The 280,827-nt window shown below is 45.6% G+C and overlaps 2 protein-coding genes across 2 annotated transcripts; both read right to left on the reverse strand.

The window, feature by feature from the left end:
• Positions 1–17,276: 17,276 nt before the first annotated feature.
• slc16a10 (solute carrier family 16 member 10) lies at positions 17,277–150,876 on the reverse strand. Its single transcript, XM_041187137.1, has 6 exons — positions 150,175–150,876; positions 71,489–71,633; positions 62,686–63,112; positions 41,707–41,847; positions 39,650–39,878; positions 17,277–25,122 (listed from the first exon to the last, which is right to left on the reverse strand). The coding sequence occupies exons 1-6, from the start codon at positions 150,611–150,613 to the stop codon at positions 24,881–24,883; spliced, it is 1,623 nt and encodes a 540-aa protein (XP_041043071.1). The 5' UTR covers positions 150,614–150,876; the 3' UTR covers positions 17,277–24,880.
• An 85,873-nt stretch (positions 150,877–236,749) lies between these two features.
• rpf2 (ribosome production factor 2 homolog) lies at positions 236,750–265,117 on the reverse strand. The gene is made up of 10 exons (XM_041188522.1): positions 265,005–265,117; positions 252,025–252,157; positions 250,580–250,617; positions 249,114–249,153; positions 247,933–248,014; positions 246,179–246,255; positions 245,965–246,064; positions 245,138–245,240; positions 240,699–240,843; positions 236,750–238,566 (listed from the first exon to the last, which is right to left on the reverse strand). Exons 1-10 carry the CDS (start codon positions 265,031–265,033, stop codon positions 238,381–238,383), a joined length of 933 nt encoding a protein of 310 aa, XP_041044456.1. The 5' UTR covers positions 265,034–265,117; the 3' UTR covers positions 236,750–238,380.
• Positions 265,118–280,827: the final 15,710 nt, after the last annotated feature.

Genomic DNA, 280,827 nt, shown 5'->3' on the forward strand with positions numbered 1-280,827 from the left:
GCTGTACAGCCCTTTGGGGTGCCTTGAGATCATGAAAGGTACTATATAAATGCAAGTCTTTCTTTGTTTTTTCAATCAATAGGTTGAAAGGCTTGCTCCTCTGTTGCAATGACCAATGACCCTAATCCTCTTCAACAAAAACAAAAATAAATAAAAATACCTGGAAAGACTCAGCAGGTCTGACAGCATCTGCGGAGAGGAACACAGTTAACATTTTGAGTCCGTATGACTCTTTGAGTTCTGTTGAAGAGTCACATGGACTCGAAACGTTAACTGTGTTCCTCTCCGCAGATGCTGTCAGATCTGCTGAGTTTTTCCAGGTATTTTTATTTTTGTTTTTGTTTTGGATTTCCAGCATCTGCAGTTTTTTGCTTTTCCTCTAATCCTCTTGTTGGCCAGATTAATCAGTACAACAGCACACATTGTTTCTCCACAATTGCATTGCTAATTTATCACAGTTACACCAACACTGCAAATTATTTGAATAGATTTTCGTTTTATCGTGAGATAACTTAGTTTAAACAGCAGGCACTTCACTCTGCTATTTACTGAGTAATCAAATACTGACCCAGATTCAATGAAAGTGCAATGGACACCTTTCAGCCGGGATAACATAGTTTAGAGGCAAAGGCTGTGAAATGTATGCTCTGTGTACTGTACTCAGTTCCTTAGGAGTACGGAACAGAGCGCTAACAAACACGGAGGTGCCATTCTTTCCAGCGTTTGTTCTAAAGCTTTGAGGTTACATGCTGTATTATATCTGTTTACTGTCCTTGTTTAGATAACTGTACTTGGAGTACAATCAACAGTGTACATTTCATGGCCTTTGAAAAAGAACTGAGCCTCCAAGTCATGGTATTTTGGTTTGCTGTTAGAACGCAGCTGCTGTTCCACTCCTGAACCTGTGTCAGTAACTGTCTGGGAGTCTGTGCGATGAATTGTTCAGTGTTTACAAACAACTTGCCCATCTTCTGTGACAGTTCCTGAGGTGCAGTCAGGTGTGAACCTGCGCCCAAATGAGAAAGCCACTATGTGAGCTCAGCTCCTTTAAAGGTTTAGGTCATGCCCTGAGCAGTTAGCGGGTGGTACATTGAGAACACTGAGACAGGGAACTCTCAAACACCGGCAGCCATGGAAGCTGGATGTCTTTACACTGCTGCCAGGCAAACGATCCTGGGCACCATACCCCCATTCGTTAGCTGGCCAGTGTAGGCTAAAGTGACACTGTAGAAGGAAGAGTGGACCTATGGGAAAGACAGGCATCAAGGATGAAGAAAAGATTTTTCTGTTGCAGACCTCCAATGAAGCATTTGTCTGTGGGTCATTGCACTCCTGTAGCACGGCCGAGACACTTCGGGTGCATTCTAGAGGGACCTTTAATTTGCATTAAGGTTCCGACTACAACAATCTTAACATTTCCGAGATTCATTGTCTTCAAGCATCGTGGCACTTTGAGTACCTTATAATGTCAAGGCAAGCTAGGGTCTTAAGCAGCATTGTATAATGTCTGTACTTTCTGCTCATCGGCACTGGGGACCAAGTTTCACATTAAAAGGGGCCTAAGGCCCAAAGGTCCACTGGGTCCTTTACCAAGTGCTACAATTGTATAGGGCTTTGGTGGGACCACACCTGGAATATTGTGTGCAATTTGGTCTTCCATATTTAAGGAAGGATTTACTTGCACTGGAGGTGGCCACCATTCACTGGGATGGTCCCTGGAATGAGAGAGTTGTCCTAACACCAGGGTCTGGCTTCGGTACCGCACCCAGCTCATTAAGGACTCATGTGCGGCCCCTGATCTTGATCTATTGAACCCAATTTGATGGTCATTAAATGGCTACCAGTCTGAGCTCCACTGGAATCTGAAAATATACAGTCAAATTCTCTCTTTCTTTTAGTCCTGTACAATAAAAGGGGAAGGAGGCCCAACACTTTCTTGCCCGTAATTTACCTACGCTCAGACAAAGGATTCTTCTATCATGTTACCCAATGTACGAGACTCTGGTATTTTCCATCGGGCACTTTTCTACATTCAGGGAGACAACAGGAATAAATTCAGGTTGCGGCAAATTTGTGTCTTTCTTTTATTAATTTACCTGCTCAATTTTCTCATTTCCTGATGGGGCCAACTTATTCTGAGTGCCTCAGGTACTTTGTTCATGCTCCGTGTGAGCATAGGCCAATGAGTATCAGCAAGCTATTTGTCTATGGGGGCATCACAGCTGAGCCCAAGTTGTCCCTGACTAATGTACACACCTGGACTCAGCTGGGCAGCCATTAGTAACAGGATCACTGTTGAATGTTCCCTCTCTTAAGCCTATTGGCACTGAAAACAACTAGAATAACCTCTGTCTGAGAGGTGCTAATGCAGCAATGAGCCTGGGTCTTACTGGTCTATGGGGCTCAGTTCCACAGCTCATGGTGATGGTGTAGTGGTATTGACACTGGACTAGTAATCCAGAGACCCAGCGTAATGTTCTGGGGACCTGGGTTTGAATCCTGCCACGGCAGATGGTGGAATTTGAATCCAATGGAAATCTGGAATTAAAAGTCAAATGATGACCATGAAACCATTGTTGTAAAAACCCATCTGGTTCACTAATGTCCTTTAGGGAGGGAAATCTGCTTGTCTGGCCCTACATGCAACTCCAGACCCACAGCAATATGGTTGACTCTTAAATGCCCTCTGAACAAGGGCAATTAGGGATGGGCAATAAGTGATGCCTGCATCCCATGAATAAATTGAAAAAAAACATATTCAGCTCTTTGAGCCTGGTCTGCCAGCCAATGAGATCATGGTTGATGTTTCTGTAGGCATCTATCGATCTCAGTCTTGAATATGATATAAATCGCATGATTAAAGATCTGTTCCATTGGCACAGGACAGAATACCGAAAAGAAACTTCCTCACGGGAAGAGAATTCAAGGCCATCCTTGTGGACGTCTCGGTAGTCAGGTAATGGAGCTTCCTTAGTAGGAACCTAAGAAATGATGTATGACATGGAGACACAAGGAGAAGGAGGGGAAGAATTAACAGCCATGCCAAGAGAAATGTTATATGTCATAATCTACAAACATGTCTTTCACAGCTCTCCTCTCATCTGACGTAACCTTTTGGTGTCCATGTTCCACAATCCAAACAGGGGTCTTTAGTTCCCATATCCAAATGGCCTTTATCTCTGTTATGACTGGAGAAAGATTTTGCAGGCTCTGCAGACTGCACTAACTTTGTTGTAGTTTTTGAAGCAGAAGCGCTTCACCCCAGTCAATAGGCAACCAATTAGCCCACAGAGTCACAGGTTATGGATAAAGGTATTTTTCTGTTTCCTAATAATATCCTGTTGTGAGGCTGCTTATTAACGTCTGTATTTCTCCCACAAACCTTGCCAAGTGCTTTGTAAGACCCATTAATTGCCTCGCCCAACACCACTGAACCTTATCAAGAACCACAGTGAACCGCTAATCACGGCTGCATTTATTCAGCGTTTTTAATCCGGTGAACTAGTCCAAGGTGCTGCACAAAATGTACAGATAAAATTTGACACCAAACCACAGGAGGAGACATTAGGACTGGTGATGAAACGTTCGCTGGAAGAGTTAAGTTTTGAGGAGTCTCTTAAAGGAGGGAGAGGAGACAGAAAGTGATGTTTAAGGGAGGCAAAGTAAAGAATTGCGGACTTTACAAACCCATTGATGCAATAAAATGCCCCTGGATGTCCTAGAACCACCATTACTTTAAGACAACAGCAAAAAGAAAGGCCCTATTTAAGATCCTCCTAAATCTTCACTTTGCCTACATACTTTGCATACATCTTATACTTATACAGTACCTTTAACATCATAAACCTTCCCAAAGTGCTTCACAGGAGCATTATAAAATGAAGCATGAAAAAATGGATGATAATTTGAAACTCAAGATGTTGGTTGATCGAATCCCTCCAAGGCCTTGTCTCTCCCTATCCCTGTAATCTCCTCCAGCCCCGCCTCCCTCTGAGATATCTGCACTCTCTAACTCTGGCCCCTTGTGCACTGCTGATTTATAATCGCTCCACCATTGGCCGTGCCTTCAGCTGTCTAGGCCCTAAGCTGTGGGATACTCCCCCTACATCTCTCTACCTCTCGACCTCACTTCCCTCCTTTAAGACACTCCTTAAAACCTATCTCTTTAACCAAGCTGTTGGCCATCGGTTCTCATATTTCCTTATGTGGCTCAGTATCACACTTTGTTTTTAAAAACTCCTGTGAAGGGCCTTCCTTAAAGGTGCTAGAGCAATATAAGTTGTTGTTGTTCTTGCTGTGTCCTGCAGGAATCTGTGTATTCACCATATTTATTAATTACTTGGCTAATGGGTTACAAAGCCTCATATCCAAATTTGCTGGTGAAGCAAGGATTGTAAGTCGTGTAGATGGAAGCATAATTGCAAAGTGATTGAGGCATTGATAGATTAAGTGAATGGACAAAGCGGTGGCAAATGGATTTCAACGCAGGCAAATGTGAGGTCACCACTTTGGACCTAAAAGGGATAAAATAGGATACCTCCTAAATAATGAAAGGCGAGGAACAGTGGTAATTCAAAGAGACTTGGGGTCCAAGTACATAGATCATGAAAATGCCATGAATAGGTGAAGAAAAATAATCAAAAAGGATAATAGAATACTGGCATGTCCATCTAGAGAACTAGGATACAAAGGGGTTAGAAGTCATGCATCAGCTATACAAAGCCCTGGTTAGACTCTCTTCTGAAAATGACAATTGATGCTAGATCAATTGTTGTAAAGTTATAGAAGGCACAGAGGGAGTCCACTTGACCCATCAACTCAACACTAGTTTTCTGGAGCAATCCAGTCAGTCCCACTCTATTCCCTGCAACTTAATTTCCCTCAAGCGCCCATCCAATTCCTTTTTGAAATCATTTGTGTCCTCTGTCTCATAGGCAGTGAGCCACAGGACATTACTATTCGCTGTGTAAAAACATTGTTCCTCACATCCCCCCTGAATCTCCTGCCCAAAACCTTAAATCTGTCTCTCCAATGCTTGCGCCATCAGCTAATTAGCAAACAGGAACAGTTTTTCTATGTCTACCCTATCCGAGCCTGTCATAATCTTGTACGCTTCTGTCAGATCTCACCTCACCTCCCTTGCTCCAAGGCAAACAACTGCAACTTCTCCAACCTAGCCTTGTAGCTAAAATTCCTCATCCCTGGAACCCTTCTGATAAATCTCCTCCACACCTTCTCAAGGACCCTCACATCCTTCCTAATGTGTGGTGACCAGAACTGGATAAAATACTCTAGCTGTGGGCCTAACTAGAGTTTTATAAAGGTTCAGCATAACCTCCCTGCTTTTGTACTCAACACCTCTATTTATGAAGCCCTAGATCCCAGATTTTTTTACTCTCTCAATCCCGAATCCCACTACAGCAGATGGTGAAATTTGAATCCAATAAAAATCTGAAATTAAAAATCTGACAATGACCATGAAACCATTGCTGATTGTCGTAAAAACCCATCTGGTTCACTAATGTCCTCGTTCTCCATGTGGGAAGCCGGGGGCATTTCCAGTGTCCGGGACCAGCATGCGTGCAGGAAGTGTGCCCAGCTGCAGCTCCTGGAAGCTCGGGTTACAGAGCTGGAACAGCGGCTCGGTACATTGCAGAACATCCGTGAGTCTGAGAGCATTGTGGATAGCACGTTTAGAGAGATGGTCACACCACAGATGAAGGGACTTGAGGAAGGAAGGGAATGGGTGACCACCAGGCAGTCCAAGAGAAACAGGCAGGTAGTTCAGGAGTCCCCTGGGGTCCCACTCGCAAATTGGTATTCCATTTTGGAGGCTGATGAGGGTGCTGGTTCCTCCAGGGAGTGCAGACAGAGCCAAGCTTCTGGCACCACAAGCAGCCTGTCTGTACAGGAGGGGAGGAAGAGAGGAAGAGCAACAGTAATATGGGAATCCATAGTCAGGAGAACAGATAGGCGCTACTCTGGCCGTCAACGTGACTCCAGGATGGTATGTTGCCTCCCTGATGCCAGAGTCTGGGATGTCACTGAACGGCTGCAGGGCATCCTGAAGTGAGAGGGTGATAAGGCAGAGGTCATGGTACATGTTGGTACCAATGACATTGGTAGAAAGAGGGATGAGGTCTTGTATCAAGAATTCAGGGAGTTAGGCAGTAGACTGAAAAGCAAGACCTCTTGGGTTGTAATCTCTGGATTACTCCCAGTGCCAAGTGCTAGCAAGCTCAGAAATAGGAGAATAGCGCAGATGAATATGTGGCTTAAGAGTTGGGGCAGGAGGGAGTGTTTTAGATTCCTGGATAACTGGGACTGTTTCTGGGGAAGGTGGGACCTCTACAAGCGGGACGGTCTACATCTGAACCAGAGCGGGACTAACATCCTTGTGGGCAGGTTTGCTAGTGCTGTTCAGAGGAGTTTAAACTAATTCAGCAGGGGGAGGGGACACAGAATGTTAGCAGAATAGGGATACATCATAACACAGTAAAACAATCAAGTCAGAGGGAGTACAGCTGCATTAAGCTTCAAGGGAGTAAGGTAAGGCTGGATGGCCTCTACTCTAATGCCAGGAGTATTACAGGTAAAACGGATGAGTTAAGGGTGAGGATTGACAGGTGGAATTGTGATATAGTGGCCACCACTGAGATGTGGTTGAGGGAGGGGCAGGATTGGCAGCTCAACATTCCGGGATATAGAATCTTCAGGCAAGACAGGGGAGGGGGGTAAAAGAGGAGGAGGCGTTGCATTATTAGTTAAGGAGTCAGTTACTGCAACAAGGAGAGATGATATCTTTGTAGGTAGAGCTTAGGAATAAAGAAGGGGCAACCACATTATTAGGTGTTTATTATAGACCCCCAGATAGTCAGCGGGAAATTGAGGAGCAAATATTTGCATAATTTGTGGAGGTGTGTAAAAACAATAACAATAAGGTAATTATATTAGGTGATTTCAACATTCCCAACATTAATTGGGATTGACATAGGTTAAGGGCTTGGATGGAGTGGATTTCTTGAAATGTGTACAGGAGAACTTTTTAGGTCAATATGGAGAGGGTCCAACAAGGAATCGCACAGTGCTGGACCTAATTCTGGGGAATGAAGCCAGACAGGTGGCTGAGGTGGTGGTGGGGGGAGCATTTTAATGATAGCGCCCACAAAAAGGTACAGTTTAAGTTTGTTATGGACAAAGAAATTGACAAGTTGCAAAAAATGTTTTGGATTGGGGGAGAGTGGATTTTAGTAAAATAAGGCAGGATCTGGCCAAGGTAGACTGGGAAGAGCAGTAGGGGGGGGGTGGTGTTCAAAAAGGAAATGGGGAGGATACAGGCTCAACATGTTCCCTCTAGGGTGATAGGAAGGAGTAACAAACCCAGAGAACCATGGATGACGAGAGATATTCAGGATATGATGAGAAGGAAAAGAGAGGCTTTTAGCAGGTACAAGGGAAGCAAATCAGCAGAGGCATTAGTGGAGTACAGAAAGTGCAGGGTGGAGATTAAGAAAGCAATTAGGAGAGCAAAGAGGGGATATAAGAAAGCTCTGGCTGGTAAAAGTAGGGAAAATCCCAAGATATTATATAAGTGTATCAATGGGAAGAGGATAGCCAGGGAAAGAGTAGGGCCCATAAGGGACCAAGGGGATAATCTATGGGTGGAGCCAGAGGACATCGCTAGAGTGTTGAATGAATACTTCACGTCTGTCTTCACCCAAGAGAATGAGGATGAAGGTATGGAACTCGGGGAGAGAGACTGCCATGTTCTTGAGCAAATTGATATAGGGAGTGACAAGGTATTGGAGGTGTTGACAGGCTTAAAAGTGGACAAATCTCCAGATCCAGATGATTTGTGTCCCAGACTACTGAGGGAGGCAAGGGAGGAGATCACAGGGGCTCTGACCCAAATTTTTAATTCCTCTCTGGCCACGGGGGGAGGTGCCAGAGGACTGGAGAACAGCTAATGTGGTTTCACCATTTAAGAAGGGTTGTAGAGATAAGCCAGGGAACTACAGGCCAGTGAATCTCACATCAGTGGTAGGGAAACTATTGGAGAAACTTCTGAAGGAGAGAAGCTATCTCCTTGTTCTCTGCCTGATGGCAGGTCTAACCCACCACACCACAACTCCCATCACGGATAGGCCAGTCGACCCATTAGGCCCCATGCTGTTGGCACCAATCTGACCCACAGTGACTGTCCGGCCAACTGGCAAACCACACCTCCCCCCCCACCCCCGCCCCCAACCCCCCGCCCTCAAGGGGACCATGTTGCTGTGGCTGTATGTACATTTACATGCATGGTGCAGCCTGGGGCTATGGATAGCGATAGTAGAAGCTCCAATTTCTTTCCATCACACGGCTGACCAGGAATCTCTCCCGCTCTTACCACCTGCCTTGTACTGGAAGGATTTACAAGTTCACTTCCAAAAGGCATTTGATACAGTGCCAGACGAGAGACTTGTGAGAATCGTTATAGCTCGTGGGAAAAAAGGGACAACAGCCACATGGATGCAGAACTGGCCGAGTGACAGGAAACAGAGAGTAGTGGTAAACAGGTGTTTCTCAGGCTGCAGGAAGGTTTGTAGTAGAGTTCCCCAGAAGTCAGTATTGGGACCCTTGCTTTTCCTGATAAATATTCCAATATCTAGATCTTGATGTGTAGGGCACAATTTCAACATTTATGGGTGATACAAAACTAGAAAGCATTGCAACCTGAGAGGAGGACAGTGTAGAACTTCAAAAGGACATAGACAAAGTTGGTGGAACAGGCAGGTGACAGATGAAATTCAATGCAGAGAAATGTGAGGTGATTCATTTATGGCAGGAAGAACATGGACAGACAGTATAAAATTAAGGGTACAACTCTAAAGGGGGTGTAGGAGCAGAGGGATCTAGGTATATATGTGCATAAGTCATTGAAGGTGGCAGGACAGGTTGAGAGCATGGTTAATAAAGCGTATAGAATCCTAGGCTTTTTTAACAGGGGCATAGAGTACAAGAGCAAGGAAGTTCTGTTGAACTTGTATAAGACACTAGTTAGACCTCAGCTGGAGTATTGCATCCAGTTTTGGATACCATGTTTTAGGAAGGATATGAAGACGTTGGAGGAAGTGCAGAAAAAATTCACAAGAATGGTTCCAGGGATGAGGAACTTCAGTTATGAAGATAGATTAGTGAAGTTGGGACTGTTTCCCTTGGGGAACAAAAGGCTGAGAGGAGATTTGATAGAGGTATTCAAAATCATGAGGGCTCTGGACAGAGTAGAGAGGGAGAAACTGTGCCCGCTGGTAAAAGGGTCAAGAACGAGAGGGCGCAGATTTAAAGTGAGTTGCAAAAGAAGCAATTGTGAGGTAAGAAAATAACTTGTTGACACAACGGGCGGCTGAGGTCTGGAAGGCCCCGGCTGCCTGCCTGCAAGTGTGGCGGAGGCAGATTCAATCGAGGCATTCGATGATCATTGGGATAGAAATGATGTGCAGGATTATAGGGAGAAGGCAGGAGAACAGGACTAGGTGAATGCTCCTTTGAAGAGTCAATGTAGGCACAATGGAGCTGAATGGCCTTCACCTGAACTTTAATAACTCAATCTGTTTGTCTGTATTAGGAATGAGCCTTGCTTGGCTAACTAGCCCTGAAGTGAGATTTGAACCCAGAGCTTCTGGGTTAAAGGCATGGACACTACCCACTGATCTCTTTCGCAGTACATGCTATATAAATTGTCGAAAAGAGACTGCTCAGGCCATTCCCATCAATTACATCAACCCACGCTCCTCTGTTCAATGATTTGATGCTACAAAGTGTGCATACATTGCACGAGAGCAGGCTTGTCCAGTGTGTGGCCTATGGGCTGGATGCAGCCTGTGAAACCCCACTATGTGGCCTCCAGGGCCAGGTTTCAAAATGCCGATCAAACAGGTATATTGGAATAGAAGCTTCTGCAAGGGGCTGCTGCTCCACTAGTGAACCTTTTAGCAGCAAACGTGGGAGAGAAACAATTTGTAATTGGAGGAGCAGCGAACACCAGTGGCAGCGAGTTCGAGGCACTGGGAGCGGGGTCCAGAGAGCGGAGATGCTGGGGAGCGGAGGTGCCAAGGTAGGCGGAAGTGTCAGGGCTCCAGGGAGGAGAGGCTGTGGTGCAACCCTGGTCATGGGCTGGGGTGAGAGGCTGACTGCCCTGTGTGGGAGTGAGAGTGAATGTGTGTATGTGAAACAGAGTGAGCATGAGAGGATGTGTGTGGTGTGTGAGTGCACATGTGGGAGTGAGAAAGTGAGAGTGTAAGTCTGTGTGTGCTTAGGAGTGAGAGCGTTCATGAGAGTGAGAGAGTGTGTGTGTGTGTGCGTGTGAGAGAGTGAAAGCGCGTGTGTGTGTGTGTGTTTGTGTGTAGGAGTGAGAGCGCATGTGTGTGTGTGGGGGGGTGGTGGGTGAGGAGTGAGTGCATGTGCGTGGGAATGAGAGTGTGTGGGATTGAGAGTAAATGAGAATGTGGGTGTGGGAGTGAAAGCAAAAGATTGTGAGAAAGAGAGAGTGAACAAGAGCGAGAGAGTGACAGTGTGTGGAGGGAGTGAGCTAGTGTTTATGGGACTGAGAGAGTGTGTGGGAGTGAGTGTGAATGAGAGTGAGCAAGTGAGTGAGTTTGAGTAAGCATCACCAAGCGAGCATGTAGCGAGCAAGCGGGAGTGAGAGTGTGTGTGGGACTGTGTGTGAGTGAGAGCGAGTGAGCGAGTGAGAGTGAACGCGAGTAAGTATGTAGGAGCAAGAGTGAGCAGGAGTGAGAGTTAGTGAGTGTGTGTGTGGGAGTGAGTTTGAGCGTGAGTGAAAGAGAACGAGCAAGTATGTGTGTGGGAGTGTGTGTGTGTGTGTGTGTGTGTGTGTTGGGGGAGTGGGGAGGGGATGGGGGGTGGGGTGGGGGGGGCGCTGTTGGTGAGTGAGAGTGAGAGAGATTGTGATTGTGTGTCGGCCTTACTCCCAGTTTAGGGTTTCTCACTTACTCTCACCACCACACAACAACACATACACACCTTTTTTTGCAAAAGTATACTTTATTTATAAAATACCTGAAAGAACATTACAAACATTTCAAAACGGCCATCACAAAAAGCGCAATCATATTCAAGTTTTCCACAGATTATGTTCCACCCTGAGGTGCTTCAATACAATCAATAAACATTACAGACACTTCAACCTGGTAATTACAGACAGTCAGAGCGCAATGGTATTTCAGTTACCTACATAGATCATGAGGTGCTTCAATACAATTGTGATACATTAAATGTATGCAGTGAATATTAATGTGAGTCATACAGCCCGTGGGGTCTATACAATTCCCAGCCCCTCGGTGCACTATGGCTGAAAGGTCTTAGACAGCGACATTTCCCCATTGGGCCTTTGCAGCGGCTGCCCCAAGCTTTAGTGTGTCCCTCAGCACGTAGCCCTCGACTTTGGAATGTGCCAGTCTGTAACACTCGGTCATGGACAACTCTTTGATTTGTCCAAAACCTGTTGGTCTTCCTGCGCAAAGAGCGTCTTTCACCGAGTTGATGATCCTCCAGTTGCAGTTGATGTTTGTCTTGGTGTGTGTCCCTGGGAACAGCCTGTAGAGCACAGAGTCCTGTGTCGTGGAATTGCTCGGGATGAACCTGGACAAAAACCACTGCATCTCTCTCCAGACCTTCTTTGCAAAGGCACATTCCACAAAGAGGTGAACAACGGTCTCGTCCCCACCACAGCCACCTCGAGGGCAGCGTGCAGGGGGCGTGAGACTCCTGGCATGTTGGAAGGATTTGCCGGGGAGGGCCTTTATCACCACCAGCCAAGCTACATTTTGGTGCTTGTTGGAAAGTTCTGGCGATGAGGCATTCTGCCAAATGACTTTGACAGTCTGCTCGGGGAACCAGCTGACAGGATCCACCCTCTCCTTTTCCCGCAGGGCCTCTAAGACGTTATGTGCCGACCACTGCCTGATGGACTTGTGGTCAAAGGTGTTTCTCTGCATAAATTTTCCCACGAGGGACAGGTGGTACGGCACGGTCCAACTACTTGGAGCGTTCCGCGGCAGCGTGGCCAGACCCATCCTTCGCAACCCTGGGGACAGGTAGAACCTCAGCATGTAGTGACACTTAGTGTTTGCGTACTGAGGGTCTATGCACAGCTTGATGCAGCTGCACACAAAGGTGGCCATCAGTATGAGGGCGATGTTGGGCACGTTTTTTCCCCCTTTATCTAGAGGCTTGTACATTGTGTCCCTGCAGACACGATCCATTTTCGACCTCCAGATAAAGCGAAAGATGGCTCGGGTGATCGCCACCACACAGGAGTGTGGAATGGGCCAGACCTGCGCCACGTACAGCAACAGCGAGAGTGCCTCACACCTGATGACCAGGTTCTTACCCGCAATGGAGAGGGAGCGTCGGTCCCACATGCCCAGTTTTCTTTGCACCATAGACACTCGCTCCTTCCAGTTTCTAACATATACCTCGGTCCCTCCGAACCATATCCCCAGCACCTTCAGGCCATCAGCCCTGATGGTGAAGGGGACAAAGGATCGGTCAGCCCAGTTCCCAAAGAACATGGCCTCGCTCTTCCCACGATTTACCTTGGCTCCCGAGGCCAGTTCGAACTGGTCGCAGATGTGGATCAGTCTGCGCACCGACAGCGGATCCGAGCAGAAGACGGCGACATCATCCACGTACAGGAAGACTTTGACCTGAGTGCCTCCACTGCCTGGGATCGTCACTCCTCTTATGCCCGGATCCTTCCTGATGGACTCAGCAAAGGGTTTTATGCAACACACAAACGGGACAGGGGAGAGAGGGCAGCCCTGCCTGACTCCAGATTTAATAGGAAAGCTTTCTGATTCACTCCCATTGATTGAAACTGTGCTACAGATGTTAGTATGGAGCAGTTGGATCCAGTTGCAGATTCCGACCCCAAACCCCATTTTGGGGAGTACATCCACCATGTAGATGTGCGCTACTCTGTCAAAGGCCTTCTCCTGATTCAGGCTGATGAGGCAGGTATCCACACCCCTGTCCTGTACATAGGCAATCGTATCCCTGACCAGCACGAGGCTGTCAGAGATCTTCCTGCCCGGCACAGTGCAGGTCTGGTCAGGGTGGATCACCAATTCCAGAGTGGACTTGACCCGATTGGCGATGACCTTGGACAGAATCTTATAGTCCACATTCAAAAGTGAAATGGGTCACCAATTTCTAATTTCCTCCCTTTCCCCCTTGTGCTTGTAGATGAGGGTGATAATGCCTTTCCTCGTGGATTCTGACATACTGCTGGCCAGGAGCATACTCTCGTACACTTCTAGCAGGTCCGGGCTGATCCAGTCCCACTGAGCCGAATACAACTCTGCCGGCAAGCCGTCACTTCCGGGAGTTTTACTCTTCTCGAAGGACTCAAGGGCCTCAGTCAGTTCGTCAGGAGTTAGCGCTTTGTCCAGGCTCTCCCAGATACTGTCGTCTAAGACCTCCGTGATAGAGGACAGGAGGGACTGGGAGGCCGTGCTGTCTGTGGGCTTAACGTCATACAATCCGGCATAAAAGGGATTTGCTGATTCTCAAAATGTCGGACTGCAATGACTTTACTGAGCCATCTTCTTCCTGTTGATCACAGAGCTCTCTCTGTGTACCTTTTGGAAAAAGAAATATGAACGCATCTCATCCTGATTCACGGAGCGGACTCTGGAACGGAAGATGATCTTGGAGGCCTCTGAGGCAAAGAGTGAGGCTTGCTGGCTCTTCACCTCTTGGAGTTCCTCCTTGACATCGACCCCATCAACTGCAGCCGGAGCAGGTTCTGCATGTTTTTCTGGAGTCGGGACATTTCCCTCTGTTCCTTTCTAGCTTTCTGAACGCCTTTGAGGATGAAGAATCTCTTGAAGTTCCCCTTGATCGCTTCCCACCAGTGTGTCAGGGACTCAAATTGGGGTTTCACAGTTCTCCAACCTTTGTAATCCCTCTTGAGTTCCTCAATGTTCTCTGGGGTCAGCAGTTTCACGTTCAGCTTCCATGTGCCCCTGCCCACCCTCTGGACTTCTTGTAAGTGACAGTCGGCCAGTAGGAGGCAGTGGTCAGAGAAGAACACCGGCTTGACGTCGGTGGATCTGACTGCGAATGCACGGGACACAAACAGGAAATCTATCCTGGAACAGTCGGACCCGTCAGGTGTATCTACGCTGCGCTCCGTCTGCAGGGTTGCTGAAGACGTCGTGCAGCTTGACATCCTTAACTGTTTCCATCAGGGATCTGGACGTAGCATCCAATCTGCTGTCGGCCCTGCCGGATCGTCCAGACGCATCGATGATGCAGTTGAAGTCACCGCCCAGAATGACCGGCCTGGAAGTCGCCAGCAGCAGTGGGAGCTGCTGGAAAACCTCCAGCTACTCACTGTTTTGAGGCGGGGCGTACACGGGCCGTTAATTAACCGGAGTGGAGCATTCTTGTACATCACATCTGCTACAAGGAGGCGCCCACCCACCACCTCCTTAACCTCAGAGATGGTGAATTTGCCTCCCTGCAGCAGAATACCCAGGCCGGAGGAACATGAATCGTTCCCTCCCGACCAGGTCGATGGCCCATGGGACCACCATCGTGACTGAGGTGCTGAGGCACGGTATTGCACAAGCTGCAGAAACAGGTCAGCTTTTATCTTGGCAAGGCAATCCAAGGTTGCAACACACCATGTAGTAGATTTAACACTACGCACGTTAATGGACACAATCTTTATCCCCATTTTCAAAGCATTTTGTCACTTACCAGACCTGTTGTCTTTGACAGTTCCAGTCCTTTGGTCAGCTCCTGCGTACCCATATGTTCACAAATTGTCTCACTTTGGATGGGCTGAGGAAACTTTCCTGAACCCGCCCCACTGGACACGTACACACATCCACTCACAGTGGGCGAGGGTGAGTGATGGAGCACTCTCAGATTGGGAGTGAGCCTGGTACATACACACTGACCTCTGGTCTCACACTCTGGTCATTTTTATTAATTACTCTACTTTTAACTTAACAAGTTATTGCTATGACATTTGCTTTATTTTTGCTTAGTACTTGCTTCTTTTCTTAATACCTCAAACTTTGTTTGTGAAATTCACGTTTAAAGTTGTGCCGAACCTTATCTTTCCCAAATTTGCTCATCAGCCCCTTGAGGGATGTCCCCACCCCAGGCCCCAGCCACCTCCAAGCAAAAAGGTTGGTCAAGCCTGCACTAGATGGTGGTCTAGTCCTCACATTAACTGGCGTGTGAAGGAGTTGCCCCTTACATTTCTACAGAGCTCTGGTTACGATGCTGCATTCGGTTTGACAGGAGTATACAAAACCATGAGGGGTCTGGACTGTCTGTTCCCACTGGTGAAAGGGTCAAGAACAAAAGGGCACAAAAGAAGCAATGGCAGTACGAAGAAAAACTTTTTCACGCAGCGAGCGGTTAGGATCTGGAATGCATCGAGAGTGGTGGAGGCAGATTCAATCAAGGCATTTAACAGGGAATTGGATTATTGTCTGAAAAAGAACATTGTGCAGGGCTACAGAGAGGAGGCTAGGGAGTGGCATTATGTAAATTGCTCTTTCAGAGAGCCAGTACAGGCAAGAAGAGTCAAATGGCCTACTCCTGTGCTGAAACCATTCTAAGTTGGCATAAAGTGTAGTACTGACGATTAGAATCTGTGGTAAATTAATGAGCATGCAATGAGGCACAATGTCAAAGCCATAATACAAAAATATACCCTCACTGTTGTCAAGTAGAATTGTAAGTTCAAGTTAGCATCGTCAGCACAGAATTGACATTTTTTTTTAGTTATTTATTGCCCATCCCTAATTGCCCTTGAGAAGGTGGTGATGAGCTGCCTTCTTGAACCGCTGCAGTCCATGTGGTGTAGGTACACCCACAGTGCTGCTAAGGAGGGAGTTCCAGGATTTTGACCCAGCGACAGTGAAGGAACAGCGATATATTTCCAAGTCAGGATGGTGTGTGGTTTGGAGGGGGACTTGCAGGTGGTGGTGTTCCTATGTGTCTGCTGCCCTTGGCCTGAGCTTTCATGATGGCGACGGCTCAGTAGAACACATCCCCGCCGACTCCAGCAGGCCCGAGGCCATCCCTCACTCTAACGAGCATTGATTGGCAGAAGGCGGGACTTCTGCCTGGCACTGGGAGGAAGTCCCACCTTGGAGAGCTGCTGGCCAATCAGATTGGCTGACAGTTCTCCAGTCCCTCCAGGAACAGTGCTGAAATGGCCAGAGGAGTATTGCGGGGTGCGGCCAGGATCTAAGAGCCAGGAATCGGAGGTGTGGTTAGCGGCTGGGATTCCAGGACTGGGAGGGTATTGCAAAGAGGGTGATTGGGGTCTTGGGGAGAGGCTGGGGGACAGGGTGGGGGAAGGGGAGGTCACCGGGCCTTAAGGGCAGGGGACCCCCAGTCAGAAGGGGGCTTCTAATGGAGGCGCCCACCCTCTCCCCTCCCCCCACCACTTTCCCACCCAAGATCGCTCTGCGTTTTTGGGTTTGGCCCCCACCCAACCCCCGATCTGTCTACTGCCCGTCAGCCTAAACATGGAGGCTAGGAAGGAAAGGCCACTTAAGGGCCTTTATTGAGGAAAGGCCATCTGAGGCCCTGCCTGTCCCAGCATAAATTTGTGACTAGGTGGGGATGGGCGGGATCCAGGAGGGAATCCCTGTCCATCCAATTTTACACTTCCTGCTGATCCCAGCCTCAGAACCTACTGGGGGGGGAAAAGAGAGAAAGGGGATAGGGGTGCTGGGGAGCATAAAATTTTGGCCCTTGTTCTTCTAGATGGTAACGGTTGCAGGTTTGGAAGGTGCTTTCGAAGGAGCCTTGGTGATTTCCTGCTGCGCAACTTGTGGATGGTACACACTGCTCCAAATATGTGTCGGTGTTGGAGGGATTGAATGTTTATTTATGGTGGGCGAGATGCCAATCAAATAGCTGCTTTGTCCTGAATATAGAAACAGCGGTAGAGAAACAAAAAAAGACATTGCTAGTGTTTTTGAATGATGGAGTGAAGCAAGTATAAATATCTAAATGGGGAAAACAGATATCCAGTGCCTGTTCAGACTTCCAGAGAACTTGGATAGGGATGGCTGTGAAAGTATTGATGCACCAGTCTTACTCGGGGACCTCTCCACTCTGCACACCAACAGCCATCAGGATACAGGATCTTCCACAAATGTCAATGTGACCCAAATATTTCCCCACACACTCATACAGACAGACAGAGACACACGCATACACAGGCAGACACACAGATGAACTTGGAATAATGTCTTTATTGCATATTCTTAAATACAGATGAGCATCCATCTTTTTAAAAACTGGAAAAATTTCTTGAAAAATTCCTTGAAATCCATTTGCTCCTAAATAGATTGTTTGTCACAAATTTGGATTGTTGAAGAGTCAAAAAATTCACAGATGCAAAGATGTAAACAATGTATGAGACAAGCTGCAGTACAATTATCTGCAAATTCCAATACATGCTGGAACACTGATTAGGAACATGATTATGTCAGTACATAGAAAGTCTAATCAATCAGTAACCTGCTACTCATTTTATTAAAGTCAATGTAATCATACACTGGTGTTGTAGATTTATTCCTAAAACTTGCATAATGTAGCAATAATTAGCACGCATACATGATTGAGTGATGCACTTCAGTCATTGGTTTTTTGCAGACGTTTCCCTGCAAATTGAACCCAAAACTGATTCCTGTGTACTGGATTCACCAAACTAACTCAAGTCTAAATGAATTCTTTGCTGGTAGTTTTGGGGCATATTAAAAATTGACCGTCTTCATCATCAATGAGAGGAGGTCAGTAAGTTTGGAAAACAAAGGCAGAGGTGTTTTAACAGCAGGTACAACAAATGAGTCACCTTCTTCATGCAAAAGAGTGCATTGCATTTCTTAACATGTCAACTAAAACAAAGAAGAAATTACAGCCAGAATGTGCTTGTCCTAAGTTTTGAACTAATCAATTATCTTGCACCTATTTTTGACTGAAAACAGATTTATAGCTTTTAAGAATCAATTAACAAAATACTCTTTGTCTATGAACAGCACATCATTCATCAATGGAGCATTTTGAAGAGACATTCTAGAGAAGCAGCCAACCAAGGTAATTAGTGTCAATCTACCATGATAGCTAAATAGAAAGTCGACACACTATCCAAGCAAAGGTCCCAAACAGCTTCACGGCTAAAGCATGAATCTTGAATGGACAGATAGTAAAAGATATGGACAACTGGGAGGAAAAAAAACAATCCTGCTGCAAATGGCATGACAGAGCATTTCAAAAATCAAAATTTTACAGTGCAGAACACATTTAATAATAACACTTCAAAAGAAATTAACTGTGTTTCAAGAATAAGTAATTGCACATTTAGCAACTAGCTCTCCTCAGAAAGTGGGGAGAAAAACATCCAAGTTACTACAACATACAATTGCTGCTCCTTGTCATAGTAGTCTTGCACTTAAAAGCGTGTGAGTGGTTGATGATATTACAATGGAGACCCTGAATTGTCAGACCTGAATTTATTTTGCTGTAAATGAGGAGTGTTCTCCATTTTCTGGAGATAATCCCTTGCATTAGTCAGTTTTATTTGGTGCATAGAATCCTGCATTCATTCTGGTGACAGCTGGTCCCAAAATAAAATCATCTGGCAGATACTCTTTGGCAGAATAATTGATATTCTACAATAACAGTCAAACAAGGTGCAATCGTCCCACTGCAAACATTGGTTTAAACATCACTTCCAGTCTAGTGCAATCACACTGCTTCTACTGATGTATGGACATATGAAGAACACAAGGATAGTCAAGGACAGGAAAATTTAGCCCACTGAGGTTTGACCCTCCAGTATCTGACCTCTGCCGGTTAATCAGCCAGGGAACGACATTGAAAATGATGATTCTACCGTTCTCATGGAATCATAGAAAGTTTACGGCACAGAAAGAGGCCACTAGGCCCACTGTGTTTGTGCCATTATTCTCAGAGCTGGCAAGTCTCCCTCAGCTAAATCTATTTCATTATTGTAAACTTGTGTCACACTTTTCTGTCCATTTATACACTACATTTTCCACTGAAATTTAATTTACCATTTGTCTGCTGGAATGGTATTACAGATTTAAATCCTTCCATCGATTAAGATTTAAACCATTAATTTAAACCCTCTCTCTTTACTGTTCATTATTTTGTCTAATGGACTAACAGTATAATTTGTTTCAGCATTTTCCAAACTTTGGAAAATAAAGTGAATGGTCCACGCAGTTATAGCTCAGTGTATTTTCTGAACATCCAAATAGACGATACCATGGAGGACTCCATTCTAAATGCATATAAATAAAACTTCAGGCTCACACTTTGGTATAGATGTAAAACAGTCAAGGATATCATCTGCTGCTGCTGCCAGTCTACAAAGAAATTACCTACTAACTGACCAGAATGTGGCAATTTGTAGCCAATTCACCTTGTGACCTTAAGGGAATCACAACATTGTCTTTGCTGCAGAAGTATTCATGTTAATGCATCATGAATTATGTTCCCGTTGTTGTAAAACGGAGCTGCCCTCGGACTCACTGTGAGCAATGTCACAGAAGATCTGCTGTTCTATTTCTATCAACCTCAGGAGTGGAAGAAATATATTTGACAGGATTCTCCCATTCTGAAATTCATGCTTGCTGCTTCTGATTGACATTATGATCCTTCAGTGATTGCCATTTCCACCAGTTACTAATATTAAGCTAATGGACCTGCAATTGCAGGTTCCGACTTGCTCACCTTTTCAAATACATGCTCCAGGTTTCCTTGGCCACCAATCTTATGGAGCCATACCGATTAACAATAATTCTTTCATAACTATAACTAGTGCCCAACATTTATTTCCCTTGCCCTCTCCAGCCATATTGAATATAAGCCACGGAGCCCAAGGAACCCTGTCAGTCAGTCATCTGTTCCTTCAACCCTTTGGGTAGTTCCGTCACACTGAGTTTGAAATAAGCTAGGATATTTGGTGTACTATAAAAATTGGAAACCAATTTGTTTCTTCATTGAATGCTTCCAAACATAAAATGTTTTCCTCCCCAATAAAAATTTAAGGTAATTATTGAAATAAAATTCACATCAGGGAAAGAATCCAAGGCAGGTCATGGCCATGCTTTTTACAGTCGAACAGAAAGGACAGTAACGACTCTGCAGGATATATGACCTCATGCAGCCATTTGGGCCAAGGTTGTAGACTGCAGTTGTACTGTATGTTGGTGCTGGTGTCAAGCTGGTGTTTTTGGAGCTGTACATTCGTGGTAAAATCATTGGTATAAAATCATGAGGTTGGTGTGAGCAAGAATATTGCCGATAAGTGGTCTGTGTTGCTCCACACCACTTGTGTGCTTTAATGTATTTTGACAACTTAACAGTTAAATTTCTTCATCACCAGCAGGTCAACAAAATACAATCTATGCTTTCACCACAAAGATAGTGGGCGTTTCAACAGCATGTAAAACAAACCTTAAGGTTTAACTAAAATGATCTTTAAGGTTTCGGGCTATCTTGGAATGAAGTAGAGGTGAAGGTGGATAACATGGAAGAGGTGAAAGGTCCAAGTCACAAATAGGATACAGGTGAGAAAATGGCAGTTTAAAAATAAGGGATCTCCCATTTCAGACAGAGACAAGGAGGGATTTCTTCTCTCAGATGGTCATTATTCCTTGGAATTCTCTTCCCCAGAGAGCAATGGAGGCTGGCTCATTTAACACATTCAAGGCTGAGTTTTTGATCTACAAGGGATTCAAGGGACATGGGAGGAGGGTTGGTAGGAATTAAGGCTACAATCAGATCAGCCAAACTTTTATTGGCTGGCGGAGCAGGCTTGAAGGGCCAAATGGCCTACTCCTGCACCTATTTCTTATGATCTTATAAAGTGTTTTGAATATTTCTTTAATACACTTCCCTTAAGTTAGGCCCCCCACAGCAGCCAAGCAGTGGAGGGAGGGGAACTCTGCACAGAGTTGGGTGGCCAAGACAGACAGTTTAGTTGCCCATCTTTAGAGTTTTAAAAATTGGTATAGCATTCAGGGTTTAAGTCTGCAAGTATTTGGACGTTGAGCTGCTTTTCAGACTAATTGGAACGCAGGTCACATCAGCTAAGCACAGGTTATTTAGCATTGCAAAGAGTAAAAGAAATGAGAGGAATTAGCATATGCATTGAGCATCCTTTTGCAATTATAAGCAAGGTTTTACCATTGTCCAAAACAAGAGCTGCAGAAATGAAAAAAAGAACAGGAATAAACTACAGTGACTTGTGAGCAATTATATGGAGCTCTGGAGAAGAGTCATACGGATTGGAAATGTTAACTGTGTTTCTCTCTCCACAGATGCTGTCGGACCTGCTGAGCCTTTCCAGCATTGTCTGTTAACAAGATACAAAGTTAACTTACAAATGACAAAGGTTCTGTGATGGGACCCGCTGGCTTAACTTGACTGAAACATCCAGATAAATAGCTCTGTGAGCTCATGATTCCACAACGCCTTAACATTTAAGATCAGGCCAGCTAAAACATTATGGACTAAGTTTGTTGAAAATGTATGCTATGGACAAAATGCCCATACTTTGCCATATACCTTGGAGAGAACGATATTGAAACTCCTATTCTCTAATCACAGATGCAATATGTTAGATACAAATTTAGGTTGCAGGGTTTCATTGATATACAACTTAAATTTAAGACCTGTATAAAATCAAAGAGATATTGGAGAACGAATGCTTCTTACTGAAGCAAAGCTTCAGTGTATTGAAGAAAGCTGTGAGATCCGTTCCAACCTTTCACATATTATTACAGAGAACATCTTACATTGATGTAGAGAGATTTCCTATGGGGCACGTTTGGAGAAAAACATGAATTCTGATTCTGACTTTCCCTTAGTAGTATGTGATCCAAATCGGGCAATCTCATGTGTTTCAGTCACAGAACATGCTCAGAGGAAACACTGTTTTATCATTAGTGCCTTAGCAGCAGGGAGTGCTGTTTAAAAGTCAGCATGCCTCCCTTGTTACAATACTATGGATGTAATTGCAAGACTGGATCAATCCCAGTTTTGCTAAATACGTCGTGTATATGCTGAGCAGTAATTCAGTTGGGCAAACAGACATGTGTCCCACCCCAATCCAACTTTTTGTGCTTTCAATATAATTATTCGTTGCTTGACCTTTTTTCCCCCCTAAATGTGTAAAATTCTATGGTTAACATGTTTTTCACTTACTGGCTTTCTACACAAGGTCAGTTCCAATTATCACCATTTTTTTTTTAATCTTTGTATCCTTTCCCTGCTCAAATGTTCTTTGTACAGTTATGGGTCACAGAATAACTGTTGGTTATTTTTAATATTCCAGATTAGAGAACTGTCAGCACATTTTATGCTCTATTCACAGGCAAAAATATTGGACAGGTCTCTCACCTAACTTAAAATTCTAAAATAAACCTCAAAAGTTTTCTATAAAACTGATTTTTGAAATGTATAGCAAATTCCTTTCGGCTCTGGGAGCTTAATCTTCACTTCACAGAAACAGCATTGCAAAATTAAATGAGGTAGTCCATAAACTGAGTATTCTGTAAGGAGTATTCTACAATGGAGTGAGCCATTGGAAGCGTTAGATCGATAAATTCACGACAAGGTAAGACCTGTAAGACCAAAATATATCATCCACTCACTAAAAAGCAGCGAAAGGGGTGGGGCAGGGAGAGGAGTGAAGAGAGATGCAGTGCTTTCCCTCAACCATAGCAATCCTGACCTAACTTGCTGTAAAGAGCAATTGTTCATTCTGTGCTTATTCTGAACAAGTAAATGACTCAAGAAAGTTACACGATATAGTGAACTAAAATACAGAGCAAGTCGATCAAACCCAACTTCACTGTACACAGCTCTCAGCACTCCCAGCAGTGGCTTATGACCTGCACATTCCACTCCATAAGGTACTCCACAATGCCCCAGTCAGAATTGCTATACTGCATGGAATGATGTGGGCTGCCAGGTATAGCAGCCATCATCACATAAACTTGTGTCCTCGAATAGGCCTCCTCCCTCAGTGCCCATGATACAGAGGCTTATTTCATAATACTAATACGTGGACTTTTAAAAGCTGTACATAAACCAAAAACAAATACTGTCAAATCAAGATGAATGGCAGTAAACTGTGTACACTACAAGAGAATTTTAACTATGTAAAATACCATGATACAGCACAGGCATGGCCTGTGGTATCTGCTGGGGTAAGCTGCCCTGTGCAGCTTGGTGATTTCCATTCCACAACACCCATAGGATATTCCATAAAATATCTGCACTCCTCCAGTTCTAGTCTCGAGCATAACCAATTTTAATTGTTCCACGATTTGCGACCATACCTTCAGCTCTCTGCCTCTCTAATCTCGCTTTCCCCCTTTATGAGGCTCTTTCAAAGCTGCCTCTTTGATCAAGCTTCTGATCAGCTGCTGTAACAACTCTTTTTGTGGCTTGCTGCCAACACTCCTGTACAGCACCTTGGGATGTTTTATCATGTTAAAAGCACTTTTAACAACAACTACAATGACTTTTATTTATATAGTCCATTATCTATTACCTATATTAGATGCAATGACCATCGGTGCTGTGACAGGGTGGGTTCTGAAGATTATGGCCTGAATTTTTCGGATGATGGAGTCCCCCTTCCCACCATCCGAAGAGTCGGCGGGGAACACAGTGCCAATTAGCTGCAAGTGGGACTTCTGCCACCCACCCACCCCCTAAACTCAGGAGGAAGTCCCGCCTTAGAGAGTTATTGGCCAATCTGAGGGAGGTACATTGCCCAGGGGACCTTAAAACAGCAGGAGGGGTGAAGCGTGGGTGGGGGGGGGTGGTTGTCTGCAGTCAGAAGGGAACTTCTGATGGAGGCACAACCACCCCCGCCACCCCCTTCTCGCCCGAGATCTACAGATCTGGGCCCATTATTTTTTGGGTTTCCCTCATGCCAGGTCAATCCTCCCACCAGCCTAAAAATTGAGGCTGGGTGGGAAACAGTCCTTGGCCACTTAAGGGCCTCAACTGGGGCAAGGGTGGGCTTCCTGTCCAAGGCATTGCGCATTCCAGCATAAAATCACGCCGTGGTCTGGGCGGGCGGGAATCCCACCCCTTCAATTTCACTCTCCGTCACCGCCTTAAAGCCCAGTGGCGGGCGAGCTTGGCATTGTGGCCGATGGATTTATATTGGGCAATAGAGCTAAATCAAGAATTTTCGCTAATCCCAAGGATACTGGGAATAAAGAAATGCTTCTGAGGTTCTGTATATTTCAATTGGCTTTCCTGTGTAATATTTAGCATTCTAAATACGTGGAACTTAACCTTCAGAGGTATTACACATGACAGCAATGTTTTATTTTGATAACTTTAAGAAACTGTTTCCAAATAAAATTAGCTCCTCGAGTGCAGAGAGGATAGATTGAAATATCCTTTCGGTCAGTGGAAATTGTGGTTGCTGCAACTACTTTTGGTATTTCTGAAGGAAGCTACATGCTTTACTGGATCAGATGTGCTATTATTACAACTCAAGCTTGGGTTATAGAGTTACATCTAATTTCAGAGAGATAAACTAAAATTAATTAGTATAATAAATGGCTTCACGTACAAGAAATGCAGCATGATATAAAGACCTTCTCTGGGTTGACTCCCAATTTGTTTCTCGTTTGATTTTTTTCTTCATTTTTCCCCTCGGGAATTCTTAGCTGCTGAGTTTCATGGCGACAGAGAAAAAAAAAACACACACAATCACTTATAAAATAGATTCATTTGTAAGATCTGAACTGTCATCAAGTCTGTGCCGTGGAATTTGATATTAAATACTGGATGCATATTCTTTCTGTGGCTCCCCACTGCCGGGCATGAGGGTGTTCTTGGAATCGTGATCCAGTATCTTGGTTGCCGTTTCTCCTTCTGACGCTTTCAGCTTTTTCTGTCGCTTGAGTTTCCTGTACTGGATCCAAGGGATCGTGCAGAGGACTGCTCCTCCTATCATGGGTGGCACACCTGCAAGGTAGAAGGCGAGATTGTACGTCCCCAGAGAGTCACGCAGTAAACCTGGGAAAGGAAAAGAGCGGTGTGAGTCACCATGTTTACAAGAACCACCAGGATTATTACGCATGAGGGAAGCCATTCAGCCCATCTAGATTCATTCGTCCATCCAGTGAGATCCTGAAGACTATACACTAAAACCTCCAACTGCTTCTTTAATGATTCCAGGGATTTCTCCTAGGCCACTTTTCCTAGAAGTCTATCAGCTCCAGCACACTCCAACACCGCCCCCACCCCACTCCCGCCACTCCCCTTAAAACTTAGGGCACCACAAAACGAATTTGCCATCAGGGCATCAGAACAAAGGTCAAGTCAGCTGAGAAACAGTCTCAATTTTCATGTGCTCCAAGTTCGAAGATTTTACTCAGTACAGATTGTTAAATTAAATTAAATTAAAAGCTCTCATATTCTGGTAACTAATCAATACTGTAACTATAGCTTCCCCAGTTTGGCAGCCAAAAGACAAATATTTGAAAAAAATAAAAACTTTGACATGGGGAAGGGAGAAGAGGGATGGGGGCTGGGCAGTGAAACAAAATGGACTGCACTTTCAGAAAGGCAGCACAGGCGCCCTCAGCTAAATGATCTCCTTTGGCTGTAACTTTTATGATCCCTGTGAAGGAAAGATCCCGTGTCATTGCTTCAGGATATTTTAGCAGGAAAAATAATTAAGCTTCTGAATTTAAAGTGACTTGTTCAATTCATAGCTGTAAGCGTACTTAACGGCCCAGATCTTCCAGTCAGTGGCAGAGAACAGGAGAGCACATCGCTTACTCGGTTCAAAACTATCCACTTACCTTCTGATACTGGAGCCTCTGGACCTTCTGATGGGCATTGACAAAACACAACTGAAGCAAAGTCACAGCCCCCTTTATCGTCATGAACTGAAGACACGTCCCTTGAGGTGTTTTTAGTTCATTGACTTGCAGTATTTTTAAATGTTCATCAACCTCCGACAGCTGACCACAAGCCCCCGCCCCCTCCCCACCACTCCCACCCCCACCGCCCCCCACCGCACCCAATACAATGAGTTGGCTCACTACCCTGAGAATGTTCACCCTCCCTCACATAAATGACGACTAACATCTCAGGAATAGGAAATACAAACAGAAAAGGCTGGAAAAACTCGGCAGGTCGGGGAACGTCGATGGGGAGAGAAACAGAGTTAGTATTTAGTCATTTGCTAGCACACCACTTGAGTATTGCTGAAACAAGAGACACGTCGAAGGTTGCAAAGCGTCCTGAAGAGTGCAGGATGAAAAGCTTCGACAGGTCCCTTTTTTCAGCAATACTAGAGTTAACATTCCAAGACAAAGAAGACTCTTATGAAGAGGGCTCTTCATATCCATCAGTGGAACAGCCACTGGGCTTCACATTACCAGCCCTAATTTGTCTGCCTAATGCTTGTATTTCGCAGCAATTCACTGCACTCAAGGGCCTGAATTTTTCAGGCAGTGGGCGGGCTCGGCGGGAGCTGTCATAGAGCCGATCGCCGCCCACAATCGGCTCTGCGCCGCCATTTTACACGGGCAGGCCAATTAAGGCCTGTGCAGTGTAACACGCGAGCGCTACCTGTGTGGGCAGGGGGAGGGGGGGTTGGTGGGAGAGTCGGGGCCAGTGTGAAAGAGCACTTCAACCTCCCCAAGGCACAGAGCTGCCGCAGGGGGATTGAATCAATGTTCAAGAAATTAAATGAAAGGTTTAAAAATGTATTTAAACATGTCACCTCATGTAACTGTGTCACATGAGATGGGACGTGTTTTCATATTTATGAAAATTTTTTCATTTATTTAATAGAAGGTTTAGGAAACCTCATCCCGCTCGTGGGTGAGGTATCCTTAAAAAAAAATCGTGACGGCCGCTTGGGGTTTTCACCTGCCCGCCAACCTCAAGGCTGTTCGGGCAGCATTAACGATCACAATAGTTACTTTGTTAATGGCCTTAATAGGGTGTTTACATTTCAGCGGGCGGCAGCCAACTCCAGCACATGCCTGCCGAACAAAATATCGCAATGGCGATGGCGTCGGGACACACGCCTGATGTCATCGCGTGTCCTTTTACGCGTTGACGTGTCGGGCCCGCCCGGGCAAAAATCTTGCCCGAAGTGTTTGGCGATATTACAGACAAATATTTACCTGATGAAAGACTTTCAGTTTAACTGAAAATCGAGCAAACTGATAGTAAAATATGACAAAGGAAACCATAAAACCGTGAGAAAAGACCTGCAGTTAAGAAAACATATCAGGCTGAATTTTATGGGGGAGCATATTGCTCGCACCACACCACCACCCCTCCCCCACCTCATTAAAAAAGTCGGTTGCAAACTGACCGGCTTTAAGGGCCACCCTACAGCAATGATACGCTGCAAGTGGACTTAACGAGCAGAGAGAGTGGGACTTCCGTTCTCCAGTCTGGTTGGCCAGCAGCTCTTGCAGGCCCAGCAGCATTGGAAGCCAGCCGGGCGCTGCTGGGACTGAAAGGAGGTCCACATAGATTGAAGGTGGACACCGGACCCAGACTTTTTAGGCAGGATTGGGCCAAATAGAGAGGGTGGCGAGGATTTGGGCTTTGGAGGCCAGGCAGGGAGGTTCGGGGTGGGGGTAGGACAAATGAGGCTTGGGTTGATATATGGAGTACAGAAGTGGTTGAACCATCTTGAACCATTGGGGCAATTATTCCTCATCACCGCACACAGATCCCACAAGTTCTGATTTTATTCTCTATGAGCACCCACCAGAAACTAGCAGGATCCTTCTTTACACATGCTGTCGTCATCAGGGCCTGAGTTTCCCCAGCAGGGAAACCATTGTAGCTTTGCCTCCAGGCCAATCTAACAGGAAGACAAACATAGGCCAAAACTGGACAGTCCTTGTGGAGCTTTCAGCTGCATTAGGGTAATTCAGGGCTCCCTTGCTCTGGGCTTCTCCCCTGTTGTCTCGCTGAACATGAGGCCTTAGCGTCTTCCCCAACCCCCTCCAATGACAACACAATGCTGGGGACCATTTCTTCAGAGGCTGCTGCCCAACAGCGTGCTCCTGCCCACTGACCAGCTAACTCCTCGCCACTGGCTTTGGACAGGAGGCTGACGGAAGGAACACTGAAATCCCTGGGCCTCGTGCAGAGATCACGGTGGTTTGCCTACCGTTTTGGCCACTGGCCTGACTGACCTCTGCCCCAAGTTAAGAAAAATGGGGCTACGTTGTTGACTGGTCTGGCATGGCAATGTTTCAAACATGTGGAAGATGGAGGATATGAAAAGGAAAGCAAATTCACAGTAAGGCAAATTGGAGTTAGTGTAGATTTAATGTAACATTTGCCTCCAAAAATATTCGGTGTAATTTATTCCTTTAAACCTTTCCATTTGACGATATTTACCTCAGGATTATTGACGGCATTCCTAACCCCACACACAACAAACCACTGCAGTGCTTCAGTGACATTGTTCTTCACTACAGGAGAAAATCAATGGTATCAGGTTTGCTCGCAATCTCCTTTACTTAACTGATATTAGTCCCCTTACACTTGTCTTTTTGTTGATAAGAGTTATTGACTCCAGACTCTATTTCCTTCTGATTATGTGCTGCTGGCTGTGATTTATAGTCCCACCTCAGATAACCTGCTTCCTCTTTCCACTCCCAGGGCTGTGCTATCATTTTGCCCGGCAGTGCTATCTCTGAAGCTGGGCTTACACTAAAGCAACAACACAATCTGCAGATTCAATTAAGCCGCCCAACAGCACAAACAGCATGCCAGGCACCAGAGTAGCAACAAATGTTGATCTGACTGGAACAGGGATATCTCCCAACCTGGTGCTGGCGGTTAGTTTGGTAAACGTTATGTAATCAATTCTTCTGTGGTGAGAAAGGGAACGATGGGGCAACTGAAAGCTCCCAAAGGTAACAAAGCAAGTGAACAAGGGGTAGCAAATGTAAATTGAACAAATTATTTTTTTCTGCGTTCGCGGAGGGTACAATGAATTTCCAGAGTAGACGAGGTATTAAAACAAAATAAAAATTGCCAATAAAATGGACACCTGAGCCTTAAATTAAAGCTAGAGGCCAGAGAAAGAGCGTGATGGGCAGGCCTGCTGTTTGTCCCCATTGGTGGCATAAGGCCCAGGGCATTTTAAACCCTGCCCGCCCTCAACCCGAGCCTCATGACAAAATCCTTGGGATGACCGCCGCCCAAACCCAGCTGGGAAGATGGAGGGCACCCCAGGAGATGGCTCACCCCACCCAGTCAGGCAAGTACACCACAAAGGAAGCCAAACGGTCCAACAGGGATCACAACTGGGGGAAGGTCGTGAACTCTGGGCCATCAGATCCAGACCCTTGAACATTCGAGGCTCTTGCCTGCCTGCTTCCTGAAACCCGGGAGTTAAGATTTCGGTGGCAAGAGTGCCCAAGAGGCCGGAGGGGAGGGAGACAGGATTTTAAATTTCCCACACATCTCGTTCTCATCGGGCTCGAGGTAGGATTACAATCCATTCTCAGTGTCATTTTCGGTCTCGACTGCCCCAAGTTGGGGTCGGTAACAATGTTTCAGCAGTTTCCAGGTACAGGCAGCATACAGGGCGGAATCCTCCCAGGTTTGCACTAAGTGCGGTAGCGGGCGGGTAAAACATCATGCCATATCGCCACAAATCCGCCGAATTAATTGTGCATTCCCGGGATACACGCCGCTTCCACGGCGGGCAGGCTCTGATTCGTCTGCTACACTGTCACCTCCCCGCTTCATCACGCCAGGCACCATATTTAAAGTACAGCTGCACTCAGTGCTTCCAGCCCAGGACTACAGCAAAGAAAACATGGCCCTGAAAGGCAAGAAGGCTGCAATCCTCGAGCACCTACTGGACGCAGCGGAGGCCTGTTGTGATGTCCTCTACCCAGCTCTGGCCACAGGAGGAGCAGTTACATTACCACTCCGGCTTGGGAGGCGGTGGTGGTGGTGGTCATTGCCAATGCTGCATAGAAGGGGTTGGCCATCCAATGCAGATAGAGGATGAATGATCTCATCCGTGCAGCCAGGGTTTGGCAACCATCTCATCAGTCTAACCTCACACACTCAAGCTCATCACACATTCACTGGCATCTCACTCATTGCCAGCTCAAGGCACGTCACCACTCATTCTCATACACACCCTCACGTGTTTATCTGGCCTCATCTCCTCTGGAGACTGCCTCCTCAGCCCTCATTATCTTGAGGCCACTTGCACAGATCAACATGTGTCCCCACACACACCCTGGGATACCCTGCCCCACAGTGCAGCCCTTGTCCTGCAGCCTTCTCCCTTGCCTGAGGCCAGATCCCTTCTCCCCTTTCCCCAAGCAAGCCCTAGCCCTGCAGCCACTGAAAAGCCACATACATAGGCTGATCTGATAGGTAAAGACCTACCCGTAAGCCCCCTAAAAGTGATGTGGTGCTGCTGTAAAGCCTGGCGCTGATGGCTGCGAGTGCTGACTGAAGCAGGGTAAGCAAACAAAATTTGAAGTCCTGGGCGAAGTGCAGCCTGCCAAGCTTTATGGATGCTGTTGTGATACGGACATGGGCGAACGATCCAACAGGGTGGGGGTGGCAGTTGTGGTGTGTCTGGCCTTATAACAATATTACAATAAGGTTCCCGCAGTCCAGCGCCAGGGAGCGTGGCCCACCATGGGTAGGTGGAGTGGACGATTGCCATATTGTCCACACACGCCACTGAACACGCCCGACACCAGCGGGCACAGAAAATCCTGACCAAAGTTTTCCCTCATGTCATCTCTGGTCCTTTTGCTCAGCACTTTAAACCTACACCCTCTGGTTGTTCACCCTTCAGCCATCAGAAAGTTTCTCTTGATTTACTCTATCAAAATCTCTTCATGATTTTAAATACCTCTAAGCGCCCTCCTCTTAGTCTTTGCTGCTCTAAGGAGAGCAACTCGAGCTTCTCCAATTTAGCCAATAATCTGTAGTGTCTTAAACATAAACAGAGGCTAGGAAGGGTTCAAGGGTATGAAGACAGAATTGGCCAAAGTGGAACGGAAAAATAGGTTAAAAGCCGAGATGGTAAGAGAAGCAGCTGCAGACATTTAAGGAGATATTTCAAAACTCACAAAGATATATTCCATTGAGAAAGAAAGGTGCTACATGAAGGATGCACTATCCGTGGCTAAATTATGAAGTTAAGGGTGCCATCAATTGGAAAAAGATGCACAATGCTGCACAGAAGACTGGGAAAATTTCAGAAACCAGCAAAAGATGATAAACAGGGAGAAATTGGAGTGCAAGGGAAAACTAGCAAGAGGTATAAAAACTGACAGTTAAAACTTCTAGGAGTGTTTTAAAAGGAAAGAAGAGTAGCTAAAGTAAGTGTTGGTCATTTAGAGGGTGAGACTGGGAATTAATAATGGAAAATAAGGAAATGGCAGAGACTTTGAACAAGTATTTTGTTTCTGTCTTCACAGTAAAAGACGCAGAAACCATTCCAAGAATAGTAGAAAATTAAGAAGCAAAAGGGAGGGAGGAATTTAACACACTCGCGATCACTAGAGGATAAAGTACTAGGGAAACTAATGGGATGAAAGCTGAGAAGTCCCCTGGACTTGATGGGCTGCATCCTAGGGTCTTAAAGGAAATAGCTACAGTGATAGTGGATGCATTGGTTCCAAACTTCCCTAGATTCTGAAAAGGTCCTAGCAGACCGAAAAGCCACAAATGTAACATTACTATTCAAGAAAGGAGGAAGACAGCAAGCAGGAAACAATAGGCCAGGTAGGTTAACAAATCTGTCATTGGGAAAATACTAGAATCCATTATTATGGGGATAATAGTAGGACACTTAGAAAATCCATCAGAGTCATCATGGTTTTGTGAAAGTGTCTGAAAAATTTATTAGAGTTCTCTGAGGATGTAGTAAGCAGGATGGATAAAGAAGGACCAGTAGATGTAGGGTATTTGGATTTCCAAAAGATATTCATTAAGGTGCTACATAAAAGATTACTGCACACAAGCTAATGATGTTGGGGATGGTACATCAGCATGGATGTTCAAATCAGCCACTGAGTTCAAGTCAGATTTCAAACAGGCAATCGATAGGAACCAATATTATTAAAGTTGTTTCTAGATCAGAACTGTAAGGATTCAGTTGTGTTGAAATTCCTAGGAGAAGCTTATGGAAAGATTGAGTAACTAACAAGAAATAAGAGTTGGGATAAATGGGTCCTTTTGAGGCTGGCGAATTGTAACAGGAGGAATGCTGCTGGGATCAATGCTGGAGTCTCAGCTATTTACAATCTTTATTAATGACTTGGATGAAGGGGCAGACTGTATTGTAGCCAAATTTGGTGATACAAAGAGAGAGGTAGGAAAGCAAATTGTGAGGAGGGTACAAAGAGTTTGCAAAGGGATATTGATATATTAAGTAAGTGGGGGAAAATTGGCAGATGGAGAATAAATGTGGGAAAATGGAAGGCTGTCCACTTTGGCAGGAAGAATAGAAAAGCAGAATATTATTTAAATTGAGAGAGATTGTAGAATGTTACAGTTCAGATGGATCTAGTGTCTTTATACATGAAATCACAAAAAGTTAGCATGCAGGTACAGCAAGTCATTAGGAAGGCAAATGGAATACTGGCTTTTACTGTAAGGGGGATAGAGGAGTATCAAAGTAAGGAAGTCTTGCTACAGCTGTAAAGGGCATTGGTGAGACCACACCTGGAGTACTGTTTGGTCTCCTTATGTAAGGAGGGATATATTTGCATTGGAAACAGTTCAGAGAAGCTTCATTAGGCTGATTCCTGAGCTGAAGGAGCTGCCTTATGAGTTAAGCTTGAGTAGGTTGGGCCTATATTCATTGGAGTTTAGACGAATGAGAGGTGATCTTATTGAAACATAAGATTCTGAGGGGACTTTATAGGCGCTGAGAGGAGAGGGCAAAATTTAAAAATATGGGGTCTCCCATTTAAGATGGAGATGAGGAGGAATTTTTTCTCAAAGGGTCGTTAGCTTTTGGAATTCTCTTCCCCAGCAGGCAGTGGAGGTTGGGTCATTGAATATATTCAAGGCTGAGTTAGACACATTTTTGATTGACAAGGAAGTTAAGGATTATGGGGAACAGCAGAAATGAAGAGTTAAGGCCACAATCAGATTAGCCATGATCTTACTGAATGATGGAGCAGGCTCAGTGGGCCAAATGGCCTACTCCTGCTCTTATTTCTTATGGCCTTATGATACTCATCCCTGGAACCATAGTAAATCTCATGCGCTTTTTTCAAAGCTTTCAGGTCCTTCTTAAAGTGTGGTGCTTAGTTTGGTCTGCATTTGAGAGCTAGTAAGAGAGTGAGTTTTAAGAGTTAATTGTCATTAAAAACCCATCTGGTTCACTAATGTCCTTTAGGGAAGGAAATCTGCTGTCCTTACCTGGTCTGGCCTATATGTGACTCCAGAACCACAGCAATGTGGTTGACTCTTAAAATGCCCTCTGAAATGGCCTAGCAAGCCACTCAATTCTCAGGAGCAATTACAGATGGGCAATAAATGCTGGTCTAGCCGACGACACCCATATCCCATGAACGAGTAAAAAGAAAATTTCTATCTAAAAATCTACTTTTTTCTTTAATTTAGCAATTAATTAAAAATTACTGCTTAAGTTAAGAGAAGTTAAATTTTATTCTAGCCTTGAAACAGAGGAATACAGAGGAATATCAGAGCAGCTGCAGCTAGTTAATAGGTAGCTAGCTTAAACTGGTTTTCAGAAGCTTGAATCAGTTTTTCAAGAGCATAAAAAGAGGCCTTCCTCAGTCCTGCAGAATAATGTCAAAAAGACAAATTTAAAGGCAGACTACTCGAACATATGCAGCTTTTGCAACAAGGTAGATGATTTAAAGGCACAAATAGAGATAAATGGGTATGATCTAATTGCCATTACAGAAATATGGCTGCAGGGAGACCAAGACTGGGAACTGAATATTCAAGGATATTCAACATTTAGGAAGGACAAGCAAAAAAATGACAAAGGAGGTGGAGTTGCGCTGATAATAAGGGATAGGATCAGTACATTAGTAAGGACGGATCTCAGATCAGAGGAACAAAATGTGGAATCTGTCTGGGTGGAGCTAAGAAGCTGCAAGGTGCAGCAAGAGTTGTTTATAGGCCACCAAACAGTAGTGGTAATGTGGGGTTATTAATCAGGAGATGAGAGATGCATGTAGCATGAGCAATACAGTAATGATGGGTGACTTCAGCCTGCATATAGACTGAGTAAACCTAATGAGCACTAATGCTGTGGAGGGCGAGTTTCTGGAGTGTGTTAGGGATGGTTTTCTAAAGCAGTATGTTGAGGAACCAATTAGAGAACAGGCTATTTTAGATCTAGTGTTACGTAACAAAAAAGGGCTAGTTAATATCTCGTTGTAGAAGAACCTTTGGGGATGAGTGATGATAATCTGATAGAATTTTACTTTACGTTTGAAAGTGAGGTAGTTCAATTTGAAGCCAGGGTCTTAAATTTGAACAAAGGAAATTATGAGGTACGAGGGGCAAATTGGCTGAGGTGGATTGGGAAATTACATTAACAGCTATCCATTGCCTATGTACCTTTTAAAGAATTATCACAGTTTACAGCAACTGTACATTCCTTCAAGGCACAAAACCCCCCAAAACAGTCTGTCAGTCGTGACCAAAGGAAGTTAAGGATTGTATAAGATTAAAAGAAAAGGCCTATAAAGTTGCCAGCGGTAGTAGTAAACCTGAGGATTGGAGGTTTTTAAGAATACATCAAAGGAGGGTCAAGAAACTGAAAAAGAAAAGGAGAATAGAATATGAATACAATCTAGCAAAAAACATAAAAACCGACTGTAAAAGCTTCTGTAGGTATGTAAAAAAGAAACATTTGGCTAAGACAAATGTGGGTCCATTACAGGCAGAGTCAGGAGAATTTATAATGGGGAACAGAGAAATGGCAGAGAAGCTAAAGATTACTTTGTATCTTTCTCAGTGAAGACAGGGACAAGAAATCTTTCAGAATTAGAGATCCAAGGGACTACAGAGAACAATGAATTGAAGGAAATCAGTATAAGTAAGAAGGTTGTATTGGAGAAATTAATGGGGCTGAAGGCTGATAAGTCCCCAGGACCTGATATCCTGCATCCCAGAGTGTTGAAAGAGGTAGCTATATAGATAGTGGATGCATTGGTGATCATCTTCATTAATTCCATAGATCCTGGAATGGTTCCCAAAGATTGGGAAGGTAGCAAATGTTGCCCCACTATTTAAGGGAGGGAGGGAGAGAGAAAACAGGGAACTACAGACTACATCAGTAGCAGGGAAAATGCTAGAATCTATTAGAAAGGATGTGATAAATGGACACTAGGATAATCATGATCAGACTGGGCTTAGTCAGCACGGATTTATGAATAGAAATCATGTTTGACAAACCATTCAGTTTTTTTTGAAGATGTTACTAACAGAATTGATAAAGGGGAGTTGGTGCATGTAGTGTACTTTGATTTTCAGAAGGCTTTTGATAAAATCCCCAGGAGGCTGATTAGCAAAATAAAAACACATGGGATAGGAGGTAATATACTGGCATGGATTAAGGATTGGCCAACAGGCAGAAAACAGAGTGGAAATAAACGGGTCATTCTCGCGTTGGCAGGCTGTGACTAGTGGGGTACCGCAAAGATCAGTACTTGGGCCCCAGCTGTTCACAATATATAATATATAATGATTTGGATGTGGGGACCAAATGTAATATTTCCAAGTTCGCGGATGATACAAAGTTAGGCGGGAATGTCTGTTGTGAGGAAGATGTAAAGCGGCTACAGGAGGATTTGGACAGACTTAGTGAGTGGGCAAAAACATGGCAGATGGAATATAATGTGGAAAAATGTGAGGTCATCCACTTTGGTAGAAGGAACAGATGTGCAGAGTATTTCTTAAATGGTAAGAGATCAGAAAGTGTAGATGTACAAAGGGACCTGGGTGTCCTTGTCCATAAGTCACTGAAAGCTAACATGCAGGTGCAGCAGGCAATTCGGAAGGAATGTTAGCCTTTATCGCAAGAGGGTTTGAGTACAGGAGTAGCAAAGTCTAGAATTATATAGAAGCTCGAATAGACCGCACCTGGAGTACCGTGTGCAGTTTTGGTGCCCTTACTTTAGGGAGGATATTATTGTTATGGATGGAGTGCAAGGAAGGTTCATCAGGCTTCTTCCCAGGAGGGCAAGACTGTCCTATAAAGAGAGACAGGGGAAGCTGGGGCTGTATTTTCCAGAGTTTCAAAGAATGAGAGATAATCTCATTGAAACCTACTAAAAGGGATAGACAGGGTAGATGTAAACGTCGTTTCCCCTGGTTGGAGAGTCTAGAACCAGGGGACACAATTCAAAATAAGGGGGAAGCCACTTAAGAGTGAGATGAGGAAAATTTTTTTTTTACTCAGAGGGTCGTGAATCTTTGGAATTTTCTACCCCAGAGGATTGTGGGAGCTCAGTCACTCAGTATGTTTAAAAGGAGAGATTGACAGCTTTCTAAATTCCCATGCGTAAAGGGATATGGAGACAGTGTGGGAAAAAGGCATTGAAGTGAATGGTTAGCCATGATTGTATTGAATGACAAGAGTAGGCTTGACAGGCTGAATGGCTGACTCCCATTCCTATGTTCCTAATTGGGCACGATACTCTAAATAGGGCTGACCTAGTGCAAGACTCACACCGGTTCCCTTGCTGTTTGTGGTAAATGTCTATTATTTAGATTTGAATATAGGGGGGTATGATTAACTTTCCGGTTGATACAAAAAAAACTGTCCACGTGAGGAAGAAATCTGTTGAATGTAGGAAGGGATGGTGGGCAGATAAGGGTCAAATGGAATTTAATCCAGCAAAGTATGGACTAATGCATTTGGGGAGGACAAACAAGGCAAGGAAACACAAAATACAATAGTAGGATTCTGAAAGGTATAGGAGCAGTAGGACATTAGAATGTATCTCTACAGAGGTAGCAGGACAGGTAGGTAAGATGATCAAGAAGGCATAGTGAATACTTTCCTTTATTGGCTGAAGCCTAGAATATAAGAACAGGGAGGTTATGCTATAACTGTATAAATCAGTAATTAGGCTGCATTTAGTATACTGTACATAGTTCTGGTCACCGCATTACAAAATGGATGTGATTACACTAGAGAGAGGGTACAGAAGAGATTCACAAAGACGTGGCCAGGAATGGAGAATTTTGGTTATGAGGAAGGATTGGATAGGCCAGGGTTGTTTTCTTTGGAATGGACCTCAGGATCCATATGCCTCATTTAGAATCACAGGATTGTGACAGTGTAGAAGGAGGCCATTCATCCCATTGTGCCTGCACTGGCTCTCTGAGCATTTTAACTTAGTGCCAATCTCCTGCCTTTTCCTCATAACCCTGCACATTGTTTCTATTTAAATAATCATCTAATGCCCTCCTGAATGCCTCAACTGAACCTGCCTCCACTGCCTTCCAGGCAATGCATTCCAAACCCTAACCACTCATTGTGTGAAAAAGTTTTTTCTCACCTCGCATTTGCCTCTTTTGCAAAACACTTTAAAGCTGTGCCCTCTGGTTCTCGATCAGTTTATGAGCAGGAACAGTTTCTCCCTCTCTACTCTGTCCAGACCCCTCATGATTTTGAAAATTTTATTAGCTGCTTTACTAACCTGTCTTTTCACCTTTAAACATTTGAGAACACACAGCCCTAGGCTTCTGTTTTCTTGAGCCTCCTTTAAAATTATACAAATTCCCTTGTAACCTTCATCAACAAGAGTCCCTCGGGCTGAAGACAACATTAGTATCGCACAGGAGGTTGGAGGACACCGGACATATTTTCTGCATCTCACACTTTGGCAACGAGAATTGGACAACTCAGTGTTGTTCCACCAGCTTTTTGCAACATGGCTCACTCACACTTGCTGGAAGCTTAAAGTTGCCAACAGTGATCAAATGCAATCCTGGAGTTGACATACCCTCACATTCATTACACGTTACATCAGACGACATACCCCGCCCCGTCCCAGCCATTAGTTGGCCAACACATCCATCCTTGTGAAGCACTGCCTTCCAACATCAATTGGAAAGCAAAAAGACTCAATTGGATGATGCTTGACTGTCAGCCAAACAGGCTTTTTTTGGGCCCATTTTTCAATATTTTTATATCTGACAAAGAGAAATGATCGAAGAGAATTTTAAAAAAATCTTTTTCCAAAATAAATCTCTTTTTTTTTGCTGGCCGGCATTTATTGCCCATCCCCAATTGCCCTTGTTCAGGGGGCATTCTGGAGTCACATGTAGGCCAGAGCAGGCAAGGATGGTGGAAATGGCAATGGTTTCGTGGTCATCATCAGACTTTTAACTCAAATTTCACCACCTGCTGTGGTGGGATTTGAAACCAGGTCCCCAGAGCATTACCCTGGGTCTTTGGAATACTCATCCAGTGATAATACCACTGTGCCACCACCTCCCCTGTGCGGTAGCCTAAATGCAGTCCAATTACTGTTTTATACAGTTCTAGCACACAGCAGTGTCCTAGAGATTGATCTTCAATTCTTGGAGACTCCATACCAATCCTGGAGTGTTGGCAACCCTATCGAAGCTCCATGTATTCATATGCAGGGACCTGTCCTCTGCAGGAAAAAGGAACATGTCCGGACTTTTTTTGATCAAACAAAAGGCTGGGGGACAACTGTTTGCTGGTGCATTCGCCATGGCAGTACCTCGCCCAGAGTTGACTTGCCAATCAATCAGCACCCATTTCTCACGCAACATAATTGCTGCTCCTTTGAAGTTTGGCATTCTTGTACCTGTCCTGATGAGTGCAAGATGAAAAGCTTCCACTGCAGGTCTTTTTTTTCCCAGCAATAGACTCTACACTGCAAAACTGATTTAGCACCATAAAGACAAAACGAGACCTGTGAATCATGTATTTTACAACTCTCATTTTTGTCTGCAAATCCCTCCATGGCCTCCCTTTCTCTGTAATCTCAAGCATTACAACCCTGAGATATCCGCACTCCTCTAATTCTAGCTTCTTGAGCATCCCTGATTTTCATAACTCCGCCACTGAAGGCTCTGCCCTGAACTCCAAAATTTCCTCCCTAAATGTATCTGCCTCTCTACCTCAATTTCCTCCTTTCTGAAGCTCCTTTAAACCTACCTTGGTGACCAAGTTTTTGTGTTACCTGTCCTAGTATCCCCTTATGTGGCTTGGTGTCAAATTTCATTTGATAAACAAAAGCAGCTTGAGAAGTTTTGCTAGGTTAAAGGTGCAATATAAATACATGTTGTTGTTACTTGCACAAACCAAAGTGGTAGCTTCCAATTTATTCTTCACCATTTGAATGGTCAACAGCACTGGCCTAGGTCTCTTATACATGGCATGATGCCTCTCCCATTATTATTGATTATTTGACTTTAACCATCAGAATTTTAACATTTTAAAGTTATTTAAGTAGTCAAAGATTTCATTATTCGAAGGACAGTTTCAGTCTTGAGCCATCCAGATATGCAATTGTATAACAACACCCCTTACCTGCAATTGGGGGACCGGCTGTCATTGGAATGGACATCAATCCAAGGAGGAATCCTATAGCCTGGGATACATTCTCTGAGCCCACAAGCTCAAAAGCAACGGGGGCCATGATTGAGATGAAGCATCCGTCAAATAAACCCATGAAAAGGCAGACTGCAATGAGACTGCCAAAGTTTTGGCATAGTGGAATCATCATGGACATTAGGCCAATAACAAAGAACGATGCCACCTAAAATGACAAAAAAAACCACTCAATCCTCTTCATCTGCTCCTATTTATGTGAAGTCTGAATGTTTAGTAATTTTATTTGAGTAGTTCTCAGAATATAGGCCAATGCTACCTCCACTATACTAAGTAATAAGATAAGTCAATTATATCATATTTGGGGTATCAACACAGCATGGTTTCATGCACTGCACTGCACCAATGCGCAGTATTAATATTCCACTACTAGCTGGTGCAGAGCTGGCTCTTTAAGATGTAGGGAAGTACTCAAGTGGTCTAATGTGCCACCCTTGGAGTGGCTACCCCCAAGTTCAAACAATTGGAGATCAGTGAGTGGAGCTGTGAACAAGTAAATATGCAAGTTGGAAATTCTGCTTTGCTCATTCTCTCGACATCTGTAAGTAATGGAAACCTTAGTCAAGAGTGTAGGGAAATGTGGAGCCTCTGGTGATATGGCTACCTCTCCAACTTCTGTTCCTAATCCACAAGGGAATCAAGGGATATGGGGACAGGGCAGGAAAGAGGAGTCAAAGATCAGCAATAATTTTACTGAATGGCACAATAGGCTCAAGAGCCATATCGCTTACTCCTGCTCAAATTTCTTATGTTCTTATTGCTGTCTCCTGACATCGCTCTCAGTAATCATATTGATTAAATGTAACTGGTACACCAGATATCTTTGTTCTTGCCACTGAAAGAAAAATCAAAATAAAATCTCTACTTGAAGATCTGGGTATGATGTAGTGGGTTAATCTCACTCACCTTTCATTTCTATACCTGAATCAAACTCCCTTCCAGATGTATGCTATGAGAAAATAGCTTGAGCAATCTAAAAAGGACTCCTCCACACAAACTGTTCGTATTTTAACACAAATTGGAGCCCTCAGAGCACAAAGCTACCTGGACCCAAGTGGGAAGATTCCTAGCTCTGGTCAGCCACAAACAGTACCCTGGAGTACGGTGGACCTGCCTAGTTCAAGTATCAGATTACTGAATCTGCCTAAGAGGGTGGACTTGGTTCCAAGATACCTGTCATCAAACACACAAAGCAATAACCTCTTACCACTCACCCAGGGAAGAGAGCCACGAGTTGTCCACCGAATAAACGACAATAGGTACCAAAAGCACCTCACAAACAGCACGAGATCACCACAATATATGCGAGTTCACTACCATCATCCTCTTGACCACATCATCCTAACAACCACTGAGTGGACACATACCATATCCCAGTGATTTATGTAACTATGTTGCATCAGTTGGAGGTGCCAAACTTCAGGCAGGAGCTAGTTACTTCAAGCATGGCAAGCACCAAATCCTGTATAGATGAGCATAAGTTCTAATGCCCAGCCTCCAGTTAACACTTTCCAGCAGTTGCTATCCCGAGACTCAGTGCTTCCTCACTGCCTGCAAGATGATGCGGACAAGAACCAGCCTTTCAAGTGGAGATTTTATTTTGATTTCTCTTTCAGTGGCACAAAGTAAGATATGTTAGCGTACCAGTTGCATTTAATCAAAAACTTGTGCCACCAATATGATTACTGAGAGTGGTGTCAGGAGACAGCAATGAGAGCTGTTTTGCACAACTTGCATCCTCACGATGTGCTGGATGTTCCAGTCCATCATCGTACAATTCACATGCCAATCAGCAGCAGCCTACTTCAAATGCACGCGCAGTTTTGGCAAAGAGGATTGCTCACGATGAAGCTGACTCCTCACTGCCATTACCACCATCCTCCCAGCCCACCAGGTCACTCAGTGACAGACCACTACAGACCTGATCCCTCCCTCCCAGCAGCCACCTACCGCTTGTGACACTAATCCTGCCTTACCTGAAGGAAAACCTTATATGAACCAGGTAAGTAGTCAGCAACCCTGCCAAAAATCAATCGCCCAACCCCTGATGAGATCCCAATGCACATCAGAAGAACCTCTTCATTTGCCGATTGAAGAGTTTCTTCCACATACTTCATCTGTTAAGAAAGAAACAAACAAAATTAGAATATGCTACTTAGGACATAGCGGTTACTCTCAGTATAAGTGAATAAATTAATTCTCTGTTGCTTTTTTTTTTAAATGCTGCCTGCTTTTTAAAAAAATGCTGAAGCTAACCTGTTTATTTTATTTTTAATCTGTTCATACTTCTGTTTAAACAGCAGAGGCATTTGATGCAAACACATTAAGTGTGCACAAAGCCATACAGTTGTAACATTAAAGAACAATTGGAGAACTAATAAGAAAGCAGCAGCATTTTTATAGCACTTTTCATGACCAGTTAGCCAATGAATTACTTTTTAAATGCATTCCCTGGGTTGTAGGTGAATGTGACAACTAATTTGCCCGCAGCGAGGTCTCACAAGAAACAATCAGGCAAGTGGCCAGTTAATTTGTTCTTAATGATGTTGTTTGAGTGATGAACATTAGCCTGGACCGTCAGGACCTTTCACATCAACCTCAACTCACCTTAATATCTTATCTGAAAAATGGAACCTCAATACTGTACTGAAGCAGCAGATGAGAACGTACGGATGATTTTGAATCCCAGCAGAAGTCGTGTGGGCAGGGGCTGAGGAGGACAGAAAATAGTCCAGGCCTCCTTCAATCCCAGGTCAAACTCTGTGGCAGACAGCAGCTCATCAGTAGACAGGAACAAAATCATGGGTGGCAGGTTTCTTCTAGCAGGAACCTTTCCTGTCACTCACATAGGTGGCTGGGGTGAGGTGGGGGCCCTTGTGGTTGGGGAAGCAAATGCCCAGAATGTTTCCTTGTGGGGCCTGGCAGAGCACTTCTCCCCCTCCTGGCCCCACAAGAAAAGTGAAAGGAAATAAATCCACTTAATTTTCTGAGCTTTTCCTGGCCCCGGTTCCTCTTACCACCAGGTTGGCAATTGCAGGTGCAGGGCTGGTGCTTAAAATAGCTCTGGGTCTCAATGACATCATCAAAGTTCAGCTCACAGGTTAAAAGAACAACCTTGTGCCTTCCGGCAGGTGCAACTCTCGCTCAGTCAGAGGAGGTTAGGAATGCAATTCATGGAAAGGCAGTGTGATCAGTGCAGGTTAAGAATGCCACTGGATATTTTATTTTAAAGTAAGAGAAGCAAAGAGGGAATATGAAAGGAGACCGGCAGCCAACATAAAAGGGAATCCCAAAGTCTTCCATTGGCACATAAATAGTAAAACGGTGGTAAAAGGAAGAGTAGGGATGATGAGGGACCAAAAAGGGGATTTACACATGGAGGCAGAGGGAATAGCTGAGGTATAAAATAAATACTTTGCACCTGCCTTTACCAAGGAAGATGATGCTACCCAAGCCATGATGAAAGAGGGGGTAATTGAGACACCAGAAGGGTTTAAAATTAATAAGGAGGAAGTATTTGTTGGTTCTCTGCACTTAAAGTTGGTGAGGTACCAAGGCTGGATGATGCACCCAAAGATATTAAGGGAAATGAGTGTGAAAATTGTGGAGGCACTGGCCATAATTTATCAGTCTTCCTTAGACTTGGGGTGGTGCCAGAGGACTAGAAAATTGCAAACGTTATACTCTTGTTCAAAAAGGATGCAAAGAGAAGCCCAGCAACTACAGGCCGGTCAGTTTAACTTCGGTGGTGGGGAAACTTCTGAAAGCAATAATTCAGAACAAAGTTAATAGTCACATGGACAAATGTGGGTTAATTAAGGAAAGCCAGCATGGATTTCTTCAGGGAGAATAGTGTTTACTTACTGGAGTCTATTGATGAGATTACAGAGAGGGTTGATGAGGGCAATGCTTTTGATGTGGTATACATACATGATGTGTTATAGCTCATGGAATTTTTTTTTATTCATTCACGGGATGTGGGCTTTGCTGGCTGGGACAGCATTTATTGCCCATTCCTAGTTGTCCTTGAGAAGGTGATGGTGATCTGCCTTCTTGAACTGCTGCAGTCCGTGTGGTGTAAGAACATCCACAGTGCTGTTAGGAAGGGAGTTCCAGGATTATCACCCAGCGACAGTGAAGGAACAGCAATATATTTCCAAGTCAGGATGGTGAGCGAGTTGGAGTGGAACTTCCAGGTGGTGGTGTTCCCATCTATTTGCTACCCATGGCCTACTAGATGGTAGTGGTCGTGGGTTTGGAAGGTGCTATCAAAGGAGCCTTGGTGAATTTCTGCAGTGCACCTTGTAGATGGTACACACTGCTGCTAGTGTGCATCAGTGGTGGAGGGAGTGAGTGTTTGTGGATGTGGTGCCAATCAAGAGAGCTGCTTTGTCCTGGATGGTGTCATGCTTCTTCAGTGTCGTAGGAGCTGCACTCATCCAGGCAAGTGGAGAGTATTCCATCACACTCTTGACTTTTGTCTTGTAGATGGTGGACAGGCTTTGGAGAGTCAGGAGGCGAGTTACTCATCGCAGGATTCCTAGCCTCTAACCTGCTCTTGTAGCCACAGTATTTATATGGCTAGTCCAGTTCAGTTTCTGGTCAATGGTAACCCCCCAAGATGTTGATAGTGGGGAATTCAGCTATGGTAATGCAATCGAACATCAAGGGGTGATGGTTAGATTCTCTCTTGTTGGAGATGATCATTGCCTGACACTTATGTGGCATGAACATTACTTACCACTTGTCAGCCCAAGTCAGGATATTGTCCAGGTCTTGCTGCATTTGGACATAAACTGCTTCAGTATCTGAGGAGTCACGAATGGCAAACATTGTGCAATCATCAGCGAACATCCCCACTTCTGACCTTATGATGGAAGGAAGGTCATTGATGAAGCAGCTGAACATGGTTGGGCCTAGGACACTACCCTGAGGAACTCCTGCAGTGATGTCCTGGAGCTGAGATGACTGACCTCCAACAACCACAACCATCTTCCTTTGTGCTAGGTATGACTCCAAAGAGCAGAGAGTTTTCCCCGATTCCCATTGACTCCAGTTTTGCTAGGGCTCCTTGATGCCACACTCAGTCAAATGCTGCCTTGATGTCAAGGGCAGTCATTCTCACTTCACCTTTGGAGTTCAGCTCTTTTGTCCATGTTTGAACCAAGGCTGTAATGAGGTCAGGGGCTGAGGAACCCAAACTGGGCATTAGTGAACAGGTTATTGCTAAGCAAGTGCCGCTTGATAGCATTGTTGATGATCCCTTTCATTACTTCACTTGTGATGGACAGTAGACTAAAGGGGTGGTAATTGGCCGGGTTGGTTTTGTCCTGCTAAAAGGAACAGTAGCAACATGTATACGGAATTGACTGCGTGACAGGAGAGTCGTGATTAATGGATGCTTTTCGGGCTGAAGGAATGTTTGTCATGTAGTTCCCCAAGGGATCAGTGTTGGCACCGTAGCTTTTCCTGACCGTGGCATACAGAGAACAATTTCAATATTTGTGGATGGTATGAAACTTAGAAGCTTTGTGAACTGTGAGCAGGATAGTTCAGAACTTCAAAAGGACATAGCCAGGTTGGTGGAATGGGCCGACAGGCGGCAGATGATGTTCAATCTAGGAAAATGTGAAGTGATTCATTTTGGTAAGAAGAACATGTAGAGACAATATTAAGGGTACAACTCTAAAGGGGGTGCAGGAGCAGAGGGACCGGGTGTATATGTGCATAAGTCATTGAAGGTTGCAGGACAGGTTGAGGGCGCAGTTAATAAAGCTTACAGAATCCTGCGATTTATTAATAGGGACATAGAGTACAAGAGAAAGGAGGTTCTGTTGAACTTGTGTAAAGGCACTCGTTCAGCCACAGCTGGAACATTGCGCCCAGTTCTGGATGTTGCAATTTAGGAAGGATGTGAAGGCATTGGACAGAATGTGGAAAAGATTCACAAGAATGGTTGCAGTGGTGAGGAACTTCAGTTATGAGGATAGATTGGAGAAGTTGTGACTGTTTCCATTAGAGAACAGGCGGCTGAGAGGAGATTTGATAGAGGTATTCAAAATGACGAGGGGCAAAGAATGGATGGGGTAGATGGGGACAAACTGTTGCCACTATGAAAAGATTGAGAATGAGAGGACACAGATTAAAAATAATTGGCAAAAGAAGCAAAAGCAATATGAGAAAAAAAACTTTTTCATGCAGCGAGTGGAATGCATTGCCTGAGAGCGTGGTGGAGACAAGTTCAATCGAAGAATTCAAAAGGGAATTAGATTGTCATCTGAAAAGGAAGAATGTGCCAGGTTATAGGGAGAAAGTTGGTCAAAGGCATGAAGGGAATTGCTCATTCGGAGATCTGGTGCACAGCCCAGAAAGCAAGGCTAAAATTGGTCCTTAAGTGTTCACATCTTGGAGTGGTGCTTGAACCATACTTTGTTTCAATGAGAACTCTGGATTGAGGTAGCATTAATGAGGTGTATTTATTGTCCCTCCCTAATTGAAGATACTGGTGACGGTGAGCCCACAAATGATACCTGGTAGGAAATTTCAAGATATTTGAGCAATGATGAATGAATGGCAATACATGAAGTCAGGATAGCCTGCAGTTTGGAGGTGGATTTGAGATGGTATTCCCATGATGCTGCTGCTCATTCTCTTCCTAGGGGTAGAGGTCAGAGGAGAGTGAAGAGCCATTAAGCTTGGGTGTGCTGCTGCACTGCATCCTGTAGACTGCTCTGCCCTAGATGATGATCCAGGTGACTGGTATTTCTATACTTCTGACTTGAGTCAGATAGATGTTGGAAAGGCTTTAAGCAGGCAGGAGGTGAGCCACTTGTTAAAGAGTACCCAGCCCCACTAGCTCCCTTCTGCCAATTCTATGTTTCAGGTGCCACGGCAGAAACAGACGTGGAATTGGGAGGTAACATGTTCAAGGGCATTAAGAATTTGCAAGGATGGAGGGGTCAGGGGCTATTGTTTTTTTGAAGTTGAAGGGGGTGATGACAGTAGATTGGAAGCGGGGGGCGTGGGGGGGGGGGGGGGGGGGGGGGGGTGGGGTGGGGTGGGGTGGGGGGGGGGGGTGTGGAACATGATCAGGCACATGCCTTTAACATCCCATGGCGGCTCACACATTTAAATATATAGGAGAGCTGAGACTAAAACTAAAACTAAGGAGGGATAAAAATCGAGATGGTTGCTCATCTGATAAGCGAACATTAAAAGAACCATAAATGCTTTGCACAAATTCTGACACCCTATTGCCAAGGGGTGGCTGCTGTTGGCACTTTTGAACTTGAAACCTTCCTTCCCAACTTTAATTTATGCTCTAAGCTATAAGTAAAGGTATTTTCCAAAGTATTGTTGGACTAGATGGCATTATCAACTACAGGCTACTGTAGGGTTGCCAACTCTGGTTACATGTATTTCCTCACATTACCTCCTGCTCCCAACCGGCCCACGTTCTGCTATTGGCTGTTTGAGAAATTCATCCTGCCACACTGTCTTCCTACACCAATTAGCAAATTGACTTATTATCTGGCTGGTTTCTTGACTATCAGTTAAAAAGCTGTTTGACTCACTTCCAATATTTTCATAATAAGAGTGTACATAATTTAAAAAAAAAAAAAATTTTCATTTCTAAGTGGCCCTATGAATTTTCTACCGAATTGCTCACAGCAGAGTCCTGGAGATTTCAAGAAATCCAGGGCAATCCTGGAGGGTTGGCAACCCATGAGGCAATTTGCTTGGCTCTGGCACAAGTTGTCAGTTTCATTGGTTTTATTTAGTGGGACAATAGGAATTTGAGTTGCCTACTCAGATGTTACTTGACCTTACATAAATGTACTTATGCAGATGCCCTGACTATTAATTTATGACTATTAAAAGTGGAAAACATTGGACAAAAAGTACAGAAGAGACAGACGCTAATGTATTTATCATCTAAGTACAGCAGATGTAATCATTTCCAGGCAGCCGACAACTTATCAACATCACATGAGCACATTAAGGCTGAGCCAAACTTGAGCAAGAGTGAAATGTCACACTAACATAGATATAGACACGATGACTCAGCTGGTTAAGGCAGTTGGTACGGTGAGACAAGGTCTGTTTCAATGCTCAGTCCTGTGCTAAGTGGGCAGATTTAAGGAAGGGTCGTAATTAGAAATGCTGATAATGTATTTCAACGCCCCTTAGGTTAAAGACACAAAGTTCTTGAACATTATCTTGCAGTTTCTCTTGGAAGTGTGTGTGGTCAGTGACATCTGTAGAAGTGGATAGGCCTAGAATGGATAATCAGCTGTGCTCAAGGAGCCTGAATTATTTTCTGTAGCAAAACACATACTACCAAACCAGCACCCACATTAACTTCCCTGTATCCAGGGTCTAGCTTTTAAAATTCACTTCAGAATCTAGTCTACTTTATTGCCTGCTTATGCATGCTCGTCCTTCGTTCTATTTCACAATTAGATTGGAAGGTTGAAGCAGGCACTTCTGATCCCTTCAGCTACTCAAGTCACAAAACCAAGACTTCTGGAAATATTCTGTCACATGTTGCACCATTTTATCCTGTCAAACCTCCTTCATAAAAAGGATTCAGGCAGACAGTAGGTTAGATTTTGTTACATTGACATGTTGCAACTTTTTTGCAACAATATTGCAATGTCAAACTATCGCACAGTATTCATTGAGAAACTTACAGGAATGTAACAAATTTGACAGAAAGACTGCAATAACTTTCTGGTACTGTTACTAGGGTTATGCTTCTCCCAATTGAAAACTGAAGAGTGCCCAACTTTTGTAGTTAATGATGCATTAATTCCAAGCTCAGAAATCACATATTTCAGAGCTACATGTCCCTGCCATTTTAAGAGTGGGTTATTAATCACTAGGTAAAATTAGATTCTTACCAATTTCTGAAGTTTAAATCCGATACAAAAGAAATCATCTAGCCTCATCTATGCTTTAAAAAATTGGAGTAAAAATGACCTTCATTAGGGCTCAAGTCTGCAACCTCTACCGGTTAGAGGAACAAAGGCAGCAAGTGCATGGGAACAACTTCAACTCAAAGCTCCCCTCCAAGTCACACACCATCTGACTTGGAAATGTGTCACGGTTGCTGGGTCAAAATCCTGAAACTCCCTCCCTAACAGCATTGTGGGAATATCTAAACCACAAGAACTGCAGCGATTCAAGAAGACAGCTCCCCACCACCATCTCCTAAAGGGCAATTAGGCATGGGCATTAAATTAAAATGCTGGCCTTGCCAATGATGCTCGCATCCCATGAGCAAATAAAAAAAAATTGTCAAATAGAGCTTGGCATCGAATACCACCCTAGAGAATATTAGCCCCAAATCCGCTATTTTACAACTGACACCTGCAAAAATGACACCATCCGGATGAATATAGACTTATTGTTGTTCTGTTTCTTAATTTAACTGGATTTGATTCTAAGGTCCCCAGCTAGGAGGCTGACAAACAATATTTCAAGCAAATCAATAGGTTCTAAACAAGAAAATAAAGAAGAACCTATAGTCCTTTAAGACACTCAATCAATCTAATACTGCTTCCACACAACTGCTCATGCAAAGTGATGCTTTCAGTCCTCAAAGGATTTGCCTTTTATGCTGGAGGGGCCAGCTGTATGTTCCCACTTTGTAATGCCCAGCACCAGACCAGAAAATGATTTGAAGGATAGTTGTTTTGGTGAAACACAATACATGGGCTGACTTAAAGCAGCAGTTGCTTATGATCAATTAACATTCTTTGGTAATAATCTGCTGGCTCAAGCTCACAGTCTGTGAAGCCTTCGCAATGGAATGACTCAGCAGCCAAAGCAAAAGCAGAAAAGCAAATAAAATGCTATATTTGAAGTAATTTAACATCAAATGACCAAAGAGGCATTTGTAATAATACGCTAATTCCCAGTGAAGGAATTTTAAAAATTAATTTATGAGATGTGGGCATCACTAGCTAGGCCAGCATTTTTGTTGCCAATCCCCCCTGAGGTGGTGGTGGTGAGCTGCCTTCTTGACCTGCCTCAGTCCCTGAGGTACACCCACAGCGCTGTTAGGAAGGGAGTTCCAGGATTTTGACCAGGCGACAGTGAAGGAACAGCGATATATTTCCAAGTCAGGATGGTGAGTGACTTGGAGGGGAACTTCCAGGTGGTGGTATTACTATCTATCTGCTGCCCTTGGCCTTCTAGACGGTAGTGGTCGTGGGTTTGGAAGGTGTTGTCTAATGAGCCTTGGTGAATTCCTGCAGTGCATCTTGTAGATGGTACACACCGCTGCTACTGTGAGTTGGTGTGGAGGGAGTGAATGTTTGTGGATGGGGTGCCAATCAAGTGGGCTGCTTTGTCCTGGATGGTGTTGAGCTTCTCCAGTGTTGTAGGAGCTGCACTCATCCAGGTAAGTGGGGAGTATTCCATCACATTCCTGACTTGTGCCTTGTAGATGGTGGACAGGCTTTGGGAAGGCAGGTGGTGAATTACTTGCCACAGGGTTCCTAGTCTCTGACCTGTTCTTGTGGCCACAGTACATATATGGCTAGTCCAGTTAAATTTCTGGTCAATGGTAACCCCCAGGATGTTGATAGTGAGGGATGCAGTGATGGTAATGCCATTAAATGTCAAAGAGCAATGGTTAGATTCTCTCTTGTTGGAGATGGTCATTGCCTGGCACTTGTGTGGCATGAACGCTCCTTGCCACTTGTCAGCCCAAGCCTGGATATTGTCCAGGTCTTGCTGCATTTGGAGATGAACTGCTTCAGTATCTGAGGAGTCGTGAATGGTGCTGAACATTGTGCAATCATCAGCGAACATCCTCACTTCTGACCTTATGATGGAAGGAAGGTCATTGATGAAGCAGCTGAAGATGGTTGGGCCTAGGACACTAACCTGAGGAACTCCTGCAGTGATGTCCTAGAGCCGAGATGATTGACCTCCAAAAATCACAACCATTTTCCTTTGTGCTAGTTATGAGTCCAACTAGCAAAGTGATTCCCATTGACTCCAGATTTGTTAGGGCTCCTTGATGCTACATTCAGTCAAATGCTGCCTTGATGTCAAGGGTGATCATTCTCACTTCACCTCTGGAGTTCAGCTCTTTTGTCCATGTTTGAACCAAGGCTGTAATGAGGTCAGAAGTTGAGTGACCCTGGCGGAACCCAAACTGGGCATCAGTGAGCAGGTTATTGCTTAAGCAAGTGCCGCTTGATAGCACTGTTGATGACCCCTTCCATTACTTTACTGATGATGGAGATTAGACTGATGGGACAATAATTGGCCAGGTTGGATTTGTCCTGCTTTTTGTGTACAGGACATACCTGGGCAATTTTCCACATAGCCAGGTAGATGCTAGTGTTGTAGCTGTACTGGAACAGCTTTGTTAGGGGCGCGGCAAGTTCTGGAGCACAAGTCTTCAGTACTATTGCCGGTATATTGTCAGGGCCCATAGGCTTTCCAGCATCCAGTGCCTTCAGCCGTTTCTTGATATCAAACTGAGTGAATAGAATTGGCAGATGACTGGCATGTGTGATGCTGGGGACCTCCGGAGGAAGGTTTACTGAAGCAAAATCATTTGTCGTGACCTAGTGGCACACAGATGATAATCCTCAAGCTCAGGCTCCTTGCAGTAAACGGAGCACTATATGGAGGCTGAAGCTAAAAATGATGGATTGTACAGGGGGACGAAAATGATATGCTTAGCTGGAGTTCACCTTCCATCAGTTGGTCAGAAACCTTAACCAAGCAGCACCACAGCCATCTGTGGAGTGGCGGCAAAAGGGCTAGAAGCAAGATCCCATCAAACAATCCACATCATTGTTCAGTGGTTATTCAAACTAACAGTTCAAGTTGAGATGCTCAAATTAAGGAATCAAGTTTCAACAGGAAGTGTTTTCTTTCCCTGAAATTTCAATTCAAATGAACAGACCCTTCAAATTAATGGACTTAGACTGTATGAGCACTGTTGGATATGGGATCAAACAGCTACGAACGATTGCCACTGGGAAACAAAAAAAAAAACCATCTGCACAATTGCGAGAGAGCAGAATGCATGAATGGTAATTGGCCAACCACACTTGGGGCGGAATTGTCCATGCCCGCTGGCATCGGGTGTGCTCGGCGGTGTGAGAGGACAATAAAGTGAGAATGCCAAAAATCGGTTTCACGACATCGTGAAACCAGTTTGTGATCATCCACTCAGCTTGTTGATGACATGCCGCATTTCCCACCATTGGATATTGGGAGCCTCATTGTAATACATCTGTGTATCATTATAAGGCTAGCCCGACGGACTCATCCGCCCACGCTGGATCGTCCACTCAACACATCGACCTGCGTCCCAACTGTTCATAGGTGATGTGCGCCTGTTGAACTGCATTTCGCTCGGGACTTCAAGGTTTGTTTGCCCACCTTGCTTCAGTCAGCACTCACAGTCATCAGCGCCAGGCTTTGCAGGCAGTGCCACATCACTTTTAGGGGGGGGCTCATTGGCAGGTCCCTACCTACCAGACCAACCATAATGCAGGGGTGACTTTGTGCAGCTGCAGGGCTAAGGCTGGTTAGGGGAAGGGGGGGAAGTGGCCTCAGGCAAGCAGAGAGGCTGCAAGGCGAGGACTGTACTGGGGAAGGAGGGTATTCCAGTGTATGGGGGCACATGTTGATCTGTGCAAGTGGCCTCAAGGTAGTGAGGGCTGAGGAGGTAGTCCCAAGAGCAAAGGAGGCCAGATGGAGATGTGAAAGTGTGTGTGAAAGCGTGAGTGATGTCCCTTGAGCTGGAAGTGAGTGAGATGCTAGTGAATGTGTGATGGGCGGCAAGGATGAGATCATTCATCCTCTATGTGCATTGGATGGCCAACGTCTTCTGTGCAACACTGGCACTGATCACCACTGCCACTGCCCACCAAGCCAGAGTGGTATTGTTGCTGCCCTTCCTGTAGCCAGAGCAGGGGTAGAGGACATCACAGTGAGCCTCCACCCCGTCCAAAAGGCGCTCGAGGGATGTGTCAGTAAACCTGAGTCTGCAGTCTGCCTTTCGGGGCCATGTCTTACTTGCAGCAGCCCTGGGCTGGAAGCACTGAGAGGTGTGCGGTCGGCTGTACTTTAAGTGTGGCGCCCGGCGTGATGAAGCAGCGAGGTGACAGCGGGGCGGGTGAATGAGAGCCCGCCCAACGAGGAAGCAGCACGTTTCCCAGGAATGCATAACTAATGCGGTGGGTTTGGGAGGATACGGCGTGAGAAGCTGCGGGGTATGACATCGTTCTACCTGCCTGTTGGTAACTGCACTTAGTGCAAACCTGGGGTGATTCCGCCCTTGGATACTTTAAAGTTCGGATGCTATTTAGTACAAGCGCCGAAGCAGGTTTCATTATTCATAAGCCAAACCAAAATGCAGAGCTTTCAGAATTTCCCAAAATGTATTTCTTTGTTGCAACAGCAACCACTGTGCTGATTCAGCAGCAGCAGCACCGGAGAGAACAATAGGCATCAGCAAATTAGCAGGAAGGGCTGGAGAAGAAACAGCACCCCAAAGGAAGTTTAGACTAATGTGAAACTCGCGTGTTCAAAGTGGTTTAACTTAATTGGGGAAGCACTGAGACAGATAAAGCAAATGTTAGCTACAGATATGGAGTGCGCCTCGGTGACTCTAACTGCTCTGTCTGAGATTTTAAAGAGTAACGGGGGGATGTTTGGTTTTGGGTCTAGTGTTCTTCCATGCAGTTGGAGGGGCGCTGCTGGGTTGCATTTTACATGCCCGCTGGGCGTGTTTTCAGCAGGGGGGGGGGGGTGCTATATAAAATAGGGGGCTGTGCACCCACCACCTTCCCACTCACTCCCATGATACGTGGGGTGGGGGGCAGGTTCCACCCCGCCTCCCTGTATTGTTTAGATCTCCAATTCGTGTGGATGGTGCGTTCATTTAGCAACATTATCCAACACTTCTGCAGTGCGCCTCACAGACAGAGAAGCGCCTTGGGCACTTTTCAGGTGCCAGACAACAACTGGACAATAGGGCAGGATGAAAAGGAAGGAAGTGTTTGTGGGTAGGTAAAAGCATGAATGGAGGGGAGAGGCTTTCAAAGGCAAGGCAAGGGTGACAAGGTGGAGGGAAGGTATTCCAAAAGTCAAAGGCACAGTGGCTGTAGAAGTAGCGGCCTGATGGTTCAATGACTGCCCCTGATGTGGAGGGAACAGTAGGCCCACGCCAAGTACTGTATGTTCCTTTAGGCATTCATTGAGTACAAGTGATAGGTTGTACCCACAGGGAACTATGGACGAGGACTACCATTCTGATGCTTGTGCCGAACAAAAAAAGTGTACTTTTTTTAAAAAAAATTCATTCATGGGATGCTGGTGTCGTTGGCTAGGCCAGCATTAACCTTGAGAAAGTGGTGGTGAGCTGCCTTCTTGAACCGCTGCAGTCCATGTGGTGTCAGTACACCCACAGTGCTGTTAGGGAGGGAGTTCCAGGATTTTGACCCAGCGACAGTGAAAAGAACCTCTCAAAGCACCTGAATTAGCCAGGGTGTGATCCTCCTCGTCACTACGATAAGGAACGGGGAGGAAGGGAGAAAATTGATCAGAAATTTCTTTTTTTCTAAAACGCTGTTGAATTTTCATGTTTCCACATACAGTTTTATGTTGGCTTCTACATTTAAGGATCAATTTAACCCATGTAAAAGAAAAAATAGATTCCTGCGTTGTTTATATCCCTCTTACATTCTATCGATAAAGGATGCACAAGTTCCTCAATTTCCAACCTGCCAAGAACTTGATATATCACCAACATATCAAGGATGACAAATGCAAGCCCAAAAACAGCTCTTATTCACACTTTATTGCCAAAGGCAGCATTTTAAAAACTTTAGTCTTGGCAACACATACAAGTATTACTTCTGTCATAAGGTCATTAACTGGAAACATTAACATAGTTTCTCTCTCCACAGATGCTATCTGACCTGCTGAGCATTTTCAGATTTCATTTCCCATCCTCTGAGAATCAACCACAGTGTGGAGTCGGATCTTTTTCCGATCTCTATCAAATTCAGTTTCAAAGCTGAAGTGCAGAGCCCCCCAAACATGCCCTTTCAAAATGCATATACAGAAGTAATCATCTTTAAATAGCACGCAATCAGACCACCCTGTACCCTGCGGAAAAAAGGACTCGTAGGAAACATTTCATGTGAAAATGCATACGACAGCAGCAACCTTAACGGCCAAGGCAATGCCAAAACCTACCATTAACACACAATAACAGCCGTCCAACAAGGAAATGGAGGGGGGAAGCAACTGCTGAAACAGATGTACACCTGCAAAAGCTGAAACTGAGACATTGCAAATGCATGAGGAAACTTAGTCACGTGCAATACCAGGTGGACTTTGCTGGGCAGTGCAATTTATTCTATGTGTAGGTCAGATAAAAATTCTAAAATAGGATTAAAATTTCAAAGAAACACTGCTTTGCACAGGTGAGGAGAACAGAGAGGGGGATAAGAAAAAAATGGGGGGGGGGTTATATTGCTTAAGGAAACAATTACATTCGTGAGGAAGGATGATATGCTTGGGAGAGCATCGAATTAGCCATGTGGGTTGAACTGAGGAACAAGAAAAAGGGGAAATCATAGTGCTGGGAGTGTAGCATAGACTCCCGATCAGGCAGAATGAGAAAGAGGAGCAAGTATGTATTGCTTGTAAGTGCAAAAACCCGAAAGGGGATTTCAACTTCTGTAAGGTTAACTGGGAAATATTCAGTGTAACAGGTACAGAGGGGCACAATTTGAAAAACATGTTCAGAGAAATTTTTTTTTTAAGCTGATACTTGCTAAGGCCAATAAGACAAGGGGCAGTTTTGGACTTAGTTTTAGGAAATGAATCTGGGCAGGTGGAAGGGGTCTCAATGGGAGAGCATTTTAGTGGTAGTGATCATAATTCAGTTAGATCTAGAGTAATTATGGAAAAGGATAATGATGGACCAAGAATAAAAGTTTTAAATAAGGGAAGGGCCAGTTTTACTAGGCTGAGATGAGATTTGGCAATTGGACCAGAAACGACTGCTTGTTTGCAGTGGGAGGCGTTTAAAGAGAAGTGAAAGAGGATTCAGAACAAATATTCTCTCATAAAGAAACGGGATGGGACTCAAATCTAGACCCTCACTCCTTCCTCTGGGTGTCAAAGACCAAACAAGGTAGAAAAAGGATAAAATAGCTTATGGCAGATGCCAAGAGTTCAATATTGCAAAAACCTAGAGGCGTATAAAGTATTGGAAAGTAAATCAAGGAAAACCCAAAGATGTTTTGTAACTGCATAAAGAGCAAGAGGACAACCAAGGGAAATGTTGGTCTACTTAGAGACCCAAAAGTTAAAGTTGTGTATGGAGGCGGAAGATATCTGCATAGTTTTTAGTGCATCTGTTTTCAAATAAGGCAGGGTGACGAAGTAGACATCATAGATAGGGAGGAGGAACATGAAATAATGGATGGGATAAACATAGTGAGAGAGGAAATGTCAAGGGATTCAGCACCCTTGAAAGTGAATAAATCAACAGACCCAGATGAAATGTATCCCAGGCAGCTAAGGAAAGCAAGGGATGAAATAACTGAGGCTCTGACCTCCATTTTCCAATCCTCTCACCGGTGTGGTGCTGGAGGACTGCTGATGCTTTATTTACCATTGTTTAAAAAGGAAGGGATAACTAGAGTAATTTAAGGCCAGTCAGCCTAACTTCGGTCCTGGGAAAATTACTGGGAAAAAAATTCGGAGATGCATTATAAATTCCCATTTAGAGATGTATAGATTAGTTAAGGACAGTCAGCATGGATTTGTTAAGGGAAGGTTGATTAAAGTTGAGGAAATAACAAGGCGTGTCAATGAGGGTAACGTGCTTGCTGTAGTCTACATGGATTTTAGCAAGGGTTTGGCAAGGTCCCACATGACAGATTTGTCAGCAAATTAAAAGTTCAGAGCATCCAAGTGAAAATGGCAAGTTGGATCCAAAATTGGCTCAGTGGCAGAAGCAAAGGGTTTGCTGACAATACAAAGCTAGGCAAGAATACAAGCTGTGAGGAGGACAATAAGAGACTGCAAAGAGATATAGACAGGTTAATTGAGTGGGCAAGAAGGTGACGGATAGAGTATAATGTGGGGAAGTGCGAGGTTATGCACTTTAGCTGTAAGAATAGGAAAGCAGAATTATTTTTAAAAGGCATGAAACTTGTAAATGTTGATGTTCAGGGAGACTTGGGTATACTGGTACGAGGAACACAAAAAGTAAGCATGCCGGTACAGCAAGCAATTAGGAAAGTAAATGGCGTGCTGGCCTTCACTGCACGGGGATTGGAGTACATGAATAAATAAATCTTGCTACAGTTGTGTGGGGCTTTGGTAAGTCCACACCTGGAATACGGTGTCCAATTTTGGTCTCAATATTTAGGAAGGATATGCTTCAGTAGATTGATCCTTGGGATGAGAGGGTTGTCCCAAAATGAGAGGCTGGGTAAATTGGGTCTATATTCTATGGAGTTTAGAAGAATGAGAGGCAGTCTCACTGAAACATTCAAGATTCTGAAGGGGCTTGACAGGGCGGGCACTGAGACATCGTTTCTCCTGGCTGGGGAATCTAAAACATTAGGGCACAATTCCAGGATAAAGGTTGATCAGTTAGGACTGAGATGAGGAGAAACATCTTCATTCAAAGCATTGTGAACCTTGGGATCCTCTACCCCACAGAGTTCTGAATACACCATCATTGAATACATTGAAGGCTGAGATTTCTGGTCTCTCGAGGAATCAAGGGAGTGTCTGGGAAAGTGGAGTTGATGCCCAAGATCAGCCATGATCATAAAAGCTATATGGTCTACTCTTGCTCTTATTTCTTAGGTCCCTATGTTATGATTGATGGGTGTTCTTGCATTTGGGAGACTGTTTCCAATGATGTTCCGCAGGGTTGAGTAATGGGTCTTTTGCTGTCCAAGATATACACAAACTATAGGCTGCAGGAAGATATCAATGGACTGGTCAGGTCAGCACAGAAGTGGCAAATGGAATTCAAACTAGGAAAAAGTGTGAGGTAATGCATTTGGGGAGGGCAAACAAGGCAAAGAAATACTCAATGAATAGTAGCATTCTAAAGAGTGTAGAGGAACAAAGGAATTTTGGAGTGTCATTGAAGGCAGCAAGACAGGTAGATTAGCTGATTAAGAAGGTGTGCAGGATGCTTCCTTTGATTGGTCTGAGGAACAGAGTATAAGAAACGGGAGGTTTCATCTGTCCACAGCAGCTACAGTATTGTGTACAGTTCTAGTCACCGCATGACAGGAAGGGAGTGATCATTCTAGAGAGGGTACAGATGAGATTGACAAGGATATTGTAAGGAGTAGAGAATTTCAGCTACAAGGAAAGATTGGATAGACTGGGGCTGTTTACTTCGGAACAGAGAGGGCTGAGGAAGCAAATTGGTATAAGTAAGAAGGTTGTATTGGAGAAGTTAATGGGACTGAAAGTTGGTGGGTCCCCAGGACCTGATATTCTGCATCCGAGTGTTGAAAGCAGTTGCTATAGGAGATAGTGGATGCACTGGTGATCATTTTCCAAAATTCTAAAAATTCTGGAATGGTTCCTGAAGATTGGAAGGTAACAAATGTCACCCCATTATCTAAGAAGGGAGCGAGAGAGAGAACAGGGAACTAAACGCCTTTTAGCCTTACATCAGTAGTATGGAAAATGCTAGAATCTATTAGAAAGGATGTGATAAATGGGTACTTGGATAATCATGATCTGATTGGGTATAGTCAGCATGGATTTGTGAATGGGAAATCATGTTTGACGAACTTGGAGTTTGTTGAGGATTGATAAAGGAGAGTCGATGGACGTAGTATACTTGGATTTTCAGAAGACTTTTGATAAAGTCCCCTACAGGAGGTTGATTAGCGAAATAAAAGCACATGGGATAGGAGGCAGTATACTGGCATGGATTAAGGATTGGTTAACAGGCAGAAAACAAAGAGTAGGAATAAATGGGTCATTCTCATCTTGGCAGGCTGTGACTAGTGGGGTACCACAAGGATCAGTACTTGGGCCCAGCTGTTCACAATATATATCAATGATTTGGATATAATATTTCCAAGTTCGCGGATGATACAAAGTTAGGTGGGAATGTGTGTTGTGAGGAAGATGTAAAGCGGCTACAAGAGGATTTGGACAGACTTAGTGAGTGGGCAAGAACATGGCAGATGGAATATAATGAGGAAAAATGTGAGCTTATCCACTTTGGTAAAATAAACAGATGTGCAGAGTATTTTCTAAATGGTAAGAAATTAGAAAGTATAGATGTACAAAGGGACCTGGGTGTCCTTGTCCATAAGTTACTGAAAGCTAACATGCAGGTGCAGCAGGCAATTCGGAAGGCTAATGGAATGTTAGTCTTTATCAAAAGAGGGTTTGAGTACAGGAGTAGTGAAGTCTTGCTTCAAGTGTATAGAAGTTTGCTCAGACCGCACCTGGAGTACTGTGTGCAGTTTTGGTCCCCTTACCTCAGAAAGGATATTATTACCATAGAGGAAGTGCAATGAAGGTTCACCAGACTTATTCCGGGGATGGAGGGACTGTCTTATGAAGAGAGATTGAGGAAACTGGGCCTGTGTTCTACAGAGTTTCGAAGAATGAGAGATGATCTTACTGAAACCTACAAAATACTTAAAGGAATAGACAGGGTAGATGCAGGTAAGATGTTCCCCCTGGCTGGGGAGTCTAGGACCAGGGGACACAATTTCAAAATGAGAAGGAAGCCACCTAGGACCGAGATGTGGAGAAATTTCTTTTACTCAGAGCGTTGTGAATCTTTGGAATTCGCTACCTCAGAGGGCCGTGGAAGCTCAGTTATTGAGTATGTTCAAGGTAGAGGTCAATAGATTTCTGATACAATAACGTAAAATGTTATGGGATAGTGTGGGTAAAAGGCATTGACGTATTTGATCAGCCATGATCGTATTGAATGGCAGAGCTGGCTTGATGGGCTGAATGGTCTTCTCATTTTCCTATATTCCTGAGGGAGATTTAATGGAGGTGCATATAATGATGAGGAGTCTAAACACAGTGGAGAGAAGGAACCTATTTCCATGAACATTGTGCCAATAACCAGGCACATGGTTTTAATGTAATTTGTGGAAGGATTAGAAGAAAGCTGAGGAGTAATTTTTGCACCCAGTGTGTGGTGGGGATCTGGAACTCTGTTTGAAAGGCAGAAGCCCTCAAAGATAAAAAAAAAACTTTGACATACACTTGAAATGCTGTAACTACAGGGCTACTGACCAAGAGTTGGAAGCTGGGATTCAACCGGATTACTCCTTTTCAGTTGGCACAGACATGATGGGCTGAATGGCCTCCTGTTGTCCTGTAAGATAGGTTAACCTTTGTTGGTGCCTCATTCTGTTCAGATGCTGACAGATCTGCTGTGGCTTCCAGTAGTTTGTTTTTATTTAAAATTTCCAACATTTACCCCTTCAGGTCCTGGTCTTAATCTGGCATTAGTCACCATGCTGCCCAAGCGCTCATCAACAGAACTATTCAGCAAGCACCGATCTTTTCACTGTTCCATTAGCTCAAGTTCCTATTTGCACCAGTAACACCATTAACAACACAACTGACGCCACATGACAAGCCAATATGCCATGAATGCAGTTTATGGGCATCACTGGAAGTATTAGGGCTTGAAATATCATTCTGGTACCAGTTACAGCTGAACGGGTTTGACCAACCCATTTCAGTCTGCCCCTAGCCCTGGGAATCCACCACCCCCCAGTCTCTTACAACCTCAATTTTAAACCCCCAACTGCTTTGCCTGTGGTCTTCTGATGGTCACGATACTTCTTCAGCTGTTCATTTGCTCAACTTTCATCTCTCCCTTAGATGCCCTTGTCCCCAACAATATTGTTAACATCTCCAATTATTGCCTCTGTCCACTAGATAATATGCAAAGGAACCAGGTGCTAGCATTTGCAACACTTTTCTGTGATATAATTCAGCAAAATACCCAAACGGTCGGGTGCAGATGTTGTTGGAAAAAAGATAAATTTTTCTTGACCACGTTATTAAAGCGGGCCTTCTTTTGTTCTACTTAAATATCTTAACTAAACTCAGGCCCCTCTAATCAAAATATCTTGTTTGGACACAGAAGAGTTCCTGCCTTTTGGAATCTCGACAGGCGGCATGAAGACTGCAACCTGGAGGGATTCCTTCCCAGCCTGCTCCCACCTTAGATTGGATAGCCATATGCACTCTGGTCTTTCATCTTTTCAAAATAAACATTCTGCTTTTCTATTCTTTCTACTGGTCAGGTGAGGAACCCACCAAGCAATGTGTTTCTTTTCTGTTTGCTATCTATGCAAGCATTTTTTTTTAATTCATTCAAGGGATGTGGGGTTCGCTGGCTGGGCCAGCATTTATTGCCCATCCCTAGCTGCCCTTGAGAAGGTGGTGGTGAGCTGTCTTCTTGTACCACTGCAGTCCATGTGGTGTAGGTACATCCACAGGGCTGTTATGGAGGGAGTTCCAGGATTTTCACCCAGCGACAGTGAAGGAGTGGCAATATATTTCCAAGGCAGGATGGTGAGTGATTTGGAGAGGAATTTCCAGGTGGTGGCGTTCCCATCTATCTACTGCACTCGTCCTTCCAGATGGTAGTGGTCGTGGGTTTGGAAGGTGCTGTCTAAGGGGGCTTGGTGAATTCCTGCAGTGCATCTTGTAGATGGTACACACTGCTGCTACTGTGCGTCGGTGGAGGAGGGAGTGAATGTTTATGGATGTGGTGCCAGTCAAGCAGGCTGCTTTGTCCTGGATGGTGTCAAGCTTCTTGAGTGCTGTGGGAGCTGAACTCATCCGGGCAAGTAGGAAATATTCCATCACACTTCTGACTTGTGCCTTGTAGATGGTGGGCAGGCTTTGGGGAGTCAGAAGGTGAGTTACTTGTCACACGATTCCTAGCCTTTGACATGCTCATGTAGCCACAGTATTTATATGGCTAGTCCAGTTCAGTTTCTGGTCAATGGTAACCCCCAGGATTTTGATAGTGGGGGAATTCAGTATGCCATTGAACATCAAGGGGCGATATTAGATTGTCTCTTGTTGGAGCTGGTCATTGCCTGACACTTGTGTGGCGTAAAAGTTACTTGCCACTTGTCAGCCCAAGCCTGGATATTGTCCAGGTCTTGTTGTATTTGAACATGGACTGCTACAGTATCTGAGGAGTCACGAATGGTGCTGAACATTGTGCAATCATCAGTGAACAGCTCCACTTCTGACCTTATGATGGGAGGAAGATCATTGATGAAGCAGCTGAAGACGGCTGGGCTGAGGACACTACCCTGAGGAACTCCTGCAGTGATGTCCTGGAGCTGAGATGACTGATCTCCAATAACCATAACCATCTTCCTTTGTGCTAGGTATGGCTCCGACCAGCGGAGAGTTTTCCCCCGATTCCCTTTGACTCCAGTTTTGCTAGGGCTCCTTGATACCACACTCTGTCAAATGAGGCCATGATGTTAAGGGCAGTCACTCTCACCTCACCTCAGGAGTCCAGCTCTTTCATCGATGTTTGAACCTAGGCTGTAATGAGGTCAAGAGCTGAGTGGCCCTGGTGGAACCCAAACCCGGCCCCGCAGTACTTCAAATTTAAATTTTCATCCCTGCATTCAAATCCCTCCATAACCTTTTGATTTTCTTCACACTACAATTGGCAGCCACGCCTTTAGCTACCTCAGTCCCATGGTGTGGGACCTTTTCACCCCTCCTCTCCTTTAGGATGCATCTTGGAACATGCATCTTCGAACAAGCTTTTGTCCTAACATCTTCTTGCGGGTCAAATTTTGATTGAATTTGTTTGTGAACACTCCTGTGAAACGTTAAAGGTGACACATAAATGCAAGTTGATTTTTTGTTGTAAGGAAATAGGAAATACTTACAAGATGCACATAAGGCACAAAGTATCCAAAGAGTGCAGCTGGGATTCCAAAAGCCCAGATGCGATATCCTAGGAATTTCCATATCTTCACATTGAAAATTTTTTTTACATTGAGTTTTTGTCTTGAAGAGTTACTGTGGCTGCCCTCTGGGATGAGGGGTTTATAAGTAAATCCAACCAGAAATAGCACAAACATGAAGGCACTGAGGATACGCAACGTATGGCTGAGTCCAATCTTTGGCAGCAACTGTTTCAAGAGCAAGGGTAAGACAATGGTGAAGACACTGCTGCCAGCTGTGACGATCCCGTTCACCAGGCCCAAGCGCTGTTTGAAGTAATGTCCGAGAATCACTAGAGATGGTTGATAGGCAAATGAAGAACCACAGCCAAATACGATTCCATATGTGAAATACATGGGCTCGAGAGACCTGCATTTGACACAAAGTGGAGTGGTGGGCAGTTGTTGGGGGTGTGAGGGGTCGGGGGTGGGGGGGAAAAGAGTGGAAAAAATGTAAGTTGTAAGTGAGCTTTGAAGTTTCAAGCAAAACTACACAAACATACAATGCACTGTATTCTGTGGCTTATACCATGGCATTCATACAACTTTAAAAAATCAGAGACAATACATCAGGGATGTACATTAGCTGCTGATAACTTAGCAGCTGAATAAAAGGTTAAGCTTTTGCTTAAGAAAAATACTCCAATACCATGTGATCAGCTGGGTATGAAAGCATTGTTAAAGATCACACATTTCAAAACAAATCTCAAGCACTTTTGAGAGTTCCTGCACTCTGATTCCAACCCGAGCTCCGTGGCTCTCCTCTCATTTTGGTCTAAGTACTAAGCTTCCCACAGCTGAGAGGCAGGTGCCTGGTGCAGCAGCGTTAATATAGGCCTAGGAGAAGCTCAACCAATCATTCAGTTCTATGGGAACAGCCTAAGGAGGGGGCTTCTTCTTGCTTCTTTTCTTCATGGGGATGGATGCAACTCAACACCACTATGAATTCAAAGCAGCTAATGATTCACAACGTCTACACTTTGCAACTGATATCAATACTTGGGTTGGGTCATGAAGGGTGGACCACTGAGCTGGACAATGGAGGGGGGAGGTATTAAAGAAGGATGTTGTGGTTAACTCTTTTAAAGACTCTAAAGAAGATGAGGAGCAATAATGCGCCATCATGGTTACTGTCAAACGATGCTGTCTAGGATTTTGGTTAGGACTGTTTTAAGGTTGTGAGGAGGGAGCAGCTGGAGTGGATGTTCCCAAAGACCCTCACAAGAGCTCCTGCATCAATCTTTTTTCTTTTTATCTCTCAATAACGAGAAATAATGTTTCCATAGCCTCAGAAAGACAGAAAAAAGATAGTGGCACAGAAGCAAAATACCATAGATTATGGAAACCGGAAATAAAAACAGAAAATGCTGGAAAAACTCTGCAGGTCTGGCAGCATCTGTGGAGAGAGAAACAGAGTTAACATTTCAGCTGCTCATCAGAACTCCATCGACCAAAGACATTAACTCTGGGCAGAATCGTCCCAGATTTGCACTAAGTGTGGTAGTGGGTGGGAAAAAGGATGTTTTATCCGCCAGCTGCAATGACATCTTTTCATGCCATATCGTCCCAATCCCGGTGGTGGTCTCCGATTTGCCCAACACATCGTCACCTCGCCACTTCCTCATGCTGAGCTCCATATTTAAACTGCAGCCGTGTACACGCCTCCGTTTCCAGCCCAGGGCTACTGCATAGAAGATGTGGCCCCGAAAGGCAAGATGACTGCAGCACCACTTCCCCCACCCCGGTTTCTTGACGTGTCCCTCAAGCACCTTCCAGATGCCATGGAGGCTCGCTGTGATGTCATCTAAACCCACTCTGGGCGAAGACCAGCAAGCGAGCTGCATGGGAGGCGGTGGCATCGGTGGTCAGCGCCAACACCCTGCAAAAGAGTTCAGCCACCCAGTGCAGGAAGAGGATGAACGGTCTCATCCATTCCGCCAGGGTAACTCACTCTTCTCATCACTCTCAACTCTCACACTCACAAACCCATCACACATCCACAGGGATCTCACACCTCAAGGGACAACACCATTAACTCTCACACCCACCCTCACATCACCATCAGGCTCATATCCTCTGGAGCTCACGTCCTCATCCTGCCCAGGGCTATGCTCACCACACAAACATTTCACAGGGTGCCATGTGTCCCGCTCACACTCTCCACCTGTTTTCATGTCGGAGAGGGCGGCTCACATCAGCAGGGAGAGGTCCCAGACCGGGGGTGGAGTGGCCCACATTAGGCTCCTCACTCACTTTGAGGAGCGTGCCATCACACTGACTGGTGAGGATGTGGACCATGTGCCTACAGCAACTGAGGTCGGCAGCAAACTCCCACAAGGATCCTGCACATCATCCTTTTATCAACACAATTGTGAGTGAGCGCTTTCCCCTGTTTTTGACTCTACTGCCATGCATTAATTCTCTACTTTGGTTCACTGGGAGCTCTGCCAAGCAACCAACACCCTCAGCCAGCCAGTCCCTCAGCTCCATCCATGTCCTCACCTCCAGCCAAGAGGACACCCCCTCCATTGAAGAGCTGGAAATAAGCAGCCTGGAAGACCTGTCACAGTGCTTACCCACACCCTCCACCAGCGCCGAGACACACACCTCTAGAGCAGGCTCAGGTTTACAATCTGGTGATCACCGCACGGACATATGTCTGCAGCAGGAGGAGGCAGATTCAGCCGAGCTCCCCAGCACTGGGAGGACAGTTGGGGAAGAGGCATCTGTGAGGTCCGAGTCAGATGATGAGCCTCTGGATTCGGCCTTCCAACTCATCCCGGAGAATCAGCAGAAGATGGGGGAATATCACACAGTGCTGTTGGGAAACCCTCAGAGTGGCAAGCAAGTCAGAGGAGTGCATCCACCTGCTCTCTGATGAAGTGGTGCCCGCATATAGAGGTCTCCATTGGAAGGATGATGGACGCCATGGAGACCCTGGTGGAGCAGAATATGGAGATGTTCACAGACCTGCACTCCATCGCAGTAGCCATGGGTGAGTTCCACCAGTGGCAATGTGAAGAGAGAACGGGGCACCTCGGCATCCCTCCAGGTGCTCTTTCTCCTCAAGGAGTCAGGCCAGGCCCTTGGGCACCAGAAGGAAGGAGGAGCAGCTGCTGGACACCCCCGGGTCATCCACTCAGGAACCTCAGAGTCTGTGCGATCCCTCAGAGACCCTTTGCCTGTGACCCGCTCAACCTCGTCCTCTGTCACCGCAGAGGGAGCAGCTGGTCCACAGGAGGACAGCTGAAGCAAGCCAGGGCCCTCAAAGCCTCAGCTTTCCAGAGGACCCACGCCGAAGTCATCGGAGATAACAGAGCCAACCCATTGCACAGGCTGTCTCCATCCCTGCTGATGGCAGGGCAACACCTAGAAGAAGTGGTAGACCGAGAAAAGTTAAGAAATTCTGATCACTTGTGGTTGCATGGACGAACATATTTTAAGACCATAAGATGTAGGAGCAGAAGTAGGCCATTGGGCCAATCGAGTCTGCTCCATCATTCAGTGAGATTGTGGCTGATCTGATAATCCTCAACTCACAATCCCCATAACCCTTAATTCCCTTACTGATTAAAAATCTGTCTATCACTGCCTTGAATATACTTAATGACCCAGCCTCTACAGCCCTCTGTGGTAATGAATTAACTACCCTCAGAGGAGAAATCCCTCCTCATCTCTGTTTTAAATGGGCGCCCCCTTACTCTGAGATTATGCCCTCTGGTCCAAGACTCTTCCACAAAGGGAAACAACCTCTCAGCATCTACCCTGTCAAGCCCCCTAAGAATCTTACATGTTTCAATAAGGTCGCCTCTCATTCTTCTAAACTCCAATGAGTACAGGCCCAACTTACTCAACCTCTCCCCATAAGAAAATCCCTCTACACCCGGGATCAATCTAGTGAACCTTCTCTGGACTGCCTCTAATGCTAGTATATCTTGTCACTTGTCAGTATATTTTGTCACTTTATAATCTGAAAATATATTGACTTTCACTGAATAATCTGTAATGGTGTCTTTCAGCTTCATTTACAGGCTTTGCGAGTCCTCCCTCTGCATCCCCACGACCCCAGTTCAGCTGCAAGCAGCTGGCCCACAAGTGATTCTGGAGGGAGAAGTGTATGTGCAGGGCCTTTCGGAGCCTCGTGCAAGCACTCCCCCACACACACGGACCCTCCCCATATCACACTCATCTCAATGTCCTGAGCATTTTCAATGCTGCCTGCTGGGGTTCTCTTTGCCATCTGACCTGAGCTGCATCTCCGCCCACCCACTGATCACACTCCCATGCAGTACCTGTGTCCGCCCAACACAAGGCTCAGCTCACTTTCGATTTTAGAAGCTTGGTTCTTGTAAAGTATGTCTTTAACTCCCCATCCTTTTCCCTCCCCAGTCACATGTTCATTCCCCCCCATCACTGTTGACCCCCCCGGCATCATTTTCCATCTCCCCACCGTCAACTGCCAGCTAGCACCCTTTTCTTTCCGGGATGTCCAGGTGAACTTGCATGTTCCTTACCTTCCTGAGAATCCACTCCCATCCACATTGACCACACCGACCTTCTTCTTGCCAACTCCAGGGTCCGCGTCTGCCTCAGAGTCCCCACTAACCACCCTCACCATCCCTACTACCGCTACTGTCGCACCCTCTCCCTCCCACCCTACTGGCTCACTCTGCCCCCTCTCATTCTCACCATACCCTACTACCAACACCCACACGCATTTCGCTCCCAGGAGGCAGTCATCGACTCCACAGAACTCTCCCTTGCTCATTCACTTGGACTTCCACCCCCCACCTCTGCCGGATTCATTCCCCCCAGCCCCCCTCTGCTGGACTCCTTCCCCCACCCAAAGTCCTTCTCTTACATCTTCCTCCCCTGTTGCCACATTCTCCCCCGTTACACCCTCTTCACCCCCAGACTCACTGCCTTCCCACCCAACCTCACCCCCTCCTAAAGCATAAATCACCCCTCCCAACCTCACCACACACCCCACCCCCCCCATTCAGTACAACTTCCTCTCCCAGTCAAATGTAGACCTTCCTCTCCCACTCTCAGCCCCTCGACAATCATCTGTAGCAGACCATTGCCAAGACACTGGTGTCCCGAAGCAGACTCTCAACAGTGACCTTCCACTTTCCGCAAACCGCTTCACGGCACAGCTATGTCCACATACATCCTCCCAAAATGCAATGCACATGTTCCTCCAAGGTCCAGTTGATGTAGGGCTCCAGCATCTTTTGCTCCTCGGATGTCTGCAATGTGAGCAAGGCCCTGACAGTAAGTCACGACTTCTCCAGAGGTCCCCAGTATCACAGATGCCAGTGTTCAGCCAGTTCGGTTCAATCCACATGATAGAGAAGCTGCTGAAGGCACTGGATACTGGAAAGGCTATGGGCCCTGACAATATTCCGGCAATAGTACTGAAGACTTGTGCTCAAGAACTTGCTGTGCCCCTAGCCAAGTTGTTCCAGTACAGCCATAACACTGAAATCTAACTGGTTATGTGGAAAATTGCCCAGTTATGTCCTGTACACTAAAAGCAGGACAAATCCAACCCGGGCAAGTACCGATCCATCAGTCTACTCTTGATCATCAGTAAAGCGATTGAAGGGGTCATCAGCAGCGCTATCAAGCAACAATTGCTTAGCAATAACCTGCTCACTGATGCCCAGTTTGGATTCTGCCAGGGTTACTCAGCTTTTGACCTCATTACAGGCTTCGTTCAAACATGAACAAAAGAGCTGAAGTCCAGAGATGAGGCGAGAGTGACTGCCCTTGACATCAAGGCAGCATTTGAACGAGTGTGGCATCAAGGAGCCCTAGCAAAACTGGAGTCAATGGAAATCAGGGGGAAAACTCCCACTGGTTGGAGTCATACCTAGCACAAAGGAAGATGGTTGTGGTTGTTGGAGGTCAGTCATCTCAGCTCTAGGACATCACTGCAGGAGTTCCTCAGGGTAGAGTCCTAGGCCCAACCATCTTCAGCTGCTTCATCAGTAACCTTCCTCCCATCATAAGGTCAGAAGTGGGGATGTTCACTGATGATTGCATAATATTCAGCACCACTCGTGTCTCCTCAGATACTGAAGCAGTCCATGTCCAAATGCAGCAAGATCTGGACAATATCCAGGCTTGAGCTGGCAAGTACCACCACCTTCTCAAGGGCAATTAGGGATGGGCAATAAATGCTGCTCTCGCCAGCGATGCTCACACCCCATAAAGGAATAATTTTTAAAAAATGTTCTGCACCGGCATGTTCTTCTGTCCCGACGTGGGCGGTATATTTGACATGGGAGGCGATTCCAATCTGCAGGGCTTATAAATCTGCAGGGCATATAGATTGATTAAAATGAAGTTCCAACATCTGGTGGTGGGACAGCAGCCCACCACTGACGGGTGGAATGGACGATTGCAAACAGGTTTCACCACAGCATGTAACCAATTGTTGGTCTTCCCGCCACATTGTCCGCTCACACCTGTCACCAACAGGCATGGAAAATTCCGGCTCTGTTTCTCTCTCCTCAGATACTACATGACCTGCTAACTATTTCTAGCATAAAAGCAAAATACTGTGGATGCTGGAAATCTGAAACAAAACAGAAAGTGTTGGAAAGTCTCAGCAGGTCTGACAGCATCTGTGGCGAGATCTGAAGAGTCATACAGACTCGAAATGTTAACTGTTTTTCTCTCCACAGATGCTAGTTTTTCCAGCATTTTCTGTTTTTGTTTGTGATTATTTCTAGCATTTTGTTTTTAATATTATGATCTCCCTAGAGACCAGTATATTTTTTATTAAAGTAGACAAAATTCAAAATCCCAGTTATTTACCAAAAGAATAACGCTCCAAGTTTCCATGGTTTAAAACAGGAATTTTTTTTACTATACAACTGTCAAAGTAAACACTAAATATTATATTTTTATACTCTAACTCATGTTAATTCTGGATGTTAAACTTGAATTAAGAGGCAAACTGTCAAATATAAACTATAAATTGCAGATACAGCGGAGATGGATCTTACGAATTGGCTCAGCAGTCCTCTCGGACCTCGGTGATCACACACAAATCACAAAGTCCCTCAAACTGTCTTTCTCATGAAGAATCTCAGCTGTTCTTCTTCCAGGATTTAGCCTGATCCCCAGCCGACAACAGTGCACCACCAACTTGAGTTCCACGGGAACTGTCTTTACCACGAGTGGCAGGCACGTCTGCAGAACCTGCTCCACTTGGTCTGGATGGGGTCGACCCACCAATGTTAACTTCCAGTAACTGAAACAGCTGCAGCAACTTATTCTCGGCTCCTGGATCCGGATAATGCCTTCTTCAGTCTTCGTCAGCTTGTCTATACCGTCCCAGTGGACTAGCCAACTGCTACAGTCTAGCTTGGACTGATCTGTGTCCTTTTATATCTTTTAAACAGGTTCAGTTTGTCAGGCGTTTTGGTTTCCAAACCACAGTTTGTTTTTGTTTCCTTAAAATCTGGGAGTTCCTTTCCATGTTTGCCTGTCCCATTTCCATTCCCTTTTCAGTTCATTTTCTGTTTTATTAGGGTCAGCCTTGAAAGCTACAAATTAAATTTAAAAACACAGATGATTCCTGTACAATGTAAAAGAGCCAATGTCTTGGATTTGTGGGGGAGAATGCTTCAAGGTATCCTTCCATGGGACATTATTACAACCCCATTCTAACCCAAACCTAAGACAGTGAAATCACGTGGGGTGTGTGTGTGTGTCTGTGTGTGCGTCTGTGTGTGTGCGTGTGTGTGCGTGTGTGTGTGCGTGTGTGCGTGTGCGTCTGTGTGTGTGTGTGCGTCTGTGTGTATGTGTGTGTGTGTGTGTGTGCGTGTGCGTCTGTGTGTATGTGTGTGTATGTGTGTGTCTGTGTGTGTCTGTGTGTGTCTGTGTGTGTCTGTGTGTGTGTGTGTGCATGTGTGCGTCTGTGTGTGTGTGTGTGTGTATATGTGTGTGTGTGTGCGCACGTGTTTGTGCGTCTGTGAGTATGTTTGTGTCTGTATCTGTGTGGGTGTGTGTGTCTGTATCTGTGTGTGTGTGTGTGTGTGTGTGTGTGTGTGTCTGTGTGCGTCTGTCTGTGTGCGTCTGTCTGTGTGCGTCTGTCTGTGTGCGTCTGTTTGTGTGTGTGTGTGTGTGTGTGTGTGTGTGTGTGTGTGTGTGTGTGTGTGCGTGCGTGTGTGGTGGGGCCCCCACTCCCTACCCCACAAACTAAACCCCACCACCGCCCTGACATTCCTTACCTGTGACCTGGGTCACTCCACAATCCTGGGACTCCAATAGCTGTTTTTCCTGCAGCAGCCACCACCTCCCCTGCAGCGCTGCTGAGTGTAAGACCTGTCAGCCTCTGATTGGCTGGCAGCTCGCGGCAGGTGAGACTTTCGTCCGCGGGGGTCTTGATTCCAGGGGAAGGCCTGCTGCTGGCCTCACCACTGCCTGATCGGCTTGTGGTTTGGCGGGCCTTCCCGAAAAGAGGCAGCGTGCATCTCTCGCCAGCTCTCCAGCCGGCAGGCGAGACCACCCTCCCCCCACCCACCACCCCGCCAAAGCCTTAACAAGATTCTGCCCAATGTTTCCCAAAAGATTTTTACTTCAACTTGTAATACACAGGCGAGCAGCCAATTTTAAAAATGCTCCTAAAAGCATTTGTTTAATTAAAGTAACTGTAGGAGCACTGCAGGGAACAAAAAGTTACCATAAATCAAAGCTACAAAACATTTGAAACATGCAGTTCAAAACTCACTTGACAAATGAACTTGCAATGAGCCCGATGAAGGCCACAGCAGCCCCAAATGTTGCAGTTTTCCTGCATCCATATAAGTCTGTGAAAACACTCACGATGGGAGAGCAGAAGAAAATCATTCCCATGGACAGCGAACCTACCCATGCTGCAAAGAGAGAGGGAACACACATTAATAACATTCTAGGCATTAAGCAACGTTTTTCTATCTGTGGCTTCTATTGTTTCCATCTCCGAGCACCCAATATCTGGTATCAGCAAAGGGATACCCAACATGTTCTAGGCTATTCAATTCTCCCAAATTTTGGTAAGACATTTATGATTACAGCAGTACCCCAAAAATGAAGATAAGCTCAATGCGATCGCCACCATTAACCTAAAACTTACGTCTTGCCTTTACGACCATAAACATTATCAAGCAGCTTCATGCGGAAGAGTGCGGGCACCAATTGTTAAAAATATTAAGAGAAATTAGCAGATGCACCATTGAGAAGTGAAGAGGTTTACTGAAGGAGTTCCAGAGAACAAGTCCCAACTTGAACAAGACTCAACCACTGAAGGATTAAGGAATGATGCCGAGTTAAAGGAAAAGGGGTACGAGCAGTTTTGCAAGACAGGAGAAAGTTACAGAGATAGGTTGAGGTGAGGCAATGGTGATATTTGTGGACAAAGATGAGGATTTTGAATTTATGCTGTGGAAGACAGGGGTAGGGGGACTGGCAGGGGTGGGAGGGGTCACCCAATTCACCGAGAGTGGGAACTTACGGGATCAAGTGGAATACCAGTTTTACACCTGTCCAATTTTACTCTCCACGGAATTCCTCTGGACCAATCAAGGGAAACTTGGGTCTTTTCTATCCAGGGCTTCTCACATCATCACAACTGCCCCCAGCAACACAAAGAATTCCCAATCCCAACCTCCCTCCCCTACACCAGTTACACCAATTGACTAAAATTCCCTCTGGTCCCTAGCAGCTGACTCCTGCCTCCCAAAATCCCACCGTCACCCACCACCCTAACCACCAACCTCCTTGGCTTTTGGCAGGAGCCACGGTTAGCAAATTTAAACCAGACCCAGAAGTTAAGATAGGCCAGGCCTCACACTGACACTGTTACAGTCCTAGCCTCTCCCACTGATCCCCAAACTCCCAGCCCAGATGAGTACTGGGGCTACAACATGAGGCATGTAATAGGTAGGGCACATTTCAGCATGGTGTGCCGACTAAATGAGAGTCACAGCCTTCTGCTTTGCAGCAAGATTTCACTGGCCTCTGGCAATAGCTTCTTCTGAACAGAATGTGTGTGGCTGCCCCATGTGAGAAACAGTTCAAGGCACCTCCTAGCCCCCTAGAAAATGTGCAAACAGAATGTACAAGCAAAGAATACATGCAATTATGTGAACACAGTATGTACAACACAAATATGGGACTTCCAAAACAAAATGTACCCTCATTCCGTTGGCAAAATCCAAATTATAGGTTGTGCTAAGATTGTCACTAATCTTTGACCTTATTGGCCGTGCATAAATGACAACTTTCTAGATTTTCATAAGTTACTTCGGAAAGACTTTCAACTAAACCAATTCAAAAGTTTGTGGCAGGTTTTCATCATATTGACATATAGGGAGATTATTCAAGTCCAGGTAAGTTTATGATTTATGACAAAGATGATTTGAAGTCATATAGCACCGTCTCAGCGCCGTTCAGGCAATGATCATTAATGAAGTGTAGTAACGGTTACATCCCAAACAAGTCGGCCATTCTGTGCCAGCGCGCTTCACAGAAACAGTAATTAGAGAATTTGTTTTGGCTGGTGCTTCATTGAGAGGGGGCTTGGCTAGGACGCTTTGGCATTATTTTTAAAATTAGGAACAGTCAGATGATAGCGTTAACATGTCGGGGGTGGGTGGGTGGTGGCAGCCGCTTAGTTTGAGCCGTTTTCTGATGTATTCCCTCCCTCACCATCTTAACTTGTCTGATGGCAAGGCTGTCCACCCCAAAGTACAGTGGCTGTAATCTCCATGTCCAAATTGAGATGGCTTGCATAGCCAGGAGGAGCAGAGAGTCAGTGTCAGCATATTGCAAACAAGTTAAGATCTTTTGGGCCTCTTTCTCCAGGAGTTCACAGATCACTCAGGCTTCTGTGCACACCCTGCTTCAAAGATCAGGGCTGATTTACTTTTACTAAGTAAAACCAGGCTATATGATTTTGGCAAGCTGAGGGTGTGGGGGTGAAAGACGGGAAACAAGCAAGTGGCCCTGGGTTGTTTTCATATCAATCGTTCCTACGCCTCTTGGCGTTATCCCAGAAATGTTGGCAATTTAAGGAAGCCCAACTTTCAAAAGCAAACCCAAAAACAGACGGAGGATTATTCAACCCGAGGCAAAGTGAAGACAGGAGAGTGAAGAAAACAAAACATGTCCATCAACTGGAGACACTTGCAAGAAGTCATTGGGAAAAGTCTACTGCACTTGATCTGCTCTTTGCAATACCATTAGAATGCAGGAGAACAACAAATATTAGTTATCTATGAAAGGCCAATTCCATGCGTAAATAGTACTAAATGTTTGCTTTTCCATCTCGATTGGGACATCAGATTAATAATTTATAAAACACTATTTGTAGAATTTTCTGGTAATCAACTGCAAATATTTTCACAGTGCAAATAAGAACACCCACTTCTGTTTTCCATTGCCATCCTGACAGGCTAAGCAACTTATGCTTCCAATTGATTAATGGGCAAAAGATGACACTCCGGTGTAGTGCTGAGGGAGTGCTGTGCTATCAGAGGTGCCATCTCTCAGATGAGGGGTCAAACGGAGGTCCCCATCCACCCTTTCAAGAGAGCATAAAAGGTCCCATGGTACTATTTCAAAGAAGAGCAAGTGATCCAGTGTCCTGGCAAATATTACTACCCTAAGCAACATCATTAAAACACACATCATCTAGTCATTATCGCAAATGTTCATGGCATCTTGCAGAGAGCAAATTGACCACCACAAATTTTACATTATGACAGTGACTATATTTCAGAAGTATTTAATTGGCTGCAAAGTGCATTGGGTCATCATGTGGTTATGAAAGGTACTATATAAATGCAAGTTCTTTCCTTTTTTACTGAATTACCAGAATGCTCGTGTGAAGAATCTTCTCCCATCCTGCAGGTCCTACCCTCCCTTTTACCTCCTGCTGACCAGGCAAAGGGAGGGAGGCAGAGGCAAATCGTCAATTTGGGGATCATGCCAAGAACAGAGCCTAATTCCCATTGAAATAACCTGGAGTCGCTTGCTTGTTACTCATCTATTCTCACACTCCCTTGCCTCAACATCATTGTGCAGAAAAGCATTGGGCCTGAGTTTTTATCTATTAAACACAGTCCTATCCAACCATACGCCCTCATATCAACATCTCACACAAATTATCCAATCACTTTATCTCACTAAGTAAAATGCTGCAGCCACTGGCATTCTGAGTTGAAAACAGAAAAATACTGAAAAAGCACTCAGCCAAGTTAGCCAGCGTTTCAGGTGAATGGCTGGTAGGGTTATTATTTCAGGTTGAGGACCTTTCTGGATGACTTTACAGGTGGCCAATTTTTTAGGAGGAGCAGAACTGTGGGAAAGGGGTGGGGGGAGGTGGGAAAGTGGGGGGAAAATTGAGCCTGTGTCACAGGAACATCATTTGTCAACTTTTAAAATATTTAAATTTGTGGGATGTGAGCCCAGTTGACAAGATCGATATTTATTGCCCATTCCTAGTGGTTTGATACAACCGAATGGCTTCCTAGGCCACCTCATAGGGCAGTTAGGAATCAGGTGCATTGGCGCGGAACTGGAGTCACATACAGATAAAGGACAGCAGGTTTTCTCCTCTAAAAGAAAAGTAGTTGAGCTTTCACAACAATCGACAACTTTGTCATCACTTTTGCTGATAATTCCAGTTTTGTTTCCCGATTTCCATCAGCACCTTCCATCTACATTGGATGATGGACTTGCAGCATCTGTTGGGGATGGGGTGGCTTCATGTGGTAAACTTTTGCTGATGGCTGAAGAGACTAATCTGTGAGAAGCAGGTTCTGCCCAAAATGCTGCATATGAAATGAAGTGGTAATCGGGTGTCGTTGAGAGTTGTTGCTTTCGGTGTTGGCACCTGCTGCCAAACCGCTATAGCCACTGATCATCATAGCGGCACCCAGCTAATGTCACCATTTTCCTCTGTTGTGATTTATTTATCTTTTAAAAACAGAGTTCAAAGTGTCAATCTGCCATAGTGGGTTTTGAACTTATTCCCATGATTATTAGTTCTGAAGCATAACCAATACACAGTAATCATCTTTAATCCTCTCTTGTTCCCCACCTAAACAAAGACCATTCTCATCTGCCATATGCAGTGCCATAGCGCCAAGGGCCTGATCATTCTAAACTGAATTCAATCTAACCTTACGTTTTTCAGTGAAAGTCAAGTTCCAGTGCTCATCAATTTTCACTAGCTACAGTTCCAATAAAACCCTCATTCATGGTTTTAGAATTTAAAACATTGGAGGCACTAATGTTGAGTAGCACTGCCCTGTAATAAACTTGCCGAAAGCGTATATAATTGTCCAATGAATTTCACCATGGAAGGTGCTGACGGAAATCTGAAAGCAAAACTGGAATTATCAGCAAAAGTGATGACAAAGTTGTCGATTGTTGTGAAAGCTCAACTACTTTTCTTTTAGAGGAGGGAACCTGCTGTCCTTTATCTGTATGTGACTCCAGTCCCGCGCCAATGCACCTGATTCCTAACTGCCCTATGAGGTGGCCTAGGAAGCCATTCGGTTGTACCAAGCCACTAGGAATGGGCAATAAATACCGGTCTTGTCAACTGGGCTCACATCCCACAAATTTAGTTTTAAAAGTTGACAAATGATGTTCATGTGACACAGGCCCAATTTTCCCCCCACTTTCCCACCTCCCCCCCACCCCTTTCCCACAGTTCTGCTCCACCTCTGTAATACCATCCAGAAAGGTCCTCAACCTGAAATAATAACCCTACCAACCATTCACCTGAAACGCTGGCTAACTTGGCTGAGTGCTTTTTCAGTATTTTTCTGTTTTCAACTTGGAATGCCAGTGGCTGCAGCATTTTACTTAATGAGATAAAGTGATTGGATAATTTGTTTGAGATGTTGATATGAGGGCGCATTGTTGGATAGGACTGTGTTTAATAGATAAAAACTCAGGCCCAATGCTTTTCTGCACAATGGTGTTGAGGCAAGGGAGTGTGAGAATAGATGAGTAACAAGCAAGCGACTCCAGGTTATTTCAATGGGAATTGGGCCCTGGGCAGAATTTTCCGGTGGGCGTGCAGGGGCGGGTCCTCCATGTAAAATGATGCGCGATGACATCGGGTGTGCGTCCCAACATCATCGCGCGCCACTACAATATTTCGTTGGACGGGCGCGCACCAGTCGGCTGTGCATCCACCAAAATATCAATGGCCTATTAAGGCCATTAAGGAATTAATTAAAGTACTTAAGAGCGCCGTCCGTCCAAACTTAAGGTTGGCAGGCAGATGAAAAGCCTAAGCGGGCTTCGCTTTTTTCAGGAGACCTCATCCACGGGCGGGAAAGGTTTCCTGAACCTTTTATTAGATTAATTATTTAAAAGTATAAAAACGTGTCCCCACTCATGTGACACTGTCACATGAGAGGACATGTTTGAATAAATGTTTTAAAAATCGATGCTTTAATTATTTTCATATCCATTCAATCTCCAAGACAGCTCCATGCCTCAAGATGATTGCATGCGCAAAAGAGCACTGGCCCCAACTCTCCCTCCTCCTCCTTCCCCCCACCCCACCAGCCTGCACTGGTAGCGCTGCTACCAGCCACATATCATGCTGGGTAGGCCTTAATTGGCCCACCCATGTAACATGGCGGCACGGAGCCAATCGGCTGCTCGCCTGCCCCTGCCTGTTCCCGCCCTGCCTGCCCCGTCATAGGAAAAATCCTGGCCCCTATTCTTGGCATGATTGTTGAAAGGACAAAGTGCTCCAGGTGGCCTAGTCATCGTCAGACTTTTAAATCCGGATTTTTATTGAATTCAAATTTATGCATCTGCTGTGGTGGGATTAGAATGTGATCCCCCAGAACGTCATCTTGGGTCTCTGGAATACTCATCCAGTGACAATACCACTATGCTGCCAGCTCCACACAAAATCCTTAAAGTCCTTCCTTTAACTTTGCCACACACGCACACAAAGAAATGGAATTAGGCAAAAGCCATAAATTAAAAGGGCAGCAAGGAAACTCAAGAAAAAATCTCTTTAAATAGCAAAGCTGGCTGGATCAAAACCATTAGCCTTCAGTCAGGAGAGACTGTTGAAAGCAGCCAAGAGAAGGATTACTTTTATTCCTCACAATGGGAGAACTGGAAAACAGTTCAGTAGAGAACAGAAAATGGTAATGCTGGCCCCACAGCAGATCAAGTTTTCCCAAAGTTTAACTGATATGACCCTCACAATACCCACTCATCAGGTTTGATGAATTGAATCAAATTCTATTTAATAATCTTGAGTATATCTGGCTAAAATAAACAAACGCTTCATTTTTATCATTTGAATAAGACATAACAAGTAAAAAGGGTGAAATGTAAAAGGTTTATTTGGTGATGCGAAGAGCGTGGAACATTTCTGCATTTGTCAAGATTTAATACACAGAAAAATTGCAAATGTTACAAGAGAGTTTTTGTATTCCCTTTCATAACTTAACATCCTTCCAAACCCACGACCACTACCGTCTAGAAGGACAAGGGCAGCAGTTCGATGGGAACTCCACCACCTGGAAGTTCCCCTCCAAGCCACTCACCATCCTGACTTGGAAATATATCACCATTCCTTCACTGTTGCTGGGTTAAAATCCTGGAACTCCCTCCCTAACAGCATTTTCAGTGTGCCTACACCACAAGGACTGCAGTGTTTCAAGAAGGCAGCTCACCACTACCTTCTCAAGGACAATTAGGGATGGGCAATAAATGCTGGCCCACCCAGCAATGCCCACATCCCATGAATGAATAAAAAGATTCTATGAAGTACTTTTGAAGTCTAATTACTAGTATAATGTAAGAATCACAAATCAATTTGTACAGAGCATGGTCCCAAAAACAGCAATGATGTAAATGACAAGGTCATCTGTTTTGGGCATTGATTGTGAAAGAAGCATTGGCCTGATCATCAGGAGAATCCCTCTTTTTCAAGTAGTTCAATGGGAACTTTTACACCCACCAAGAGGGTAGATGGGGTCTCAATCAAAATCACAAAACTGTAATGACACAGAAGGAGGCCATTCGGCCCATCATGTCTGCACCGGCTCTCCAAATAAGCATTATGACCTAGTGGCATTGCCCTGCCTTTTCCCCCCGTAGCCCTGCACATTGTTTCTATTCAAATAATCATCGGACCCCCTCTTGAATGCCTCGATTGAACCTGCCACACTTGCAGGCAGTCAAGGCATTCCAGACCTCAACCGCCCGTTGTGTCAACAAGTTTTTTTCTCAAGTTTAGCATCTCCTCCCAAAGTCGACATTTCTGATGGTGCCTCAGTACTGCAGTGAAGAACATGCTTAGATTATGTGCTCATGTCACCAGATGAGGAAATGAACCCATCAGAGGCAAATGCTGCCACTGAACCACAGCTGACATTCATTTTCAATCTAAGTGGACGATATACAAAGAATAGGTACTTGAACATTTGCTTATCGGTTTTTAAAATTGTGAACAGAAATTAAAATCGGGTCTTTTGCAGACTTTATACATAGTTTAATATGGCCACACAGCTTCCACCTTAATTTCAGTTACTCTGAAACACTTATATTTACTCCCACTCAGGATACGATATAGAGATCTTTGAAATCATTGCACTTCATGTAGTTCTGATGAAGAGTCATTGGGACTCGAAACGTTAACTCTGTCTTCCTCTCCACAGATGCTGTCAGAACTGCTGAGTTTTTCCAGCTATTTCTGTTTTGTTTCAGATTTTCAGCATCCGTAGTATTTTACTTTTATCTTAAGGATAACAGTAATTTCTACTACAGTATCCAAAAATAAGTACAAATTTAGGATTATGGTCTTAAAATGACACTGTTGGATACCTAGTCCAAAATCTCTCTATTACTTTATTGAAGACAATAGGCTAGAAGTGCCAAAATATATGTCGGCTGTACACACATGTTGACACAGGCACAAAACGTTCTAGCTATGCTGCATGCTCATTATGAGTCAGCAATACACCAGACACTATACACTGGCTAAATGATTGTTTGAGAGTGGGGTGCAGGAGGGTTAGAAATCAGACCTCTCAGATGCCACTAGAAAAAGGTAAGCAGCACCTATTAAAAGGGAGACAGGCTTCAAGGAAGGAAGGAGAGAAATGGCTGCCAGGCCTGCAGATGCTGCTTTGGAGGTCCTAGTCCAGGTAGTGGACAGAAAAGGGAGACCTTGTTCTCCACTCCCTCTCAGTCACCAAAAGCCCTCCAGCATGCCAGTGACAAGATATTGCAGAGGAAGTCAATGCCTGGAGGGTGGTTCCCAGGACATGATTGCAGCGCTGAAAGAAATTCAACGACCTCACCAGTGTTGTCAAGGTAACAATACCTCCAGCTCCACTGACCTCTACTCCTCCTTCACTCTCTTTCAAGTTAGTGCAGCATACTTCACACCACCTTTTCCTCATGCAATCTACAACTCACATCCGAGACTCTGCATGAACTATTCCACTGTGTGTGTTCTCTATGACTCACAGGACTGTCACTAGCACATTCCCCTCATTCTTGCAGAAGTTGCACATAAGTTCAACCAACAGATCGCAAGTGGTGGAGGCCAAACCCATCCAAAGAAAAACATTAACATGTCCCCCTCATGTGATAATGTCACACAAGATGGGACATGTTAATAAATATGAGTGAAACGTTAATAAGCTTTTAAAAAACTGAGATGAAACCTCATCCCACCAGTGGGTGAGGTTTTATCATTTTTCAGAAGCCCGCTGGGGCTCCTGGTCTGTCCATCAGCCTTAAGGTTGGATGGGCAGGTCTTTCAATGAGCTTAATGATCCTGTCAATAGCCTCAATTGGCCATTGACAGGTCGGTGGGCGCACAGCTGATTTCGCTGTCTGCCCACCTTCCTAAAGATTTAAATGGACCGGGATGACGCCGGGGGTTCCTCCTGACATTATCCTGCGTCATTTTCCCATCGGTGAGTGGGCCCCGCCCCCAAATCGCCAACGGGAAAATTCTGGCCTAGGTCCTTTGACATTATTTATTATTACATTGTTATTACTACATTAAGTACAAGAGTGAAGAAATCATGTTGAACTTGCATTAGACACTAGATAGGCCTTCATCTAGAGTACTGCATCCAGTTCTGGGAATCATATTTGAGGAAGGGTGTGAAGACATTAGGAGTACAGAGGAGATTCACAAGAATGATTCCAGGGATAAAGAACTGTAGCTATGAATAGATTGGAGAGGTTGGGACACTTTTCCTTGGAGAAAAGAAGGCTGAGAGGAGACTTGATAGAGATATTCAAAATCCTGAGGGGTATGGACAGGGTAAATAGTGAGAAACTGTTCCCACTCAAGAGAGCATTAAGAACTAGAGGGCACAGTTTCAAAATAATTGACAAAAGGAGTAAATGTGATTTAAAAAAATCTCATCCAGAGGGTGGTTGGGGTCTGGAATGAACTTCATGAGGGTGGTGGAGGCAGGTTTGATCAAGGTCAAAAGCGAATTGGATTGCTATCTGAAAAGAAAGAATTCAGGATAAAACAGGTGAGTGGGATTAGGTAGAATGCTCTTTCAGAGAGCCACTGCAGACTCAATGGGCCGAGTGGCCTCTTTCTGCACCGTACAGGTTCTGTGATTCTAGCCCCTTCTTTCCCTTAATACTTCTGTGGCACTGTGCATGCTGCATGATAAAGTGCAGCTGCTTTCACCAGCTTTTGCTCTCCGCTTTCACTTCACACTGAAAGATGATGTTTGTCCCTCCCAATACTGTAAGGGGCTGAAGATCTGGCAATACCTCAGGCACTTCAAGAGAAGACAGCCAGTATTCCTGAATGTGCATTACATAATCTCACCCTCAAGCACCAACTCAAATACCACCCACCGTGCGTGCTTTGGGGGCTAGGCTAAGAGAAGGCATTTTGCACGTGGTGAATCACTGCCCACAAATTTGCAGAAGTTAGTGCAGGAGGGTGGGGGGTGCGGCGGGGTTAGGATAAGCCAGGTGTCTGCTCACTGGAGGGCTATAGAAGATCCAGGTATTAATAGAGCACTCAGGCTACCAATGGTGAACAACCTGTGTCAGGGATTCACACACCATTTTGTCTAACATGGACTAAGTGGTCAGCTCCATCAAAAGGACAGTGGCACCTCTTCTGACAACTCTGAAGCTCAGATGACAGCCACTCCATTTGGCCGCTCTGGTCTGGCACAGAGTGACAGGACCTGCAGATGCAACGCCCCTGGAGAGCATTCTCGGATCGATGCCTGCTGTTTCACCACCCACTCTGCCAGTGTCATCAATAGTGCCACACCAGGCCAGATTGACCCAGACTACTCAAGAGATCCTACAGGCGACAGTCGGGCCCTCAAGACCCAGCACAAGGTCGACCAACACGGTGATCTGAAGTATCCTTGGTGGAAGCTGGGCAGCCTTCCACCTCCCAAACTGAAAACACTGGGGACTCGTTTCAGAGGAACACAAAGGGCAGAACCCACCAGACTATCAGGGCAACTCAGGAAAATCAATAATTGGCAACTTTGGCAACCACCCACATCCCAAGAACAAAATTAAAAAGGAGAATGTTGCTTAATGCATGAGCAGATTGCAGGTTCTCACTTCGGATTATTTATGACTTCAGTCTCCAAGGCTAATAAAGGCATTAGTCATAAAATCTACCTTTGAGCCTGTTAAGGAATTATCATCAAATATACAGTCTGTGACAGATAAGCCAACTTGGCCCGCGGTCTCTGCCTCAAGGTCAATGCCTTGTTGACAATAGTTTAAGCTGACCTCCCAACAGTGAAAGTAACCTGCCAGTGACATTCAACACCACAATTATTACAGGTAGGAGGAGGGTTTAATTTAAACTGTCTCCTCTCACTCCCTGTCCATATAACAGAGAGGTGTTTTCACTTGCTTCCTCCTTTACAGGCAGTGGTGTATTTCCCAACCCCTCAGCTTTGATGTGATTCAATTCCTATTGATAACCCCACAGCAAGTTCAAGATAGGATGAACTCAAAGGGTTAGTTTATTTGCACACTCGAAAGGAGGGTCACAACATCACCCCCTCGCATTCATATAGTAAAAGGGTAGAGAGAAGGTGGTTTTACAGTACAGAGGCCACAGAGTAAATAAATATTGTTTCTTATCACTTCCAGGAGTCCAGAATAAAAGCCTAATGAGGTATTCCTTCATGGAGTTCAGTTGGCTGAAAACCAATGCTGTATAATTCATTTTTCCAGTGGTGCCGATTTCACAAGAAGAAATTGATTGATCTCTGTCTGTCTTGTAGGCAATGGTACAGGATTTCCAGCAGAAGCAGTGTAAATGGGGCCAGGTGTTCCAACTGGGCAGAGCTCCTTGTCTGTGAGGCTACTAATCAGACGATAAAGAGCAGACTGAGCTATTCTGTGCAGCAAGGCAATATTAACTTGTCCAACAAGCCAAAGGTCTATGTCACATGGCCCCCCACCTCTCCAACCGGTCTCCAACAAAGGATGCGTATCCATTGTTTGGAATGTGGCTGGTTTTTGAAGATTGTTAAATGTCTCAGCCATTATGAATTGAAAGAAAGTTTGTGGGGCCTTTTGTCTTAGCAGACCATCAGTCACCTTCTGGCCAGTCTGGGTCATTAAATGTAGCTGGCCTTTGTATAGCTCTCTTTGAAGTTGGGCTGTGCAGTTCACAGGTGGTCATTGGTGGCTCCTCAGAGGTAAAGAGGTGCAAGTTTTCCTGAAACTTTTGTTTAGGGGTCACAGACCGACACAGGTTCAGCCATTTTAGGGATCTTTGTTCGGTTTTCAAAATTTTAGAACTAGCAATGAGGATAATTTATAAAAAAAAGTGAGGTCTTAGTCCCTCACGCAATTGAAAAACAAAGACCATGCCAAATTATGAATAATGGCATGATCAATAGCTGTGGGGCTCTGCACCCCATGGTAATGTTACAGAATTGGTGACCCTTACTTGCTGTAAATCCACCCCATCAGCAGTCACACGGACTCAGCTTCTATGACAGAGATGGGAGGGGGAGCACTGCTGACAGGATAATCTTATCAAAAAAATTCCTTGCACCTTTGCTGGTCTTGTTCAACATTCCATCCCACCTATTCAGGTGTTCACTGAATTCACTCAGTGTATTTCCACATTGTTGGAGTTACTGCGCAATGAATTAGTCAGTCAATCTTTAGTCATGAATTTCTATTTGCTTTGGAGAGTTACATTTCTACAAAAAAAGAAGCCTTCTAATTTTAAAGTACATCAGTTCATTCTCATCCAACTTTATCCATTTCTCTTCTACTGCTTCCTCCTGGTTTCTCATTTTATGGATGCTGTGAAACAAGCTCAAAATCCCATTGACCCTCATGGACTCTTCCAATTCAGATCTCTCTTTTTTTATAAAAAAGCAGCAACTTGTAGTTTCAAGGCAGTTGGTCCACACGCTTGCAGCAAATACTTGCAAAATTCACTCTCCGGATATTGTTCACAGTGCTAAAGCAAAGCTCTTCTTTTCTTCCAAATTGTTGGGCTATTTTGTTGGAAGGACTGGGCTCAAAAACCAAATGATAGCCTTAGATTAAATCAGATGCTGCACAGAATTGCAACTTTAAAAAGAAAGTGTAGAAAATGCCTTCTTTCTTTTTCCTCATGCCCACAATGACTACACTTCAAAAAACAATTCACTGGCAGTAAAAGCATTTTGCTGGTTGTCCAAAAATTGTGAAAGGTGCTATGTAAATGCAAAACTCAGGTAATTTTAACCCCCAGAAACAGTTGGATTTGGGTTGGTAGGACATTCAAATTTTTTTTTAAAAATCTCAAAATGGTACCCAACCCGCCTTGAACCACCCACTTCTGGTTTTAACTGATGCAAGCAGCCAACCTGCTCTCAAGAGAGGGGTTGCTCATGTAAATGGAGGCTGTGCGCCTCAAATTTTATATACGCTTCAGGTTTAACGTTAGCTGGCCAGGTTTCCTGGGCCTCAGAAAAGCTAGCAGCTAAAGGGAGGCGAGGACAGCTGTGTGGAAGAGGTACGTGCTTTTTCAGCGCCGCTTGTGGGCCACGAGTACTGCCCCCACTCCCTGCTGCCACCCACAAACTTGCTCACCAAGAAAAAGGCTTCTTACTCCATGCGATTGGACCACCCACGCCAATCCCCATTTCTGCCACAATCTGACTCCCTGACCACTCCAAACCATGCTGTACTTATTGCCAGGTGGCTCTGCCCTGAGAAGCAAAAAACTAATGTGTTTTTTTAAAAAAATTCATTCACGGGATGTGGGCTTCGCTGGCTGGGCCAGCATTTATTGCCCATCCCTAGCTGCTCTTAAGATGGTGGTGGTGAGCTGCCTTCTTGAACTGCTGCAGTCTATGTGGTGTAGGCACACCCACGGTGCTAAGGTCTCTTCTAGAGTGGACCTCACCTTTGCAGGCTGGCTTCCAAGATAGCGAATCAGTTAAAAAAAAATAAACAAACATTCATATTGTGGAGTGAAAACTCCACAGCATTCTGCTGACCTGAACTCCTCCCCATGGCTTGGAGATCCTGTCCCAGTAAAAGCCTTTGTTGCGTTCAAAAGATCATTGGAACAGTGACTTATTGCTTCAAACCGTCACTGAATAGGGAGCACAAATTGTACGGCAACCCTCCTCACTCATCCAAATAAATTGTATCAAATGGAAACACTATCAAGGTGAAGAGTGAACAAGACGGTGATAGACCATCTTTCACCAAAGGCAAATGTGATCAAAAATTACCTCCAATTACGTACTGCTAAGTCTAAAATCTCCCTCTTCAGTTCCCACCAAAAATTCAGTTCCCCAGCCACTGACTTCATCCACCTCCCTGAGCGTTTTCTGACGGTGAAGCAGACTGCTCACAAACTTGGCCTGCTACGTGGCTGAGCTGAGCTTCTGAATTCCAATCCGAGTCATCAACAAGACTGCCTACTTCCAACTCCATAACATCGCCCAGGTCTGATCCTGCATCAGCTCATCCGCTGCTGAAACCCTCATCCGTTTCATTACCTCTAGACTAGATTATTTTAATGTTCTCCTGGCCAGCCTCACGACTTACACATTCTGTAAACCCAAACATATTCAAAACACTCACTCATCCTTTTTATAACTTCCTTCTGCCCTATAGTGCTCCTTGAACTCTGACCTGTTGCGCGTCCCCAGACTTTCACTGTTCCATCATCGATGGCTCTTGAATTCCTTCCCTTAAAAATAATGCACAATGCATTTAAATCAATGATTAAAATTTACACCACTTAACATTCATGTTCAAAGTGAAATAAAAACAACAAAGAAAATGTAATCTATTGAATTTTGTGGCAGTAAAGAGATGGGATAAAATATTTTGCTCAGGAAGTTATTTTTGCAAATCTACATAGGCACCCATAATCAAACACACACATACACCCCAACACACACACACACACACACACACACACACACAAAGGCCTCACTGTTCCTTCTGTCGGTGGGCCATGGTGCAGCGAGAAGTTGAAGATCACACCACAGCCAATGAACCAGGTAAGTTGCATTTATCAACGTGATCAGCAGCAAATGCAGCCACCGACTGAAAAATCTGGGCCAATATTGTGTGCCGTTGACATACTTCCATCTACGAGATGATGGATGTGCAGCAAATCCATTGTCGAGGGGATAGTTTCACATGATGCATTTATGCTTGCCTGAACAGACCAATCCAAAAAAGGAGCCAGGTTCTGCCACAAGTGCCCCATATGAGGTGGTTATTAGGTGTCACTGGGATTGCTATTTTCAGCATTGGTGCCAGTTGTCAACCTGCTGTAGCCACTCTGGTGCATGCCAGCCCACAAGTAATGTCACCATTTCCCTCTGTTGCTGACTAGCATCTCCCATGTGTAAGAATCAATGTTTAGGGCCTCATGTCACACTTGAAAGCATCTAACTGATCTCGTTCCAGCTACCTTCCCACAAAGAATAATCTTGGGAATGCACCTGCCTTCCATCCTGTGATGCTGAGAACGTACTGCAGGCATCAAAGACGCCCAAAAACATGTCACTTGGTGCACCACGTTATTATGGAGAATAAATTATATGCTGTTCTTTTCACACCTCAGGTGAAATTCACTGAACAATTCTTTACATACAGAAATAGTGGAGTGGGAGGGGGAGGGGGAGGGGGATCGATCATTAACTATGGTTGGACTTCCAGCGGGCAGCAGACTTCCCATTTCAAGAGCCCTGCTGAGCTAACCGAGTTGCATTTTTTAATCCCAAAATGTGAGCGCTCTTTGGGTGTTCACAGGCAGCTCACCTGTTGAGGTGGAGATGGAAATTCCAGAGGAATCGCCGCACAGACAATATGATGTTTCTCCTTGGGGTGGCGGGTGGTGTTGCTGTGGCAGAGTGGGGAAGATGATGTGACCGAAAGTTTCTGTGGAGTCTAGGCCCACAAAAATTTCTATACAATTCAAAAAAGACTATCTTTTCTGGAGTGACCTGCTGCAGTCCCTATCACTCAACTCCTAACACTAATCTAGTGCACACCGCCCATCTAACACCTCAACATTCAGGGTCCCACAAATCAATGTAGAACCTCAATTTGCATACGATAACTGGGAACCCACCCGAAACAGGGTGGGTGTCTGGACCTCCTTGCTGTATGGGCCCTGAAGAAATTGGCAGCAGTTGTAGAGCAAGAGTAGAAGTGGTAAGTGACGCACTGCCACTTCCAGCTTGTTCTTGCCCAGTAACACCAGGCAGAAGTTGGCTTATCAAAACTCAAAGAAGCTCGCATTCCCACCGCTATTTGATGTAATTCCTTGGTGTCCCAACATTCCCCAAAACTAAGATCAGAGGCTCCATTCACACACCATTCAATCCTACTGTTAAGCCAGCCACCCCGAGGTACAACAAATGCATTCATTCTTAAATTCCTCCCACCCACCATGCATTTGAATTTGCAAATATGGGTTACAGATGTGGGCGGTGGGAAAAGGGGAAGGAGGAGTGAAGCAATGACATTAGAACACATTGCTTCGTTGTGGAGCTAGTACTAAGAATGAAGGATAAAAGCACCTGCATCTCTATAGCTCCTTGCGTGACCTCAGAATATCCCAAACTACATTACAGCCATTGAACAAAAAGTGTAGTCACTGTTGTAATGTAGGGTAACATAGGCATAGGGGACATAACATGCCCTCAGTGCAGAAATTTCAATGGTTTGTACACAAGGTTGATCAAGATTACCAAGTTGACACAATTAATTATATATCACCAACCGAGACAATATATTCTAAAAGCTCAAAGTAAAAATCAAAATTTTACATTGAAATGTTAGTTCACTGGCCTGACTGCAGCACAATCACTGCCAGAACTATTAATATACACGGAACACACAACTAAATAAAAATCTCTCTCATTACAAGAATCATTGTAATGAGATTTGTGCTCAGGAATGACTTTTAAAACTGCAGCACAAGCCACACAGCAGCAGCACGGAGTGCCTCACAGAGACCTTGTGTTACTAGGGTAACTCGTAACAAGCTAAGAGCAGCATAAGAACACTGCTTCACTGCAGTGAGGGAGCGTGCGTGAAGATCTAGATATATTTTCCCATGCAGATATACGTTGTATTACAGCATTCACGCTAACCATCACGGTGAAGTAAGTCCGATTTTGATCTGTTATTTCTCTGGTACCTCATCCTCCTTTAAGCATCTCACGCTCTACCATTCCTATTTTTCCTTCAAATTCCTTCTTGCCTACTGCTCTCCCAAGTCTTTTCGCAACTTCCTAGTTAAAACGTCCTCCCTCCTCTCTACAACTCCTATCCGCAGTCACTTTCCGTCACCCTCTCTGTTCTACTTCCTCTGAACTCCTGACCTCATCCACAGCTACCCACACTCACCACCACTGACATCTCTTAGACAAAGCTATCTGAGCTCTTCTTTATTTCTCTCAACAACCACCATCTTAACTGCTTCAAACATTGACTCTCTATCTCTGGAGAAAGAGCTAGCCCCTGATTTTGCTTCAAACACCCACCTAATCTCCAAACTTATGCAGAGCGTCATTAGGACATGGAGATGTAGGCATACAATGGCAATGTTCCCGTGTCTCCATTGCAATATGGGTATCTATGCAGCATTTAAGATGAAAATAAGTACAAAAGGAGGAGTAGGCCATTTGGCCCATCAAGTATGCTCCACCATTCAATTAGATCATGGTTGATCAATTACCCTAACCCTATCCCCACATCCCTTGATGTCACTTAGTATCCATAAATCTATCGATTTCTGCCTTGAAAATGCTCGGTGATTGGGCCTCCACAGCCATCTGGGGTAAAGAATCTGAAAGATTCATCATCCTCAAGAAATTCCTGCTCATCTGAGTCTTAAATGTCCTGCCCCTTATTCTGAGACTGTGTCCCCTGGTCCTAGATTCACCAGCCAGGGGGAAATATCCTATCCACATCTACCCTGTCACGCCTTGTAGGAATTTTTAAGTTTCGATTACTTTACCCCTCATTCTTTGAAACTCTAGAGAATACTGATCCAGTTTCCTCAATCTATCATTGGAGATTGTGAGGACCTCCTGAGCTGAAGTGCTGTTTAAACTTCCAATGGAAGGCAGGGAAAGCACTCATTACATGCCAGAAAAGCACCATCCGCAATACTGATGAAGAAAGAGAAAATATAAAACCACGTATTAGGCCTTTTTTACATATATGGTAGGGACCTAATATCCATTTGAGGCCTCCTATGCAAAATTAGGCTTCCTGGAGCACAGCCAATGCTGAGCCACCCATGTTCAGGAAAACGTGGGATAAATGTGCCTTTAAAGGCTTGCTGCCAACACCTAAACTTGAGCAGAGTCTCAACCAGCCGAATTCAGTTCCCTCCTCCAACCCCTGGCCAACACTGGCATTCTGCCTTTGGGGCTTCAATTGGCAACGGCAGCGCTACACAAATTAAACCAGCAGGTGACTGGCCTCATTCAGTGAGTGTAATGTGTTGTGCCCAGATTGAGCCACTATCCAATTTCCAAGCCAATGAGACAGACATTGTGTTCCTGGAGTGACTGGGAACATGAGAGCATTGAGCTCTGTGTAAATAACCTGATCCTGGGAATTCAGATAGGCACTGGTCAGCACTATTCCATCACAGTCCCGGTATTATTGCAGTGGACTGGAACTGTCAGTGTTCGTGGCCAAGATTTATACAAGAAAAGAAATATCCATATGTTAGTCTGTTCATCTGGGGATTCAACTGTAGCATTATAATAGATATTGCAGTTAGTCAGTAAGAAGAGGCACTTGCATTTATACAGTGCCTTTCTCAGGATACCCTGAAGTACTTGACAGCCAACGAAGTACTTTTGAAGGATAATCATTTTTGTAACCTAGAAAACACGGCAGCCAATTTTCACACAGAAGGTGCTTACAAAAGCAAATCTGTTCCTGTAATATTAATTCAGCGACACATATTGACCAGGACACAAGGAAAACCTCTTCCGCTCTTTTTCAAAAATAGTATCTTTAGATCTGTTGATGGCCAGCTGAGGGGGCATCAGTTTACTGTCACATCAGCAACTCTGATAGTGCAGCACTCCTTCAGTACTGCACTGGAGTGCCTCAGAGCTCAGAGTTCTGCTCAAGCCTCTAGACTGGGGCTTGAACCTACACCTTCCAACGTGGCCGAGAGTGCTACCAACTGAGCCACAGAAGGGATGATGTAAATAGCCTCAGTGGATTGTGTTGACAGGGTGGCTTAAATGGGCTCTCTTTATTCCAATTTTATGGAAGATAAGCTATTCTTTGAGATGCTGTACACTGGGGGTGGGGGCTGGTGAGAAACACATGGTGGCTTACAATTATGTTACTGCTGCCTTGGTTTTTGAGCTGTGATTAAAATAGGTGCAATCTAAATGCAAATCTTCCTCGTTCTTTTTAGATCGATCACAGTCCTTTCACCCATTTTACTGCTCCACAACTCAACTATCAACCAACACGAAAGCAAATATATTAAACTGTAATTTAAACAGCTTTGGTAAAAGCATTTAGGATTTAATTTCAAAGAAATAAATCTAGTGTAATCTTAGAGTATCTGCACCTTTAATTTCATACAGAGCTTCTAGTTCAAGATTACCTTTATCATCATACACGCACTTTGGGTTACAAAGTACATAACAGAAATAACTGCCATCAAAAATAAACTGCTAAAGGGGCAATTAGTAAAACTGACCTGATAAGATGCCGCTGTTTTTATTGGTGTGTCAACGGAACTTACTTCAGATCCCTTTATCAGCTAAATAAATCCGTATCTGAACTTGTCTGCATTTCCTTAGGAAACGCAGCCCATTCATGTCAACAAAAGGTTGTGTGGCAATGGATTTACTTTTTTTTAAATTTGCCTAAAAAGGCAAATAAACACAATTCTTTGGGTTACAAAACGAGTCACTCACAAACATGCCAAGGTTTTTCCAGTTACTATCCTTCCTTGCTTGCACACAGAGCACTAGGGTGATAAATTTGCAGCTGGTTCACCTAATACCTAGTAAAGTAGTAAAATAATGATGACTTGGCAAGATGATCAAAAGATTTGACACAATGGTGTATGACTGTTATCTGAACCCCCTTTGCTAAGCACAGCAAAATGCTTACAGTCCAGCCAGGTGATTACTCAGCAAGAAAAGGCAATTTACACGCTTCTGCGTGTTCCCAACAAAGCCTCTTGATGTGTTCAGTGCCTTCCCGCGTAAACCTTCCTCACTTGAGTCGATCACAAGCGAGGAACTCCCATGAGTTGGGCAGGGGTGGGGTGCAGTGGGTGAATGTTTCACCTCTTCAGGGATGCTCCGAGGACATCCTTAAAGTATTTCTTATTGTCCCCCTGCGAGTCTCCTGCCCAAACAAACCGAGTTCCAAGTGCAACAATTGCTTCAGGTGTCTGGTGTACATGCGACACATCCTGGCCAGCCAAGCTGACTTTTTTTTGAGTGAGGAGAAGTGCCTGGATGATGATGGGCATGTTGACTTGGGAGAGGACATTGTTGTTGGACTGTCTTTCTTGCAGCTGGATTTTCCCCAGGTTTTCTCTCTGTCAAGCTGCCTGGTAAATGTCTCTAGGTGTTGGATGATGAACCTCAAAACATATTAGTGTGCTGCAGGTCCATTCCAGCAGCAACAGAAATGGTTCCCTGCACCCCCTGCAAGCCCATTTGTTGGCACATTCAAATTTCTAGGCGTAAAAGCAGAGGTTAAGACTCACTCTGATCATCACCATCGCCTGCCCCTCAACTAGAGGGTGATACCTACTTACCGTCATGAGCTTCTGCCGTGGGTTGTCATGTGACTGATCAAGCCGATTTTCGACCTGCAGATTTATGAGCATATGTCCCATGAGGTAGTGGGTTCCAGCATGCAGGATTGATTACCTTTTCTTTCCTTCTCTGTCGCCACTTTGCCTCATCGTCAAAATGTTGTGGCTCAAAGCGTGAAGCAGCTTGATGGACAAGTTGATGGATCCCTACATGGATCGCCACCTTGACGTGGTGTGGAGGCTTTCATGCTCAGTCGATCCCTTGAGCGTTGCTTTCAGAAGCTCTTTCCTCCTGGCGGGGCCGCACACAGTGGCAAGGTCTCCCATAAAGTCATACAACACGTAACCCAGGCTAACACTCCAGTGCAGCACTGAGGGAATTTGCAGAGGTGCTACCTTTCCGTTGAAACCCCATCTGCTTGTTCAGTAGGATGCAGCAACACCCCATGGCAGCACTCAAAGGAAAAGCAAAAAGTCTCCAACACAATTCAATACAGAACAATTGGTTGTTAGTCCTCCATCCCCACCCACTTTCCGATCCCCCCCTTTTCCCCAATAATTTATATAGATTTTTCTTTCCCAACCTATTTCCATTATTTTTAAATGTATTTCCATCATTGTTTTATTTCTGCCTTTTAGTCTATCTCGATCCCTTCCCCCCACCCCAACCCCACTAGGGCTATTTGTACCTTTTTATTATCACGTTCCTTAGATAATATCACCAGCTTCAACACCTCTTTGTCCTTTTGTTTGTGACAGCTTTTGGTTCTCTCCACCTATCACTGGCCCTCTATCCAGCTCTACCTGTCCCACCCCCCACCTTAAACCAGCTTATATTTCACCTCTTTTCTATTTTTCTGTAGTTCTGTTGAAGAGTCATACAGACTCGAAACGTTAACTGTGCTCCGCTCCCGCAGATGCTGTCAGACCTGCTGAATTTTTCCAGATATTTTTGTTTTGTTTTGGATTTCCAGCATCCGCAGTTTTTTGCTTTTATCTGGTTGTTAGTCTTACTTGCTGTTTTGGAGCCCTGCAATGTGCAAACTGCTATCTGCAAATATTTGCTTATGTAACAATGACAACAACAATTTGTAATTAGTTAGCAACCTTTACTAAAGCAGTAAACTGTCCAAAGCAATATCAAACAAAATTTGACACCGAATCACACGAGGACTGGTGTGCCCAAAGACTTATTCAAAGAGATAAGTTTTAAGGAGCATTTTAAAAGGAAAAGAAAGAGGCAGAAAGGTTTAGGGAGGGAAATCAAAAGCTTAAGGCCCAGGTAGCTGATGCAACAATTACATGCGGTTTGATCTGTAGCAGGTTAGATTGAGGTCTCGATGATCACTGCGCACACAACGTTAAAATTAGGCTCACAAGGACAAAATAGCAGTCAGGTGCTATCTCTGTAGCATATTTACATCAGACAGCATACGTAAATTGCAACAGATGCCTGGTTTGTTTTGTTGAAATGTTCCCATTAAAATTCAAGTAGGTTGCTGCTGATGTAAGTTGGCAGGACAAAGTGTTGTGTTTCCTAGATAAGGAATAAAACCAAGATCAGGGGCTTGAGCTTGCGTAGGCAAACACTGTTTTGAAATCACCTTTGTCCTGGCAATCAATGGATTTGCCTCATCATTTCTGTGCTAGAGAACAGGGAACTACAGTTCTTTGTAGTCCATCTGACAGACAATTCTGTAGCCAGATGTGCATTTACAGTTGGCAGCCTTTGCCCATTCTTAAGCCATCAAAGTGAATGGAGGGACAGAATAGAGCCATCAAAGACGGTTGGTCAACAGCAAACTACTGCATAAGGGGCTGCATTCCAAAATTGTTTTCTATTCAGTGTTGCTGTAGGAACAATAACTCTGCGATTTTAAATCCCATAGAGCCACAAATTAAGACAAACAGATTTGCCTTTCATAACCTCAGGAGTTGCCGAAGGGTGTTCACAACCAATGAAATACTTTTGCAGTGTGGTCACTGCTGGAAACACAGCAGCTAATTTACAGACAGGATGAACCCACAAACAACAAGGTGATAATGACCAGGTTTAGTGATGTTAGCTGAGGGATAAGCAAGTATATAATTATAGTAAATATATTGTTTATTCACCATGCCATTTATTTATCCTTTTACTGTTCAATAAATCTGTCTAGTGGTTTCTGACTAAAGAAAAAAAGAAACATGTGCCAGCATTCTATATATAACATTGACAGAATCTTTGTCCTACTATTAGAATTGATTCATTTGCCATAGAGCAAGTAAAAAAAGTGCACTGCCAGCAAAAAGTTCTCTCTGGTAGATGTGAAAAATCCCAAGACACTATCTATTTAGAAGAGTAGGGGGACTTCTCCCCAGTATCTTGATCAATATGTAGGCCACAACCAACAACTAAAAACAGGTCATTATTTCATTGCTGTTCATGGGAACGTGCTGTGTGTAAATTGGCTGCTGTTCTTCCTACATACACTTCAAAGTACCTCATTGGCTGTAAGGCACTTTGGGATGTTCTGAGATTGTAAAAGATGCTTTTCTGTAGAACCTTCCTGAAAGTAAAGGAAGGAAGATTTGCCTTCATAGTGTGAGAAAAAGTAACATTTGCACTTCAAACGTTCTGGTTTTAACATGCTTTGAATGGTCATGAGGATGTAATAAGGTGTTATACAAATTAAGTATTTTGTATTTTAAAAATTATGCGCAACAGCTATGGGAGTGGTCCTGATGTGCTGGATTTTTCCCTTTGGAGTGATCTGGTACTTCCCAGGCCTAAACATATTTCAAAGTAGCACAACAGCTGAGTCTCTAAAATACTGTTCTTTCTGCAGTTGAATTACCCAGCACACACACTCCTTCAAAGAACAGAGGAAAATTTTAGTGGAACAGCAGCTAAATATATGAGAGCGAGCGAGCAATATTAAATATTTCCACAGATTTTTCATACCACCTCAATTAACTTTCCACATTGCCACCTCAGGCTACACAAAGAACAATGTTTCAGTTGTTACAGTAACACTTTCAACAGCCAACCGGAGATACTATTCAAGAAGGTACAACAGTTATGTATAGTCATATTCTCTGCCAATGAATGGAACACCTTGTCATCTAGAACAACTTGACAGAACTCAACCAAAACGGATATTTCCATTGAAAACTAGCCCTGGTACTCAAAGCCAAATTGCGTTTAGTTGGAAGGAAGCAGCATGTTTGCACTGTACATCTCTTCTTCCAATAACTCTTAAAAGTAACACATCGTGTTTGCACAGTACTGGGCAGGGTCCCATATGCACACAGAACACATTGGTACACAGAGTGCAAGATGGACTGGTACTTATTTGCAGGGCTCTGGGGTCTAAATGACACTAGGCTAGTCAATTGGTTCCGCTCTTCTCCCAGTCAGAGTCTAACATACCCAGAATGAGAATCATGCTGCAGGTTGTTACAGTATTTTTTTGATAAATTAGGATAGTTACTGCATCTAAAAATAACATATTTATAAAGCTTCTTAACGCAATAAAACATGCCAACATTATAAAACAAAGTACGGCACTGAACCACAAAAGAACATATTAGGTCAGATGGCCAAAAGCTTGGTCAAAGAGGTAGGCTTTAAGGAGTGGCCTTAAAAAGGTGGAAAACAAGGTGGAGATGTGCAGGGGGCAGAATTCCATGGCTTGGGGCCTAGGCACAGCCACAGATGGTGGAGCAATTATAATTGGGAATGTATAAGAGGCCAGAATTAGTGGAGGGTTGTGGGGTTGAAATAAAATGTATTTTACATAACAAGTTGGAACTAAACATGTACTGCACACTGCTGTTTTTTTTTTAAATATACTTTATTCATAAAATACCTGGAAAAACATTCTAAACCATTTCAAAATCACCATCACATAAGTACAATCAGATTCAACTCTTACATATGGATCACAAGGTGCATCAATACAATCAATGAATATTACAATCATTTCAATATGGTCAATGCAGACAATCAGACAATGGTATTGGAGTTATCAACATACATCATGTTGCACTCTGAGGTGCTTCAATACATTTATAATACACTTAGTATTCACTGCAGACATTCATTTGGAGCTGTACAGTCCGAGGGGCTCTCAACAGTTCTTAGCCCCTCTATGCACTGTGGCTGAAAGGTCTTAGACAGCAACCTTTCCCCATTGTGCCTTTGCGGCGGCTGCCCCAAGCTTTAGTGCGTCCCTCAGCACGTAGTCCTGGACCTTGGAATGTGCCAGTCTGCAACACTCGGTCGGGGACAACTCTTCCCGTTGGAAGACCATCAAGTTTCGGGCAGACCAAAGAGCGTCTTTCACTGAGTTGATGATCCTCCAGCTGCAGTTGATGTTTGTCTCGGTGTGTGTCCCTGGGAACAGCCCGTAGAGCACAGAGTCCTGTGTCACAGAACTGCTCAGCGTGAACCTCGACAGAAACTACTGCATCTCTCTCCAGACCTTCTTTGCAAAGGCACATTCCACAAGGAGATGAACAACAGTCTCGTCCCCGCCACAGCCACCTTGAGGGCAACGTGCAGAGTGGGTGAGACTCCTGGCGTGTTGGAAGGATCTGACGGGGAGGGCCTTTCTCACCACCAGCTACATCTTGGTGCTTGTTGGGATGAGTCATTCTGCCAAATGACTTTGACAGTCTGCTCGGGGAACCATCCCACAGGATCCACCCTTTCCTTTTCCCGCAGGGCCTCTAAGATGTTACGTGCCGACCACTGCCTGATGGACTTGTGGTCAAAGGTGTTTCTCTGCATAAATTTTTCCACGAGGGACAGGTGGTACGGCACGGAACAACTACTTGGAGCGTTCCGCGGCATCGTGGCCAGACCCATCCTTTGTAACACTGGGGACAAGTAGAACCTCAGCACGTAGTGACACTTGGTGTTTGCGTACTGAGGGTCTACGCACAGCTTGATGCAGCCGCACACAAAGGTGGGTGTATGAGGGTGATGTTGGGCACGTTTTTTCCCCCTTTATCTAGAGGCTTGTACATCGCGTCCCTGCGGACACGATCCATTTTCAACCTCCAGATAAAGCGGAAGATGGCTCGGGTGATCGCCATCACGCAGGAGTCTGGAATGGGCCAGACCTGTGCCACGTACAGCAACAGCGAGAGTGCCTCACACCTGATGACCAGGTTCTTACCTGCAATAGAGAGGGAGCGTCGCTCCCACATGCCCAGTTTTCTTTCCACCATAGATACTCGCTCCTTCCAGTTTCTAACGCGTGCCCTGGTCCCTCCGAACCATTTCCCCAGCACCTTCAGGCCCTCAGCCCTGACGGTGAAGGGGATAAAGGATCAGTCAGCCCAGTTCCCAAAGAACATGGCCTTGCTCTTGCCACGATTTACCTTGGCTCCCAAGGCCAGTTCAAACTGGTCGCAGATGTGGATCAGTCTGTGCACCGACAGCGGATCCAAGCAGAGCACGGCGACATCGTCCATGTACAGGGAGGCTTTGACCTGAGTGCCTCCACTGCCTGGGATCGTCACTCCTCTTATGCCCGGATCCTTCCTGATGAACTCAGCAAAGAGTTCTATGCAACACACGAAAAAGGACAGGGGAGAGAGGACAGCCCTGCCTGACTCCAGATTTAATAGGAAAGTTATCTGATTCCCACCCATTGATTGAGACTGCGCTACTGGTGTTAGTGTCGTTGGATCTAATTGCAAATTCCCTCCCCAAACCCCATTTTGGAGAGCACATCCACCATGCACACTGCTATTAGTCCTGACCTCTCTACTCCTTCAATTCTAGCCTCTTGCACATTCCTGATTTCAGTATCCTCCTCCTACCCCCCACCCTCACCTCTCGCCAATGTTGACAGCTATGCTTTCATCTGCCTAGGCCCCTATTCCAACCCACTGGGGTTTCCGCACCATACCCTTGGCCCTCAACACTGGAGTGTGATGTTTTCTTGTGCCACACAATGCACAAGTGATATGCACTTGTGCTGTTATTTCCATAATGCAGGGTACCTTATGAAAGCTGTAAAATGCATCATCCTGGCACTGCTTGGCTCCCTTCTATGGCATGGTAACTGCAAAAGTTCCACCCTAAATCCAGCCCTCTGTGTTTGGCTAGTAATGCAGAATAAGGAGTTTGTAACCTGGGAAGGATGCAGAAAGGTCACAGCTTGCTCTGAAGCCAAGCTTGCATTACTTTTAACTAGAAATCAATTAGACTTCCTATTCCAGCATTTATACAAGACTTATCACCTGCTGGTTTTACGAAAGGCATCTAAAATTAGATTACAAGGGCAGAGATACAGGTGAGATTTACAGAGATGAAAGGTGGAGTCCTGGGTGATGGGTAGCTGTACAAACATTTCAGCTTCATAAAGGTTAAATGCTTCTACAAGGAGAGGCAACCCAGCTGCACCTGTTCCAGCCTAGGCATCCACAAACAACAATTAATGCTAAGAACCTATTGTGATACCATGCTCTTTAAAACAGATGCTGGAAAAGAGAAGGTGGTCAACCACAGAGAAAAAAAAAAATCAAGACTTAGCTTTGAATAGGTGTCAATCTTAATGTTAGTCAAGTATACAGGGTGGGAGAAAGGAGCACTCACACTGGGGAGTCAAATTTAAAAAAGAGACCCATCGGCTTCAATTGCATTTTTGATCTCACTGCTTTAGAAACAGCATGCCTACTCCTCCCAGGTTTGGTTTTTGCAACTTACAATATTTTCAACTCAAATGGGTGATGTGCCCTATTAAAAAAAATGTTGAGATTAAAAAGTTCTGATTAATTTAATTGTGGTTAAGTTATTATTCTGGTCATACAAAAATCCAGCTTCAGTAGGTAACAATATTACAGCAGTGGGGGTGGGGTAAACTGCAGACAATATTTTGGAAAAAGAATCATTGTGGGCACCCTTTACACATGCCTCCTTGCTCCAAGAACAGGGGGGAGATCACATCTGAGCACAAGTCAGCACCTTCAGAGAAATGGAAAGAAACCCTAATTACAGGGCAAGGGAATAAGAGATCAAATATCAGTCGTCTCACAGTAGCCACCATCCAGATAATTTCCATCCTCAATAACAACAGATTAAGTTATTGTCAAAACAAAATTACTTGTACATTTATACAATTATCCATCATCAAGGATCAAGGATGGTGTTGCATTGCTTGAAATACCGTCTCACCACCACTTTTCTTGATTCCTCCACTCTTGCTAAGTTATCAGACTGCTTACTTCACATCCAATACCGGATGAGCAGAGGTTTCTTCCAATTAATGGGAAGGCTGAAGCCATTGTTTTCAGTCCTTGCTCCAATATTTTGGTTGCCTAGCCACTGACTCCATCCCTCTCCCTGGCAACAATCTCTAAATAAACCAATCTGCTCCCAACCTTGGTGTCACAATTGATCCAGAGGTGAGCTTCTGAACTCACACCTATGCCATCACTAAAGACCACCTATCTCCACCTCCATTAACGTCAGCCGATATCACCTATCTCAGCTCATCTGCAGCTGAAATGCTCAATCATGCTTTCATTACCTCTAGATTCTACTATTCCAATGCATTTTGTTTTACAATGCACCTGTGAAGAATCTTAGGACGTTTCATTGTATTTATTTCATACATTTAACACAAGTTGCCGTTGTCACTGCAGACTGCAAGATCACAGAATATATGCAGATGAGGAAAAACATTCAGCCTAACTCAGCTAAACCATCTAGAGAAATATGTAGATCTACCACCACACCATCCTCTTAAACAATTCCAAGATATTTCTGCCATAGGTCTACACAGAAACCTATCCTATTAATTATTAACTATTCCATGAACCTATTAATCTTTCTTCACATGAAAACTTCCCGGCAAATCTTGAACTAGACTTTCATAGTTTTAACCCTTTCTGACTTGTCCTACTTCCAGTGAATTTCTTGTAGCTGTATCATTGAAATCATACTTCTATAAGGTCCCCTTTGAGTTCCTCAGGGTATTGCCCTCGGCCCAACCATCTTCAGCTGCTTCATCAATGACCTTCCTTCCATCATAAGATCAGATGTGGGAATGTTCGCTGATGATTGCACAATGTTCAGCACCATTCGCAACTCCTCAGCTACTGAAACAGTCCATGTTCAACTGCAGCAAGACCTGGACCTTGGGCTGACAGGGGCAAGTAACATTTGCGCCACACAGGTGTCAGGCAATAACCATCTCCAACAATAGAGAATTGAACCATCGCCCCTTGACATTCAATGGCATTACCATCACGGAATCCCCCACTATCAACTTCCTGGGGGCTACCATTGGCCAGAAACTGAACTGGACTAGCCATATAAATACTGTGGCTACAAGAGCAGGTCAGAGACGAGGAATCATGTGGCAAGTAACTCACCTCCTGACTCCCCAAAACCTGTTCACTATCTACAAGGCACAAGTCAGGAGTGTGATGGAACACTCTCCACTTGCCTGACTTTTGCTTTATTCTTTCATGGCTTGAGAGTGCACTCACCAGTTTCAGCTAGTTAATTAAAGCAGCAGCTGAAACTGGTTCCTGTGTGACTGGGTCAGCTAACCTTTGTCTTAGGAACATATAAAGCCAGCCAACTGGAACAGAGTGCTGGGAGTTGGGTGATTAATGGAGTCAGGGCAAGAAGGGAAAGAGGTGCTCCTTTGCTTTTGTCATTTGATAATGTGGGAGGTGTGGCGGCCTTAAAGAGCAAGGGGAACCAAGCCCGAGACCAGACCAGACCAGGACCAGAGCCAACACGATAGGAGTGGCAGCTTTGGTAAGTTGGACCTGGTGAGAATTTTTACTGTCTAGTCTTTAAAGTAAAAATTGGTCTTAGTTTAGATTAAGTAGCATTTAAAGTATAAGTAAAGTCCCTAGTATATATTTAATATTCCTTCAAAATAGAGGAAGTAAAAGTAAAGGAAGTAATTTAAGAGTAAGTCATGGCAGGGCAGCTCGGCCACGTGGAATGCTCCTCCTGACCTGGGAAACCGGGGGCACTTCCAGTAAGTGTCCCCAGTTGCAGCTTCTCAAGATCCACGTTTTGGAGATGGAGCTGCAGCTGGAGTCACTGTGGAGCATCCACAAGGCTGAGACCTTCATGAATAGCATGCACAGTGAGGTGGTCACACCATAGGTAAAGAGTGTACAAGCAGAAAGGGAGTGGGTGACTGCCAGACAGAGTAAAAGCACTAGGCCGGTAGAGCAATAGTGATAGGGGATTATAATCATAAGGGGAACAGATAGATGTTTCTGTGGCCACAGGCAGGATAGTATGTTGCCTCCCTGGTGCCAGGGTGAAGGATGTCACTGAGCAGGACGTTCTGAAGGGGAAGGGTGAACAGCCAGAGGTCATGGTTTATATCAGAATCAATAACATTGGTGAAAAGAGGGATGAGGTCCTGAAAGCAGAATATAGGGAACTAGGAAATAAATTAAAAAGCAGGACCTCAAAAGGTAGTAATCTCAGGATTGCTCCCAGTGCCACGTGCTAGTGAGATCAGGAATAGACCAGATGAATGCTTGGCTGGAGAGGTAGTTTAGGAAGGAGGGATTTTAGATTCCTGCGGCATTGGAACCGATTCTGAGAAAGACGGGACCTGTACAAACTGGACGGAACCAATATCCTCGCAGAGGTATTCGTTAGTATTGTGGAGGAGGGCTTAAACTAGAATGGCAGGAAACCTGAACAGGTAACACAAGAGAGGGAAACAAAGATAGGAATGAAAAGACAGAAAAGTAGGAAGCAAAAGTGGAAGGCAAAGGAAACAAGGGCTAGCAGCAAATAGAGCCACAGTACAAAAAAAATGTTAAAAAGGCAAGTCTAAATGCACTGTATCTGAAATGCATGGAGCATTCGCAATAAGGTAGATGAATTAACAGCTCAAATGGATGTAAATGGTAACGATGTGATTGCGATTACGGAAACATGGCTGCAGGGTGACCAAGGCTTGGAACTGAATAGCCAAGGGTATTCAATATTTGGGGAGGACAGGCAAAAAAAGATGGGGTGGTGTTGTTAGTGAAGGATGAAATCAATGCCATATTGAGAGGGGATATTGGCTCAGAAAATTTAGATGTAGAATCAATCTGGGTGGGGCTAAGATGCAACAAGGGGTGGAAGTATTAGTGGGAGTTGCCTCCAAACAGTAGTGGTAAGGTAGAGGATGGTATTAAACAGGAAATTAGTAACCTTGTTACATGCATCTCTAAGTAATCATGGGTGACTTTAATCTACATATAAACTGGGCAAACCAAATTAGCAATAATATAATGATGGATGAATTCCTGGCCTGCGTACGAGATGGTTTCTTCGGACCAGTTTGTTGAAAAACCAACTAGGGAACAGGCCATCCTAGATTAGGTATTGTGCAATGAGAAAAGGGGTTAATTAATAATCTTGTTGTGCAGGGTCCTTTAGGGAACAGTGACCATAACATGCTGGAATTCTCCATTAGGATGGGAAGTGAAGTAGTCCAATCCAAAACTAGGGTCCTAAATCTAAACAAAGGAAACTGCGAAGGTATGAGGGTGAATTGGCGAAGATAGATTGGGGAACTTCATTAAAAGGCATGATGGTGGGTAAATAAAGGCTAATATTTAAGGAATGAATGCAGGCATTGCAACAGTTATACATTCCTTTCTGGCGCAAAAACACAACAGGAAAAGCAGCCCAACCATAGCTAACAAAAGAAATTAAGGATAGAATTGGATCCAAAGAGAAGTCATACAAAATTGCTAGAAAAAGTAGCAAGCCTGAGGATTGGGAGCAGTTTAGAATTCAGCAAAGGAGATTGATTAAGGAGAGGAAAGACAGCGCGTGGGAGCAAACTTGCAAGGAACATGAAAGTGGACTGTAAAAGCTTCTATATGTAGGTAAAAAGAAAAAAGATTAGTGAAGACAAATGTAGGTCCCTTACAGTCTGAAACAGGGGGATTTATAATAAGAGAACAAGGAAATGGCAGAGCAATTAAACAACTACTTTAGTTCTGTCTTCACAGAGGAAGACACAAATGACTTCACAGAAATGCTAGGGAACCAAGGGTCTAGTGAGAAGGAGGAATTGAAGGAAATTAGTATTATTTAAAAAAAAAGTGCTGGAGAAAATAATGGGGCTGAAAGCTGGTAAATCCCCAGGGCCCGATAATCTACATCCCAGGGTACAAATCCCCAGGGCCCGATAATCTACATCCCAGGGTACAAATCCCCAGGGCCCGATAATCTACATCCCAGGGTACAAATCCCCAGGGCCCGATAATCTACATCCCAGGGTACAAATCCCCAGGGCCCGATAATCTACATCCCAGGGTACAAATCCCCAGGGCCCGATAATCTACATCCCAGGGTACAAATCCCCAGGGCCCGATAATCTACATCCCAGGGTACAAATCCCCAGGGCCCGATAATCTACATCCCAGGGTACAAATCCCCAGGGCCCGATAATCTACATCCCAGGACACAAATCCCCAGGGCCCGATAATCTACATCCCAGGACACAAATCCCCAGGGCCCGATAATCTACATCCCAGGACACAAATCCCCAGGGCCCGATAATCTACATCCCAGGACACAAATCCCCAGGGCCCGATAATCTACATCCCAGGACACAAATCCCCAGGGCCCGATAATCTACATCCCAGGATACAAATCCCCAGGGCCCGATAATCTACATCCCAGGATACAAATCCCCAGGGCCCGATAATCTACATCCCAGGATACAAATCCCCAGGGCCCGATAATCTACATCCCAGGATACAAATCCCCAGGGCCCGATAATCTACATCCCAGGATACAAATCCCCAGGGCCCGATAATCTACATCCCAGGATACAAATCCCCAGGGCCCGATAATCTACATCCCAGGATACAAATCCCCAGGGCCCGATAATCTACATCCCAGGATACAAATCCCCAGGGCCCGATAATCTACATCCCAGGATACAAATCCCCAGGGCCCGATAATCTACATCCCAGGATACAAATCCCCAGGGCCCGATAATCTACATCCCAGGATACAAATCCCCAGGGCCCGATAATCTACATCCCAGGATACAAATCCCCAGGGCCCGATAATCTACATCCCAGGATACAAATCCCCAGGGCCTGATAATCTACATCCCAGGATACAAAAGGAGGCGGCCATGCAAACAGTGGGTGTGTTGGTTGTCATCTTCCAAAAGTCTATAGATTCTGGAACAGTCCCAGGAGATTGGAAGGTGGCAAATGTAATCCCACTATTTTAAAAAAGGGGAGGGAGAAAACAGGGAATTACAGACCAGTTAGCCTAACATCAGTAGCAAGGAAAATGCTAGAGTCTCTTATAAAGGATGTGATAACAGGACACTTAAAGATATCAACGGATTAGACAAATTCAACATGGATTTTTGGAAGGGAGTTTTTTGGAGATGTAACTAGCACAATAGATGGAGAAACAGTAGATATTGTGTATTTGGATTTTCAGAAAGCTTTTGATCAAGTCCCACATAAGAGGTTAGAGTGCAAAATTAAAGCACATGGGATGGGTGTTAATATATTGGCATCAATTGAGAATTGGTTAACAAACAGGAAATAGAGTAGGGATAAATGTGTCATTTTCAGAGTGGCAGGCGGTGATTAGTGGGGAACTGCAAGGATCAGTGCTTGGGCCCCAGCCATTCACAATATATAAGCAAAGTGTGGAGTTATCCACTTTGGTAGGTAAAACAGAATGGCAGAGTATTATTTAAATGGTGATAGATTGGGAAATGTTGATGTACAAAGGGACCTTGGTGTCCATGTACACTGGTCACTGAAAGCAAGCATGCAGGCGCAGCAAGCAGTTAAGGCAGCAAATGGTAAGTTGGTCTTCACTGCAAGATGATTTGAGTACAGGAGCAAGGATGTCTAACTACAGCTGTACAGAGCCTCAGTGAGACCACACCCAGAGTATTGTGTGCAGTTTTGGTCTCCTTACCCAAGACGGATGGGATAAAGTTGCCATAGAGGGAGTGCAGCAAAGGTTCCCCAGTCTGATTCCTGGGATGGCAGGATTGTCATACGAGGGGAGATTGGGCCAACTAGGCCTGTATTCACTAGAGTTTAGAAGGAGAGGGACATTGAAACAAAATTCTGAAAGGACTGGACAGACTGGATGCAGGGATGATGTTTCTTCTGGCTGTGACGTCTAGAACAAGGGGTCACAGACTCATCATACGGAGTAGGCCATTTAGGACTGAGATGAGAAGAAACTTCTCCACTCAGAGGGTGCTGAATCTGTGGAATTTTCTACCACAGGAGGCTGTGAAGGCTATGTCACTGAATATATTGAAGGAAGAAGTAGATTTCTAGACTAAAGATGTCAAGGGGTATGGGGAGAGCGCGGGAGTTGAGTGTTGAGATGGAGGATCAGTGATGATCATATTGAATGACGGAGCAGGCTCAAAGGGCCAAATGACCTACTCCTGTTTTCTTTGTTTTTAATGAGTGCAGCTCCAACAACGATCAAGAAGCTCGACACCATTCAGGACAAAGAAGTCCATTTGATTGGCAGTCCATTCACAAACATTCACTCCCTCCACCACTGCTGCACAGTAGCAGCAATGTGTACTACCTACAAGATGCACTGTAGGAACTCACCAAGACTCCTTAGGCAGCACCTTCCAAACCCACGATCACTACCATCTAGAAGGACAAGAGCAGCAGACACATGGGAACACCACCACCTGGAACTTCCCCCTCCAACTTCCCCACCATCCTGACTTGGAAATATATAATTGTTCCTTCACTGTCGCTGGGTCAAAATCCTGGAACTCCCTGCCAAATAGCACTATGGGTGTACTTACACCACAAGGACTTCAGCAGTTCAAGGTGGCAGCTCAGCGCCACCTTCTCAAGGGCAATCAGGGATGGGCAATAAATGCTGGCCCAACCAGCAAAGCCCACATCCTGTAAATGAAAAAAAAAAGTGACATCAGCAGGTTTGTAGTTACTCAGCAAATGCTTTGGGAATTGGGGCCGGAGCTCCTATGTTTCCAAGCGGCATTGACAAATTGGATTCTGAAACTTGATACAAATTGATTAGTAATCAAACTCAGCATTTAGTTGAAAGCAAAAGCTCTGGATACTGGAAATATGAAATAAAACAGAACGTGCTTAAAAACTCAGCTGGTCTGGCAGCATTTCTGGAGAAACAGAGTTAACATTGAGTTGAATAGGATTCTTCTTAGGAACCCCAGTACAGTCATATTTGATTCTGTTTCTCTCTCTTTGCCCCTTGGCTGAAACCTGTTATAGAAGGTGTCCCATATTTGTACTGTTGGTTTCAATAGACAACAGGGTGGGACCTACAGAAGACAGTCAAGTTACCACCAAGGTGGGCCATTTGAAAATAATCACCCCTCCCGCTATATACTCTTTGATCTTGAGAACAAGTGACCTGTTTTTAAATTCATTCTAATTCACTTTTATTCATTTCCTTATTCACTTCCCTAATAAAACACTAGCCATTAGCTCACAGTCACTGCTTGGGTGGCAAACCTGCACAGCTCTTTCAGAACCCATTAAAAGCAAAGGAGTTGAGTATCAGAGCAGGTTCTCCCTCACATGGGTGACCTACTCGTTGTTTTAATTGTCACCCCCCCCCCCCCAAAGTGTGTGTGAAATTTATCCACGTTGTGCCAGAAGCTCACTTATGATGTATTTTAAAGAGAGTTAAGGTTAATGTAGATTTACTGAAGTTGATGGGGGAAAAGCATTAAAAGAATGCAGTTTTGATGTCATTTTAAGGGACTCAGGGTCTTGTGTTTTTATTGACACAAGGATTTTCCCACATTTCGCTTTCTACCCTCTGCTTTTGAAAGTGTTGAGATACGCTGCTAGACAGTCCCAGAGGTTCCAGCCACTCCCTAGATCATATTTTTAACTTCGAAGATGGATGCAACTTTAACAGGAATGTGGATTACATTTTACAGTGCTGTGTAAGCTAATCAGACAGACTTTTTGCTCGTCAGTAGGACTTAAGTCTCCATATTGGCAAGAGCACTGAAGTAATGGTGACAAGTTGGCTTTGAACTAATGGATTAATAGGAGCAACTTCAGCAAGGAAGCAGGTGACTGAATGAACAAAGGCTGCACGGTGGGACATCTTAACTACACTGTTAATTAGCAAGACCACAATTCAACTCAACGACTCATGAGATAAGAATGCTATCAAACTGTTAGCCATCAATTGGCCTCAGTATATCAAAAGGCAATGTTATAGAAGTAGTTCCACCCCCAAAAATTAAATATTAACTTTCTAAACTTGAAACTGAACCCCAACAGGATATTCCTGTCGAGTGGAAAACTTCCAATAAAGCCATCATTGGCAAAAACCATAGGAGTTTCACAGTTTGAACTCTATGAAACTCATTATGAAGTTTATTCTAAAAGGACAAACATCACTGCCTTAACACTCTCTGCCAGCCATAAAACTATAATAGTGATCTCGCACTTGAAATTTTAAAGAAGTATTACTTGGCCCGTAAATCTGAAGTGTATTTTTTTGGTTGGGAGGCAGAAAGTGGAAAGTAATGAAGCAAGGGAAAGAACCGACAGCAGCTTGGCCAAGGATTCAAATGGCAGCAATATTATTTTTGGAAAACATACTGTAGAATGTGTAAATTGTGCAGCAGCGCTGCCCAGGGTAGTTTTTAAAAAGCCACATGGAAAACGGTATGCAATCGATCACATTTGAAGTTTTTTCTCACCCCCTTTTTGAAATTGTCTTTAAACAACACAGTAATCAAATGACAAAGTAGAAGCAGAGAAGGCTTGAAAATTATATTTCACAGTGATACAATGATGGGCAGATCTAGGATGCAAATTCATGTCATATGATCAGTTCAAGAATTTAACTGAATTAAAATTTGCCTTTATAAGTACCTTTAAACATTATAAAATCATCCTAAGAGCATTATCAAACAAAATCTGACACTAAGCTACATAAGGAGATATTAGAGAAGATGACCAATAGCTTAATCCAAGAGGTAGATTATAATGAGAACCTTATAGGAGGAGAGAGAGAGGGGTAGAGAGTCAGAAGTATAGGAAGTGAATTTCAAAGCTTTGGGCCTTGGCAGCTGAAGGCATTACTGCCTATAGCAGAGCAAATAAATGTAGGAATGTTGTGATCAGGCCTATAGCAGAGCAAATAAAACTAGGAATGTGCAAATGGAGGGGTAAGGCCACGGGTGGATTTTTACATGGTACTCCCCTTCCTGCAACCCAGCGGTGGCAATGAAAGGCCAGGAGGAGGTACAAAGAACAATGTTTTTTTTCAGCTGTTAGGAAGGATTTAACACTTATTCACAGATGAAACTGACAGGTTGTCTAGCCATCTTCTCATCTGAACAATGTTACATAGAAGGTAAAGAGGAGAACAGAGCTTTTTTGTTGGAAAAAATGTAAAGTACTCCACATAATTTAGGCAGGGGATAACAAATTTTCAACAGATCACTCAGGAACCACCTTATAACCTACAACAATGGTAGAATGCACAGCTAGAATCTATCGTCATTAGAAAAGAACGTGCAGAGAAAAAAAAAGGACAGCAGTCTTCCCAGGCACTGACCCTCCAACATAAGAGTGCTGATGCCAGAATTGATTGCAAAGAAAACAAAATGGTAAAAGACAAGAGGTAGACAGATCATCAGGTGGTGGAAGCCCAAAGATCCACAAAAGGAGGAAGAATTCAGAGAGCAGGTGGAGAGATAGGCGAGAGAAACAGAAGTTATGAGAAGACTGGTGAAGCTTGGTGGCAGACTTGATCAGGAAAACTGATGAAGGAGTGCGTGAAAGATCAGCGGGGAGAAGAAAGGCCACGAAAGAAACACGGCGGTGGAATGAAAACAAAGTGCAGTCAAAGAAAAGGAGCTAAAAGAACAGTACAAAGAGGAATGCAAAGGTGGTGACTGCTAGAAAAAGATCCTTGGGTATCAAAAAAAATATGAAAGTCTTGATACCAAAAAAGGGGCAAAAAGATATCTTCAGGATAGCAGCTACTAGCAGATGTGGAAAAGGTACGTACAATCAAGGATGCAGGTGGATTAACTTTAGTGAAAGAGGATGAAATCAAAGCGAGGTGGGTCCAATACTTCACCTGGCTTTATGAATGAAGAAAACCTGGGAACAAGGACAGAAGAGGTAGCTGCAAATCAAGGAATCGATCTAAACAAAATCAAAACAACACTGAAAGAAATGAAGAAATGGCAAAGTAGTAGGACCAATAAGATGCAGCAAAAGTATGGATCTGCCTAGGTGAATATGGAATCTAGGTCCTGAATTAGCTATTCAGTTGTGTTATGATAAGAGAGTAAATCCCAATGACGTGGAGGCAAAATATTCTGGTACCAATATTCAAAGGAAAGGGGGTCACTCAATATTGCAAAAACTGAGGAATTAAACTCCTACCACATATCTTCAAGTTATGGGAGAGAGTCATGGACCAGAGGCTGTGAAATGCATGAAGGTCTGTTCAGATTCATGCCTGGAAGAAGCACTATCAATGCCATTTTTGTTTTGAGACAAGTTTTTTTTTTATTCATTCTGGGCCTACATTTATTGTCCATCCCCAATTGCCCTTAAGATGGTAGTGAGCTGCCTTCTTTAACTGCTGCAGCCCACGTGGTGTAGGTATGCCCACGGTGCTGTTAGGGAGTTCCAGGATTTTGACCCAGTGACAGTGAAGGAATGGTGATATATTTCCAAGTCAGGTGGTGAGTGGCTTGGAGGGGAATTTCCAGGTGGTGGTGTTTCTATTTATCTGTTGCCCTTGTCCTTCTAGATGGTAGTGGTCGTAGATTTGGAAGGTGCTGTCGAAGAAGTCTTGGTGTGTTTCTGCAATTCATCTTTTAAATGGTATACACTGCTGCTACTGTGTGTCAGTGGTGGAGGGAGTGAATGTTTGTGGAAGGGGTGCCAATCAAGTGGACTGCTTTGTCCTGGATATGGCAAGTTTCTTGAGTGTTATTGGAGCTGCACTCATCCAGACAAGTGGGGAGTATTCCATCACACTCCTGACTTGTGGATGGAGGACAGGCTTTGGGGAGTCAGGAAATGAGTTACTTGCCGCAGGATTCCTAGCCTCAGACCTGCTCTTTGAAGTCACAGTATTTATATGGCTAGTCTTGCTCAATTTCTGGTCAATGATAATCCCGATGCTGATAGGGGAAAAATTCAGCAATGGTAATGCCACAAATGTCAAGGAGCGATGGTTAGATTCTCTCTTGTTGGAGATGGTCATTGCCTGGCACCTGTGTGGCATGAATGTTACTTATCAGCCCAGGCCTGGATATTGTCCAGGTCTTGCTGCATTTGGACATGGTCTGCTTCAGTATCTGAGGAGTTGCAAGTGGTTCTGAACATTGTGCAAAGATCAGCAAATATCCCCACTTCTGACCTTATGATGGAAAGAAGGTCATTGATGAAGCAGCTGAAGATAGTTGGGCTGAGGACACTATCCTGAGGAACTCATGCAGTGATGTCCTGGAGCTAGGATGACTGACCTCCAATAACAATAACCATCTTCCTTTGTGGTAGGTATGACTCCAACCAGCAGAGTTTTCTCCCTTATTTTCAATGACTCCAGTTTTGCTAGGTGCCACACTCGGTCAAATGATGGAGAAATATCGGGAAAGACAATCCAACGTGAAGACTGCATTCATCAATCTAGAGAAGGCTTATGATTGTGCGCCCAGTGAAGAAGTCTGGAGATGTGCTAGAATTCATGGATATGTAACGGACATGTAAAAGGAGTGCCAGACAACAGTAAGAAGCAGTGTGGAAAAGTAAGACTTTCAAAGTCAAAGGTTAATTACACCAAGGGTCAGCACTGTGGCCCTTCCTCTTTCGTGATTGTCATTGATGTTCTAACTAAGCAAGTGAGACAGCAAGTGCCATGGTCAATGAGGTTTGCTGATGATATTGAGCTATGTGGTGGGGATAATGGGAACATGACCGAGTACCTGCAGAACTGGGCAAAAGCATAGGTGTATGAAGATCAGTAGGCCAAATATGTGGACTGAAAGTTTGGGCATAGGAAAGAGGATCAGAGTGAAGGTGCAAAGATTATAGGCGAAGACTTGGAGAAAGTGAGTGGTTTCAAATACCTGGGGTCAGTGGTGACAGAAGATGGAAGTATGGAAATGGAAGTTAAGCAACAGACTAGCTCTGGTTGGAGTAGTTGGACGAAGTGCAGTGTGACTGAAAAGTACTACAGAAACTTAAAGAAAGAATCCACAAGACAGTTTTGAGACCATCCTTGTTCAATAGTGTAGAAACTTGGGCAACATCAAGAGGAGAGGAATAGCGGCTAGATACTAATGAGATGCAGTTGCTCAGATGGACATATAGAGCAATGAGAAAGGACAAAGTCAGGAACCAGCATATCAGGGGTCAGTGAAGATTGTGGAAGCATCAGAGAAAGTAGTCAAGAAGAAACTGAAATGGTATGGTCCTATGTTGTGGAGCAAGGGTATGTGATGAAGCGAGTGATGCAGATGGGACTGTCAGGAAGGAGAAGAGGAAGGTGCAAGGCCAGATGGAAGGATGCAGTGACAAGAGACTTAAACACAGCGTGATTGGAAGAGGAATGGGTGACTGACAGGAGATCAACCAGCATTGTGGCAACTCTAAGTAAAATGGGAGCAGATAATAGAAGAAAATAACAAAAATGGAACAGAATAATTCTGCAATTCAGCAGAATTATTATGCTTACTGGACTAAGAACCCAGGGGGAGTTCAAAAGTAAAATACTGTAGATGCTGTGAATGTGAAATAAAAGCAGAAAATGTTAGAAACCACACACAAGCACACAGAGCTGGGGATAGTGCTGATCATAGTCTGTCATATGCATGAGAAGCTATTGGCTCAACACTTTTAATGCGTGGAAAAACCACAGTATTGTGATTGAACTCTGCAGCACCTTGTGACTTCTCATGTGCAGTGGCAAGGTTAGGACTGTGCAGGTCAATCAAGTCCAGACATCCAGGATTTTCAAATCTCTCTTTTGCCTTGTTCACCTTCAGTGCTTTCCATTTCTCTCCTGGTGTTTGATAAGGTGTTTACTAAAACCCGCTTTCACAGCCATATTTCCTTCCTCAGTGACTATCTCCGTCTCCGACTTACCCCATGTGGATTTCAACTGAAGTTCCATCCCTCATGTTTCAAACCCACCCAGGATTATAGATATCTCCGGGACATACAACGCTCCTCGGACTGCTGTTCCTGTCACATTCTGAGATCCACACTCAGTGCCATGCACCGCCATATGAACACACTCGACATCTCCCTCCAGCAGCACCGCCGCACCCTTTTTCAAAGCTGCACGTGCCCCCAGTTTCATTTTATTCTTTGTCTCATCCGATGCCTCAACCAGAAACTTTGTCTTTCTTTCAGGTGCAAAGGAACGCAAGCTCCAACAACTCTTCGACACCAACGCCCATCCAGGACCCTCCACCCTTGCCTGTCCCTCTGTCCCCATTCAGTCTTCCAATCACAGCCCCGGCCGTGTATTCACCATACCCCCTGACCTTCCCCTCTCTGACGCTGAACGTTCAGTGCTCAGCAAAGGACTTAGTTTCATACTCTTACGCCCTCATCTCAACGAATTTCGGGCTCGGCACAATGCTGAACTCTTCTTTCGCCGCTTTCGTCTCTGTGCTCACTTCTGCGGGCAGGAGTCCTCTCCCCATTCAACAGATCCTTTCACCCACCTCCAATATTCTCTCCTTACTTGGACCCCTCCCTCTGGATTCTTACCTTCTTTTGATCTTTTCATTGAGAACTGGCGGCGTGACATTAGTCGTCTCAATTTCTCTGCTCCTCTCACCCACTCTAACCTGTCTCTCTCTGAACTTGCTGCACTCTGTTCTCTCAGGTCCAACCCTGACATTGCCATCAAACCCCCTGACAAGGATGGTGCTGTTGTTGTCTGACGCACTGACCTCTAGCTCAGAGGCTGAGCGTCAACTCGCAGACACTTCCTCCTACCTCCCCCTGGACCATGACCACACCACTGAACATCAAGCCATTGTTTCCAGGACTGTTACTGAACTCAACTCCCCTGGAGATCTTCCTTCCACAGCTTCCAACCTGATAGTCTCCCAACCTCAGACGGCCCGCTTCTATCTCCTACCCAAAATCCACAAACAGGACTGTCCCAGCAGACCAATCGTGTCAGCCTGTTCCTGCCCCACGGAATTAATTCTTTGCTATCTTGACTCCATTCTCTCTTCACTTGTCCAGTCCCTTCCCACCCACATCCGTGATTCCTCTGACACCCTATATTATATCAACAATTTCCAGTTCCCTGGTCCCAACCACCTCCTCTTCACCATGAACGTCCAATCCCTCTACACCTCCATCCCCCACTGGGATGGTCTGGTGGCTCTCCGCTTCTTCCTCGAACAGAGGCCCAAACAATCCCCATCCACCACTACTCTCCTCCGTCTGGCTGAACTTGTTCTCACGCTGAACAATTTCTCCTTAAACTCCTCTCAGTTCCTCCAAATAAAAGGTGTGGCTATGGGTACCCGCATGGGCCCCAGCTATGCCTGTCTCTTTATGGGGTATGTGGAACATTCATTGTTCCAGTCCTACTCCGGCCCCCTCCCACAACTCTTTCTCCAGTACATCGATGATTACTTCGGTGCTGCTTCATGCTCTCGTCTGGACCTGGAAAAATTTATTAATTTTGCTTCCAATTTCCACCTCTCCATCACTTTCACATGGTCCATGTCTGACACTTCCCTTCCCTTCTTTGACTCTCTGTCTCAATTTCTGGTGATAGACTGTCTACCAATATCCATTACAAGCCTACCGACTCCTACAGCTACCTCGACTACAGCTCCTCACACCCCGCTTCCTGTAAGGACTCCATCCCATTCTCTCAGTTCCTTCGCCTCCGTCGCATCTGTTCTGATGATGCTACCTTCAAAAACAGTTCCTCTGACGTGTCTTCCTTCTTCCTTAACCGAGGTTTTCCACCCACAGTGGTTGAAAGGGCCCTCAACCGTGTCCGGCCCATCTCCCGCACATCAATCCTCACACCTTCCTCTCCTTCCCAGAAACATGATAGGGTCCCCCTTGTCCTCACTTATCACCCCACCAGCCTCCGCATCCAAAGGATCAACCTCCGCCATTTCCGCCAATTCCAGCATGATGCCACCACCAAACACATCTTCCCTTCACCCCCCCGGCGGCATTCCACAGGGATCGTTCCCACCAGGACACCCTAGCCATTCCTCCATCAGCCCCTACACCTCAACCCCCTCCCACAGCACCTTCCCATGCAACCGCAGAAGGTGCAACACCTGCCCCTTTACTTCCCCTCTCCTCAGTGTCCAAGGGCCCAAACACTCCTTTCAAGTGAAGCAGCATTTCACTTGCACTTCCCTTAACTTAGTCTACTGCATTCGTTGCTCCCAATGTGGTTTCCTCTACAATGGAGAGACCAAATGCAGACTGGGTGACTGCTTGCAGAACCTTCAGTCTGTCCGCAAGCATTACCCAGACCTCCCTGTCGCTTGCCATTTCAACACTCCACCCTGCTCTCTTGCCCACATGTCTGTCCTTGGCCTGCTGCAATGTTCCAGTGAAGCTCAACGCAAACTGGAGGAACAGCACCTCATCTTCCAACTAGGCACTTTACAGACTGAATATTGAGTCAACAATTTTAGATCATGAACTCTCTCCTCCATCCTCACCCCCTTTCTGATTCCCTGTTTTTTCCAATAATTTAAATAGATTTTTCTTTTCCCACCTATTTCCATTATTTTTAAATGTACTTCCATCCATTCTTTTATCTTTGTCTTTTGGCCTATTTCAATTCCTTCACCCCACCCCCACTAGGGGTATCTGTACACCTTGCTTGTCCTGCTTTCTACCCTTAATTAGCACATTCCTTAGATAATATCACCACCTTCAACACCTCTTTGTCCTTTTGTCTGTGACATATTTTGGTTATCTCCACCTATCACTGGCCCTTTATCCAGCTCTTCTTGTCCCACCCCCCCCCCCCCCCCCCTTAAACCAGCTTATATTTCATCCCTCTTCTATTTTTACTTAGTTCTGTTGAAGGGTCATTCGGACTCGAAACGTTAACTGTGTTCCTCTCCGCAGATGCTGCCAGACCTGCTGAGTTTTTCCCAGGTATTTTTGTTTTTGTTCCAGACATTTTCACAATCGTTACAGATGATTCTTGATCGTCTGGCTAGCTATTTTTGTGTTTCCTATTGCAAACATGCATTTTCAATGATCCTGCATACATATTTGACAATAATAAGGCAGTGTAGGCATCATTGCCTAACAAAACTCAGCTGACTCAAACCAAATCTTCAACAAAGCCCCTGCTAGGCAAAGGTGACTTCTGCTTGTGTGCATGTGATAACACAAGGCACTTTTTACAAATAACCAATTCAAACGACAAGATATCTCTTGCTGAATGCACTGCGCTGCTTAACATTACTGTACAATAGTTCACTGACCTGAGCACTGCAGCAGCTGTGTGCAAACAGGACCAGCTGTCACTTCCCCAGAGCAAGTGAAACAAACAAGTGTGTACTTTTAACCGATACGAACTAAAATATGAGCATCGCACAGATTGTGGTGCAGGGCAGGGTGGGAGGGCAGGGAGGGTGGAGGAACTGCATTTTTTAAGTTTTAAAATAACAACCAGTTACTGGACCCTGTGATAAGATTCCCTAGACAAAGAGCCTAAAAAAAATTAGCACAAGTAATAAGTTTTCTCTGCATATTCAGAAACTTTAATTCTACTAAAATTGAAAACTAACAAGCAACATTTTTCTGTTTGAAGTGTATACTCCATTTTGTTCTACTCTCATCTGTCCTCCATAAGACGCTTCTTACTGTGGATGGACACAGGGTTACACTAGTAGAGAAGGAATGCAAAGTGAGATTGTGTGATGCCATTTTGTCCAAGCATTCCCTAACTACACTGGGGTCAATTTTGGCTTTGCATGTGACAGTCTAAATAAAACAAGCTGTAAAACAAACTGCTACGCCACAATGCAACAGTGCAAAAGATACTAGAAAGTCAAGATCTGCCCCAACATCTGCAGAAAACTGCTGAAACTAGCATTATATGGAACACATCCAGATCAACTTCAAGCCCTCAAAGGCCTTCATGGCCAGTCCAAACTGGTGCCACAAGTAGTAATTTTCAGATCTGCTTATACTATGAGCTTCACCATATGCAGTATTGACTGCGTGCTGCACTGCTGGAGGTACATTGTTTCAGGTGAGAATTTCAGGTCTCTCAGATTGAGATGGGAGTAAAAGCTCCCACGTTGAAAATAAGCGGAGACTTAACCCCGATGTCCTTGCCAACACCACTTTGCTTGTTCACAAATAGGTTGCCACATTTCCTACATTGCAATAGTGATGATGTGTAAATGTATTCTACAGGACCAAAAGGAGCAAAGATAGAACCATGGCACATGAGCACAACTTCAAGTAGCCATTTACTAAGTTAGCAGAACCCAACATAGCTAACTGCAAGACCTGCATGTTTTGAGAGAATCTTTGAGAAACAAAGAATAGGAGTAGGCTATTTGCAGTTCAAACCATTCAATTAGATCCCGGTTGATTTGTGTCTCAAATCCATTTTCTTGCCGCCATTCTGTATATCTTAATGAAAACCTGTCCATGCATCCCAGTCTTTGAAGCACCAATTGACCCAGCATCTACAGTCTTTGGAAAGCAAGCTCCAGAGTAAAAGGTTGATGATGTTAGTTAGGCAATGATGTTAATGGGGATGTAAGCATGACATCAAGACAGACCAAGAGATTCCAAGGGAGCAACAGGCAGAACAGTCTGTATCCAGGGAACATTGTACTTACCATGAGGTGTCTGATGTAAATAATTCTACACAAATAGTTTCAAGAAAAACTAAATAATAACTTATCTCCAAGTCACTCAGAACAAGAGAACCCTCATCAAGCCAGATGACAATACAAGTAAAGGGCAACCAGCCAAACCACATATTCCTATCATCTTCTGTGTTAAAAAAAAGTGCTCCCCAAATCCACTCCTGAATGAATTAACTAATTTTAACTTTATGCTCTCTTGATCTTGATCACTCCACAACAGAAATTGCCCTCTTTATCTACCCTATCAAATTCTCTAAGAGATCAGCACTCAGCCTTCTGTACTCAAGGGGATACACACTTACGCATTTACGTAAAACAAAACCAGAAATACCTGGAAAAACTCAGCAGGTCTGGTAGCATCAGCGGAGAAGAGCAAAGTTGACGTTTCGAGTCCTCATGACCCAGAACTGTTGAAGGGTCATGAGGACACGAAACGTCAACTTGGCTCTTCTCCGCCGATGCTGCCAGACCTGCTGAGTTTTTCCAGGTATTTCTGTTTTTGTTTTGGATTTCCAGCATCTGCAGTTTTTTGTTTTTATCTCTGCATTTATGTAATCTGTCCTCAGATTCCTGCCTGCAGTCCTAGCATGTCATTACAAATACATGGAACCACAATACACAGCAAGGTATGGCTGACAGCCATACATGTGCTCTAACACAGACAGAATCATTTGTCCACCACTAGAGATCTTGAAGATTGATTAAACACTTCCACAAAATACGAAGTATGAGTTCTGAACATAGCAAATGAATGTTGACCAACTGAGAAATTATTTAACAAATGAATTGATGAAGTAAAGGTCTCAGAATAAGAGTTCGGCCAATTAAGTCTGAGGCAAGGAGAAATTTCTTCACTCAAAAGGATTGTGAACCTTTGGAATTCTCTGTCGTTGGGTATATCAGTTGAATATATTCAAGATAGAGAACAGCAGAATCTTGGGCATTAAGGGATATGGGGAAAGTATGGGAAGGTAGAGGTTAGTTAGAATCACAGAATCACAGTGCAGAAGAGGGCCTTCAGCCCATCGAGTCTGCACCAACACGTGAGAAACACTTAGAAACTCAGCCTCGATTGTACTGAATGGTACAGCAGACTCAAAAGGGCCAAATGCCCTTCTCCAGCTCTCATTTCTTATGTTCCTATGTAAAATTTGATTGGGGTAGGGGAGAAAGAAAAAGTACAGGGGAGCGGCACCAGCCGAGTTGCTCTCTTGCAGAGAGCTAGCACTGACATGATGGGCCAAATGGCCTCCTCCTGTGCTGTAATCATACTATAATTCTAGGAATGTTATGATGTCACTATATAGTTATTAGGGTTCCCAAAGAATAGAAAGCCATACAAATAAGAGGGTTGGATAACTTTGGATTTATGAGTTCATTACCATGTAAATCCTGCCCGGAAGGGTATCTACATTCTCACGTTTCTGCCTAAGAAAAGCAAGCTTAACAAAGGTCAGCAAGATATCAGGATGTGCTAAAGTTATGTAACCATGCAAAAGTTTTCACACCTCCAGAAAGTGGTAAACAACAGAAATTTGTTCCTAGTTACAAATGAAATATAAGAGCTAAAATCATCCTTAGCCAGATGGGGAAGGGCTGACTGACACAGGGGAGTGAACAATTCCCTTCTGCAATTTATTCTCCGCCATACAGCTCGTGTTAAAAGGAACAATGTCAAACTCTGCTGGATACAGATTTTGTTTGATAGACAATTCTGTAATCTAAAAGGTAAACAGAAAAAAAAAACATTGCAGTGCAGAGTCTGAAAATTCATAGCTGATAATAATACACCTTTGCCCGCAGAAATGTGCTTTTCCTCACATACAAATGTAATGCGATCCCTTTCAAAAGAACAGCCAACCCGTCACTCATACAATTTCGAAAAATCAGTAAGTGCACAGGCTGAGTGAGGGCAGAAAAAAGCCATAACAACAGAACGGTTTTTGGCAGGTCCAGCTCCTGCGTCGCCTATCTGCCTAGAAATGGGACGGCTCAGCGATCACTCTTGGGCAGGTGAAAAGGACATTGGAGGATCCGCATGTCAAAACTGTGGTTTCAGGTGCCTGAAGAACGAACCATCCCAGGGCGTGCGCTGGAAACCAGCATTAGATCAATTACCGGGGCCTCACAGCAATGACAAGTCCGCCGCGCGCGCACATGCACCGGCCCGCCGCGCGCGCGCGCGCACGCGCACACACACACACACACACACACACACACAGAGGCCTGCCGCGCGCGCGCACCTGACAACAACAACAACTTGTATGTATACTGTGCCTTTAACATTATAATATTTGTGATGTGCCACGATATATTTTAAGACAAAATTTGACACGAGGCCACATAAGGCAGTTTAAAATAAAAACAGGGTGCAAAGGAGAATCCAAAGGTGGGGGGAAGAGGGGTAGAGAGGCAGAGAGATTTAGGGAGGGAGGAAGTGTCAGACCTTGGGGCCTCAGCAGCTGACAGCACAGCCGCCCAGTGGTGGAGCAATCAGCTGGGATGCTCAAAAGACCAGAATTAGAGAAGCGCTGATATTTGAGGGTTTATGCAGGTGAGGGAGATTACAGAGATAGGAAGGATTGAGAGGAAATTGAAACTAAAGATGAGAATTTTTAGAATCTAGGTATTGCTTAACTGGAGGCCAATGTAAGATCGAGCGCAGGGGTGATAGATGAATGGGATTTGGTGCAATTTAAGACACAGGCAGATTTTGGATGACCTCAGGTTTAGAGAGAGAGATAAATTCCCTCCCCCCCCCCCCCCCACCCCCACCACTCAGGGCTCAGTCCCCACTGGCCGATTTGCATCCTCCTCAGGACCAATATTTTGTTTCTTGGGGTGAAACTGGTGATATGCGCCCCCCCGCCCCCCCCCCCCCGTCTCCCAACACGACGGTCATGTCCTGCTGGTGTAAGAGGAACAATTTCACGTGGCCCTTTTTTACCCTTCAGTCTTGGCTTTAGCGTTGGTCCAATTGATAAAACTGCACTTCCTTACAGCTGTAAAATGGGTGCAAACTTTTACCAATTTCTGAATTCCACAGCAGTGGGCCCGATGTGTGCCACCAGCATCGCTTCCGCTGGGTTAACCTTTTGTGTTTGGGGCATTCCTGGCAGTTGCCTGAAAGCAATTTTAGCCCAATTTAGAATGTGCAAAGGAGGGTGCTACACCTTTTTCAAGATACTTCTCCAATATTCAAAGATTGAGCAGGACACATGCCATGCATGCTCCCACTAGTTTTTCCGAATTTTCTACCAACCTAACTTCTCCAAGCAGGGCTTTGGTTAAAATTGCAGTCGGTCCCTGGTGTTTTTGCCAGAAGCAGAGCTGTTTATTCAAAAAGGAGGATCCACCTACCCTCTGCAACCCCCTCAATTGTTCAGGACAAAAGGACAAGGTTGTAACACGTAGAAAGGCAGGGAGATTGATCTAGGCAAGTCACACTGGGCTACTTTAACTGCATACATTGGGTGGGCAGTGTTAAAACCAACCTTTTAATATCTCTGATGGAGTCTCTCAAAATCTTCAGAGTGCTAACAAATCAAAATTCTCAATCACATCACAGATCCAATTTACAGGATTCTATTCCAGACATTAAGGCTCTCAACTCCCTTGGAGACCATACAAATTAAACCACAACACGGATTACTGACAAATCAAATCTATTGCACAATTAATTCAAGTTGATTCTAGGTGATTTGACAGGCATTTTTGGGAATGGAAAAAGTAGAAGCAGTTTGAAGCTGCTTAAATTAAATGCATCAAATCCCATCAGCTACATATAGATATACTGTTATGCTTCTCAAAGTTCAACCCAAAACCAATGAAATGCATTTGAAGTGCAGCAACTATGGGTAATGTAGGTTTACAGGTAATGTAGATAACATAGCAATCAATTTGTGCATAGCAAGGTCCCAAAAACAGCAACACAATAGAGATCAGACAATCTTTTTTTTTAAAAAAGCGGTTTTGGCCGAGGTATAAATACCAGGCAGGTATAATGTTGGAAATGGAGACAAGATCAATAACTTGTGCTGAGAGATCTTGTGGTGCAGAGGAACACATCCCAGCATCTGAGTCAGAGCTCTGGGTTCAATGTCCACCCTAGGACTTGACTGGTCAGCTACTGCATCACACGCACATTTCCAGAACATCCCAGCTGTGTTTGTGCCATCCATATCCTCTTTTGGGCACAAGCCATGGTCACCCTCCTCTACATTGACCAAAAATGTTCTTCCAGACCCCATCTCAGAAGACCACACTTTAGCTTACCAGTGGATGAGCAAAGAAAGTACTGATCAATGCCAAGGTTGGAGTGCCAGTCTTTGATATTTACCAACCAGCTGAAATCAGTAGCTAAGCAGTTGGTCTGGGCTCAGCAATGGAGATGGAACCCAAAAAAAGTCAGCTCGAGTTTCTGTTCCTGATCATTAAGCTAGTGACTAGTGTAACGTGTACTTGGGCGAATGCCGGATGCAAACAGTGATGATGTCCTCACAGTTGAATATTTTTTGAAAAAGATGTAAAACTTGCAAATGCTAACATTCAGAGGGACTTGGACTATCTGCAGTTTTGGTCTCCATATTCATGGAAGGATATACTGCACTGGAAGGGGTATAGTGAATGTTCGCTAGATTAATTCCTGGGATGAGAGAGTTGCCCTATGATGAGAGGTTGAATAAACGTGGTAAATACTATTTGGAGTTTAGAAGAATGAGAGGTGATCTTATTGAAACATGCAAGATTCTGAAGGGGCTCGACAGGTGGACACAGAGATTGTTTTTGGTGGTTGAGGAATCTACAACACTGGGGGCACAGTCTCGGGATAAGGTGTCAACTATCAAGATGATATAATAATTCTCAATGTTATTGGAATTTATTGTAAATTTGAGTAATAGTGGGATGTGTCTGTGTGTGTGAGAGAGAGACTTAATTGAATTAGTCGAGTGCTTTGACCTGAGAGGTTAGGTTTGAAATATTAATTAGATAAACATGGGGAAATTTAAAAACATAGGCATCAAGGGAACATTTGCATTGTGAAATAAACCAGACTAGATTGTTTTCAAAAGAGGGATGAAGTGTGTCACCCAGCCAGGTGAAGTTTAGAGACAAAAGCAAAAAACTGCAGATGCTGAAAATCCAACACAAAAACAAAAATACCTGGAAAAACTCAGCAGGTCTGGCAGCATGTGGAGAGGAACACAGTTAACGTTTCGAGTTCGAATGACCCTTCAATGTTGAGAGGGAGATAAGTTCTAAGTTTTAAAAATTTTAATAAAGAAAATATTAAGACATGTCCCCTCATGTGACAGTGTCACATGAGCTGGGACATGTCAATGAACTTTAGTGAAAAAAATATTTAATTTATTAACCCTTCATGAAACTTCATCCCGCCCGTGGATGAGGTTCCATGAAAAATGCGAAGGCTGCCTGGGCTCTTCGCCTGCCCGCCAACCTTAAGGTTAGACAGGCAGCTTTCTCAATAGCATTAATTAGTTAATAGAAACATGATAGGGTCCCCCTTGTCCTCACTTATCACCCCACCAGCCTCCGCATTCAAAGGATCATCCTCCGCCATTTCCGCCAACTCCAGCACGATGCCACCACCAAACACATCTTCCCTTCACCGCCCCGCGCCCCCCCCCCCCCACCACCGGCGGCATTCCGCAGGGATCCTTCCCTCCGGGACACCCTGGTCCACTCCTCCATCACCCCCCTACACCTCAACCCCCTCCCACAGCACCTTCCCATGCAACCGCAGAAGGTGCAACACCTGCCCCTTCACTTCCTCTCTCCTCACCGTCCAAGGGCCCAAACACTCCTTTCAAGTGAAGCAGCATTTCACTCGCACTTCCCTCAATTTAGTCTACTGCATCCGTTGCTCCCAATGCGGTTTCCTCTACATTGGAGAGACCAAACACAGACTGGGTGACCGCTTTGCGGAACACCTTCAGTGTGTCCGCAATCATGACCCAGACCTCCCTGTCGCTTGCCATTTCATCAATCCACCCTGCTCTCATGCCCACATGTCCGTCCTTGGCCTGCTGCATTGTTCCAGTGAAGCTCAACGCAAACTGGAGGAACAGCACCTCATCTTCCGACTAGGCACTTTACAGCCTTCCGGACTGAATACCGAGTTCAACAATTTTAGATCATGAACTCTCTCCTCCATCCCCACCCCCTTTCCGATCCCCTTTTTTTCCCCAATAATTTATATAGATTTTTCTTTTCCCACCTATTTCCATTATTTTTAAATGTATTTCCATCCATTGTTTTATCTTTGCCTTTTAGCCTTTTTCAATTCCTTCACCCCGCCCCACCCCCACTAGGGCTATCTGTACCTTGCTCGTCCTGCTTTCTACCCTTAATTAGAACATTCCTTTAGATAATATCACCACCTTCAACACCTCTTTGTCCTTTTGTCTATGACATCTTTTGGTTATCTCCACCTATCACTGGCCCTCTATCCAGCTCTACCTGTCCCACCCCCCCCCTTAAACCAGCTTATATTTCACCTCTTTTCTATTTTTCTTTAGTTCTATTGAAGAGTCATACAGACTCGAAACGTTAACTGTGCTCCTCTCCCGCTGTCAGACCTGCTGAGTTTTTCCAGGTATTTTTGTTTTAATTAGTTAATTAATGGTCTTAACAGGCCTTTGACAGTTCGGCGGGCGCGCAGCCAACTCAGCTAAATGACGCGCGATGACATCAGGACACACGCCTGACACCACCAGCGTCATTTTACACCTCGGCAAGCGGGCCACACCCCCACTCACCGGGCCAAAAATTCTCCCCAGGAGATAATTGGGGGATGGAAGGGAAAGTGGAATCAATGCTGATGATCAGTCGTGATCGTACTGAATGACAGAACAGGCTTGAGTGCCCATATGGTCTACTCCTGCTCCTATTTCTTCTGCTCTTATGAATAAGCCTGTCATTACTCATCTGAAGGATGGATACTTTGAGCAAGCAGGCATTGGCCTCCTGGATTCCTCCAGGAACCAAATTCCAAAAAGTGCATCTCCAGGAGGGCAAAAAGGACAAAAGTTGGGAGGAGCAAGAAACAGTATTCTTAGTTTCAAAGTGGTTATTGTATATACTGTAAAATAAGGGATAATCTTGAAGAACCAACTGATCAGCATTTAACCAGCTGTAACAAGGCCAAGAATCCCCTTCCCACACACCACAATCAGCTCTATTCACCCAACACTTTTCAATCTGAATTCCTATTTCATTTCAAAGCACTCACTTGGAATGGAGTGTCATTTCAGTAATGAAATCTGTTCCTCTCGGTTCTACTTACCATCTGTCATTGCCTTCAGTCCTTGGAAAGGATGGTGATGTCTGCTAGCCTTCACGGTTTGTGCATCTACAGGAGGCCAATCCTGGGTTAACCAAGCCAGCCCCCACACAACCCCCAATCATTCCCACCCACCAGTGTTCACCTCTTTCCCTCCCCCACCACCCCAAGACCTACTTCAGGCTAGCTTGGCATCCACGTCATCCGCTATTGAATGGGCTCAGACCCAGCGAGCTGCACTAGCATAACTTCTTCAGAACACACAGAATGACTGGATAAATGAACACAACTCCACTCCACCCCCAACCCTGACCATTGACTAACAGAGTCTAATTTACAGCCAGAGTAACAGCTTCAAAACACTACCAATCACTACCAATCTCAGACTCATCACTCCTGTATACAAAACAGGCTAAGGTTTGAGAATAATAATGATGTAGCCTGCCAGGAGAAGAAGGGTGTTAATGTTTCAAGTCTGTGTGACCCTTCTTTAGAGAAGGGTCTGAAGAAGTGTCATACAGACTCAAAATGTTAACTCTTTCTCTCTCCACAGATGCTGTCAGACCTGCTGAGTTTTTCCAGCAGATTCTGTTTTTATTTCAGATTTCCAGCATCCACAGTATTTTGCTTTTATACTTATTATAGGAGAAGAATGGTGTTGTTTTCGTAAGAAGGTGTCAAAACCGAGCGACTAACCCAATGTCATCGCGTGTTGGTAATGTGGGGTTGAGTTACAGGAGACGGCAGCCAGATCTTGGCTTGGAAACAAACTGCTGAACTCAGCAAGAAATCACTTCTGACTGGCTTTCACTGACTCAGCTAATTGGTAAAGTTAATTATAGGTAAGGTTTACACTTCACAGGAGCAAAAGCACAATTATAATCCCAATAGTATTAGAATCCAGCTCAGCACCTCCACCCTCACTCCCAACCCCAGTCCAAAGTGCAAAGGTCTGTTGTTCTGTAACTCATGAGGAGCCGCATGTTAATAATAGAAATCAGCTTCATGTGCATGCATCATTCGAGGTGCCAGTTGTCTCGTGCACAAAAGCTCAGCAATAAGGTGAGAAATGGGATGCACAGATCCAATCCACACAGCTGTCGATAAAATATTTTAAAAGTAGCACCAACGAACAGCTCATGATTCAGCAAAGGTCCGAATTATAGAATGTAGTGTGGTGTGAAGGAAGCAATTGAAATGTAGGAGGGTTCCATGTGGAAGAAAACTGCCAATAACTCAGTATTAAAAGATCTATTCATTTAAAAATCAAAATTCTGCAGTGTTTTGCTGTGCCAGTTTAATGATATACCCAAATATCCTGGAAAAACTCAGCAAGTCTGGCAGCATCGGCGGAGAAGAAAAGAGTTGATGTTTCGAGTCCTCATGACCCTTCAACAGAACTGGTTTTTCTTTACAAGGAGAGGGGTGAAATATAAGCTGGTTTAAGGTGGGGGGTGGGGGAGAGAAGTGGAGGGGGGGTGTTGTTGTAGGGACAAGCAAGCAGTGATAGGAGCAGATCATCAAAGGATGTCACAAACAAAAGAACACAGAGGTGTTGAAGTTGGTGATATTATCTAAACGAATGTGCTAATTAAGAATGGATGGTAGGGCACTCAAGGTACAGCTCTAGTGGGGGTGGGGGGCATAAAAGATTTAAAAATAATGGAAATAGGTGGGAAAAGAAAAATCTATATAAATTATTGGGAAAAAAAGAAGGAAGGGGGAAGAAACAGAAAGGGGGTGGGGATGAAGGAGGGAGCTCAAGACCTAAAGTTGTTGAATTCAATATTCAGTCCGGAAGGCTGTAAAGTGCCTAGTCGGAAGATGAGGTGCTGTTCCTCCAGTTTGGGTTGGGCTTCAGTGGAACAATGCATCAGGCCAAGGACAGACATGTGGGCAAGAGAGCAGGGTGGAGTGTTAAAATGGCAAGCGACAGGGAGGTTTGGGTCATTCTTGCGGACAGACCGCAGATGTTCTGTAAAGCGGTCGCCCAGTTTACATTTGGTCTCTCCAATGTAGAGGAGACCGCATTGGGAGCAATGAATACAGTAGACTAAGTTGGGGGAAATGCAAGTGAAATGCTGCTTCACTTGAAAGGAGTGTTTGGGCCCTTGGACGGTGAGGAGAGAGGAAGTGAAGGGGCAGGTGTTACATCTTTTGCGTGGGCATGGGGAGGTGCCATAGGTGGGGGTTGAGGAGTAGGGGGTGATGGAGGAGTGGACCAGGGTGTCCCGGAGGGAACGATCCCTACAGAATGCCGACGGGGAAGATGTGTTTGGTGGTGGCATCATGCTGGAGTTGGTGGAAATGGCGGAGGATAATCCTTTGAATGCGGAGGCTGGTGGGGTGATAAGTGAGGACAAAGGGGACCCTATCATGTTTCTGGGAGGGAGGAGAAGCATGAGGGTGGATGCGCGGGAGATGGGCCAGGTACGATTGAGGGCCCTGTCAACGACCGTGGTGGAAAACCTCGGTTAAGGAAGAAGGAGGACATGTCAGAGGAACTGTTTTTGAAGGTAGCATCATCGGAACAGATGCGACGGAGGCGAAGGAACTGAGAGAATGGGATGGAGCCCTTACAGAAAGTGGGGTGTGAGGAGCTGTAGTCAAGGTAGCTGTGGGAGTCGATAGGCTTGTAATGGATATTGGTGGACAGTCTATCACCAGAGATTGAGACAGAGAGGTCAAGTAAGGGAAGGGAAGTGTCAGAGATGGACCACGTCAAAATGATGGAGGGGTAGAGATTGGAAGCAAAATTAATAAATTTTTCTAAGTCCCAACGAGAGCACGAAGCAGCACCAAAGTAATCATCGATGTACCGGAGAAAGAGTTGTGGAAAGGGGCCGGAGTAGGATTGGAACAAGGAATGTTCCACATACCCCATAAAGAGACTGGCATAGCTGGGGCCCATGTGGGTACCCATAGCCACACCTTTTATTTGGAGGAAGTGAGAGGAGTTGAAGGAGAAATTGTTCAGCGTGAGAACAAGTTCAGCCAGACGGAGGAGAGTAGTGGTGGATGGGGATTGTTCGGGCCTCTGAGGAAGAAGCTAAGGGCCCTCAGACCATCCTGGGGGGGGGAATGGAGGTGTAGAGGGATTGGACATCCATGGTGAAGAGGAAGCGGTTGGGGCCAGGGAACTGGAAATTGTTGATGTGACGTAAGGTGTCAGAGGAATCACGGATGTGATTACGTCACATCAACAATTTCCAGTTCCCTAGCCCCAACCGCTTCTCTTCACCATGGACGTCCAATCCCTCTACCCCTCCATCCCCCACCAGGATGGTCTGAGGGCCCTTAGCTTCTTCCTCAAACAGAGGCCCGAACAATCCCCATCCACCACTACTCTCCTCCGTCTGGCTGAACTTGTTCTCACGTTGAACAATTTCTCCTTCAACTCCTTTCACTTCCTCCAAATAAAAGGTGTGGCTATGGGTACCCGCATGGGCCCCAGCTATGCCTGTCTCTTTATGGGGTATGTGGAACATTCCTTGTTCCAGCCCTACTCCGGCCCCCTTCCACAACTCTTCCTCCGGTACATCGATGATTACTTTGGTGCTGCTTCATGGTCTTGTCTGGACTTGGAAAAATTTATTAATTTTGCTTCCAATCTCCACCCATCCATCATTTTCACGTGGTCCATCTCTGGCACTTCCCTTCCCTTACTTGACCTCTCTGTCTCAATCTCTGGTGATAGATTGTCCACCAATATCCATTACAAGCCTATCGACTCCCACAGCTACCTCGACTACAGCTCCTCACACCCCGCTTCCTGTAAGGACTCCATCTCATTCTCTCAGTTCCTTCGCCTCCGTCGCATCTGTTCCGATGATGCTACCTTCAAAAACAGTTCCTCTCACATGTCCTCCTTCTTCCTTAACCGAGGTTTTCCACCCACGGTCGTTGACAGGGCCCTCAACCGTGTCTGGCCCATCTCCCGCGCATCCGCCCTCACGCCTTCTCCTCCCTCCCAGAAATATGATAGGGTCCCCCTTGTCCTCACTTATCACCCCACCAGCCTCCGCATTCAAAGGATCATCCTCTGCTATTTCCATCAACTCCAGTATGATGCCACCACCAAACACATCTTCCCCTCACCCTCACTATCAGCATTCCACAGGGACCGTTCCCTCCTGGACACACCGGTCCACTCCTCCATTACCCCCAACTCTCCATCCCTTTCCCATGGCACTTTCCCATACAAATCATAGGAGGTGCAACAACTGTCCCTTTACCTCCTCACCACTCAAACATTCCTTTCGGGTGAAGCAGCGCTTCACTTGCACCTCCTTCAATTTACTTTACTGTATTCGCTGCTCCCAATGTCACTGGGTGACCGCTTTGCAGAACACCTCTGGTCTGTCCACATGACTTCCCAGTCACTTGCCATTTGAACACACCACCCTGCTCTCATGCCCACACGTCCGTCCTTGGCCTGCTGCAATGTTCTGGTGAAGCCCAACACAAACTGGAGAAACAGCACCTCATCTTCCGATTAGGCACTTTACAGCCTCCCGGGCTTAACATTTAGAGTTTAACAACTTCAGACCATGAACTCTCTCCTCCATCTTTAAACCTTTTTTAAAATCCAATTATTGTTCTTTCTCCCCAGTTCCCCCCACAGGGCCCTCTGTCAATTGTTTTGTTTAGCATTAACCTCGTTTCTCTCTCCACAGATGCCACCAGGCCTGAGTTTTTTCAGCATTTTGTGTTTTTATTTCAGATTTCCAGCATCCGCAGTATTTTGCTTTTATGTACCTGGTATCACTCTGGCACTGAAAATCATACATGACATTGCTCAATAACCAGTTTACTTGATAAAGAATCACCAAAAGGCAGGCCCCAATTTGTGATCAAATATAAGGCAGCTAATCATAATTTTAAACAAGCGTACGTAGAAACGTTCAAAATAATGCACACCATAATAACCATTTTGTCAGTAACTGTAAGGAGAACACACATGTTCACACCTTCAAATTGTTCAGTGTTTGAGAGGGATCATCCATTTAAGACAGAGACGAGGGAAATTTTTTCCCCTCGGTGTTCAGATTTTGCAGAATTCCTCTCCTCAAACGGTGGCAGAGGCAGAGTCTTTGAATATCTTTTAAGGGAAAAGTAGATAGACTCCTGATAAGCAAGTGGGCGGGTTATCAGGGGTCAGCAGGAATGTGGAGTTGACATTAAAATTAGATCAGCCATTCTCTTATTGAATCGTGGCACAGGCTCGAGGGGTTGAATGGCCTGCTCCTGCTCCTAATTCATACGCTCCTATGACCTGACGTTTGCTGGCATTGGCTATGTCTATTCTTAGAGAACTTGACAGCCGAGCAATTATACAGGGAATGTTGGTTATTTCGCCACTCATCTACATAAAGAGGAGGCTGACTCATAGACCTGAAACCACCATGGCGTAGTGGTAATATTGCTGGACTAGTAATCCAGAGACCCAGGCTAAAGTCCTGGGGGCATGGGTTCAAATCTCACCACGGGCAGCTGGTGGAATTTGAATTCAGTTAATAAATCCAAAATAGAAAGCTAGTCTCGGTGATCGTGGCCTATCTTCAATTGTTGCAAAAACCCCTCTGGTTCACTAACGTCCTTGAAGGAAATTTGCCATCCTTTCCTGGTCTGGTCTGCATGTGACTCCAGCAATGTGGCTGACTCTTAACTGCCCTCTGAATGACCTAGCAAGCTCAAGGACAATTAGGGACGAGCAACAAATGCTGGCCTTGCCAGCGAAGCCCACATGAAAGAATTTTTTAAAAACTATCCAAGTGCCTACAGACAAAATGGCAGCAGAACATATCAGTCTTGGAGCTGCTTCCTTATGCAAAATGACACCCACTCTCACTCACTTTTCCAGAACCACTCCATTCAATTCAGGTTCACGGGGAGTCGGAGCCTATCCTGACAGGCAACGTGCGCTAGGTGGGGTACACCCAGGACGGGACCCCAAGTCCATTGCAAAATGACACTGAATACCAAAAGTAATTCACACATTCCTAGTCATTGCCATCCTGCATCACCATTGAGTGGACATATTAAAAAAATGTTAGAGGGCAAGATTATTGAACAATTCTTAATTTTAGTCAAGACCAATGGCAGCACCACGACATCGTGGTGGATGACTACACCATCACAGTACCGGCAGGATTGACCACCGCACATTCTTTGTGGAGACAAAGTCCCACCTTCACTTTGAGGATACCCTCCATCATATTGTGACCCTACCACCATGCTAAAAGGGATAGATTTCGAACAGATCTAGCATCTCAAGACCGGACAGCCTTTTTTTAAAAAATTCATTCACAATGTGGGTTCACTGGCTGGGCCAGCATTTATTGCCCATCCCTAGTTGCCCTTGAGAAGGTGGTGAGCTGCCCTCTTGAACCGCTGCAGTCCATGTGGTGTAGGTACACCCACAGTGCTGTTAGGAAGGGAGTTCCAGGATTTTGACCCAGTGGCAGTGAAAGAACAGTGATATATTTCCAAGTCAGGATGGTGTGTGGCTTGGAGGGGAACTTCCAGGTGGTGGTGTCCCCATGTATCTGCTGCCCTTGTTCTTCTAGATGGTAGTGGTCGTGGGTTTGAAAGGTCCTGCCTAAGGACCCTTAGTGAGTTTCTGCAGTGCATCTTGTAGAAGGTACACACTGCTGCCACTGTGCGTCGGTGGTGGAGGAGGGAGTAAACGTTTGTGGAAGGGGTACCAATCAAGCAGGCTGCTTCATCTCGGATGGTGTCAAACTTCTTGAGGATTGTGGGAGCTGCACTCATCCAGGCAGATGGAGAGTAGTCCATCACACTCCTGGCTTGTGCCTTGTAGATGGTGGATAGGCTTTGGGGAGCCAGGTGGGGAGTTACTCATTGAAGTATTCCTAACCTCTGACCTGCTCTTGTAGCCACCGTATTTATATGACTACTCCAGTTCAGTTTCTGGTCAATAGTAACCCCCAGGATGTTGATAGTGAGGATTTCAGTGATGGTCATGTCATTGAACACCAAGGGGCGACGGTTAGATTCTCTCTTGCTGGAGATGGTCATTGCCTGGCATTTGTATGGCACGAATGTTACTTGCCACTTGTCAGCCCAAGCCTGGATATTGTCCAGGTCTTGCTGCATTTGGACATGCACTGCTTCAGAATCTGAGGAGTCACAAATGGTGAACAGAGATACATCTGGCTGCCGAAATTGCTGTCCAAACACTTCAGACTCATCAGGTAGAGAAATTCTTCAATTCTGCTTGTCTCAGCTGATGTACGTAACTACCAGGCCTTATAACTCTCCTAAATTGTAAAGTTGTAATGGTATGAAAACAGGCCATTGTGAATTTAAATACAGAAAACTGGGAGATGTAATGCTAGTGGTTATTACAAAATATTCAAATATGGTCCCTTGGGATTCAGTGGGTATAACCTGGGAAGGACCAAATGAAGGACCAAGGAAATTGTGGGGCTGGTGGTGGGGGTGGGTGTAGTTCATGTAGAATTAATTTTATGGCAAATACTCCTGCTATAAATATGTTACCTTCAATTAAAATAGCCAGGAATCATCCCTTCACACATTCAGTTCAGTATCTTGGGAACTTGAGAAGTTTTCAGGCCACCTACTCAAAACCAGAGGGGTATGTTTCAGAAGGGGGAAAGTGGCTGCCTTAAATACAATTACAACCAAATTATTTGTTGCTTCTTCCACTAGTCCACTGGAGAGCTATTGGGGGACTGACAGAGGTGCAGACAGATTTCTGATCTACAAGGGAAGTCAAGGATTATGGGAAAGGCAGGCAGAAAGGTGGACCGCAATCACATCAGCCTTGATCTTTACTGAGTGGCAGAATGGCCTACCCTTGCTCCTATTTCTAATGATCGGAGTATATAAGACCTGTTTGGCAAATAAAGAAAAGAGCCAAATTCTGCTCTCCGAAAGTAAATCATTCTATCCCACTCACGGCCGAAAAATGATTGATGTTTATTTTGATGTATAGAAACCTAATGCAGCATTCAAACTGTTGAGTGTTTGAGGGACCTGACATTGGCAGCAAGGCTGATGCATTGGCTGATGTGTTCATTCTGAGACAGCTTGACAACCGTGCAATTATACACTGCTTAGTTCCAATATAATTCACTTATACTCCTCAGTGAACAAAAAGAATGCAGACAAACTAGAGTTGCTATTGCAGCTTCCCAATTCCATCCACATTAATCATCCGGATGGTCACAGTTTTTACAATGAGTGAATGTGGAACGAGGTGATACTAATTGGATGGCGTTAAAATCTGTGCAGTGTTTTTCCTGTCTTTTAAGCCTTGTGTCCCTACGATTTAAAATGCTTTAGAAACATAATCCTATGCAGCTGTATCAAGTAACGCTCGTTATACTGACTGACTAATACCGAATAGTCACTATTAGAACGTGTAAGGCAGTGCTTTCAAGTACTTAACCTGAAACAACTCAAGTCTAACACAAAATTTGGAACCCAGGTTTTGGCAATAGCTGGGGGACAGGTGGTCTTGAGATCCAATAGGGCAGATTTCAGGTTCTGGCAGAATGGGGGGTGTCAACAGCAGAATCTCTGTCTTTGAGTATTGACAGAGAGGTGGGTGGCTGTACTAAAGTAACATTGGAGATGAGTCCAAATCAGTATTACCACTAAGGTCCTGGGTCTCAGGATATTGGTAAACAGGGGGAGTTCCTGGATCTAAGAATCTAGAACTAGGAGTCACTGTTTAAAAATAAGGGGTCGCCCATTTAAGACAGATGAAGAGAAATTTTCTCTGAGGGTCGTGAGTCTTTGGAATTTTCTTCCTCAAAAGGTGGTGGAAGCAGAGTCTTTGAATATTTTTAAGGCAGAGCTAAATGGATTCTTGGTTAACAAGGGGATGAAAGGTTAATTGGGGGTAGGCAGGAATGTGGGGTTGAGGTTACATTCAGATCAGCCACGATCTAACTGAATGTCAGAGCAGGCTCAAGGGGCCGAGTGGCTCACTCATGCTCATATGTTCATATATTGGGGCAGGGGAGCTGACAGGAACAGTTGTAGAATCTGAGGCTATTGGGATAGAAAACCTGGGGTTTGTGAGCACTGAGGACCAGGAACAGTGGTCACCTGAGCTAGGATATGGCAGCACTAACACCTGAAAGCAGGCTCAGTCCAATCAGCTCTGATCCACCCATTACTCTATTAGCCCGGGACTGTCTAATGTACTATCAGTTCAGTTCCAAGTGAGGCTGGATTTAAATGCAAGAAGCACTTTAATACTATAATTGCTGACCATAAGTAACTGTACAGTTATATAAACGTAATTGCAATTAACTAGAATGTTTACAATTGGATGACAATTGATTTAATGATTTTCTCAAAGAACGATTAAATATAACAGACATAGGTGACAGAAGTAGCTTATGCTATGTTTAACTGAAAAGTTTTAAACCATGAATTTCAGTCACGAGTGGACATAAGTTCAAGGTAAGGGGCAACAGGGAGGATGTGAGGAAAACCTTTATCACCCAGAGGGTGGTGATGGTCTGGAATGCGCTGCCTGGGAGGGTGGTGGTGGTGGGTTGCCTCACATCTTTTAAAATGTACCTGGATGAGCACTTGGCACATCATAACATCCAAGGCAACGGGCCAAGTGCTGGTAAATGGGATTAGGTAGGTAGGTCAGGTGTTTCTCACGTGTCGGTGCAGACTCGATGGGCCCTGTGTGATTCTGTGAAATGCTATTTAAAAATACCTCAGAAGTAAACTTCCTTGAGCAAAAATACATTTTGCAATTAGGTAAATATGCATGTTTCTTCTTCAAAACCATAGCTGCTGTCAATCTGATTCACTTGCTGAAGTGAAAAGTGGATAGCTTTTTATTTAAAAACTTAGTGAAAAGCTAGTCAAATTCAATTTCCAAGTTGCATTCAAATTATTTGTATAAATGCACAAACTGAAACATAGCTATAGACACATTTCATTTCTTACTCCAAAAAAAAAGCTTTGGACATAAACAACAGCTGCAACAGATGTTTAATCTCTTTCATGTCTGAGGTGATTTTGTATACACACATTAGGCTGGGTTTTACAGGGTGCCGCAATCCTTGACCCCAGCTAAAAGGGTGGAGAAAAGAGCGAGCCTGCCCACAATCTTAATGGCTGCCCCACAGAATTTTAAAGCTGGAAGCCGTGTTAATTGCTTTAAGGTGAGACATTTTCCCCTCTCTTGGAAGTCTGCCTTAGAGAGCTGCCAGCCAGTTGGATTAGCCCGCAACTCTGTAGACCCAGTAGCACCACCAGGAATCACTGCTGGAACTACAGGCAGTACCCAATGCCAAGGAGCACAGGCTGACAGATATGTATGAGGTTGGGGTAAGCGGAGGGGTGTAGGGGCTGGGTTCAAGAGGCCGGGTGGGGGGGGGGGGGGCATTGCCTCCGATGAGATCACTGAGCTCCAAATGGGAGCCCCCATTCCTTTCCCACTCTCGTTCATGCTGTTAAAACTGCTGGAGCTACATGCATAGAATGGACGTCAACCCACTGCGGGCTCAATACTGGGCAGAGATGGGATGAGGCTCTTAAGGTGGTGATTATTAATTGGCCTGTTAAGGACCTCAATAAACACAAAGGTGGGTAGGCCACCTGAGGCTCTCCTGCCTGTGCTCAGTTAGAGCCAGGGGTAAGATCTTTCTGCTGTTAGGTGGATTTGACACTGGCATCTCAGAAATCCACCAATTTAAATGTAAGTTCCAACCTTTGGGGCTAGTCTAATTTACAGACAGACAGTCAGTGACAGCAGAAACTGACTGCAGTGTTGCGATTAGAGGAGCAGTGAGCGTGCGAGAGAAAGCACGCATAAAAAGAGCCATTGTTAACGGAATGGGTTCTGGATCCCTGTCATGAAACTATTAATGTATATAATATTATTGGAAAAGATTTTTCTTTTAAAATAGAGGTTTAGTCTGTGGGTGTGTCTTAACTGGGTTGAAGCCAGCTGGTCTAGGTGCTTTGGTACATACTAGATTTGATCTGTATAAGACAGCGTGCATTTGTATTTTTTGATTAAAGCATTCAAGTGAGGTGAAAACTGACACCTATCTAGCAGATACCAAGCCATTTGTTTATATTATTAATAAAACTGGCACTATGAAAAGGGTTTTATTGTTAGAGAGGTTTAGTTCAGGGGTTGTTGATACAATGAGAATTTGCATCAATGGGCTGGGTGAGATATAACTTCAGCAGTGTTGTGCGCGCCGAGCAGAGGCAATGTGAGATCAAAAGGCAGCTGTAAGCCTCCAACTGACTCCACAGGAATCAAAGTGAAAAGAACCTCATTTTGAATTCGCAAGATGAAAACACTTTGGCCAGGACTTTCCCCTCAGCGATTTGGGGGCGGGGCCCAGTTGCCAAGGGGAAAATGATGCAGGATAACATTGGGACAATTGAGGTCATTGACAGGCTAGTTAAAGTAATTAAAGACCTGCCCGACCAACCTTAAGGTGCATGCGCGAAAGAGCGCACTTTGACAGATGGGGAATCCCCCCCCCCACCACCCACCGCACAGAAAGCGCTATCGGGGATGCCGCTGGGAGGGCCTTAATTGGCCCGCCCACTCAAAATGGCGGCGGGCTCCGTTTCAGTGGCGAGGGGCGGCTGTCCGTCCGCCTCCAAGCCGGTGGGGCCCGCCCGCCATCCAAGGGCAAGATTCTGCCCTTTGTCTGGTGTCTGGTCAAGTCTATGCATTGCTGTTGCCTTGATGGAGATTAGTTTGGGAATTTGTTACAAGTTATGAAAGTAGTAATTTTTAGCCATGTGTATATATGTTTTAACCTGTGTAAATTAATAAAAGATGTTTCATATAGTTTAATGTAAAACCTTGGTTATAACAGTCATTTAATGTTTCCCTCTGGGATTTTTAACTAACTCAGCTTTACCAACTGCATCAGTCATAACAATCCCCATAATGGATCCTCCATCCAGTAAACAGCTTCAATCAAGAGTGAAAGAGCCCCGAGGGCTGCTGGTCTGGAGAAGCTCAAACAGTTCTATGATTTTTCTCATTGTCTGGGCTCTTGCTGGGTACAGTTGATATCTTGACAATTGTTATTTGGATTTTGGGCACTTGACATTAGAATAATTTTTTATTTCCAAATCTGATGATCTTCAGTCAAGTTTGACACCATTAATGGTGTTGGTTACGTGGGAGGGTCTTGCATCTGAATCATCAGATCTGCCTGTTTCCTTTTGGACCTTACTTTGTGTTTTCTGATCTGATAACGTGCAAAGCAATAAAATCTCCAAATGAGAGCCGAGCTCTCCTGCAAGATCACTATTTATTTTTCAGGTAAGTAACATGATTCTCAGAAGGTGTGCCGCTGCTCACCAGGTTCTGCAATCACCTGCAAGGTGTTCCTATTATGTAATTTGATTTGCCCTCATTTCACTTTTCCTGTTCATCCTGATTCGCCGGTTGTTCCAGTTTGCTACACAAATTTCTATTTGGCAATCTTGCGTCATTCCTGTAAATGATGTACAGCCTGAGCAGCATTAGTGTGCTCTTATCAGCATTACCACAACGCAGATAGTTTTGATGCATTTAAGGATAACGCAATTGCTAATTTGTCCTGCTATTAAAGTAAACACAAAAGAAAGCAAGACTTGCAAGAAAAACACATCCAGACAACATAGCAGTTGCTTTTGATTTTTCCCTGAAATTACTTTCCAGCTTCCAAAAATTGTGAATCCAACATTTTAACCCAATTTATCAACTATGACAATCTGCATTCCACATGTCACTCATCTTTGTCCCCCTGCAGCATATTTCGCATTGCATTTGCTCATCTGTGTCATTATTTTTATTGCTGACAATCTGACCTTACAGTTTATCAAAAGAAGTTAATTGAAAATTCAATGTTAATGAAAAGGAACTTTAATGGGAGGAAAGAGCGAGAGGGGGAGCGAGAGGGGGAACAAATTGGTCAAAATTGTTATCAGGTAAAACTGCAGATCAACAGTGGGAGGTGATGAAAAAAAATAGGACCAATTGACATGCCTAAGGAGGCAGGGGCTCTACTTACAAAATAAAACAAGCGAGAGATAACGTAACAGTGTAAATTCTGGGGATTGAGAGAGATTAAAGAACAGTAAAGAAGGACGAAAAAGGGAGTAAGAGCTGCAAAAAGGGAATGCAAGAAGAAAACAAAGAAACTTGAGAGGGTTAACCAGGTTAAAACAAAAACGTTCTTACAGGTAGATCAGAAGAAGGGTAATGTCAGATCCTTTAAAAGCAGACATGGGCAATATTGCAAATGAAAATAAGGAAATCGCTACTGTCCATGGATATAGATTTTAGGGATTTCACATAGATTTAAGGTAAGGGGCAGAGGTTTAGAGGGGATTTGAGGAAAGATTTTTTCACCCAGAGGGTGGGGGTATCTAGAACTCACTGCTTGAAAGGCTGGTAGAAGCAGGAACTCACAACATTTAAGTAGTATTTAGATGAACACTTGAAACACCACTGCATACATGGCTATGGGCCAAGTGCTGGAAAATAGGATTAGGAGCAGATAGGGCCGAAGAGCTTCTTTCCCTGCTGTAAAACTCTATGACTCTGACACAGTATCAAATGCTTAGTGTGATAGTGGTTACTAATTTTGTAGTCATGCTCTGTAATTTTTAAAAAGATTTAAATTGGTGTCACCCCAATCTGCCTGCAATTGAAAATAAGCGTCGGTTCAGTTATTTATATAAAGAGTGTGCCATTGGTTGCAGTTGCTCACAACCAACACAAAGTAAAAGGAGAAAAACTGCACATCTCTGTCAAGCACATTTTTCTATGTAAAAAGACACAGGCTGGGACTTTCCCGAAACCTCACCCGTCACGGTGCCAGAAACTCCTGCTCAAAGTCAACCAATCTTTGGCTGGTCTGTCAAATTTTCCGACGCCGCCCATGATGATTCCCACCATGGGTGGGACCAGAAAATCCCAGCCACAGATGCAAGTTGTTGTCGTCGAGTGGCATGATGAATTGGAGTTGCTCCATTTATCCTTAGCAGCTGCTAAAGGGACAAACCAGTAAGTCAGAGCAGTGTTTGTAATAAAAGCAAAAAAAACTGTAGATGCTGGAAATCCAAAATAAAAATAAAAATACCTGGAAAAACTCAGCAGGTCTGGCAGCATCTGCGGAGAGGAACACAGTTAATGTTTCGAATCCGTATGACTCTTCAACAGAACTAAGGAAAAATAGGAAAAAAAAGGTGAAATATAAGATGGTTTAAAGGTGGGGGGTGGGACAGGTAGAGCTGGATAGAGGGCCAGTGATAGGTGGAGATAACCAAAAGATGTCACAGACAAAAGGACAAAGAGGTGTTGAAGGTGGTGATATTATCTAAGGAATGTGCTAATTAAGGGTAGAAAGCAGGACGAGCAAAGGTACAGATAGCCCTAGTGGGGGTGGGGTGAAGGAATCGAAATAGGCTAAAAGGTAGAGATAAAATAATGGATGGAAATACATTTAAAAATAATGGAAATAGGTGGGAAAAGAAAAATCTATTTAAATTATTGGAAAAAAGGGGGATAGGAAAAGGGGTGGGGATGGAGGAGAGAGTTCATGATCTAAAATTGTTGAACTCAATATTCTGTCCGGAAGGCTGTAAAGTGCCTAGTCGGAAGATGAGGTGCTGTTCCTCCAGTTTGCTTTGTTTCCAGTGTTTGTAATACTTTGACACTAAAAGATTCATAAGTTTAAGGTTATGTTCTGTTGTTAGTATGGACTTCACCCTATACTACATGCATTAACTGCACTGAATGCGGAAATGTTGAAGTCACTTTGGTCCACAGTCAATGTTGTAAACAAAGGGAAGACTACTGTTTCCACCCACTTGAAGTCTAATAATTACACCTATTTGAAGTGGCCTAGAAGCGTTTGTGTTCACTACAGATCACAAGAAGTGCTATAATTACATAGTTCGTTGTTTAAAAAAATTGCAGGCCTTTGTCTTCGGCCAGGCTCATCCCCGGTAGCAGGTGGGAAGGCCACCCATTGGAGTTTACATGCCTCCACACCCCTCAAACCCACTGGCAGGGGAGCATAAAATCCAGCCCAGTGGCCCTCTGTTCAAAAGTGAGTTACTTCAATAATGTTCTTAAGATTTGCCCTCTAGCTTTGCTTTAAATAATTCTGAAGAGAAAGTACTGCATGAATTTGGAGTAAAGAATTTCAAATGTTAGGCTGAATACATACGATAGTGGGATCTTGCCAAATTATCTTGTGGTCTGTGCAATAAATGTATTCAGAGGAAGTATTCAAAACAGTAATTAAAATGTTTAAAAGGGTCCAATGCTTGTTCTCAATCTCTTGGGAAATTGAGCTTCCCCAGCACCTGACTCACCCTGTGGTAAACTTACTCAACAACACATGGCACTAACAGGCAGTGAAGGACCTCTGACCAGTGCAATTTTATTCGTCATATCCTCTACATACCGGTTATCTTCTGGTTTACTCTTTAGGCTGCTGGTTAACAGCTGGGCATTTTGTGGCCAACTTTCTCACTTCTATAACTGATTCTCGACTCCCGAGAAGAGGTTTTAGCTGGTGCTGGAATACCTTTGGCTGCTTTTGAAACTTTTACTGCAGCCGTTGACGTGTCTGGTTGGGCTGCCTTTGAGGCGGAAGGCTAATTGGAACAGTGAAGAATAATGGATTGGGGCATGAAGCAGGGAGGAGGATGGCGACACTGTACAGAGGGCACACCCATAGTGGGTCTTCAAAGACCGCATCTTCTATGCGGACATCTTGGAAGAACAATGCTTCAGGAGCACATGTTTCACAAGGGAGGCAAAAACTGAGCTAAGCCGCCAATCAGCCTCAAACCAGGGCATCGACAACACCGCCCGTGTCTAAAACTTGCTCCTTTCAGGCTGGAGCAGGCAGTGCCGGCATCATCTCCCACTCCACCACGATATCAGCAAGGCCAATGCAGCTCTTTACTGAGAAGGGAATGCCTTCATTCCTTTCCCTACAGACAGGGGAAAACCAGGTGAGAGAATACCAGATTTCACCCACATGGCAAGGTTCCATAGGGCCCATGGGAACGTAAAGTGGAAAGATTTACATTTATATAGCACCGTTCTCAACCTCAGAACTCAGCACTTTACGGGTACTTTTAAAGTGTAGTCACTGTTGTAATGTAAGAAGCATGGGAGCTAAGTCATGAAAAACAAGGTCCAACGAGCAGCACTGTGATAATGACCAGATAATCTGTTAGTTTTTAATGACGTTGGATGAGGGATGTACACTGGCCAGGGAGAATTCGCTTGCTCTAGTTCATACTAGTGTCATGGGACCTTTTTAAAACGCACACTGGAGGGGGCATACATGGCTTTAGTTGTGTAACTGAACCTCCAAGTTTGTATGTAAAAAAATGATCATTTGGCTAAGGTACCCAGGAAATCCTATCCTGGCCATCATTACCTCAGGGCAAGAAGTTGGAAAGAAAAAAAATGAATGGCAAAGAGAGAGAAAAAAAAAAATCAGGGAAAAGAAAACACACAGGTACAGGGTCAATAGCCTTGACCTTTAAAACATGAAAGGGAGTTATCAATAAGAAATTTCACAATTTAGATGAACTTTAGATTCCTCTACCACCTATTTAAACGAAGTTCAGACCTTCACTTTGGGGTTGAACTCTGATCTAGTTTATGTAGCAAAACAGCTGGAGTCCCAAACATCCTGGCAATGTACACACGTCTGTACAGTGACTTTACAATCACTCCCACATTCATGCTGTTCAAACAATAAACACCAAAATTTAAAAAAAACAAAGAGGAATATTAGTCTTAATATGGTCCTAGCTTCAGACATGCTGAAGAGAGATTCTGGTGTTAGCAGCTTCAGAGTAGTTTCAGCTTCAGATTTATTTATTTTTTTTTAAAAAGGCAGGTGAACAAAACCTCCAAAAAGACGACCTTTGCTGCTCAAAGTAGCAAAATAAATAACGTAGTAAAAATATAACAAACATTCCAGTAGCTGATTAAGGAATAATATGTTGTTAAACAAAAACAGAATTACCTGGAAAAACTCAGCAGGTCTGGCAGCATCGGCGGAGAAGAAAAGAGTTGACGTTTCGAGTCCTCATGACCCTTCGACAGAACTTGAGTTCGAGTCCAAGAAAGAGTTGAAATATAAGTTGGTTTAAGGTGTGTGTGTGTGTGGGGGGGGGGGGGGGGGGGGGGGGGGGGGGGGGGGGGGGGGGGGGGGGGAGAGAGAGAGAGAGAGAGAGAGAGAGAGAGAGAGAGAAGTGGAGGGGGTTGGTGTGGTTGTAGGGACAAACAAGCAGTGATAGAAGCAGATCATCAAAAGATGTCACCAACAATAGAACAAAAGAACACATAGGTGTTAAAGTTGGTGAACACCTATGTGTTCTTTTGTTCTATTGTTGGTGACATCTTTTGATGATCTGCTTCTATCACTGCTTGTTTGTCCCTACAACCACACCAACCCCCTCCACTTCTCTCTCTCTCTCTCTCCGCCCCCCCCCCCCCCCCCCCCCCCCCCCCCCCCCCCCCCCCCCCCACACACCTTAAACCAACTTATATTTCAACTCTTTCTTGGACTCAAGCTCAAGTTCTGTCCAAGGGTCATGAGGACTCGAAACGTCAACTCTTTTCTTCTCCGCCGATGCTGCCAGACCTGCTGAGTTTTTCCAGGTAATTCTGTTTTTGTTTTGGATTTCCAGCATCCACAGTTTTTTTGTTTTTATAATATGTTGTTAATTGTTTCCAATCACAGTTTAGACTGTAATTATTGTACTACGGTAGATTTCCCATATTAGGCAGAGGATACTCGGTTTTAAAACAGTACAGCGGTTTGTACCAAATGCTTGGTCAAAGAGGTAGGTTTTAAGGAATAGTCTTAAAGGAAGAGAGAGAGAGAAAGGGAGAGAGAGAGGGAGAGAGAGAGGGAGAGAGAGAGGGAGAGATGCAGAGGTTTAGGGAGGGAATTCCAGAGCTAAGGTATTAGGGGTGCTCAAGCAGCCAGGACAGTTTTTAAAAAAATAAAAGGGGTCTCCCATTTAAGACGGAGATGAGAAGAAATTTTTCTCTGAAGGTCAGGTACCTTTGGAACTCTTCCCCAAAGAGAGGGTCAATGAATATTTTTAAGGCAGAGGTAGATAGATTCTTGACTAACAAGGGACTCAAAGGTTATTGGGAGTAGGCGGAACGTGGAGCTGGGGCCACAGTCAGATCAGCTATGATCTTGTTGTATGGCGGGGCAGGCTCGAGGGGCTGGATGGCCAACCCTTGTTCCTAATTGGTATGTTCGTATTACAGGACCGCAGGTATCTCAGTGTTGAGAGGGAGAAAGAGAGGGGCAGTAACAGATTTGAAAACAAGGATAAGAATTTACATCAACCCTTACGTGCAAAACCCCATAATAAAATTTTATATAGCAAGATTGCATTCTAAATGCTGACATGAAGTATTCCAGGAAATAACATTTGCAAATAAGAAGCGTAAACAGAATCACAGAATTGTTACAGCACACAAGGCCATAATAATACTTATGGTATATTTTAATATACTAGCAGATCTCCTGTGGAACTGCTCATGGTTAACCAGATGATGCTTTAGACAAAACATGTTAATGTGAGAGGAGCAGGATGTGATGAGGTCATAATGTTACCAAGACTTTTATATCATAGATACGTAAAAATTGTTTTTCTTCATAAACAGTAAGTAAAATTGCCCATAATGTCAATTCTTTCTAATCATATGGTACACCACACTAACATATTCAAAAAGGAGTGGACCACCTGTCATGATAACCTAAAAAAGGCACAATAATGTAAAAAAAAAAAATCATTGTTATCCTGCAGAATATACTCTGACAAGAACTAAAATTCAAGCTGACATTAATGATTCCAACTTCAATAAACCATTCCAGTTTTATATTAAGCCTTTAACACTTCATAGTCCCAAAGCACATTCCAAACTGTACATCATCCTACAATAAATCAGGACACAATACTCACTTCTTAATTAGAATGCATGGGGACAATATTAGTAGTATTTATACAAATTCGTAAACTGAAAAGAAACAGACAAGTGAATACTTTCAGACCATCCACTAGAATTAATCTGATCACAGGAGATCACAGAAAACTCAAGGCTAGTTTTGAGCTATTACAAACTCAGACCACAGCAATTGAGATAAAGAGTCAGAACATCATGGCCCCAAGCGCTGCTCCAGGACTTGAGCACATAATCCAGGCTAAAAAAAAATTAACTGCAGCACTGAAGGAATAAGTGCTGCACTGTCAAAGGTGCTGTTGCAGGGATGAAATGTTAAATCAATGGCTGTCAGGTGGACGTGCAAAAAAAAAAAATCCCAGGAACAATCATGGTTATAAAAACATATAAGAATTAGGAGCAGGAAATGGCCATCAGCATCTCAAGCCTGTCCACCCTTCAATAAACTCAACTGATCTACATATTTTCATCTTGCCCTTGCTATTCAGCAACAAACACACAAACTACCAGCTCTACGTAAACCTCAGAACTCTCCACCACTGCCATACACTCTCTAACATTCATCTCCTCCACAGTGCTGGCAGCAATCCCAGGAAAAAGTTCACCAAGCTTTTGAAAAAAGGCTATTTCCACCCCCCACCCAATCTCTTTCAACAACTTGTATTTATATAGCACCTATAAACATTGTAGAACTTCCCAAGCTGCTTCACAAGAGTGCCACCAAAAATAATTGACACATAAGAATGCGTGAAATAGAAGTAGGCCATTCAGCATCTCAATCCTGCTCTGCCATTTGATTGGCTTGTGGCTGATCTTTTCCCTTAATTTGCTTAGTATGCAAAAATCTGTCAAAATCTTGACTTGAATATGCTCAATGACTCAGCACACACTGCTCTCTGGGGTAGAAAATTCCAAAGGTTCACTAAAGGAACCTGCACTACATCTTGTAGATGGTACACACTGCTGCTACTGTGCGTCGGTGATGGAGGGAGTGAAGGTCTGTGGATGTGGTGCCAATCAAGCAGACTGCTTTGTCCTGGACGGTGTCTAGCTTCTTGAGTGTAGTGGGAGCTGCACTCATCCAGGAAAGTGGGGAGTATTCCATCACACTCCTGACTTGTGCCTTGTAGATGGTGGACAGGCTTTGGGGAATTAGGAAGGGAGTTATTCATCACACGATTCATAGCCTTTGACCTGCTCTTGTAGCCACAGTATTTATATGGCTAGTCCAGTTCAGGCTCTGGTTATTGGTAACCCCCAGGATGTTGATAGTAGGGGATTCAATGATGGTAATGCCATTGAACATCAAGGGGGGATGGGTGGATTCTCTCTTGATGGAGATGGACATTGCCTAGCACTTGTGTGGCACAAATGTTACTTGCCACTGGTCAGCCCAAGTCTTGTTGGTCTTGCCCTTGTCCAGGTCTTGCCCTTGTCCAGGTCTTGCCCTTGTCCAGGTCTTGCCCTTGTCCAGGTCTTGCCCTTGTCCAGGTCTTGCCCTTGTCCAGGTCTTGCCCTTGTCCAGGTCTTGCCCTTGTCCAGGTCTTGCCCTTGTCCAGGTCTTGCCCTTGTCCAGGTCTTGCTGCATTTGCACATGGACTGCTTCAGTATCTGAGGAGTCGCAATTGTGCTGAACATTGTGCAATCATCATTTCTGACCCCACAATGGAAGGAAGGTCATTGATGAAGCAGCTGAAGATGGTTGGGCCTAGGACACTACCCTGAGGAACTCCTGCAGTGATGCCCTGGAGCTGAGATGACTGACCACCAACAAACACGACCATCTTCCTTTGTGCTAGGTATGACTCCAACCAGCAGAGAGTTTCCCCCCTAATTCCCATTGACTCCAGTTTTGCTAGGGCTCCTTGATGCCACAGTCAAAGGCTGCCTTGATGTCAAGGGCAGTCACTCTCACCTCACCTCAGGAGTTCAGCTCTTTTGTCCATGTTTGAACCAAGGTTGTAATGAGAGCAGGAGCTGAGTGGCCCTGGCGGTACCCAAACTGGGCATCAGTGAGCAGGTTGTTGCTAAGCAAGTGCCACTTGATAGCACTGTTGATGACCCCTTCCATTACTTTACTGATGATCGAGAGTAGACTGATGGGGCTGTATTGGCTGGGTTGTATTTGTCCTGTTTTTTGTGTGTAAGACATACCAGGGCAATTTTCCACACAGCGGGTAGATGCCAGTGTTGTAGCTGTACTGGAACAGCTTGGTTAGGGGCACGGCAAGTTCAGGAGCACAAGTCTTCAGTACTATTGCTGGAATATTGTCAGGACCCATAGTTTTTGCAGTATCCAGTGCCTTCAGCTGTTTCTTGATATCACGTGGAGTGAATAGAATTGGCTGAAGACTGGCATCTGTGATCCTGGGGACATCCGGAGGCCGAGATGGATCTCCATTTGGCACTTCTGACTTAAGTTTGTTGCAAATGCTTCAGCCTTATCTTTTGCACTGATGTGCAGGGTTCCCCCATCATTGCGGATGGGGATATTTGTAGAGCCTCCTCTTCCAGTGAGTTGATTAATTGTCCACCACCATTCACAACTGGATGTGGCAGGACTGCAGAGCTTAGATCTGATCCGTTGGTTGTGGGATCACTTTGCTCTGTCTATCACTTGCTGCTTATGCTGTTTGGCACACAAATGTTATTCCTTCACCAGGGTGACACCTCATTTTTAGATATGCTTGGTGCTGCTCCTGGCATGCCCTCCTGCACTCTTCATTGAACCAGGCTGATCCCCAGGCTTGATGCTAATGGTAGAGTGGGGGATATGCTGGGCCATGAGGTTACAGATTGTGTTCGAGTACAATTCTGCTGCTGTTGACGGATGCCCCGTCTTGAGTTGCTAGATCTGTTTGAAATCTACCCCATTTAGCATGGTGGTAGTGCCACACAACACGGTGGAGGGTATCCTCAATGTGAAGATGGGACTTCGTCTCCACAATGACTGTGCAGTGGTCACTCTTACCGATACTGTCATGGACAGATGCATCTGCGGCAGGCAGGTTGGTGAGGATGAGGTCAAGTGTGTTTTTCCCTATTGTCGGTTCCCTCACCACTGGCCACAGATCCAGTCTTGCAGCTATGTCATTTAGGACTTGGCCAGCTCGATTAGTAGTGGTGCTACCGAGCCACTCTTGGTATTGGACATTGAAGTCCCCCACCCAGAGTACATTCTGCACCCTTGCCACCCTCAGTGCTTCCCCCAAATGATGTTCAACATGGAGAAGCACTGATTCTTCAGCTGAGGGATGACGATACATGGTAATTAGCAGGAGGCTTCCTTGCCCATGTTTGACCTGATGCGATGAGACGTCATGGGGTCCAGAGTCGATGTTCAGGACTCCCTGGGCAACTCCCTCCCGACTGTATACCACTGTGCCACACAACACGATGGAGGGTATCCTCAATGTGAAGACGGGACTTCGTCTCCACAATGACTGTGCAGTGGTCACTCCTACCGATGGGACAGTACATACCCAGGAATGGTGATGATGGAGTCTGGGACATTATCTGTAAGGTATGATTCCATGAGGATGACTATGTCAGGCTGTTGCTTGACTAGTCTGTGAGACAGCTCTCCCAATTTTGGTACTAGTCCCCAGATGTTATTAAGGAGGACTTTGCAGGGTCAACAGGGCTGCGATTGCCATTGTCATTTCCAGTGCCTAGGTCGATGCCGGATGGTTTCATTATTTTTTTATGACTTTGTAGCAGTTTGTTTGCTAGGCCATTTCAGAGAGCATTTAAGAGTCAACCGTCTTGCTGTGGGTCTGGAGTGACATGTAGGCCAGATCAGTTAAGGACGACAGATTTCCTTCCCTAAAGGACATTAGTGAACCAGATGGGTTTTTAAACAACAAATCGACAATGGTTTCATGGTCATCATTAGACTTAATTCCAGAATGCTTAGATCTAACAGGCTTATGAGAATGGTTAGGTTTAACTGATCATTCCATCGAATGAGGACAAATATCATGGTCATCAATAGTTACTAGGCTATAACAGAAGACACGAGTGTAAATTCGAACTATTAAACAATTTTTGTTGTTTACATATTCACTGATTATCAAAGGCAATGGATGTTAAATTAATTATGAGATGCATATTTTACCATGTTAACAGGGACCATACTCCTGTTTTCAGGCAAGTTTCTTGAAAAGGATTGTGTACATAAAAAATATTGACAAATACTGTTATGATCTAATAGAGGTGTTCAAAGTTACAAAAGGGTTTTGATTGAGTGAATAAAGAGAAACAGTTTCAGCTGATAGGAGGGCTGGTAGCCAGAGGACACAGATTTAAGGTAATTGGCAATAGCACCAGAGGAGAGATAAGACTTCTGTTTTTAAATATACAGTCAGCAGTTAAGATTGCAGTCCCCGAAGCGGGTGGTGGAAGCGGATTCAATGCTTTTCAAAAGGGAATTGGATAAATACTAGAAAAGCAAAATTGCAGTTATGTGGGAGGAACAGGGTATTGTGACTAATTGATAGCTCCTTCAAAGAACTGGCACAAGAAAAATGGTGCCAAATGGCCTCCTTCTCTTCTGTAAGATTTTGGGATTTTAAGAATGCCATGGCAGGCAATAGGTTTGATCTATCTGTATTAGCATGATTACTGTCACTGCATCCAAATAACCCTGGCCATATTCTATTTACTTGCAAGCTTAAAAAGGATTGTGTACTTTAAAAATAGGCATTAAAATCAACACTGCTGGTGCTCCTTTGAGTTTGTCCAGCTAGTCATGAAGCCATGACTAGTCATGATTTAGCAAAGTTCCAGACTGTATTCCCAGTTGAGGCTGAGTTAGCAGAGCTCAGCTGGGGCATGAAAGATATTATATTAAGACACCTTAAGGCAGGACCCCACCTTCTTGCCATAACCCTACACATTCTTCCTTTTCAGATAACTATTTAATTCCCTTTGAATGCTTCAATTGAATATATCTTCACCGCACTGTCATGCAGTGCATTCCAGACCTTAACTACTCGCTGCATTAAAAACTTTTTCCTCATGTCGCTTTTGCTTCTTTGGCCAATTAGTTTAAAATCAGTGTCTCAATCCATTCACAAGCGGGAACAGTTTCTCCCCCTATTCACTCTGTCCCTCAATCAAATCTCCTCTCAGCTTCCCTTCTCCAAGGAAAACAACGCCAACTTCTCCAATCTATTTTCATAACTGAAGTTCCTGATCCCTGGAACCATTCTTGTGAATCTTTTCTGAACTCTCTCCAACGCCTTCTCATCCTTCTTAAAGGGTGGTGGACGCAAAACTCCAGCTGAGGCTGAATTAGTGTCTTATACAAGTTCAACATAACCTCCTTGCTCTTGTACTCTATACCTCAATTAACAAACCCTAGAATACTGTGTGCTTCACGAACCTGACCTGCCACCTTCAATGAGTTATGCACATATACATGCAGATGCTTCTGTTCCTGGACCCCCATTAGAGTTGTACCCTTTATTTTATATTGTCTATCCATATTCTTACTACCAAAATTAGTCACTTCACATTTCTCCACATTGAACTTCACCTGCTACCCGTCCACCCACTCCACCAACTTTATGTCCTTTCGAAGTTCTACACTACCCTTCTCATAGTTCACAATGCTTCAAGTTTCATATCATCCACAAATTTTGAAATTGTGCCCTGTACACCACGGTCTAGGTCATTAATATATATCGGGAGAAGCAAGATAATGTTAACATGTTAAGCACTTCAAAATCATGGCTGCTAATTCCTTGAGTTGAGCTTTAATGGGTGATTTAGTCAAGGTCTTTAAAATGATAAAGGGATTCAGTAGGTAGATACAGATAAATTATTTCCTCTGATTGCAGGAACGGTGGGGGGGTGGGGTGGGGGGGGGGGGGGGGGGGGGGGGGGGGAGAAAGAGGGGGATCCAGACCCAGGAGGTTTAAAATTAGTTTAAAATTCATGTTAAAATTAGAGCTAAGCTATTAGGAGTGAAATCAAGAACACTTCTTCCCAAACAAAGGGTAGGGGAAACTTACCCAAAAAGGCTGTGCATACTGGGTGAATTGAAGATTTCAAGATTGATTGTCAATAAGTTTCTGTTAGGTAAGGATTTAGAGAGAAGGCAGGTAAATGGAATTAAGGTGCATATCAAATTGAATGGAGTAAGAGAGAGAGAGTTAAGGAACTGAATGGCTTACTCCTGTTCCTTTGTTTACTGGACAAGTTGGATTGTAATTTTTACCCTAAGCAGCAGGGAATCAGGCAGAGTTGACACTCCCGATTCACATCCAGTAACATGGTGTATCAATGGCAGCAAATTATGATACCACTTGCTTGCGTGCCGTCCAGCTTATGCAAACATCCTTAACACTCACCTGCTAGCCACTTGGGCAATGCATCAAAGGATGCAAAATAAAATAAAAGAAATGCATTTATATAGCATCGTTCAAGGTGCACAGGACCTTCTAAAGGACTTGCAGACAATTAAGTAAGTATTTTCGAAGTGTGGTCACTGTTGTAATGTAGGAAACGAGGCAGCCAATTTGGACACAGCAAGCTCCAATAAACAGCAACGTGTTAATAACCAGAAACACTTTTTTTCTTGTGATGTTGACTGGAGGGACTAACTTTGGGCAGGACACCAGGGATAACTCCCCTGCTCATCCAAAAGATGGACCAGCAGTGGAAATGTAACCTGGCAGGGAATTGAAAAGGAAGGCAGGGAGAAAGACTGGCAGGAAATCAGAAACATACTCCTGGCCATTTAAACTGATTTACAAATGTAGTAAAAAGTTTCAAGTTGCAACAACATAAAGTCACTTGGCTGGGGGTGGGTGGACATTATTGGAAGCTTGGAATAGGCCTAGTTGTGATTGCAGCTAAGCCTTCAATGTACCATCTGCTTGCAGCCTTTGCTTACCTGTCTTAAAGCGCAGATGCTTGTCGTCTGCGTCGCCGAAGTTCTCCAGCAGGGAAAGGTAGAGGAGCCCGAAAGCGTTCTGGATGCCAAACACCGAGCCGTTACACCACATGGAGGCGAACATCACCACCCAGCCCCAGCCCCCCTCGGGGGGCACGAAAGGCACAGGCTGGGGGCAGGAGGCGCTGTCGGGATTGTCAGACGGGTGGCCACCATCTCCTACCCTCACCTGCAGCCTGGACTCCTCCGCAGCCACACTCGCCTCCCCGTTGAGCGGCTCCTTGTAGCTGGCGAGTGGCTGGGTGGTCGGGTTGGAGCTGCCAGGCTCTCCCTCTTCCTCCTCCTGCTCCTGCTGCTGTTCCTGTTCCTGCGGCTCCTGCTGCCGTGGCCCTACCGCCAGAGGGTCGTCGTCCTCGGCACTCAGGCCCTTTGCTGTCATCTCTCTCTCAGGAGCGTCCCGTCTGCAGATCAAAGATCATCCGGCTGTCTCTCCTGCCCTCACCCGCCCCAACACAAAGCTCACTCTTTGTTTTCCTCCTTCAACGAAAAAATAATAAAATAAATGCTAACTTCCTGTGTTTGTGCTGTTAAATTAAAATAACAGACTGAGAGCCACACACTGTAAACTTTAAATCTCCCCTGATTACATTGTTACACTGTCCCCACTGCATATCACCCAAGCTTTGGTCCATTTTAAATGGTTACAACTCCTGGGCGGGACTCCCCCCCAGCAGCCTCCTACCAATTGGACACTTCCATCGCCCTCCTCCTCCCCCTTATTGGTTACCCCGATTGTCTATCACAATCATGGGCGTGGCGACCTGTGCAGCTTCTGCATCCACCGTCCCCCAGCTCCAGTCATGTTGCTGTACCAGACCACTCCAGCTGTTAGTGAGCATTTACCTAGCCTCCACTCCAGCTGTTAGTGAGCATTTACCTAGCCTCCCCTCAATAACCCCCCGCCCCCACACCACCACCACTACCCCTTGTCGCCATCTGGGTTTGAAACCAAATTCAGCATGGAATAAACTGCTGTTCATTTACCCTGCCGCCCCACCACCAACTGGAAAAGGTACCAGTTGAGGACAAGGGTGGCCTCAGCAATCATATTTTCCTCTCTCCTTCCCTCCCTTCAGTGTCATCTTAATGGGATATCCCACTGAAACTCTCTCTCTCTCTAACTTCACCAGTGGAGAATGGACACATGGACAGCGACCAGAGGATCACCACGAGCACCTGTCATGTGCTCACAATATGGGCCATCACCCTTCAAGGAGGAGGAAAAGATAGGGTGAAAAGTTAGAGGAAGTGTGGAGAGACACCCCAACAAATTGATAAGTCTTTTGTAAGATCATAAACAACAGGAGCAGGAGAAGGCCATTCAGTCCCTCTTGTCTTCTCCACCATTCAATATCTTGGCTGATCCACCTGAACCCCACTTCCCCATCCATTATTGTCCAAAGATTTATTAATCTCAGCTTTTAATATATTTAAAAAGTGAGCACTCAAACTCTCTGGGGTAGAGAATTCTATAGATTAACAACCCTTTGAGCATAACTGTCTTCATCTCAGTCCTAAATGGCCAACCCCTATCCTGAGACCATGGCCCCTAGTTGTAGGCACTCCATCCAGGGCAACTAACCCATCAAAGCCTCTAAGAACTCAGTGCAATGAGATCATTCCTTTTCATTCTTCTAAACTGAATACTACTCAATATCTCCAGAGAGGACAACCATCTCAGCCCAGAAATCAGTCTAGTGAACCTTTGCTTTATTCTTTCATGGGATGTGGGCCAGCATTTTTTGCCCACCCCTAATTGCCCTTGAATTGAGTGGCTTCCTAGGCCACTGCAGAGGGCATTTAAGAGTTAACAATATGGCTGTGGGTCTGGAATCACACATAGACCAGACCAGGTAAGGACAGCAGATTTCCTTCCCTAAATTTACAACAATTAATGATAGTTTCATGGTTACTACTACTGAGACTAACTTAGGCCATAAGACATCGGAGCAGAAATTAGGCCCTACAGCCCATCGAGTCTGCTCTGCCATTCAATCATGGCTGATAAGTTTCTCAACCTCATTCTCCCACCTTCTCTCCGTAACCTTTGATCCCCTTACCAATCAAGAACCTATCTATCTCGGTCTTAAATACACTCAATGACCTGGCCTCCACAGCCTTCTGTGGCAATGAATTCCATAGATTCACCACTCTCTGGCTAAAGAAGTTTCTCCTCATCTCTGTTCTAAAAGGTCTTCCCTTTACTCTGAGGCTGTGCCCTCGGGTCCTAATCTCTCCTACAAATGGAAACATCTTCCCCATGTCTGCTCTATCCAGGCCTTTCAGTATTCTGTAAGTTTCAATCAAATCCCCCCTCTTCCTTCTAAACTCCATCGAGTATAGACCCAGAGTCCTCAAACATTCCTCATATGTTAAGCCTTTCATTCCTGGGATCGTTCTCGTGAACCTCCTCTGGACCCTCTCCAGGGCCAGAACATCCTTCCTGAGATACGGGGCCCAAAATTGCTCACAATATTCTAAGTGTGGCCTGACCAGAGCCTTATAAAGCCTCAGCAGCACATCCCTGCTTTAATATTCTAGTCCTCTCAAAATAAATGCCAACATTGCATTTGCCTTCCTAACTACTGACTCAACCTGCAAGTTAACCTTAAGAGAATCCTGGACTAGAACTCTCAAGTCTCTTTGCACTCCAGATTTCTGAATTCTCTCCCCTTTTAGAAAATAGTCTATGCCTCTCTTCTTCCTACCAAAGTGCATGATCTCACACTTCCCCACGTTGTATTCCATCTGCCACATCTTTGCCCATTCTCCTAACCTGTCCAAATCCTTCTGTAGCCTCCCCGCCTCCTCAATACTACCTGTCCCTCCACCTATCTTTGTATTATCTGCAAACGTAGCCAGGATGCCCTCAGTTCCTTCATCTAGATCATTAATGTATAAAGTGAAAAGTTGTGGTCCCTGCAGAACTCCACTAGTCACCGGCCGCCATCCTGAGAAGGAACCCCTTTTCCCCACTCTCTGCCTCCTGCCAGACAGCCAATCTTCTATCCATTCTAGTATCTTGCCTCTAACACCATGGGCTCTTATCTTACTAAGCAGCCTCCTGTGCGGCACCTTGTCAAAAGACCTTCTGGAAGTCCAAGTAGATAACATCCATTGGCTCTCCTTTGTGTACCCTGCTCATTTCCTCCTCAAAGAATTCAAACAGATTTGTCAGGCATGACCTCCCCTTGATGAAACCATGCTGACTTTGCCCTATTTTACCATGCACTTCCAAGTATTCTGAAATCTCATCCTTAATAATGGACTCTAAAATCTTACCAATGACCAAGGTCAGGCTAATCGGCCTGTAATTTCCCGTCTTTTGCCTCACTCCCTTCTTAAACACAGGGGTTACATTAGCGATTTTCCAGTCCTCTGGGACCCTCCCTGACTCCAGTGATTCCTGAAAGATCACCACTAATGCCTCCACTATCTCTTCAGCTATCTCCTTCAGAACTCTGGGGTGTAATCCATCTGGTCCAGGTGATTTATCCACCTTCAGATCTTTCAGTTTTCTTAGCACCTTCTCCTTGGTAATGGCCACCATACTCACCTCTACCCACCGACTCTCTTGAACTTTGGGGATGTTACTCGTGTCTTCCACCAAGAAGACTGATGCAAAGTACCTATTCAGTTCCTCCGCCATTTCTTTGTTCCCCACTACTACTTCTCCAGCGTCATTTTCCAGTGGCCCGATGTCCACTTTTGCCTCTCTCTTACCCTTTATATATCTAAAAAAAATCTTCTTGCAATCTTCTTTTATATTACTGGCTAGTTTACCCTCATATTTAATCTTCTCCCTCCTTATTTCTTTTTTTTAGGCTTCCCAATCCCCTGGTTTCCCACTGCTCTTTGCCACATTGTATGCTTTTTCTTTAGCTTTTATGCTGTCCCTGACTTCCCTTGTCAGCCATGATTGCCTCGTCCTCCCTTTAGTATGCTTCTTCTTCCTAGGGAAGGATTTTTGCTGTGTCTCCCAAACACTCCTGCCATTGCTGTTCCACTGTCTTTCCTGCTAGGCTCATCTCCCAGTCAATTCTGGCCAGCTCCTCCCTCATGCCTCTGTAGTTGCCTTTATTCAACTGTAATACCATTACATCTGATTCCAGTTTTTCCTCTCAAATTGCAGGGTAAATTCTATCATATTATGGTCACTTCCTCCTAAGGGTTCCTTCACCTTAAGCTCCCTTATCAAATCTGCCTCATTATACTTGGTGGGATTTGAACTCCTGGCCCCAGAACATTAGGCGGGATCTCTGGATTAATAGCCCAGGGACATTACCACTATGCCATCATCTCCCCAATACAACTCCTCTAAGACAAGTATAGCCTTCCTTGGGTAAGGAGACCAGAATTACACACAGTTCTTCAGGTGTGGTCACACCAAAACCCAATATAAATGCAGCAAGACTCTATTCCTCTTGTATTCCAACCCCCTTGCAATAAAGGCTAACATACCATTTACTTTCCTAATTGCATGCTATTCTGGTATGTTAGCTTTCTGTACTTTGTGTACAAGGACACCCAAATTCCTCTGCATATTATTCTCTCAGCTTTTAAAAATAAAAATTCTGCTTTTCTCCATTCTTTTTATTGGTGAGGTGAGGAACCCCTCCCGCAATGTGTTTTTTTCCTGTTTGGTCCTAACTATTTATCCAAATATTTGCTCCTGGTCCAAATTTAAATTTTCATTCTTTCATTCAAATCTCTCCATTATCTTGCTCCTCCCTATCTTGGTAGCATCCCTCAGCTCCACACCCCTCCAATACCTCTGCATTCTTCTAATTTTGGCCACTTGTTCATCTCTGTTGATTGTGCTCCAAAGATTTAGCTGCCCAAGAAACTCCATCACAATCCTGCAGTTGCTTCATGATGATATGACTGCAGCTGTCTTAAGTGGAAGATCTGAAACAGGCGCCTTCAAAATCCAGACTGTAAGGCTGTGTGGTAGCCCCCATATATCCACAATCTACCTGACAGTGGCTATTTACCTCATCAAAGATCAACTGCCTTCAGTATTAAATACCACCTGGATGGAAAATTCTTTAACTTCAGTCACCTCTAAAAACTAAGCTGACCACCATAGAAATACATGATCTACAGTGTGCAGATAGCAGCAGTGTCATTGCCTGCTCTGCACAATACCTGCAAGCTGCTCTTGTTCTCTTCAATTCTACATACAAGAAATTCAGCCCATCCTTGAATGTTGCCAAAACAAAACTCATATCAACCCACACCTGGTCAGCCAAATATTCCACCTCCCATATATGTTGAAGGAGAGAATCTGGAATATATTGAGCACTTCCTATACCTTGGCCTGTCTCGAAAGGCCATCATTGATGAGGAGATCCTACACCAGGTCAACTGTGCCAGCTCAATCTTCCACAATTACGGCAACGAGAGTTTGACAACAAAGACCTCCGCAAGCCAACAAAACTCTGAATGTACACGGCAGTTATCATCGCCACACTCCTGCACTGCAGTGAGACCTGGACTGTGTATCAGTGACACATAAGAGCAGTAGAGAAATTCCTTGAGAAATGCCTCTGCTGCATCCTTTGAATTCAATGGGAGGACTGTCGAAGAAACACTAATGTCTTTCTTGAAGCAAGCTCCACAAGCATTCAGGCAAATCTGCACACTGTGTCCAGATGGCCGAATAGCATCTCCCCCAGCAGGTCCAGTTTTCTCAGCTGTAAACTGGCCAAAGTTCCAGGAAGGGCAAAGAAAACAATCCAAAGACACTCTGAAGCTCTCCTTGAAATGTGGCAGCATTGACATTAATGAGGAGTTTGCTGCCAGCTGTACGAAATGCTAACAACTTGTCCCTCAAGCTGAATCACAAGGTCTTAGTGATGAATCAGAAAAGGAAAAAAAAGGAAGAAAATCCTGCACTCTGGATCCCACTACCTCATGGGACATCATGTGCCTAGTACCCAAAGATCTGTGGGTCAAGAATCACCTGTTCAGTCACACGAAGACTCATGGCAGAAACCTGCGATCCTGGGTAGATATCATCCTCGAATCAAGGGACAGCCACCACATCCATACTTTCCTTCACTCCACCATTGGTAGCCGTACCTTTCGCTACCCAGGTCCCATTGTATGAAATTTCCTTTTCAACCCTTTTCACGTCTCCTTTAAGATGCACCTTAGAATATGCATTTTTGACCAAGCTTTGTCCTAATATCTTTTTGTGTGTCAACGTTTGATTGAATTTGTTTGTTATCGCTCCTGTGAAGCACCTTGGGATGTTTTACTATGTAAAAGATGCTCAATAAATGCATGTTGATTTTGTGTTGTAATGCAAGAACTAGGAAATACAGGATGAAAGTAAGGCACAAAGTACTGGAAAAGTGCAGTTGGTAATCCAAAAGTCCAGATGTGATATCTTAGGAATTTCCATATCTTTCTTACTGGTTTTCTTTGCTATTGTTTTCTGGTCCCCTGAATGGTGTTTCTTACTAAGTGCTAGTCTCTGATACTACTGGTCTCCAATTGCAATGTAATAGAATACAGCTTCTAACTTCAATTTGAAGGAGGCCTAGCTTTGCTCATGTTTCCATTGTTGATAACTGTGTTTCACTGAAGTTCAGGCTTGTTCCAAAATGATTAAAATGCATTATTATTTAATCTGATATCTAATAACCTATTATGATTTGTATTTACACAATTAGAAAGTTCATAGGCATTTTGACATGAATAAATATCACTGCCTGGCCAGATGTTTAAGTGGAGTGCTACAGAAAGCTCTTAATCTGACAGATGTGCAGACTCACATTGTCATGAGTCTATGATACTAACAGTTTTATTGAGGTCAGGTCTTTAGGTCTTTTATAAGTGGAGGATGGAGAAAAGGTGCAGATTCCTTATCAGAACATTCTTCCGATGTAAAACTTACAATGAAAGTCCAGCATAGACAAAGAAACATGACGAGGAGTTTTAATTGGGGGTGGGAGGATGCTGGGGGGTGGTGGTGATGTTTCAGCCCTGCAGGGGGCAAACAGGGAAGTGAGGGATTCCCATTCACACAAGAAGGTGTCCATATGGTGGATTCATTTAGGGTTGCCAACCCTCCAGGATTGGCCTGGCATCTCCAGGAATTGAAGATCAATCTCCAAGACACTGCTGTGTGAAATCATGGGAAAAAAATCACAGGGACATTAAAAGAGATAGTTTTTTTTTAAATTTTCCTTGAACATTTCTCTTTACCAGGTATAAAAATATTGAAAATGGATGGGGGAAAGGCTGTTTGGCTGGTAGTCAAGCATCATCCAATTGGGTTGAGTCATTTTGTCTTTCAATTGGCATAGAAAGGCAGTGCACCACGAGGGGTAAGAGAAACTGGAGTCCTGTAAGGACCCCATCCCGTTCTCTCAGTTCCTTCGCCTCCGTCGCATCTGTTCCAATGATGCTACTTTCAAAAACAGTTCCTCTGACATGTCCTCCTTCTTCCTTAACTGAGGTTTTCCACCCACGGTAGTTGACAGGGCCCTCAACCATGTCTGGCCCATCTCCCGCGCATCCGCCCTCACACCTTCCTCTCCCTCCCAGAAACATGATAGGGTCCCCCTTGTTCTTATTTATCACTCCACCAGCTTCCGCATTCAAAGGATCATCCTCCGCCATTTCCGCCAACTCCAGCATGATGCCACCACAAAACCCATCTTCCCTTCACCACCACCACCACCACCACCACCACCCACCCCCCCCCCCCCCCCCCCCCCCCCCCCCCCCCCCCCCCCCCCCCCCCCCCACCCCCCATGGCATTCTGTAGAGATCGTTCTCTCCATGACACCCTGGTCCACTCCTCCATCACCCCCTACTCCTCAATCCCCTCCCATGGCACCTCCCCATGCAAACGCAGAAGACAGAACACCTGCCCCTTCACTTCCTCTCTCCTCACCGTCCAAGAGCCCAAACACTCCTTTCAATTGAAGCAGCATTTCACTTGCACTTCCCTCAACTTGGTCTACTGCATTCGTTGCTCCCAATGCGGTTTCCTCTAAATTGGAGAGACCAAACGTAGACTGGGTGACCGCTTTGCAGAACACCTTCGGTCTGTCCGCAAGCATGACCCAGATCTCCCTGTCGCTTGCCATTTCAACAATCCACCTTGCTCTCTTGCCCACATGTCTGTCCTTGGCTTGCTGCATTGTTCCAGTGAAGCTCAACGCAAACTGGAGGAACAGCATCTCATCTTCTGACTAGGCACTTTACAGCCTTCTGGACTGAATATTGAGTTCAACAATTTTAGATCTTGAACTCTCTCCTCCATCCCCACCCTCTTCCCGTTTCTTCCCTCTCTTTGTTTTTTCCAATAATTTATATAGATTTTTTTTCCCACTTATTTCCATTATTTTTAAATGTATTTCCACCCATTGTTTATTTCTACCTTTTAGTATTCCCCCACCCCCACTAGAGCTATCTGTGCCTTATCTGTCCTGTCTTCTACTCTTAATTAGCACATTCCTTTAGATAATATCACCACCTTCAACACCTCTTTGTTCTTTTGTCTGTGACAGCTTTTGGTTATCTCCACCTGTCACTGGCTGCTTGTCCCAAACAAACCACACCTCCCCCCCTTAAACCAGCTTATATTTCACCCCTTTCCTATTTTTACTTAGTTCTGTTGAAGGGTCATGAGGACTCGAAACATCAACTGTGCTCTTCCCTGCCGATGCTGCCAGACCTGCTGAGTTTTTCCAGGTATTTCTGTTTCTGTTTTTGTTGTAGTGCACCACAAGGATGGATGTGTTAGCTGACCAATGGCTGGAGCATGAGGCAAGTCACATGATGAAACTTCCAGTTACATATTTAATCATAAAAATAGCTGGAAAAACTCAGCAGGTCTGACGGCATCTGCGGAGAGGAATACAGTTAACGTTTCGACTTGAAACATTAATTGTATTCCTCTCCGCAGATTCTGTCAGACCTGCTGAGTTTTTCCAGCTATTTTTGTTTTTGTTTCAGATTTCCAGCATCTGCAGTATTTTGCTTTTAACTTATATATTTAATCACAGTTGGCAACCCTAGGCTCAATAATGAATACTTGCTCATTAAGTGTTGTCTATTCAGTTGTCCGGCAATTAATTAACCAAAAAAAGGAAACCGATAATTAATTGCAGACATGAGGTTGAGAAGGTGAGCTGGAAACAAGTGAGCAATTCTGATAAAAAAAAGTATGTATCTCTCTTCACAGATGCTACCAGACAGGCTGAATATTTCCAACATTTTCATTATTGAACATTTTGATTGTTGCACATCTTTCACATTTTTGACTTGAAGCATGAAAGAATAAGGAAAAAACATATCTGCACCTAATAGCAAACCGCCAGCTCTGACACATTCCTGCAAGTCCGAAATGTTGAACTACAAAGCAAGTCATTAATACAAAGAGACTTTCCTAACCAAAGGTTGAAGGAATTAACTGCCACAAAATATACTTTCATATAATTTGATACACAGCCAATGTTGCACTGGACAATGATTGCATGACTCACCTAATCCTCAGCCTTCTACTAGAATAGTGTTACTGTAACGGTGCTGCCAGGAGTAGGAAATATTTTTATTTCCATCTTGTCCTGAAAGCTATGCTTCACACTGGAACATTGTTTCAGTGCCAGCAACCACTCCTTAGCAATGATTCTTCAAATTCAACTAGAAAATAAGTGTTTGCATTTTATTCAACGGTGTAGGGGATTACAGCTCAGCTTGATCCCATCCTGAACTGATCTTCACACGCCGACCCTTTCCGAAAGGATTCACATGGCAGAAATAAGGAGTGGGAACATTAGATTTCTCTCTTCCCTACCACAGGTGTCTAGGCCAAATGTAGTACCCTTGCTGCAACCCCTGCTTAGGTCAGCTGAGTCAGCACAGCCTGAGATCAGAACTGGGAGCTTCTTGTTCATGTGACTTGGTTTCATTGAGGGCTATCAAGGGAGCTTTGCAAACATCTCTGAATAAGGATGAAGACTAAAGTTAATACACCTTCACTAGCACTCTGCAGCAAGGAGCAATAGCAGATTTCACTTGGTAGAATTAGTATATGGTAAAAGTGGTTCAAAAAGGCAGCTCACCATCACCTTCTCGAGGGCAATTAGGGATGGGCAATAAATACTGGCCCAGCCAGCGAAGCCCACATCCTACGAATGAATTTTTTAAAAATGCTGATTCAATAGTAGAAAATACAAATCTTTGCAATAGTAAATGAATAGATTATATTAGAGGTGACATTGGATCTTTGAGACAAGAGTGCAGATGATTAAAACTTGGATCACAGAGACTGAGGCTTACAATGAGTGACAAAAGAGGCTGTGGGAATCTGATTCTGGAAAGCACTTGTGAACTGGATGATCAAATGTAGACAATTAGGAGAATAATCTTGATTGGAAATGTCACAAAAACTGCCTGCGAGTAAGAGAGCTGACTGAGACACAGCAGCAACAACAAGTTATATTTATATAGTGCTCTTTATATGCCTCCCCCTCTCTGTAATCTCACTCAGCCCTAAAACCTTCCAATCTGCTCTTCTCTAATTGTAGCCTCTTGTGCATTCCCAAATTATAATCACTCCACCACTGATGGCTGTGCCTTCAGTTGCCCATGCTCCAAGCTCTGGAATTCTCTCCCTACACCTCTCTGCCTCTCTATCTCAAATTAGCAACAGGAGTAGGTCATTCTACCCTTTGATCCTGCTCCACTACTCAATAAGACCGTGGCTGATCTGACTTTGGCCGCAACTCCACATTCCTGCTTACCCCTGATGACCTTTGACTCCCTTGTTAGTCAAGAATCTACCTAAGTCTGCCTTAAAAATATTCAATGACCCTGCCTCCACCAATCTCTGGAGAAGAGAGTTCCAAAGATTCTCGACCCTCAGAGAAAAAAGTTCCAAGTCACTTCAAAGGAACATTGTAAAAGTATGACACAAAGCCACATAAGGAGATATTAGGTCAGATGACCAAAAGCTTAGTTAAAGAGGTAGGTTTTAAGCAGTGCCTTCAGGGAGGAGAGTGAGATAGAGAGGCGGGGAGGTGTAAGGAGAAAATTCCAGAGCTTGGAGCATGGACAGCTGAAGGCGCAGCCATCAGTGGTGGAGTGATCATAATTGGGGACGCACAAGAGGCCACAATTAGAGAAGAGGAGATTGGAAGGTATTAGGGCTGGGGGAGATTACAGAGAGAGAGCAGGGATGGGTGCACAGTGGTGGAAATGCCAAGGAAGAATTTGAAAACAAGAGTGAGAATTTTAAAATCGAGACATTGCTTGACTGGGAGCCAGTAGGTCAGCAAGCACAGGGGTGATAGAGAAATGCTGTGAGTTAAGACATCAGCAGAGCTTTGGAAGACCTCAATTTTACAGAGGGTAGAATGTGGGAGACCAGCCAGGAATGCATTGGAATAGTCAAGTCTCGAGGTAATGAAAGCACAAATGAGGGTTTCAGCAGCAGATGAGCTGAGATAGGGGCGAAGTCAGGCAATGTTACGAAGGTGGAACTAGGCGGCCTTAGTTCAGCAAAAGAATTAGATCCAGTAATTTGTCTACCTCTGGTTTAATTATTTCTTATTGTCACTTCTCTTCAAATAATAACATCACTTGTGGTTCAACAACTCAATATCCAACTACTGCATGAAAACTGAGGCAAAATACTTATTTGACATTTCCACAGTTCTAATACTCTCCACTGCAAATTAGCTACTTCTTCCCTTATCCTGCCCTAGTTATGCTTTGACAATTAATGTGCTATCTCCCTCTGTGCCATTCCAAGTTCATCAAACCCATGAGAACCACTTTCTGCTGCCTTGACATCATTACCATTATACTGCTGACTGCCACACCTCCCTTCTCAATCCCAAGGGAATAGTCCCCCCTCATTTTCAAAACTGTCATCATTACCCTCCTCCTGAAATGAAACACCATTGGTGTCAGTTATCACTTCTATTACCTAGCGTTAACACATTGGGTAATGGTCTCAAAATGGGGTCATTAACAATGTCAAAGAGGTGGTGACCTTTTGAGACAGGTCTACTATTGGGAATCTAGAGCTCCTGCCTGTTATATTTGAAAAGCACCATTTAATATGGAAATAAGATCTAGTTGCCATTTTTAGTTGGAACTGTGTTGGATTGTCTGACCTGTTCCAAAAGTGCTGAAGCTGAAGCAACCTGGCAAAGGAACATTTGGAATTATTTTTGATCGGGAGCTCCACTAAACCTACATTGCTGGTGAGTAGAGCAGTCCCACGTTGGGGAGCCTGAGACCAGTGGGACCATTTGATGTCCTGCACTCACTGGCTCAAGTTAATGAGCCCAGTGCTTCAAAATCCTACTTACCATTTGAATGGGTGGTTAGCCAGCATGCTCCCTAGTCAGTGGCCCAAACGTCAAAATTGACCCTACCACTTTACAATCTACCATCTGCCGCCACCCAGGCAGTGGAAGGCATCATTGAAAGTGCTATCAAGCAGCACTTACACAGCAATAACCTGCTCACCAATGCTCAGTTTGGGTTCCGCCAGGGCCATTCAGTTCCTGACCGCATTATAGACTTTGTCCAAACATGGACAAAAGAGCAGAACTCAAGAGGTGAGGCGAGGGTGACTGCCCTTGACACCAAGGCCGCATTTGGCTAAGTGTGGCACCAAGGAGCTCTGGCAAAATTGGAATCAATGCGAATCAGAGGGAAAACTCTTGTTATGATCCTGGACCAGACCCCCAAATTTTTGGTAAGATCCAATTAGGAACCAATAACCCTTTGTTTAAAATAGACAAAGTTTGAGATACAAGACACTTGCTAAGAAAATAAAGCCACAAGGTCCCATGGGTTTTGAACAAACAAAAATAAACTTTACTATACCAAGTCAGAAAGATAAAACAATTTACAATATCTATCTTATACTCCAACATTCAGCGTTAATATAAAGGCACACATGAATTAACAGGCAAACTGTGGTCAAACACACCACACTGCACAATAAATGGCAAATGTAACCAAGACAAAGTCCACAGATTTCTCAACATTACACCCAGACATCAGTAAACACTGCAAGTCAACCAATCTCATTGAAACTTTGTCCCTCTCACGAGGAATTCCAGTCTCCACTTTCGAAGACCTGGCCTTGGAATTCTCTCCAAAAATTTGTTCCAACTCAGATGGCCTCAACAATGGCCAAATTCGCCAGGGTTCAATCTCATCTCCTGAGACTCCATTCCCTTGGACTCCAGAGTTTGCACTCCAGCGCCAACTCACAAGCACAACTTCAGTTCGTTGGCCACACTGAGCAGAATACTACTGCTCCAAAGGGATACCTTTGCCCCGATGACTGGCAGCATGGAATCACTAACCTTCAGCTGCCTTCTTCAATCACCAGGGCTTCTCCAGAACCATTTTCAATTGCCAGGGCTTCTCCTGAGCCCTCTTGTTATGAGGATGTGCTTTCTTGTTAAAGACACAATTTCTAATTTTTCTTTCCCTGGCAGGATTTTTAAAAAATAAACTGAAATCCTCTTAAGGCAATGGAGACTGCCAGATGGCTACAATGGGCCTGTCCTCTGCCCTAAGAACTTCAAATGCAGTATTGCAGATGCACAGCCCAATTCCGGTCCACAGATGCACAGAAACTTCAGGGACATGCTGGGCATTGTAGTTCCCAGCCTACCAACAGTGAGTCAAGTATAACACTCATAACACTCTTCAATGGTTGGAGTCATCCCTAATACCAAGGGCAGTTGTTAGAGTGGCAAGTAACATTCATGCCACACAAGTTCCAGGCAATGACCAGCTCCAACAAGAGAGAATCTGATCATCTCCCCTTGACATTCAATAGCATTACAATTGCTGAATCCATTACTATCAACATCCTGGGGTAACATTGACCAGAAACTGGACCAACCATATATATACTATGGCTATCAGAGCAAGTCAGAGGTTGGGAATTCTGAGGTGAGTAACCCACCTCTTGACTCTGTAAAGCCTGTCCATCATCTACAAGGTAAGGAGTGTGATGGAATACTCCTCACTTGCCTGGATGAGTCCAGCTCCAAAAACACTCAAGAAGCTTGATACCATCCAGGACAAAGCAGCCTGCTTGATTGGCACCCCATCCACAAATATTCACTCCCTCCACCACCGATGCACAGTGGCAGCAGTATGTATTATCTACAAGATGCACTACAGGAACACGCCAAGGTTCCTTAGACAGCACCTTCCAAACCCATGACCTCCACCATCTAGAAGGAAAAGGGCAGCCGACAAATGGGAACACCAACACCTGGAAGATCCCCTCCAAGCCACTCACCATCCTGACTTGGAAATATATCGCCGTTCCTTCAGTGTCAAAATCCTAGAACTCCCTCCCTAACAACACTGTGGGTGTACCTACACCATGTGGACTGCAGCAGTTCAAGAAGGCAGCTCACCAACACCTTCTCAAGGGCAATTAGGGATGGGCAATAAATTCTGGCCCAGCCAGCAAAGCCCACATCCCATGAATGAATTAAAAAACTCACCCTGGAGGTTTAAAACAACACAGTGTTTCATTCACTCAACTCACTCATACTATCATGCACCAAGACTAAATACAGATGAAGAAAAAAATATGATTACAAAGTATATTCGTCTCATTCTCTGTTTGTGGCAAGCATGTGGTTTCTTAGATGAGTTGATGCTTTTAGTTGAAGATTTCTCAGGAAGCTGTGAATCTTCTTGTAGTTGAATTTCTAGGAGGTTGGTTCCCAGGTGAATGTGAAGTTGGAACAGATTGAAGAGAGTCCTCCTTCCACTCTCAAGGTCTTGATCTTTATTACCTCGCTGCTTAGTTGACTGCAGCTGGTTCATTGGCTTCCTGATGGTCTCTCTCTGCAGAGCTTATTCTAGCTGCTTTAAAAGCAGGAAACAAGTATAGCTGGTTAAAAGGGAAAAAAAACAGTAACATTTGGAAATAAAGAGTACCATTAAAACTTGTTTGAACCGGTCTTGTACACCTCAAAATGGAACTCCAGTATTACTGGTGCCAGTATTACCCATTTTTACTGGGGTTTGAAAATTTTGAGCTGTTCTTTTTTCTTTACCCATGTGCCCTGTTACAAGTCCAAAGTCCTTCTCCAAATAAGGTGGATGGCCAAGTCGATTATAGATCCTGTGTGATGATTTTCACACGTTGAGAGTTTGAGAGAGCTTGTGTATTTGACTGGCCCATTCAATTTGAAATTACCCTTTTGAATTAATTTCAGGGAAAAGGCACTGAGTCAACATCAGTCTGGAAAATTCCTTTTGTTCCCACTTGAGACAGTAGAGTGTTTCAATCTACAAGAGAAGTCAGGTAATTCTCGGGCAGCCATCTGTTTGTAACAATTTTGTGGTTTCTAAAAACACAAATGATTGACTGAAAGTTCATAATATTCTGGAACATGATACTACCCATGTCTATCAAATTGGAGGCAGAGATTCTCTATCACCTGCTTCCCTTCCCACTCTTGCACATCATGCCCAGAAAGATATAAAGATGTATCGTTTGTCTGATTCTTTTCCTCATTAACATGCTATTTTTTTAAGTAACAACGTCTGTAAACATGGGGTCAGTTTACACAGGTACTGAAACTTATGAAGAGTCATGCTGTTTTATTCTGGCCTGCTACATACTCTGTACCTGCCTACTAATTCCCTCCCTGACTACTATTTAGGCTGAACAAGTCTGTTTGCAACCATAGCATTCTATTGAACCCCAAGGGAAGTTTCCAATCCTCTCTCCACCAGAATGACTGTTTACTTTCAGCTCTCTTATTTCCACTTTAGTCCATCTGTCATTGAAACCCTCATCCATGATGACGTTACCTCAGATTTAACTGTTTCCTTGCTCTTCTAGCCAGTCAACAGTCTCCATTTTCTCTAAAGCTATCCAGAGTTCTGCTGCAAGAAACTATTTCAGCCATGCAAAACTCTGTGCTCGAGCGTGTGGGTTTTTAAAAGCTCATTCATGGGATATGTGCTTCGCTGCCTGGGCCAGCATTTATTGCCCATCCCTAATTGCCCTTGAGAAGGTGGTAGTGAACTGCCTTCTTGAACTGCTGCAGTCCCTGTGGTGCAGATACACCCAAAGTGCTGTTAGAGAGGGGGTTCCAGGGTTTTGACCCAGTAACAGTGAAGGAATGGTGATATATTTCCAAGTCAGGATGGTGAGTGACTTGGAGGGGAACTTCCAAGTGGTGGTGTTCCCATCTATCTGCTGCCCTTGTCCTTCTAGATGGTAGTGGTCGTGGGTTTGGAAGCTGCTGTCAAAGGAGCCTTGGTGAATTCCTGCAGTGCATCTTGTAGATAGTAAACACTGTTGCTAGTGTGTGTCGGTGGTGGAGGGACTGAATGTTTGTGGATGTGGTGACAATCAAGTGGGCTGCTTTGTCCTGGATGGTGTCAAGCTTCTTGAGTGTTGTGGGAGATGCACTCATCCAGGCAAGTGGGGAGTATTCCATCACACTCCTGACTTGTGTCTTGTAGTTGGTGGACAGGCTATGGGGAGTTAGGAGGTGAGTCACAGTATCCCTGTTGTAGCTACAGTATTTATATGGTTAGTCCAGTTCAGTTTCTGGTCAATGGTGACCCCCAGGATGTTGATAGTGTGAGATTCAGTGATTGTAATGCCATTGAACATCAAGGGGCGATGGCTGGATTCTCTCTTGATGGAGATGGTCATTACCTGACACTTCTGTGGCGCGAATGTTACTTGCCACTTGTCAGCCCAAGCCTGGATATTGTCCAGGTCTTGCTGCATTTGGACATGCACTGCTTCAGTCTCTGAGGAGTCGCGAATGGTGCTGAACATTGTGCAATCATCAGCGAACATCCCCACTTTTGACCTTATGATGGAAGGAAAGTCATTGATGAAGCAGTTGAAGATGGTTGGGCCAAAGACACTACCCTGAGGAACTCCTGCGGTGATGTTCTGGAGCTGAGATGACTGACCTCCAACAACCACACCCATCTTCCTTTGTTCTAGGTATGGCTCCGACCAGTGGAGAGCTTCCCCTCTGATTCCCATTGACTCCAGTTTTGCTAGGGCTCCTTGATGCCACACTCTGTCAAAGGCGGCTTTGATGCCAAGGGCAGGTACTCTCACCTCACCTTGGTAGTTCATCTCTCTTATCCATGTTTGAACCAAGGCTGTAATGAGGTCAGGAGCTGAATGGTCCAGGCGGAACGCAAACCGGGCTTCGGTGAGCAGTTTATTGCTAAGCAAGTACTGCTTGACAGCACTGTTGATGACCCCTTTCATTACTTTACTGATGATGGAGAGTAGACTGATGGGGCTGTAATTGGCCGGGTTGGATTTGTCCTGCTTTTTGTGTATAGGACATACCTGGGAGATTTTCCACACAGCCAGGTTGATGCCAATGTTGTAGCTGTACTGGAACAGCTTAGCTAGGGGTGTGGCTAGTTCTGGAGCACAAGTCTTCAGTACTATTGCTGGAATATTGTCAGGGCCCATAGCCTTTGCAGTATCTGGTGCCTTCAGCTGTTTCTTGATATCACGAGGAATGAATTGAATTGGCTGAAGGCTGGCATCTGTGATGCTGGAGCCCTCCGGAGGAGGCCGAGATGGATCAACCACTTGGCACTTCTGGCTGAAGGTTGTAGCAAATGCTTCAGCCTTATCTTTTGCACTGATGTGCTGGGCTCCCCCATCGTTGAAGGTGGGGATATTTGTGGAACCTCCTCCTCCAGTGAGTTGTTTAATTGTCCACCACCATTCCTGACTGGATTTACCAGTACTGTAGAGCTTAGATCTGATCCGTTGGTTGTGGGATCGCTTAGCTCTGTCTATCACTTGCTGCTTATGCTTTTTGGCATGCAAATGGTCCTGTGTAATAGCTTCACCAGGCTGACACCTCATTTTAAGGTATGCCTGATGCTGCTCCTGGCATGCCCTCCTGCACTCTTCATTGAACCAGGGTTGATCCCCTGGCTTGATGGTAATGGTAGAGTGGGGGATATACCAGGCCATGAGGTTACAGATTGTGTTTGAGTGCAATTCTGCTGCTGATGATGGCCCGCAACACCTCATGGATGCCCAGTCTTGAGCTGCTGGATTTGTTCGAAATCGATCCCATTTAGCATGGTGGTGGTGCCACACAACACGATGGAGGGTATCCTCAATGTAAAGGTGGGAATTCATCTCCACAATGACTGTGCAGTGGTTACTCCTACCGATACTGTCATGGACAGATGCATCTGCAGCAGTTAGGTTGATGAGGATGAGGTCAAGTATGTTTTTCCCTCACCACCTGCTGCAGACCCAGTCTAGCAGTTATGTCATTTAGGACTCAGCCAGCTCAGTCAGAAGTGGTGCTACCAAGCAACTCTTGGTGATGGACATTGAAGTCCCCCACCCAGAGTACATTCTGCGCCCTTGCCACCCTCAGTGCTTCCTCCAAGTGGTGTTCATCATGGAGGAGCACTGATTCATCAGCTGAGGGGCGGGGGGGGTAGTTGACAACTCTCAGGGCAACTCCCTCCTGACTGTATACCACTGTACCTCCAGCTCTGCTGGGCCTGTCCTGCTGGTGGGGCAGGACATACCCAGGGAGGACACACCTAGTGATGATGTTGGTAGTGTCTGTGACTTTGGCTGTAATGTATGATTCTGTGAGGATGGCTATGTCAGGCTGCTGTTTGACTAGTCTGTGAGATAGCTTTCCCAAGTTTGGCAATAGCCCCTAGATGTTAGTAAGGAGGACTTTGCAGAGTTGACAGGGCTGAGTTAGCTATTGTCATTTCCAGTGCCTAGGTAGATGCCAGGTGGCCCATCTGGTTTCAATTCCTTTTTTGTGACTTTGTAGTGGTTTTACAACTCTCAACCACATTGTGAGCCTGGAGTCACGTGTAGGCCAGACCAGATTTCCTTCCCTAATGGGCATTGGCGAACCAGATGGGTTTTTACAACAATTGACAATGGTTTCAAGGTCATCATAAGCCTTTTTTAATTCCAGATTTTTATTGAATTTAAATTCCACCATCTGCCATGGCAGGATTTGAACCTGTGTTCCCAGAGCATTACCCTGGGTCTCTGGATTACTAGTCCAGCGACAATACCATGACACGATCGCATCCCTCGTATGGTACACAAAATCCCATTCACCAATTACCCCAGCCCATGCTGAGCTACAATGGATCCTGCACAACAATATCTCAAATTTCAAGTTCTCACCCTCATGTTCAAATAATTTCATGGTCTTACCCCTCCCTGTCTAATTTACAGCACAGAAGGAGACTATTACATTGATTGTGTCTGTACTGACCAGTAACGAACTACCAAACCTAACACCACATTCCAGCTCTTGGTCTTGGCCCATAGCTTTGAAAGTTACAGCATCTCAAGTGCATATCCAAGTATTTTTTAAATATGATGAATGTTTCCACTTTACCATCCTTTCAGGCAGTCCATTCCAGACCCCCACCACCCTCTGCATGGAAATACTTCTCCTCAACCTCCTTCAAACTTACAACCTCCCCAATCCCACCTCATTCACATCCAACCATCTCAAACACCCCTTTCAGTATTCACCTCTATAGGATATACTGCACAGAAAGACCATTTGGTCCTAGGCACAAACTTCCTATAAAAGCCACACATTTGCAAAAACATCATGATTTCTCATTTAGTTTTAGGAATGTGGAATTCTATTAGAGCATTCACTTTTGCTGTTCTTGGCAACACTTGCCTGCGTCCTATGATGTAACCTAGGTAAGTTACCTAGGAATATTGCGTGCAATTCTGGTTGCCACATTACCAGAAGGATATGGAGGCATGGGAGAGGGTGCAGAGGAGGTTTACCAGGATGCTGCCTGGTCTGGAGGTTATTAGCTATGAGGAGAGCTTGGAGAAACTCAGATTGTTCTCACTAGAGAGTCGGAGATTGAGGGGCGACTTGATAGAAGTTTACAAAATTATGAGTGGCATGGACAGAGTAGATAGTCAGAAGCTTTTTCCCAGGGTGGAAGAGTCAATTACTAGGGGACATAGATTTAAGGTGAGAGGAGAAAACTTAGAGGAGATGTGCAGGGCAAGTTTTTTATGCAGAGGGTAGTGAGTGTCTGGAAATCGCTGCCAGAGGAGGTGGTGGAAGCAGGTACAATTGTGATGTTTAAGAGGCAGCTTGACAAATACACGAATAGGATGGGAATAGAGGGATACGGATCCCGGAAGTGCAAAATGTTTTAGTTTGACAGGCAATATGATCAGCGCAGGCTTGGAAGGCCGAAGGGCCTGTTCCTGTACTGTACTTTTCTTTGTTCTTTGCTTGTTCTTACCCTTGCTTTTGCAAATTCACTTTTGGCCAGATTTATGACTAAGCCAGCCAACTGCAATTGCTTAAACAGGCCCTCTAATTGCTTTACATCTTCTTCCAATCTGTTACTATATATTACCACATCATCTAAATTAACCACACAGTTATGTACTTCAGCCACAACTTTATTCATAAGTCTCTGGAATGTCGCTGGGGTATTTTTAAACCCAAGTGGTATGACTAGAATAGACACCAAGCCCACTTGGTGTAACAAAAGTGGATATTTCTTTAGCCCTTGATGTTAATGGCACTTGCCAGTATCCCTTCAATAGGTCAATTTTCGAAAGAAATGAGGCACTGCCAACCCTATCGATACAATCTTCTAATCAAGGAATCGGGTACGAATCTGCCCTCGTTACTACATTCACTTTCCTGCAGTCTATACGAAATCTAGTGGATCCATCCGGCTTAGGAACCAATACTACCGGTGAGCTCCAGCTGCTTCAGCTGGGCTCAATCAATTGATTTTCTAGCATATTTTGGATCTCTGTTTCTACCTGAGCTTGTTTATCTGGGCTCAGCTGATAAGGATGTTGTTTTATATATTCACATCATGTCTAGCTAACATAGTACATCCAGGTATATCCCTAAAAATTCCCTTATGCTTCCTAAGTAACCTTATTGGATCTTCCCTTGGTCCTTCCCCTAAATATGAGAACACAGTATCTAACTGTCCCAGTATTATAGTATTGGCTGATTGAATTGTAGGAGGTTCGCTTTGGGCACTGTCTACTTCTCCCTCTACCTTACTATTACTGTCTCTGTCATCCTCTGTTACTCCTACCACCTGGCATACTTGCTCTTTCCAAGCATCTTCCCTGTGATGATATTGCTTCAGCATGTTTATGTGACATAACCGTTTCTTCTTCATATGCTCAAGAACATCTATCAGATAAGTCACTTTACTAACTCACCTAACAATCTTGTAGGAGCCACTGAATTTCACTTTCAGGAGTTCACCCTGCAAAGGTAATGATACCAATACCTCATCTCCTGCTTGGAACATTCTAGTTGTTGCATGTGTGCCTGTCTATTCTTTCATTCTGGCTTGGGAAATTTTTAAGTGCACTCGTGCTACTTTACATGCTCCTGTGGATGTTTCTAGAAACATGCACATGTAAACCAACATGGAAGGTTCATCTTTCTGTTGTAGGAGCTTTTCCTTAATCACTTTTAATGGAGCTCTTATTTCATGACCATAGGTAATTCGAATGGACTAAACCCAGTAGATTAATTTGGAGAATCTCTTGTAGCAAATAATAAGAAATCTAATCCTTTGTCCAATCCTTTGGGTATTCATGGCAATAGGTCTTAATCATGGTTTTGAAAGTCTGATAGTATCTCTGTAAATCTCCCTGTGTCTGTGGGCGATAGGCGATAGACTTTAGTTGTTTGATACCCAAATTGCTGATTATGTCCTGGAATATTTTAGATCTGAAGTTAGAACCTTGGTCAGATTGTATTTCAATTGGTAGGCCATAACGAGTGAAAAATTGAGTTAACTTTTCCACTACCACCCTAATGGTAATTGTCCCTAAAGGAATAGCTTCTGGAAATCAGATTGTCATATCCATGATTGTAAGGATATACTGATGTCCTGCTTTCGTTTTGGGTAATGGTCCTACACAATCTACTAATATCTGACTGAATGGTTCTTCAAAATCTGGCAGGTATTAAAAGTGCTGGTTTGACTACATTTTGAGGTTTACCTATTACCTGACATGTATGACACATTTACAAAATTGCACTAAGTCCTTATGAAGTCTTGGCCAGGTAAAACGCCTGTTTATCGATGCTTGGGTTTTCCATATTCCTATATATTCTGCCATAGGAATTTAATGTGCTACTCGCAATATCTCCTAACGATATTTGGGCGGTACCACCCAATTTGATGAACAACCATCTATTCCTCGTCCACAGGTTTGTGAGGGTGTCTACACTTACTCATCAGAACTCTGTTTTTAAAGTAATAGCACCCCAGAACTCCTTCAGCCTCAGCTTCAGTGTGAGCTGACTGTGCTAAGTTGTTTAACTCCAGATTTACTTTCAGAGCCTCAATTAATGAAGACCTGCCAAACACTTCCTTTGAATTATCCTCAACCTTAAGGAAAGTTTCAGCTACTCTAACATCTGCTTGTGGTTATACTTTGACGTATAGTGATGGACTTTGTTTAGCCATTGCTCTGGACAGCACAACGATGGAAAAATACCAAAAACTTGTTCTTGTAACTATTCTATCTCTTAAGCCTCTCTTGGACTTTCCATAATTATGGATGAAGCTATAACATTCACTCCTGTCAAATCATTCCCCAGGAATAAATCAACTCCATCCATGGGTAATTTCTTAACCAATCCTACAACCAACGATCCAAACAGCAAATCACACTCCAATTGCACTATGTACAATGGAACCGGGATATACTCTTCTCTTATCCCATTTACCAATATTTTAGCTTCCATTAAACTCTCTGAAGGGAAAATTAGGTCCTTCTTCAGCAGTAGAGTTTGAGTAGCTCCTGTGTCCCTTAATATAGTTATGGGTTTTGCTGCATCATTTGATGAAAATGGGGTTATCTTTTCTTTTGACAAAAGGCTTTATATCTCTCATTTACCTTATTTACTTCAAATGCATTCACAGCAGTGTTCACCTCCTGACCCTTATTTGTAGTTAAAGCTACGATTTGATCCATGACATTTTCTTCCTGAGTTCCCTTTTTGGACTCATTCTTACGAATTACAATTAGTCCCATGGGCTTCCCTCTCACCTTCCAACATTCTGAACAAATGTGTCCCACTTTATTACAATGGAAACACTTAGGCCTTCGAGTTTCACCTCCACCCTTAGTACCTTTGTCCCTGATCTGGGGAGGAGATCTCAAGGTATTCCCAGCTATCCATTCTTTACCCTGGCTACTTATCTTCCTTTTACTCTCCCACTTTCTACCTTTTTCAAGTTTATGGGGGTGATGGAAGAAAGGTTTAGTTTAATGGATCAGCTCATAATTGTCAGCCATTACTGCTGCCTGCCTAGCAGTTGCAACCCTTTGGCCTTCAGCGTGGGTTCTTATTACAGAAGGTAGGGAGCTTTAAATTCTTCCAAGAGAATGATCTCTCTGAGAACTTCATGGGTGGTTTCAACTCCAAATGCTCGTATCCACCTGTCAAAACTACTTGCTTAACTCTTTCAAATTCAATGTAAATTTGCCCAGGCTGTTTCCATAAATTTTGAAACTTTTCCCTGTATGCTTCAGGGATCAACTCATATGCACTCAAAATGGCCTTTTGCACCACATCATAATCTCTGGAAACATTCTCTGACAGTGAAGCATAAATTTCCTGCGCTCTACCTGACAATTTGCTCTGCATGGGCAATGTCCAGTTTTCCTTTTGCCAGTTCATCTGTTTAGCTATCTTCTGAGATGAAATAAAGAATGCTTCAACATCCTTTTCCTCAAATTTTAGAACAGCTTGGACAAATCTAAACATCTCCCCAATGGGTTCTGATCTGAAATAAGTCCTGTCTCACTTACTGGTGTCTCTTTTTAAACTGCCAGCATTCTAAGCTGGAATTCTCCATCTTTCTCTTTTTCTCTTCCTGTTCAAGTTTATGTTTCTCCATTGCCAATTCCCTTTGAAATGCTCTCTCTCTTTCCTTTTCTTTTTCTGCTGCCTCTAGCTCAAGCTTTTTTCATTTCCTTTGCTTGTTCAAGTTCAAGAATCTTCATTTCTAACTGAAGTCTCACTACCTCCAGCTGTGACTCACTGGTGTCAGGTATCACTTCCAACTTTAACTGCTGTGCTATACCTTCAATAATCTCTGCCTTCCAAACTTTTGCTGGCAACCCTACTCTTAGTTTACTCGTCAATTCAATTAACCTGGCTTTTGGGATCCATCTTATTTTTGACAGTGCAAACCTGGTGCTTCCTTTTAGCTTTTATTACTTACTAAATCTATACCCAAATTGTCATTGTCTTTTCTACCAGACCTGAGCGCCCAAACTGTCATGACTCACTGGGGATCGTGTGCTGCAATATCAAGGTCCACTGCTCCCTGAGCCACGACAGATGTGAAAAAGTTTGATCAACCCACCTAATTGTTTAATTTGGTTAACAGAATACAAGCACTAGGTTTGTGAAGTTAATAAGTAAATAACTGTTTATTGAATAAATTGTCTTTAACCAGTGGCAAAAGAAAGAAATATAAACTGCTAACTTCTAACTCTATAACCTAAACTCTACCCCTTCCTAAATCCCTACACTCACACATACACACACACATACAAGACACATAAAACACACAAAAACATGGATTCTAAGGATGGGATAAAACAGTTCAATAGCACCAATTCCAGAGTTCAAGATCCGATGGGTTGATTTTGACCGATGTCTTCCAAATTCCTTTCAGTTCTTTGTTGATGACACGAGCTGGTCTTCCAGCACTTTCAGCCTTTAGTTCACTGGATGAGCACTTGCTTTTCAATGTCTCTAACAGTGATTTTCCCCTTTTCCGCTTGACAGTGGTTTTCAGAGGGAGAGCAGGTTATAGAGATATGAGGAGAAAAAGCCAGCTAGCTATTTTTGTAGAATTACTGTAACCTTACACACACAGGAGGCAGAAGTTTTAAGTCTTTTCCCTTTCAGGCTAGGAGCTATTCTGCTGCACTGCTCTCACACAAACCCTGGTCATCTGTTTAGGAGCCAATTAAAACATTGTTGCCAGGCAGTCCCCCATTAGATTGGTCTCCTCCATGGCACCATCCTGTCTTTCATGGCACAATCTGTTCCAGGACAACAATATTGTATATATCCCTCACAATATTTCATTTGCCATGTCTTTCAAACTGCAGCCATTAAAATTTTAGTCCACAGTCCAACAGAAATAAAAAGATATGTTCTTTGTATCAGCAAAGATAGGAAAGAAATAAAAGGGTGAGGCGTGGTAGTATTGATTAAGGACAGCTGGAGAAAAAGGATGTCCCAGAGGGGTTAAGGGCAGAATCTATTTGGCTGGAGCTAAGGAACAAAAAAGGTGCAGGTACATTGCTCGGTGTAGTCTATAGGTCACCAACTAGTGGGAAAGATGTAGAGGAACAAAATTTATGGGAAATTACAGAGAGCTGCAAAAATTATAGAATAGTTATGATAGGGAACTTTAATTATCCAGATATAGAGTGGGAAAGTTGTTATGTAGAGGGCAGAGAAGGACAAGAATTCCTAGAGTGTGTTCAGGAGAATTTTCTACAGCAGTATGTTTCCAGTCCAAGGAGGAAGGAGGCAGGCTTGGCTCTTGGAAATGATGTGGGGCCTAGTGAATCAAGTGTCATTAGGAGAACATTTAGGTGACAGTGATCATTGCATCATAATGTTTAGGCTGACTTTGGAAAAGGACAATCCTGACTAAGAATAATTAACTGGGGGAAAAGCCAATTTCAGTGGGGAAGGACTGATCTGTGTCGAGTAAATTGGAGTCAAATGCTGGCAGGAAAAATGAAAGTTAAACAATGGGCTAACTTCAAAGGAGGGGTGATTCAGGCACAGTCAAGATATACCCCCTCAAAAGGGAAAGGTAGGGCAAACAAATCCAGAGCTTCCTCATGACAAAGAAGATAGAAATTAAGATGAAGAAGAAAAAGTGTGTTTATGATAGATGTCAGATAGAAAATACAATTGAGAACCAGACTGAATACAGAAGATTCAAAGGAGAGGTGAAGAAGCAAATAAGAAAAGCAAAGAGGAAGTATGAAGAGAGGTTGGCAGGTAACATAAAAGAGAATGCCAAAGTTTACTATAGGCATACAAATAGTAAAAGGTGGGGGGTGGGGTGTAAAAGGAGGAGTCAGAACGATTAGAGACCAAAAAAGGAATTTACACATGGAGGCAGGGGTCCTTGCTGAGGTATTTGCATCTTGCTTTTACCAAGGAAGAAGACGCTACCTGGTCATGGTGAAAGAGGGGTAATTGAGACACTAGAAGGGTGTAAAATTGGTAAGGAAGAGGTATTGGATAGGCTATCTGTATTTAAAGTTGATAAGGCACCAAGGTTGGATGAGATGCATCCAAGGATACTGAGGAAAGTGAAAGTGGAAACTGCAGAGGCACAGGCCATCATTTTTTTAGTCTTCCTTAGAGTCAGGGGTGGTCTTGGAGGGCTGGAGAATTGCAAATGTAACACCCTCGTTCAAAAAAGGATGAAAAGATAAGCCCAGCACCTACAGGCCGATCAGTTTAACCCCAGCGGTGGGAAAACCTGTCGAAACAATAAACTGGGACAAAATTAATAGTCACATGGACAAATGCAGGTTAATTAAGGAAAGCTAGCATGGATTTCTTAAGGGAAAATAGTTTTTAACTAACTTGCTGGAGTTTTTTGAAGAGGTAACAGACGGTTGATGAGGGCAATGCTGTTGCTGTGGTGTACATGGACTTCCAAAAGGCTGCACAACAGACTTCTGAGCAAAGTCATAGCTTTTGGAATAAAAGGGACAGTAGCAACATGGGTACAGAATTGGCTGATTGACAGGGAACAAAGAATAGTGGTTAATGGTTGTTTCGCAGATTGGAGGAAAGTTTGTAACTGAGTTCCCCAAGGGGTGCAGTGTTGGGAACCTTGCTTTTCCTGATATATATTAACCATGGCATACAGGGCACAAATTCAAAATTTGTAGATGATATGAAACTTGGAAGCATTGTGAGCTGTGCGGACGGTAGTGTAGAACTTCAAAAGGACATAGACCAGTTGGTGGAATGGGCAGGCAGGCAGTGTATGAAGCTCAATGTAGAGAAATGTGAAATGATTCGTTTTGGTAGGAAGAATATGGAAAGGCAATATGAAATAAAGAGTACAACTCTAAAGGGGATGCAGGCCCCATCTTCAGCTGCTTCATCTATGACCTTCCTTCCATCATAAGGTCAGAAGTGGGGATGTTCGCTGATGATTGCACAATGTTCAGCACCATTCGCAACTCCTCAGATACTGAAGCAGTCCATGTACAAATGCAGCAAGACCTAGACAGAATCCAGGCTTGGGCTGACAAGTGGCAAATAACATTCACGCCACAAAAGTGTCAGGCAATGATCATCTCTAACAAGAGAGAATCCAACCATCGTCCCTTGATGTTCTATGGCATTACCATCACCGAATCCCCCAATATCAACATCCTTGGGGTTACCATTGACCAGAAACTGAACTGGACTAGCCATTTAAATACTGTAGCTACAAGAGCAGGTCAGAGGCTAGGATTCGCGCAACAAGTAACTCACCTCCTGACACCCCAAAGCCTGTCCACCATCTACAAGGCATGTGATGGAATATTCCCCACTTGCCTGGATGAGTGCAGCTCCCACAGCACTCAAGAAGCTTGACACCGTCCAGGACAAAGCAGCCCGCTTGATTGGCACCACATCCACAAACATTCACTCCCTTCACCATCAACACATAGTAGCAGCGGTGTGTACCATCTACAAGACAACACCTTCCAAACCCACAACCACTACCATCTAGAAGGAAAAGGACAGCAGACACATGGGAACACCACCACCTGGAAGTTCCCCTCCAAGTCACTCACCATCCCGACTTGGAACTATATCGCCGTTCCTTCACTGTCGCTGGGTTAAAATCCTGAAACTCCCTCCCTAACAGCACTGTGGGTGTACCTACACCACAGGGACTGCAGCGGTTCAAAAAGGCAGCTCACCACCACCTTCTCAAGGGCAACTAGGGATGGGCAATAAATGCTGGCCGAGCCAGCATCCTGTGAATGAATTTTAAAAAAGGAGCGGACTGACCTGGTACATGTGCATAAGTCATTGAAAGTGGCAGGACAGGTTGAGACCACGGTTAATAAAGTATACAGAATCCTAAGCTTTATTAATAGGGACATAGAGTACAAGAGTAAGGAGTTTATGTTGATCTTGTGTTAGGCACTAGTTTGGCCTCAGCTGAAGGATTGTGTCCAGTTCTGGGATCCGCACTTTAGGAAGGATGTGAAGGAATTGGAGAGAGTGCAGAAAAAATTCATGAGAATGGTCCCAGGTATGAGGAACTTCAGTTCTGAAGATAGATTGGAGTGGAGACAGCCGGACCTGCTCGGGACGCCACTGCTGGGGACGCCACTGCTCGGGACTCCTCCCCTCGGGACGCCTCCCCTCGGGCTGACTTCACTCGGGACTCCTCCCCTCAGGAAGCCTCTGCTCGGGACGCCTCACCTCGGGACGCCTCTACTTGGGGCGCCTCCCCTCAGGACGCCTCCCCTCGGGACACCTCCACTGTGGGCGCCTCTACTCGGGCCGCCTCCCCTCGGGACACCTCTACTCGGGACGCCTCCCCTTGGGACGCCTCTACTCGGGACGCCTCCCCTCGGGACGCCTCTACTCGGGCCGCCTCCCCTCGGGACGTCTCCCCTCGGGACGCCTCCCCTCGGGACGCCTCCCCTCGGGACACCTCCCCTCGGGCAGTGGGCTGAATTTGAAAAAAAAAAATCCAGGAGTGATATCACAGGAAAAATGTAAGTTCATGGGTTGGCGAGAAGTGTGTTTAAATAGCTTAAAACTAGAAAAATGCACCATTTATAAGCAAGTAGCTTCGTGGATGTCAGCAAGGAACACTAGCAATAGGGAAGTAAAGTTAAATCAAGTCAAAGAGAAATAAAGTAATTAAGTAAACCAAATTGAGACAAAGTTAGTGTAAGTATAGTAAAGGTAAGTTGCGAGTAATTTATTCTACTCATTCTACATATTCTAAGGGCTGAATTTTGCCTTTGGCGAGCAGGGGGCAGGGCATTAAAATTAAAATTAAAACAATTAAAGGACCTGCCCATCCAACCTTAAGGTTGGCGGGCAGGCCAGGAGTCCCGGCGGCTAATAGAAAAAACATGAAACCTCATCCACCGGCGGGGAAAGGTTTCATGTAAGGATTTAAAAAGATTAATAAAATTTTAGTGAAATTTATTAACATGTCCCATCTTGTGTGACATTGCCACATGAGGGGACGTGTGAAGGATTTTTTTTTCTATTTTTAATGTTTATACAGCTGTCAGTGATCTCCCTGAGGCAGCACTTAGCCTCAGGGAGAGGTGTGCTCTTTTGTACAAATGCGCCAAAGAGCGCACTCTCGAATTGGGGGAATCCCCACCCCCACCGCCTACACAGGAAGTGCTTGGGGTTCCCGCCGGGCATCATGCTGGGCGGGCCTTAATTGGCTCACCCACGTAAAATGGTGGTGGGGCCCGCTTCTCCGGCGGGGATCGCATCCCCGCCCACTGGAGATTGGGTTGGGCTCGCCCGCCTGGTAGGCAGAAAATTCTGCCCTAAGTGTAATAAATAGTTTTTAGAGATTCAGGATGGCAGGTCAGCTCGGCCAAGTGGAGTGTATATCCTGCATTATGTGTGAAGTTGTGGATGCACCATGTAGGAAGTGTCACCAGCTGTGCAAGTTTGAGCTCCGGGTTCGGAACTTGAGCAGTGGCTGGAGTCACTATTGTGCGTCCGCGAGGCAGGGGACTACATGGATAGCACGTTTAGGGAGGTGGTCACACCACAGGTGTACAGCCAGAGAGGGAATAGGTAACCCCCCAGGCAGCCTAAGAGAACCAGCTGGGAAGTGCAGGAGCCCCTGAGTCTATCCTGCTTGCCAATCGGTTTTCCATTTTGGATACTGATGGTCCCTCAGGGGAGTGCAGCCAGAGCCAAGCCTGTGGCACCACGGGCGGCTCAGCTGTACAATGGGGGAGGAGGAAGAATGGAAGGTCATGAGTGATAGGGAATTCCATAGTCAGGGGATCAGACCGACGTTTCTGTGGCAGTAAATGTAACTCCAGGATGGTGTGTAGCCTCCCTTGTGCCAGGGTCAAGGATGTCACAGAGCGGCTGCAGAACACCCTTCGGGGGGAGGGGGATCAGCCGGAAGTCGTGGTCCACATTGGTACCAACGACATAGGTAGGGAGAGGGACGAGGTCCTGAAAGCAGATTTCAGGGAGTTAGGAAGGAATTTAAAAAGCAGGACCTCTAGAGCAGTAATCTCAGGATTACTCCCAGTGCCACGTGCTAGCGAGTATAGGAATAGGTGGATAGATTGATTAAATAGATGGCTGGAGAACTGGTGTAGGAAGGAGGGCATCAGATTTCTGAGGCATTGGGATCAGTTCTGGGGCAGGTGGGACCTGTACAAGTTGGATGGGCTACATCCTAACAGGACTGGGACTGATATACTCGCAGGGAGATTTGCGAGTGCTGTTGGGGTGAGTTTAACCTAGTTTTTCAGGGGGGGTGGGAACCTGAGGGGTAGCCCAAATTGGAAGAAAGTAAAGTTGGTAACAGGAAGTAGTAGTGAGACTAGAAGGCAAGAGAAACAAAGCAGAACATTGAGTATGCTTTGAATGCAGAATGATGTCAAAAAGACAAAGTTAAGGGCACTCTACCTGAATGCATGCAGCATTCACAATAAGGTAGATGAGCTAAAGGCACAAATAGAGGTAAATGGGTATGATATAATTACAATAACGGAAATATGGCTGCATTGTAACCAAGACTGGGAACTGGATATTCAAGGATATTTGAGGTTTAAGAAGGATAGACAAGAAGGGAAAGAAGTTGGAGTTGCACTGATGATAAGGGATGGGGTCAGTGCATTAGTAAGGAAGGATCTCAGATCAGAAGAACAATGTGTGGAATCCATTTGGGTGGAGCTAAGAAACAGCAAAGGGCAGCAAATATTGGTTGGAGTTGTTTATCAGACACCAAACAGTAGTGGTAATGTGGGGTATTAACCAGGAGATGAGAGAAGCATGTAGCATGGACAATACAGTAATCATGGGTGACTTCAATCTGCATATAGACTGGGTAAACCAATTGAGCACTAATGCTGTGGAAGATGAGTTCCTAGAGTGTGTTAGGGATGGTTTTCTAGAGCAGTATGTTGAGGAGCCGACTGGAGGACAGGTTATTTTAGATCTTGTATTATGTAATGCAAAAGGGCTAATTAATAATCTTGTTGTAAAAGAACCTTTAGGGATGAGCGACCACAATATGATAGAATTTTACTTTATGCTTGAAAGTGAGGTAGTTCACTCTGAAGCAAGGGTGTTAACATTGAATAAAGGAAATTATGAAGGCATGAGGGATAAATTGGCTGAGGTGAATTGGGAAAATACATTAAAAGGTATGATTGTAAATAGACAATGAATAGACTTCAAATAACTATTACATAGCTTACAACACCTTTACATTCCTTCAAGGTGCAAAAACCCAAAAAAGTCAGTCAACCGTAGCCAACAGAGGAAGTTAAGGATTGTATGAGATTAAAGGTAAAGGCTTATAAAGTTGCCAAATGTAGTAGTAAACTTGAGGATTGGGAGCTTTTAGAATACAGTAAAGGAAGGCCAAGAAACAGATAAAGAAAAGGAGAATAGAATATGAATGAAATCTAGCAAAAAATATAAAAGTGGGCTGTAAAAGCTTCTATAGGTATGTAAAGAGGAAACGCTTAGCTAAGACAAATGTGGATCCATTACAGGCAGAGTCAGAATTCATAAAGAGGAATAGAGAAATGGCAGAGAAGTTAAATGATTACTTTGTGTCTCTTTTCACTGAGGGAGATAGAGGAAATCTCTCAGATTTAGAGATCCAAGGGACGAGGGAGAATGAGGAGTTGAAGGAAATTAGTATAAGCAAGAAGGTTGTATTAGAGAAATTAAAGGGACTGAAAGTGTGTAAGTCCCCAGACCTGATATTGTAGACCCCCAGAGTGTTGAAGGAGGTTGCTATAGAGATAGTGAATGCATTGACCATAAGATCATAAGATGTAGGAGCATAACTAGGCCATTTAGCCCATCGAGTCTGCTCCGTTATTCAGTGAGATCATGGCTGATCTGATAATCCTCAACTCCACTTTCCTGCCTTTTCCCCCATACCCCTTGATTCTGTCTATCTGAAAATCTGTCTATCTCAACCCTGAATACATTTAATGACCCAGCCTCAACAGCCCTATGCGGTAAAGGATTCCACAGATTCACTACCCTCAGAGAAGGAATTCCTCCTCATCTCTGTTTTAAATGGGTTCCCCCTTACTCTGAGATTATGCCCTCTGATCCTAGACTCTCCCACAAGGGGAAACAACTTCTCAGCATTTACCCTGTCAAGCCCCCTAAGAATCGTGTATATTTCAATAATGTCGCCTCTCATTCTTCTAAATTCCAAAGTGTACAGGCCCAACCTACTCAATCTCTCCTCATAATAAAATCCCTCCATCCCTGGGATCAACCTAGTGACTGCCTCCAATGCCAGTATATCTTTCCTTAGATAAGGGGACCAAAACTGTTCACAGTATTCTAGGTCTAACTAATGTAATTTTATGTAATTTTAGCAAAACTTCTCTATTTTTATACTCCATTCCCTTTGAAATAAAGGCCAACATTTTATATGTCTTCCCTATTACCTGCTGAACTTACATGCCAGCTTTTTGTGATTCATGCACGAGGACCCCCAAATCCCTCTGTGCTGCAGCTTTATGCAGTGTTTCTCCATTTAAATAATATTCAGTTCCTCTATTCCTCCTGCCAAAGTGCATAATCTCACATTTTCCCACATTATATTCCATCTGCCACGTTTTTGCCCACTCACTTAACCTGTCTATGCCTCTTTGTAGACTCTTTGTGTCATCCTCACCTCTTGCCTTCCCAACTGTTTTTGTGTCATCTGCAAACTTGGCAATAGTACATTCATTTCCCTCATCCAAGTCATTAATATATATTGTAAATAATTGTGGCCCCAGCACTGATCCCTGTGGCACTTCACTAGTTACAGTTGCCATCCTGAAAATGCCCCCCTTATCCCAAATCTCTGTCTCCTACTAGTTAGCCAAACCTGTTTCCATATACTACCCCGAACACCATGGGCTCTTATCTTATTAAGTAGCCTTATGTGTGGTACCTTATCGAACACCTTTTAGAAATCCAAATATATTACATCCACTGGTTCCCTTTTATGTATCCTGCTTGTTACCTCCTCAAAGAATTCTAATAAATTTGTCAGGCATGATTTCCCCTTCATGAAGCCATGCCGACTCTGCTTGATTATATTATGCATTTCTAAATGTTCTGCTATTACATCCTTTATAATGTACTCCAACATTTTCCCAATGACAGATGTTAAGCTAACTGGCCTATAGTTACCTGTTTTTTGTCTCCCTCCCTTTTTGAATAAGGGCATTAAATTGGCAGTTTTCCAATTGTGTGAGACTTTTGCAGAATCTAAGGATTCTTGGAAGATTACTATCAGTGCAAACACTATCTCTGCAGCTATTTCCTTTAATATTCTCAGATGCAACCCATCAGGTCCAGAGGACTTATCGGCCTTTAGCCCCATTAGTTTCCTTCGTACTTTTTCTCTGGTGATAGTTATTGTATTTATTTCCTCCCCTCCTTTTGCACCATGATTATTTAGTATTTTTGGTCTCCGATTAGTGTCTTCTATCGTGAAGACTGATGCAAAGTAATTATTCAACTCTGAAATTTCCTGGTTCCCCATTATTATTTCCTCAGCCTCATTCTCTAAGGGGCCTATGTTCACTTTGGCCTCTCTCTTCCTTTTTATATACTCAAAGAAGCGTTCACTCTCCGTTTTTATATTACTTGCTAGTTTACCCTCAAAGTTTATTTTCTCCCTCTTTATTAATTTTTTTGGTCATCTTCTGTTGGTTTTTAGAACTTTCCTCAACTTCCTTCGTTAATCATGGTTGGTTTATCCCCTTCCTACAATCCTTCTTCCTGGGATATATCTTTGTTGTGAGTCATGAACTATTTTCTTAAACGTCTGCCATTGTTCTTCAACAGTCTTTTCTGCTAAACTCCTTTCCCACTCCACTCCAGCCAACTCTGCCCTCATGCCTTTGTAATTACCCTTATTTAAGTTTAGCACAGTTGTTTCCGAACTAAGTTTGTCACTCTCAAACTGAATGCTAAATTCCACCATAGGGTCACATGGCAAAATTTTCCCCCCATCGGGGGGGGGAGTGCAGAGATGGATGTGGGCGGGCAGCCCTCTGATTGGCGCCCCTGATTGGGGGCCCGCTGCCATTTTTAGTGGGCAGGCTAATTAAGGCCCGCCCAGCATGACAACCACAGGGAAGTCCAAGTGCTTCCTGTGTGGGTGGGGGGAGAGTTGGGGGGTGGGGGGGGCGTGATTTCCGAAATCAGAAGTGCGCTCCAATCTCCCTGAGACTAAGTGCTGCCTCAGGGAGATTGATTCTCAAAGTAATAAAGTTACTGCAGTGAAAATTTCATTCACCATCCATATCCCCTCTTGTGACCATGTCACAAGAGTTGGGACATGGACATAGTGTTAATTAAAAGAGTCTCTTAATTTTTTGATTCAGCAATGAAACCTCATCCCACCCGTGGATCAGGTTTCATGCTTTTTCAGGTGGCCAACAGCGCTCCCGACCTGCCCACCAACCGTAAGGCAGGTCCTTTAATGAGCTTAATTGTTTCTTGAGTGGCCTAAATAGGCCATTGACAGGTTGGCGGGCGTGCGTCTGAGTCGGATGCGTGCCCGCCGATCTTACAATCTAAGTGACATGGGGTGACGTGGGGACGCACGCCCGACATCAACCCGCATCGGCAAGTGGGCCCCGCCCCAGCTCGCCAACCGGAAGATGCTGCCCATAGAGTCATAGAGGTCTACAGCACAGAAAAATGCCCTTCAGCCCACCATGTTAAGGTCACTGTTTCCTAGGGGATCTTTTACTCTGAGATCATTTATTAAACCTGCCTCGTTACACATTATCAGATCCAAAATAGCCTGATCCCTGGTTGGATCCGCAACATCTTGTTCTAGGAAACTGTCCTGAATACACTCTATGGACAGAATTTTGCCCTTGACGGGCGGGCGGGCAGCCGATTGCCGCCGCCAAAACGGGCCGCGCCACCATTTTGCCCGGGCGGGCCAATTAAGGCCCGCCCAGCTGGTTAGCGACTCCCGTGTAGAACGGGAAAATCGTTGCAGAGGCGGGCGTGCTCAGACCGCTGGTTCCGATGGCTGCTCTCAGAGGACAGGAGGAGGGGGGCAGGCTGCAAGATAGGCCAGCGGGGGGCCAGTGTGCCCCTCGATTCTCCGATGCAAGCCTTGCTGTTCTCCTCCAAGAGGTGTCCAGCCGTCAGGATATATTGTATCCGGATGATGGGAGGAGGAGGGCCCTCCAGGCAGGCGTGGGAGGAGGTGGGTGATGCAGTAAGCACACATGATGATGTGCGGCACACAGGAACGCAATGCCGCAAACGATTCAGTGATTTGCTGCGCTCTGGAAGGGTACCATGTCAGCCTTGGCCATTTGACCCAGCAGGTAGCCTTAGCCTTTGAGCCCGCAGCCCCCCTCCTCTCCTCCCCCCACCCAATGTCTTAGTGTTGTTACTGCATTGGGCATTTGGCGCACGCTGAGTGGGCAAACAGATAGTGACCATGCTTACATCAGCCTTAGTGGTTGAGGAGAAGATGGGTTCTCCCCGCAGCATATGTTGGTGTTTGTCGCACTTGAGTAGTCTGGGGGCAACCTGCAGGGGAGGCAGCTAGACACATACACAGAACTTAAACACGTGTCTTATTAATGGTGATGAGATGATGGAAGGGGAGCCTCAAGGTGTCGTGGCCAAGTGCCATCTGCTGACCTCGGCGCCGCACATAGTTGCACCTCCTTGCCATGGGTGCTAAGACCCATGTGTTATTCAAAAAGTGATGGACACTGAATGTCTCCAAGGTGTCCATTCGGGGAGGGGGTTGGGACCAGCTGTACTATCTTCTGGGGACCGATCACCAGTATTGTGGACAGGAGTCGCTGGAGGTCTCAGATGAGCCACTGTGGGGTGCGGCTTGCGCGTGCAGAGTACATGAGCGATCAGCCCCAATAAATGCTCTTCTCTGTTCTGCAGGCAAAAACTGAGAGCAATATGCGGGAGCAGCAGTGGACTGGTGGTGGGCAAGCCCTGCTCCGGCGCCTCACCACCTTCGAGGAGCAGGCCATGGAGCTGGGGAAGAGGCAGGCAGCCAGGGCTGCAGGTGTCAGCGAGGCTGGGGTGCAGAGGCCAGGTATTTGAGGTCCACAGTCCCATTCACTCTGTCTCCCAACCATCCAAACCACTGATGGTTGCTGCAATCGTTAATGCTGCAACACTGCTCATTCACAGACTGATACAGTCAGACGTGTGGGTCATACACAAAGGTCCCTCATCCCCTTGAGGACGTGTCTCCAGCACCTTCCAAAGTCGCCTTATCCCATTTGTGACCACTATCCCATGGCCCAACATGCTATGGCATCGCTGCTGCACATCCAAAGACTTATTGCATCTTAGGAGGGTTTGTACCTCCACCACCCTTTCAGCCAGTGCGTCCCACATTACTCTGTCCAAAAGGTCTTGAGCACCTCACCTGTCAACCTCATGGCACTCAACTTAAATAAATACCAACACGTTACTCATCCCTGCGCCAAGGGGAAATGTTGCCTTCTGTCCACCCAGTCTTTGCCCCTCCTAACGATATGAAAGTCAATAATGTGACCTGGCAATCTCCTGTGCTCCACAGCAAATGTCGCAAGTGTTTGCAATGTTTCCTCATCACTCCAACTCTCCAGGCCAGCATGCATCCAGGTCAGGAACCTCTGCACTCTCCCCACTCCAATGGCACATAACCTTCCATGTGGCATTCTTTAGGCCATCTGACCAGCCTGTCTGTATGCACGTCTAATGTTTGGGCCTCCTCTTGACTCTTTTCCACCCCACCAATGTTCGTTTTCTTAGGGTCTTGAAGGGTGAGCAACTTATGAGGCTGGGGGTGGGGAAAGGGATGAAAGATGTTACTGACTGAACGCTAACTGATGCACTGTCCTTGTTAATTTCAGCATCACCACCGCATGGCCACAGCCAACAAGTCCGGAGCCCCCGCTCCGCACCTGAGGGTCAAGATGTGCAACTTACAGCACATAATTTCAGCCACCCAGGCTCCAGCGTAGCCACAAACACTTCAATGGGGAATTTAACGTCGGCTAGTGTCCCAGGTCATAGTGGAGAGGGCACTTCACAATCACTGGAGGAGATGGTAGGGGCAGAGAGTGCCGATGGCGCCAGCAGCTGGAGGGCTGCAGGGGATGAGGCACATGCTGAGTCCGGCAGTGATGATGTGTGTCTGGAGTTGTCACCAATGCAACAGCTGCAGGACAAGTGGCAGGAATTGCGTTTGCATCTGACAGGGTTGCATGAGTGTGTGCTTCAGTTGGTCTCTGCGGTAGAGGAGTCCAGGCAGAGTGTCAGTGATGGCATGAACCTCAGGACAGAGCTTCAGGCTTCCTCCACTGACAGATTGGTGACTCTCATGGAGAGGGGCTTCAATCGGATTGAGAATCTTCTGATGGGGTTACGCTCTGACCTGCAAGCCCTCACAGTGCTAATGGACACAATTGGTCATTCGCAATGTGGGAGATGTTCTGGGCACCAAGTGTCGCAGCTCGATGCCCATCCATCTGCGGTGAGCAGGGAGGTCCAATGTGCAGCAGCTGCCTGTCGTCTCTGCAGGCTCCTCTCAGGGTGCTCCGGATGAGGGCAGCAGCTCCTCTGCCTCTGCCAGTCACTGTTGCGTCCATTGAGGCTGCGACAACTGGGGAGGTACCAGTTCTGGAGCTGGACACTCCCTCCCAGGCGGGGCCAGCACAGGCTCCACGGGCCAGAGGTCGCCCACCAAGGTCATCGAGGCCAACAGGACAGCAGAGTCAGCAGGCTGTCTCACAAGCCACTCCCAGCGATGGGGCAGCACCAAGACGTAGCACCCGCAAACAAAAGCATAAGGCACTTGAGGCACTCCACGGGTTTTTCACTGGTGATTTTGTGTTGGCCTTAGATTAGGGAACAAACAGTTATGTTTGTAAGAGAGACGTTTCTCTTTGATGTTGGGTAGAATAAAGTCCAGTTTTCTGACCATGGCTGAGGGTGTTTCCTTTGTGCTGCAATTGTATGTTTCACAGACATCTCATGAGTGTCTGAGTGGACATTGATGTTTCTATACTAAGCCCTTAGTTGCAGCTGATGAGGTGGAAGATGTAGCACCGAAGTGCCACATGTGGAAGGGCCAGGCAATGCGGGTCCTGCTGATCCATGTGTGTGGAGCTAGCTTGAGGTTCGCTGGATTAAATTGTCCCGGGTGTCCCTGCCTCCTTGGTGTAGTAGCGGGTCGGCGTGCTGCCCCTCATCATCACCCTGTGCTTCCTCATCCTCTGAGCCACTGCTGGATTCATCATGTGCAGCCTCATCCAGTGCGTCAAGGTCTTCATCATCAACTGCATCCCCCCTTTCCGGCGCAAGATTGTGCAGAGCGCAGCGTGCTACCACTATCACAGAGATGCGATCTGTGGGGGTACTGGAGTGGTCCAGGCAACGGAAGCACATCTTGAGAAGACCGATGGCTCTCTCAACCACAGCCCTTGTGGAGACATGGCTCCCATTGTACCGCTGCTCAGCTTCTGTTCTTGGATGGCGGAGAGGCGTCATGAACCACCTTCTGAGGGGATAGCCCTTGTCTCCCAGCAGCCATCCATCCAGCCAAGCCAGAGCATGGAAGAGCCCCAGCACCTGGGAGTGTCTGAGAATGTAGGCATCGTGGGAGCTGCCTGGGTACCTCGCACAAACTTGTAGAAACAGCATCCTGTGGTCACACACTATCTGCACGTTCATGGAGTGGAACCCCTTCCTGTTGACAAAGGCATCGGGCTCACTTGCTGGCACTTTGGCCACATGTGTACAGCCGATTGCACCCTGGACACGGGGGAAGCCAGCAATGGCCGCGAAGCCTCTGGCTCGCTGTGTCTGGCTTGCCACTTCCCAGCGGTAGTGGATGAGGGTCAATGCCCACTGAACAGAGCATCAGTAACCTGCTTGACACAAGTGTGGACAGCTGATTGGGAAACACTACAAAGATCACCCACCGAGCCCTGGAAGGAGCCAGAGGCATAGAAGTGGAGGGCAACTGTGAGCTTCAGAGCCGCTGGTATGGGGTGTCCACCCACACAGTTGGGGGAGATCTCAGGGCCAATCATCTGACAGGTATAGCTGACTGTCTCCCTTGAGAGTCGGAACCTCCTTCGGCACTGCACCTCAGACATATTGAGGTAGCTGCTTCGCCGCCTGTATACCCTGGCAGCAGGATAGTGGCGTCTTCTGCGGCCCCTTCCACCTTGGACAACCTCTTGGCCCTGCACCCCTTGTGCCAGCGCCTGGCCTCTCAAAGCCTCCTGGAGGCTGATTGTCCACTCCTGGCCTCTTCCTTATTCTATCCCTCCCTTCCTCCTCAGAAGAGCTGCCTCCAGTGGAGGTGTCAGAACCCATATCCCCAGGCTAAATGGAGGCCTCCGGAAAGCTGCAGGCCCAAGAAAGATTACTGTCTGCAGACTGGTTTCAAAGTACACAAAAAGCTCTTGGAAATCGATGTGAACTGGTAACAATCGCACAGGCAAGTTTAAAACACTTTTTGCATTAAATACCTCATGAAAAACGTGAACAAAACCTCTGAGTCCACATATCTCGCCAGTGCATGAGTTTTAATAAAAAATCACCTACCCAGTCGCCCGTTGGGCCCGTGCGCCGAGCCGAGGTTCACATGGGCCCCTCAAAATCGTCGACGATTGGCAAGTTAAGGGTCTTAACGAGGCCTTTAATTAATGGTGGGCGTGCGTTGCGCTGCATAGCACACCCGCCCACCTAAGTATCGTGATGCCACGTGCTGACGTCAGGACACTGGCGTGACATTTTAAGCGCTGATGTGTGGGCCCCGCCACTCGCACGTCAGCCAGAAAATTCTGCTCGATGAATTCTTGTTCATGGCTACCTCTACCAATTTTCCCAATCTACAGGAAGATTAAAATAAAAACAAAAAAACTGCGGATGCTGCAAATCCAAAACAGAAACAGAAACAGGAATACCTGGAAAAACTCAGCAGGTCTGGCAGCATCGGCGGAGAAGAGCACAGTTGACGTTTCGAGTCCTCGTGACACTTCAACAGAACTAAGTAAAATTTAAAGGTTGGTGTGGGAGGAATGGGTTTCAGTTCATGGGGCATTTTACTCAGTTCTGTTGAAGGGTCATGAGGACTCGAATCGTCAACTGTGCTCTTCTCCGCTGATGCTGCCAGACCTGCTGAGTTTTTCCAGGTATTTCTGTTTCTGTTTTTGTACAGGAAGATTAAGTTCACCCATGGTTAATATACTGCCCTTTTTACATGCCCTCATTATCTTCCAATTTATTCTCTGTCCTACAGTGTAGCTACTGTTAGGAGTCCTATTGACTACTCCCACCAGTGTCTTCTTCCCCTTGTTATTTCTTACCTCCACCCACATCGATTCTACATCATCCAATCCAAGATTATTTCTTACTATCACATTTATTCCATCTCGTACTAACAAAGTTACCCAACCATCCTTTCCTTCCTGCCTGTCCTTCCCAGAAGTCACATACCCCTAAATATTTAGTTCCCGGCCTTGATCTCCTTTCAACCACGTCTCCATGATGGCTATATCATACACATTAACCTCTATTTGTGCCGTTAATTCATTTATTTTCTTCCGAATACTATGTGCATTTAAGAAAAGAGCCATTAATTTTGCCTTTTTACCATTTTTTCCTTCTTTGACCCTCTTTGCTGCTTTTTTTAATGTTTGTACACTGTGTCCCTTCCTGTCACACTACGGGTACCAGTACCAAAGTAGCTGCCCTGAAATGCTGTCATATCCTTTTGCTTTATAAGCCTACTTATCCCCTCTCCAGAACCCTACCCCCCTCTATTTAGTTTAAAGCCCTCTCTACAGCCCTGGTTATTCGATTTGTTAGGACACTGGTCCCAGCATGGGTCAACTGAAGCCCATCCCACTGGAACAGCTCCCTTCTACCCCAGTACTAGTGCCAGTGCCCCATGAACTGAAACCCATTCCTCCCATACCAAACTTTGAACCACGCATTTAACTCCTTGACTTTATTTACCCTATGCCAGTTTGCCCGTGGCTCAGGTTGTAATCCTGAGATTATTACTTTGGAGGTTCTGCTTTTTAATTTAGCCCCTAACTGTTCAAATTCTTTCAGCAGAACCTCCTTTTTAGTCCTACCAATGTCATTGCTGCCAACATGGACGATGACAACCGCATCCCTTCCCTCCCAGTCCAAGTTCCTCTCCAGCCCTGAGGAGATGTCCTTAACCCTGGCACCAGGCAGGCAACACAGCCTTCAGGACTCATGCTCACGGCTGCCAAGAACAGTATCTATCCCCCTAATTATACTGTCCCTTGTCACTACTACAGTCCCAGTTCCTCCTCCCACTTGAATGGCTCCCTGTACCACGGTGCCATGGTCAGTCCATTCATCCTCCCTGCAGTCCCCGCTCTCGTCCACCCAGCTTGCAAGAACTGCGTAACTGTTGGACAATTGCAGGGGCCGAGGCTCCTTGAACCGTACCCCCTGGGTCCCCATACCTGCCTCACCTGCAGTCACACCCTCCTGTCAATGATCACAGACTAAATTTGAATTACCTATTCTGAGGGGTGTGACCACCTCCTGGAGCAAAGTGTCCAGGTAACTTTGTTCCCTCCCTGATGTGGCGCAATGTCTGCAGCTCGGACTCCAGCTCTTAACTCGGATCATACGTTCCTCGAGCTGCAAACACTTGGAACAGATGTGTTTGCTCTGGATCACCTTGATGCCCAGCAGCTCCCACAAGCTGCAGCAGCAGCACATCACCCGCCCTAACATCGCGATCTTATTTTATTTAATTTATTGATTACTCTAGTATCCCTGCTCTTTACACTTGATTGAAATTAATTATTTACACCAGTATCAATCTTATGCTTATCAAGCTATTTTTTTTAAAGAGAAAATAAAAACTAGAGATCTAAACACTAACTATCGGCCTTAACTTTAATCTAAAGTCTAGGGGCAGCACTTTCCGGTCAGCCCCGCTCGCCAACATGTAAAATGATGCGCGGTGACCTCGGGCAGGCGTCCCAACGTCACCACGCATCATTTAGATTTCAGTTTGACCGGCGGCCTGCCGAACTGCCAAAGGCCTATTAAGACCTGTTAAAAACTAATTAAAAGAGTTAAACGAGCAGCCCATCCGACCTTAAGGTTGGCGGGCAGGCAAAGAGCCCAGGCGGCCTTCGCATTTTTCATGGAACCACATCCACAGGTGGGATGAGGTTTCATGAACTGTTTTAGAATTCAGTAAAAATTATTTGCAAAATTCATTGATGGGTCCCAGCTCATGTGACATTGTCACATCAGGGGACATGTTTTAAAAGTTTTTTTCTTCCTTTTATTTAAATTTTAAAACCTTGAACTGATCTCCCTGAGACACCTCCATGCCTCAGGGAAATCTTTGCACTCTTTTGCGCGCATGCGTGAAAGAGCGTAGGCCCCGACTCAGGGAATCCACCCCCGCCCCAGCCCGCACATGGAGCACTCAGCGCTTCTGGGCTTAATCGGCCTTAATCGGCCCGCCCATGTAAAATGGCGGCGCGGACCTGATCGGGGGGGCGCCGATCAGGTTTGTGTTCGCTCCAGCCCGCCCCCACACAATGCCCCTAACTGGGGGAAAGTTCAGCCCTAGAATTACTTGCTAATCCAACTCACCAATCAGCTGCCCTCCACGCTCTTTTTAAATGAAGTCTCCCCATCACTGTTTTAAATGAAGTCTACACGCTCACCCACTCTCTGTTTTAAATAAAGTCCACACGCTCACCCACTCTCTGTTTAAAATAAAATCCACATGCTCACCCACTCTCTGTTTTAAATAAAGTCCACACGCTCACCCACTCTGTTTTAAATAAAATCCACACGCTTACCCACTCTCTTTTAAATAAAGTCCACATGCTCACCCATTCTCTGTTTTAAATAAATTCCACACGCTTACCCACTCTGTTTTAAATAAAACGCACATGCTCACCCACTCTGTTTTAAATAAAATCCACACGCTCACCCACTCTCTGTTTTAAATAAAGTCCACATGCTCACCCACTCTGTTTTAAATAAAGTCCACACGCTCACCCACTCTCTGTTTTAAATAAAATCTACATGCTCACCCATTCTCTGTTTTAAATAAAGTCCACACGCTCACCCACTCTGTTTTAAATAAAACCCACATGCTCACTCACTCTCTGTTTTAAATAAAATCCACATGCTCACCCACTCTCTGTTTTAAATAAAGACCACATGCTCACCCACTCTGTTTTAAATAAAATCTACACTCTCACCCACTCTCTGTTTTAAATAAAGTCCACACGCTCACCCACTCTCTGTTTTAAATAAAATCTACATGCTCACCCATTCTCTGTTTTAAATAAAGTCCACACGCTCACCCACTCTGTTTTAAATAAAACCCACATGCTCACTCACTCTCTGTTTTAAATAAAATCCACATGCTCACCCACTCTCTGTTTTAAATAAAGACCACATGCTCACCCACTCTCTGTTTGAAATAAAATCCACATGCTCAACCACTCTCTGTTTTAAATAAAGACCACATGCTCACCCACTCTCTGTTTTAAATAAAATCCACACGCTCACCTGCTCTTAGTGATCATTTTCCAAAATTCTATAGAATGGTTCCTGAAGGTTGGAAGGTCACCAATGTAACCCCACTATTTAAGAATGGAGGTAGAGAGAAAACAGGGAACTACATATCTGTTAGCCTTACATCAGTAGTAGGGAAAATGCTATAATCTATTATAAAAGATGTGATAAATGGATACTTGAATAATCATGATCTGATTGGCATAGTCAGCATGGATTTGCAAATGGGAAATCATGTTTGATGAGCTTGTTGGAATTTTTTGAAGATGTTACTAACAAAATTGATAAAGGAGAGCTGATGGACGTAGTATACTTGGATTTTCAGAAGACTTTTGATACAGTCCCCCACAGGAGGTTGATTAGCAAAATAAAAGCACATGGGATAGGAGGTAATATACTGACATAGATTAAGGATTGGCCAACAGGCAGAAAACAGAGAGTAGGAATAAACGGGTCATTCTCACATTGGCAGGCTGTGACTAGTGGGGTACCGCAAAAATCAGTACTTGGGCCCCAGCTGTTCACCGTATATATCAATGATTTGGATGTGGGGACCAAATATAATATTTCCAAGTTCACGGATGATACAAAGTTAGGTGGGAATGTGTTGTGAGGAAGATGTAAAGCGGCTACAGGAGGATTTGGACAGACTTAGTGAGTGGACAAGAACATGACAGATGGAATATAATGAGGAAAAATGAGGTTATCCACTTTGGTAGAAGGAACAGATGTGCAGAGTATTTTCTAAATAGTGAGAGATTAGAAAGCATAGATGTACAAAAGTACAGAAGGGAGTCCTTGTCCATAAGTCCATTTACGGGAAGTGGTTGCATAGTGGTATAGTCACTGGACTAGTACTCCAGATATCCAGCATTACCCTGGATATTTGGAGTACTAGTGGTTCGAATCCCACCACAGCAGATGGTAAAATTTGAATTCAATAAAAAATCTGGAATTAAAAGTCTAATAATGATCATGAAACCATTGTCGATTGTTGTAAAAAAAAACCACCTGGTTCACTAGTGTTCTTTAGGCAAAGTAATCTACCATCCTTACCTGGTCTGGCCTACATGTGACTCCAGACCCACAGCAATGTGGTTGACTCTTAAATGCCTCTGAAATGGCCTAGCCAGCCACTCAGTTCTCAGGGGCAATTAGGGATGGGCAATAAATGCTGGCCCAGCCAGTGACAACCTCATCCTATGAACGAATAAAAAAAAGTAATTGAAAGCTAACATGCAGATGCAGCAGGCGATTAGGAAGTTTAACGGAATGTTATTCTTTATCGCAAGAGGGTATGAGTACAGGAGTAGTGAAGTCCTGCTTCAATTGTATAGAACTTCCATTAGACCGCATCTGGAGTGCTGTGTGCAGTTTTGGTCCCCTTACCTCAGAAAGGATATTATTACCATAGGGGGAGTGCAATGAAGGTTCAGCAGACTTGTTCCAGGGATGGAGGAACTGTCATATGAAGAGGGATTGGGCAAACTGGGCCTGTATTCTCTAGAGTTTCGAAGAATGAGAGGTGATCGCATTGAAACGTTCAAAATACTTAAAGGAATAGACAGGGTAGTTGCAGGTAAGATGTTTCCCCTGGTTGGGGAGGCTAGAACCAGGGGACACAATTTCAAAATAAGAGGGAAGCCACTTAGGACCGCGATGAGGAGAAATTTCTTTACTGAGATGGTTGTGAATCTTTGGAATTCTCTAACTCAGAGGGCCGTGGAAGCTCAGACATTGAGTATGTTTAAGGTAGAGATTGATAGATTTCTGATTAACAATAACGCAAAGGGTTATGGGGATAGTGTGGGTAAAAGGCAGCGAAGTGTTCGATCAGCCATGATCATATTGAATGGTGGAGCAGGCTGGATGGCTTCCTGCGGTTCCTATGCTCCATGTTCCTCTGTTCCTCTTCCTTAGAGAAAAGAAGGCTGAGAGGAGATTTGATAGAGGTTTTCAAAATCATAAGGAGTCTGGAGACAGTAGATAGGGAGAAACCGTTCCCACTTGGGAAAGGATCGAGATCAAGAGGACACAGATTTAAAGTAATTAGTAAAAGAAACGAAAGTGATACGAGGAAAACCTTTTTAAGGAGGTGAGTGGTTAAGGTCTGCAATGCACTGCCTGAGAGTGTGGTGGAAGAATGTTCAACTGAAACACTCAAAAGGGAATTAATCAGTTATCTGAAAAGGAAGAATGTGCAGGGTTACGGGGGAAGATGGGAGAATGGCACTAGTTGAGTTACTCATTTGGAGAGCCAGTGCAAATATGATGGGCTGAATGGCCTCCTTCTGAACTGTAACAATTCTGTGATTCTGTGAAAATCTCACCTTTATCAGACTACATGAAGGCCCGGATCAAGCCAAGAAGTGAAGGAATTGGTGTCATAGGTTTATCATGTACAGAACTAACAGAGAAGTCTAGCAAAGATGAGGTCAGTACCCTTGTTTCCACCATAGGCAGTAGTGCAGACTACATAATGGTCAGACATGGCATAAACAAAGAGACAGTGACTTACCAATATGTTATAAAAGCCTATGATACATATTTCAGCCTTAGAAGGAACACCATCATAGAAATGTCAAAGCTCAATAGACATAGCCAAAGACCGGGAGAGAGTGTAGATTCCTTCATTAACAATTTATATTGAATTATATTTGAATTGTGAATATGGGGCCCTGAAAGATTAATTAATTCAGATCGTGTTGTTAAAGGAGTCTTAGAAGAGATGTTATCAGATTTCTGCAGTCGAAGGAGTACTTAATGCTATTGAAGACTATGTAGTTAACAAGGCAGGCAGTAGTGAGAAAGCAAAATCAGATATTTATTTGAGGCCACAGGGAGACGTCATGAAGAAAACCTACTGAGACTGTCCAGTTGTAGGACACAGAAGTAGCAGCTTGAGTAGTAACTACTCAAAAACAGGGAAAGAGAGAAGAGAGTGCAGTAGCCGCCATTACTCAGTGTTCTCGCTGTGGCGGGTAAATGATGCACCAGCATGAAAAATGGCCCACCAAAAATGCAGAGTGCCATTCCTGTAAGAGAGGAGGACATTTTAATTCTGTATGCCACAGCCAAAAGCTCCTAACGCAGAAATTTAAGGAGAAATCAATTAAAACATGTAGCATTCAAGAAATTGAAGATGAACAAGACAATGAGGTGCCATTTTGGGAGAAATTACAGGATCTATGAGAACTACTGGACCACAGACATTATGGTCAACAGACATAAAACAAACTTCAAATTAGACACTGGAGCAGGAGTTTCAGTTCCATCAGACACTGAGTGGCTAAAGCAAGATGTCCTCTAGCCATCGACCATACAACTCCACGGTCCAGGAGGCATTCAACTGAAGGACAGTTGACTGCTACACTTTAGTACAAAGGAAGAGAAAGCATAGAAACTTTGTATGTGATCCAAAGCCCAAGTGTTCACTGCTACACCGAAAAGCTTGCATAAATCTATGACTCATCTATACAGTACACTAAAATAAAAGCAAAATACTGCCGATGCTGGAAACCTGAAACAAAAACAGAAAATGCTGGAAAAACTCAGCAGAGCTCTGAAGAAGAGTCATACAGACTCGAAACATTAACTCTGTTATTTTTCTCTCCACAGATGCTGTCAGATCTGCTGAGTTTTACCAGCATTTTCTGTTTTTGTATACAGTAATTGGGAAGCCAAGGAGAACCGAAAGAATTCAGGACAAAATTCTCAAACTTAGTTAGGGGTCCTGAGAAGACTGAAGCAAGGGCTATGAGGTGGGAGCACCAGAGCCTAATGGACCCATGTGTAAACCTTGAGAAAACCAAGCAGAGGTTTTCTCATGAACTGCAGGCAAAGGAACCACAAATCCATTACCTGGAAAGGCAACTTGCATCAAGCAAGAAACAGATGGACAAACTTGAGTGAGGAAAACAACAGCCGAGGCTGTGCCATACATTCCCAATGAAAAGCCTGAACAAGAGGACATACATTTCTTTGAAGATGTGGAGTCCTACGCCCCAATGACCACAAAATTTCTACCAGCTACAACACAGAGGCTAGGTGAAATTCAAAAAGCACAAAAGGTAGATGAAGAAAGTGCTCAAATTCAGGAATACTGCACAAGATGATGGCCAGAATATGTTCCACAATCTCACCCTGAAGTAATACTTTGAACAGCGAAGGCATCTCAGTGTCATTGGTGACTTGTTGATTTATGGTGAGAGATTGGTCATACCTAAAGTCCTCAGGCTCAAGATCCTTCAGAGAATACAGCAGGGATGCCTGGGCATTACAAAGTGTCATGCTAGAGCGTGAAATTCCGTTTAGTGGCCAGGGATCTCAAAATCATTAGAGGAAATTATTTCAAGCTGCATTACCTGTGCAATCCATCACCAGGAACTAAAGGAACCACAGATGGTGTCCACATTCCCACCCAGACCATGGGAATGTCTCAGAATGGATCTTTTCGAGCTCAAAGGGAAGACTTTCCTCATAGTTTTTGACTCTTACTCCAATTAGATTAAGGTTGAACATCTCGTGGTCCAACCTTGGAAGCTGTCATAAAATGACTAAAAGAAATTTTTGCCACACATGGCATTCTAGAACTAGTCATTCCACAGTTTGCAAATGAATGTTTTAAGCAGTTCACAGAAGCCTATGGATTTGTCCGCACAACCAATTTACCCAGATACCCACAAGCTAATGGAGAGGCTGAAAGAGGAGTAAGGATGGTAAAGGCTTTGTTGAAGAAAAACCACAATATCCATTTGGCACTGTTGATCTAATGTTCCACACCACTCCAGAATGGTTTGGCTCCGTCCAAACTTCCAGTGGGAAGATGACTATGGACTCAATTTCCTGCTATTCCACACAAGCTTATGCCATGTGTCAAAGCAGCAGGTAAGAGAGGGGGAGGATGGGCATCAAGTAAAGCAAACCAGAAACTACAATCAATGCCATAGGATACATGTGAATCAGTCTGGATTCATGGCCAGAATCACAAAGGCCAAGTCTTGGAAAAAAACATTACATTGGTGACCCCATCTTGTAGAAACTGAAAGTGGAGTAGTGAGAAGAAGCAGAAGTGCACTTGTATCTACAAGAAGATGACCATCAATTGAATGGACCAACTCTGCAGATGATTAGGCAGAAACATGAACAGGGAGCCAATTGTTTCTAATGACCCTTTTACTACACTACAGAGCTATAGAGAGAACTTGGAGAAGTTGAACCCTATACAACTGCTGAGAGAGCTGAGAACAAGGTCGGGGAGATTGGCGAAACCACCACGACATTTATATCTGTGAACCGGAGGTAAAGACAGAGACTTGGGGGGAAGATGTAGGATAATGTAAATAATGTATTTAATAGGGGCAGAGACTTGGGGGGAGATGTAGGATAATGTGAATAATGTACTTAATAGGGGCAGAGACTTGGGGGGAGATGTAGGATTATGTAAATAATGTATTTAATAGAGATAGAGACTTGGGGGGAGATGTAACGTAAAGGGTTAGTGTTAAATATGTAAAAAGACAGTCTACATCATCAGTGATGTAAGATCACATGACAACAAAGTTTGCTGAGATATTTCTAAGTCGAGCCTTGTGCTAAGCCTTGTGCTGCAAATAGTTAGTAGAATAATAGTAAATGGTAGAGTTTACCAACTACCTTGCTTCCAGCAGTCTCTATCAATCCAGATCGAGGACAACCTCATCTAAGACCACAATGATGATAGCAAAGTTGTTGTTATAGAAAGGTCATTTTTCTAACATGTTCCTCTCATATTCTCGTTTAGCTATTCTCACTTTCTTGTTTGTAGCGTTTCTATTTTCTTTATATCTGACCTAGCTTTCATAATTCATCTGTCCTCTATAATAAATGATTCTTTTTTTTCCAAATTTGATCGGAGCTTCCTCTTCATCTTTGGAACATCATCCTTCAACACACTTCTCTTCCTCACTGGAACATACTTGGTTTATATCTTTCCCTCATCCTGTTCAGATATTCTCATTGCTGATCCAGGATTGTACTTGTCAATTTTACTTCCATTTAATCAGTTAAAGGTTATTTTTTAAATTTTGCTCTACTTTCCTCTTTTTCTAGTGAACTGTCATTGTCTGACTTCTCTTTCCTGTTTACTGTTTCCAATGTCCTCTCCTGCGTTTAGATTGCCTGCTTACCCCACTTAATTTATACAGAACCAGCTCAACTAGTGCATTGTTCTTGCTGGAGCAGAACATTATGACTGATGTAGTTGGCAAAGCGGAGTCATTTAAAAATCCCAGAGGGAAATTTTAAACAACTGTCATAACCTATAATTTTAAGTGTTATGTTTGCGATGTGACTCTAAATTCAGGAATCAGACCACCAGTTCTCGAGGCTTTACATTAAACCAAATGAAACATTTTATTAATTTACACTGATTAAAATCTATATATACACATGGCTACAAATTACTACTGTCATAACTTTTAATAAATTCCAAAACTAATCTCCATTAAGACAACAGCAACCCATAGACCTAACCAAGCACCAGGCAAAGCATTTTCACCGTACGAAATCCAAATGAGGTTCTTTTCACTTTGGTTCCTGTGGAGATAATTGGAGGCTTGCAGCTGCCTTTTGATTTTGCATTGCCACACAAAACTGCTGAAGTTATGCCCATTGAATGTAAATTCTCATTGTAACACCAACCTCTGAACTAAACCTCTCTAACAATAAAACCCCTTTCATAGTACCAGTTTTATTAGTGATATAAACATATGGCTTTGTATCTGCTAGATAGGAGTCAATTTTCACCCCACTTCTTCAATGCTTTATTCAAAAAATGCAAATGCACTCTACCTTTCTGTTTATATCTCAAAACTAGTGCACATCAAAGCACCTAGACTAGCTGGCTTCAATCCAATTAAGACACACCCACAAACTAAACCTCTGTTTTAAAAGAAAAATATTTTCCAATAATATTATATACATTAATAGCTGCATGACAAGAAACATATTGAGAAAACTCCTGCATGTACCACAAAAAGGTTTCCTCTTTTTAAACACAAACATTTTTATTAACTCAAACCAATTATTGATCAATTAAAATAATACATATTTCTAACTATTGTTACACACAACTCTCTAATCTATTTACAAATATCAATTTCAATTTCTGTTTCATAGAATCATAGAATGGTTACAGCACAGAAGGAGGCCATTTGGCCCATCATGTCTGTGATGGCTCTCTGAAGGAGCAGTTCACTCAGAGTCTCGCCCCAGCCTGCTCCCCATAGCCTTGCACGTCCTTCCTTTTTTATCTTTATTCTTTCATAAGATTTGCCATTGCTGGCTAGGCCAGCATTTATTGTCCAGCTCTACTTGTCTTTGAGAAAGTGGTGGTGAGCCGCCTTCTTGAACTGTTGGAGTATCTGGTGTAGGTACACCAATAGTGGTGCTGGAAGGGAGTTCCAGGATTTGGACCCAGCAAAAGTGAAGGAAGGGCAATAGTTCCAAGTCAGGGTGGTGAGTGGCTTATCAGAGACCTGCAGGTGATGGTGTTCCCATGTGTCTGCTACCCTAGTCCTTCTAGGTGGTAGAGGTTGCAGCTTTGAGAGGTGTGATTGAAGGAGCCTTGGCAAGTGCTACAGTACATTTTGTAAATGGGACACACAGCAGCCACTGTGTAGCAGTGTTGGAGGAAATGAGTGTTTAAGGTAGGGGGTGGAGTACTGATCAGGGAGTTGCTTTGACCTGATGGTGGTGAGTGTCTTGAGTGTTGTTGGAGCTGCATTCAATCATACAAATGAAATGTATTCCATCTCACTCCTGACTTGTTCCTTGTCAATAGTGGAAAGACTTTTGGGAGTCAGGAGTTGGGAGTTTCTTGCCACAGAATATCCAGACTCTGTTCTGATCTTGTAGCCACAGTATTTATATGGCTGGTTCAGTAACGTTTCTGATCAATGGTAACCCCCAGGAGGTTGATACTGATGGCCAAGGGAGGTGGTTAAATTCTCTCTTGTTGGAAATGATCATTACTTGGCATTTGTTTGGTGCAAATGTTTCTTAAAATAGTGTCTTCTGAACATGCAGACAGCACCTCCAACATTGCAGTAGCTTCCCTTAAGTATAAACATAGGGAAAAATTTTCCCCTCATCGTGGGGGAAGTGCAGGAGCGGGCACAGGCAGGTGCGCCTCCAATCGGCACCCTCAATTGGGGGCGTGTTGCCATTTTATGTGGATGGGCCAATTAAGGCCCGCCCAGCGTGATGTCAGCCAGGAAGCTCAATGTGGTCCCTGTGCGGGCGGGGGGGTTCCCTCAGCCGAGAGTACATTCTTGCTCACATGTGCGCGAAAGAGTGCACTGAACTACCTGAGGCTAAGTGCTGCCTCAGGGAGATCGGCTCCAAATTTTAAAATGTTAAACAAATGATAGCAAGGTTTTCCTGACATGCCCCCTCATGTGAGACACTGTCACATGAGTTGGGACATGTCCATCAATTTTACTGAAATCTTTATTAAATATTTAAAAACTCTCATAAAACCTCATCCCGCCTGTGGATGAGGCTTCATGCTTTTTCTGAAGCCTGCCAGGGCTCCCAGCCTGCCCGCCAACCCTAAGGTCGGACAGACAGGTCTATTAATGAGCTTAATTACGCTTTCAATGGCCTCAATAGGCTGTTGACAGGTTGGCGGGTGCACAGCTGATTCGGCTGCGACCCCGCCGACCTGAAAATGGAAATGAGGCGGGGTGACGTCTGGAGTTCCACCCAACGTCATCCTGCATCATTTTACACGTCGGTGAGCAGGCCCCGCCCCCGATCACCGACTGGAAGATCCTCCCCATAGATTATGTCCTCAGGTGGAACTTGAACTCTTGACTTTCTGACTCAGAGGAAGATTGCTTTCAGCTGAAGCAAGCTGACACTTGAAAACATTTTGGTTGGAGTGTAATAGTCATATTAGTTGAACTTGTGACTTTTTTTATTACCTCTTTAGACTTTGAACATTTCCCTTTGCAATTTCTCTTTGTAACTTGTATGTAAATTTGCATGTTCTGCAGTTATTTCTGTCTGTGGGTTTTCTGTCCCTGTGGTTATCAATGTGCAGTATAATGTGGTTATCAATGTGCAGTATAATGTGGTTACCAATGTGCAGTATAATGTGGTTATCAACGTGCAATATAATTTGGATATCCATGCTCTTGTTTTACCTCAGGTTGTGTAACTTTTGATGTTAACATATCTCATTAGAGCAAGTAGAAGCACCTGGTCTCAGTGCTTCTGGACTGTGTGAGGGATTGGGTTGATGTGTTGGTTGGTGGGGGGAGAATCAACCAGAGCTTTGGGTCCCAATCAATAATTCCTGAATCCTGTGGAAAAACCAAGTTTTCAACAGATTGGCCTATAAATGTAACTGCCTGTTTTTTGAATGCTAACTGGTCTACCAAAAACAGTGACTTTCACCCACCCCTGAAGCAGGCATGTGACCTTTTACACATGTGATGGAAGGGGTCGTCAGCAGTGTTATCAAGTGACACCTACTCTGCAATAACCTGCTCACTGATGCTCAGTTTGGATTACACCAGGGTCACTCAGCTCCCGACCTCATTACAGCCTTGGTTCAAACATGGACATAAGAGCTGAACTCCAGAGGTGAGGTAAGAGTGACTGCTCTTGCCATCAAATGCAGCAAGACCTGGACAATATCCAGGCTTGGGCTGACAAGTGTCAAGTAACATTCATGTCGCACAAGTGCCAGGCAATGACAATCTCCAACAAGAGAGAATCTAACCATCTCCCCTTGACATTCAATGGCATTACCATTGCTGAAACTCATTCCCCCAACCCCTACCCCCCTTTTCAACATCCTGCGGATGGGTGTGGGGGGGTTACTATTGACCAGAAATAGAACTGGACTAGCCATTTAAATACTGTGGTTACAAGAGATGGTCAGAAGCTGGGAATACTGTGATGAGTAGCTCACCTCCTGACTCTCCAAAGCCATCTACAAGGCAAAAGTCAGGAATGTAATGGAATACTCCCCACTTGCCTGGATGAGTGCAGCTCCCACAACACTCAAGGAGTCAACACCACCCAGGACAAAGCAGCCCACTTGACTGGCCCTTCATCCACCACTAGTACATTCAGTCTCTCCACCACCGACGCACAGTAGCAGCAGTGTGTACCGTCTGCACGATGCACTGTAGGAACTCATCAAGGCTCCTTAGGCTTCCAAACTTGTGACCTCTACCACTTCGTAGGACAAGGGCAGCGGACAGATGGGAACACCACCACCTGCATGTTGCCCTCCAAGTCACTCACCATCCTGACTTGGAAATATATCGCCGTTCCTTTACTGTCACTGGGTCAAAATCCTGGAACCGACCCCCAGATGCCACCCGAGCAGAACACCGCCAATGGGGAGGTTCAGGACGGTTTCCTCCGCCCATCCAAAGTGAAGCAATTTGAGCACACTACGGGCATGAAGGAGCAGACCAAAGGTCTCGAAGTCTCAGAGACAACAGGTTTGGTAAGCGACTAAATGCTTTAAAATGGGTTTAAAGATTGTATCCATAAATGTGCGTAGCATTAAATCTACTATGCGATGTGTTGCGACCTTGGACTACCTTGCCAAGGTCAAAGCTGACCTGTTGTTTCTGCAGGAGTGTGCGATACCGCATCTCAGCTCCTACAGGCAATGGTCATGATGGTGGTCCCATGGGCCATCGATCTGGTCGGGGGGAAACAACTCTCATTCCTCCGGCCTGGGTATTCTGCTGCAGGGAGGCAGCTTCACCGTCTCTCAGATTAAGGAGGTGGTGGGCAGGCGCCTCCTCGTAGCAGACGTAATGTATAAGAATGCTCCATCCAGGTAATTAACGTCTACACCCCGTCACAAGGGGCTGAGCGGCTGGAGGTTTTTCAACAGCTCCCACTGCTGCTGGTGACCTCCAGGCCGGTCATTCTGGGCGGTGACTTCAACTGCATCATCGATGCGGCTGGACAATCCGGCAGGGCCGACAGCAGATTGGACGCTATGTCCAGATCCCTGATGGAAACAGTTAAGGATGCCAAGCTGCACGACGTCTTCAGCAATCCTGCAGATGGAGTGCAGCGTAGATACACCTGGTTGCAGCCAGACAGGTCCATCCGTTCCAGGATAGATTTCCTGTTTGTGTCCCGTGCATTCGCAGTCAGATCCACCGACGTCAAGCCGGTGTTCTTCTCTGAACACTGCCTCCTACTGGCTGACTGTCACTTAGAGGAAGACCAGAGGGTTGGCAGGGGGGCATGGAAGCTAAACGTGAAACTGCTGACCCCAGAGAACATTGAGGAGCTCAAGAGTGATTACAAAGGTTGGAGAACCATGAAACCCCACTTTGAGTCACTGACACCCTGGTGGGAAGCAATCAAGGGAAACATAAAGAGGTTTTTCATCCTCAAAGGCACCCAGAAAGCTAGAAAGGAACAGAGGGAAATGTCCCAACTCCAGAAAAACATGCAGAATCTGCTCTGGCTGCAGTCGATGGGGGTCGATATCAAGGAGGAACTCCAAGAGGTGAAGAGCCAGCAAGCCTCGCTCTTTGCCTCGGAGGCCTCCAAGATCATCTTCCATTCCAGAGTCCACTCCGTGGAGCAGGATGAGACGTGCTCACGTTTCTTCTTCCAAAAGGAACACAGAGAGAGCTCTGTGATCAGCAGCCTGAAGGAAGAAGACGGCTCAGTAAAGTCATCACAGTCCGACATTTTGAGGATCAGCAAATCCTTCTATGCCGGATTATATGACGTGAAGCCCACAGACAGCACGGCCTCCCAGTCCTTCCTGTCCTCTATCATGGAGGTCTTAGACGACAGTACATGGGAGAGTCTGGACAAAGCGCTAACTCCTGACTAAGGCCCTTGAGTCCTTCGAGAAGAGTAAAACTCCCGGAAGCGACGGCTTGCCAGCGGAGTTGTACTCAGCTCTGTGGGACTGGATCGGCCCGGACCTGCTAGAAGTGTATGAGAGTATGCTCCTGGCCGGCAGTACGTCAGAATCCATGAGGAAAGGCATTATCACCCTCATCTACAAGCACAAGGGGGAAAGGGAGGAAATTAGAAATTGGCGACCCATTTCACTGTTGAAGGTGGACTATAAGATTCTGTCCAGGGTCATCGCCAATCGGGTCAAATCCGCTCTGGAATTGGTGATCCACCCTGACCAGACCTGCACTGTGCCGGGCAGGAAGATCTCTGACAGCCTCGCGCTGCTCAGGGATATGATTGCCTATGTACAGGACAGGGGTGTGGACACCTGCCTCATCAGCCTGGATCAGGAGAAGGCCTTTGACAGAATATCGCACACCTACATGGTGGATGTGCTCTCCAAAATGGGGTTTGGGGAGGGAATTTGCAATTGGATCCAACTGCTCTACACTAACATCAGTAGTGCAGTCTCAATCAATGGGTGGGAATCAGAAAGCTTTCCTATTAAATCTGGAGTCAGGCAGGGCTGTCCTCTCTCCCCTGTTCTTTTCGTGTGTTGCATAGAACCCTTTGCTGAGTCCATCAGGAAGGATCCGGGCATAAGAGGAGTGACGATCCCAGGCAGTGGAGGCACTCAGGTCAAAGTCTCCCTGTACATGGATGAATTCGCCATCTTCTGCTCGGATCCGCTGTCGGTGCACAGACTGATCCACATCTGCGACCAGTTTGAACTGGCCTCGGGAGCCAAGGTAAATCGTCGGAAGAGCAAGGCTATGTTCTTTGGGAACTGGGCTGACCGATCCTTTATCCCCTTCACTGTCAGGGCTGATGGCCTGAAGGTGCTGGGGATATGGTTCGGAGGGACCAGGGCGTGCGTTAGAAACTGGAAGGAGCGAGTGTCTATGGTGAAAAGGAAACTGGGCATGTGGGAGCGACGCTCCCTCTCCATTGCGGGTAAGAACCTGGTCATCAGGTGTGAGGCACTCTCGCTGTTGCTGTACGTGGCGCAGGTCTGGCCCATTCCACACTCCTGTGTGGTGGCGATCACCCGAGCCATCTTTCACTTTGTCTGGAGGTCGAAAATGGATCGTGTCCGCAGGGACACAATGTACAAGCCTCCAGATAAAGGGGGAAAAAAACGTGCCCAACATCGCCCTCATACTGATGGCCACCTTTGTGTGCGGCTGCATCAAGCGGTGCATAGACCCTCAGTACGCAAACACCAAGTGTCACTACATGCTGAGGTTCTACCTGTCCCCGGTGTTGCGAAGGATGGGTCTGGCCACGATGCCGTGGAACGCTCCAAGTAGTTGGACCGTGCCGTACCACCTGTCCCTCGTGGGAAAATTTATGCAGAGAAACACCTTTGACCACAAGTCCATCAGGTAGTGGTCGGCATGTAACGTCTTAAAGGCCCTGAGGGAAAAGGAGAGGGTGGATCCTGTGGGATGGTTCCCTGAGCAGACTGTCAAAGTCATTTGGCAGAATGCCTCATCACCAGAACTTTCCAACAAGCACCAAGATGTAGCTTGGCTGGTGGTGAGAAAGGCCCTCCCTGTAAGATCCTTCCTACGCGCCAGGAGTCACACCCCCTCTGCACATTGCCCTCAAGGTGGCTGTGGTGGGGAAGAGACCGTTGTTCACCTCCTTGTGGATTGTGCCTTTGCAAAGAAAGTCTGGGGAGAGATGCAGTGGTTTCTGTTGAGGTTCATCCCGAGCAGTTCTGTAACAGAGGGCTCTGTGCTCTACGGGCTGTTCCCAGGGACACACACCGAGACAAACATCAACTGCAGCTGGAGGATCATCAACTCGGTGAAAGACGCTCTTTGGTCTGCCCAGAACTTGTTGGTCTTCCAGCGCAAAGAGTTGTCCCCGACCAAGTGTTGCAGACTGGCACATTCCAAGGTCCAGGACTACGTGCTGAGGGACACAGTTAAGCTTGGGGCAGCCGCCACAAAGGCCAATGGGGAAAGGTTGCTGCCTAAGACCTTTCTGCCATAGTGCACTGGGAGGCTGGGAACTGTAAAGAGCCCCTCAGGCTGTACAGCTTAAAATGAATGTCTGCCAATGATTGTAGTATTCATTGTTTGTACTGATACACCTTGTGATACATGTTGTAAAAGTTGAACCTGATTGTATTTTTGTAATGGTGATTTTGAAATGGTTCGAAATGTTTTTGAAGATTTATGAATAAAGTATATTCTTGCAAAAAAAAATGTAAATTTTTATCAAATCTTTCAATGACAGTTATGGACATGTCCCAACTCATATGACAGTGTCACCTGGGGGAACATGTCAGAGAAATTTTTTTATCATTTGTATGATAAATTTTAATTCTGAGCCGATCTCCCTGAGGCAGCGTTTAGCCTCAGGGAGACCTGTGCGCCCTTTCACACATATACGTAAAAGAGTGCACTCCTGGCTCAGGGAATCCCCGCCCGCCCGCACAGGGAGTGCATAGTGCTTCCGAGTGGATGTCACACTGGGCGGGCCCGCCCATACCCGCTCCCGGTCGCTGGGGAGATAATCTTTCCCCTAGTGAATCTTCTCTGGACTGCCTCCAATGCCAGTATATCTTTCCTTAGATAGGGAGACCAAAACTGTTCACAGTATTCTAGCTGTGGTCTTGTATAGTTTTAGCAAGACTTCCCTATTTTTATGCCCCATTCCATTTGAAATAAAGGCCAACATTCCATTTGCCTTCCCTATTGCCTGTTGAACTTGTATGTTAGGTTTTTGGGATTCTTGCACAAGGACACCCAAATCCCTCTGTGCTACAGTCTTCTGCAGTCTTTCTCTATTTAAATAATATTCAGCCCCTCTGTTCTTCCTTCCAAAGTGCATTACTTCACATTTTCCCACATTATATTCCATCTGCCACATTTTTGCCCTCTCACTTAACCCCTGTCTATATCCCTCTGTAGACTCTGTCATCTTCACTGCTTGCCTTCCCACCTATTTTTGTATCATCTGCAAACTTGGTGATAGTATATTCATTTCCCTCATCCAAGTCATTAATATATATTGTAAATAATTGTGGCCCCAGCACTGATACCTGTGGCACTCCACTAGTTACAGGTCACCATCCTGAAAACATCCCCCCATATCCCAACTCTCTATTAGTTAGTCAGTCCTCTATCCATTCTAATATGAGCCCAACATCATGGGCTCTTATCTTATTAAATAGCCTTATGCGTGGAACCTTATTGAACACCTTTTGGAAATCCAAATATATTACATCTACTGGTTCCCCTTTATCTATCCTGCTTGTTATCTCCTCAAAGAATTTTAATAAACTTGTCAGGCATGATTTCCCCTTCATGAAGCCTTGCTGACTCTGCTTAATTATATTATGCATTTCTAACTCTAACATTTTCCCAATGACAGATGTTAAGCAAACTGGCCTATAGTTACCTGTTCCTTGTCCTCCCTTTTTGAATAAGGGTATTACATTGGCAGTTTTCCAATCTTCTGGGACCATTCCAGAACCTTAGGATTCTTGGAAGATTACTACCAGTGCATCCACTATCTCTGCAGCTATTTCCTTTAATATCCTTGGATGCAACCATCAGGCCCAGGGGACTTATCCGGGTCATTAGTCTTTGGATATCTCTTCCCCAGTGAGCTATGGATGCTGGATCATTGACTGTATTCAATGTTGAGTTAGATAGAGTTTTGATTGACAAGAAAGTTAAGGGTTATGGGGGACAGGCAGGAAAGTGGAATTAAGGCCACAACCAGATCAGCCATGATCTTATCAAATAGCGTAGCAGGCTCGATGGGCCAAGTGGCCTACTCCTGTTCCTATTTCTTATGATCTTATGGAACACTTGATACTAACAATGTCTTCCCTACATATTTAGCCACCAATCGTATATCTTTAATTCAGCCAATGGACCAGAGAGTTATCAGATCAATGAAAAGCCACTTGCCTTGTCTTGTGAACAGATGCAGTACTGGTGGTGTTGATGCTTTTAAGAAGACCTTCATTATCAAAGAAACTATTTGGTGTTTGACAAACGAATCAGACAGTATCACTGGGAAAACCTTACAAAATGTGCGGCATAGGTTATGTCCTGTAACTGTGTCTAATGATGAGGACACAGGGGAAAACTTTGAGGGCAAACCTAAGGCGAAGGCAACTGATCTCTTGCATTATGTTATACGAATGCAAAATTACGTAGGCACTAACTTAGACGAGGAAGACATTGTGACATGGCTAAATTGTGAGGATGATGTTCCAGCTGTGCAACAAGTGACAGATTCAGAGATAATTGAGGCAGTATTACACCTTAAGTTTGTGGATAGTGATAACGGTGCTGAAGAAGACAATGTTATTGAGGAGAAGATAGCTATGAAAGAGGGGATAAATCTGGCTGCCTGCTTCGTTCGTTTTCTAAAGTGACGCAGTTTTATAAACCAGCAAGAGATAATGCATGTGCACAATCTCCAGGAGAAATGAATAGAGAAGCAGCCAAAATACATGAAACAAATGTCTTTGCAGCAAATGTATGATGAAGTTGGAAGATCCTGTGTACACACACCATCAGTGTCACCAAGCCCAATCCCATAAACTAGCATACTGGAGGAAATACAAGAGCCAGCATTAGATGCCTTTGCTGTTGATGATCAGCCACTTTCCTCTACACTCCTTCCAACCATTGGTGAAATAAAGTAGTTGTCACATTCAGGTGAGAGGTGGTAGAATGGCTCCCCCCTTTCTCCACTCCTCGAATAATTGCAACAGGTTTCTTTTAAAGAATTCACTTGCTAATTCCATGAGTGTTTAACTGTTTAATTGCTGTAATCTGTAAAAGACACACACAAATAAGTTTTCTGGTAAGTCTTTAAAAGAAAAGGAAATAATATTTATTGCATTTAACACCTGATCTAATAAAATAATAAAAAGCTTGAGTATTGCTGAATAAAGAGACTAGCTGTCAAAGCTTTTCATCTTGTACTCATCAGGACAGATGCTAGAATGCCAAATTTCAAAGGAGCAACAACTTATGCTGCATGAGGAAAGGGGTGCTGACTGGTTGGCAACTCTGCTCTGATTGGTCTACTCCCCCAACCCACCTATCCACTCACCTACCTACCACCCTACCCACCTACCACCAAGAAGTAAGGGGACATACAGAAAGGAGACAATGCTGGCGTGAGACATAGATAGAGTGTGCAGTTGGGAATTTGGTTTGGGTGGGAATTTTGTGCAGAAGGGCAAACAGGTGCTCCTGTTTCTACTTTTATTCATCCTCGAGTAGTTGGTAAGTTTCCTTCCTTGCCACCAAGCTCAGCGAGTGCAACTTTTTATTAGTTTATCTGAGTAAAGTATTAAATAGTTGACTAATTAAATAATTAAGATTGGACAAAATGGCAGGGCTGGTGGTGTGCCATGGCTGCAGAATGAGGGAATCTGTGGCATACCTGCTGAAAGTGTCTGCAGCTTAGGCAACTGCGGCTTAGATTTGCTGAGCTGGAGTCTGAGTTGCAGACATTGCATGGCATCGGTGAGGGGGTTACCTGGACACTTTGTTACAGGAGGAAATCACACTCCTTAGGTTAGGCAGAACCTTACAGTTGGTTAATGGTCAGGTACAGGAGGGTGTGACTGCAAGATAGGCAGGTATGGGGAACCAGCGCCTAGTGGTGGAGAAGGTTCAGCCCCTGACTTTGTCCAACAGGTACAAGGTGCTAGCTACCTGTGTGGATGGGGAGAGGGATGGCAAGGTGGATGAGCGAATTGGCCATGAATCATGGAGAAGGATGCCACTCAAGTGAGGGGAGTGAAGAGGAATGTGGTAGTGATAGGAGACAGTGTGGTCAGGGGGATAGATACTGTTCTCTGCAGCCGCAACTCAGAGCTCCGAAGGTTACGTTACCTGTCCACTGCTAGGGTTAAGGACATCCCCTCACGGCTGGAGAGGAATTTGGAGCAGGAGGGGGAGGATCCAGTTGTCATGGTCCACATGGGAACCAGCAACATAGGTAGAACAAGGAATGATGTTCTGCTAAGATAATTTGAGGAGTTGGGGACCAAATTAAAATGCAGAATGTCAAAGGTAATAATCTCCAGATTGTTAGATGTGCCACTTAGCACAGGGTCAAGCAGATTAGAGAATTAAATGTGTGGCTCGAAGAGTGATATGGGAAGAAGGAGGTTATGAGGCACTGGAATCTGTACTCAGGGAAGAGTAAGCTGTTCCATTGGGATGAACTCCACTCAACTGGGCTGGGACCAGTGTCCTGGCCAATTGTGTAAGTGGGGCTATGGACGAGGCTTTAAACTAACAGGTTGGGAGTGGAGGGCTTGGGTGAAGGGCGATTTAGAAATCCGAAGAGAAAGGTCACGGTATCGGAACAGTGTTGTGATGTGACTAAAGACAAGCAGAGTGAGACAGGAAGTGACAGGGAGTTCAATAAAAATTGTACAGAAGCAAAAAGGACAGGGCAGGGGATAGAAGTAAAAGATTTAAATTAAAGGTTCTTTATCTGAATGCACAAAGCATCTGCAATAAGATAGATGAACTAGTAGCACAAATAGAGTTAAATTATTTAGATTTAATCGTCATTACAGAGACATGGTTACAAGGTGATCAAGGTTGGGAATTAAATATTCCAGGGTTCACAGTATTTCGGAAAGACAGACAGAAAGGCAAAGGAAGAGGGATAGCCCTGACAGTAAAAGATAACACAAGGACTTTAGAAAGAAGGGACCTGGCCTTAGGCGATCATGAAGTAAAGTTTGGATGGATATTAGGTATATCAAGAGTCAGAAAACACTAATGGGAGTAGTTTATAGTAACAGTACTATATAGTGGTTATACTGTGGAACAGAGCATTAAACAAGAAATTATTGGAGCTTGTAACAAAGGAAATGTAATAATTGTAGAAGTCTTTAATCTTCATATAGACTGGGACAATCAAATTGGCAAGAATGGTCTAGGAGGTGAATTAGTAGAGTTTTTTGTGACAGTTTCTTGGAACAATATGTTGTGGAACCAACTCGGGATAAAGCTATCTTAGATCTGGTATTGTGCAATGATGCAGGGTTGATTAGTACCGTCGTAGTAAAAGATCCACTGGGAAATAATGATCATAATACCATTGAATTCCATATTAAATTTGAAAGTGACATACTTCAATCATAAACAAGAATCTTGAACAAAACCAACTACACAGGAATGAGGGGAGAACTGGCTAAGGTTAATTGGATAAGTAGACTAAAAACTATGGAGGTAAATGAACAGTGGGAAACATTTAAAGAAACAATTCAAAATATTCAACAAAAATACACTCCATTGAAAAACAAACTCCAGTGAGAAAGATCTATCCCTTAGGAAGTTAAGGATTGTATTAGATTAAAAGGCTTACAATGTTGCAAAGAATATCAGCAAGTCTGAGGATTGGGAGGACCACCGAAAAGTTGATAAAAAGGGAAAAATTAGAATATGAGAGTAAACTAGCCAGAAATATCAAAACAGATTGCAAGAGCGTTTTTTTAAAGTATATGAACAGGAAGAGAGTAGTTAAAGTAAATGTTGCCCCCTTAGGAGCAGAGACAAGAGAAATTGGCATGGGGAATGAGGAAATAGCTGAGGCACTGAACAAATATTTTGTGTCTGTCTTCAAAGTAGAAGACAGGTTTCATACCAGAAATTGACAGTATCCTAGGGGCTAAAAAGTGAGGAAATTAATATCAGCAGAGAAAAAATATTGGCAAAATTTAATGGACTAAAATCTGACAAATCCCAAGGACCTGATGGCCTACACCTAGAGTTCTAAAAGAGGTCGCTAGAGAGATAGTGGATATGGTGATTATTGTTTTCCAAAATCCCTTAGGTTCAGGAATGGTCCCATTAGATTAGAAGTTGGTAAATGTTACTCCACTTTTCAAGAAAGGAGGGAGAGAGAAAAAAGTGAACTACAGACTCCTGGTAACAACAGTTGTTGGGAAAATGCTGGAATCTATTATTAAGGAAGTCTTAACAATGCACGTAGAAAAGCATGGTATGATTAGAACAAGTTAACATGGTTTACTAAAGGGGAATCCTGTTTAACAAATTTATTAGAGATTTTTGAGGATGTAATTAGTAGGGTAGATAAAGGGGAATCAGTAGATGCAGTCTATCTTGATTTCCAAAAGGCATTTGATAAAATACCATACAAAAGGTTAATGCACAAGATAAGGGCTTATGGATTTGTGGGCAACATGTTAGAGGGATACATTGGTTAACAGATAGAAAGCAGAGAGCATGCATAAACAGGGCTTTTTCAAGTTGGCAGGCAGTGAATAGTGGAGTTCTACAAGGGTAAGTGCTGGGGCCTCAGCTACTTACAATCTATATCAATGACTTAGATGAAGAGACAGAGAGCAATGTATCGAAGTTTGCTGATGATACTAAGCTTGATAGGAAGTAAGCTGTGGGGAGGACACCGATAAGCTGCAAAGAGACATAGACAGGTTAAGTGAGTGGGCAACAAAATGGCAGATGGAATATATTGTAGGAAAGTGTGAAATTATTTACATTGGTCATAAGAATAGAAGAGCAGAATGGTTGTTAAAAGGTGTTGAGGTTTGAAAAAACTTGGGTGTGCTTGTACAGGAACATAAAAAGTTAGCATGGAGGTGCAGCAAGCAATTAGGAAGGCAAATGGCAATGTTGGCCTTTGTTGCAAGGGGATTGACATACAAGAATGAAGAAATCCTGCTGCAATTGTACAGGGTTTTGGTGAGACCAGACCAGGAGTACTGTGCAGTTTTGTTCTCCACATTTAAGAAAGGATATGCTTGCATTGGAAACGGTGCAGTGAAGCTTCACTAAATTGGTCTCTGGGATGAGGGGGTTGCCCTGTGGTGAGAGGCTGAGTAAATTGGGCCTATAATCTCTGAAGTTTTGAAGAATGAGGCGATCTCACTCATTGAAATGTACAAGATTCTGAAGGGTCTTGATAGGGAGACTCTGAGAGATTGCTTCCACTGCTGGGGAGTGTAAAACATAGGGACACAGTCTCAGGATAAGGGGCCAATCATTTCGGACTGAGATGAGGAGAAATTACTTCACTCAAAGAGTTTGGAATTCTCCACCCCAGAGGGTTGTGGATGCTCCATCATTGATATATTTAAGGCCAAGACAGACAAAGTTTTGGCCTCTCAGAGAATTAGGGGATATGGGGAGTGGGCAGGGAAAATGGAGTTGAAGCCCAAGATCAGCCATGATCGTATTGAATGGTGGAGCAGGTTTGACAAGACATGTGCTCTACTCCTGGTCCTATTTCTGTGTTCTTGTGTTTACCCTGCCACTTGCCATCCTACCCACTTACCTCACCCATTCTACCTCCTCAATCACCCTAGATCCTCACCCACCCAACCCCTCACCCATCATATCCCCTTACTCACTCTAACCCCTTACCAACTTACCTTCTGCCTGTAGCTTTTCAAAGAAGCTTTGTGATGTTTAAACTTACTTACCTGATTATAGCAGCTAGTGTCATAAAAAGTGGGTGTAGCTAGTCTTCTCCTGACGATCTAGTGCCACGATAAGCTGTTCCATTTCAGCTAGGCTCCGCATTTCTGGAGAAGCCAGGATTGGAAATGTGGAGCAATGGCATGGGGGAGAAAAGTAGGAACAGGGTTGTAATCCAACGATGATTGCCCCTCCTCGGAAGATTCCGGCCAATATCTCTAAGCACGTGCTTAGTTTCTCCCCCGGTTTCTCACTCAAGCTGCACCAGGTGACCTTTGAAGAGTCACACAGATGCAAAACATTAACTGTTTCCCTCTCCACAGATGCTGCCACCTGCTGAGTTTTTCCAGGATTTTCTGTTTTTATTTCAAGTTTCCAACCCGCAGTATTTTGTTTTTATATTATGCCAGGTAAGTTCTGTCGAAGGGTCATGAGGACTCGAAACGTCAACTCTTTTCTTCTCCGCCGATGCTGCCAGACCTGCTGAGTTTTTCCAGGTAATTCTGTTTTTGTTACCTTGGAGCTTTGCTCGGCACTGAGCTGAGTTTCAACTCCTCCATGCTATCCATTATCAAGATAGTTAGCTTCCATCTGCACAACAACACCTGAAGTTTATCCATTTTTGTTATTCAATGGATGTGGACGTTGCTGGCTGGGCCAGCATTTACTTCGCAGCCCTAATTGCCCTTGAGAAGGCGGTAGTGAGCTGCCTTCTTGAACCGCTGCAGTCCCTGTGGTATAGGTACACCCACACTAGGCCATTTTATACTTATACTGTTGGGTGTCAAGCAAGCGTGGACACCTATTATACAAGATGGGAAGAGCCTTGTGTGTCATGCACAGCTGTAATGTCAGGACATTTTTTGGGTGCACGTTTAATCGATGTGGTTGATACTTAAATTAAATATTCCCATAGAGCTCTCGCCGGTATCAGGTGGGAATTTCCTTTCCCGATTTTTAAGAGTGTAAATACACACAGACCACAAGCTAGGCTGAGATCCAAAAGCAGCGAAATCTCCTCCTCTGTTTAGTTGGACCCAGTTTTAACTCTGAGTAAGTGAATGGGTTTTGAGGGAGTTAAAATTGGGCCCAATCTAACAAATGCAGGGTAAATATACTGGCACATAAATGGAGACTAAAATCTGCCTCAGTGTATACCCTAGATACATTATTCTGCCCAGTTCTTCATATTTCACTTTCTGAGAACACCTGCTCACATACAGCGGAGCATTACATTAAAATGAGATAATTCGAGAGTTCTTTCTGCAGTGTAACTTCACAGAGTCCTTTTGGGAAGCTACAAATAGAACAACTGATAGACAAAGTTACAATGAGGACACTTTGACCCAGGGCTTTTGTATATTTGAGAAGGAAACTTAAGTTTGAAACTGAAGCACACAAAGTTAGCTCTGCAACAGCCAGTATGGTTATGCTGTGCTATTTGGAGTGTTTTTATATCAGTGCTGACGGAAGGATTTACCTCTATGTGTTCACTGACTATATTTAACAGTTCATTGTACAGCAGATGTTATAGTTTTAACATTTAACATGAAAGCTAATTGCATTATTAGCTTGTAATGTCTAATGGCGAAAATTTCAGATGTTTAATGCCACCATCCATTTGAACAGGGCAATACTGGCCATTCTATTTAAGGCCACACTATTTGGTTGCTGTGTGAATTACTTAAACTGTTCAGTCTGACAACATCCAACCAGCAAAAGATTGAGTAACTCATCTTCACACAAAGAGCTGATAGGATGGAGTCCAGGGGAGACAGTGGAAGCGAAAGTCTGGGAATTATTCTGACCATTGTCCTTCCTTCATAATCACTGGGTCAGAATCCTGGAACTCCTGACTTCACAGCAACGCAGGAGGAGCTTCAGCAGATGGACTGCACTGCAGGATGAGCTTCAGCGGACAGACTGTACTGCAGGAGGAGCTTCAGCAGACGGGCTGCACTACAGGAGGAGCTTCAGTGGATGGACTGCACTGCAGGAGGAGCTTCAGCGGACAGATTGCACTGCAGGAGGAGCTTCAGCAGACGGGTTGCACTGCAGGAGGAGCTTCAGCAGACGGACTGCACTGCAGGAGGAGCTTCAGCAGATGGGCTGCACTGGTGCAAGAAGAGAGCCCTACCCCTCCTATTTGACTTGTGATGGGGAGGTGGTGATGTAGTGGTATTGTCACTGGACCGCAGTGAAATGTGAATTCAGTAAAAAATCTGGATTTAATAGTCTAATGATGACCATTATGCCATTGTTGATTTTTGTAAAAACCCATCTGGTTCACTCATGTCCTTTAGGGAAGGAAATCTGCCTTTCTTACCTTGTTCTGGTCTACATGTGACTCCAGATCCACAGTAGTGTGGTTGACACTTAAATGCCCTCCGAAATAGCCTAGTGAGCCACTCAGTTCTCAAGGGCAATTAGAGGTGGGCAATAAATGCTGGTCCAGCCAGTGATGCCCACATCCCATGAACGAATAATAAAAAAATACCAGCCTTGCCAGTGACAGCCAAATCCCAAGAACAAATTTTTAAAAATTAATTAAGAGACAGTTTGGTTCTATCTAGGGAGCAAGTGCAAGTTCCTCCGGTGGCTGAGGCAGGCAAATGCCCTTCGGAGCCTGTGTCATCTTGCAGGGGATGGGGATGACAAAAAATGATTTTCAGCATCATCTTTGTGGACCGCATTTTAAAATAACAAACTGAGAGCTGCTGATAAGTTCAGACTGTTTTTTTGGAAGGCTTGCAGCGTGTTCTGTGAAATATTGAGTTCCATTGTTATTGGTAATAATATTTTTTAGCCGGTGGTTATAATGCTGTTATTGATGGAGTGGGTGGAGTGGATCCGGCAGGTCAAATATTCGTGACACCAGTCAAAAATGCTACGATACGTATTCCAAAGTAAATATCATTGAAAGAGAACATAATTCTTGTTATGTGCTCAGTTTTTCTTAATACTCTTGAGTATTGGCTAAAAGGCAACAAAGGGTGAATGTAGACGCTGTATCCCTGGTGCAGTGAGGAGCAGACAGCTGAACAACAACAACTTACATTCATAAAGGCTGGGGTTTCCCGGCCACTCCAGCCAGAAGTCCATTGGCTTGCGGCGGGACTGGAAGGTCGCGGGCGGCGAGCGGGTGCGGAAAATCCCGTCCCTTAAGCGCTTTTTAAGGCAGTAAAACAACAACGAAAGCTTGTATTTATAAAGTGCCTTTAACATCCCTAACATCACATGTAGACCAGAACAAGGTAAGAAATTGCCATGTTACACAATTGAACACAGGGCCATGTAAAGAGATATTACAACATGTGACCAAGCGCTTGGTGAAAGAGGTAGGCTTTAAGCAGCGTTTGAAAGGAGGGGGAGGGAGAAGTGGAGAGGTTTAGGGAGCGAATTCCAGAGCTTAAGGCTGAGGCCGCTGAAGGTACAACTGCCAGCAATGGAGGGATGCAAACCAGGAGTGTGAGAGATGCCAGATTTGGAGGAGTGCACGTACCATGGGAAGCTGTAAGTTGTAGAGCTGAAGGGGATTACAGAAATAGCAAGAAACAAGGCCAAGGAGGGATTTGAACTGGCGGCATTCTCAATTTCCCCATGATTAGTGTTATTCAGGTGAAAATCAGAACTTTTGAGACTGGGAGCCACACAACATTTTCCTTGCCACCTGCATGAAAACATTCATAAGTAAACAGCACAGCTAACAAAAATGAATCACCGCACTTCAAAAATGCCCCCATGCCTTTCATGTGCAATACTGTTGCAACCCAATGGTGTGTGAATACTTTGGTTCTTCTGCTTCACTGGTTCCTTCCCATTGAAGTCAATGGGCTATTGATTCACGATTGCACCGTTGACCAAAAAACAATTCCACCTGCTTGACGTCATTTTCCCAGCATCACAACCAAACTAGACCCTGTCCTCAAATAAAAACAGGAAGCGCTGGAAAGACTCAGCAGGTCTGGCAGCAAATGTGGAGAGAAACAGAGTTAACGTTTCGAGTCCGACGTGACTCTTCTTTAGAACAGCCCTCACTTTGAAATCCACATTTGCACTTTAGGATCAGGGGCAAGAACCCTTAGCTGATTCTTGAGTGAGTTAACGTTTCATTACTGGGATAGCTCAAATTCTGTAATACCAGCAGGAGAGAGGGAACAGAAAGAAAATTGAATCTAGGGAGAACTTAATGTTACCATTCACTAGAACTGGTAACAGCCAGGATTTTACACCCTGCTGAAGCAGACTGGCAGGCAGGCGGGGAGGCATAAAATCTAGGGGCAGGAGTTCACATGCCCATTGCCTATCTGCTTCCATTGGAATTTTACCAGCGGTGGGGTAGGTGTCGGGCAGCCAATCAGCCAATCAATTAATGTTCACTTAAAGGACTCCTCTCATCACCAATTAAATTTCCCCATTGGTGGGGGTGCCCATGCCACATAACCATGGTTGTGGATTTGGTGGGGCTTCTCCTGCTCGGGCATCCTGTGCCCAATTGGACCCCCCACCACCAACAGAACTGCTTGTCTGCCCCGCCTCCCGATTATGGCCCCTCACTCCTAGCCGCTTGACTGGTCTCAGCAAGGCTGCCCTGCTTACCTTGGTATCCGGCCTCTATCGCTTTCATCGTTGGGGATTAACTGCAGTCCCAACAATGGCCACCGCTCCTGGCGGCGCTGCTGGGACCGGAGAGCTGTCGGCCCTCTGATTGGAGGAGGGACTTCCTCCCACAGTGTGTTGGAAGTTACAACATCAGGCAGCCAACAGCCTAACAGCTATAAATCTGTTTGTGACATCTGGGCCTGGCAGAGGGAGGTTCGCCCCTGATTTTTTTCAGCTGATGGGCCTCCATGGAAAATTCCAGCTAATGAATTTTATTTATGCAAGAATGCTTTGCTAAACGCTCCACAAATTCTTGACAATAGGAATTCCAAAACAGAATATTCTTACTAGAGAAAGGAAAGGAGGGCAGCACCGCTTTCTCGGAAATGCTGACTGCCTCAACTTTGGAACGCTTTGCAATGGCCTAGAGTTCATGGTCTGTGGTGAATACCAGACACGGGACAACTACAGAGCCACTTGGCTGACTGAAACACTTTTTTGCTCCTGAGGTTATTGATCCCCCAGCTTTCCCATAGCCACACGCAATGTCGATGATTAAGAGGATCAGCAGACATGTGATCCGCTCCCTGTCACTGTGCACCGCCAGGCAGCATGTCAGATCGACTCAGAGTGACTCTCACTTATTTTCTCCCCCTCTGGTCTTCAGCTGATCTTCTCCAGGATCAGGACTTTGAGGAAGTTGGGATTCTGTTACTGTCTAATGGCTCCAAATAAAGGGGTTCTCTTTGCTGGAATTAAAACAATTTTGAAGGAGGTGTCTAATAGAGGTTGTCAAAATTCTGCCATGCGTTGATAGGATAAATAGCTGAAGATTGGTTGGCAAATCAGTAACAAAGAGGATTATCAATAAAAGAAATGATGGATGAAATTAGATCACTTTTTGCCTGTACAGGACTATTATAACATTGAATTCTTTACAAAAAAGTAGAAAAAGACATCATCAAAATGACAATTGGGTAAGTGCTTGAAAAGGAATAACATAAATGAATAAAGGGGGAAGGATAGAAAATGTGATTAGAAAGATCCCTAAATAAGTAGCAGCTGAGACAGGTAGGATGGGCTGAATGGCTTCCTTTTATTCTGTAAACTATCTGATTCTATTTTATTGTGCTGTACGTTGATGTTGTGCAGTTGTGTTTATTAGCACAAGAACTGCACAAATCAAAAGTCAAGGCTGGCTGAGCTAATTATGCATGTTAACAACCTACATTATTGCTATTTTCCAATAAAACAAATACAAAAAGCTTCAGTTATTGTATATGATGGCCGATATCAAAAAGAGCTTTCCATTTTCAGTTCACCAGTGCCAGTTTCCATTTGGCATAAAGTACCTGAGTATAGTGTTACAATTTGGGTTCTCTTTCAATACCCTTAATGAATTTTTCTTGCTAATATGTGGCCTCTGCTGAAACTGGCCATGTGTGGATATTGGTTGTGGACTGGTTTGGAATTGGCTGTGATGTGTTGAATGATGATCTGCATCCTTGTAGGAGACTGATTTATCACTGCTCCTTTTCATGCTTCCATGCTAAGTTTTCAGAGTTCATCTTCACTTTCCATCAATTTTCCTCAGCTTCGCATGCTGTGCCTCTATTCAGCTTTATATCCCAGCATAAGAATAAAGAAACATAGGTTCAGTCCTAATTGTGTATTCAGAATGCTAACACAGTGGCAGGGAGAGATAGCCTACTGAAGATGGAGAAGCAAATCTTGGAGATTTTACAACTCTGTGAGGAAGAGACATTACCTCGACCGAGGCAACAACGACATCTACTTGCATTTACATAGTACCTTTAACATAAGAAATGTCCCCAGGCACTTCACAGGAGAGTTGTTACATAAAATTTGACCCCAAGCCACATAAGGAGACATGAGCGTAGAACTTGGTCAGAGGTAGATTTTAGCAGATTGGAAGGTGGCAAATGTAACCCCAGTATTTACAAAAGGAGTGAGGAAGTAAACAGGGAATTACAGACCGGTTAGCCTAACATCAGTAGTGGGGAAAATGCTAGAGCCTATTATAAAGGATGTGATAACAGTACACTTAGAAAATATCAATGGATTAGACAAGGTGGAGATGGGTTTATGAAAGGGAAAGCATGTTTGACAAACCTAGTGGAGTTTTCTTTGAGGATGTAACTAGCAGAATAGATAAGGGAGAACCAGTGGATGTGGTATATTTGGATTTTCATAAAGCTTTTGATAAAGTCCCACATAAGAGGTTAGTGTATAAAATTAAAGTACATGGGATTGGGGGTATCATATTGGCATAGACTGAGAATTGGTTAGCAGACAGGAAACAGAGAGTAGGAATAAATGGGTCTTTTTCGGAGTGGCAGGCAGTGACTAGTGGGGTACTGCAGGGATCAGTGCTTGGGCCCCAGCTATTCACAATATATATCAAGGATTTGGATGAGGGAACCAAATGTAATATTTCCAAGATTGCTGGCAACACAAAACTTGGTGGGAATTTGAGTGATGAGGAGGATGTTAAGAGCCTTCAAGGTGATTTAGACAGGCTGAATGAGTGGGAAAATACATGGCAGACGCAGTATATTATGGATGTGTGAAGTTATCCACTTTGGTGGGAAAAACAGAGTGGCAGAGTATTATTTAAATGGTAATAGATTGGGAAATGTTGATGTACAAAGGGACCTGGGTGTCCTTGTACACCAATCACTGAAAGCAAGCATGCAGGTGCAGCAAGCAGTTAGGAAGGCAAATGGTACGTTGGCCTTCATTGCGAGAGGATTTGAGTCCAGGAAGAAGAATATTTTACTGGGCCTTGGTGAGACCACACTTGGAATATTGTGTACAGTTTTGGTCTCCCTACATAAGAAAGAATGTACTTGCCACAGAGGGAGTGCAATGAAAGTTCACTAGACTGATTACTGGGATGGGAGGATTGTTGTATGAGAGGAGATTGGGCTGACTAGGCCAATATTCACTGGAATTTAGAAGAATGAGAGATCTCATTGAAATGTATAAAATTCTGACAGGTTTGGACAGACTGGATGCAGGGATGATATTCCCTCTGGCTGAGGGAGTCTAGAACAAAGGGTCACAGTCTCAGGATATGGGGTAGACCATTTGGGCTGAGATGAGGAGAAACCACTTCACTCAGAGGGTGGTGAACCTGTGGAATTCTCTACCACAGGAGGCTGTGGAGGCCAAGTCACTGTATATATTTAAGAAGACAATAGATTACTGGACTCTAAAGGCATTGAGGGGCATGGAGACAATGTGGGAGTACAGCTTTGAGATAGAGTTATAATCATATTGAATGGTGGAGCTGGCTCAAAGGGCTGAATGACCTACTCCTGCTTCTCTTTTCCATGTTTCTACGTTTCTGAAAGGTAGGCGGAGATGTGGGAATGCCAAAGCTTAGGGCCCTGGCAGCCAAAAGCACAGCCGCCAATGGTGAAAAGAATAAAATCGGGATGCTCTCCTAGAGGCCACAATTAGAAGAATGCAGATATTTTTGTGATATCTACTGGGGCAAAATTGCCAAAAAAGACACTCAAGTATCCTTAGCTTTAGAAGGCAAATGCAATAAAGCTTACACACCGTGGACAAAAATTACATGGGGCAAAATTTTTAGCTCGTCGGGCGGGTAGGCAGCCGAGCTGCTCGAGCGTGAAATGACACGTGTTGACGTATGCCGAGGGTGCCAATGTCAACGCAGATTTGCACAATAGTTCAGTTGGCAGGTGCACGCTGGAGTCGGCAATGCACCCGCCGACAATTAAAAGGCCTGTTACGGCCATTAAATAATCAATTAACTTAAATTTTTCGCTGCCCGTCCAACACTTACTGTTGGCGGGCAGGCAAAAAGGCCAAGCGGCCTTTGTACCTTTTTGGCAACCTCATCCACGGGCAGGATGAGGTTTCCAAAAGCAAATAAAAATAAAATAAAAGTTTTCAAATTTAATTAATAACATGTCCCTGCTCATGTGACAGAGTCACATGAGCAGGGACATGTTCACTACATTATTCAATTCTTTATTTTCTTTTTTAAAAACGGTTCATCTCCCTGAGGCAGCTCTGTGCCTCAGGGAGATTTTCAAACGTGCACTCGCATGCATGCGTGAAGTTTACGCTGGCCCCGCTTGCCCTCCTCCCCACCCCCCCCCACACAGGTAGCGCTGAGCACTGCCGTTTGTGTTTCATGCTGGGCAGGCCTTAATTGGCCCACCCCCAGCGTGAAATGGTGGTCCGGCTTCGATCGCGGGCAGTGGTCAGCTTCCCGACCTCTCCCGCCAAGCCTGCCCGACATGGGCTAAATTCTTCTCATGGTCTGATGTCACATGATAAAATGTCATGTGATGAAACAGCAATGAATATGCTCAACATATGAACAAGGAGCAGTAGTAGACCATTCGGCTTAATGAACCTGCTCAGCCATTTATCAAGATCATGATTGATGTGATAGTAACCTCAAATCTGCATCCCACCTACCCGCAATAACCTATCGCCCCCTTGCTTACCAAGAATCGATCCATCTCTGCCTTAAAAATATTTAAAGACTCTGCTTCCACTGCCATTTCAGGAACAGAGTTCCAAAGACTCATCTCTGTTTTAAATAGGTGATCCCTTACTTTTAAACTGTGACCACTAGTTCTAGATTGTCCCACAAGAGGGAACATCCTCTCCACATCCACCCTGTCTAGACTCCTCAGGGTCTTATATGTTGCAATCAAGTCACCTCTTACTCTTCTAAACTCCAGCAGATACAAGCCTTGTCTGTCCAACCTTTTATCATAAGACAAACGTCCATTCCAGATATTAGTCTGGTAAACCTTCTCTAAACTGCTTTTAACATACTTACATCCTTCCTTAAATAAGGTGACTAATACTATACACAGTATTCCCGATATGGTCTCACTAGTGCTCTGTATAATTGAAGCATAATCTTCCTACTTTTGTACTCAATTCCCCTTGCAATAAATGATAAATTTCTATTCGCTTTCCTAATTACTTGCTGTACCTGCATACTAGCCTTTTGCGATTCATGCACTAAGACACCTAGGTCCCTCTGCATCTCAGAGCTCTGCAATCTCTCACATTTAGATAATATGCTTCTCTTTTATTCTTCCTGCCAAAGTGGACAATTTCATATTTTCCAACATTATACTCCATTTGCCAGATCTTTGCCCACTCACTTCACCTATTTATATATTTATGTAGCCTCCTTATGTCCTCTTCACAAATTACTTTCCTACCTATCTTTGTGTCATCAGAAAGTTTGACAACCATCCCATCCATCCCTTTATCCAAGTCATTTATATAAATTAAGGGTTGAGGTCCCAGCACTGATCCATGTGGCACACACTCATTACATCTCGCCAACCTGAAAAAGGCACATTTATGCCTATTCTGCTTCCTGTTAGCCAGTCAATCTTCTATCCATGCCAATATGTTACCCCCATACCATGAGTTTTTTTTCTGCAATAATATTTAATGTGCCACTTTATCAAATGCCTTCGGGAATCTAAGTACAGTACATCCACCATTTCTATGTGCTTTCAGTTCATCTGTTTTGTTGTGTGCATTCAGATACAGAGCCTTTAGTTTTATCCTTTTATTCTTTTTATAAATTCTAGTCTCATTTGTTGATTTACTGTTAGATTTGTGCTCTCTATCCCTTCCTGTTATGGTCTGTTTTTCATTACCTCCCCTGCAATAATACCTTTCTCTCTTGCCTTGCCTTTACTCTTTGATTTACCACATCTTCCCAAATTTGATCCCTTGCCCACACTATTTAGTTTAAAACCCTCCCTACTTCTCTAGTTACATGGCTCGCAAGAACACTGGTCCCAGCACAGTTCAGGTGTAGACCGCCCCAACGGTACAGATTCCAATTTCCCCAGTACTGGTGTCAGTGCCCATGAACCGGAACCCACTTCTCCCACACCAGTCTTTGAGCCACACATTCATCTCCCTAATCTGATTTGCCCTATGCCAATTTGCACGTGGCTTTGATCCAGAGATTATGACCTTTGAGGTTCTGCTTCTTAGTTTGGTGCCTTGGTCCTCAGATTGATTATGCAGAACCTTCTTCTTTGTCCTGCCAATGTCACTGGTACCAACATGGACCACAACGACTGGGTCCTTCCCCTCCCACTGGAAGTTCCTCTCCAACCCCAAGCAGATGTCCCGAATCCTGGCACCAGGCAGGCAACACAGCCGTCTGGACTCACTTTCTTTGCTGCAAAGACTGGTGTCAATCCCTCTCACTATACTGTCCCTTACTACCACTTACATTCCTTGTACCTCTCCCTGATTGAATGGCTTCCTGCACCACAGTACCATGGCCAGTTAGCTCATTCACCCTTGAGCCTCCACCCTCATCCAAACAAGCTGAAAAAGTCTCCAACCTGTTAGGCATTTGCAACAGCTATGGCCCCTGCACACTTGCCCTCTGGGTCCCCTTACCAGCCTCACTTGTATCACACTCTCCTGTCCCTGACCACTGACCAAATCAGAAGACTCTATCTTAAGGGATGTGGCCACTTCCTGGAATAAAGTGTCCAGGTAACTTTCTCCACCAATGTGCCACAGTGTCTGCAGCTTGGCCTCCAACCCAGAGTTGAAGTTCCCACACCAGCAAGCACTTACTGCAGATGCTCTCTATCACACTGGTATCCAGAAGCCCCCACATCCTGCAATCGCAGCACATCACCTGCCCTGCCATCTCCAATATGTGTTAATTAATTAATAATTGCTAATTAATTCATTATAATTAATAAAGCCCACACCTCCCAATAGGTCTTAGCACTGCCAGTAAACTTTACAAATTTGGCAACCCTACACTGAAGATTGAACATGAATGGCAGAGCAGGCTCAAAGGGCTGGATGACCTATCCCTGCGCCTATTTTCTATGTTTCTAGAACCTTATGACTTCCAATGACTCTGGAAAACAGCCCTTAATTTCTACCCCCTGTTTCTTATAATTCTAACGAGTTTTCAATCCATATTGCTACTCTTCCGTTGAGTCCATATCACTCAATCTTCTCTTAGCTATCACCACATCCATGGCATTTTCCCTTGTCAAACATGATCATGATTTCTTTTTGAAAGCCATTTTGGCTGCTTCTAAACATTAGATCTTTTGGGGGTGAATTTGCATGGCGGCTCTCTGGCCCATAAGCCATAATGCTTGCAGAAGTACTGCAGACCTCTGTTAAGACTACTTCCTTCCAGTGTTACCGTGGCTTTCAGCTGAAGTTACAATGGCGTAATGGAGAACCTTTATCAAAATTTATCACCTCGATGATTTAATCGTTAATTAAAGATTCCAACATTCTCTCCATCTTAAATGCTAATCCAATTGGCCTGTAACTGCCCATGCAGGGAAGTATTGAAGTATGTCTGCCAATTTCCAAGTATCCACTAATAACCCACTATCCTCTCTTCCCAATGTTCATACCTATTGCTCATTTTGTTATTAAAACCCTGAGGGGAATATTAGCCAAAAACTAACTTTTTAATTTTTTGCAACTTCTTGTTTTATTTATGCTGCCTTTGCCAGCCTCCAGGGTGTGCATGTGACTTTTACTCAATACTTCCTCCTTTCTGACAAGTCATTTCCATTGCATGACAAATATCACATTCATCATGCATTCAAACGATTATGTCCTACCATTCCATGATACCGTCTCTTCCTTTAGAGTTTGGACTTTCATAGAATCATAGAATGGTTGTGTCATGTCCGGGCCAGCTCTCAAAGAGCAAGCCACCTAGCCCCACTCCCCTGCCTTTTCCCTGTGGTCTTGCAAATGTTTTTGCTTAAAATAATTAACCAATTCTCTTCTGAAAACCACGATTGAATCTACCTCCGCCACAATCTCTAGCAGTGCATTCCAGACCTTAACCACTCGCTAGATAAAAAGGTTTTTCCTCATGTCACCTTTGATTCTTTTGCCAAACACTTTAAATTGGGGTCCTCCATTCTTCCACTTATTTCCATATTTGTTGGTGTCTTATGAAATTAGATACTTGCCTTTCCCTGAAGAATCCAGGACTTTATTTAACATCTGCCATGTGAAATTATCTGTTCCTGAAATAACTACCCCAACATGGTCATACAAGTTACTATCTCCCTTCCCTCTCTACCTTAAGAAATTCTACTTTGGATTTGGCAGCCTGCATCAGGTATCAGAATGTATTCTGCTCATCCAATTGTTGGATTAGCATTACCATCGCAAGTCAGAAGCTTCCTGAAGAATTTTCTTTTGGGAGCCAATTTGTCCCCCTTTATTCTAAGCACTCTGGGATGTGAAATATGTGTGTACATCTCCTGTGACCTGTTATTGGGCTTGTATAATTTGGTGCATTAGCACATCCCCTGTAAAACATGGTAGTTGTTGTAAGGTCAGTGTTGTCTTTCCAAGCCAGCAACTCTTGAAGAGTTTTCATTGGAGACTCAACCCATGATCATTTTTCTAAGCCCTCTGGGATCATAGGTATACACATATATCAACTCTGGCCTATTACTGAAGTTATATAAGTTGGCACCAGTTCACTCATTTCTCTATAAATAGGAGGGAACCTTCAGAAAACTAAGCAAAGCCTTCAGAGTTTCCTTCTATTGTTTCCTTTGATTGCCATGAGGGCACACCACAGACTTGAGCTCTCCATGGAAGATTCGCTTTGGTAAGCAAGTGTCAGGCATTTTGGCTACATGACCAGCCCAACTCGGTTGTGACTGTCTCTATATGTTGTGAATGCTTGGCATGCCAGCTTGGATGGCATTTTGTCCTACCACCTGATCTTCAGAGGCTTCTGAAGGCAGCTCAAATTAAAGTGTTGAGCTTCTTGGCATGACACTGGTACACAGTCCAAGTCTCGCGTATGTGGAGCAGAGTGGGCAGGTCTATTGCTCTGCAGGCTTTCAGGCAGACTTATTCCTCTTCAATCCCAGACTGATGTTCGATGTCTGCCAAAGACTACACTTGCTTTGGCGATTCTTACATGTGTCTCATCATCAATAAAGACAGCTCGAGAGAATGCGCTGCTCAGGTAAGTGAACTTATCTGCAGCTGACAGGTTCATGGAATGAAATCATGGGCTCGAGATGAGGCTTTCCTGGAGCAGCTGGTACATTATTTCAGTTTTCTCCCTGCTTTGGGAAATCTTGAGGTTGTCAGAGGTGCAAATTCTTATTTTAATGGCATTCTGAAGTGACAAGTGTTTGAGGTATTTCAAGTGTTCCAAAGAAGTTTACTTTTCATTCAAAAATATCTGTTGTGAAAATCTTCACCATGTAGTCTTACTGATGGATGGGACCAGCTCCATGTGTGCTCATGTTAGTGAACCAGTTAGGATAAGACAACAATCCAGAGTTTTCTCACAGTTATAGTTCTGGTGGTGGCCCCCTAAATGTGAAGTATATCAAATTCACCATCCTACTTTGGTGGATTTTAAACTCAACCTTGGAGTCCCTGGCCTAGTATAATCCCTAATTAACCATGTCTTTATATACTTTGAGGGGGAAAAATGCAGGGCTTTGAGAAAGGTGCAGGGCTAATTGGATAGGGCTTCCAAAGAGCTGTCACAGTCAAAATGGACTGAATGGCTTTCTCCTGTGCTGCAAGATTCTATTCACTGACATTTATGAAAATGTAACTGAAGCCATTATGTTAGCTTATTAAAGAATAAAGAGAGCATTCATTGTTTTATAGATAAGTTAAACTCACAATCTTGTAACAGAATACAGGAGAGGATATCTGGTGCAGGAAACGAATGTGTCTTATTTACCACGTATAAGTATCAGGAGAGAAATCATAGCCATTAAAAATATACAAATAACAAACTCCTTATATTGATAAAATAAATGAGCCCATGAAAAAAAAAATCAAGAGCAGATGCATGGAGTTATAGGAGAGAAGATGGCAAAAATTCCAGGAGAAAATTCTACTATCACAGAAGTCTCGTAAGTTGATGGGTTGGTAAGTATAGGCCTTTGCAGACTCGGCACAGAGGAGACAATTGGTGAGTGACAGTTGAGCTATTTTATTATACCATTCTGTAGTAAACACTTTATACAAAGTTTAAGGTATGTCAGTGCATCTTGGTCCTGTGGAATGTGCATCCTGCAGGATGTGGGAAGTTGTGCAGGCACAAAATGCCCTCGATGACTACATCTACAGGAAGTGTAACCAGCTGCAGAAACTTGAGTTCCAGGTTGCAGAATTCGAGCAGCAGCAAGAGTCACTGTGGTGTACAAGGCTGAGGTTTACATGGATAGCATGTTTAGAGAGGTGGTCACACCACAACTAAGAAGTACATGGGCAGAGAGGGAATGGGTGACTACTGGGATCACTAGGAGAAACAGGCAGCTAGTGCAGGAACTCCCTAAGGCTATCTCGCTTTCTAATCAATTTTCCATTTTGGATACAGGTGAGTGAGATGGTTCCTCAGAGTACTGTAGTAAGAGCCAAGTTCGTGGCAACACAGGTGGGTCAGCTGCAAAGGAGGGGAGGGGGAAGGGTGAAGAGTTATAGCTTGAGAATCCAGAAATCTGAGAAGGAAATAGATAGATTTCTGGACTCTAAAGGCATCAAGGGGTATGGGGAGAGTGCAGGAATATGGCGTTGAGATAGAGGATCAGCCATGATCATATTGAATGGCGGAGCAGGCTTGAAGGGCTGAATGACCTGCTCCTGCTTCTATTTTCTATGTTTCTATGTTGGGGGTTCCATAGTTAGGGGAGAAGACAGGTGTTTCTGAGGCCATACACATGACTCCAAGATAGTATGTTGCCTCCGTGATGCCAGGGTTAGGCATGTCACAGAGCGGCTGCAGGACACTGTTTTGGGGGAGGGTGAACAGTCAGGTTGTGGTCCACATTGGGACCAACAGCACAGATAGGAAAAGGGATTAGGTCCTGAAAGCAGATATTAGGGAGTTAGGAAAGGAATTAAAAAGCAAGACCTCAAGAGCAGTAATCTCAGGATTACACCCAGTGCCATATGCCAGCGAGCAGAGGAATAGACAAATTGAGCAGTTCAACATGTGTCTGGAGAAATAGAGTAGGAGGGAGGGCTTTAGATTTTTGAGGCATTGGGACCAGTTCCGGGCAAGTGGGGCCTGCACCAGAAGGACGTGTTACACCTTAACAGGACTGTGATTAATGTCCTCGTGTGGAGGTTTGCTGCTGGGGAGGGGGATGGGAACCTGAGGGGAAATTCAGAGTAGAGAGGAGAAAAACTGGCAGTGGGAAGTAGGGAAGCATCAACTGATAATGAGAATATATCAGAGAGTAGTGTCAAGGTAAATCGAATATTTGGAGAGTTTGACAGAATTAAAGTAATAGTAAATCATTAGATGGGGTCAGAGTAAGAGGGAAGTAAAATACTCTAAATCAGGGTTAGTGTGCAAGTATATGAATGCACAGAGTGTGCAGGACTGGGTGTTAAATATTCCTGGGTACAAAGTGTTTAGGAGAGATAGGAAAGGAAGAAAAGGGCTGGGGGTGGTGGTGGGAGGAATTGTAATATTGGTTAAAGATGGCATTGCAGTACTGGAGAGAGAGGATGTTCCAGAGCGGGGTCAAGGCTGAAATCTCTCTGGCTGGAGGTGAGGAATGAAAAAGGTGCAATAACATTGATCGGTGTGGTATATAGACTGGGATATAGAGATGTAGAGAAACAAATTTGCAACATCCTGGGGGATACCATTGACCAGAAACTGAACTGGACTAGGCATATAAATACTGTGGCTACAAGAGCAGGTCTGGGGCTAACTCACCTCCTGACTCCCCAAAGGCTGTCCACCATCAACAAGGCACAAGTCAGGAGTCTGATAGAATACTCACCACTTGCCTGGATGAGGGCAGCTCCCACAACACTCAAGAAGCTTGACATCATTCAGGACAAAGCAGTCCAAACGATTGGCACCACATCCACAAAAATTCACTCCCCCCATCACTGATGCACAGTGGCAGCAGTATGTACCATCTACAAGGTGCTCTATAGGAACTCACTAAACCTCCTTAGACAGCACCTTCTAATCTCACAACCACTACCATCTAGAAGGACAAGGGCAGCAGATACATGTGAACACCACTTCCTGGAAGTTCCCCTCCAAGTCACTCGCCATCCTGACTTGGAAATATATCGCCGTTCCTTCACTGTCGCTGGGTCAAAATCCTGGAACTCCCTCTCTAACAGCACTGTGGGTGTACCTACACCACATGGACTGCAGCAGTTCAAAAAGGCAGCTCACCACCACCTTCTCAAGGGCAACTAGGGATTGGCAATAAATGCTGATCTAACCAACGATGCCCACATCCCATGAATGAATTTTTAAAATTACAGAGAGGTGCAAGAATTATAGAGTAATTATAAAGGGGGATGTCAATTATCCAAATATAGACTGGGACAGGAATAGTGCAAAGGGATAACAGGGGTGAGAGTTACTGGAATGTGTTCAACATCATTCTCTGCAGCAGTATGTTTCCAGTACAACGAAAGGGCAGGCACTGATGGACCTGGTTCTGGGGAATGAGTTGAACCAAAAGGATCAAATATCAGTGGGAGAGCATTTAGGGGACAGTGACCATTGTATCATAAGGTTTAGGTTGGCCATGGAAAAGGACAAGGAACAATCCAGAGCAGGGATAATTCACAGGGGAAGGCCAACTTTGATGGGATGTGAATGCATCTGAGTCAAGGAGTTGGAATCAAATGTTGGCAGAAAAGATGGTGGCTGAACAATGGGCTACCTTCAAAGAGACAGTATTGCAGGCAATGTCAAGGTTTCCCCTTGAAGGGGAAAAGTAGGACAAATAAATCCAGAGTGCTCTGGATGTCGAGAGAGAAAGAGGTGAAGATGAAAAGGAAGAAGTGTGCATACGACAGATGTCAGATAGAAAATACAACGGAGAATCAGGCTGAATATAGAAGGGCCAGAGGGGAAATGAAGAAATTAATAAGAAAAGCAAGGAGAGAGCATGAAGAGAGGCTGGCAGCGAACATAGAAAGGAATCCCAAGGTCTTCTATAAGCATGTAAATAATAAAAGGGTGATAAAGGAAAGAGTAGGGCCGATTAGGGATAAAAAAGGGGGACTTGCATGTGGAGGCTGGAGAAATAGCAGAGATATTAAATGAGTACTTTGTATCTGTCTTTACAAAGGAAGAAGATGCTACCCAGGCTGAGGTGAGAGGAGGTAATTTACAATTGAGAAGGAGGAGGTTTTAGAAAGGCTATCTTTACTTAAAATAGATAAGGTGCCAGGACTGGATGAGATGCATCCAAGGGTACTGAGGGAAATGAGAGTGGAAATTGCAGAGGCACTAGTGATAATCTTCCAGTCTTCCTTAGACACAGGGGAGGTGCCAGAGGACTGGAGAATGGCGAATGTTACACCGCTGTTCAAAAAGGGGTGCAAGGATAAAGCCGGCAACTTTAGACCAGTCTGTTTAACCTCAGTAGTAGGGAAACTTCTGGCAACTATAGTACAAGATAAAATCAATAATCACTTAGATAAGTGCAGGATAATTAAGGAAAGCCAGCATGGATTCATTAAGGAAAAATCACATTCAACTAACTTACTTAAGTTTTTTGAGGAGGTAATGGAGAAGGTTGATAAGGGCAACACTGTTAATGTGGTGTATATGGATTTTCAAAAGGCATTTGATACATTGCCACACAACAGACTTGTGAGCAAAATTCTAGGTCATGGAATAAAAGGCACTTGGATAAGAATTTGGCTGAGGGACAGGAAACAGAGAGTAGTGATAAATGATTGTTTTTCAGATTGGAGAAACATTTGTAGTGGAGTTCCTCAGGGTCAGTGTTGGGATCCTTTCTCTTCCTAATATATATTAATAACCTAGACTGCAGTGCTCAGGCATGATTTCAAAATTTGCAGATACAAAGATTGGGAACATCAACTGTGATGAGGACTGTTGTGAACTTCAAAAGGACATAGACATATTGGTGGATTGTGCAGACAAGTGGCAGATAAAGTTCAATGCAGAGAAGTGTGAGGTGATTCATTCTGGCAGGAAGAATATGGAGAAAGTATAAAATAAAGGGAGAAACTCTAAAGGAACAGAGGGATCTTGGTGTATATGTGCATAAGTCATTGAAATTGGCAGGGTATGTTGAGAGAGCAGTTAATAAAGCATATAGTAGCTTAGGCTTTATTAATAGGATCTTTGAGTACAAGAGTAAGGAGGTCATGTTGAATTTGTATAAGACACTAGTTAGGCCTCATCTGGAGTACTGCATCCAGTTCTGGGCACCATATTTGAGGTGTGAAGGCATTAGAGAGTGTACAGAGGAGATTTACAAGAATGATTCCTACTCAGGAGAGCATCAAAAACTAAAGAGCACAAATTCAAAATGATTGGAAAAAGGAGTAATAGTGATGTGAGGAAAAATGTTTTCATCCAGAGGGTGGTTGAGGTCTGGAATGAACTTCCTGAGAGGGTAGTGGAGGCAGGTTCGATTGAGGTATTCAAAAGGGAATTGGATTGATATCTGAAAAGAATGTGCGAGGTTACGGGGATAAGGCAGAAGAGTGGGACTAGGTAGAATTCTCTTTCAGAGAGCCAGCATAGACTTGGTGGGCCAAATGGCCGCCTTCTGTACTGTAAAGATTCTGCGATTCTGTCACTTTGAACTGCTGTAGGCAATGTAGAAATCATCCAAGCAATTATTGCTCAGATAAAATAAATGAGTGAATTATCCAAAAGATTAGTGTATGACTTGGCTCTGGAATTACACAAATTCTTTTGAAGTTCCAAGTCTTCAGGAAGTCTCAAAAAAGAAAAACTCAGTGAAATTAAATTAGTGCCTGGAACCAGCTGTTGTTTCTTCTCAAAATTACAAGGGCTTGACGACCTTAAATTAACATTTTATATTTTAAAAAAGCGCCAGGCTAGATTTTCCACCACGATCAATTTTTTTGGGCAGACTTGAGGTATGTGTTGCTACAGAGCAAAAAACATGCCAGACAAACTTGCCTCTCTCTGGCCCTGCCTTTCATAATGAACACAGCCAGCTATGTGCACAGGTAAATGCAAATTAATTCAAGGGAAATACAGCTTCTGCTAAACCTGCCCCAGCATTTGTCAAATTGAATGCTGGACACTGGCCAAAAAGGGACCAGAGGAAGAATCAGCAAAACATCAATGCTGGTATCGTCCATAGCCTTGCCCAGCAATGTGAAAAATGTTAAACATTTTTTTCTCTCGCGAGCAGTTTGGTAGCTGAAACATCACCAGGTCTTCAACTGCAGCTACTCTGTGCCTCCAATCTGGGCGAACACCTCAATGAGGGATATGAGTAAATAACCTCAGAACTAGAAATATGACTGGGAGAAAGCTCCAAAGCAGGTAGAAGTCCCACGATATTGAGAATATGCTCATCAGAAAATCTAAGCCCAAGTCCTTACCATCAAGATGAGCCATTTCCATGATTTGAACAAGCCACCAAATAAACTAGAGTTCATGAAAGCAACTGTAACTCAAAAATAAGGAAATTATCTCATGGCACTCCTCCCATCTCCTCCTGGCAAAGTTCCACCTTGTTGGATACAACGCTCTTTATTTAAATTCATTCATGAGATGTGGCCATCACTGGCTAGGCCAGCATTTATTGCCTATCCCTAATTGCCTTTGGGAAGGCAGTGTTGAACTGCCTTCTTGAACTGCTGCAGTCCACGCGATGTAGGTACACACAGTGCTGTTACGGACTTCCAGGATTTTGACCCAGTGACTGTGAAGGAACGGTGATATATTTCCAAGTCATGATGATGTATTGTTTGGAGGGGAACTTACAGGTGGTGGTGTTCTCATGTGTCTGCTGCCCTTGTCCTTCTAGATGGTAGCAGTCGTGGGTTTGAAAGGTGCAAAGTTTTGGTGAGTTCCTGCAGTGCATCTTGTAGATGGTGCACACTGTGTCAGTTGTGGAAAATTTTTGTGGATATGGTGCCAATAAAGCAGGCTGTTTTATCCTGGGTGGTGTCAAGCCTCTTTAGTATTGATGGAGCTGCACTCATCCAGACAAGTGGAGAGTATTCCATCACACTCCTGACTTGTGCCTTGTAGATGATGGACAGGCTTTGGGGAGTCAAGTGGTGAGTTACTCACTAAGATTCTGGCCTCTCACCTGCTCTTGTAGCCACAGTATTTATATGGCTAGTCCAGTTCAGTTTCTGGTCAATGGTAGCCCCCAAGATGTTGATAGTGGGGCTTTCAGTGATGGTAATGCCATTGAACGTCAAAGGGCAATGGTTAAATTCTCTCATGTTGGAGATGGTCATTGCCTGGCACTTGTATGTAGACAATGCCCCCTCTCACCGCAATTATACCTTGCAGAATGAGTTGATTTTCTGCTTTGGGAAATTGTAATGCAATAACAAGCCAAACCCAAAGAAAATTGGAGTGTAGCCAAATCAATTCTCTGTAGACAACAATAACAAGAGGCTTTAAGATTTTTCCTAAGCTGATGGTGGGGGAAGTGGGATGAGATACACAAGAGATTCTGCAAAAAAAAATGATCTGGCCTGCACGTAGGATATAAACATCACAACTTCTGTTTTAAAATGAAACTTTACTTGCACAATATTCAAAACAAATTTCCACAAGATAGGCTGACAACAGTTGTATGTGGCCCTTTTGGGAGATGTGCCTCAACAAAATACAAAATGGATTAATAAACATAATCAAAATGAATTGTCACACAGCTGCCACTGTAAGACCATAAATGCCAAATTTCAGCAATTCAAGTTGACAGGGAGGGAAAAAAGAGGCATTAACTTTAAACCAATACAAAATACATCTCATACAAAACTGTCAAAATCTTGCACTTCATAACCGAAAAATAGGGTAGAACAGAAAAATCAAAGTTTTCCTCATTCATGGAACCCAATGTATTTGCTCTGCAGGTGTTTTGTGTGGCTTCTGATAATTAGGAATCTACCACTGATATTTGAACAAGGTAAAGAATGTGCAACTGCATGATAAGTTCTATGGCAAAATAAAATTATATTTAATGTTATGCAGAATACAAATTGACCTTGGCCACAATATCCATTACTTTGTTTCATATCCTGCTATCTCTAACTTTATTTTCTCATTTTGACTGAACGCATGAATCCTCATTTAGTTTCAGAGTTCAGAAGGTGGCGGGCTGCTTGAAGCCAGACAGGTTTCCTTTGAACGTAAAGTAAAATACTGCAGATGCTGGAAATTGGAAGTGAGAGAGTACTGGAATTTTGATGACTAAACCAGGTGCAAAAGTCACAATGACCCGAGTTCCTAACCTGAGGACACCAATAGATCAAGTGCTACGGAAAGCGATGAAACTGCCAAGTGAGTTTGCTAATAACTAGCATTTTGTTTTCCAAAATCCAAAGAATAATTTTATTGCTTCAGAAGCAATCATTTTTAAAGGTGATTATGCTGTTGAGAACTTTACATTTGTTCCAAATTGAACTGATTTTTATTTTGCTAAATGTTTACTTCTCACCACTACTTAAAAGCAATTTAGTATTTACCACCGCAAAGCAAGCATCAATGTAGTTTGAAACTACATTTAATCCAATGAAATTAATTGCTAACCTCCTTGGGTTAAACAACTCTACAAAGGCAGAGTTGTCAAACAGCACAGCTTCCAAATCATATGGGAAAGGTCACCCTATGGAAGCCTGATAATCCAGAACCAGCAGTCACTGTGTAAAAAATAAGAGGTCGCCCATTAAGACAGAGTTGAGGATAAATTCTTTCTCTCAAAGGGTAGCGAGTCTTTGGAACTCTCTTCCTCAAAAGGCAGTGGAAGCAGAGTGAATATTTTTGACGCAGAGGTAGATAGATTCTTGATAAACAAGGGGGTGAAAGGTTATTGGATGTAGGCAGGAGGACACAATCAGATCAATCATGATCTTATTAAATGATGGAGCAGGCCTGAGGGGTCAAATGGCCTCCTCCTGCTCCTAATTCATACGTACGTATGTTAATTCTCTCAGAAATGTTGAAAACATCAGTCTATTGTACAGCAATAAAAAATAGCCATTTACATCAACACTGACAGGTATAAGAAGTCAGCAGGATTACATTTGACCATTTGTTTGGTTTGTGCTTGCTGATGTTGGAAGTTCAGTTGTTTTCAATCACTTGAAGGTAGAGGTGGCGAATCCCAGATTCCTCACTTTTACCAGCAGTCCTGTTAATGAACTTTTGCCTTCTTGGGGCTGTTCTCTGCCTCATCAGGTACGACCTCCTTCTCTCCTTTCCTCTTCTTCAGTCCTTTCATTTTTCTTGTCTGTAGTTTGCCAAGGTCTTGCTTCTCCATGTGGATTCGGCCATATGTTGTTCCAAACACATCTTGGGAAATATTCTTCTTCTTCCTCGCCTGAAACAAGATGTCAAAAACTTAAATCGTAGTAAACAGCTTTCCTTCCACAACAATCCCAAAGTCTCTTTTAGGTCAGAAGTTTTTAAAAAAGACAAAATCAAAGCTGCATTTACCAGTTACCTGCAATTTAAACGTTTGGAGAAAGAAAAAAGCGGCAACAGTTTAAGGTGTAAAGCCTTAAATTAACAGGCATTGCTCATTATACCTTTGAACTCAATTACATACAGATTTCTCAGCCTGTCCCGTAGTTTAGCTTTTCATCTGCACTGGCATTTTCTAATGCTTGCATTACAAGTGACCATGATTCTGTATGACATTCTTCCTAAGTCCTGACTGCCTCACAGCATAGCCTCATTTTTGTCCTCCCAAGCAGTAAGTGTGACCACTCCAGGTGTCAGTAGTGAAACATTACTAGGTTCTGTGCTGTATACGCGATGTAATTTTAAATAGTTTTGTGGCCCACACTTTTTCAATTAAGCTGCAATGGTCAAGAGGTTAACGTTTGGGCTCGAAATTCAATGGGCTTCCCCATGTGAGTCAAATCCTGGTCACAGCAAATCTGCTTCAAAAAACTTTTGACATGTCAGCCGTGGTTTAGTCAGTAGCCACAGAAGGTTGTGGGTTCAAATCCCATTCCGGGACTTGAGCACGAAAATCAAAGCTGGCACTCCAGTGCAGCAGTGACTGAGTGCTCTACGGTTGGAGGTGCCACCTTTCAGGTGAGACTTTACATTGAGGTTCTGTCTGGCCTCCTGGATGGATGTAAAAAAACACCATAGCATTATTTAGATGAGGAATAGAGGAGTTGTGTTCTGGTCAATACTCATCTCTCAATTAACATGACAAAACAGATTATCTAGTCATTATAACATTGCTGTTTGTGGGATCTTGCAGCGTGCAAACTGGCTCTCACCTTCCCAACATTACAACAGCGACTGTTTCTCAAAAGCGCTTTGTTAGCTGTTAAGTGCGTTGAGACATCCTGTGGCCATGAAAGGTGCTAGATAAATTCAAGTCTTTCTTTCGTTATTAATTTAGCTTATTTTTTGTAAGAGGTGCAGCCTTAATTTGAAAGACCCTAGCTAAGCAAAGATAGTTCCTTCACACGCCCACTTTGAAGTTAACATCTCCACTGATCTCCAAGGGGGTCAACACAAACCCCAACTCAGTAAAAGTGCTGCATCTCTTCATCTTCAAAAGCACAACATTGTACTCTGCCACCCCCTGGTGGTTGCCAAGTATATATTCCCCAATGAATTAACATGAAGATTTCCCGTCCCCACTTTGAAATTGGCTCAGTGTCAGTCTACCTCTGATTTCCTACCCGTGCCCTCCCTCCTCCAACACTGGCTTACACATTACTCCCCAATCCATCAAAAGCAGCCTATTTTTCCCCCCAAGTAGCATGTTGTTGTTACATGCTCTTAGCATGTGGGAGACACTGGCAAGGCTGCACTTATTGGCCATCCTGGTGGACATGAGTCAACCATGTAGTGTGGGAATGGAGTCACTCATAGGTCAGAGTAGGTGAGGTGGCTGCTTCTGCTCCTTCGAGTACATTAGTGAATCCACTGGGTTTTTCCGACGTGCCAACAATTTCCATGGTTATTTTACCTGGTGCCAGACCACAAAAGACCAGATTTACTAAATTAAATTTCTTAATAAGCCACACTAGGATCTGAATTCTCGGCCTCTGGGTTGTTAGTCCAGTACCATAAATCAATAGGCTACATCGCCCACACAGAATAAAATTACTTGCCTTGAGATCTTACTAAGTTTTTGCTAGGTATCTCATACAAAGATTTATCCTTTCATATCTGTGAAAAGCTCTTCCGATCATCGATATTAAAAATCTGAGAGACTTGGTATCATATCAGAATTCCTTTGATCAATCAGATCAAAGCTCATTTGATAATGACACCAACAATATGTCCAACACGGAGCAGCCCAATCCATAGAAATCCTTGTGGAATCCAACAGGCAGCAACTTGTCATGCTTAAAATTGTCCAAATTTACATGATCGCATTCAGGTTCCTTAATGGTTATACAAAGTTTAAACAAAAACATGCTCCAAAATTCAACACTACCCTAGAACCTTAACTCAAGAATGTTTGTTTAGTCATGTCACCTTAAGGGCCTTGGGCTGTTTAAGAGACTTTTTGTAGAGGTCGTCAGATGCCAAATGTGTTCTCCTTAGTACAAAATTAAAGGATGGTCCCATTTCTTCCAGCTCTATTCTGGGGGTTCTGCAGCCAGATTTCTTCAAGAGGACCCTGTGAGTAAGGCAGATTGGTCAAGATCCATGTTAATTGCAAGGCTACAGCAAGCACTAAACAATATGACAGACTGCTATTTTAATATTGCTCTGATTGTACAGCACCCCTGCCGCTTACCAAACTCAAGGATAAAATTCATCCTGCAAAAACGGAACAGGAAATCAAATGTCGCATTCACATTATTATTTACAAGAATTTACCTTCCCTCATGCATCCTTGTACACAGCATCTCAGAGATTAAGTTCAATTTAGTATCAGCACCTGTGTGATCACTGGATATAAAGTTCTCATTTAATAACATTCACGTCTCACTGGCAGAAAGTGAAATAGATTTCAAATAATGGGACTTTGTTGCTCGTACCTCTCTTTAGATCAGAATTCATTGATCGCAGCTGAAACCTACCTTGGTACAGGGCTTTAATAAAGTGCCAGCATGTTTAATTTAGACATCAATCTCGCAAACTTCTACATCAAAACAAATGCAATCAATGAAAGCTTATCCCCTAGTTGGGCATGGTATACAACTAACTCAGTTTAGAATAGAAGCAAAAAGCTGCAGAGGCTGGAAGTCTGAGATGAAAACAGAAAATGATGCAAAATCACAGGTCTGGCAGCATCTGTGGAGAGAGAAACAGAGCCACCGTTTCAGGTTGATGACATTAACTATCTTTGTACAGATGCTGCCTGGTCTATTGAATATTTCCAGCATTTTCTGCTTGTCTCTCCTAGACTACTGTTTGATATTTAACTGTAAGCTACAAGTGCTCTGGCATCTTGGGCTTTCTTACATGTCAGACTCCAGGTCCCCTCTAAAGATATGTTTACATTGGACTTAAATTCATTTAGTTTTATTTATTAATTCATGGGATGTGGGCTTCACTGGCTGGGCCAGCATTTATTGCCTATCCCTAGTTACCCTTGAGAAGATGGTGGTGAGCTGCCTTCTTGAACCGCTGCAGTCCAGGTGCTGTAGGTACACCCACAGTGCTGTTAGGGAGAGAGTTCCAGGATTTTGACCCAGTGACAGTGAAGGAACGGTGATATATTTCCAATTCAGGATGGTGAGTGACTTGGAGGGGAACTTCCCGGTTGTGGTGTTCGCATCGATTTGCTGCCATTGTCCTTCTAGATGGCAGTGGTTGCAGATTTGGAAGGTGCTGTCGAAGGAGCCTAGGTGAATTCTTGCAGTGCATCTTGTAGATGGTACACACTGCTGTTACTATGCATCGTTGGTGGAGGGAGTGAATGTTTGTGGATGCAGTGCCAATCAAGCGGGCTACTTTGTTCTGGACGGTGTCAAGCTTCTTGAGTGTTGTGGGAGCTGCACTCATCCAGGCAAGTGGGAAGTATTCCATCACACCCCTGACCTGTGCCTTGTAGATGGTGGACAGGCTTTGGGGAGTCAGGAGGTGAGTTACTCATTGCAGGATTCCTAGCCTCTGACCTGCTCTTGTAGCCACAGTATTTATATGGCTAGTCCAGTCCAGTTTCTGGTCAATGGTAGCCTCCAGGATGTTGATAGTGAGGGATTCAGTGATGGTAATGCCATTGAACATCAAGGGACGATGGTTGAATTCTCTCTTGTTGGAGATGGTCATTGCCTGACACTTGTGTGGCGTGAATGTTACTTGCCACTTATCAGGCCAAGCCTTGATATTGTCCAGGTCTTGGTGCATTTGGACATGGACTGCTTCAGTACCTGAGCAGTCACGAATGGTACTGAACATTGTGCAATCATCAGCGAATCCCCACTTCTGACCTTATGATGGAAGGAAGGTCATTGATGAAGCCACTGAAGATGGTTGGGCCGAGGACACTACCCTGAGGAACCCCTGTAGTGATGTCCTGGAGCTGAGATGATTGACCTCCAACAACACAACCATCTTCTTTTGTGCTAGGTATGACTCCAACCAGCGGAGAATTTTACCCCGGCTTGCCATTGACTCCAGTTTTGCTCAGACTCCTTGATGCCACACTCTGTCAAATGCTGCCTTGATGTCAAGGGCAGTCACTCTCACCTCACCATCTTCCATTATGCTAGGTATGACTCTCACCTCGCCAGTCACTCGCACCTTACCTCGGGAGTTGAGCTCTTTTGTCTTTGTTTGAACCATGGCTGTAACGAGGTCAGGAGCTGGGTGGCTCTGGCGGAACCCAAATGGGGCGTCAGTGAGGTTATTACTAGGCAAGTGCCGCTTGATAGCACTGCTGTTGACCCCTTCCATTACTTTACTTATGATCGAGTAGACTGATGGGGCAGTTATTGGTCAAGTTGGATTTGGCCTGCTTTTTGTGTACAGGACACACCTGGGCAATTTTCCACATAGCCGGGAGGTGTTGTTGTACTTGGAAGTTGGAACAGCTTGGCTAGGGGCCTGGCAAGTTCTGGAGCACAGGTCTTCAGTACTTCTGCCAGAATATTGTCAGGGCCCGCAGCCTTCAGCCATTCCTTGATATCATGTGGAGTGAATTGGATTGGCTGAAGACTGGCATCTGTGATGCTGGAGACCTCCGGAGGGGGCCGAGATGGATCATCCACTTGGCACTTCTGGCTGAAGACTGTAGCAAATGCTTCAGCCTTATCTTTTGCACTGATGTTCTGGGTTCCCCCATCATTGAGGATGGGGATATTTGTGGAGCCTGCTCCTTCAACGAGTTGTTTAATTGTCCACCACCATTCACGACTGGATGTGGCAGGGCTACAGAGCTTAGATCTGATCCATTAGTTGTGGGATCGCTTAGCTCTGTCTATCATTTGCTGCTTCTGCTGTTTGGCACACAAGAAGTCCTGTGTTATAGCTTCACCAGGTTGATGCCTCATTTTTAGTTATGTATGGTGCTGCTCCTGACATGCCCTCCTGCACTCTTCATTGAACCAGGGTTGATCCCCTGGCTTGATGGTAATGGTAGAGTAGGTGATATGCCAGGCCATGAGGTTACAGATTGTGGTCGAGTACAATTCTGCTGCTGCTGATGGCCCACAGCGCCTCATGGATGCCCAGTCTTGAGTCGCTAGATCTGTTTGAAATCTATCCCTTTTAGCACAGTGGTAGTGCCACACAACACGATGGAGGGTATCCTCAATGTGAAGACGGGACTTCATCTCCAGAAGGACTGTGCAGTGGTCACTCCTACCAATACTGTCATAGACGGATGCATCTGCAGCAGGCAGGTTGGTGAGAATGAGGTCAAATATGGTTTTCCCTTTTGTTGGTTCCCTCATGTTTCCAGACTTATTAAATTCAAATTTATTTACTGTGTCTTTGATTAGGAGTTGAATCAGGCAGCAAATGAAAACAAGCAAGCATGAATTCATAATGCAAGGTGGAAATTCCCCCTCTAGCAGGTATCAGGTTTGCGTTGTTTGAATCCTGAAAGTAGTGGATAACTCAGATTTGCAGAAGTGCCATAGCACCTCAAGAAATAAACCAAACCCAACCTCACCCATCCCACTCCCAGCATCCCCCAAAAATAAAGCTATTCATTGGCTTGCTGTGTACCCCCATAATACAAGGAGTTCTTGAAGTTCGCTGCAGTTCAAATTCTGTTGACACAGCATGACGGTATGCTGTCTTCCGATGTCCATTAAAACCTGTTCCAACTAGGTTTTGAATCAACCAGCTAATTGCAACATTTTGAGATTACTTTGCAGCCGTTTTATTGCTTGTTGTACCCAACCCCTGTCCCCCAGTATCAGAATTCAGGCTTGCAGAGGGTACGAGAGATTTTTCAATGTTGTTCGCACCAAGAACTCCAAAGTTAAATTCACCCCAGAGTCTGCCCCAGTACTGGAGTTTACATATCGAATCAACAACATCCCATAAACACCAATGTGATATTCCACATAGAATCACCCTACATTAACAATCTACATTTATTACAGACTTAACCAAACCTTTGTTAAAGTACAGGCAATTCTGCAATGCAGGATCAAGCTCATTACAAAATGAGCCAAGATCATTCATAGTAATCTCAGTTAGAACCTGTGGCAGTAAAAGAGGTTCACCCCATCAGACTGGGTTGTGTTTAAATCTGCAAGTGCATCTTCAAGTCAGAGTGCAACTATCTCCACCAGTATTCATTGCCCAGTCAAGCCAGATAGGAAACATCAACACTGAAGAATCTAAAACTGCTTTGGATCCTCCTCGGCCATGTGAATAAACCCAAAGACAATGCACAACAGGCAAGCATCTTTAGTGGGCAGGCTAAATATAGCCCTGGTGTTCAAGAAGCAGACCTGTGTGATCACTTCTTAAAAAGATAAATAGGAAACATGCTGCAGACAACTCACTTATAGCTTCGCATGAAGATCTTTCCACCCAAAGCCGTGAAATGCAGAACAATTTCCAAGCCACCTAAGCGAATGTTTGGCACTGTGGGTCCTCGGAAGAAATCTACGGCGTGCATTGCAAGAAATCAAATGCATCAATCAACAAGTACCCAACTTTAAAATGTCAAACTGCATCAGATTTAGAAGGATGCTTGAAATAAAAATATAACAGGAAGCTCAAGTCTATCTTCAGCTTAGCAATTCTATGTTATTTAACCATTGGTTTGGGTTATCCATCAGTTCAAATGTACAAGGCCCAGTTTTACCCATCTGCATCAGTAGATACAGAACACACACTCATATTCTCTTTCCTCCTTTACATCCACTCTCCCTCCTTCTTCCACCCTCCCCCTTGCCATTTCTCTACACTACACATCATTCTGTAGCACACAGTTAGGCACACATACTACTTGCTCTTCTCATAGTTCCTCAGCAGACTACCGAAATACATACAAGTAAAATCCTTTGATTCTCTTTCACTGTGAAGATGTAGATACTTGGTCACTTCCTCATTTCCTCACTGCTAGTCAGACACCTCATTATAAAGCAGAATCTCATATTTGAATCCGTGTCCAATCACTCAATGGCACAGGACACTGGTCTGTTAATCTGCCAAAATCTGAAAAGTGATCCTTTAAATACGCATGTTGCCTGATAAGAACACAACCAGATCCATCTAAGAGCTCCTATTTATATAGTGCCTTATCACATTCTCATGACATCATAAAACATTTCAATGCCCGTTAATTACTTCTGAAGCGCAGTAATGGTTATGTAGGCAGACTTACCAATAAGGAGATTTTTCAATCTTTTAAGATCACTATCTATTTCAAAGGAATCTCCGGCAAAAATCAACATCGGCTTGGATCCCTCTGCAGATTTACTGTTCTGGAAAAGTAAGTGAATAACAAAGATTGGGAAAATGTATTTCCGCTGTATTGCTTCAATCAGTGCATCAGAGAATTCAAAATGCAAATCCTTACTTTGCTTATAAAGCAATACCTTAAAATCTCTCAAACCATTAAACTTTTCAATTCCTAGCTCGATCATATCCAGAATATGGTAATCAAACATGCGGCCTGCAAAGAGGGAGAACAATGAATTACTGACAGAAATACTTTATCGTGCTAAAACATTCACATGTAAATACACAAATTATATGAAATGTAATAACATTCTCCTGTAAATAAAATAGGAAATATACCGTGCAGTCCTGCTATAAACAGCAGGGCAACAAGGTTACACAGATGATTCTTTGCATCTTTTGTTCCTCACAAATCGTTCAACAAAACCACTGATAAAAGTGTACACAAAAACAAAAGGGCAATTCTGTTTCAACAATATTTTCTCTTAAAATGCATCAGTGCAAGGGGAGTCCCTGATCATAAAATCCATCCATAAAACAAATTGAAAGTGCCCAGTGCTTACAGCGTTATTTAGATTTGAGATCTTAAATCTTGTATCTGGATTTCTTAATGTGCATTCAAATCACCTAACAAATCTTTAATCTAAAACAGGTGATGTTCAGTTTTAAGGAACAGGATGCTTGTAACCAGGAACTCAGGTGAATAGTACTCAGCTGTTTCTATATTTTATAAATTCTACCCAACCTGTCTCTCAGCCCACTCCTAAACATCACAATACAAATATAGGGACTCATATCAACTAATATTACTGCAGTCAATGTTTTCTAAACGTGTACTTGGTTCTTTCTCACTGAAACAAATCAACTCCCTTCCCAACAACAGTTGAGAGGAAGGGAAGACAGAAACTGCATTTGTGAATTATTCATGGCTCTGCATTTCTTTTTGAGAAACCAAGATTTAAGAGACAAAACACCAGGGTTGAGACAGAGATGAGTAGGGAAGTAAGCTTATCGGCAACTGACAAGTTCAAATGCTAAAACCTGAAGTTTGCAGAAAGGATAAAGCAAGGGAGGTAAATGAGTTCCAGTGCAGCGCACAACTGGAATTACTGATTGAAGCATCTAAAAACAGGCAAAGATATGGTCAAATGAAAGAGGACTAAAGGGACGTGGAACATGGAAACTTATAAGCCAATATGTTTATATTCCAATTCAGTTCTTTAGCTCTCATCCTTGTGGATTAGCACCAATCTTCCCTGGAACAGCTATCAATTGCCCATACAAAAGCAAATCACCACCTGTTCAGCTGCGTATTCAGCTCCCTATTCTTCCTGTTGTTTTCTATTCTAACTTGTAACTTGTAACTGAACAAATAATCTGGAGATCCATGTCCTTGAAGTCCCAGACCTGCTCTGTTGGAGTTCAGGCTGAACTGTCAAAAACCAAAACTTCCAATAAGGGAATTTGACAAAGGTGGAAAACTGCAGAAAGGGAAGGATGAGCAGTGTAATTACATGAAATTTAAGCAGACAGGCTTCACGTGTATAGGTATTGTGGTTTCTGGTTCTGTAAGTGATTGTTCAAAGGGTCTCCACAAAACATGAACCAAGATCTCTCTCGGCATGGCCAACAGGGAGTCTCATCTCTGGAACATAGTTGTGATGTTCAGCTGCCAACCGGGTCTCTCTCTTTAAGGGTCGACTCAAAGTAGGCACATCCAGGTAATTGCAGCAGCAATCAATTGCTGAGATCAGGTGGCAGTTGTAATTTCTTGTAAACTTCAAGGTTTATTTCAATGATGAAGTGCTAGGTGCACTGTCTGATGTTACAGTTGCAACGTGCTTTGTAAATGCGATTTACCAGAACTGCAAAAACAACTCAGCAATCTTACCTATTATCAAATTGTGCGGTCGCTTCTTATTGTGAGAACCAAAGATGAACAAAGAACAATCAGACCTCTTCGAAAAAAATTCCTGTCAGTACAAAAGGAATTCAGAGGAAGAAGACCATTACAAACGTCATCTCAGAGACTGAAAATATGCAATACTATCATCCTTTTGAAACTCACTGGCAACTTAAAAAAAATTTCTACGGGTAGTGGAAAGCGTTCCTTTATTTCACGTACCACACCATTCTGGAGGTGGGGTAGCAATAGTGCTTTGCTGAAATCAGCAAAAGATCAATCACGTTTCCATTAAGGGGCCAGCATCCCTGAACTATTCTCTTTAGCAGTTAGTTCTGAAGTAACTGTGTCAGCAATACATGGTTACTAAAGATTCCTCCTACCAGATCTGCCAGTAAAAGCATCTTATGTTGTAACACTGTGTAACGTAGGACAGAGGCTCTAAGGTTCAGTGACTGGTGCAAGCAGTCAGGGCAACGACCGGGCACTCCAGTTGTTCTCTGCACCTCTAGATACCATCTGCAGACATAAGGTCAGCTTCCATAGTCGGCTGATTACACCAAGCTCTCCACCATTTTTCTTGACCTTCTGACCGCCTTTGTGGCTTCGGACTGCTTATCCAACGTCAAGTCTTAGCTGAGTCACAACTTCCTTCAGTCCAGCAGCAGGAAGGCCAAAACTATGGTTTGCTATGCCCGCAGCAAAGTCTGCTTCCTTGGTACTGATTTCAACGCCACCCCAGCCTCTCACTTGGGTTAAACAAGGCCATATGCAAATATTGCCAAAATTGAAATTTATCCCCCATGTCTTAATTTGACAGCATTGGCTCTGATCAAGTGTTAGTTCTCCAGGTGGTATACTGAAATTAGATTTACTTCAGCAGGCAGAGGGAGGATTTAAATTATTTTTCATTTACTCGTCCCCACACAATAAAATCTTCCCTCAATATGAATAATATACACAGTAGCAGTCTCACTAGTTGCCGCTCTGTAGTGCCTCACATCACCATCAGAAAAATATTAGCAGTGCGAACATTAATGATAGCATTTCAAAAGTGCTCAATGATCAAACTCAATTATTGTGGCACAAAAGCAGGATAAAACCATAAAGCTAAAATAAACTGCAGTCTGCAGTATTCAAATGTTATGCTTTAAAATCTGATTACTCACCACTGATGTCTGATCTTCAAAGGGCCGTGTAATATTTTTCCTGGTTAAAAAGGAAATGGAATTTAGAAACAAAATTTTTCAGGTTTCCTTAAAAATCATTTATTTTTCTGTTGAAGCTTTTCATAGCTTTTAGTGGTGAACCCAAAATAGGTGTAGTAATAATAAGCCTGCATTAAATTAACACTGTAGGGTACCAAAATTTCTCACAATGCTTGAAGTGAGCTGTTATTAGCACAAATGCAGCACCCATTCTAAACAGCAAGGAATTAATTGCCAGTCAATGTGTTTCTTCAGCTCTTTCCTGGACTCGAACTCAAGTTCTGTCGAAGGGTCATGAGGACTCGAAACGTCAACTCTTTTCTTCTCCGCCGATGCTGCCAGACCTGCTGAGTTTTTCCAGGTAATTCTGTTTTTGTTTTGTGTTTCTTGGTGATGCTGTTTGAGGGAGGAATGGCGAGCAGGGCATCAGAAAAACTGCTTCCTTGGATAGTGCCTCGTTTTTCATGTCTTATTTCTGAAGGATGTGTCTTTTGACAGTGCAACATTACCTCAGGATTGTAAAGCATTGTCCTCCTGAATATCAGCTCAAGCTCTGGTATATACTTCTAGCCCACAAGCTTCTGACCCTAAGCCAACTAAGGCAAGGCGATAAAACTGGCACCCTAAGTTTACATTTCCGCAGACTACCGAATTTAACCCAATTGTATTCCAATCTGAAATCTCAGATACCTCATTATTACCCTCACAATTAGAAACTTTTATAAATCAATTCCAGATGCAATTATAGCATCCACTAAGTTTTTAATCTCTTATGTTTTTTTAATTTGAATGCAATAGTTTGGTTTCCTCCCCACTCTCTAGCCTCAATCAGATCAGCTTGGACCATTCTAGTCTATATGACTCAACACCACTGATTATGTTTAGCTGTTTATTCACTGGGGTAAAGAGAGCTTCCTTAATATAACCAGGTCTTCTACACTAATGAATAGAATTTCGATTGGGCAGAGTGTGTGACAGGCAGTAACAAAAGCAAGGTTACACTGCAAGAACTCTAATTTTGCTGTTCCGAAATCTCAGATTGGACTCAAAATGCTAACTCTGTTTCTCTCTCTCCATGGATGTTGCCAGGCCTGATGAAATTTTCCAGCATTTTCTCTTATTATTTCAGATTTCAAGCATCCACAGTATTTTTCTTTTACTCCAATTTGATCCCTGATCAGTGCAGTTGGTGGTTGTCAAGATGGACTGAGGCAACAAAATAGATCTGAGAGTTCCTGGGTAAAGGTGTGGGGAAAAATTCTCAACTGCAATGCCTATTCATATTTGCCATTTGGTGAAGCGTGCTAGAAAGTGCACCAGTGAATGTTGCTTGAAGATAGGATCCACCCACAGTTGAATAGCTTGCCTGGGCTCAACACAGGGTACTGCAGAACACTGAAATGCACCAGCTCATTAATAATACTTACTTCTTATAGAGAACTGCATTTGGTTTCTTTAGGGAATACTGCAAAGAAAAGAAAAGGAAGGTCAGTATAAATTCTGAAACTGCTCACAGCTCACCATTTAAACCCACTGACTCTCTTTAAATCTCTTGTAGCCTGAATTGTCATACTTGTCATGTTAGGCCTAATGTCAAACTTCAATTCAGCACAAAGTGGCCCAGGTTGACAGTAATAAAGGAGAGACAATTTCCAATTATAAAACTTAAAAATCTTAGCAGAAAATGGGGCCCAAAAACCTCCACGTTTTTTTTAAAGTAATGTGGGAATTATTGTATTTAACAAACACCAAGAATTCTAGTCAAATACGATAAAAGGCCAGACATATTTAACAAAGCAAAGATTTTCAATTAGAGGACAGGTATTTTTCTACACATGAAGAAAAGAGCAAAATAAAATGTCAGAATATCCCCAGCCACTCATGAACTAAACAAATGGCTAGATTGCAATATTAGTGGCTGACTGTTCTGGCTAGAGAATCACGCAGTGATTAGCAAATTCTGACCTCTTGTGCATATTCCCTCTGAACTTAAATTGGGGGGGAGGCGTGTGGAGAGAGATGGGTGCATAGTGATAATGTCACTGGGCTAGTAATCCAGAGGCCCAGCTAATGATCTGGGGATATGGGTTCACATCTCACCACAGCAGCTGGTGGAATTAAAATTCAATAAATAATTTTTAAAAATCTGGAACTGAAAGCTGCTCTCAGTAATGGTGACAATGATAGTTTCATGAAATTAGAATCGATTGTCATAGAAACCCATCTAATTCACTAATGCCCTTTAGGGGATAAAATCTGCCATCTTACCTGGTCTGGCCTACATATGACTCCAGGCCCACGGCAATGTGGTTAACTCTTAACTGCCCTCTGAAGTGGTCACGCAAGCCACTCAGTTCAAGGGCAGTTAGGGATGGGCAACAAATGATGCAACAGTGACACCCACATCCCATGAAAGAATAAATAAAACTTAAATTTGCCAACTTTAAGAAACAGGTTAGAAGCTAGCTTAGAGTGACGGGGTAAAATTCTCCTTTGTTCCAGTGGTTGTGTACAAAATGAGTTTGGACAATTTCAACTGAGTAGAGATAATTCTCCACTAAAACAAAATCCATGTGAAAAACCGTAACAGATTGCTGGAGTAGGAAATATAAATGTTCCGCAGGAATATTTTGGGGCTGGATTGCTAAGTGGCACAGAGCGGAAGGAGGTTTACTCTGAATATTATGTAATAGTTACCAGGAGTGCTCAGTGCCAACACTGGGTGGACAATTCCATTCTTCAGCACTGCAAGTCCTGGTCTCAATGGAAATACTGGATAGCAAGTACCAACAATTGGGACCCATCAATACAACCTTGTCAGCTTGGTAAACAAATGGAAAATAATACAGATAATATGCAATATTAAACTCACAATATCTCTTAGAGCTTGAGTCACAGTTTCACTGGTGTTGCCTCCCTTGATGAGCATGGCATTCTTAGTATTCTCAATGACCTTGGGGTCTCTCTTCTCAAGGCACTTCTTTCCCCTTTTTGTCTTGGGCTTGCTACAGTTGAGTGTAAAGCAAACAGGAAAATATTATAATTACAATGCCAGAAATATCAAACAGAACTATGGAAACAAATCCCCAGCTTCATAAAGATGATATTTTTCATCCAACCAAAGCACTGGCAGCAGCACAACAACAGCTGCAGAATCCAAGAGCAGCTAGCTTAGCAAACACTGTGCAAAGCTGGGAGGAAATTCCAAAGCTTAGGCCAAGGCAGCCGAAGATATGGTCTCCAATGGTGGAATGATGAAAATCTGGGATGCACAACAGGTCAGAATTGGATGAGCACAGATTGCAGGGCAGGAGAAAATTACAGAGATAGGGAAGGGGACGAGGCCATTGAGCGAGTTGAAATCAAGGATGCAAATTGAAAATGATGGGCTTCTGAACTGGGAGCCAATGCATGTCAGCGAGCTCAGGGGTACTGGTGATCAGGACATGGTGCAAGTTAGATATGGACAGCAGAGCTTTGGATGGGCTCAAGACTACAGAGGGTGCAAATTGGGAGGCCAGGCAGAGAGTGTTGGAATAATGGAGTTCATAGATATCAAAGGCATGAATGAGAGTTTGAGCTGATGAACTGGGGCAGGGACGGAGGTGGGCCATTGGAGGTTTTTTAATCACTGCCTGTAGGAAAACCAGCCCATCCTCAATGACTGATTCCTTCAGCTCTGCTTGGATTATGATTGGAGTGGCCTTCAGTGAGAACTTTTATTCAAACAATTCAGGTATTTCTGATCCATTATTTTGTTACATTCCAATGTCACCTTACACCTGTTACCATAACAATTGGTTTCAATGTTATTCATGTCCCTCTGCCAAAGGAAATCTGTTGAATTAAGGTTTTAAAAATTAAAACAGGCCCAGAATTTGAAATGCTGCTGCCCACTACAAGTGGAAATGGAGGAATTTAAGGCCATCATTTGTAACTTTTAGGAACTGCAGCAGATACTTCACCACACACCCTCAATCAGGAGCTGCAGCAGATACTTCACCACACACCCTCAATCAGGAACTGCAGCAGATACTTCACCACACACCCTCAATCAGGAGCTGCAGCAGATACTTCACCACACACCCTCAATCAGGAGCTGCAGCAGATACTTCACCACACACCCTCAATCAGGAGTTCACCCCAACAACAGGTGAAGAAGCTCCAACAACCTTTAAAACAGGCCAAGCTCCTGAATTGGGCTAAATGATTTTTGATGTCAATCCAATATGTAAATCTGAGGTTTCCCATGCTCCTGGCTGGCTCAGTAATTCAATGAATGATACAGATAAGAGGGGCAGTAAAATTAGGTTCAGGATGGCAGGCTGAGGGATCAGAAAACCAACCGCAGTTTCCACTATTTAACATCCTCTGTTGCAAGTGCACAAGTGAGGCGGTGATACTTCTCACAACCAAACTAACGGCCAACAATCAACATCTGGGCTGGCACATGAATGGTAGGCACTTGGATGAGGTAGGGTGCAAAGGGGCACAGCCTAGCAATTGGGTCAGTTACACGCCAGACAGAAATCATTGGGATGTGGGGGCAGAAGCACTTCCAGCATTTCAGGACTTGCACTTTTCATCACTTCAGTACATCTCAAGGTGATTTACAGCTAGTGAAGACCATTTAAAGTGCGATCAATGGAGGAAACATAAGAACATAAGAAATAAGAACAGGAGAAGATCATGCGAGCCTGATCCACCACCAGTAAATCCAAACACAGCTGATCCTGGGCTTTAACTCCACTTTCCCACCTGCACAATATATCCCTTAATTCCCCGAGAGACCGAAACCTTAAATGTATTCAATGATGTGGCATCCACAACCCTCCGGGGCAGTGAATTCCAAAGATTCACAACCCTTTGAGTGAAGTAATTTCTCCTTATCTCAGTCCTAAATGACTGGCCCCTTGTGAGTCCCACTCTGGCATGACAGTCTCCGCTGTATTTGTTGCAGAAGATGATGGTGGGCTGGGAACGTGCATGATTTGTTGACCTATGTTTTCTCTGGGCTCGCTTCTCAGCCAGCTGAGCTTTTACTACTGCTTGACTCTTCAATGCCTCCAGAGGCCACGGCTGTCAGCGAGACTATCTGCTGGTTTTCAGCGTCAATATCTGCCATCTTCATAACTTGCTTGCAAGTGGTACGGACATCCAGGTGGTCATGGTCCAGTGACCAGTTCACCGTACAAAAGGTCTTTGTGTACGTGGCCGCCATTCGTCCAATGATCGCGGCTGAGCCAGAGCAGATGTTGTCGGCTTAGCAGTAAGTATGCTGGTGGAATGAGAATGCTCCAGGGTCATCCAGTTGGTGAGCCTGTCCTACCAAGAGATGGCAAGGATACATCTGAGACAGTGAAGGTGGAAACTGTTCAGCCTCTTCTCCTGCCTGGCATAGGTAGTCCCGGTTTCACCACTGTAGAGGACTGTGCTGAGGAAACGGGTTTGGTAGACTCACAATTTGGTGATCTCAGTCAGGTAGCTGATGTTCCACACTCTATGACTCAGCTTGGAAGTAACAGGTGCAGCTCTTGCAATGCTTGTGTTGATTTCAGCACCAAGTGACACATTGCTGGAGGTTGAAGAGCCTAGATATGTGAAACTATCAACAACCTCCAGGGTCATATTGTCAACATCCTGACCATGACATTTGTCAAAAATGACCATGATAGTCAAACCAGCCTGAGAGAGTCCGTCCACCTGCTGCTGATGTTCCTTGGTATGGAATATTATGTGGCATAACTGGCAATAAAGCGACTCTCTGATGAGGATATGGCATTACCTTTGTGGGTGAATTAAATGGATTCTTGATTGACAAGGGAGTCAAATGGTATAGGGGGCACATACAAACATACGATTTAGAAGTAGGAGGCCAGATCATGGCTGGTCTAATCTTAACCTCAACTCCATATTCCTGCCTACACTAGTTAATCTTTCACCTCCTTGCCTCGCAAGAATTTATCGAGCTCTGCCTTAAAAATTTTCAAAGATTCTGCCTCCACTGCCTTTTGAGGAAGAGAATTCCAAAAGACTCATGATCCTCAGAAAAAATTTCTCATCTGTCTTAAATGGATGACTCCTTACTTTTACATGGTGACCCCCAATTCCAGATTCTCCCACAAGAGGAAGCATCCTTTCCACGTCCATCCTGTCAAGTCCCCTCAGGATCTCATCAATGCCCTGTATAACTGAAGCATAACCTCTCTACTCTTGCATTCAATTCCTCTTCAATAAACGAGAACATTCTGTTAGCTGTACTTGCTGTTCCTACATACTAACCTTTTGTGATTCATGCACTAGGACACCCAGATCCCTCTGCACCTCAGAGTTCTGCAATCCCTCACCATTTAGATATGGTTCTTTTTTATTCTTCCTGCCAAAATGGACAATTTCACATTTTCCAACATTGTACTCCATTTACCAGATCTTAGCCCACTTAACTAACCTATCTATATCCCTTTGTAGCCTCTCCACAACTTACATTCCTACCTATCTTAATCATCAGCAAAGTTAGCAACTGTACTTTCAGTCCCTTCATCCAAATCATTTATATAAATTGAAAAGAGTTGAGGCCCCAGCACATATTCCTGTATCACACCACTCATTACAGATTGCCAACCAGAAAATGAGCCATTTATGCCTACTGTTTCCTGTTAGCCAGCCGATCTTCTATCCATGCCAATATGTTACCCTCCACACGAGCTTTTATTTTCCACAATAACCTTTGATGTGGCACTTCATCAAATGTCTTCTGAAATTCCAAGTACAGTATTGCCACCGGTTCCCCTTTACCACATCACGTTACTTCTTCAAAGATGTCCGATAAATTAAACATGATTTCACTTTCACAAAACCATGTTGACTCTGCCTGATTACCTTGAATTGATCTAAGAGACCTGCTATAATGTCTTTAATAATGGAGAGGATAGTGGAGCTGAGGCCACAATTAGATCAGCTATGATCTTATCAAATGGCGGGGCAGGTTCAAGGGGCCAAATAGCCTACTCCTGCTCTTAATTCATATTTGCATGTCAGTTGTTATTTAAGTAGACAAGCCTTGTAGATGACCTGAAGCTATATGACGACAGCAAAGAGAAGAACATGCCAAAGGCTGCTGGTGCCAGAACACAATCCTGTTTGATCCCATTGTTGATCAAAAAGGGTTCTGATGCTGCCCTGCCATAGCTGACCTTCCCCATCATGGTGTCATGGAAAGAGATCATCATATTGTGCAGCTTCAGTGGACAGCCAATTTTCTCCAGCAGCTTAAAAGACTCCCCCTGCTGACATGGCTGGATGGCTTGGTGAGATCGATGAGGACAATATACAGCAGTCTCTTCTGTGCACAACATTTCACGCCATGCCGCCACGAGTCCCTATCTTGTGTATTAACCTCCTGTGTGGCACCTTATTGGGTGCCTTTTGGAAATTCAACTACCCTACCAGTTACATCCTCATGGGGGTACAGTAGCATCTTCACTGTACCAGTAACCCAGAGACCCAGGGTAATGCTCTGGGAACCAGGTTCAAACCCTGCCACAGCAGATGGTGAAATTTAAATTCAATAAAAATCTGGAATTAAAAGTCTAATGATGCCCTTGAAACCATTGTCAACTGTTGTTAAAAACCCATCTGGTTCACTAATATCCTTTAGGGAAGGAAATCTGCCATCCTTAACTGGTCTGGTCTACATGTGACTCCAGACCCACAGCAATGTGGTTGACTCTGAAATGCCCTCTGAAATAGCTTAGCAAACCACTCAGTTGTATCAAAAAAGTCTAAAAGGAGTGGAACCGGACGGACCACAGCATCAACCTAGGCACCGGAAACACCAATGACCCAGCAAGCTCCTCCTTACAAACATCCGGGACTAGTGCCATAACTGGGAGAGCTGTCTCACAGACTAGTCAAGCAACAGTCTGACACAGTCATCCTCATGGAATCATACCTTACAGATAATGTCCCAGACACCACCATCACCATCCCTGGATATGTCCTGTCCCACAGGCAGAGATGGTGGCACAGTGGTATACAGTCAGGAGGGAGTTGCCTTGGGAGTCCTCAACATTGACTCCAGACCCCATGAAGTCTTGTAGCATCAGATCAAACGTGGACAAGGAAACCTCCTACTAATTACGATGTACCATCCTCCCTCAGTTGATAAACCTGTGCTCCTACATTTTGAAAACCACTTGGAGGAAGCACTGAGGGTGGGAAGGGCGCAGAATGTACTCTGAATGGGGAACTTCAATGCCCATCACCAAGAGTGGCTCGGTAGCACCACTACTGACCGAGCTGGCCAAGTCCTAAATGACATTGCTGCTAGACTGGGTCTGCAGCAGGTGGTGAGGGAACCAACAAGATGGAAAAACATACTTAACCTCATCCTCACCAACCTGCCTGCTGCAGATACCTCTGTCCATGACAGTATCGGTAGGAGCGACCACCGTACAGTCATTGGGAAGGCGAAGTCCCGCCTTCACATTGAGGATGCCCTCTGTATCGTGTGGCACCACTGCTGTGCTAAATGGGATAGATTTTGAACAGATCTAGTGACCCAACACTGGACAACCATGAGCTGTTTTGGGCCATCATCAGCAGCAGAATTGCACTCAAACACAATCTGTAACTCATGGCCCGGCATATCCCCTACCCTAGCATTATCCTCAAGCCAGGGGATCAACCCTGGTTCAATGAAGAGTGCAGGAGGGCATGTCAGGAGCAGCACTGGGCAGACCTAAAAATGAAGTGTCAATTTGGTGAAGCTATAACACGGAACCACTTGCATGCCAAATAGCAAAAGCAGCAAACGATAGACAGAGCTAAGCGATTCCACAAACAGGTCATCAGACCCAGGCTTTGCTATCCTGCCCCATCCAGAATGGTGGTGGACAATTAAACAACTCACTGGAGGAGGTGGCTCCACAAATGTCCCCATCCTCAACGATTGGGGAGCCAAACACATCAGTGCCAAAGATAAGACTGAAGTATTTGCTACAATCTTCAGCCAGAAGTGCTGAGTGGATGATTCATCTCAGCCTCCTCCGGAGGTCCCCAGCAACACAGATGCCAGTCTTCAGCCAATTCGATTCACTCCACGTGATATCAAGAAACAGCTGATAACAGTGGATTCTGCAATGGCAATGGGTCCTGACAATATTCCAGCAATAGTGCTGAAGACTTATGCTCCAGAACTTGCCGTGCCTGTAGCCAAGCTGTTCCAGTACAGCTACAACACTGGCATCTACCCGGCAATGTGGAAAATCGCCCAGGTATGTCCTGTACACAAAAAACAAGACAAGGAAAACCTGGCCCATCAGTTTACTCTCGATCATCAGTAAAGTGATGGAAGGAGTCAACAGTGCTATCAAGTGGCACTTGCTTAGCAACAACCTGCTCATAGACACTCAGTTTGGGTTTCGCCAGGGCCACTCGGCTCCTGACCTCATTACAGCCTAGGTTCAAAAATGGACAAAACAGCTGAACTCCCGGGGTGAGGTGAGAGTGACTGCCCTTGACATCAAGGCAGCATTTGACCAAGTGTGGCATCAAGGAGCCCAAGCAAAACTGGAGTCAATGGGAATCAGGGGTGAAACTCTCCGCTGGTTGGAGTCATACCTAGCACAAAGGAAGATGGTTGTAGTTGTTGGAGGCCAGTCATCTCAGCTCCAGGACATCACTGCAGGAGTTCCTCAGGGTAGTGTCCTGGACCTAACCATCTTCAGCTGCTTCATCAATGACCTTCCTTCCACCATAAGGTCAGAAGTGGGGATGTTCGCTGATGATTGCATGATGTTCAGCACCATTCGTGACCCCCCAGATACTGAAGCAGTCCATGTACAAATACAGCAAGACTTGGACAGTATCCAGGCTTGAGCTGTCAAGTGGCAAGTAACATTCCCACCACACAAGTGTTAGGCAATGACCATCTCCAACAAGAGAGAACCCAACCATTGCCCCTTGATGTTCAATGGCATTATCATCACTGAATCCCCCACTAACATCTCGGGGGTTACCATTGACCAGAAACTGAACTGGACTAGCCATATAAATACTGTGGCCATAAGAGCAGGTCAGAGGCTATGAGTAACCCATCTCCTGACTCCCCAAGGCCTGTCCACCATCTACAAGGCACAAGTCAGATGGGGAAGGAAAGGGTAAAACGCCAAGAAGTATGACTAATGGGAAACAAAGCAGCAGGTTAGCATGTGGGGGCGTGGATTCAACTTCATGGAAAATTATGGAAAAACTGAAAAGAAAGGAGAGCCCAGGAGAGTCTATTAAAGTCTCCAGAACACAAAATAGGACAGAGTGTTTGGAAAGGGCTAGGAATCTAACTTCAAGCACATCAAATAAAGGGACGACAATGAGAAAGGGGACGGGAAATACAGGACTGAAGGTGTTGTATCTGAATGCACGCAGTATACGAAATACGGTAAATGAGCTTGTGGCGCAGATTGAAATTGGCAGGTATGATGTGGTGGACATCACGGAGACATGGCTGCAAGGGGATCAGGACTGGGAGCTAAATATCCAAGGATATACATCCTAGCGAAAAGATAGGCAGGTTGGCAGAGGGGGTGGGGTTGCTTTGTTAGTAAGAAATGAAATTAAATCGATAGTAAGAAACGACATAGGGTCAGATGATGTAGAATCTGTGGGTAGAATTGAGGAACCGCAAAGGTAAAAAAACCATAATGGAAGTTATGTACAGGCCTCCGAACAGTAGTCAGATTGTGGGGCACAAGATACACCAGGAGATAGAAAAGGCGTGTAAGAAAGGCAAGGTTACAGTGATCAGGAGGGATTTCAATATGCAGGTAGACTGGGAAAATTAGGTTGGTAGTAGATCCCAAGAAAAGGAATTTGTGGAATGTCTACGAGATGGCTTTTTGGAGCAGCTTGTGGTGGAGCCCACTAGGGAACAGGCAATTCTAGATTTAGTGATGTGTAATGAGGCAGATTTGATAAGGGAGCTTAAGGTGAAGGAACCCTTAGGAGGAAGTGACCATAATATGATAGAATTTACCCTGCAATTTGAAAGGAAAAAGCTGGAATCAGATGTAATGGTATTACAGTTGAATAAAGGCAACTACAGAGGCATGAGGGAGGAGCTGGCCAGAATTGACTGGGAGATGAGCCTAGCAGGAAAGACAGTGGAACAGCAATGGCAGGAGTTTCTGGGAGTAATTTGGGAGACACAGAAAAACTTCATCCCTAGGAAGAAGCATACTAAAGGGAGGATGAGGCAACATAGTCAGGGACAGCATAAAAGCTAAAGAGAAAGCATACAATGCGGCGAAGAGCAGTGGGAAACCAGGGGATTGGGAAGCCTACAAAGACCAACAGAGGACAACTAAAAAAGAAATAAGGAGGGAGAAAATTAAATATGAGGGTAAACTAGCCAGTAATATAAAAGAAGATTGCAAGAGTTTTTTTAGCTATATAAAGGGTAAGAGAGAGACAAAAGTGGACCGCTGGAAAATGACGCTGGAGAAGTAGTAGTGGGGAACAAAGAAATGGTGGAGGAACTGAATAGGTACTTTGCATCAGTCTTCACAGTGGAAGACACGAGTAACATCCCCAAAGTTCAAGAGAGTCGGGGGGCAGAGATGAGTATGGTGGCCATTACCAAGGAGAAGGTACTAAGAAAACTGCAAGGTCTGAAGGTGGATAAATCACCTGGACCAGATGGATTACACCCCAGAGTTCTGAAGGAGATAGCTGAACAGATAGTGGAGGCGTTAGTGATGATCTTTCAGGAATCACTGAAGTCAGGGAGGGTCCCAGAGGGCTGGAAAATCGCTAATGTAACCCTACGTGTAAGAAGGGAGTGAGGCAAAAGATGGGAAATTACAGGCCGATTAGCCTGACCTTGGTCGTTGGTGAGATTTTAGAGTCCACTATTAAGGATGAGATTTCAGAATACTTGGAAGTGCATGGTAAAATAGGGCAAAGTCAGCATGGTTTCATTAAGGGGAAGTCATGCCAGACAAATCTGTTAGAATTCTTTGAGGTGGTAACGAGTAGGTTAGACAAAGCAGAGCCAATGGATGTTATCTACTTGGACTTCCAGAAGGCCTTTGATAAGGTGCCGCACAGGAGGCTGCTCAGTCAGCTAAGAGACCATGGTGTTAGAGGCAAGATACTAGCATGGATAGGCAGGAGGCAGAGAGTGGGGATAAGGGGGTCCTTCTCAGGATGGCGGCCAGTGACTAGTGGAGTTCCGCAGGGACCACACTTTTCACTTTATACATTAATGATCTAGATGAAGGAACTGAGGGCATCCTGGCTAAGTTTGCAGATGATACAAAGATAGGTGGAGGGACAGGTAGTATTGAGGAGGTGGGGAGGCTGCAGAAGGATTTGGACAGGTTAGGAGAATGGGTAAAGAATTGGCAGATGGAATACAACGTGGGGAAGTATGAGGTCATGCTCTTTTGTAGGAAGAAGAGAGGCATAGACTATTTTCTAAATGGGGAGAGAATTCAGAAATCTGGAGTGCAATGGGACTTGGGAGTCCTAGTCCAGGATTCTCATAAGGTTAACTTGCAGGTTTAGTTGGTAGTTAGGAAGGCAAATGCAATGTTGGCATTTATTTCGAGAGGACTAGAATATAAAAGCAGGGATGTGCTGCTGAGGCTTTATAAGGCTCTGGTCAGACCACATTTAGGATATTGTGAGCAATTTTGGGCCCCGTATCTCAGGAAGGATGTTCTGGTCCTGGAGAGGTTCCAGAAGAGGTTCACAAGAACGATCCCAGGAATGAAAGGCTTAATATATGTTTGAGGACTCTGGGTCTATATTCGATGGAGTTTAGAAGGACGAGAGGGGGATCTGATTGAAACTTACAGAATACTGAAAGGCCTGGATAGTGGAAGTGGGGAAGATGTTTCCATTAGTAGGAGAGACTAGGACCCGAGGGCACAGACTCAGAGTAAAGGGAAGACCTTTTAGAACAGAGATGAGGAGAAACTTCTTTAGCCAGAGAGTGGTGAATCTATGGAATTCATTGCCACAGAAGGCTGTGGAGGCCAGGTCATTGAGTGTATTTAAGACCAAGACAGAAAGGTTCTTGATTGGTAAGGGGATCAAAGGTTCAGGGGAGAATGGGGTTGAGAAACTTATCAGCCATGACTGAATGGCAGAGCAGACTCAATGGGCCAAATGGCCTAATTTCTGCTCCTATGCCTTATGGAACCCTCTCCACTTGCCTGGATGAGTGTAGCTCCCACAACAGTCAAGAAGCTTGACAACGTCCAGGACAAAGCAACCGGCTTTGATTGGCACCACATCCACAAACATTCACTCCCTCCGCCACCGATGCACAGTAGCAGCAATGTGTACATCTACAAGATGCACTGCAGGAACTCACCAAGGTTCTTTTGACAGCACCTTCTAAACCCACAACCGCTACCATCTGGAAGGATAAGGGCAGTAGATAGATGGGAACACCACCACCTGAAAGTTCCCCCAAGTCACTCACCATCCTGACTTGGAAATACATTGCTGTTCTTTCATTGTCACGGGGTCTAATTCATGGAACTCCCTTCCTAACAGCACCTGACTGCAGCGATTCAGGAAGACAGCTCACCACCACCTTCTCAAGGGCAATTAGGGATGGGCCACAAATGCTGGCCCAGCCAGCGAAGCCCACATCCTGTGAATGAATTTTTAAAAGGCTGCTGTCTGCAAGGACCCAGAGCTGAAAGAAACTCATTTTGAATGCAACTGTCCAGGGTCTGTTTAAATCTATGTGATTTACTGTTGCCTTAACTGGGGTGTAACTGAAGAGTCAGATTAATTAGAAGAGATTTTTGTAGTTATTATAATAGTAATTTTGTAGGCGTATGTATGTGCTTACAATCTTTCTTGTATTAGTAAATGTTTAATTTAATTTTATAAAAAAACCTTGAGGCTCGCTGGTCTTATGACTACTGAATTCAAAGCTTGCATCTCGAAACATACAAATTGCAAAAATGGGTAAAGACAGTTTTTTCAAGTTTCTCTCTGGGATTTGAACAACTCAGCCTTTACCATCGGCTATGTCATAATACTCACCCAATGACATTCAATCGCATTACCATCGCTAAATTCCCCACTAACATTCCTGGGATTACCATTGACCAGAAACTGAACTGGACTAGCCATATAAATACTGTGGCTACAAGAGCAGGTCAGAGGCTAGAAATCCTGTGACGAGTAACTCAATTCCTGGCTCCCCAAAGCCTGTCCACCATCTACAAGGCACAAGTCAGGAGTGTGATGGAATACTCCCCACATGCCTGGATGATTGCAGCTCCAGCAGCACTCAAGGAACTAGACAGCATCCAGAAAAAAACAGCCTGCTTGATTGGCACCCCATCCATAAACAATTCACTCCCTCCACCACCGATGCACAGTGGCAGCAGTGTGTACTAGCTACAAGATGCACTGCAGGAATTCACCAAGCCTCCTTAGACAGCACCTTTCAACCCACGACCGCTAACATCTAGGAGGACAACAGCAGCAGATAGATGGGAATACCACCTGGAAGTTCCCCTCCAAGTCATTCACCATCCTGACTTGGAAATATATTGCTGTTCCTTCACTGTCACTGGATCAAAATCCTGGAACTCCCTTCTTAACAGCCCTGTGGATGGACCTACACTACAGGGACTGTAGCGGTTCAAGAAGGCAGCTCACTACCACCTTCTCAAGGGCAACTAGGAATGGACAATAAATGCTGGTCCAGCCAGCGACACCCACATCCTGCAATCAAATGAAAAAAAAAACTGTCAAATTGTCAAACAGGATTTCCCTGTCGTAAAACCTTGTTGACTGTTTTAATCATATGCTGCTTTTCTAAGTGCATTGTTTCCTTAATGATGATTCCAGCATTTTGTCAATGGCTGATGTCAGGTTAAATGGTCTGTAGCTCCCCATTTTCTCTCCCCCTACTTTCTTCAATAGTGGAGTTACATTTGCTCATTTCCAATCTGCTGGGAGCGTTCCAGAATCAAGGGAATTGGAAAATCATAGCCAGCACATTGACTATCTCCACAGCTATCTCTTTTAGAACCCTACGATGCAGGCCATTGACTCCTGGAGATTTGTCGCATTTTAGTCCTCGACTTTCTCCAATGCTTCTTCTCTGCTGATATCATTACCTTAATCTATTCGCTCTAATTAGTCCCTCAGTTAACCTCGATTTCTGGTACGTAACTTGTGAAGTCTGAAAAATATTTGTTAAATATCTCTGCCATTTCCTCATTCCCCATTATAATTTCTCCTGTCTCTGCCTTGAAAAGACTAAAGCTTACTTTAGCTACTCTTTGCCTTTTTATATACTTCCAAAAGCTTTTACAATCTGCTTTTATATTCTGACCTGGTTTATCTTTATTCTATATCCTTATCAGGTGGCCCTTTACTGGTTTCTAAAATACTCCGAATCCAAAGGCTTTCAACTATGTCTTACAACCTTACAAGCCTCCCCTTTTACTCTAATGCTATCCTTGACCTCCTGAGTAAGCTATTTCTTTCTCTCTCAATGTTTGTTTTCAATGGAAATGCAGAAAATTACACAATGCAACTCGAGTTATTAATCTACATTGGTCCTGGTCAAGCAATGTGTTGATTTTAAATTTCACATCCTTCTTTTCAAATCCCTCGATATGACCTTGCCTCTCCCTTGCTCTGTAATCTCCTCCAGCCTCTCAGCCATCTGAGATATCTGCGTTCCTCTAATTCTGATCTCTTTAGCATTCCCAATTTCAACCTCCCTGCCATTAAAACGCAGGATTCTTATGGCCCAGGAGGAGGCCATTCTGCCCATTGTGGCTGCACCAGCTCTCTGAATGAGCAACTCACCAAGTGCCATCCTCCCGTCTTCGCCCCATTACCCGGCACACGCTTCCTTTCCAGGTCACGGTCTCATGCCCTCTTGAATGCCTCGATTGAACAGCCTCGACCACACTCTCAGGCAGTCCATCCAATCCTTAAACACTTGCTATGTGAAACACGTTTTCCCCATGTGATGCCTTCAGCTGTCTCAGCCCTAAGTTCTGGGAAACACTCCCTACATCTCGCCAGCTCATTCTTCTTTAAAACACTCCTTCAAACCGACATGTGACCAAGTGAATGCACCCCTTCCCCAAAACCCTATTCTTTGGGCTCTCTCCCTCTCTCCGGGCTCTCTCTCCCCGCCTCTCCCCGGGCTCTCTCTCTCTCTCTCCCCCTCTCACCGGGCCCTCTCTCTCCCCTTCTCACCGGGCTCTATCTCTCTCCCCCTCTCTCCAGGCTCTCTCTCTCTCTCCCCCTTTCACCGGATTCTCTCTCTCTCCCCCTCTCTCCAGGCTCTCTCTCTCTCCCCCTCTCACCGGGCTCTCTCTCTCTCCCCCTCTCACCGGGCTCTCTCTCCCTCCCGCTCTCACCGGGCTCTCTCTCTCCCCCTCTCTACGGGCTCTCTCTCTCTCCCCCTCTCTACGGGCTCTCTCTCTCCCCCTCTCTACGGGCTCTCTCTCTCTCCCCCCATCTCACCGGGCTCTCTCACTTTCCCCTCTCTCCGGGCTCTCTCTCTCTCTCTACCCCCCCTCTCACCAGGCTCTCTCTCTCTCCCCCTCTTTCCGGGCTCTCTCTCTCTCTCTCCCCCTCACCCCGGGCTCTCTCTCTCCCCCCCTCTCACCGGGCTCGGTCTCTCTCTTCCCCCCCTCTCACTGGGCTCTCTCTCTCTCTCTCTCCCCGCCTCTCACCGGGCTCTGTCTCTCTCTCCCCCCTCTCTCTGGGCTCTCTCTCCCCCCTCTCACCGGGCTCTCTCTCTCCCCATCTCTCCGGGCTCTCTCTCTCCCCATCTCTCCGGTCTCTCTCTCTCACCATCTCGCCGGGCTCTCTCTCTCTCCACCCCTCTCTCCGGGCTCTCTCTCTCTCCCCACTCTCTCTGGGCTCTCTCTCTTTCCCCCCACTCTCCGGGCTCTCTCTCTCTCTTTCCCCCCTCTCACTGGGCTCTCTCTCCCCCCTCTATCTGGGCTCTCTCGCTCCCCATCTCTCCGGGCTCTCTCTCTCTCTCCCCCCTCTCACTGGGCTCTCTCTCTCTCTCCCCCCTCTCACTGGGCTCTCTCTCTCCCCCCTCTCACGGGGCTCTCTCTCTCCCCCCTCTCACGGGGCTCTCTCTCTCCCCCCTCTCACGGGGCTCTCTCTCTCCCCCCTCTCACGGGGCTCTCTCTCTCCCCCCCTCTCACCGGGCTCTCTCTCTCTCCCCCCCTCTCACCGGGCTCTCTCTCTCTCCCCCTCTCTCCGGGCTCTCTCTCTCTGCCCCCCCTCTCTCCGTCTCTCTCCCTCCGGCCTCTCTCTCTCTCTCCGTCTCCTCTCTCTTTACCCCCACTCTCCAGGACCTCTCTCTCTCCCCCCTCTCTCTCTCTCACTCTCCCCCCCTATCTCCTGGCTCTCTATCTCTCTCTCTGGGCTCTCTCTCCCCCTCTCTCCGGGCTCTCTCTCCCCCTCTCTCCGGGCTCTCTCTCTCTCTCTTTCTCCGGGCCCTCTCTCTCTCTCCGGGCTCTCTCTCTCTCTCCCCCTCTCTCCGTCTCCTCTCTCTTTCCCCCCACTCTCCAGGCCCTCTCTCTCTCTCCCCTCTCTCTGGGATCTCTCTCGCTCTCCCCCTCTCTCCGGGCTCCCTCTCCCTCTCTCTCTCCAGGCTCCCTCTCTCCCTCCGGGCTCCCTCTCTCCCTCCGGGCTCCCTCTCTCTCTCCGGGCTCCCTCTCCCTCTCCGGGCTCCCTCTCCCTCTCCGGGCTACCCCTCTCTCTCTCTCTCCGGGCTACCCCTCTCTCTCTCCGGGCTACCCCTCTCTCTCTCCGGGCTCCCTCTCTCGCTCCGGGCTCCCTCTCTCTCTCCGGGCTCCCTCTCTCTCTCCGGGCTCCCTCTCTCTCTCCGGGCTCCCTCTCCCTCTCCGGGCTCCCTCTCCCTGTCCGGGCTCCCTCTCCCTCTCTCTCTCTCCGGGCTCCCTCTCCCTCTCTCTCTCCGGGCTCCCACTCTCTCCCTCTCTCTCTCCGGGCTCCCTCTCTCTCCCTCTCTCTCTCCGGGCTCCCTCTCTCTCTCTCTCTCTCTCCGGGCTCCCTCTCTCTCTCCGGGCTCCCTCTCCCTCTCTCTCTCCGGGCTCCCTCTCCCTCTCTCTCTCCGGGCTCCCTCTCCCTCTCTCTCTCCGGGCTCCCTCTCCCTCTCTCTCTCCGGGCTCCCTCTCCCTCTCTCTCTCCGGGCTCCCTCTCCCTCTCTCTCTCCGGGCTCCCTCTCCCTCTCTCTCTCCGGGCTCCCTCTCCCTCTCTCTCTCCGGGCTCCCTCTCCCTCTCTCTCTCCGGGCTCCCTCTCCCTCTCTCTCTCCGGGCTCCCTCTCCCTCTCTCTCTCCGGGCTCCCTCTCCCTCTCTCTCTCCGGGCTCCCTCTCCCTCTCTCTCTCCGGGCTCCCTCTCCCTCTCTCTCTCCGGGCTCCCTCTCCCTCTCTCTCTCCGGGCTCCCTCTCCCTCTCTCTCTCCGGGCTCCCTCTCCCTCTCTCTCTCCGGGCTCCCTCTCCCTCTCTCTCTCCGGGCTCCCTCTCCCTCTCTCTCTCCGGGCTCCCTCTCCCTCTCTCTCTCCGGGCTCCCTCTCCCTCTCTCTCTCCGGGCTCCCTCTCCCTCTCTCTCTCCGGGCTCCCTCTCCCTCTCTCTCTCCGGGCTCCCTCTCCCTCTCTCTCTCCGGGCTCCCTCTCCCTCTCTCTCTCCGGGCTCCCTCTCCCTCTCTCTCTCCGGGCTCCCTCTCCCTCTCTCTCTCCGGGCTCCCTCTCCCTCTCTCTCTCCGGGCTCCCTCTCCCTCTCTCTCTCCGGGCTCCCTCTCCCTCTCTCTCTCCGGGCTCCCTCTCCCTCTCTCTCTCCGGGCTCCCTCTCCCTCTCTCTCTCCGGGCTCCCTCTCCCTCTCTCTCTCCGGGCTCCCTCTCCCTCTCTCTCTCCGGGCTCCCTCTCCCTCTCTCTCTCCGGGCTCCCTCTCCCTCTCTCTCTCCGGGCTCCCTCTCCCTCTCTCTCTCCGGGCTCCCTCTCCCTCTCTCTCTCCGGGCTCCCTCTCCCTCTCTCTCTCCGGGCTCCCTCTCCTCTCTCTCTCCGGGCTCCCTCTCCCTCTCTCTCTCCGGGCTCCCTCTCCCTCTCTCTCTCCGGGCTCCCTCTCCCTCTCTCTCTCCGGGCTCCCTCTCCCTCTCTCTCTCCGGGCTCCCTCTCCCTCTCTCTCTCCGGGCTCCCTCTCCCTCTCTCTCTCCGGGCTCCCTCTCCCTCTCTCTCTCCGGGCTCCCTCTCCCTCTCTCTCTCCGGGCTCCCTCTCCCTCTCTCTCTCCGGGCTCCCTCTCCCTCTCTCTCTCCGGGCTCCCTCTCCCTCTCTCTCTCCGGGCTCCCTCTCCCTCTCTCTCTCCGGGCTCCCTCTCCCTCTCTCTCTCCGGGCTCCCTCTCTCTCTCCGGGCTCCCTCTCTCTCTCCGGGCTCCCTCTCCCTCTCCGGGCTCCCTCTCCCTCTCCGGGCTCCCTCTCCCTCTCCGGGCTCCCTCTCCCTGTCCGGGCTCCCTCTCCCTCTCTCTCTCTCCGGGCTCCCTCTCCCTCTCTCTCTCCGGGCTCCCACTCCCTCTCTCTCTCCGGGCTCCCTCTCTCTCTCTCTCCGGGCTCCCTCTCTCTCTCCGGGCTCCCTCTCCCTCTCTCTCTCCGGGCTCCCTCTCCCTCTCTCTCTCCGGGCTCCCTCTCCCTCTCTCTCTCCGGGCTCCCTCTCCCTCTCTCTCTCCGGGCTCCCTCTCCCTCTCTCTCTCCGGGCTCCCGCTCCCTCTCACTCTCCGGGCTCCCTCTCCCTCTCTCTCTCCGGGCTCCCTCTCCCTCTCTCTCTCCGGGCTCCCTCTCCCTCTCTCTCTCCGGGCTCCCTCTCCCTCTCTCTCTCCGGGCTCCCTCTCCCTCTCTCTCTCCGGGCTCCCTCTCCCTCTCTCTCTCCGGGCTCCCTCTCCCTCTCTCTCTCCGGGCTCCCTCTCCCTCTCTCTCTCCGGGCTCCCTCTCCCTCTCTCTCTCCGGGCTCCCTCTCCCTCTCTCTCTCCGGGCTCCCTCTCCCTCTCTCTCTCCGGGCTCCCTCTCCCTCTCTCTCTCCGGGCTCCCTCTCCCTCTCTCTCTCCGGGCTCCCTCTCCCTCTCTCTCTCCGGGCTCCCTCTCTCTCTCCGGGCTCCCTCTCCCTCTCTCTCTCCGGGCTCCCTCTCCCTCTCTCTCTCCGGGCTCCCTCTCCCTCTCTCTCTCCGGGCTCCCTCTCCCTCTCTCTCTCCGGGCTCCCTCTCCCTCTCTCTCTCCGGGCTCCCTCTCCCTCTCTCTCTCCGGGCTCCCTCTCCCTCTCTCTCTCCGGGCTCCCTCTCCCTCTCTCTCTCCGGGCTCCCTCTCCCTCTCTCTCTCCGGGCTCCCTCTCCCTCTCTCTCTCCGGGCTCCCTCTCCCTCTCTCTCTCCGGGCTCCCTCTCCCTCTCTCTCTCCGGGCTCCCTCTCCCTCTCTCTCTCCGGGCTCCCTCTCCCTCTCTCTCTCCGGGCTCCCTCTCCCTCTCTCTCTCCGGGCTCCCTCTCCCTCTCTCTCTCCGGGCTCCCTCTCCCTCTCTCTCTCCGGGCTCCCTCTCCCTCTCTCTCTCCGGGCTCCCTCTCCCTCTCTCTCTCCGGGCTCCCTCTCCCTCTCTCTCTCCGGGCTCCCTCTCCCTCTCTCTCTCCGGGCTCCCTCTCCCTCTCTCTCTCCGGGCTCCCTCTCCCTCTCTCTCTCCGGGCTCCCTCTCCCTCTCTCTCTCCGGGCTCCCTCTCCCTCTCTCTCTCCGGGCTCCCTCTCCCTCTCTCTCTCCGGGCTCCCTCTCCCTCTCTCTCTCCGGGCTCCCTCTCCCTCTCTCTCTCCGGGCTCCCTCTCCCTCTCTCTCTCCGGGCTCCCTCTCCCTCTCTCTCTCCGGGCTCCCTCTCCCTCTCTCTCTCCGGGCTCCCTCTCCCTCTCTCTCTCCGGGCTCCCTCTCCCTCTCTCTCTCCGGGCTCCCTCTCCCTCTCTCTCTCCGGGCTCCCTCTCCCTCTCTCTCTCCGGGCTCCCTCTCCCTCTCTCTCTCCGGGCTCCCTCTCCCTCTCTCTCTCCGGGCTCCCTCTCCCTCTCTCTCTCCGGGCTCCCTCTCCCTCTCTCTCTCCGGGCTCCCTCTCCCTCTCTCTCTCCGGGCTCCCTCTCCCTCTCTCTCTCCGGGCTCCCTCTCCCTCTCTCTCTCCGGGCTCCCTCTCCCTCTCTCTCTCCGGGCTCCCTCTCCCTCTCTCTCTCCGGGCTCCCTCTCCCTCTCTCTCTCCGGGCTCCCTCTCCCTCTCTCTCTCCGGGCTCCCTCTCCCTCTCTCTCTCCGGGCTCCCTCTCCCTCTCTCTCTCCGGGCTCCCTCTCCCTCTCTCTCTCCGGGCTCCCTCTCCCTCTCTCTCTCCGGGCTCCCTCTCCCTCTCTCTCCGGGCTCCCTCTCTCTCTCTCTTCGGGCTCTCCCTCTCTCTCTCCGGGCTCCCTCTCTCTCTCCGGGCTCCCTCTCTCTCTCCGGGCTCCCTCTCTCTCTCCCTCTCCGGGCTCCCTCTTTCTCTCTCTCTCCGGGCTCCCTCCCTCTCTCTCTCTCTCCGGGCTCCCTCCCTCTCTCTCTCTCTCCGGGCTCCCTCTCCCTCTCTCTCTCCGGGCTCCCTCTCCCTCTCTCTCCGGGCTCCCTCTCTCTCTCTCTTCGGGCTCTCCCTCTCTCTCTCCGGGCTCCCTCTCTCTCTCCGGGCTCCCTCCCTCTCTCCGGGCTCCCTCTCTCTCTCCCTCTCCGGGCTCCCTCTTTCTCTCTCTCTCCGGGCTCCCTCCCTCTCTCTCTCTCTCCGGGCTCCCTCCCTCTCTCTCTCTCTCCGGGCTCCCTCCCTCTCTCTCTCTCTCCGGGCTCCCTCCCTCTCTCTCTCTCTCCGGGCTCCCTCCCTCTCTCTCTCTCTCCGGGCTCCCTCCCTCTCTCTCTCTCTCAGGGCTCCCTCCCTCTCTCTCTCTCTCCGGGCTCCCTCCCTCTCTCTCTCTCTCCGGGCTCCCTCCCTCTCTCTCTCTCTCCGGGCTCCCTCCCTCTCTCTCTCTCTCCGGGCTCCCTCCCTCTCTCTCTCTCTCCGGGCTCCCTCCCTCTCTCTCTCTCTCCGGGCTCCCTCCCTCTCTCTCTCTCTCCGGGCTCCCTCCCTCTCTCTCTCTCTCCGGGCTCCCTCCCTCTCTCTCTCTCTCCGGGCTCCCTCCCTCTCTCTCTCTCTCCGGGCTCCCTCCCTCTCTCTCTCTCTCCGGGCTCCCTCCCTCTCTCTCTCTCTCCGGGCTCCCTCCCTCTCTCTCTCTCTCCGGGCTCCCTCCCTCTCTCTCTCTCTCCGGGCTCCCTCCCTCTCTCTCTCTCTCCGGGCTCCCTCCCTCTCTCTCTCTCCGGGCTCCCTCCCTCCCTCTCTCTCCGGGCTCCCTCTCTCCCTCTCTTCGGGCTCCCTCTCTCTCTCTCTCTTCGGGCTCCCTCTCTCTCTCTCTTCGGGCTCCCTCTCTCTCTCTCTTCGGGCTCCCTCTCTCTCTCTCTCTTCGGGCTCCCTCTCTCTCTCTCTTCGGGCTCCCTCTCTCTCTCTCTTCGGGCTCCCTCTCCCTCTCCGGGCTCCCTCTCCCTCTCCCTCTCCGGGCTCCCTCTCCCTCTCCGGGCTCCCTCTCTCTCTCCGGGCTCTCTCTCTCTCTTCGGGCTCTCCCTCTCTCTCTCCGGGCTCCCTCTCTCTCTCCGGGCTCCCTCTCTCTCTCCGGGCTCCCTCTCTCTCTCCGGGCTCCCTCTCTCTCTCCGGGCTCCCTCTCTCTCTCTCTCTCCGGGCTCCCTCTTTCTCTCTCTCCGGGCTCCCTCCCTCTCTCTCTCTCTCCGGGCTCCCTCCCTCTCTCTCTCTCTCCGGGCTCCCTCCCTCTCTCTCTCTCTCCGGGCTCCCTCCCTCTCTCTCTCTCTCCGGGCCTCCCTCCCTCTCTCTCTCTCTCGGGCTCCCTCCCTCTCTCTCTCTCTCCGGGCTCCCTCCCTCTCTCTCTCTCTCCGGGGCTCCCTCCTCTCTCTCTCCTCTCCGGGCTCCCTCCCTCTCTCTCTCTCTCCGGGCTCCCTCCCTCTCTCTCTCTCTCTCTCTCCGGGCTCCCTCCCTCTCTCTCTCTCTCCGGGCTCCCTCCCTCTCTCTCTCTCTCCGGGCTCCCTCCCTCTCTCTCTCTCTCCGGGCTCCCTCCCTCTCTCTCTCTCTCCGGGCTCCCAACCTCTCTCCTCTCTCTCCGGGCTCCCTCCCTCTCTCTCTCTCTCCGGGCTCCCTCCCTCTCTCTCTCTCTCCGGGCTCCTCCCTCTCTCTCTCTCTCCGGGCTCCCTCCCTCTCTCTCTCTCTCCGGGCTCCCTCCCTCTCTCTCTCTCTCCGGGCTCCCTCCCTCTCTCTCTCTCTCCGGGCTCCCTCCCTCTCTCTCTCTCTCCGGGCTCCCTCCCTCTCTCTCTCTCTCCGGGCTCCCTCCCTCTCTCTCTCTCTCCGGGCTCCCTCCCTCTCTCTCTCTCTCCGGGCTCCCTCCCTCTCTCTCTCTCTCCGGGCTCCCTCCCTCCCTCTCTCTCCGGGCTCCCTCTCTCCCTCTCTTCGGGCTCCTTCTCTCTCTCTCTCTTCGGGCTCCCTCTCTCTCTCTCTTCGGGCTCCCTCTCTCTCTCTCTCTTCGGGCTCCCTCTCTCTCTCTCTTCGGGCTCCCTCTCTCTCTCTCTCTTCGGGCTCCCTCTCTCTCTCTCTTCGGGCTCCCTCTCTCTCTCTCTTCGGGCTCCCTCTCCCTCTCCGGGCTCCCTCTCCCTCTCCGGGCTCCCTCTCCCTCTCCCTCTCCGGGCTCCCTCTCCCTCTCCGGGCTCCCTCTCTCTCTCCGGGCTCCCTCTCTCTCTCCGGGCTCCCTCTCTCCCTCTCTCTCTCCGGGCTCCCTCTCCCTCTCCCTCTCCGGGCTCCCTCTCTCCCTCTCCCTCTCCGGGCTCCCTCTCCCTCTCCCTCTCCGGGCTCCCTCTCCCTCTCCGGGCTCCCTCTCCCTCTCCGGGCTCCCTCTCTCTCTCCGGGCTCCCTCTCTCCCTCTCTCTCTCCGGGCTCCCTCTCTCTCTCTCTCCGGGCTCCCTCTCTCTCTCTCTCTCCGGGCTCCCTCTCTCTCTCTCTCTCCGGGCTCCCTCTCTCTCTCTCTCTCCCCGGGCTCCCTCTCTCTCTCTCTCTCCCCGGGCTCCCTCTCTCTCTCTCTCTCTCTCTCTCCGGGCTCCCTCTCTCTCTCTCTCTCCGGGCTCCCTCTCTCTCTCTCTCCGGGCTCCCTCTCTCTCTCTCTCTCCGGGCTCCCTCTCTCTCTCTCTCTCCGGGCTCCCTCTCTCTCTCTCTCTCCGGGTTCCTCTCTCTCTCCCCGGGCTCCCTCTCTCTCTCCCTGGGCTCCCTCTCTCTCTCCCCGGGCTCCCTCTCTCTCTCCCCGGGCTCCCTCTCTCTCTCCCCGGGCTCCCTCTCTCTCTCTCTCCGGGCTCCCTCTCTCTCTCTCTCTCTGGGCTCCCTCTCTCTCTCTCTCTCCGGGCTCCCTCTCTCTCTCCGGGCTCCCTCTCCCTCTCCCTCTCCGGCTCCCTCTCTCCCTCTCCCTCTCCGGGCTCCCTCTCCCTCTCCCTCTCCGGGCTCCCTCTCCCTCTCCGGGCTCCCTCTCCCTCTCCGGGCTCCCTCTCTCTCTCCGGGCTCCCTCTCTCCCTCTCTCTCTCCGGGCTCCCTCTCTCTCTCTCTCCGGGCTCCCTCTCTCTCTCTCTCCGGGCTCCCTCTCTCTCTCTCTCTCCGGGCTCCCTCTCTCTCTCTCTCTCTCTCCCCGGGCTCCCTCTCTCTCTCTCTCTCCCCGGGCTCCCTCTCTCTCTCTCTCTCTCTCCGGGCTCCCTCTCTCTCTCTCTCTCCGGGCTCCCTCTCTCTCTCTCTCTCCGGGCTCCCTCTCTCTCTCTCTCTCTCCGGGCTCCCTCTCTCTCTCTCTCTCCCGGTTCCCTCTCTCTCTCCCGGGCTCCCTTCTCTCTCTCCCGGGCTCCCTCTCTCTCTCCCCGGGCTCCCTCTCTCTCTCTCTCCGGGCTCCCTCTCTCTCTCTCTCTCTGGGCTCCCTCTCTCTCTCTCTCTCTGGGCTCCCTCTCTCTCTCTCTCTCCGGGCTCCCTCTCTCTCTCTCTCTCCGGGCTCCCTCTCTCTCTCTCTCCGGGCTCCCTCTCTCTCTCTCTCCGGGCTCCCTCTCTCTCTCTCTCTCCGGGCTCCCTCTCTCTCTCTCTCCGGGCTCCCTCTCTCTCTCTCCGGGCTCTCTCTCTCTCCGGGTTCCCTCTCTCTCTCCCCGGGCTCCCTCTCTCTCTCCCCGGGCTCCCTCTCTCTCTCTCCGGGCTCCCTCTCTCTCTCTCCGGGCTCCCTCTCTCTCTCTCTCCGGGCTCCCTCTCTCTCTCCGGGCTCCCTCTCTCTCTCTCTCCGGGCTCCCTCTCTCTCTCTCTCCGGGCTCCCTCTCTCTCTCTCTCCGGGCTCTCTCTCTCTCCGGGCTCCCTCTCTCTCTCTCTCTCCGGGCTCCCTCTCTCTCTCTCTCTCCGGGCTCCCTCTCTCTCTCTCTCTCCGGGCTCCCTCTCTCTCTCTCTCTCCGGGCTCCCTCTCTCTCTCTCTCTCCGGGTTCCCTCTCTCTCTCCCCGGGCTCCCTCTCTCTCTCCCCGGGCTCCCTCTCTCTCTCTCTCCGGGCTCCCTCTCTCTCTCCCCGGGCTCCCTCTCTCTCTCTCTCCTGGCTCCCTCTCTCTCTCTCACTCTCCGGGCTCCCTCTCTCTCTCTCTCTCCGGGCTCCCTCTCTCTCTCTCTCCGGGCTCCCTCTCTCTCTCTCTCTCTCCGGGCTCCCTCTCTCTCTCTCTCCGGGCTCCCTCTCTCTCTCTCTCCGGGCTCCCTCTCTCTCTCTCCGGGCTCTCTCTCTCTCCGGGTTCCCTCTCTCTCTCTCCGGGCTCCCTCTCTCTCTCCGGGCTCCCTCTCTCTCTCTCTCTCCGGGCTCCCTCTCTCTCTCTCCGGGCTCCCTCTCTCTCTCTCTCTCCGGGCTCCCTCTCTCTCTCTCCGGGCTCCCTCTCTCTCTCTCCGGGCTCCCTCTCTCTCTCTCTCTCGGGCTCCCTCTCTCTCTCTTCCGGGCTCCCTCTCTCTCTCTCTCCGGCTCCTCTCTCTCTCCGGGCTCCCTCTCTCTCTCTCTCTCCCGGCTCCCTCTCTCTCTCTCTCTCTCCGGGCTCCCTCTCTCTCTCTCTCTCCGGGCTCCCTCTCTCTCTCTCTCTCCGGGTTCCCTCTCTCTCTCCCCGGGCTCCCTCTCTCTCTCCCCGGGCTCCCTCTCTCTCTCCCCGGGCTCCCTCTCTCTCTCCCCGGGCTCCCTCTCTCTCTCTCTCCGGCTCCCCTCTCTCTCTCTCTCTCTGGGCTCCCTCTCTCTCTCTCTCTCCGGGCTCCCTCTCTCTCTCTCTCTCCGGGCTCCCTCTCTCTCTCTCTCCGGGCTCCCTCTCTCTCTCTCTCTCTCCGGGCTCCCTCTCTCTCTCTCTCCGGGCTCCCTCTCTCTCTCTCTCCGGGCTCCCTCTCTCTCTCTCCGGGCTCTCTCTCTCTCCGGGTTCCCTCTCTCTCTCTCCTCCCCGGCTCCCCTCTCTCTCCCCCGGGCTCCTCTCTCCTCTCTCCGGGCTCCCCTCTCTCTCTCGGGCTCCCCCTCTCTCTCTCTCTCCGGGCTCCCTCTCTCTCTCCGGGCTCCCTCTCTCTCTCTCTCCGGGCTCCCTCTCTCTCTCTCTCCGGGCTCCCTCTCTCTCTCTCTCCGGGCTCTCTCTCTCTCCGGGTTCCCTCTCTCTCTCCCCGGGCTCCCTCTCTCTCTCTCTCCGGGCTCCCTCTCTCTCTCTCTCCGGGCTCCCTCTCTCTCTCTCTCCGGGCTCCCTCTCTCTCTCTCCGGGCTCCTCTCTCTCCGGTTCCCTCTCTCTCTCCCCGGGCTCCCCTCTCTCTCTCTCTTCGGCTCTCCCTCTCTCTCTCCGGGCTCCCTCTCTCTCTCTCCGGCTCCCTCCCCTCTCTCCGGGCTCCTCTCTCTCTCCGGGCTCCCTCTCTCTCTCTCTCTCGCGCTCCCTCTCTCTCTCTCTCTCTCCTCCGCGCTCCCTCCCTCTCTCTCTCTCTCTCCCGCTCCCTCCCTCTCTCTCTCTCTCCCGCTCCCTCCCTCTCTCTCTCTCTCTCCCGCTCCCTCCCTCTCTCTCTCTCTCCCGCTCCCTCCCTCTCTCTCTCTCTCTCCCGCTCCCTCCCTCTCTCTCTCTCTCCGGGCTCCCTCTTTCTCTCTCTCTCTCCGGGCTCCCTCCCTCTCTCTCTCTCTCCGGGCTCCCTCTTTCTCTCTCTCCGGGCTCCCTCCCTCTCTCTCTCTCTCCGGGCTCCCTCCCTCTCTCTCTCTCTCCGGGCTCCCTCCCTCTCTCTCTCTCTCCGGGCTCCTCCCTCTCTCTCTCTCTCCGGGGCTCCCTCCCTCTCTCTCTCTCTCCGGCTCCTCCCTCTCTCTCTCTCTCCGGGCTCCCTCCCTCTCTCTCTCTCTCCGGGCTCCCTCCCCTCTCTCCTCTCCTCCGGGCTCCCTCCCTCTCTCTCCTCTCCGGGCTCCCTCCCTCTCTCTCTCTCTCCCGGGCTCCCTCCTCTCTCTCTCTCTCCGGGCTCCCTCCCTCTCTCTCTCTCTCCGGGCTCCCTCCCTCTCTCTCTCTCTCCGGGCTCCCTCCCTCTCTCTCTCTCTCCGGGCTCCCTCCCTCTCTCTCTCTCTCCGGGCTCCTCCCTCTCTCTCTCTCTCCGGGCTCCCTCCCTCTCTCTCTCTCTCTCCGGGCTCCCTCCCTCCCTCTCTCTCTCCGGGCTCCCTCCCTCTCTCTCTCTCTCCCGGGCTCCCTCCCTCTCTCTCTCTCTCCGGGCTCCCTCCCTCTCTCTCTCTCTCCCGGCTCTCCTCCCTCTCTCTCTCTCTCCCGGGCTCCCTCCCTCTCTCTCTCTCTCCGGGCTCTCCCCCTCTCTCTCTCTCTCTCCGGGCTCCCTCCCTCTCTCTCTCTCTCCGGGCTCCCTCCCTCTCTCTCTCTCTCCGGGCTCCCTCCCTCTCTCTCTCTCTCCGGGCTCCCTCCCTCCCTCTCTCTCCGGGCTCTCTCTCTCTCCGGGTTCCCTCTCTCTCTCCCCGGGCTCCCTCTCTCTCTCCCCGGGCTCCCTCTCTCTCTCTCTCCCGGGCTCTCCTCCTCTCTCTTCCTCCGGGCTCCCTCTCTCTCTCTCCGGGCTCCCTCTCTCCTCTCTCCGGGCCCCTCTCTCTCTCTCTCCCGGGCTCCCCTCTCTCTCTCCCCGGGCTCCCTCTCTCTCTCTCCCCCGGGCTCCCTCTCTCTCTCTCTCCGGGCTCCCTCTCTCTCTCTCCGGCTCCCTCTCTCTCCGGGCTCCCTCTCTCTCTCCCCGGGCTCCCTCTCTCTCTCCCCGGGCTCCCTCTCCCTCTCTCTCTCCGGGCTCCCTCTCCCTCTCTCTCTCCGGGCTCCCTCCCCTCTCTCTCTCCGGGCTCCCTCTCCCTCTCTCTCTCCGGGCTCCCTCTCCCTCTCTCTCTCCGGCTCCCTCTCCCTCTCTCTCTCCGGGCTCCCTCTCCCTCTCTCTCTCCGGGCTCCCCTCCCTCTCTCTCTCCGGGCTCCCTCTCCCTCTCTCTCTCGGGCTCCCTCTCCCTCTCTCTCCGGGCTCCTCTCCCTCTCTCTCTCCGGCTCCCTCTCCCTCTCTCTCTCTCCGGGCTCCCTCTCCCTCTCTCTCTCCTCCGGGCTCCCTCTCCCCTCTCTCTCCCGGGCTCCCTCTCCCTCTCTCTCTCCGGGCTCCCTCTCCCTCTCTCTCTCCGGGCTCCCTCTCCCTCTCCCTCTCTCTCTCCGGGCTCCCTCTCCCTCTCTCTCTCCGGGCTCCCTCTCCCTCTCTCTCTCCGGGCTCCCTCTCCCTCTCTCTCTCCGGGCTCCCTCTCCCTCTCTCTCTCCCGGGCTCCCTCTCCCTCTCTCTCTCCGGGCTCCCCTCTCCTCTCTCTCTCCCGGGCTCCCTCTCCCTCTCTCTCTCCGGGCTCCCTCTCCCTCTCTCTCCTCCGGGCTCCCTCTCCCTCTCCTCTCTCCGGGCTCCCTCTCCCTCTCTCTCTCCGGGCTCCCTCTCCCTCTCTCTCTCCGGGCTCCCTCTCCTCTCTCTCTCCGGCTCCCTCTCCCTCTCTCTCTCCGGGCTCCCTCTCCCCTCTCTCTCCGGGCTCCCTCTCCCTCTCTCTCTCCCGGGCTCCCTCTCCCTCTCTCTCTTCCGGGCTCCCTCTCCCTCTCTCTCTCCGGGCTCCCTCTCCCTCTCTCTCTCCGGGCTCCCTCTCCCTCTCTCTCCTCCGCTCCCTCTCCCCTCTCTCTCCGGGCTCCCCTCTCCCCCTCTCTCTCCGGGCTCCCTCTCCCCCTCTCTCTCCGGCTCCCTCTCCCCTCTCTCTCTCCGGGCTCCCTCTCCCTCTCTCTCTCTCCGGGCTCCCTCTCCCCTCTCTCTCCGGGCTCCCTCTCCCTCTCTCTCTCTCGGGCTCCCTCTCCCTCTCTCTCTCCGGGCTCCCTCTCCTCTCTCTCTCCGGGCTCCCTCTCCCTCTCTCTCTCCGGCTCCCTCTCCCTCTCTCTCTCCGGGCTCCCTCTCCCTCTCTCTCTCCGGGCTCCCTCTCCCTCTCTCTCTCCGGGCTCCCTCTCCTCTCTCTCTCCGGGCTCCCTCTCCCTCTCTCTCTCCGGGCTCCCTCTCCCTCTCTCTCTCCGGGCTCCCTCTCCCTCTCTCTCGTCCGGGCTCCCTCTCCCTCTCTCTCTCCGGGCTCCCTCTCCTCTCTCTCTCCGGGCTCCCTCTCCCCTCTCTCTCCGGGCTCCCTCTCCCTCTCTCTCTCCGGGCTCCCTCTCCCTCTCTCTCTCCCTCCGGGCTCCCTCTCCCTCTCTCTCTCCGGGCTCCCTCCCTCTCTCTCTCCCGGCTCCCTCTCCCTCTCTCTCTCCGGCTCCCTCTCCCTCTCTCTCTCCGGGCTCCCTCTCCCTCTCTCTCTCCGGGCTCCCTCTCCCTCTCTCTCCTCCGGGCTCCCCTCCCTCTCTCTCTCCTCCTCTCCTCTCCCTCTCCTCTCTCTCTCCGGGCTCCCTCTCCCTCTCTCTCTCCGGGCTCCCTCTCCCTCTCTCTCTCCGGGCTCCCTCCCTCTCTCTCTCTCTCCGGGCTCCCTCTCCCTCTCTCTCTCCGGGCTCCCTCTCCCTCTCTCTCTCCGGCTCCCTCCTCTCCCTCTCTCTCTCCGGCTCCCTCTCCCTCTCTCTCTCCGGGCTCCCTCTCCCTCTCTCTCTCCGGGCTCCCTCTCCCTCTCTCTCTCCGGCTCCCTCTCCCTCTCACTCTCTCTCCGGCTCCCCTCTCCCTCTCTCTCTCCGGCTCCCTCTCCCTCTCTCTCTCCGGGCTCCCTCTCCCTCTCTCTCTCCGGGCTCCCTCTCCCTCTCTCTCTCCGGGCTCCCTCTCCCTCTCTCTCTCCGGGCTCCCTCTCCCTCTCTCTCTCCGGCTCCCCTCCCTCTCTCTCTCCGGGCTCCCTCTCCCTCTCTCTCTCCGGGCTCCCTCTCCCTCTCTCCTCTCCGGCTCCCTCTCCTCTCTCTCTCCGGGCTCCCTCTCCCTCTCTCTCTCTCCGGGCTCCCTCTCCCTCTCTCTCTCTCCGGGCTCCCTCTCCCTCTCTCTCTCTCCGGCTCCCTCTCCCTCTCTCTCTCCGGGCTCCCTCTCCCTCTCTCCTCTCCGGCTCCCTCTCCCTCTCTCTCTCCGGCTCCCTCTCCCTCTCTCTCTTTCCGGGCTCCCTCTCCCTCTCTCTCTCCTTCTCCGGGCTCCCTCCCTCTCTCTCTCCGGGCTCTCTCTCCGGGCTCTCTCTCTCCGGGCTCCCTCTCCCTCTCTCTCTCCGGGCTCCCTCTCCCTCTCTCTCTCCGGGCTCCCTCTCCCTCTCTCTCTCCGGGCTCCCTCTCCCTCTCTCTCTCCGGCTCCCTCTCCCTCTCTCTCTCCCGGGCTCCCTCCTCCCTCTCTCTCTCCCGGCTCCCTCTCCCTCTCTCTCTCCGGGCTCCCTCTCCCTCTCTCTCTCCGGGCTCCCTCTCCCTCTCTCCTCCCCCTCCCCCTCTCCCTCTCTCCTCCGGGCTCCCTCTCCCTCTCCTCTCCCTCTCTCTCTCCGGGCTCCCTCTCCCTCTCCTCTCCGGGCTCCCTCTCCCTCTCTCTCTCCGGGCTCCCTCTCCCTCTCTCTCTCCGGGCTCCCTCTCCCTCTCTCTCTCTCCGGGCTCCCTCTCCCTCTCTCTCTCCGGGCTCCCTCTCCCTCTCTCTCTCCGGGCTCCCCACTCCCTCTCTCTCGCTCCCACTCCCTCTCTCTCGCTCCCACTCCCTCTCTCTCGCTCCCACTCCCTCTCTCTCGCTCCCACTCCCTCTCTCTCGCTCCCACTCCCTCTCTCTCGCTCCCACTCCCTCTCTCTCGCTCCCACTCCCTCTCTCTCTCCGGGCTCCCTCTCCCCTCTCTCTCCGGGCTCCCTCTCCCTCTCTCTCTCCGGGCTCCCTCTCCCTCTCTCTCTCCGGCTCCCTCTCCCTCTCTCTCTCCGGGCTCCCTCTCCCTCTCTCTCTCCGGGCTCCCTCTCCCCTCTCTCTCTCCGGGCTCCCCTCCCCCTCTCTCTCTCCGGGCTCCCTCTCCCTCTCTCTCTCCGGCTCCCTCTCCCTCTCTCTCTCCGG

This window comes from Carcharodon carcharias, chromosome 5 (genome assembly GCF_017639515.1).
Source record: "Carcharodon carcharias isolate sCarCar2 chromosome 5, sCarCar2.pri, whole genome shotgun sequence".
Lineage (NCBI taxonomy): Eukaryota > Metazoa > Chordata > Chondrichthyes > Lamniformes > Lamnidae > Carcharodon > Carcharodon carcharias.

Bases quoted from the DNA above. Each gene is read 5' to 3' on its own strand.
- rpf2 (XM_041188522.1), bottom strand. From the start codon at position 265,033: ATGGGGCGAAGACGGGAGGATGGCACTTG. The intron at 245,241-245,964 runs GTAAGTCTGCCT...TGCACGCCGTAG, and splicing joins ATTGAAAAATCTCCTTATTG to ATTTCTTCCGAGGACCCACA. The intron at 240,844-245,137 runs GTGAGTTGTCTG...CCTTACTCACAG, and splicing joins ATCTTCATGCGAAGCTATAA to GGTCCTCTTGAAGAAATCTG.
- slc16a10 (XM_041187137.1), bottom strand. From the start codon at position 150,613: ATGACAGCAAAGGGCCTGAGTGCCGAGGACGACGACCCTCTGGCGGTA. The intron at 41,848-62,685 runs GTAAGTATTTCC...CTTTCTTAACAG, and splicing joins TTGTGCCTTATGTGCATCTT to ATGAAGTATGTGGAAGAAAC. The intron at 25,123-39,649 runs GTAAGGGGTGTT...TTCCTTTCCCAG, and splicing joins AGCCGGTCCCCCAATTGCAG to GTTTACTGCGTGACTCTCTG.